This window comes from Pangasianodon hypophthalmus, chromosome 21 (genome assembly GCF_027358585.1).
Source record: "Pangasianodon hypophthalmus isolate fPanHyp1 chromosome 21, fPanHyp1.pri, whole genome shotgun sequence".
Taxonomy (NCBI): Eukaryota; Metazoa; Chordata; class Actinopteri; order Siluriformes; family Pangasiidae; genus Pangasianodon; species Pangasianodon hypophthalmus.
The window spans coordinates 13,138,855-13,387,478 of NC_069730.1; the positions used below are offsets into that span (position 1 = coordinate 13,138,855).

At 38.2% G+C, this 248,624-nt stretch overlaps 6 protein-coding genes across 8 annotated transcripts; 3 read left to right on the forward strand and 3 right to left on the reverse strand.

The window, feature by feature from the left end:
* Positions 1-12,220: 12,220 nt before the first annotated feature.
* On the reverse strand, positions 12,221-36,526 carry kcnj9 (potassium inwardly rectifying channel subfamily J member 9). Its single transcript, XM_026925673.3, has 8 exons — positions 36,100-36,526; positions 27,435-27,890; positions 26,707-26,920; positions 20,147-20,348; positions 16,816-17,008; positions 14,796-14,993; positions 14,394-14,524; positions 12,221-14,132 (listed from the first exon to the last, which is right to left on the reverse strand). The coding sequence occupies exons 2-8, from the start codon at positions 27,727-27,729 to the stop codon at positions 13,851-13,853; spliced, it is 1,515 nt and encodes a 504-aa protein (XP_026781474.1). The 5' UTR covers positions 27,730-27,890; positions 36,100-36,526; the 3' UTR covers positions 12,221-13,850.
* Positions 36,527-39,922: 3,396 nt separating this feature from the next.
* LOC113533117 (calcium-binding mitochondrial carrier protein SCaMC-1) lies at positions 39,923-55,839 on the forward strand. Its single transcript, XM_026924981.3, has 10 exons — positions 39,923-40,476; positions 42,527-42,653; positions 43,059-43,146; positions 44,362-44,473; positions 45,380-45,538; positions 45,823-45,975; positions 49,145-49,252; positions 49,549-49,716; positions 51,460-51,610; positions 51,991-55,839. Exons 1-10 carry the CDS (start codon positions 40,270-40,272, stop codon positions 52,170-52,172), a joined length of 1,455 nt encoding a protein of 484 aa, XP_026780782.2. The 5' UTR covers positions 39,923-40,269; the 3' UTR covers positions 52,173-55,839.
* A 1,644-nt stretch (positions 55,840-57,483) lies between these two features.
* cdc34b (cell division cycle 34 homolog (S. cerevisiae) b) lies at positions 57,484-71,905 on the reverse strand. Of its 2 annotated transcripts, none has more exons than XM_026925491.3 (6): positions 71,770-71,905; positions 71,020-71,207; positions 64,927-65,013; positions 62,642-62,739; positions 61,747-61,881; positions 57,484-59,186 (listed from the first exon to the last, which is right to left on the reverse strand). In XM_026925491.3, exons 2-6 carry the CDS (start codon positions 71,203-71,205, stop codon positions 58,973-58,975), a joined length of 720 nt encoding a protein of 239 aa, XP_026781292.1. In that variant the 5' UTR covers positions 71,206-71,207; positions 71,770-71,905; the 3' UTR covers positions 57,484-58,972. The 2 variants fall into 2 exon arrangements, with proteins under 2 accessions (XP_026781292.1, XP_026781293.1); XM_026925492.3 differs by having other exon boundaries at positions 71,638-71,817.
* A 4,655-nt stretch (positions 71,906-76,560) lies between these two features.
* Positions 76,561-86,298, forward strand: abhd17aa (abhydrolase domain containing 17A, depalmitoylase a). Of its 2 annotated transcripts, none has more exons than XM_026925860.3 (5): positions 76,561-76,752; positions 79,091-79,485; positions 80,101-80,295; positions 81,628-81,807; positions 84,179-86,298. In XM_026925860.3, the coding sequence occupies exons 2-5, from the start codon at positions 79,127-79,129 to the stop codon at positions 84,402-84,404; spliced, it is 960 nt and encodes a 319-aa protein (XP_026781661.1). In that variant the 5' UTR covers positions 76,561-76,752; positions 79,091-79,126; the 3' UTR covers positions 84,405-86,298. The 2 variants fall into 2 exon arrangements, with proteins under 2 accessions (XP_026781661.1, XP_026781662.1); XM_026925861.3 differs by lacking the exon at positions 76,561-76,752 and adding an exon at positions 76,793-77,631.
* Positions 86,299-92,773: 6,475 nt separating this feature from the next.
* sema6ba (sema domain, transmembrane domain (TM), and cytoplasmic domain, (semaphorin) 6Ba) lies at positions 92,774-225,741 on the forward strand. The gene is made up of 17 exons (XM_026925054.3): positions 92,774-93,623; positions 164,432-164,554; positions 169,778-169,892; positions 178,666-178,726; positions 178,835-178,897; positions 185,059-185,157; positions 187,020-187,110; positions 187,288-187,407; positions 189,610-189,698; positions 189,914-190,131; positions 198,274-198,405; positions 200,978-201,127; positions 206,965-207,144; positions 210,278-210,418; positions 212,400-212,477; positions 212,568-212,626; positions 223,188-225,741. Exons 2-17 carry the CDS (start codon positions 164,449-164,451, stop codon positions 224,075-224,077), a joined length of 2,592 nt encoding a protein of 863 aa, XP_026780855.1. The 5' UTR covers positions 92,774-93,623; positions 164,432-164,448; the 3' UTR covers positions 224,078-225,741.
* A 7,018-nt stretch (positions 225,742-232,759) lies between these two features.
* Positions 232,760-236,446, reverse strand: gpr35b (G-protein coupled receptor 35 b). The gene is made up of 2 exons (XM_026925700.3): positions 236,222-236,446; positions 232,760-234,861 (listed from the first exon to the last, which is right to left on the reverse strand). The coding sequence occupies exon 2, from the start codon at positions 234,856-234,858 to the stop codon at positions 233,968-233,970; it is 891 nt and encodes a 296-aa protein (XP_026781501.3). The 5' UTR covers positions 234,859-234,861; positions 236,222-236,446; the 3' UTR covers positions 232,760-233,967.
* Between the last annotated feature and the right edge of the window lie 12,178 nt (positions 236,447-248,624).

Below are 248,624 nucleotides of genomic sequence, written 5' to 3' on the forward strand. Positions count from 1 at the left end.
CTGGGCTAATCAGAATCGCTGACACCACTGAATCTACTGTGGGTGATTCTCTGCTAATGATTCCTGCTAGGGTGTAACTGAAAAAAACTGAGGAAAGTCAGAGCACTATGTTACATAATTTATACTATATACTGTAGGTGTTGCCTCCGCAGCTAAAATCACTGCACACTGATGCATCTAAATGCACATGCATATTTCCACATAATTTTCAGGGCAGTATGTGCAGAATGTAGGCTTACATTAGTGGACTGTAATAGAGTGTTTTTGATTAGATTAAACAATGCTGCATGTGTAGAAAATGATACCTCGCAAAAACTATATCACAGTGCTGAGATTCATTTCCAGCCATACAAGTATAAGATTGATTCCACAATCAGAAACTTCAGACAGTGACAGCTCCTTAATTCTGTATAGGACAAAATTGCATCTGCAGAATGGAGCAGAATTATTGTCACATGGCCTTTCATTTCCCACCCAGGAATCTGTTCCTGGGTGGGAAATGAAAGGCCATGTGACATTAATGTATTGCCTATATATAGTTTCTAATAACCAATGGGATTTGTCAAAAGAACCACAATGCTACAATAATGATTTACAGTACAATGAGCAAGATATGATGAAGTCATAAACCGCTTAGGGATGTGATTTGAGGTCAGAATTGGGGTGGTGAGGTTTATTTCAAGGATGACCACGCCCCTCAATTTAGTGTTTTGAGTCTGCAAGCCTTATTTGAAGAAAGACTGTGATTAATTCTCAAAAAACACAATTCTACCATTAAAAAAACATCCCATACATTCACACACATAAAGAGTACATGCAAAACATGTGCACACAAACACACACCTCACCACAGTGACCCAGAATTCATGGTACTCCCAGTTGGATCACAATAGCAGGAGTCTTATCTGCTGTGGCATTCTTTAGAGATACACCAGAGAGAGAGAGAGAGAGAGACAGAGAGAGAGAGAGAGCGCAGCAATTAATAATAATAATAAGAGCTCTTCTTTTACACCTAACACTGCACGTGTTACCTAAAAAATTAAATTCAGAAATACTAATCTGTTCAATGGTGCAATGCATGGATGCATGCATCAATGTAGTATCTGTGTCCACTGAGTGCAATTGGCTTGATCACTCTTATTGAGCAAACACAGAGAATGACAAGGCTTGGAAAAGACAAGCTTTTTTCCTCAGCTCACAGACCACCATTCTGCTTCATTTGTCTTCACCATCTAACACGCCATACATCCTTCCTTCTACCTAATGCCATCTTTCTGTACATTTCACCAGGATTCTGTGAAATGCATGAGATCTTGTTCCTTTAAGTTGAGAGATACTCTGCTGATGAGTGGACCTGCAGAGCCCTATGACCTGTATCTGTTACTAGGTAAAACAGGCAAGCGGTGACTAAGCCAGAAAACACTGTCCTCTAGTGGCTTGCTACAGTATTACTATATTAGTGCTGTATCAGTGAAAGTATAGAATCCAGGAGCCATACAGTTTATCCATCTTGCACACACAATAACAAAAGAGGTCATCTAAAAAAACATGTTCATCTGGCTTTCATGGAAAAAGCAACATCACAATTTATATATGAAAAAGAAGACTATAAATCTACAGTACAGTGTATTCATTAATATCCTACAATGTATACAGCACATTTTCTGTTACAGCATAAGTGTCATCTGTCATACCTTGCCTTACACTGAACTTGATGCTATGTCCTTCAGGATGTAACATTTCAGAAGGAAAAAAATAATGAAAGGTTGAAGAATAATAAAAAATATTCAGAGGAGAGAAGAGATAGATATGCTAATAAGATAGATGAATGGCATGGATGAGCCAGAAGGGGGTAAAAGGAAAATGGAGAATGATGGGAAATGGAGCAGAAAAAAAAACAGAAATCAGTCCTAACATATATCAGTTGTTGTATTATACATAATTATCACATATAGCACATTCTCCTTAACTACTTAGAAATAAACACCACAGGGTGAGCTGTTATAGCAAAATAATCAACAATGGAGTGATGCAATGTAGCTTACTGTTACTGTTACTGTTACCACCTGGATGATTATTTTCCAATAACAGCTTGCACGAAGTGTTTTATTCCTCTTACACCAAAGTAAATTTGCCAATGATTACAATTTTCAATTTGATAATAAATGTTATGTCAGGCTTTTAAATGTTTACATTACATTTAATCTTTAAAATTAATCTGGAACATCTGCAGGAAAGTATAGAAGAAGCCTTTATTTGTCACATATACATTACAGCAAATTCTTTCCTTTACATATCCCAGCTTGTTAGAAAGTTGGGATCAGGGCGCTGGGTCAGATATGATATGGAACCCCTGGAGCAGAGAGGGTTAAAGGCCTTGCTCAAGAGCCCAACAGTGGAAGCTTGACCTTCTGATCAGTAACCGAGAACCTTAACTGTTGAGCAGCCACTACCCTATATAGCAGCTATAAACAGTTATTCCCTCTTTTTTCTTTTTCTTGAAGTTAATAAAACCAAAAAAACAGTGTGCATGTTACAGAGAAACCATTGCAGGGCAACACTTATTCACACACTCATTCACACCTAGGGGCAATTTAGATTAGGCAATCCACCAAGCATAATTTTTATGGGGGGGTGGCTCGTGGATACTGTTCTTGTGACAGGCTCCAGATACACTACAACTGATCAGGATAAAGCAGTTATTTAATATGAACGAATTATTTAAAAAAGGATGGGTTAGCCACAGATACTTATAGCCACTTAGCCACAGATACTTATAATTTGCCATTCATTTGTTGTTAAACTTTTGCGCCTTCTTGCATTCTAGGACAGGGTAGCGAGCTGTTTGTTCTGCGATACCCCAGTGGAGTTGCATGATGGACAATGATCAATGCCCAAATTGTTTGGAACCAACACATCTTGGATAAACACTCAGAGAACTTTGCTCTAACTGCAGTATAGTGCTGATAGTGATGTGTGAATCTTGCAGGCAATCAAGTGACAAGTGTCAAAGTGAAGACTACTGACTATTTATTACCTTCCTCTGACATGTTTGTGACGCAAATGGCAGACACAGCTGCTGAGCCCTCTAGGAAGAAAAAGTAAGCTCCTTTTCTGCATTGCTGCAGCAGGAAAAGAAACAGGGCAGAAGGCTCAGCTGCTCAGCCCCTAGAAGGGGAAGAGTGAGTGCCTTTATTATGTTTGAGCCAAATCGTGACCTTTAGTATTAAAGTCACAAAGTGCATGATGCTATGGCAAATGTGGGTTGTATTTCGAACACAGAGACACAGTTGTTACTGGCCATTAATGAGATGCCCATAAGTGCAGGCGCAATGGGTACTGAAAACCTAAAAGCAGCACTCCAAGCAATGGGAGACACAGCAATGGAGTGAGGTAGATCACTGGATACTGGGTTTGTTAACGAGCATGAGAAGGCAAGTTTTCTGGCTTAAACACCGTTGCTGGAGCTTGGTAGAGACACTTTTTGCCAACTGCCACTAGTATGTGGTGTACTTTGGCAGCTCAAACTGAATAAGCCTGAACTTATTGCCTCCATACTCACTACCGATCAGACCAGACCTGCTAAACAAAACTCATACGGACAGGTCACTGTAGCACAGCAGAGCACGCACCCTGAAATTATGACATGTTGAGAGTCAGACACTCTTATGAGTGCTCCATCTATGCAGATTTTATGCAAGCATGTGAAAAATTTGTTCACTATGCTAAAATACTGGGCAACATATACAATGTTTTCAGCGAGTAGCATCTCTTTTGGGGTCTACCGTAAAGATGTATTTCAAGGGTTATCAGTTAGATTTGGCATGAGGCCAAATTTTCTCAGAGAAATTATTGTATGGGCCGGATGTCATGCAGTAAAAATGCATCTGTTTGCGCATGTGTAGCTAGAAACATTAAAGAATACACCGATCAGCCATAACATTAAAACCATGTGCTTAATATTGTGTAGTTCCCCCTTGTGCCACCAAAACAGCTCTAACCTGTCAAGGCATGGACTCCACAAGACCTTTGAAGGTGTTCTGTGGTATCTGGCACCAAGACATTTTACAGCAGATCCTTTAAGTCCTGTAAGTTACGAGGTGGGGCTTCTGTGGATGGGACTCGTTTGTCCAGCACATCCCACAGATGCCCGATCGGATTGAGATTGGGGAATTTGGAGGCCAAGTCAACACCTTAAATTATCTGTCATGTTCCTCAAACCATTCATGAACAATTTTTGCAGTGTGGCAGGGCGCATTATCCTGCTGAAAGAGGCCACTGCCACTAGGGAATACTGTTGCAATGAAGGGGTGTACTTGGTCTGCAACAATGTTTGGGTTGGTAAAGTACCAGGACCCAAGGTTTCCAAGCAGAACATTGCCCAGAGCATCACACTGCCTCCAGCAGTTTGCTTTTTTCCCATAGTGCATCCTGGTGGCACCTCTTCGCAAGGTAAGCGACACACAAGCACCTGGCCATCCACATGATGTAAAAGAAAATGTGATTCATCAGACCAGGCCATCTTCTTCCATTTCTCCATGGTCCAGTTCTGATGCTCATGTGCAAACTGTGGGCACTTTCGGCAGTGGACAGGGATCAGCATGGGCACTCTGACAGGTCTGCGGCTATGCAGCCCCATACACAGCAAGCTGTGATGCACTGTGTGTTCTGACACCTTTCTATCATAGCCAGCATTAACTTTTTTCAGCAATTTGTGCTACAGTAGCTCTTCTGTGGGATCGGACGAGACAGGTTAGCCTTCACTTCCCTACATGCATCAATGGGCCCTGGGCGCCCATGACCCTGTCACCGGTTCACCGGTTGTCCTTCCTTGGACCACTTTTGGTAGGTACTAACCACTGCATACCAGGTACACCCCACAAGACCTGTTGTTTTGAAGATGCTCTGACCCAGTCGTCTAGCCATCACAATTTAGCCCTTCTTAAAGTCGCTCAGATCCTTACGCTTGCCTGTTTTTCCTGCTTCTAACAGATCAACTTCGAGAACTGACTGTTTACTTGCTGCCTAATATATCCCAACCCTTGACAGGTGCCAATGTAAAGAGACAATCAATGCTATTCACATCACCTGTCAGTGGTTTTAATGTTATGGCTGATCGGTGTATATTACAGCTATATCAAGCAGTGTATTCCCATAATGTACACAAACAGCACATGTGCTATATTTCAGCCTATAGCCCTACAGTAGCATTGTGCACTCTGGTGTCAGTTAAAAATGAACATTTTTAACAGTTCTAACTGTGAGGGCAGGAATGAATAAAAACACTCGACCATCCAAAATGGAAATCACTTCTTAACCGTCACTTCTGGTAGAAAATTGGTTTAACAGCTCTCATCTTTTTCAATCTAGAGCAGTGGCCATACTGGAAATGAAAAATCCGCCTGGCGAAAAAGCCAGTTCACTTGAGTGTAACAGTAAGCAATAAAAGGGATTTGCTTATGGTAGCAGTTAATTTTGAATGCACCTCCAGTTTAGCAAGATTCATTTTAATCCTATGAATCCACCAACATTTTGAGTGTAGGCCAATCAAAAACCAGCAAGGGGCTGGGGTCACAGCATTCTGAAAGTCTCTACATGGAGAAAAGTGTTTATTATTACTATTTTGACATGGCAAGAAGCTTCATGGTCAAAAGAATATCTCATTACTTGCATTCTACAAACTAACTAGATGGCTATGGTTAGATGTTGACTGAACCACTACTTTCTTTCCAGTAAAACGTCACACCAGGGGCTACTGATAATCATCTGGTAAGCTCTGTGGTGAAGGAATTTACAAGGCAAAAATAGGTTTTGGTCACTCCATCTACATGAACATGCCACAAATTATTGGAGGAGGTGGATGTGAACTGAGCTGCTACCAGATGAAATCCCTTTTACACATACTGCATTCTCTTCATTCTCTGCATTCTCTTCAACAATTTTATTCATATCCAGTCTGTTGGCTACTTAATAACTAACAATAGCAGTGCTTTTGGCTGTTCACATGTGAATGTTGTCTTTGTAACCTGCGAACACACACCTACACAAGCCTAAAGTGCTTTATTAAGAGTGCTATATATAGTATATCACTTTATGGTAGTAAAGTGTTCACTACTTTACTCTTTTTACAGATCCTACATAATTTTAATGTGACTGTACAATGTGTTGGATGATGGTTGTGGCCAGGTGAATAGCTTGCCACTGAAAGGGCAAAGAACGAGTCAAAACTTTTCTTAAAAGCATGGAACATCTGCAATCTCCACACAACATGATGGTCCTGCTGTGGGATCTGGACTTGGTGCTAAGCAACAGAAGATGCTGAGCTAAAGGTTCTCACTTAGGAATGCTTTCTTGCTGACTACTGATCACTAAGGCCAGATGAGTCAGTGAATTGCCTGCATTATTAGTCAGCACACAGTGTCTGCGATGACAAATGGAGTTCAAACATGTCACACTGTAGCAATACTGCCAAAAATATTGGCGCTACAGCATATTAATAAAAGCTACTTGCTCTTGCAGATGAGAGTGTGCCCAGGCCAGCCCTGTGCCCTGTGTAATGAGGGCTCTTAAGCATTACATGGCAGGGAAATGTCCAGCTGCTTGTGTCCTTTGGGGAGCACTGTGAAGGAGATCTGCTATCTAAGACAGGATAGCCCACTGGGTACAGAAGGTGATTGCACATGTATAGAACACAGGTCAAAAGGCATCTTTATCCATTAAATTAAACCTTGTAAGGGTGCTTTTACAGATGCAGTGGTTCGTTTAGGCAGGTGCAAATGTAACAATCGCACTTGGTGGCAGATACTAAACAACCAGTCCAAGACCATCTGAATGAGGTGTTCTCAGTCTAGTTCACTGTTTGACTGCAGTGAGAAAGTAATTTGAATTGACCCAACTGCAGGAAGAGAACCAAAAATGCTGCAGGAAGCATTTTTAGTACATGCTAAACTGAGCCATGAGATCTTATCTGTATCTTTGGACCAGCTAATATCGTTTGATATTATCTTCGGTATCTTTGAACCAACTTCTTGGTGATTTTTGTGATTTGGACCTGGTAATGGTTTGTTTACTTTTTTCAATCACCATATTTCTGATCAGTGAATGAAAGACTAGTATGTTTTCAGTCATATATACACACATTTTTTTTAATTTGTTTAATTATATAATGATCATATATTATATGAGTATTATTTAACCTTATTATAGTGAAACCAAACCAAATGAAATAGGAAAAGAACCACAAGGATCAATTCGATTCAAATAAGAATCAAAGACATTTTCAAAGCAGCATTAAGCATTAAGCATTACAGCAAACATTAAGCTCACTAGCTAGCATCACTAGATGTAACAGATTCAGTGTTACATAATTGCAGCTTATGTGGTCTGTGTTGAATTTGTGAGATTTTCATCCACAATATAGTATAGTATCATCTTGAGCTATTCCTGTCCTCAATGGAGAACAATGCAACAATTTGGAGTGGTTTTTATCCTCAATGGAAAAAAGTACCAGAGCCTTGAGCGATTCTTATCCTAAATAGAGAACAATATCACAAAACCAAATGTTTCTCATCCTTAGTAGAGAGCAGAATCAGCACTTTGAGCGACTGCCATCCTCAGTAATGAATGGTATCAGCACGGTTTATGTGTGCCGCTTATTACTGTATGGTGGGGTGAGCTATCAGGATGTGTAATAAGACATTGTCATGACTTTGCATCAACAATCTGCTAACCAAGTCCACTGCCTCAAAGTCTGTTAAATAAATAAATAAATAAATGTGTGGTCTCCAAAGAAAGAAGGATGATGTAATGGAAGTTAGAAGTATGCTGGAATAGTATGAAATGAGAGAAGCATGTATGGAGAAGGAGGAAGAAGATAGTCATGGGGGGAATGCAGTCTAGTCAGAAGGTCACTGAGCAGTCAATACTTTAACATTTACCCATAATCCCCCTACAGGATCAGAGCAGGACACACTGGTGCATATGAAGTATCCAGGACTCCCTTGGCTTTGACACAGAATGCAATGTTGAATATGAATTTATACACACACACACACACACACACACACACACAGATTCTGATTTCGATCATGTGAGCTCTCAGGTCCCATACATTAACAATGACCTATTATAAGCAGAATGGGGGGGAAACTGTCACATTTCTTTATACTGAATAGGATAGAAAAGAATGTTGCATATACTAAAAGACCAAACATTAATGCCACAATATGTATGCATTTGTTTGTACATATAAAGCATTTCACATGATAACGTTGAATATACTTTTTATTATTTTTGTCATTTCTAATACAGGTAATTATACAGATTAAAAACATAGATTTAAAAAATGTCTAGAGCAGCAAAAGCAAGAAGGAGAAAAAGTTCCAGGAACACATGGTTTGTGCTTTTCATACTTTATGTGCAAGAAATATTTGCGTGTGCTACCGACTGCTTACAAGACATTACACAGCAACATTTCAGAAAGAGAGAAAAAGAAAAAGTTATGGGCTTTTCTTATCAATACACTGTGTCTCTCTACAGGATGCGATGCAAAGAAGTTGGCAAAATCTCCTAATTCCAATTGGCACATGACATAAAAAGCCATACAGAAAGACTGTAATAAGAAGGCATGTATTGCGACTTCTACAGTTGAACACAAAAGTTCAGAGATTTCAAACATGTCAACCAAAATTTTGCCTTTGGAAAACAAAAGTAACACAAAGGAAGATTACTCAATGCTGCTGCAGACTGAGAGAATTTTCTAAAATGTAAGAATAACACTGAACTTTGCCCCTGGCTTTCTGATATAATGTTCAGTTATTATGTAGTTACAAAGTGAACTTTAGTTATTCAGATTTAATATGTACCTGAAAGGGATCAAAGATTAAAATATTATCTAGGGGACTGAACATAACTTTTTAATTGGTGCTATTCTAATTAACTGAGCACTGTATTAACAGTGCTGATTATTCAGAGTACAATACCAATCTTAAGTCTACCTTTCATACTTTGAGATCATTTTTAATTATACAACAGTTAGGTGCGGTCCACTAATAATTTGATTGGTGGAGTGGCGTTCCATGAGCACTTATATTTAGCATAACCACACTGGGACATTTCATTGTTAGTATCATTCCACTTGTCTGTCTTCGCCACATAAAATTTCACTTCTTAGTTTGAAACAGTTACTATAATAGTTTTAGCAACATTATCAGCAGACATGGCAAATGATACTTTTCAGGAGTATAACCTTTGACTTAAAACATGAACGCTCATCAGATGAAGATGAAAAGGTAGAAGGGACGCCAATTTCACTGGAAGCATCTTTAATTTAAACATGGGAATGTACAAATCACTGTGAGCTAGCTAGCACGCTAGCCAATGTGCTATAAAGTGAGTGTGGCTTCTTCGAGATCTATATTCACTAGCAGAGCAAAAACAAACAGAACATTTAACCATATTGTGTCTGAAATGTCAGTTACTTGACATTAATTTCTTGTTTACTTAATTGTTGTTTAAAAGCAATGTCGCACTCTTGCTTGTGCGATATTGCTTAAATAAAACACTGCCATGGAATTTAACATAGATTGTACACAGACTCACAAAATCATATCCATGAAGCTTTTCATTACCTGAAGGGAGATCAGGATAACTCTGAAAACACTGGTTATGTAGCAAGACACTTAAATTACCTTCAGTCAGTTACTATTTCTATTATTCCACATCTCCTAAAACATCTTCGTAATTACACATTCACTTTCCATTTACTTGGTCTATGTCCTAATCAATGCAACATTTAAGGCAAATCATCACCTAAATTAAGTCACAAATCTAGACTCTAAACTTATCTCAAGTATTCATTCAAAGATCAAACCAATAATTTCCAAAACAGCACTGCACTGCCTCAGATTTCTGTTCTAGGTATAAATTTGTGCTAGTATTTAAGGTATTGTTTTGAAGTATGCATTTAAAGGTGCAGTCTATAATGTTTGTCTGTCTGAAACTTTTATGATCATATATTTGTCACAAATATCCGATTCATGTTGCAGTTCCCATTGATTAGGTTTTAGTTTCTGTTTCGGTCCTGTTTCAGCCCCCACCCTATCAATGGTCTGTTACCTGATTGTGTTCACCTGTTCTGTGTTACTCTTTGATTAGTTTGCCTATGTACTGTATGTCCTGCTGTTTCTTTGTATCTTTGCAAAATCGTATCATGCATTATTGTCATTAAATCCAAGCCTGGTCTTCCGAGTTATATTTCGCTAGACTTTCTGGTTTTGACTCTCACCTCTTTCCTTCAGTTTTGAATATGGATTATCCTCATAAGACTTTGCATGTATTTTGATCCCCACTATGGACACTGAATACTACTGTTGGATTTGCCCTAATAAAGCATGTACAGAGATTAAGCACTTGCATCCTGCCTTGTACTGCATGGTACTGTAGAATAATTCTGAAGATACTCTAGAAAAACTATAATTCCTAATGTAAAGTTTCTTCACTTCAGGCTGTTGTTCACATTTTTTATGGTCCAGAAATTAGCCCACCCCCAGCCATAACATAGTTGCTCATCTCTGCTCCTTTTCCTTAAAAGACAACTCATGAGGCATACATAGGAGGAGGGAAAACTTTTCACTGGAATTTGCCTCCTAGGCAAGAGAGGACTCTTTAAAAAATAAATTAATAAACAATGCTTCTTTAAATGCATAATCAAGAATTACCAAAGTAGTGTCAAGAACAGCTCTAACCAAAGTAAATGTAGAAAGCAGCTAATTAACCTTGTCCTAGAAGAAAGAATGTGCTAAATATTAAATGCTCCTACTCTACTTATTCTACTTACTCTAAATCACTCTATTTCAGGGCTCTTAAACGCTCGGCTTTTCAGTTTTTAATTAACTGAAATCCGGTGCATTGGAGCAGGGAAACCACGAAACAGTGGCCTTGTCTAGTTAGTGTTCTTACTACATTACCAAACGTCCCAACTGCTAGAACACATACAATAACAAGACTTCTTAATTGATATTATTTTTGAGTGTTCATAAGATTTAATGTATATAGAGATAAATATAATATGTATATACAGAGAGACAGTCTATTGTCTATATTATATGGTCACAGTACCTCAGAGACCGTGCGTATTCCCATAATGCACTGTGAAATGGCTACAAGCAGCGAACTGGTTTACAACTATAAAAAATGATTGCGTAATTACATAATCATAAGGTTCGCTATGATATGTGTAACATACGGCTAGGTGCCATTTGTGTTTGCCATTTGCATGACTATCGTCTGTCTCTTTTCTACCAACATCCATGATGTTCTTCCCATTCTTCTTGACAACTGCTACTTTATCAGGCGTAATTCTACTAGACATTCTTTTCTCAAACCCTAGAACTTGGAATAGATCCAGTCCCAAGCTGTGGTCCTCTAAGACTGGATTTTAATAACAGAGCTCTATATCTTTGCTAAGTATTTAAGGAATATTATAGCATGTTTTAATCTGGCACAATTTCATTCTCAGAGAAAGGTTTTTCCTGGTGTTTGTTAGTCTGATAGTCTGGCAGTATGATATTTCCTGACAAAAGGATTTCAATTTAGAAATCGATTGTACATTAGGATGTCATGTTGTGAAACTGGAATGTGATGTGCTCATATTACCACTTTACCTGATGCGAATATAGGCGTAAAAGATAGCACAGATCCACCAATATGTCAACGTTTATAACTGGTCCAAATTTTAGGCTGTATTTTCGGTGGTACAAAAGATATGTTGATATTTATGCAGGGAAAATTTGAATAACAAGTGTTTATGTTCAGGTTCTGGGCAGTGAATTCAGATTACTGAAATTACCTGTGCATCTCTGAGGTTGCCAAATTTTCTGACGGGTCTAGACCACCTCCTTTGAAACAATCACTTGCCTTTAAGCAGGAAAAAGTCAGGGGATAGATAATAAATACAATACGACATAGCATAATAGCAATAGACAAATAAAAATACAGATTAGACAAATACGAAGATATACAAGAAGACAAAGTTTCAAATAAACATCTAACACTAACATATAGTGAATATATTGAGGCTGATTGTCATGAATATTTCTACTTTTTTTGGGCTCTCAATTTCCTATTTCACTTTAAGTAGCAGTTCACATTTTCATAAAAATAATCAACTTACTACCCTGAAGGGAAGTGTCCCCCCCCCCCCCCCCCCCCCCCCCCCCCCCCAGACACTCCTGGTCTTTGGCAAACTCCGCCCCAGCTGTCAACTGCAATCAGTGCTGTCTGAGCACTATTTAAGCATGTAAATAATTCTGAGGTCTGAATAACAATGACACAATTTCGGTATGAACTCCTTACTACATGTGCTTAACCCAGAATATGACATGAAATAAATAAAAAAGCCAGCCTGAATATGACATTCATCTCAGAATAAAAGATCTTATCGCAATCTAGTTACCAGTTTGTTAGAATGTAAGTGGTCTATGCATTCATTACCTTCTGTTTATATTACTGAGTATTACTGTTACTGAGTAATAGAAGTCATTTACCTGAATGACCGCTTTGTCATATTTTTTCTCTCCATAAATCCATCGAAAAATTCCCAACCCTGTGTACCATGACTGAGTTGATGCCGATATATCATGATTGGTATATTTTATGGCTATATAATAGTATTGCACAGAGATCTAATTCCTTCTAAGGTCCAGAAACATCAGAAAAGGCACCAGCAGGTTTCCCTCCCATAGGACATTACAGGAATAATTAAACTGTGCATTAGACATGCTTTGGTTCTGGGCAGCTTCCAAGAATAGAATGGACTAGAATATTAGTGGAATATGTTCCATCAGAGTAGCCTGCACTCACCAACGTAATTCATCATAAATTTATTGGCAGCTCTGAAGACAAGAGCGCAGCCATGAAATGAATAGTAGGAGCAAAAATGCTGACATGGCTTAGAATAAATGAAATCCAGTAGCCATTAATTAACATGATGTGTGTGGCATAGTGCCAATTGATGGCTACTAGCTTTCTGTAGAGCTCTGCTACCATTTTTTGATTAGACAATTCTTTTAAGTCATGAATCTTTGACCCTAGTTTAGCACTTCCTCTGAAATGTTTAAGATGTATCATCCCCAGAACATATGTACAGTATTTAAGAAGTGTTTTAGAGAATAGGTAAGTAACAAACCCCTGTTACATTGAAAAAAACGTCAACTCTGTGCAAGATATGTTTGTAAGGCCGACTGTGACTTTAAAACAACAGACACAAATACTGTACGATTTATGGTTTTAAAAAAAGGGGGCATTTCACATGCCCATTAGATTCATTTCCTGCATTTGAGAGATTGTTCTGAAAAACAGATAGAAATACCAATAAATTCCTGACACAAAATAATCCTGTTAAATGCTGATGAAGAGAACCCCAGGGATTATAATGAAGAAAGTAGTTGCATGGCACTTCCATCAACTGTAATATAGCTACCGTATCTTCAATATACAAACAATCTGTCCAGCCAGCCATTCCTCAAAATGGATACATTATGTATAGTGAAAGCAAACATACCCTGTGTAATTTTTGTGAATTCTGGGTAATGAATGGCCTCAGGAAACCTAATGTCAGCCGCAAAAAACACCCTGCCAGAATTTAAAGCAGGACAGTTTCAGATGTCTGCTTTTAAAACCAACAAACCAAGTGACTAAGATTTCCCCGTTGGGGAAAGGTATTCTATGCTATACATTAGCGGCTAAATGGTTAAGATTTGAAGAAGAAGGCATGGATTGTTTCACAATCAAATCTGATATAATATTAACTTTCAAACCCTAAAAATACTTGCATTCTTACTTTCTTTCTCTTAGGCCTCAGTTTCTGATTGGTCTGTAGTGACACTGCCATTCTGTTCCCCTACAACTGGCTGTTCCTGGGTATCTGTAACTCCACCCACAATGAATGTTGGTCCGCCTCCATCTTTTCCACTGACAGATTCAGAATCAACAGGGTTTTTTGACTGCTCGGTCAGGTTAGGTCCCTCCCACTTCTCTTCATCCAGCCGGCTGGAGATAGACCAATAGAGGTGAGCTTCCAGACGAGCAGCAGCTAACGCAAGCTCTCGAGCTGAACAAGAAGGAGTGTCCACCTACGGGCGAAAGGTGGGATGAGGCTTCATGAACACAGACCTTCCACAAGGTAAATTCTTTTCCTCATTTTTATTTTTGCCATGATGGTTGCCACATTACTCAACAAAACAGCAGCTAAAATGTAATTGGCTAATTGTACGATGTTATTTCTACTTATTAATGTTGTTTGGCCATGAATACTGTACATTTATTCATGGCCAAAATATGCCCTATATTGAAAGTAAGTGTACAGTAGGTCTTCTGATGTATCTTTTTTGCACCTCAAAGGTATGATGAAATGCTCCGTAGTCCACATCAAAGAATCCTTCTGCCAGGGACATCATCGGGCTGAACCTGTGACCCCACAGCACCTCCTCGGCTAAATAGGAGCTCCGTGCTTGACATGTCATACCTGTCAATCACATATAGAGAGAGATGATAGATAGACAGATAGATAGATAGATAGATAGTATACTATTCTTTAAAAAAGTGTTAAAACACTCAATTTAAGTCAAGCAGTTTGACACATTTAGTGCTTTTAATCATGCCCTGTTTTCCTGGGGTATACAGTTTCCGTATTTCAACTCTACTGAAAACCTGCGGTCTGAATTGAAGAGGGAAGTCCATATGTACTGCTTGACTGTTAGAGTCAAAGAATTTTGATGTGCTTGTGTCTGTCTCACCTGTAGCTTCCACCATGCCCTCCAGAATAACAACAATCTCAAAGTCTTCCTTCTCCAGCTGTGCCTGGGACATGTCCCAGAACGGCGAGCGTGAGTCGATCTCATGAGAGATGACCAACGGAGACACCAGGAACAAGCGGTCATCCCCTGTCTCAAAGCCCACACTGATATCTGTCTGATCCAGAGGAATAAATTCACCTAGAAAGGGAAAAAAAGAAAGAAAAGAGATCAAAATATAAGTTTTACTTAGGTAATTTGGTTCAATTTGGTTAAAATTCAAATTATTACTAGATTATAACAGACTGTGCAATAACATAGGTTGTCCATATCAAATCATACAACAAAGATTCTCTAACTATAGATATGTGATTAAACAAAATGAAAAGAAACATTCTTCAAGATCAGAAAGTGTAAACTCATAAAGTGTAAACTCTAACTTTAACATTATGGATTTTGCCATGGACCTTCTTTTTCTTTACTTGCGCCTGAGATCCGCGATGCGAGCATATGGATACCATCCCTTGTCTCACTTTGCACAAAATGCTAACATCAAATGGATGTACAAGGGGTATGGTATCATCTTTACAATTGTTGTTTTCGGAAGCTTCCTATAAACAACTACCAGTATTGGACATTGGTATAGACATGTATGTGGTGCATGTACAGAACCCAATAATGGTGAAATTTGTTGGGATGCAATATGGTCTAATCTTAGACATGTCTCAAAGAACCCTAACCACCAAATAATTAATTACGAAATGGTTCACAGGATGTATCTCACACCCAGGAAACATTTTTGATTAAACTTTCCCTGTCTCCTACTTGTAATCAATGTTCTCCATAGGTAGTTATAGACACATGTTCTGGGACTGCCCTGGTGTAAATAAGTTTTGGGTACAGGTATCTATGACTTTAAAGGACATTCTTGAGATTGATATACCATGCCGTCCTAAACTTTTGCTTCTAACTGACAACTCATCTTTCAGTTTTTCACTGACTCGGAAAAAACTTTATTCTCTGGATTGACTGCAGCTAAGAAAATGCTTGCCTTTCGCTGGCAACATCAACATCTAGCCTGGTAACATTGGATGTACTCTTTCTTAGACATCCTTAACATGGAATTACTGGTGGTAAGAATGCATGGAGCCACTCAAAAAACTCTCTCAGCATGGTCAAGGGCAATCTGTAAAATTTAGGAGCTGTTGTAATCGATTTGATTGTTTTTACATGTTATACATGTAATTGATTGTTAGATTACTTTTGTTATTATTTTTTGTTCTTCTTAAATTCTCTTATTTTTGAATGGCTGTGATATTATCTTACTGTATGTATTGTCAGTAACTGTACCTTAAGGTGTTACAGGGGGAGTGGGATGGGGGAAAGTGGGAGATTACATGGTCGCCATGGGTGGGTGGGATGAAACTTAATAAGGGTGAGACTGTTTGGAGTGTTTTACCTTTATTTTTTTACCTTTATTTTATACCACTTAACTTTGTACTTTAACGTTGTTTGCAGTCTTGAATAAAAATTTGATTAAAAAAATATATTATGTTTTAGGAGCATTAGTATTAGTATTTATAATAAGCATGGCATCGCAATAATTTTTTAATTTGACTTTTAAAGACCTTTTTTTGTTTTACATACTGGAGATTTAAATAGTATAGTTCTGAATATGAAAGATGAACTGAGCTCAATTTTGATTTAACTCATAACAGAGTAACAACAGTTCTTATTAGTAGACTTATTAGTATTCCATTAATAACATTACCATTTGGGTTTTCTGACATTAAATACCTCTAACATTTAGCAGTATTCTGAATGTGAAACACAGCAGTGGTGCTCTTTTGTCTAAATGCAAATTTAACCACTGCAGCTCTTGATTACTCTTGACACAGGATTTTTCACTTGTCCACCACCAGATGGCACCGCTGTATTCATCCCTAATTTTGCTGATGTTGAGCACTTTGATTTCCATATTTTGTAGTCTTGATGATTTGAGAAGCTCCAGCTGGAGTCTCACCCTCTTGGGTCTGTTTGGATTTGATGAGCTTTGCTCTCATGTTGGCTCCCACGATGTGTGAGGATCTCAGATCCCCGACTCGGAACATCAGACACAGCTTATCGTCCCGCAGAGAGATGACTGCGTTCCGGGAGAACACCAGTGTCTCTGCCCGCTTGTTTGGCTGAGAGATCTTCACAAACATACAGCCAACCTGAGAAAGATGGAAAGTAAAATAAGATTAGCAGGTAACAACTGAACAATGGAACAACAGAATTGTGTCAAAAGCAGATTTCTCCAGTGAGATCCATACCCAAAACAGAAAATTAAATGCTGCCAAAATGAGACATAAATATCAACTTTTTGGTTATATCAGTGTATTTAGTTATAAAAGTGACATTCTTTTACATGTTGCTGTAAAAGCTGAGTTTCATATTAAGTATGAAGTACAAGTCCTGGATTATTCTTAAAGATATTTGATCCCTATTTCAGATAAGTGTGCATTGACCGATCAACCTGTTTTTTAATACAGGAAATTACAGAGGTACAGGGCTTTCCAGAATTACTGACACCCTCCATAAAAATGAGCAAAGATTATTATATAAAATACATATTTACAAGCACAAATTAAAATCATCAACTCAAACAATAAGAGAAACTATTTCTCTTATATTATAAGATAATAGATAATTCTTTAATAAATGTGTGTTAAAATAATGTTTTAAATAAATACAAACAAATTAACATTCTGTAAATTTAATGCAAGGTCCTCAGAAGCAAAGTAAGACAAACGTGTGTGTGTGTGTGTGTGTGTGTGTGTGTGTGTGTGTGTGTGTGGGTATATACACATGTGTGTCCCCAAAATATATGGGTGAAACACAGCCTGAGGAGGAGGCATTAAATTAGGACACTCAGAACAAGACAAATTAACTCACACACACACACACACACAAAACTCTTGAGTCCTCATTACCAACACCATCTTGTTACAATGCTAACTTAAAGTCAGTTTTAGAGAGGTAATTTGAGTGATGAAGGATGGAAGTAAATTAACTTCTCAGGGAATGAAACACAAAGAGACAAGGATTGTGAAATCAGGTGAGATGAAAACAGAGAGAGGAAGAGAGGAAGAGTGAGCAACATGCACTCTTTAAAAAGCATGACTCATTTGGCTCTGTCGGAAATTACACACAAACACACACACACACACACACTTTGGAGGAGCTGCAGAGGAAAAAGTACTGAGTGCAATGAAAGCCAGAATCCATTTTCACAAAACCCAATTGCATGTGAAAGATTCTGCAGCAGCAAAGTGCCTCAAATTTGGAGAAAATCAAAGAGAAAGCTAGGTAGAGCAAAGAAAAAGAGAGATGTACAGGACCCATGAGGTCAAAATTAATAGTACTCCTGAGTACTAATTTTAAACATTAAAAATGCGTTCAATGTTTTTAATGCCCAAGAAACCACTCATGCTAATAAGAAATGGTGTCATAGTCAAACAATGCTATTAGCTATGGCCAATCCTGAATGTCTGAACCTCGCTTACTCGGAGTTTGAAACGTTTCAACACTAAGAAACTGTTCGGACTGTCACTGTATTTGTTAACGTGCAGTTGTACTGTACTTTCTAATTAATGTTCACATATAGGCAGCATTTCATCAGACTCTGGATTTGCGCTGTCATACTGTTACCGATTAATATTACTAACCAACAGTTCTACTCCAGCTAATATTTCTTAATTTCTTAATTTCTTAATAATCTTTAATAATTTGCATATTGGACCTATATCAGCGGTCATCGACTTCAGTGACATGATCTTGGCATTTGTAACAAATCCTGTTTTGGCTTATCTAATCACATGTTTACATTTATATAAATTATTTACCTAAAGGCAGCTCATTGGACCAGAGGCTAGCTACAGAGCTAGAGACATTAGGTCAGGAAGGATGTTTTCACACATACAGTTTTCTCCTCTCTGGTCTGATTAGAGACATGGCAACATGGTTTATTTAAAAAAAAAAAAAAAAAAAAAAAAAAAAAGATCAACAACAAAAACGCAATGTTGAAAGATTATTTGAGTAGTATGTGTTTATTCTCCCTATGCCAAATTCCTGAAAGGATGTCTCAACTGTGAAAAATTTAATTAGATTACCTCAAACCTTCAAAATTTTTTTTTTGCAGACAGAATCTTTAATCTGACAAAATACATACAGGTCAGAGACCTCCTGTGCACACATTATAATTTAATGAGCTTAGTATCTTGTGGCTACAGGTCCTTAGAGGACTAGCGGTTAGGCCACAGCGCTCTCACCGCTGCGACCCGGGTTCAAGTTTCCGGCCAGGGAACCAACCCCAGCCACTGGGGATGCACATGACAGTGCACTCCCAGTGCCAGTCCCAAGCCCAGATAAAACTGGAGAGGGCTGTGTCAGAAAGGGCATCCGGCGTAAAAAGAACTGTGCCAAATCAAATATGCCAACCAATGATCCACTGTGGCAACCCCTAACGGGAGCATCCGAAAGAAGAACAACAACAGTATCATGTGGCTACACAATTAACTGTTGATATAAAAAATAATAATAATAATAATAATAATAAAATGCAAAATAATAGGGTGTACTGGATCAAGTGCCATTTTATTAACTGCTGAATAATGAGGGTCGAAGCCATATTGTTAAATTAAATCAAATTTGCAGTGATTAATGTAATGTAATAATTCATGCAGCAATATATTGCCAATATATTAGACTCCTACTAAATGTTTATTTCAATGCTTGCCACCTTCTTATTCATATATCATGTTAGTCTTTTTTTCATGTTTAAATTTTCTATCACTTTTAGGCTACATTACATCTGACAGCAAAGGGAAAAAAAAATCTTCTTTAGTCCATATCTTCTACCCCCTAATATTTTTTCAAGCTTAAAGACAAGTACTTGTGTTTAAAGATGGTAGTCTACTGAAAGACACTAATACTCAAGAAAAATCCTCATAAGTACTGATTTGCAACCTCAGAAGCAGCTGACTTGCATAACCTGAAAGGGGAACCCAGAAAAATTACTTAAGTATGTGTGTGTAACCAGACTCTGAATACAAGTTACTTTCTCAGCGCAAACACTGACATAATTTTTGGACTTAATTCAACTCTGACTCTGAATACAGCCCTTAGTGCATAGCTACTTGATTTATGAGGAGTGTCAAAAGTAATACATGTTGACTTTTTGAAAACATAGGTTGTCGCATCTGATAGGCATTGTTAAATTTATTGTTATGTTCTCTGTTTCTATACATATGTCAGAGGAATAGCCTGCTTATGTGGTCAAAACGTGACCAAGAGTGTGGGTGTGTTCCTACCATAAAAGCATTGACCATCGAGCCCAGTATGGCTTGCAAAAGCAGAAGCATGGTGCCCACAGGACACTGGTCAGTGATGACACGATGGCCATATCCGATGGTGGTCTCTGTCTCGATGGAGAAAAGGAAAGCGGAGATAAAACCATTAACATTATTCACACATGGAGTCCACGTCTCGTCCTCCAAATGATCCAGATCTCCCCTAAAAAGAAAAAGACAGAAAGACAGAAGGATAGATAGAAGATTTGCTTTTTTTTTCTTTTACCACTGTTGTATATGCTTGTAGTGCTCTCTCGAGCTGTGGAAAACAAATATTCTGAAATACTGAAACAAATATACTGAAACAGGAGACATGGGAAAACAATAAACAAGATACTATGGATGCAATAAGTAAATTCACTGATTACAAAATTGTGCACAGCATTTACTAATGATGAAGCATAGCTGGGGCTGATTTCTCTCTAGCCCAGGCTGTAGATTCATGCAGCCTATCAATGACATGTCAGGTGATTATGCACAGATGCACAGATTTTGTGTGCCCTGGGGATAATATTTTTCAGCCCACTTCACTTATCCATCTGTAACACGTCATCAACAGTGATTGAGAAGGTGCATGTGAAATACAGTCACGGGTGTAATGAACGTGAACAAGTTGGATTATTAACTACTATGCTTTAAAATGCCTTTGGAGGAGAAACTAAAAGTAGCTAGACACATTGCCCAATCAAAGTTACACAAATTATACAAAAGGACAGATGACAGAACAGCAAGTTAAGTAGTGTTTTTGGTTTGAACAATTGAGTTAAAACTTTTCTGTTTACAATGTTTGGTGGAGATGTCCGGAGGAGACATGGCAGGAAGCCAGTAGAGCATTATAGACATGAAACACTTACACAAAATTAGAAATCATGACTACAGCTGCCTATCTGTCTTAATGTGGGTGTATAATAGTTTGTTAAAGATCATCCTCATTATGAGACCTTTGATACAACCTCACTTTTAAATCCTAATAGTTTCACTGTCGAGCTATAGACAGCTATTAGATTTTAGCACTCGGCCCTGATATCATGACCATTCATTACTGGGTTAACACAAGATAATAAAAGTAAAACAGAAATAAACATGTTTTTACATGCCATTTGGAAATGTACACTTACATTTACCTTTTGGAGAGTTGTGTCTCCTTGGAGACTAGTCTCTGGTGTTACCAGGAGTCATTAAAGCAGAGCCTGGCCTAACTCTTTCAGGATTTATTGCAGCAAACAGACAAATTTTATTTAAGTGATAGAGTCCACATAGACTACAGTTTACCGAGTGGCTTAGGCTTATAATTGAAAAAGCCTCAATGAAAGGATGATAGCCAACTGAGGGAAAATAAACCAGGCTTTGAATAAATATCTTATTATTAGAGATATGTGTGATTAGGTGGAACTCTTTGTTGTGACCATGACAGACAGGTGGGGTTTTTAGTAGGAATGGGCCTTCTGACTTATTTGATTATTTGGGGAAAGTGGATTTAATGTGACATAATCAAATATAACTTTCTACTGCAATTAAATGTTTCTCCTGGTAATATACTGGTAAACTGACAAATTAGTGTTTAATTTATGGGTGATTATTTTTATTTTATCATACCCTGTTATGTTATTGGTTGTATTATGTTATTTGGAAACAGAGAACAAATCACATTTAAATAATAAAATACTGAAATAAATAATTACTTTATTTAATAAGAGACTTTGATCCTGGAATGCAGTGGTGAAATCTAGATTTAGTCAGAAAGGTTAAGAGCAAGAGAGAGGGAGAGAGAGAATGTGGGAGTTTGCTGTTTTTATGTTCTCTAGTACCCACCCACTCAGATGACTGCAGGTTAATCTCAGGTGGGTATGTGTGTATGCCTGTATTTGTGGACATTTGAGTCAGTACCTGGAACAGTTCCTGAGGTATATAATCCTTTAAAATATGAATGTTTTAGTGTATGTTAGCTCCATAGGAATGCACAATATTTCTATTTTAAATGATACCAATATCAAAGATTTTTAGGTAACGACCGTAACACCAGTTCTCTGATAGCATGAGTGAGGCATCTCACTGAGGGGTACTCCTATCTGCGTAGTCCTCCGAAGCCCTTATTTCAATATGCCAGCCATGACGTATGTGTCAAGGAGGCCCAATGTATACCATCACAATCTGGAATGCCCACACTTCTGTGTAAAAGGCGGGTTAGGTTTTAGGGTAACTCCGGTATCCCCTGGTGCAGATCGAGTGCATGTTGGGTGCACCGAAAGTGTATGAATGTCACTAACTCGCTTAACTGAGGCTATTGCCAATAACAGTGATGTGTTAAGTACCAGCCTTTTGATATCTACCTCTTGAAGTGGTTCAAATAGATGGTAAGTCCCAAGAGGGAGCCAGCAGTTTGGATACAGGACAGGGACAGTTCGCTCCCTTCATAAAACACCATACTAGGGGATGGTGGCCTACTCCAAATCCCACATGGCAAATGGAAATTGTGGCCAAGTACACTTAAATGATGGAAAACACCTTGTCTATCTCAAGGAGGCTCTGTAGAAATGCCAGAATCACTGGGACAGAACACTGAAAAGGCACCACCTGTGATTTTTCACAAAATTCCTCGAACACTCTCCATTCATTTCCATATAGCAGGGGTGTCCAGTCTTATCTGGAAAGGGCCAGTGTGGGTGCAGGTTTTCATTCCAACCAAGCAGAAGCCATACCTGAGTCTACTGAAAGCCAAGATCAACTGATTAAACAGGTGGAATCAGGTGTGGCAGTTTGCATTCCCCATAACAAGCGCCACCCCTCGATAATAGGTCTGTGCCTCAAATTTAAAATCCCAGGCACATGAGTTGCCTTCAGAGATAGAAAGTGCACTCCACTCCACACTGTCAGTTTGTGCGCAAGCATGTGCAGAAGACAGGAGTGCATTCCTCCTTGGCAGTTGACAAGAATGTGATGCCCTCTCAAGAAGGGTACAAAGGTGGAACATGCTTTAGAGGTAGGAGAACCACTAAGAGTTCCAAATAATTTATGTGAGAGTCCTGAAGGTGTGAATCCCACACTCTGCTCACTGTCCTGCCCTCGGGAGTGTCTCCCCAGCCCCGGAGAGATGCATCTGATGTGATCACTTTCCTGGACAGTATGGTCCCCATCTGAACTCCCTGTGTGAGGAAGGCTGGTTGCCTCCATGGATGCAGTGCCCGCACACAACTCACCATTACCAACATGCGATGATGGCTGTGGCGTGTTTGGTGTAATCTGAGGGAGGCCATCCATAGCTGGAATTCTCTCATGTACAGGCGGCTGAACCGAGTTGCCACAAGAGTCGACTCCATTAAGTTCAGTAGCCTGAGGCACATTCTGAATGTAATGTACTGCCCTATACAAAAACGGGCCAGACATACCATGAACTTAGATGCGTTCAGGGTGTGTCTGGCCCATTTTTGTATAGGGCAGTACATTACATTCAGAATGTGCCTCCTGCTCTGATTGAGCCGCTAAAGTCTAATATAAATCTATATAACTGGCCAGACAAATGCCGTTCCTCCTGAGCTATGCCATGGCCACCCCAGAGCACGATACAAACAACTAAGGGCTCAGTGAGAAATGAAGGACCAAATATTCCAAATAGTCATGTCCTGAAATGCAACTCTCATGAACTTTATGTGAGAATGACATATAGGGATATGAAAATATGCGGCTTGTAGCTAGACTGAGGTGAACCAGTTGCCTTTTCGTACAAAGCACAACAGGGTTGCACAACAGGGTTGCAGTCAGCAATCTGAACTTTTCTGAACAGCAAACGGAAATTTTCTGAATGTTCAGAGTGCGCATGTCTAGAATCGGTCATAAATCCCCTCCCTTTTTTGAGACTAGGAAATACCTCAAGTAGAAACCGGACTGCCTCTCCTCAGGAGGTACTACTCTGATTGCCCTTTTGTCCAACAGTGAGGATATCCAAACTGGTTTGGATACCCAAACTGATTTGCCTTAAGCCTTTGAAAACATTATGCCTTTGAACTGGGAAGGAGCAACAACAAATTGTAGTCTGTATCCTTTGTCTATTGTTCTCGATACCCACTCACATTACACACATATGCACCATGCCTCCACCCTTTCATGAAGGTATGTTAGGCTCTGCACCAATGACACATACCAGTGTACAATGCCTCCGCATACGTGACGTGAAAGGCCTGCACCATGCAGGTGCTTATGGGACCTTTTACTTTGGTATTCAGATCATTTTTGTTTGGAATGTTTTGCAAAATGTTGCAAACACTGTTTTTGCATGAACTCAGTAACACAGCCCTCAGCTCCTGGCATGGATGCACTGGGAGAGATACATTGGTGTGTGCTTGTGTTTAAACTTGGAGATGAATTTACAAAAACATCCACCAGAGAACAAACTCTTTTTCTTTTTTGCAGGGTGGTCCAAATTGGGCTCCCACAGGGGCTCCACACACCAGAACAGTTTCAGGAACAGAGAACTTTGTGGGAAAGAGGGTGTCAGTGTCTGGCCAGACTGACATTTCACCCCCCACTGCAGATTATGTGGCACATTGGGTTCCCCCCCCCCCCCCCGAGACAAGGCCTGGGCAGGCTGGCCCTCCTGGGTTGGGACAGATGAGGAGACCTTCCTTGGCCATGCCAATCTGGCCTCCTGAGGCTTTAGGCTGTGCTGGAAGTCCTGCTTGTGTTGCTATGTGGCGTTTCAGGATCCTAATTGCTGAGGGTTGGTGGCCTGCCACCTGTGCAAAGGTCTGGCGATAGCCAAGGGGTGGGGTAGGCTGTGTTTTCCTGGGGAGGCATACCTACAGAGCTTCACCCTCTCTTTTCTTTTCTTCACAGCACTGTTGCATGGAAGGTACAGCGGAGCCGGACAAGCTCTTAGGATCTACCGAAACATCCGCCAGCTGGACTTTCTTGTTGTGAGAAAGGCAGGTTGAGAGGTAGAGAGGTTGAGCCTCTGTGCTCCCCATTGAGCCACCATGCCAGAGGCAGGTGAGAAAGTAAGTTTTCCACCATGTCCACACAATCCAACACAGAACCCCTGTGGATGGAGTTTGGGGCAGAAAAAGGTTTGCTCCACGTGCGGGTCATTTCCTCTTTGCACCGCGGGAAGACAGACAGAAGCTGTCTTGCTGCACGTTTGGCTTTGGGTAGCCACTTCCCTTCATAGCAAGAACGGGTGGTTTCGGTGAGTGCAATAGGCCAAGTTACAGGTGTCCACTAGGGGGTCAGTTTCGTCAAGCTGATCTCCCTAGCTTGCAACAGTTGTAAGCTCTCCAACATCCTCACCCATCACTGAAGGACATGCCATGGCTCCCACCTATGGGTCTTGGTCCAACAAACTAGTATGGAATGCTAGTTTGCATCAGAGGCTCTCCAGGGACACAATGCTCGCAAAAGTTTGGCAAGGTTAAACCAAACAGGGCATGTCGCAGCCCAAGACACAAAGTGCATCTGGTGTGAGTGTCCGTGCCTGAAATCTTGTTGCCACATGGACACCCTCAAGGGGGGAGGCTTTTCCATCTCCCTGCTGCCATAGAGAAAAAGGTTTTTGCAAAACTTTCATTCAGTAGGTAGTTGGAGACTAGCGAGCAAGACCAAGGGCCAGCTGCTGCTAGGTTGCTCAGTAACTCAACGTCATTCAACACTGAGTGAGTCCACTGTTTGGAGGCAGCCAAACTCTGTATTCCTCAAAAATGGGCTTTTCTATGGTGAAAAAAAGGCTCAGCAAGGCCTAGGTAGGTTAGTGCCTGGTGGTCGAGTTGTTAGCTTGAGCTGTAGCCTGTTTAACCAAGCCTCCCAGGTAGCCTACTCAAGGTAGAGCGTACTGACTAAAGCGAGAAGAGGTATTTGAATGACGAGGTGACGGGGCGCCAGCCTTTAAATACTGGAGAGGAGCATCTGCTCCTCAAACCAAACATGTATTGAAATAAGGGCTTCTGAGGACTACACAGAGAGGTGTATCCCACAGTGAAATAACGAAACTAATGCTTGAAAGAGAACTCGGAATCAGTTAATACTCTATATGGATTTGACACCGACATCATGTTATGTGAAACGTTAGAGATGCGATGGTGGAGTGCTCTCCATCAGACAATTTGTTTTCTTTGTTCGTATGCAAGATCTGTGTGGTAACCAGCATTACCAACTGAAGTGCTCTCACACCTGAATGTTTATTTGCATACTCAATTCGCTGCTCCATGCTTGCGAATTTATTTGCATGCACACAATTCATGGCACCTTATACTCATTTTTAATGACCGCGCTTGCTGATACTGCTCTGCTCACTCAGGGTGCCTGCCCTTGCGCTTGCTATAAAGATGCTGTTTAAATACCATAAAGATGGCTTATCAGGTTGTAGGAAGATGCTGTAGAACCTCCTCTCGATATTTTCGCAGAAGACAGTTTGCCTATGGTTTCAGGGCTTTCTTTTTGTGAATGGGTAAATAATCACGGTATCAGCCTGGTATTTGATACTAGTATAGGTAAAGATGCATCCCTCTGAGAGTGTGTGCGTGTGGTATAAATACCTGCAGTATGCAATAAGGTACCATATTGCACCAAAGAAAAGCCAGGTGACGGCATAAGCCATGACGAAAACAAAGAGTGAGCAGCGCCAGTTCAGATCCACCAGAGTGGTAAAGATGTCCGTCAAGTAGCGGTAAGTTTCTCGCATGTTACCATGCTGTACATTACAGCGGCCATTTTTCTCCACATATCGTTGCCTCTTACGCTTACTGCGTGCTGGAGAGAAGATAAAGAGAGAGTCAAAGAGGGACAGAGAAGGAAAAAAGTGAGTGAGGATGGATGGACATACAATGAGAGACAAAGCAAATGAGTGAGACAGATAAAGAGAGGACTGCCAATAGATAAGAGAGAGACAGAGCAGGGAGATGAGTGAGACAGAGAAAGAGGGTCAGACAGACAGAAGGAGAGTAAGAGAAATTGGAAAGCAAAATGATAATAGATATAAAACATGAGAAATGAGCCAAAATACTGTGGATAAATACACTAATGTGGATGACGAAAAGCATAATGCAATATTACATAACACTATTTTTCTTTGCAAATGCATTTGCCCATGCACGCATGCATGTCCCCATTGTCATCATGCAGTTCAACAGAAAACATCTAAAACCTTGTGTCTGTTTTTGCTGGTGCAAATGCAGGCACCCTTTTATAAAAGAATGACAAAACAATATTCAGCATGTATGAGTACCTGTTTTCAAACTTTTAAAAAGGTGGTGAAATCTCTTACCCCAGCCAAACTTTCCCCGCTCCTGCCCTGCCCCTTGCAGCTTCTTTCGGGGCTGATTGGCTTGTGCTTCCCGGGCAGCCATCTTGGCCTGGAATGACAGGTTGTTATTAGCCGGCACTTGCGGGGGCGATGATGTCTCTGTGGTTACCACATGCCCGAGTTCCTCCGATACGTTAAATACTCCAGTGGCAGGAGCATCTTCTTTGGTCTCCTCAGCAGGCACCTCCCCTTTCTCTGGGACCGGCAAAGAGAGAGACTCTGGCCGAGAAGAGAATGTGGAGTTTTCTAGTGCCATCTGCGTGTAAGTGTGTTTGCGTATGTGTGTGTGTGTGTGTGTGTGTGTGTGTGTGTGTGTGTGTCGGTGGGTGGACGGCTATGTGTGTGTCCCAATGTGTTAATGATCTTTCTTGGTGTGTTATTCTCAGTTGCAGAAGCTCATCTGTGCCAACTTGCTTCCTGCACAGAAATAGGAGATAGAAACATGAGAGAGCTCTGATTAGTAAGATATAGAGATTCTACTAAGCACTGAACTGTCTTGTTCAAAGTTTGCACACATCTTTGCCTGAAAAGATCAGACCTCCATAATACAGGTGAAAGCCCTAATAGTATAATCTTTCTCAAAATAGCTAAAATTCTTTATTACCTAGTCCATAGTAAAGTAGATCCACTACTCTTAGTAGATCCACTACTAAGACCTGCTGTTATTCAATCAGTTACCAAAAGATAACACAAAGTTTTTTCTTTGTGTTCTTTTGGAGTATCCAGCCTTTAAATAAGGAATAAAACACAGCAGGGCATGATGTTATAGGAAAATAATCCACGACGTAGAGGTATGATGCAGCCCGATAGGAAGGAAAATTGATTATTTTCCTCAAAGTATTTTATAATGGATTAAATCAGTGATTTTCTAACAATTACAATTTTTTTCTTTAATTTATCAGTAACAGACACATTGTGCTTTTTAACTATTTATAGGTACAATGAATGTTGTGAAACGTCTGTGAGTGAAACACCTGAGTTAGGCCCTGTTATCACTTACATTATAGCACCTATAAACAGTTCCCTCACCAATTTCTCTTTTCCTTCTCTCTTGAAGTTACAGGAAAACCATCCAGCTTGTCAAGTTACTAAAAAAATGGAAAGCACATGGTCCTCTGTCCTGTAGGCTCTTATTGACCATTAAACACATAAAAATCTCCATACAGAAAGCTTCACAATATCAATGATAATACATTTTCTTTGTTAAATAACAACAGCTTTTTAATCTGTTTATACTTAGATTATGTGAAGCATCCACCATACAAATCCCTGTGAATGAGCTGTTACTATAGAAACAATAACGTGTTAGTACGAGCACATTAATATAAACCTGTGATTTGAATTACAGCTGGCACTACTATCAGAAATTCTGTTATAGAAAAGTAGTCAACACCTTCAGACCAATCAGATTTGAGAATTGAACATCCCATTCTAGTTTTAGTCCCCCCCTTAGCTCTTATAATAACCTCTATTCTTCTAGGAAGGCTTTCCACTAGATTTTGGAGCATGGCTGTGGGGATTTGTGCCCACACAGCCATACGAGCATTAGTGAAATCAAGGACTGATATGTGGTGAGGAGGCCTGGCATGCAGTTAGTGTTTCAGTTCATCCCAAAAGTGATTACTGTGGTTGAGGTCAGGGCTCTGTGTAGGTCACTTAACTTCTTCCACACCAACCTTTTGAAACCATGTCTTCATGGACCTCGTTTTGTGCACAGGGGCATTGTCATGCTGGAATAGGGTTGGGCTAGGCCCAAGGCCACATATGGGTGTGAAAGTTAGTAAAAAGATGGCAATATTTCACCAGGTGAAGTATTTTCCCAAGCTGCCATACATATTTGCATTTCCTGTTTGGACACTTTGTTTTTTCAAATTGTTGACTTTGTATAGTTAAATGGCAACACAACCCTATATACCACTCCCTTCAGTGCTCCTTCCAAAGCCTAACATGCACATACACAGCCTAAGCAAGACAACCTGAATGCTAGTTCAAGATAATGGGCTTCATGAATTGACAGGCAACAAGACTGACAAACAAGTAGAGATGCTGCCTTGTCCTGGGAGCATCCTTCCTTTCAAAAGTGAACAACCTTGGAGGCTGTCCTAAGCCCAGGCTAAATGGAGGCTCTGAAGTTCAATTTGATCAAAGCATTGTTCAAAAATGTAGGATTTGTCTGGGGCCAGTGCGTCATTCACAGATGGCTTAGCTGATTAGTTAGATGTTGGTGGTGAACACTTTTTTCTTTATCTTCCATCACCAGATGTTCACCCAGTTACTACAGCCATCCAGGCATGATACACTATTGTTGCTGCTGCTTTCAGTCAAAAACAATTCTTGAGTTATATTATAGTTGGAGAAAATTGTGTATTGATAAACAGTTTGACAAAAGTGTATTTACTGTTAAATGTACTTGATAGTTTCCAGGCTACATTTGTACAATGTTGCCTTATATTTGGTCAATCTGCATGGGTTTTAATGCTCAATCATTTTCTAAGATTATTTACCTTCTCACAACATATGAATATGTTCTATATCAGAACTTAAAATTTCCATTTTGCTGCAATTGCCCAACCTTTAATTACATTCTAGGACATCAAATTCACTGTAATGGTGCCTTTAGAGACAGACAACCTTTATGTCAAGAGCAGATGCTGCTTCAAAATGTTGCCTACCTAGGCAGCTATCTCGCAGAATAGAATACAGCTGGAGCGATTAGGAGCAGGAATTGCAAGGCTCCTCACAATTCGATTTGTTTTTGATTCAGATCCCAAGCTGTGATTATTGCTGCATCTCAACAACTACAATGGATAAAAAAATCTATACACCCCTGTTAAAATTGCAGGTTTCTGTGATGTATAAAAATGAAAGCAATATAAATCATTTCAGATCTTTTTCCAAATTTAATGTCATGCAACCAACAAAATTCAAGTGAAAAACAAATAGAAATGTTTTAGGGGGGAAAAAAGAAAAAGAAAAATCTTACAATAACCTGACTGGGCCAACATTGTTCTTCTTCATCTAGAGCCATTCCTTTGTTGACTTGGATTTGTGCTCTGCGTTGTTATCGTGCTAGAAGGTGAAATCTTTCTTCATCTTCAGCTGTTTAACAGAGGCCTGCAGGTTTTTTGCCAAAATAGAATGGTATTTGGAGCAATGTATGATTCTCTCTGTCTTGACTAGAGCCCCAGTCCCAGCTGAAGAGAAGCAGCTCCATAGCATGATGCTGCCACCACTATGCTTCAACATGGGTATGGTGTTCTTTGGGTGATACACTGTGTTGTTTTTGTGTTAAACATATCTATTAGAATTAAGCCCATAAAGCTCTACCTTGGGCTCATCACACCATAATTGATTTCGGGTACTTTGTCTAGCCATCCTACCCCGTAGCCCAGACATGTAAAGAATAGAAGAGATTTTTGTCACATGCAAGGAGTGACCAGTACTTGCCAGATATTCCTGCAGCCCCTTTAATGCTGCTGTAGGTCTCCTGGCAGTCTCCCTGATAAGTTTCCTTCTTGTCCTTTTGTCAGTTTTGGAGGGACATCCTGTTCTTGGTCATGCCACTGTGGTGTCTCATTTTCTCCACTTGTTGATGATGGCCTTCACTGTGTTCCATGGTACATCTAATGTTTTTCAAAATTCTTTTGTACCCCTCTCCTGATTGATACCTTTCAACAATGAGATCCTGTACATGCTTTGTAAGTTCTGAAACCAAGAAAATATCAAGAAAATCCTAAGATCTTAATTTTGAGTTACCAAAATAACTATCATACACCTGTCATCAATGACATTACTTTTGGTCTTCTTTTTTTTTTTTTTTTTTTTGGTCTCATCACAAAAAAAACTACAATTTTAACAGACTTTTGTAGACTTTTTTTATATACACAGTAATTCACTGGGATGAGAAAAACATCTAATCCTTAATACAGTGAAGCTTTCTGTAAGGAGATGTTTATTTGACATTTATGGATTGAGGGTCTAGTGGCAGTGCTTTGTAACAGTCAGTAGTAAAAAGTGAGGCTGATGAGGGAGCTATTTATAGCTGCTATAATGTAAGTGATAACAGGAACCAACCTGCTTCATGGACATTTCACAACATAAAGAGTATGAAATGACAGAAAGTATGAAATGTTCATTAATAAGGTTTAAAAAAATGTAATTCTTGTCAAATTGCTGTGTTATAAGTAGAATAAAACACTTTCAGAACTGCTGGTATAGGAATATAATCAACTTCAACGTGGTAACTGTAACCACATCACAACAATCCCATCATTGATTAGTGTCCTATAACAACAGTCCATGTTGTGGTTTAATCCTTACTTCTGCAAAAGCCTATGTAAAATTCTGATTATGATGTTTTGAGCATCACTGCAAATTCTTTCTGTGCAGAACTGCAATGCATCTATGGATCTAAGGGTGCTGAATATTGCAATACAGTGTGTAAACAGTTATCTGTGCTTAACTACTAAACTTGAAATAAATTAAATGGAAGCATAACCTTTCATGCACACAGTATTTATGTCACATACACATGCACACACACTACGCCTCTTCTCGTCCACTTCTCTGTAAGCCAAATTAAGACCATGATCTTCATTCAAAAAGAAAGAAGAGCCAGAAGCGGCCTGTTGCTACTTCTTTCATATGTTCCCACTCACCAGCCCTTCTCTGAGATGCCACTATTATGTTACTATTGATTACTCCTCAAACAGTACAATAATCCCTATAGTATCAGAGCATTCTGTGTGTGTTGCACCCAGTGTCTCTGTGTGGCTATCCTGCAGGTTGGTTAAGCATAACCTAGCCCCCTAGTCTCTCTTTCTAAGACTTTGTTTGAGTAATTGTGTGTGTGTGTGTATGTGTGTGTGGATATATGAAACCAATACAAAACTCCAGCATGTCTCTGTAATTAGTTCTGGTAGTTTAGCTTGAGTAATTGCATCTCATCATTGACATGCTTTGTCTCGCCTACATATAGACAAATAGATCTTGTGTGCACAGACATCATCAGTGTACGGGGTGTGTTCAAACCCCAGGATGGAGAAAAATAATAAGCAGAGGCTGAAGACATTGGGATGAGAATGCAGACTCCCCTCTGGCTATTTCTAATTTTGGGTCATCAACTCATGAACATATGCGTGCACACGTGCACACACACACACACACACACACACAAACACAGGGAAAAAAAATCTCATTACCGAGAGATTCTAATGTGGAATATTTTTAAATGGGCCAAATTAGACCTGCTCCAATTAAAGTATCAGGGTTAGACAATTCTGGTAATTGTGTGTGAGTGTATGTGGGTGTCTGTACATGTGTGCGTGCATGTTTATGAGCAGAAAGGGTCACGCGCTCTCTAAATGTGGCCCTCTGAGAGGCGAGAATGTCAGATTCACACACAGATGCAAATACACACTGACATTTTGGCACAAACTCCGCCACGTTACACACAAATACACACACACACACCCCCACACACACACATAGCCACACCCACACAAGAAATGGCCTTTGGGCTATATGTGTACAGAGGAGGGGGGGAGGCATGTTTTTTATCTCTTTATGGGGAGCAAATGTCCCCAGATACATTTGACTTTTTTTTTTTTTTTTACTTGTGGGATATATATATAAAACCCTAAATATTTTCTTGAGGTTAAGGTCAATGGGGTATATACAAAGGGGTAATTGTATAATAGATAGGTTTGTGAAAATACCCCCAAAATATTAAACTATAAGTGTATGTTTAAGAAGAGAGAGAAAGCATTTCTTAATTGGCCTCTTTTTTTATATAATCATGTTTAATTTATGAAAGCTTATAAAGCAGTTTTAAAATATACACTGGCAGTCAAACAGAACAATGCATTCCTTTTTGCCAAAATGACTAATACATAACAAAAATATATGCAAAATTACATTGGTTTTCAGTGGTTTATTGTTTTTTAAGCAATCTAAAGGAACTGCTTCCCATTCAATCTGCACTGCTCTCCATACACTATCCATAGTGTTTGGATGTTGCTTCTGAACAATGTAATCCCACAAATTCCCAGTAGGATTTAAGTCAGGAGACTGTCCTGGCCATTTCAAAACCTCAAATTCCACCTCTGCAAACCACTCCCATTTTGGCAGCTTGCACTGTCTTGTTGGAATATCTAATCACAACTGGCATCAAATCACCAGTTAGTCAATGCAAACATTGCCATTCAGATATCCACCTTTGTCAAAAATCCATCACCTTTACTATGATGCATCTCCAAACCATAATCCCGACCTGACCATGCTTTACAGGTGCCTGAGTGCACATGTCTTTAAACTAGGAGTATTCAACTTACATTCATAATCTATCTTCACTGAATGGTGACAACAGTTCAATTTTAATGCTTAACCTTTAATGGTTATTTTATGCAGACAATGTGAAGTGATTATGTTTTGTTTCATAGTGGTGCCTCACATTACCACTTTTGGCTAGCAACCCAGACAGCGAACAGATGAAATACATGTCAGTTTGCAAATCAGAACAGAGAGGGTAAATAAAATGAAAAAATATGTGTCTGTGAAAACTCTCCTTTTTGTAAATTGATTTCTCTAGCCCTGTAGCTAGTCTCTGGCCCGCTACAGAAGTTACACTGGTTTATGTTTAGAGTTACTGAACTATGGATTTTTTTTTTAAATATGTTTAACAGTTCTGATACAGCATTTGTTTCAAGTTTGGTCCACTGAAATACTTCACGGCCCACCAGCCGCTTTAAACTCCTCTCCAAGCATCTTCCTCACATAGACTCATCTATCACTTCTCTGGAGAATAAACCTGGAAGCTTCACTCAACATCACCTTCACTGATTCAGTCAGTTACCAATCAAAATCTTGTCGATCCCATTTGTGTTTAATTTTCCAAGCTTTGGTTTTCTTGCAACTGATCATCCCAGCCTCTTTCAAACTTCTTTGCAATACGTACTCAAGTGTCAGTTCTGCTTTACTCTGAGGAGCTTGCTCTTTCTGACAAAAATGCTGTCCTCTCATATAGTCTTTCTCCCAGCAATCTATTTGTCCTTCACTGACCCACTCTCCCTTTGTTTCTTCAGGATGCCACTTACACTTCTCTGACTGCCAAAAACTCTAACTGCAATTTCTCATTGTGAAAATCCAACATAATTTTCTAGAATTATACTTGGCTTTCCACCCATTTTGTCACTTCATTTTTCTGCTCAGCACCAAAAAATCAATGTTAACACTGCTTGTTTATTAATACCTTGCAGCTGTAGTTTCAGGCCTGATCTATACTGAGCACACCTGCATTCAATGATCAGGAAATAATCATTTTATGGCTACTGAGCATGAGTGTATACTTCCTATGCAACCAGTACAAAGACTGGCAACCACACTAATAACCACCTGACAACCACACAACACTTATCACATAGATAAAGTGGTTTCGTTCATTGTGGTTTTCCTTCTTTAGCTAATTAGTTTTTTTTTTTTTTCATAGAACGTAGCAGTTGTCTGCCGTGCTGAAGTCACGTTGTTAGTTCAGTTAAAATGATCTCAAACATAAGGGATAACGGTCAGTTGAAGTTGAAGATATGTAACCCAATCTGTTTGAGGCAGGGAATACAGAAGAGGAGGTGAGAGAGCTGGACAGACTAAAGGATTAAAGCACTGCTGCATCTGTCACTTTAAGTAGAGATTAAAGCGAGAGCTAATTTGCCACTATCAGCAGGTTACTATAAGCAGAACGGTGAACCCAAGTGAATATCGACCAACATGTCTGTGAAAGAAGTTTAAATCAACCTAGTCATCTCAGAATTTCATTACAAAATAAATCTTGGACATCATTAAACATATGGGAATGAGTGCTACGCTGTTAACATAAAATTGTTATGAACACACACATAAAATTAATTATCCATCTATTTTCTGGACTGCTTATCATACACAGGGTCGGGGGGACCCTGGAGCCTGACTCAGGGAGCTCGGGGAACAGGGCTGGGGACACTCTGGACAGAATCTGGACACTCTGGACACATTCGCACACACTACGGACAATTTAGAAATGCAAATCAGCATACGACGCATGTCTTTGGACTGGGGGAGGAAAATGGATAACCCGGAGGAAACCCCTGAGGCATGGAGGCTGGAATTGAGCCCCCAACCTCAGAGATGCGAGGCAAGTGTGCTACCCAATAAGCCTCCCCCAACCATGTTGATTATAATAATAAATATTCAAGTTGTTCAGGGTGGATTTTTCTTTTATAAGTAAACAAAGGGGATTGATCTCTTTGCACATAGTAAAACCAATGGATAAACATCAGAGTATTACATGTGTACAACTGAGCAATTCTTTATTACTGGCTTTTAAAACTTAATGACGTAATATGTACATATATAGACATTTAATGACGCAATAATGTGTCGATTTAATTGAAAGAGCAGTGATGCAGGCAGGAAACCTGTCACCTGTGAACACACGCAATCAACACAACACAACACAAACAAAGGCCAGCTCAGCCTCCAAACATTGTTATCTCATTATGTATCTGACAACAGAGTTGTTTTCCCGAATGTAGTCATAAAAACGGAAGAATGACACCCCATACCTCCTTTAGAGATGATAAATCCTAATCCTTACCTGCTCTCAGGCTTCCTTCAGTCGGTAACTTCACCAGGATATTACACTGTACCTGAATGGCGTTAATATTGTTTTTAATTTTTCATTTCATCTTGTCATTTGAATAGTATGAGTGTACACATTTTGGGGTTATAGAGCAGTGATATCGCGGATGTTGCTGCCGGTTTAAAAATGCATCACTTCGTGTTCTCTATGTCCTCCAGGAAACAAAAGCGTCTCTCTTATCCAACACCGCCAAGCAACCAGGATGAAAAAAAAAAAAAAAAAAACGTTGCAATTTTAATCTAATCTCGGAATCCAGGCGAATTTTCTTCTTAATCCGTGTGTTTTTGCCGGTATGCTGTTAAAATGGAGGCGGATCTGGAAACGCCGGCGAACATCTGAAAGGCTCGAGCACGACTGAGCAGCGCGAGCATCTGCGCAGGTGACGCTCAGCGGCAGCGCGCGAGCAACAGAAACAAGAGGGAGGCAGTGTTTCACAAATTAAACTCTATCCGGTTTAGTTACCAGAGTAATCACCTATTATTGAGTACGGTTTGAAACTTGAACGGCTTGAAATTCAGAGTTTTGAGATACAATATTCTGAAGTCATTTTTTTTACTGTGTATTTTTGACCAGTAACAATGAATCAGTCGCAGCCATACACGAAAAACGCAACAAATACTACATGTTGGTCATGTCTACTACTATTCCTGAGTAGAACCAGCTTCTATACACTCAGATGCTATACGCTTTATCATGTACACCTTATCATGTTGTAGATAGACTCACACCTAAAAGCAGACTGGGACGGTTAGATGGTTTTAACTGGTAATCAGTCTCATCTGGCCAAGTTGGTTTAGTAAGATGGTTTTAGAGGGTTTTGGACCCAGACAGGTCAAATTGGTTCTAGATAGTCAGGCTGGTTCTTGCTGATTCAGGCTGGTTTTGTTTGATGGTTTTAGAGAGTTGTGAGTGGACACTGATATGCTGGTTCTAGCTAGTCCACTTGGTTTGGTTTGATGGTTTTCGAGACGATTTGGCCATTTTCTTGCTGGTTCTAGCTAGTCCACTTGGTTTGGTTTGATGATTTTCAAGGGGTTTTGGACACTACATTCCAGTTCTAGTTAGTCCACTTGGTCTGTTTTGATGGTTTTCAAGGGGTTTTGGACACTAGATTCCGGTTCTAGCTAGTCCACTTGGTTTGGTTTGATGGTTTTCGAGGGGTTTTGGACACTAGATTCCGGTTCTAGCTAGTCCACTTGGTTTGGTTTGCTAGGTTTTGAACATTTACATGCTGGTTCTAGCTAGACCACTTGGTTTGGTTTTAGAGGGTTTTGGACACAGACAGGTCAGATTGGTTCTAGATAGTCAGGCTGGTTCTTGCTCATTCGGACTGGTTTGGCTTGATGGTTCTAGAGAGGATTTGGACACTTACATGCTGGTTCTAGCTAGTCCACTAGGTTTGGTTTGATGGTTTTTGAGGAGTTTTGGATACTTACATACTGGTTCAATTAGTCCAATTGGTTTGGTTTAATTGTTTTAAAGAGGTTTTGAACACATACATGCTGGTTCTAGCTAGTCCACTTGGTTTGATGGTTTTAAAGGATTTTGGACACAGACAGGTCAGACTGGTTCTTGCTCATTCAGACTGGTTTGGTTTGATGGTTTTAGAGAGTATTTGGACACATACATGCTGGTTCTAGCTGGTCGATTTGGTCTGGTTTGGTGGTTTTAGAGAGCTTTTGGACACTTACATGCTGGTTCTAGCTAGTCCACTTGGTTTGATTTAATGGCTTTAGAGAGGTTTTGAAGACTTACATGCTGGTTCTAGCTAGTTGGGTTGACGATCCTGGTTGTCCAGGCTAGTTGTAGTTTGGCAGACCGCTTCTAGCTGGTTAGGCTGGGCTGGTTTTAGAGGGGCTTTGCATACTTACATGCTGGTACTAGCTAGTCCAAATTAGTCTGGTTTGATCATTTTAGAAGTGGTTTGGATACCTATGTGCTGGTTCTAGCTGGTCAGACTGGTTTGGTTTGATAATTTTAAAGGAGTGATAATTTTTTGGATGCTTACAGGTTGGTTCTAACTTGTCAAACTGTTTTGGTTTGATGATTTTAAATGAGATTTAAACACTTACAGACTGGTTCTAACTGATCGTGTTGACCAGCCTGGTTGGTCAAGCTGGTCCTAGCTCGCCAGACTGGTTCTGGCTGGTTGGAATGGTCTGGTATGATGGTCTGGTTTTAAATGACTGCTTAAGCTTACAGGCTGGCTCTACCTGGTCAGGCTAGAAGACCAATTACCCCTATCAGGCTGATAGGAAAACTGACCAGCTAGGTCAGGCTGGGATAGTAGCTAACCCTCCACACACACACACCCAAACAAACACAAACAAATACTCTGCCCATCAACAGAAAAAGACCACCACTAACCAGATATATTATTTGTATAGTTGATCATTCTCAGTACAGCAGTGACAAGGTAGTGTGTGGTAGTTTTACAGTGTTAAAGTTTCTTTTTAACTTAATCTTCATTTTCTTTAGCTTTTCTGTTCTCCCTTTGCTTTTTGCCACTTTTTTAAAATTAGTTTATTATTATTTCTGTTTAGCATGTTGCCCTCTGCTGGCAAAAGTAATATGCTTTTCACCTGTCCTTATCAAACATCTGATATTGAAATCATAGGCTACTATGGGATGATTTGAGTGCCTGCTCAAAATACTAGCTGAATCCTAAATAACTCTTCTTTATTGGACATTTCGTGCGTTGGATAGGCCATAGAATACATTTTTACAAAGCACCTGCCTTATTTAGTGCACTTATTTAGGACATAGAGAGCCACATAGGGGATGACTTGGTTTTTATCCAGCTGCCAATTTTTCCTGTTCTAAGGCCCCTGTGTTCAAACACCATTTGCATCACCAGCTCTCCTGATGTAATCATTGGTGATGGGCAATCACCCCTAGAAAGACAATTAATGTTATTTATTTGCCAGTAGAAACTATATGAAGATGTATATTTGAAGATGTAGAAGATGATGTCATTTTCACAGCACAAAATGAGTGAGTCCATAAATTTCTGAGCTGATCATGATCTTACATAAAGCCTGCTGTGTTTGTACCCTTGACAAAACTTAACGGCAGAAAGTCTTTGGTTGTTCTCTATAAGACAGGCTGTGTTGTCTGTCACATCTTTGTTTTCTCTCAGCATTGAATTAAAATGCAAGGCAATGGAGCGCTGAAGAGAAGTTAAAGGTTAAAAGCTTACTGAAGCATTACAGTTGGTCTCATTTACTAAATGCTCAGTTTAAAATCCAATGAACGAATGATGTACCAGCCAGTGTGGATTGAGTGAATGTGTCATGGGCAATGTGAACTGAAAAGCTTGACCTGCATAATATTTAAATCATGGCTCCATGTGTTTGGGAAGTCGGAAGAAACCAGAGAACCCAGAGGAAACCTATGTGGACACAAAGGGAACATGCACACAGTAATCTGAGTTGAGGATCAAACTGGGGACCCTGGAGGTATGAGGCAGCACTACCTGCTGCTAGACCAAGTTATAGTTTAATATAAATGCATCGGTTGTAGTTATTTTATTAAGATGTTATAAATGGGATTTTAACGCACAATTTTCTCAGGTTTCTCGTTTATAATCTACCGATAAACCGCTTACTACTACCTAACTCCTAAACTTTATGGCCGTTTATGAGACCTGATTTTGGTGATTTTCACTAGTGTGTAGTAGATCAGCTTTTTTAGATCTTGTAGACCAGTAAAGGTGTGTTTTGAAAGCTTGGGAATGAATAAGACAGGCTACCAACCCCCAACATTTTTGTACAATACACTAGTTACGGGACATTACTTTTGTTTAGACAGAAATGATCAAAATATTAGAATAATAAGAGATTTTTTTCCATGAAATTCAGTGGAGTTGCCCTTTAACGCTGCAACGTGGTTCCATCTATATTGACATGCATGAAGTGGGCGTGGCTACCGCATCGCCCCGCCCCTATAGATAGTGGTCCCATTCCGCCTTCATATTTACTTCCCTGGATCAAACGGTTGTATTGCTAGGTGTTTTATTGCTCGTTGCAAGCCCGTCGCATTTTAGAAACAGTGTTGTGCTCTGTATTTTTGTGAATACATGTCCATACGTGTCGTAAAGCTAACCAGGCTTTGCAGAATCGTCGCATGTCTGTCGAGCCGACAGCAGGGATGCTTGCGCTTGTGCGGGGATTTATCATGAAGGACTGCCGGTGCTGGGATGCGGCCAGCCGCAAAAACTACGAGGAGCTGTTTGAAAAACTAGACACCAATAAAGATGGGAAAGTTGACGTGGCAGAGCTTCGGACAGGTCTCATAGCGATGGGGATAGCCCTGCGTACTGGAGAAGCCCAGGTAGATTAAAAAAAAAACTCCCAGAATGCATTACCGCCTGAGCCGGTGTAATCTTAGCTATGACAACCAACCTGCTGCTAGTATATGGTGTGATGCTACATTCACGTGCTCATCGGATGTTACTATTTTCAACCTGTGAAATCGTAATTCCCAAGATGCACGAGCACACCTAATGCTAGACATCTTTCACGGTATCCTAACATGTCTGTGTTTTTATAAAATATAAATATTATAAAGAATTGCGTATCATTAACCTCCAAAACGACTAATATAGCAAAAGTCGGGAACGTTGACGCACATTTGGAATCGTGAAGGCACCATGCTTTTATGCTGCGTGGAACCCAGTTGATCATATTTTCATTTTTATTCTTAAATCTGCTGCAAACCGCATGAATGTACCATCCTACCACTACAGTTTGCTAGGTGGGTTAATGGATTCTAGTCTATCCATCTCTATAAAATGCCCATTGTGTATAGAAACCATTTTGTCATAATATGTAGCATGCGGTTGCGGATGTAGGTGGGCGTGGTCAGAGATCCCCCTCCCACCAGTAGGACATAAAACTGTCAGTCAATGTTTCGATATTTTTAATAATATTCGATAATAAAAATCGATAATATTTAGGCGTGCAAAGAATTTTCTTTATTATTTATTAATAAAATAAATACTATTATGTTTTGCATTGATTCATATTAATAACAATAAAATATTTAATAATTATTAATCATAAATTAAAATTATGGATTTTACTGAATTTAATGCACCGTGCATTTTTAAAAACCCATTCAAATCATAGCTTTTAATCATCGATTAATCTCAAAAAGCTGCATTCTTGACATATAGTGAACTGTGTAGCATGTAGAAACCATCATTTCAAACCTTAATGCAGTTGAATGCAACACTTAATCTTGAGAATTGTTTGTTTATTGGTCAGTGGTAACTTTGTGTACCATATACACAGATATGTGAATGTTTGACATTCTTAAAGTTAATCACAAGCATACTGTGCCTTGCATAAGTATTCACAACCCATAAACCTTTCCACATTTTATAATGTCAGAACCTGCAACTGAAATTGACTGGATTGGGATTATATGTCATGCATCTACACAAAAAAGCCCATAGCCCATAATATTGGTTGTAAAAAAAATTTTAAATGTAAAAAAAATTGTGATAGCATATGTATTCACCCCATTGGTGTGAAACCCCTAAAACAAAATTCTACAAAAAATGGTTTGGTAATAAAAATAATTATCACAATTTCTGAACAACCAGCAGAACACGATTAAATCCATTATTTAAAAAAAATGGAAAATATTTGACATAACCACAAATCTGCCTAGAGAACACTGTCTACCAAAGGTCAGTAATTATGTAAAGGGGGATTACTCAGAGAAGCAATCAAGAGGCCAATGGTAACTCTCAACATGATACTACCACCACCAAGCTTCACTGTAGGGATGGTATTCTCAGGGTGATGTGCAGTGTTGGGTTTACACCTGATTTTACCCAATACGTCGGGTATTGTTTTGCACCAGGACCAAAAAAAGTTACATTTTGGTCTCATCAGACCAGAGAAGCTTTTTTTCACTTGTTTGTCTTCAACATGTCCAAACAAGTTTTCATGTGGATTTCACTCTTCCATAAAGCGCAGCTTTGTGTAGTATCTGGACTATGGTTGTCCTGTGAACTACTTCTCCCATCTGAAGTGTGGATCTCTCCAGTTTCTTCGTAATTACCCTTGGCCTTATGTTTACTTCTCTGACTAATGCCCTTGCAACAGGGCTAGTAGGGTCTATTGGGACTTGTTCCCTGCACTGCCTGTTGGAAAAATCTTGTTTCAGCTCTTAGTCTGCTGTCTGCTAGGCTATACAAGATATTCTGTTTTGTGTCTAACAATACCTAGGCATTTTAGTATCACCTTTAGTTGATCGTGGCTGTTTTAAAGTGTTTCCAGTGGCATATAAGGCAAATTATGACTCTGTGTTCCATGCTTGACAACTGTCCTTCACCTAGTGTGTGACTTTAACTATCTGCATGTCTTGACAGAAAATACTGGCCACCGGTGACAAGAACAGGGACGGTGTGCTTGACTTCACTGAGTTTGCCAGATACTTGAAAGAGCATGAGAAGAAACTGTGGCTCACGTTCAAGAGCTTGGACAAGAATAATGATGGTAATAGGTTTGACATTCCTCAGGCTTACAGTAATGCTGAGCTCCTAGATGCTGCATGATCATAATAGAGTGTAAATGCAGCACATTGGTGTCACTGGAGTGGATCAAATCAAATTATATCAGGTGCTCATAGTTGCCTATTTAGTTAAAACTGACCAAAGAATTGGAAATTAAATACACAGAAACGTTGTTCAGTTCATGGTACAGTACAAATGACATCAGAGTGCAACTACACAGCATCTGTGTTTACAAGCAATAATATAACAGATAGGTGAAGTCAGAGTTGGATTAGGCCCATGTGTTCATTGCTCTACAGTGTTTTATTGCATTAGGCCCTGCAACTCTTAATTAGAGTGTATTACTGAAGGGTTTGGAACTGGTGTAATTCTTTTTATCGGCCGTTAGGTCGACTGGATGCCTGTGAGATCAAACAGTCTCTATCTGAACTGGGAATGGACATATCCACAGAAGCAGCACTGAAAATCCTACAGAGGTCAGATATTCAAGCTCTCTAGTATTGTAATAAATACATGAAGATGTTATATGTATTCTCTGGGAAGACATTACAAAATGCAAAATGTTTGAGAACCCAGGCTGTATAGTATTTTCTCCATATAATAAACAGAACTTCACTTATATTTTTGCCAGTAAAAGATGTATTTCATAGTAAACTACATTGTATATGTATATTATATAGATACAAGCACTTTAGGCCATATCAATGTACTTTCATGACATAACTGTAACTGGGTGCATAAATGGCATGATGTAACTTGAAGTATTTGAAGCAATGTTCCCTCTTAATAAAAGGGTTCTTCAAGGGTTCTTTGGATAGATTAGAACATTCTATGTTATCTAAAAGAGTTTTACTTGAACTTCTCTCTGAAATGGAAGCACTCTGTTGGAGGGTTATACATAGCTCATATAGTTTGCGTGTACATACCAGTGAACCTTTAATGATTCTAGATCGAAACTTTTTTCTATGTTTAACAAAATGCCAAAATCTGTGGTGCTCAATTTAAAAAAACAAAGAGTGAAAATGAAAAAGAAATGAAAAAGAAGTCACAAAGAACCATTCAGTGTAAAATTTGATTTTAACATCCAATTAGTCTCTAAGTAACAATGAATTTATAGAAATAGTGTTACCACAATACTCTGCAAAGTATATCAAGATGTCACAATATCAGTATTATCATCATTTCACCCAATCCTACATTCATTCATAACTACATTATAATTATGTGTGTAGATTACTAGTTACTGCTGTGGTGTTATATTGTGCTTCCATAATTGCATAGGCATCATTACTAGTATTTTTAACACTGCAAATCTGAACCATGCATAACACTGATATCTTGCCTATCAAGTAGTTGCCCAACACACACACCCAATACACAAGTTGAAACAATAGGCATCTGTACATGGCATCCATTACATGAGTGGATGCAAGTAATCAGTTAATGGTCTATCTGTCTAACTTTCTAGCTCTCTATTAATAAAGTACCTGATACACTAAATATACAGTCTACTATTACATTCGTTTTCGATTATTTAGGTGTCTTAGTACAGTGAAAATACTAAAAGTGCACAATGCAGTCTTCATGAATCACGTGTGTTGCTAATATTCTGGATCCAGACTCTTTCGTTTTTTTTGATGTAGTAAATATTTGAGAATATGATCCTTATATAATTTGGATATGTTTTGCAGTATTGACAATGACGGCACAATGACTGTGGACTGGAACGAGTGGAGGGAGCACTTCATGTTCAAGCCTACTACTGACCTGGAAGAAATTATTAGATACTGGAAACATTCCTCGGTCAGCTATTGTTCCAGTGCAAATTCACTTTATGTGCTCTTGTAGAGCTAAAATACACTGACATAATTTTTAATGGGACCAAAGGAAAGACATGGTTCAGTTGTATGTGAAGGTTAAAAGTAATTGAATTACTTTTAAGTGATTTATCTTCATTTAAAATGCATTTTTTTCTGTAGAGATTGTTATTGTTAAGTTAATCGTATGAGCTGAAGCTGGTGTTGCAGCAGCAGAAATAGTCCACTCAGCAATTCTGCTAGATTTTACACAGACCACATCTCCAGGCAATATCAATTTCCTGCTTGGTTTTATGGTGCTGTGTGCGACATCTTTACTAAGGCTTTTTAAAAGGTTATCACCTCTTTTTCATAACTATTTAGTCACTTGGCACTAAATTCATTCATATTCATTCATAAATTCATTTCAAATGGAGCGTGAAAAGAAGTGCTAATCAAATGACATTTTATAATATATTCATTTTATAAAGTTTTACAATATGGACCATTTTGTTGCAAGTAGTAAAAGAATAGCATGAATAGCAATAGCATGACATCCTTCTTACTTTTATTTTTGCATGATTGTATGATTGTGACTCTATTGTGATCCCATATGCCATATGAATCGAATGACTAGTTTTATTCTCACAGGATTTTGAGCATGCATTATAGTATATGACAGCTAAAGGTGCAGGTTTTAGTTTCAGAAAGTGTTTTAGACCTTTTTTATTCCTTAACTATTCCTTAAAAACATGATTTGCAATATTACCATGCATTGAATCTTACTAGTCCCTTAAGTTCAGGCTTCCAGTCCTTAAATAGTCTCCACCAGCTCCTCTACTTTTCCCTTAAATGCAACCCAAATGGCAGTTATCATATTATCAGCATTATACTCTATGCCTCTCCAAGTTAGCAGCTGGACATTGGTGATAATCTCGTCATTCCTGATGAGTTCACCAACGAGGAGAAGATCTCTGGTGTTTGGTGGAGACAGCTAGTTGCCGGGGCAACAGCAGGGGCAGTTTCTCGAACAGGCACTGCACCTTTGGATAGAATAAAGGTTTTTATGCAGGTATGCACAGTTCAATTTTCTCATATGTAGTTTACATTATGCCATTTTAATGTATCAAATCAAACTAAATGACAATGGATTTGCAATATTTCCTGAACATGTACTTTCTGAATAGAAAAAGAGCAAGGCTGTACATTTTAATATTGCTTTTTACCTCTCATAATGTACAGAGTAGTCCAAAACACTGTAGGAGTTCATTCAGGAAGGGTTATGCTGAGTGCAGTAGATACCGATGTATTGCTATGAATCATGGCTTGGGGTTTCAAAGATTTGTCTTATTTTAGGTTCATGCATCCAGGTCAAATCAAATCAGTCTGGTGGGGGGGTTCAAAAGGATGCTTAACGAAGGAGGAGTGACATCTCTGTGGAGGGGAAATGGCCTCAACGTGTTAAAAATCGCCCCCGAGACCGCTATCAAATTCATGGCCTATGAACAGGTGGGCTGTCATAATGTCTTTGACCCTGTATTTCCCAAGCGCTACACTACCCAATTAAACTCATCAGCTAATTACATAGTTCTTCATGAGATTAATTATCTGGGAATGAAAAAAAAACCTTTAAGTGGATTTTCTAATGCCTGCTGGTACTTTGTTTCATATTGTCGTACAATTCAACTTTCTGTGTGTTACTGGTCCTTACTTTCTCTTCTTTCATTAACCACTTACTAAAATGTCTTTCAAATTATGCTAACTACCATTTGCAAATAACCACGTTTCCATCAGATCTGTGTTCTGATGTTTCCTTTCAGTATATGAAGTAAAAACATGCCAGTGCTGTATTGTATGGACTGAATATGCTATCTAGGCAACATAACACAAGTTTTGGTTTTATGACTGAGTGGAGGGCTGCCAGGGCAGGTTCTTGTGTACTAGTGGTGTTTTCCTATTCACTTGTTTCCATGCTGAATACCTATAGCAATAAGCCATCATCTCATGATCATGAGCTTTACCTTCATGACCCCATGTGGATAGACTATAAATGGTTCCCACTACATTGTGCTTATCCCCTTACCATTCTCGATAACCCTTCCTTCTGAACTAGTGAAGGCCATGTATCAAAGTCTTTGTGAGGGTTCATAACACGTCCTGATGGCGTGTCTCCCCAGACAGTAATCATATATAGTTGCAGTACCAAACATATTGAGACTTGAGCCCTCATTTGACAGAAGGCTGCCTTGGGTATATTATCTTCTGCAAGATCAAGTTGCACAAACTGCTTAGCACCAAGCCCAGGTCCCACACTGGGGCCATAGTTTTGCATGAACATCAGAGATATTTTGCACCTCTGGGAAAACCTTTGACTACTTTGCAAGCCATCAGTATTTCCACCATTGTGCGGTAAATGCCCCCATGTACACTTTTGGGTAGATCCAGAAACAGATACAGCTGGTCTACTCTGCTCCAAAACATTGTTCATGTAGAATTGTATATACTGTAACTCACAAGAGTGTGACTGACAATTGCGAACATGTCAGTATGTTCAGGTCACTCCAAGGGACCATACTCGTAATTTCAATGTGCGTTTTCTGTTGTGCCACACTGACCAGTTTATCTAGGATGGCAGAACTGGTCTGATGAGTAGTGAGCATGGAAGCCCCATCAGTAACATTAACAACAGACAGAACAATAGTCTGTTCTGGCAGAATGGGGCTGTCAACACACTGGTTATACAGTGTGTCAAATGCACTTCAGTGTCATCCACATTGGAAATGGTAGCATTAATACAGGTGTAGACGCACCCTGACCCAAAGTGTTTGTCTGTTCCTTGTCTGTGAACCACTTTAGAGAGGAAGCTGTAAATTGCCTTGTAAATTGCCAAACCCCTTGGCACAGGACTTCTGCAAGAGAGCATGACCAATATCTGATTGAATTGGCCTAATAGGTAGGCAGCTGTTAAGACAGGTGTTCATTTGTCCACTTCTACAGCTTTCTTGCCCAACCTCACCATCGTTGTGATTTTCTGCTCCCTTGGTGGTTGATGTAGTACTACTTTGTGTGACTCAATTAGGGGTTCATGAAAGGAACATAGATTTCATTTCAAGGAGGTTAATGTGCTGACGTTGAGACTCGTTTTTCCACCTTTCTTTTGTCTTCAAGTTTTTTCATTCAACTTTCAGGGAGGCATCTGCAACATACCCAGTTTCCATATTGGAGTTGCCAATAATAGTGTTCCAAAGTCTACATATGGGTGAAGTGTGGCCCTTCAATTTCATGACTACATCAATAACTGAGATGCCTCTATCCTCTGTCAAGAAGGCTTGTATGTGTGTCCAGCTTCATGCCACTGAACAGATTGAGACTTAAGTGGCATTTGGTGATTGACTCTTAGTACTAGCGCATCCACATGCAAGGACATTTGTTTGGCTAAACACATGCTGTTGGGACAGTTTGTGTGGCTCACATGCAGTGGATGACATAGCTAAACTTTCACCAGTGTGAATAAAATGTTTGTTCACCACTCACATTACATCTGATGTGCACAGTAGTGTGATGGCTAGATATTTGCTAACACCTTGGTTTTCTGAGTGAGTCACTAAGGTCAGTGAATGCATGAGGCTCTGCAGTTAATCTGCTGTTTGCTTCACTGCTGTGCACAGCAGTAAGTGATGCAGTATTTCCATAACCTGGAAGGCTTGCTTCCTGTTTCGCTAACAGCATTATGCTTCAGTTAGGGCAGGGCTCTGTAAGTGCTTGTTGCAAATGTTCAGATCCCAGGCAATTTAGAAACTGATCAAGTCCAATTCCCTCTGGGTCTGGCAGAACAAACAACTCAACACCCTGCCCTGACATACACAGGAGGTTCACTCAAGTTATTAGTTTGAGAACTGCATCCACAGTGCCCAAGCTGCTACATGCCAACTCAAACAATAGGCCACGTATCGTGTTCAGCAATACTGTTAATAATGGTGAAAATCGTAATATTAGAATAACCTCCTCCCATGGTAACATTAAAAAAATACAAACTTTTAGAGCGCTATACTCAGCACCTTGATTCCACTTCCTCGATTAAAGGGATGAGTGTGATGTAGTGGGGACCTTTTTTAGGCTACTCAACCGGAGTAGTGGTCACAAGGTGATGCCTTTTCTATTGGTATTCAGCAAGGAAATGAGCAAACGGCAATACCAGTTCAGAAGGAACCACTATGTCCGTCCAGAGAAAAAAAGAAGTAGAACTGTGCTATGCACCATATTTTAAAAAAGCACGCCCATTAAATAAGCCATAAAATGTTATCAGCCTCCTGGGGGCAGAATGAAGCAATATAAAACAAAAAGTCTTATTCCTTTCAAGCGAACTAAAATCCTGTCCAGCCTGAATTTCAAACTAAGAATTTAAAAGTGGAGTATGTTATGATTAACAGTCTATTAACGAAGTAAAATGATACATAATTATAACAGTAACCATATTTCTATATGCCATATGTAGACATGGTTTCTGTTAAATTGCTGTACTGAAGGTTTTATATTTTTCCATGATCGTATGACTGTGAAAGACTATGAGCCAGGATTGTGCCATATCTTTGTTCATTGGGCAATTTAACTTTTATGACAACCACTTTTAAATTCTGTGTACCCATCTATGTTCACTGACAATAAATTTTCCTTTCAGTATAAGAAGTATTTGTCATCCGAGGGTGATAAAATAGAGACAGCACAGAGATTCATGGCTGGCTCTTTAGCTGGTGCCACAGCACAAACTTCCATTTACCCTATGGAGGTGAGCATTTCAAATATTTATTGATCTGTACTTTTTCCACTGTCAGACATTAATCTCAGGATGTAATGATGTGGATGATGTCCTCGGTTAATTTATGGTTTCTTGAGCATTAAAGTTGAACTATAGCATTAAAGTAAAGTAGCATTCATAGTTTAGTTAGTTTCATAAAAGATGGCTTTGCATTCAGACCTTTCTGAATTATATTCAGTATCATTCACATAATTTCTGAACACAAAATCTAATCACAAATTCATATACACAAATATAGAAATATATCCTATTTTCTTTTTCATCAGGTAGTGAAGACTAGACTGACCCTGAGGAATACCGGAGAGTATTCCGGGATGATCGACTGTGCCAGGTCAATTCTGAAAAGAGAGGGCATTAAGGCTTTCTATAAAGGTTATGTTCCCAACATGCTGGGCATTATCCCTTACGCTGGTATCGACCTTGCTGTTTATGAGGTACATGCAGTTACAGCCACACACTGTCATTTTAGAGCCTTTGAATACAGTGAGATTGTTATTATATCCTTGGAACACTCTGATAATTGATTTCAGGATGTTATGTCCTGTGCTTGTGCTGTTTGTCATTTCAATTATATGCACTGAAGCAGAGTGTCACAGAACTCTGCAAGGTGGCGTCTCTCATCTTGCCTGTAACATATTCAATTTCATGGTGACAAAATCAGTAAATTAAAGGTTCATAGTAATAAAAATTAAAATACAGGTATCTTATAATTGACTTTTTACAAATGCTTCACTCCAGATGTGATGCAAATTGTAAAAAAAAAAATGGTTGATGCTCCATGTGCATGAGGTTTATTAACAATTCCAAAATGCAATCCAATGTCAAAAAAACAGTCAAGGGAGCAACACAAATCTTCATCTGATGCAACAAGGTCAAAACAGAAATCCACAGAATAATCTAAATAGACAGACCTCTAATAGAAAGGTCAAGGGCACAGTAAAGCAGTCTGAAAAATAACAAGGCTCAGAACTAGGTAGTTGGCAAGACTTCACAATGAGGTTTGCAGGAAGCTCTGAGTCCTTAGTATTTAGGGGAGGGGGGCCTCTGCTGGCATGAAAATGTAAAGTCATGGGAGTGTGTTACACACATTTTGGAATACACACAGCCTAAAAATGTATTTCTTGATTCCCAACATGAAATAAATAAATAAATATAAACCAGGTTTTCATCTCTATTATTATATACTAAACAATATTCAGGGAAACAGACATATAAAACCTTATTCCCATGCTTGGGGTTTGGAAACCATGACTAATGTTTTTAACAGGCTGGAGAACAAAATACTCAAATTATATTGTAAAATACACAGAAAAATACACAGATCTTGTAATTAAAAATACACACATCAAAAGCGACCAGAGGTTATAGTTTTGTACTCTGCAGTGTATTTAATAGGGGTGTAAACCTCGGGCTTCCACATGATATGATACCATTTCCATTCTTAAGGCAACGATTCAATATTTGACAGTAGCACTGAATCTACTACAATTTCAATTTATAAGCCAATGATTCACTGTTGGATGACACTACTGAATCTGCTATGATATGATACTTAGCTTTTAGTAGCCTCCGATCAATATGTGACAAACCTTGCTTAGAATCTGGGGTAAATCTACCTTTAATTTGCGAATGACGATGTACAGAAGTACGTCAGTTACGGGCAAATTACCGTGCTAGCCTATTTACACATTCGTTTAAAATATGAGGTTTTTTTTACACAAATCATCTGATTGTTACATTCAAAGTATTTAATCTAGCTGTCAAGAATTAGTAGGCTAGTATGTATCCATCGGTCTTGTAGTTGCACGAAGGCTTTTTTGTTGCAGATAGACATGAGCTAACACAGCAGTGCACTGTGGTTTTACTCTTTAACCTGGTACTCACTAACTGTGATAGTTATATTGATGCGCACAATTATATATTTTTAATTTTAATAATTCTTCTATAATACAAAAATGGCAGCATTTATTTATATCCTCAGAGTGACAAACACTTGGGCAGCATCCCAAACTGCATCCTACTGTCCTAGATAGTATAACACTACTGATTACTACATTACTAATTATTATGTGGTTTAGGAAATTCCACAAACATACAACGTGTAGCTTTAAGTTTTTTCAAATTTACATACACATTCATAATTAAGGTGTTGTGTTCTTGCGATCTGCCACTTCTAGAGCCTAAAGAATGCCTGGCTTGCACACTATGCCAGAGACACAGCCAACCCTGGGGTTCTGGTCCTCCTGGGCTGTGGTACTGTCTCCAGCACATGTGGGCAGCTGGCCAGCTACCCTCTGGCCCTGGTACGCACTCGTATGCAGGCACAAGGTAAGTACTGTTCCTGTTTAAAAGCCCCAAAGAGCTCGGAGAGCCACTCTTGAATGCTTGATGGACGACAGATGTGTCACCATGCTGTGTGTGTGTGAGGGAGAGCTGAAGAGAATACAGAGATGGCTGGCATTTTAGGAGGCATTTAGAGAGCTGGTACTTGGCAATAAGCAAAGGGGCACATTGGTTACAAAAGTCCTTGATGGCTTAAGGGTTAGAAATAATTAAGCTTCATGTAGGAGTGTGTTCATATTCATGTAGAGATCCAGAGAGAACCAAGCAGATTTTTTGCAAAGTGCTTTAGTAAATCCAAATCTGTCCAATACAACATTCTAAAATAATGTGTTAATAACTGGTGTCAATCTGTGTTGCGGTTTCAGCATCGCTCGATACCTCGGAGCAGCCCTCTATGCGGTCACTGATTAAGAGCATTGTGGCGAAAGAAGGTTTTTTCGGTCTCTATCGGGGGATCCTACCCAACTTCATGAAGGTCATTCCAGCTGTCAGCATCAGCTATGTAGTGTACGAGTACACAAAATCATCGCTGGGTATCTCAAAGTGAATGTCACTGGGCCATGTTCCCAAATCGCAGCATAGAAGTGCCGTTCCTGGATCCGTTTATCTTTTTAAACACAGGAAAAAATGTATTAATCATGTGGATCAGCCACAATCTGATCCCAGATCAGTATTCATGTGTTAAAAAGCTTCGTGAGTCCAGACTGTTTTTGGCGTTTTACAGCACTTTTCTTCATGAATGTCCCATCTGCACTACACACCACTGACTTTTAAAACCCATAGAAGTGCATCAGTAGTGTCTTACAAACAAGGATGAAGCAGTGGGATGGACTCATACCCTGTAGATTTAACTACATGGTTTAGTTATATAGTTATTTGTCATTTGTTTATTTAAATTTGTAGCAATAGGAAAGGCCGGTCACTGCACTGAATAATATGGCAAAGAAGATTTGCTTTATGGCTTGCATGCTATGACGTCTTTATTGTGTGTCTGTGCATGTGAACATCTGATGTCTGTGAATGTTGGTTTTATTTCTATTACATTATTTTTATATTTTTATATTTTATTAGAAATTTATACATTGTAGACCCCAAAGTACCATTGCATAACCCACCAGATAACACCAATGCATCACAGAGAAAGGTACTAAAATGGGTCGTTTATCCAAATTATAAATAATGAAAAATCTGTTCCAAAATCTGTGCCCTTATTGACTTACCCTCCCAAATTCCAAGTGGGAGGAATTTCCGTCGCCATCATAACGGCTCCTGCTTGATGTTATCAGTTATTGTGAAAACTGTTGGCGGCTTTAAGGGCTGAGGGATTGAGTGAACCAGAATTTGCCCAGAAGGCATTGCAATCTGATGTAATTTCCTTTTCAAAACAGCATAAATTGTGGATGAAGCTGTTTATAAATGTAAACAGAAACAATAAAATTAGAATATTAAAAAAAAGTAGATGAATAATTCTGTATGTAGTTCAAAACAAATAGACTATTGAAATCACCAAAGAAATTGCTTTCATTCTTTTATGAAATTGTTTTTTTTTCTTTCTTTTCTTAATTATATTTTTCTAGTACTAAGCAGTTAGTACACTAGATTTTTAGCAAGGCAAAATCCAAGGATATTGCTTTGACATACCATATGAAAAAAACACTATTTGTTATAAGGGGAAGTCAGTGGATGGTTGGAACACATTGCTACTGTGAGTGGTTAGTAAAATCACATACTATGACCAAATACGTAAAGATGTTTATTGTGTGCTAATCATTCTTTGCTAATCAAGTTTGTTTGCATATGCAAGGTTTGTTAAGTGAAACTAACCCTATTTGCATAAGGAGAATGACAAAAAATGCATCTGATATGAACAATGCTGCACAATTGCATCCAGTGCTATCTGCCATATGTTAGCTAGCTAACATAACCAAAATATTTGCTGTACTGTTTGTCATTTTAATATACAGTTCATTAACAAGTTTTGAGACCAAGACAGAAGGCAGGTTTTTCTATTATACTACATTTGTTCGTATTTCTCAGTGATGAATGTCTAGATAATGGGCCTTGTTTACTGATCTTTTCGTAAATCAATAAATGGAAATGTTTTCGTAGGCCAAACCGAACCAACGTTTCACAAACTCAGGAGCTTTCGTAGGATATGAACATTTTTCCAAACTAACAGGATTTAATAACTACCACATTTCTTGTGTAAATGCTCCTGCTAACGATTTATGAATAAATTCTTTCATACCCAGTCTGATAAATGAGGCCCCTTGTCTAGACAGTTTCTGGATGTAAACTCCAAAATGATCTAGAATTGTATTCAAGGAAGTGACTTGAGACAGTTTTAGTTGTTAGCCATTATAGCACAAGTCTAATCTCAAGACTAATCTTTTAATTTTTTTCATTTTTAGCAACATGCTAACTAAATGGCATGCTAACACTTATGTGAATAATGACATAGGCTGAAGGGAAAATCTAGTAATTCAGTCTTTATCATTGTAGTATCACTGCGAATACACAGTTTTAGACTGTTAAAAGTATGTTTATGTTTGTGTTGGCTTTGTATTTGAATGGATGCTAATGCTTGAATAAAGACTATGTTCATTTATCATGTAAATATAAAAGAGGCTGCTGTTTTAGGGTAAATGCCTTCCTGCATGGACATACAGTATACTACAAAATGTCTGGAAGCCAATATTTCTTATTCTGTGTAGTGCATTGGGATTGCACCAGTGTTGTCATGGTAACAGAGCAACCTTGACTGGCCTGTAGACCTCCTAAAAGCTTGTGATATCGACAGAACAAGTTTGTTTTCGTCAGCACTTCTTCTTGTCGTCAAGCCCAAGAACAAAATGTTACTTGTTTTGCGTCCATACCACCCTCCACCCATTCTTTTTTTTTTTTAATAAATCACTTTATATTCCTTTTTTCTGTGATGTCATTTTTGCTAACACAGCATAAGAGTCCTTGAAAGGGCGAGTACATGTTATAGGCTCCATAATAATGATGGCAAAGCTGTATTTTTAACCGAAAAAGGTACACTATTGCACATCTGACCCAGTCCATGAGAGACTATGAATCATGTGTATTAAAAAGGCTTGGAACAGGAACCATTAATTGAATGTATCAGTGAAATGTTAAATATAAACATAATCAGACTCAAAATACTTAAATATGCGATCACAACTTATGATTTAAGGATTAAAGGATGAATTATGATCAAGTCAAGCTCGGCAGTATTATTCCATGCTCCAATAAAGAGCACTTCACTGTATTGTTACCAGGCAAACTACAAAATACTCTCATAACTATGATGCATATTTGTATGTCTTTAATAGAAACATCTTCACTAATGGTCACCTGACCAAATTCATGAAGGACAGTGTGATGAAGGAAAATTGTGATGCAAGCCGGCTGCTAGCGCTAGCGTCACATTTTGGTCGTTTTTACCTTTAAATATGTCGGTTTGCTTTACTCGAAGGTCTTTACAGGCATTCTGACCCTGTAATATTATGACTGTCTGGTTTGACTCATTTATATCTTAAAAAACACACACACACACACACACGCACATTGGTTAAGTTATGATTGGCGCTAGAGGATTTCTGGGAGTAGCCTACCTAACATCAGAGCCTCCCAAGATTCAATGTTCAATATTAGGCTGGGTGAAATAAGATTCAATAATGCTAAATTAAATATGGATGTCTAGTGAATCATTCACCACTTTTCTCATTTCACTCCTCAGCCTAACATTTTTGTTTAAGAAATATTAGAGCTCAACCGGAAGGGTAATGAAATTATTTTCATTACATTGTAAGCTAAATTGTAAATGCCATGGCTAAACTGTAGGCATCTCTGAAACCAGCAATTACACTCCTGAGATTAGATTAGATTAGATTCAACTTTATTGTCATTGTGCAGAGTATGAGCACATAGCCAATGAAATGCAGTTTTTTTTTGCAGATCCCAACTCACTAGGAAGCTGAAATCAGAGCACAGGGTCAGCCATGATATAGCACCCCTAGAGCAGATGTGGTTAAGGGCCTTGCTCAAGTGCCAACAGTAGCAGCTTGACAGTGCTAGGGCTTGAACCTCTAACCTTCTGATTAGTAACCCAGAGCCTTAACCATTTAACCATAAAGGCGGTCCCATTTAAAACAGATCTCACTAGTTACTTATGTAACCCTTCAATAAAGCCATGACGTGACATATGATCCAATATAGTATATTCACCACTATCATACAGTCATCTTTCCCCACAGCCTTTTTTCTCCTAGCTCTCGCTGAGTAAGCACTGGTTCCAAAAGCAAAGCGTTCAGTTTTATCCCTTCTAATCATCAGGGGCATTTTCGAGTTCACCCTGAGACCAAGCTTGTAATCTGAGTGAAGAGGGTGGATGTGTCCCAAATGGCCTGCTCCTGGTTGTGGATAGAAGCCAGTCATCCAAATATGGAAGTATCCTGATATCTCTGGCCATCAGAAGAGACAAGCCATCTGCAAACATCTTGAACACACTCATGGCACTAGAGATAAGGCTGAAGGTTACAATTTTGGATTGGAGGTGCCTGTAGCTCCAACTGCAGATACATTTAATGGCCAAAAGGTTGGATACCTTATCATCACACTCATATGTGCTTATTGAACGTCCCATTCCAGATTTATTCCCCCTGTGCTGTTATAATAACCTCCACTCTTCTGGGAAGGCTTTCCACTAGATTTTGGAGTGTGGCTGCAGGGATTTGCCCATTCAGCTACAAGAGCATTGGTGAGGTCAGGTACTGATGTCAGACGAGGAGACCTGGGGCGCAGGCAGAGTACCAGTTCATCCCAAAGGTGTTCAGTGGGGTTGAGGTCAGGGATCTGTGCAGGACACTCGAGTTCTTCCACACCAACCTTGTCTTTATGGACAAACCATGTCTTTATGTCTTTATCTCAGTTTTTGCACAGGGGCATTGTCATGTTGGAACAGGTTTGAGCCCTTTAGTTCCAGTGAAGACAAAGCCATCCTATACACCTGTGTGCTTCCAACTTTGAGGCAACTTTGGGGAAGAACCACATATGGGTGTGATGGTCACATGTCCACAAGCGTTTGGCCATATAGTGAATCTCCATATAGTGTACATGTGCTCCAACATGTGTACACAGCAAGAAGATAGGGGAAAGATGGCTGTGTGACTGCAGTATTACTACATCATACATAACGTCATGACTTTGTTGGAAGGTCTCGATATGCATGCACTCACAGGTCACCAAGTGATTCTCACACTCCCTGGCATTTTGCCTACCTACATTTATAATGCCGAGTTGCTTTAAATGCAGGATTTATACTTTTCAAAGAATTGCAGCTCTGTAATGCAAGGACATGTCTGTAACTCACATAAAATGAGTGAAAATTTAGGCATTTCTGCAACAGCCCTTATTTTTCACTGTGTAAAATCAAGGATTTCTCAATTTTCTGGAAAATAATTGTTGGAAAACATGCCAAAAGCTTAATATGAACTACATTTACATCATTGAATGTATGTATATCATATGCATTTTTCTTGTGTGTGTCACCTCCTGTGTTGTAATTTTTAAGATCATTAAAAATGTTTTTTAAATTAAAAAATAAAATGAGTCATGTGTTTAATGAAACACTTTGTGACATGCAGATTAGCCATAGATCTTAGTAGCTAGCGTGTAGTCAGCTTGATGTTCGACCTTCAATTTAAGTCTTGTTTGTGTTCTAACAAGCGATTATGAGTAAACAAATGTCACATCCTCCAGGCTAGACATGATGACATGCTGATATCGAACTGTGTCCCAAATGAGAAGCTTAAGTTTCTTAAAAGTGCCACTGCAAAGACTTAAAAACTCAGTTATTCTAATAAAGATTTTTATTTTTCAGTTTTAAATAGGCCAACAAACCATAAAAATACATACAGGTCAGTAAAATGATCAGCCACATACTCACATGTGCACATCAGCATCAAGGTTTAAGATTGTAAACCGCCTTCAAAAACAGAATTGATAGACTGGTTAAATTGCTGTTCACAAGAAGGTTGGTGGTACTGTGGGATTTTTTTTTTTCCTGTTTGCTTTATCCTGAGAGTCAATTAAAATGAGCTCACATTGAAGTAATTCAGCTGGTCAATGCAATGATGTAGTTAAAAGCCCTCTCCAGTCCACAAATGCTCAAAGGCGTGAAATTAAATTAATGCTGACAGGGCTATCATTTTACTGAATGAGAAATTCAAAATTAAACACATGACCATTCATAAATCCAGGAGAAATCACCCCAATAGCCCCAAATGAAGGAATTTACATTGCTGTCATGAAAAAAATACATTCTCTATTAATAAAAACCTAGTTGTAGATTAAATGTAATTCGTGAGGGAGCGATACAATATTGGCATCACAAAAACAAATATTTCAGCTCAACAGAAAAAAAAAAAAAAAAAAAAAAAAAAAAAAAAGACCCTCCTACCATTTTAACGTCATGATTCGCATCCTTGTTTATCGGATGCACACTATCACAGGACATAAGGAAATATGGGATTACAATTTGAGGTTAAAACACCACCATCATAAAATAATGCACGGAATCTCACATAGTGGTAGTAGGGGTTTAGGCCTCTGCAGGGCACACATCAAGTGTTTCTCCCTCAAAACAAAAGATTAATCAGTCCCTTAACATCGATAACAAATCTTTCTACAAGCATTCAAACCGGATGTAGATCAATCCACAGCAATACACAGTTCAGTGTTTTTCCTGCTCAAGCACATCGGCGCATAAAATCAGTTGTGTTAGAGCAGGAAAAACACACGTGTAACACAAACGTCAGGATAAAAGACAACTCTGCTGTATTCAGTTTCTAAATCTTGCCTCTGGAGCATGTAAGTATGCAAAATGCATTTTATTGCTGAACTGGTTGGACTTGTAGATTATCCTTGATTAGAGAACTTTCAGGGGAAAAAAAGAAAAACGGTGGATGAAGGGAGCAGCACTGTGTAATAAAAACACCACAATGCCAACATGCACAGTACAGCAAAAAAAAAAAAAAAAACACCCTCCTTTTCACCCATTCATAGTTGTTCTATTATTTAGCGGAAATGTTTGAATTTCATAGCGCAAGAAAATGGGGGAAGGTTAAGATAAATGAAAAAAGGGAACAAAAGGAAAACTCAATTCAACAAAAACCGGAGAGAAAACAGAATGCTTTCATTTTCCAACTAGAAAAAAAAGAACCTATAGCATCTTTTATAGCATTTTCAAAAGAAAAGAAATACAAGGTGCATGCGACAGCTTTTCAACGTTTCGGGATAAAGATGATGGTGATGAAGAGGATAATGATTGTGATGGCGGGGTCACGATTCCTCGTTTCCTGAGTCATCTTCATCGTAGCAACAGTCCTCATCATTATTGTCCTCCAAGTCCTCGTCATCATAGTAATCATCGTAAAACAAGTCAGAGCCCTCGTCTGTAGGGGGGGCGCGCGTGCGCACACAGTACTCAGCCAGCGTAGTGGGAACTTTAACACCGTCGCGCTCTGCTTCTGCTTTAGTGGCCAGAACCTGCTTTCTGTAACACACACACACACACACACACACACACACACACACATACATATACATAAAGAAGATTCAAAAACCTTAAAGGAAACAGGGGAAACTCTAGTATCTCCATTTTCAGCATCTTCTTAAATAAGGATGTTCCCATGGAGTGTGCAAGTGTTTGGAAAACATTCTGGCTATGAGCTGTGCTGTTGTCTCAACTATGCCACTGTAGTGGATCTCATCCCACATTATTTAAAACTTATTTACAAAAGTAATAATAATAATAGTAATAATCCATGATTATTGAGTCAGGGATCATCATGCCTAAGCTTAAAGTAGTCCAGCTACACGATTACTGGCAGGAGTCACAGCCAATCAGAAGAGAGGGAATCAAAGCAGGGTGAAAAATGGACTCTTTCTTGCTGAAGAGGTCATTTCATTGACATGTGAATTACAGTGTGCTGATTTATTCTAATTGAGGCTTTTATATTGTTAGCCAGTAGTGGCTAACAGGGTGTGTATGTGTATTTTTGCATTTCAAACTTGGTTAAACTGAAGCCAGAAGCCAATTGTTCTATTGATGCTTTTGTTTGCTCTTGGTGTGTGTAAATAGACACAGTTGACAGATGTGTGTCTATTTATCCTCTACACCATGTTAGCTAGCACGCCATCGTAGGCTGGCTAGTGGCTAGCTGGTGCTTTGGTGTATTTTTCTCTACCATGCATTTAAAGGTTAAGGTAATCAAGCTATGCTTTTGCACAGCTTTAGTGTATGTATTTTTTTTCTATGGTTCTACATCTTCATTAGGTCCTCTGTTTTAGCTTGGTCATTTTGGACGAGTGTCCGATATAGGATGCTTGGGGAACGTCCCAAATGACATTCTACACTATTAACTAGCATGCTAATACAGCTATACTATTGATATTGCGTTATTATTTAGCATATATAATGAGGCTTGTTCCCTGAACCATCCACATGCTGGAGAAGGACGCAGCACAACAAAATGTTCTTTTGTAACAAGTAACTCGCAGTAGCATTTTACTACCAGAGAGGGTGAAATTTCAAACTCTTACATCCTGCAGCTTGTTTTCTGTATTAGCAGCAGAATTATGACAGTTTTGCAATGCACTGTACCGTATCTTGTTTTAAGGGCTTCAAGCACAGTCAGAAATTAATGTTCGTCAGAGCAGTCTCTGTAACCCATAAGCTCCTGCCTAAAATGCCACATATTTTTAATTGAAGACTACTACACTCCTTCTGGACAGACCCATGTTTTGTCGTTTGGTGCCATTTGGTGCTTGGACCTTATTTTTATGTTAAATGTATATGCTGATATTGTAAAAGAAATGAATATACACTCCATATCACACTTGTTGTCATGATAAATATTTCTGCCAACATTCTCCCTTTTTCTTGTTTAATGATATCAGGTTGCATCATGGTTGAGAAATAAAGTAGGAAATAGGAGGAAATTGGACAAAGTTTGTTCCCAAAAGCCAGATAAGAGTACATACTGCAGTCTTAATATGGTCAAAGTCCAGGGCTTGCCCAGCCTCAGTCCTGGTGGGCTGTAGTCCAACATAGTTTGGTGATTTCCCTAGATAATAACCTATTTAATAGCTGTGTTAGACTGGGGGGAAGGGGCAGGTTGGTGGGCAGAACTATGCACCAAGACCATGAACAGTCAGGTTAGCAAGGTTTTCAGTATGCTGTCTAACCACAAGAGGGCAGCCCTATTCACAAGCACTGTAGCAGATTTGTGACTATGAAACTTAACACAGTGAAATCTATAGGATGCTATACACCCACCTTGAAATGCTAGTACAATGACTTTGACTTATCATAAGAAATAGTTTTAAATCCACCATTTACAGTGGGGGGAAAAAAAAAAAAAAAAAAAAAAAAAAAACAACACACAGATGTTAAAAAAAAAATAATGTGGTCTAATCAGATGAGTCATCCTTCACCAACAAGTGTGTGTGTGTGTGTTTGTGTCATATGCCAAGAGATGGCTACTGTCCTGCATGCTTGACCCCTACAATGAGGCTGTGTTATGCTGTGGGAGGCATTTTGCTGGCATGGTTCATGCCCACTTGTCCCCTTAGAGGGGAGGGCCCCTGCAAATCAGTATAAAGTTCATCTGACTGATCACCTTTATTCTACACTGAAACTTTATATACTGATGCCAATGGTCTTTTCCGGATAAAGGACGAGACCTCATTGAAAGGTTTGATGAGGATGAAAATGATGTAAATCGTATTCTATGGCCTTCTCAGTCACCAGATCTCAACCCAAGTGAACAGCTATGGGAGATTTTGGACAGACAGTACTCTCCTCCTCCACCACCACCACCACCACCACCATCATCAAAACACCATTTCAGCAAATATCTTTTGGGAAGAATGTTCATCCCTCCAGTAAAGTTCCGGAGATGTATAGAATGTACAGACTCTATACCATGGTGGAGTGTGATGGTTTTTCCTTTAATCAGAGATGTCAATGCAGCAAAAAAAAAAAAAAAAAAAAAAAAAAAAAAAAAAAAACTTTCAAGAGAATGGTGGACATGCTGAGATGAGCGTCTTACCGAATGATCTCTGCATACTCTCTGTCCTTTCCTTTGCTGTCTCTCCACTTGCGGTACATCACAGAGGCGTCCACATTAGCAGGAGAGAAAGTGTTGGGCTCGTTCAACAAGGATATGACGCTCAGCAGGATGGTTCTGAAACACACAAACACACCAACGTTACCAGAAGGCTTTACAGAATTGTAGAATAGAGCTACCCATTACAAGTGCTTAGGATGCCACGATCCGACAGGCCACTTAGCAGAAATTTGAGCATGTAAGCTGTTCGTGATTTGACAGAAGATAAGGGTTTCTACAAAACAAGAAAAACTAAAATCTGACCTAAAATCTCTGAGAAAAATCGTGAGCCAATCACGACCTGGCAGTGTGTTGAGTTCATTCTGAAACATGAGCTTCATTGAGGACAGGCTGTTGATTTTTCACACATATTAGAAGAACCATTCTGTGCTCAGTGACAGCTGCTCTTCAAAAACATGCACACACATGCTTGTGCACACTCGCTTGCTCTCACACACACACACACACACACACACACACACACACCCTCGCTCACACACACACCGCTTCCAGGAAGATACACAGCTTTCCTTTAAAGCTAGAGACATGTGAAACTCGATATTAGGGGTAGTGAGAGCACACAAGCACACAAACAAAAAAGAAAAACAAATCTAGGACAGGAAAGGACTGTTAGTCACTTCCTACCACATGACTAAAACACACAAGTACACCATTCCACACCTACAGACTAACAACGACTTTAAAGAGAACAAAGAAGTCCAGCCAAAGAAATAATAAGCTTTTAGATATAAAAAGTAAAAAGTAGCATTAGAAAATAACAGCACACATAAAAACAAAGTAAGGCATGATGAGAGGTGTGTGTGCGCTGTGTGTTCACCTGACGTTCTGTGTTGGGTTCCACCTCTCCGAGGGCAGCTCTCCGCTCTGCGGGTCATCTACTGGAGGGTGGAGGATAGAGATACACACGTCCCCGTTCTGAAAGACACACACACCATTCATTTACAAGGCTAATCATTATGTCCTTCAAGATGGGGGCAAAAGCATATGCACTAGGGCTGCACGAGATTTTGTAAATACAATACACGGCTACCTCTGCTGGGATCCTCCTCCTAGGATGTTCGGAAATTCATCATACTCAATGGATATCAAACCCTGCATTGCTGACTGTAACTAAACAAAACAACAATCTATTTCTAAGAAGCACTGCACACTACTGTACTAGTTAGACGGATCAGCGTTCCACCTTTCTGAAATGATAACATGATAAAATCTCTTATATCGTCAGTATTTATGAAAAATAGTGTCACCTAAAATATCTATAATTAGGGCATTTGAACTTTTTGATTCCATACCATTTTTGTAATATATACAAGGATGTGCAAAGCGACGTTTGAACAAGGATTTCATAAAAGGTTTTTCATTTAAACTTTGCCAAACAATTTTAGCACTGAATAATACAGTGATACTGTGAAACAATTATATTTTTAGACAAGGTTATCATACCATGAAATTTCACACACCAACAACCCCAGTGTGAGCAAAAAAAAAAAAAAACTTTTTTTACTTAACTTAATGCAGGTCGGTCTTTAAATGTGGCATCAGTGACTTTTTTTTTTTTAATCTACTACAAGGCAAATTACAACTTCTGTACTTCTATTCTACATCTTCTATAAAAACAGCTGTGAATATTGTGCTACTGCAATGTTTATATTAATGCACTCGCTCTAAAACATTTAATACATGCATGCTTTTTGTAAGGAGATATTTATTTAACATTTCGGGAAGGAGTTGTCAGTGTCAGTGCTTTGTAACAGTCAGAGGTAAAGCAAAGTGGACAGATTTGCAGTTCCTCTCTAACATTCCAATCTGCAATTTTTGCGTTATTAATTTGAGATAAGGTGAGGTAACAGTGATTAAAACGTAAGTGATAACGGGAATTTACTTGGTCCACCACAATAAAATGTTACTATAAATTAATTTTTTTTAAAAAAAAGTATGATGTCTTGTTGTTTTACAAATAAAAATGTAATTGTTGACAAATTGTTGTGGTATAAGAGGGATAAAACACTTCAGGATATGCTGAAAGAGGCTGGAAAATGGGATAATAATCATCTTCGGGGTGATAACAGTACATTGTTGATTATTTTTCTGTAACAGTACACCAGGCATGCTTTTCTTCCCTAACAAGAAGCCTTAAGATGCATTCTACAACAGTAAATTATTGACCTGACCAATAAAATAAATCTCATCAAATGAATGCTTAATGAATTTCCTGGTTACACAATTGCACCTGATGAACATGTAGTACACAGTTACAGAAGGGAATTATTTATAATTGCACTATTCGGTGTCACCCAGATGAGGATTTTGAATCTTTTGAATCTGGTTCCTCTCAAGGTTTCTTCATGTCATCTTGCCACCGTCACTATGGCTTGCTCATTAAGGATAAATTTATAAATCCTGAATGTATACATGTCAGTAAAGCTGCTTTGTGACAATGGCCACTGTTAAAATGTGTTATACAAATAAAACTGAATTGAATTAATGAAACAAACCATTATGGTGTGGTGTTCACTGGAAGCCCTACTGGCTATACTGGCTTTTGTGAACATTCCTGCCATGATTTATTGTTACGGCTTGAAACTTTGTGTACTGTCCTCTTCTGTGTTGCTGTAAGGCTGGTTTACTTGAGAATTGCCAGGAGGGTGTTGCTGAAGGTTTTGAAAGACTTTGATTGTGTGTGAGAGTCTTGGGCTCTCTTTGTTCAAACTTTGCTTTGGTTAAACCCATTCTCAGGAGTGAAGGATGGCTTCAGCAGAAATGCACAAACATGTTTTTTTTTTTTACTCTGGAAGGCACATGCACATATTTCAGAGCCTAGAAATGCTACCAAGTTAGCTCACTGCTGTTTGTCTGGTTCACACACTCACACTGCACTACTGAGATGTACCAGTGAACTTCCAAATAAATAAATGTAGGTTAACACTCATCTGAGGAATGGTTCTGTATTATTGAACATGGTGTCACATAGCCCTATAATGTCTGCATTTTATCCAAACTGGCTATTAACAGGCTGAGAAAAGTGTGAGAAGGGTTTAACAGCCTAGTAAGATTTTCCACCACTGATCACATGACTAAAAAAAAACAAAAGCATACTCTTACCTCGTAAATGTTAGGGTGCCACATTTTTGTGAGGAATCTGAAGGCTGGAGGGGAGTAGGGGTAGTCGATGGGAAACTTGATACGTGCCTAGAGTAAAAAGAAAAAAAAACTGAGTTCACCAAACATACTGTTAAGAAAATAAACACACAATGTAAGTGAACAGGCTGAAAATCCCTGTGTAGGTTCTCAGTCCCAGACCTAATTAAGTCTGATTTTATGCTTAACACTAACAAACAAGGGGCTTGGCTTGATTGTACTATGAAGTTCAGGACGATTTTGAATCCATTAAAGCCCCACAGTAATCGCACTTGGCCTACCAAAAGACACTAAGCAGGACAGCAAGGCGACGTGGGGACGGCTGCTGATAATTGGATTGGAGATGCATTACAACTCAAGGATACAGCACAGATATGCCAATGGGGAACATACCAAAAAAGAAAAACAAAAATGACTCAAATGCCAGGCATGACACATTTTATCCACTAAAACAACGGGGATACTGATTACACAAGACGTGTGCACTCTGAACACTTGAACTCCATCCAGCCCCTTTACAAAAATGCAGCTAAGATCAAGTAGCTGCCGCTGAAACACAACACGCGTGTCGTTTCCACGCCAGAGATATACGAGTAGTCAGGGATCAGAGAACAGTGTGTAAAATATTGAAAATGTTTGCATGGCAATGAAGGTGAGTGTTACATAAAACTTCCAGCTGGAATTCAAATTTGAATGAGAAGGTGCATTGCAGAATTTGCAGATCAGCTCGATTAGCACTCTAATGAGTCACGTTAGCCTTGTGATCAGTGACTGGTAGACGTTAGGTAGTGACCTATTATTCATCCTTTGCACTGCATATCCTGTAGCTCACAAGACTGACATTAACCTCCTTAAAAAGCAGTCAGTGAATTCGATTCCCTGTGGCTTAAAAACTGTGCTGCGTTTTTCTAATGATCTTGAAGATCTGAAATTTAACATTTTTAAAAAAATGACAATCCAATTACGTTACTGTCACTTAACAAAGTGCTCATCGTGTGTAGAAATGTCTTCAAGTCTACAGGAAAAAGATCACAGCTGGCTCGATCATGAAACCGCTGACAAAATACCACAAGTGTGCAAAGCTGTCAAACCTCTGAAGAATCTAAAAATCTAAGAAAAGCTTTGCCTTCTTTTTTCCACGCCCAGGTTTTTAAAAGAATATTGAAAATATAGAAGTCGGTGAAAATAAACTAAACCTTTCTATAAGCAGCTCGAAAAAATTATTTTGTATGTACATTTAGAAATGGGTGATACAGAAAACGTCTATTTATTATTAACAAAATTTTGGACGATAACGATATCATGGCATTCAACATTCCTAAGTTATAGTGGAAGTTATGGCCAACAACATACATCAGAGACTTATTTAACATTACCACAGTATCAGTCTATTCCACAGAATGCACATTTTTACTGACTGATATTTGGGCATTCTTTCCATGATTAGGTGATTCTGTTAAAAACAAATTCAAACTTCACAATTATTTGGTCCTGTAATTCCAACTACTTTTCAAATGCAAGAAATAGTATAAAAAGCCCCCCCAAAAAAAATATAATAATAATAATAATAGAAGGCAGGGGTGTACATTTTCCCTACTTCTGAATGAATATGAGCATCTTTCTTAATCACACTGTTAAGAATAATATAGTTATAAAAATACAAATGATTGCCTGTTCTTTCCTGGCTTTAGACACCAGTAAATATATAAGAACCAACACTGAATGACTATTTATGATCTTACAGGCCTTCAGTGCAAACATGGAGCATAGACTACATGTTTCTTTTCTCATCAGTACAAATACATTTACAAAATATTTTTGTTTCTGTAACACTTCATCATGGTGGTTACTGACTGACCAGGCACAGCACTCGGGGTGTGAGAGCAGACGAGTGACAGACGATCTTTTGAGAATCAGGAACACGTATGTGGAAAACAGGAACAGGTTTGTGGAAGCATTGACAAACCCGAATAATATAAAGTGCACGCAGGTCTTCTCATAGCACCTCGCGGTTAAACATGTTGACAGAAAATAAAGACAAGCCAAATTTACATAATGTATTTTGTGTGTGACGCAACGAGAGAACACTGCAGCTCGTATACAAAATGTTGGTTACCGATTTTTTGGCAAGTGCGCAATCACAATGTGCTACTCATGAGCTAGCTAATGAGTTTATGATTTGTCCAGCCCTGCTGTGTCATGTAACATTGCCCACAAGATGTTTATTTGTTAACTGGGATAGGTTATTTTCCTGACCAGAGTGTTAGCTAGTTGTTACTAAGGCCTGGTTAGTGGTTAGCTAATTAAAAAAAAAAAAAAAAAAAAAAAATAATAATAAAAAAAAAAAACACCTTTCCGTTACTGAGACACTCTTGCTCACGTCTTTTCAGATTATACAGCCAATCATATACAACGATTAGTAACCATCCACACAGTTGTGTTGCTGTTGAGCCCCTATACCACTATACAAGGGGGTGAGTAGCTGCTGGTTTTCATTCCAACTGAGAGAAGCCAGACCTGATTACCCCCATTTAATCAGTTGATCTTGGCCTTCAATCGACTATCAGGTGTGGTTCATGCTTGATTTGAACAAAAACTGGCAGTCACGCTTCCCCTTTGGGGACAAGATTGGACACCTCTGTAGTTTGTTCACAAGTGTTCACAACAAGAAATGTTTTGCTTAACTGCAATAAAAAAACAGTTTGCATCATTTATCAAACTGGATACTAACGGGATTATTTGTAAGTGTGGTGTTCATTAAAATCCAGTTTGTTTCTATTCTATGAGAGCTCTAGAGTATGTGCAAATTTTCATATAAGGAAATTTATGTGACCCAAACAACTGTCCCACGTTTCTTCCATTTTTTATATAGATTACACTGACAAGTTTAAATTTTAAAGTTTAAATCGCTATTTCAATTGCACACAAAAATTTGATGAAAATGTGAAACTTGGTTGTTTCATGTTAATAAATTGAAAGTCACAATCAACAACATATCCATAAATTACGGCCAAATAAGACTAGCCATTCAAATAGTACAAAACAAATGGCACCCCATAAAGGAGGAAGAGTAGGTAGCAGCAATGGCTGAGCTGCATTACTGGAATATTTAGCTCATGCTGTGTTTAGAAGGTTCTCTTTCATCATTTATACTGTGTGCACATTACACAACATCTCAAAATCTCAGACCCTTTCACGCTACATAACTTTAATTTCTTGCCATCAGTTGTTTTGGGGCGGGAGAATTGTTCACAGTACATAAAGTACATAGTACATAAAGTACATAGTATATAAACTTCCATGTGGAGAGCATGTTGGATCTCCAAATCCCACTTTCTGATGAGAATAGATATACCATGTCACTATCAGTTTTTTTTTTTTTTTTTTGGAAACAAGAAAAAAATATTGAGGAACTACTGGTTGGGGAGGTGCAAGCAGTGAAGATTGTCTGTTCTGCAAAGAGAACTGGAGATTCAGTGCAAAAAAATGTAGCTACTTTTAAAGTGTGTGCCACCAGAAATCACATCATATTTGTTTTTATTTTCGCTATTCCTAACAACCATTTGGGTACGACATGACAAAATTTCTTACTGAAGCAATATTATTGTGCTGACATATTGCTCTCGCCCTCCAACACAAATAGACGAATGACAGATCTGGATTGAGGGCTCTGCTGCGCATGAGAGTAGATGAAATTGATTTCCTCTGGGACTCTCACTGGCTGTTTCTCATTGCTGCACTTGCAACTAGTTGCAGAGAGTCTCACAGTAAGTGATTCATCACGATAAAATCAAACATGCTTCAAGTACGTTATATGGCCAAAAGGTTATATACCTGAACATCACACCTATGTGTGCTTGTTGAACATCCCAGTCCAGATTTAGTCCCCATTTGTTGTTATAATAAGCTCCACTCTTCTGGGAAGGCTTTCCACTAGATTTTGGAGCATGGCGGTGTGGATTTGTGCTCATTCAGCCACAAAAGTATTAGTGAGGTCAGGCGCTGATGTTGGGTTGCAGTCGGCGTTCCAGTTCATCCCAAAAGTGTTCAGTGGGGTTTGAGGTCAGGGCTCTGTGCAGGACACTCGAGTTCCTCCACATCAACCGTGGCATGTTTTTATGGACCTTGTTTTGTGCACAGGGGCATTGTCATACTGGAACATTTTTAGGCCCGTTAGTTCCAGTGAAGGGAAACTGTAATGCTTCAGCATACAAAGACATTCTATACAATTGTGTGCTTCCAACTTTGTAGCAACAGTTTGAGGAAGAACCACATATGGGTGTGATAGTCAGCTGTCCGAACACTTTTAGCCAGATAGTGTAGCTGAGCCTCTGCGGTCGACTGTAGACTGATTAAATCGCATCGCTGAACCTTTTCACACTACACGAGTGGTCACTGTGGGAACGTGCAGCGAGTAGTCACCAATATTAGGAGGTAAAGAGGTTGTGGGGAAGCCCCAAAATCAGGGCTAAAATCATGTGGCATGCACTAGGCTTTAGTCATCTTTTTGTTGTTTTCAGCTCTCTGTGTTTTTCCTTGTTTGGAGTTTTATAGGCATCACTAAATGTAATTCAGCTGTGCGGTAAACGTGCTCGGCAATTTACGGCTACTCTGCAACACACAACTTTATTGAAAGAGTGAGACAAATGAGGCCTATTCTTGTTAATGCTAACATGATTTGATAAAGCAGAACTCTCTCAAACTGATTACAAATTGATTTTCCTGTCAATTTGATTCCTTCTCTGTTCGTTGGTTAAAGCACAGCCTGTTGTGAACAGTTGTGAGGCAGCACTACTGGTTCTGGTGCTGCACGCGGGGAGCCCTGCAGGTTCACACACACACACACACACACACACACACAGGGAGAGAGAGAGGGAGAGAGAGAAAAGAGGGGGGAGCAGCTCACACTCCCAGCTCTGGCACCGCTCAAGTCTGAACACAGCCGCAGAAGGTAATGACGCCAGAGTATCGGCCAAACCCACAATGCTTCACCAGTGTAAACAAAGACAATAGACGAACGTGTGTTGATGTGAGCCAGTTTATAAATTCCTTCAGAACACATTTTACTCACTTCTCTTAAAATTAAAACATCCCCTCTAACTGTATTTTGATATCCATTATCTAGACAATGAATGTACTCGTTCGGATTCTTATTGTGTGAGAGATCAGGAACTGAAACCTGGGTCATTTCCTATTTGCGCAAAAAGTTAATTTCAAGCATGACTTTTTCTACGCTGCTTGACTTTGTTAGACTACATGGCCAAAAAAAAAGAAGAAAAACCCACAAAAACAACTGAGTTATAAACAACTTTCTGTTCCATACATATACAGTAACACCTACATTACTATTAATGCTGAAATGATGTGATAAGGGCAGATCTTCCTCAGAAACCTCAGGCATGAACACTTTATTCTTCCTTATCATCATATTATTAAAACAAGTCCCAAAAAAAGGACAGCTTTTTTTGATCAGACATTTTGTCTAAAGAAATTACACACCTTTCTGATATGACAAAGCTCATTACTGTGTTGCCTACTTCATACTCAGTAGTGATTAGGGAAAAAAAGAAGGAAAAAAAAAACATTATATCTCTTGATCGTTACAGACATGACCAGGAATTGGAAATATAATACATCTTAAGCAGAAGACATTTCACTTTGACACAATGTGCCAGTCAGAAACTAGTATCCTAACTGCTCCTGCTTGATAATCGCGTTGTTGACAAAAGAGGAACAAAGAAGGAAAGCTATTCTACTACCCTTCTGTTTGAAATGTACAAATATCACATAGCTTCTGTCTCACCAGGCAAATAAACCTCATGCTGAAAAGTTCAGAACAGATAAGCTGTTGACTGTTCTTAAGAAATGTCAATTCCGGTATATAAACTGTAAGAGCGCTGAAGCTAAATAAGCACAAAGCTAGCATTAGCTAACTAGCAATGCTGGCTTCATGAGGATAAATATAGAGCACGGGCATTGCTATATATAGCCAGCGAAACGGCCAGAGACTGAAATATTACAAGAGACATATAATATAGACAAAGAAACTAATCTTACCTTAAAGTAACCCCCTTCATAGAGTGTATTTGGTGGTCCGAAAATGGCCACTTCCCAGTTATAGAGGTCTGCCTCGTCCACCAGGGTGATTTTAAAGCCCTCCACTGGCTCCTCTTGCAGGCTTTTCATTTCAAGCATTAACGCTTTCTGTGAGCTTGCTACGTGAGAACTGCTGTTCTGAGCCATTTCTGAGGAAAAAGAACGAAATGAACGGGTTTGCGACAACGCCTGGGTACTGTCTTCTCTCCGGCTAACTCAAACTAAGCTAGGCTAGGCTAAGCTAAGCTAAGCTAGCAGTTTGTGCTAGCTGGCTTTGTGTGATAGCTCGCGAGCTCTGCCAGCTACACAAAAACGCCTATTGTTTGTTGGAGTTGCCTAACGAGTCGCTCAGTGTGACATACAAGTTAATTCCTGTTAAAAAAAAACAAACAAACAAACAAATAAAGCCTCCTTCCGAAAAAAAACGAACTAACCCAATATTTTACTTAACCTTCTAACATTATAAATGGTTTACTGTGGAAATCTCACGCCATCCAAATGTAGACTATCACACTTATTTTCCTAGCCACACAGCTAAACTATAGAATAGGCAACGATTTATCTTTCCAAACAACCTACTCTTTTGGCTTTGTCTATTTTTGTACAAAAGTTGACAAATTCTGTTGGGGGCAAAAAAATAACTCTACACGGTGCTCAAAACGACTTGCTCAAAAGAGAAAATGGAGTAAACAACTGAGATAGTTGACTGACTGTTCGTCGCAGCTGCTGGAATCTCCAGTATGGCTCTGATGTTTTTTTTTTGTTTTTTTACATCAGTTCCACTCGTCAATAAGTTCGCAATGCATTGTGGGTTTTGAAGTTCTCAAAGTTCTCCACCTTTAACTCCACATTTAAGGGTCAGCAAATTTTTTTTTTTTTTTTTTTTTTTTTTTTCAGGCATGGACCGACCTCCTTGTAATCGCAGCACATTGTGTGCTATATAAATGTGCTATATAATTTTTTTTAAAAATAATAATTAATTAATTAATTTAAAAAAAGAAAAAAGAAATTAAATTAATTCATTTAAAAAAGAAACCTCCTAGAACTATAATACCGAAATACCAACAATCAGGAGCTACATCTGGGGCAGTTAAAATCTAGGGCCATTTATGAACATCATTACAGCGCAATTATTGCGCAAAGCAATTATTTTACATGTGTATATAATCGTATGCGCTGCGCGTGTAAGTTAGCCACCACGAATAAGCATTTGGAGCTGAAATAAAGTACTTCAGGGGACGTTCAAACTGAGAATTTTGATCATTAAAAAAAAAAAAAAAAAAAAGCTGATGTTGAGAAAAGCGAGTTTAAAAAATACAGTGTGGTTTAATGTATTTCCACTCTAGTTAGTGTAGTTTATACAGGAATAAGGGTATATCACAATGCCACTATCTGTATCTGTATCTGATCAGTGCTCCAGACATTCCTGTCTGTATCTGTATCTGTATCTGATCAGTGCTCCAGACATCCCTATCTGTATCTGTATCTGATCAGTGCTCCAGACATCCCTATCTGTATCTGTATCTGATCAGTGCTCCAGACATCCCTATCTGTATCTGTATCTGTATCTAATCAGTGCTCCAGACATCCCTGTCTGTATCTGTATCTGTATCTGATCAGTGCTCCAGACATCCCTATCTGTATCTGTATCTGTATCTGATGAGTGCTCCAGACATCCCTATCTGTATCTGTATCTGATTAGTGCTCCAGACATCCCTATCTGTATCTGTATCTGATTAGTGCTCCAGACATCCCTATCTGTATCTGTATCTGATCAGTGCTCCAGACATCCCTATCTGTACCTGTATCTGTATCTGATCAGTGCTCCAGACATCCCTATCTGTATCTGTATCTGTATCTGATCAGTGCTCCAGACATCCCTATCTGTATCTGTATCTGATTAGTGCTCCAGACATCCCTATCTGTATCTGTATCTGATTAGTGCTCCAGACATCCCTATCTGTATCTGTATCTGTATCTGATCAGTGCTCCAGACATCCCTATCTGTATCTGTATCTTATTAGTGCTCCAGACATCCCTCTCTGTATCTGTATCTGTATCTGATCAGTGCTCCAGACATCCCTATCTGTGTCTGTATCTGATTAGTGCTCCAGACATCCCTATCTGTGTCTGTATCTGATTAGTGCTCCAGACATCCCTATCTGTATCTGTATCTGTATCTGATCAGTGCTCCAGACATCCCTATCTGTGTCTGTATCTGATTAGTGCTCCAGACATCCCTATCTGTATCTGTATCTGTATCTGTATCTGTATCTGATCAGTGCTCCAGACATCCCTATCTGTATCTGTATCTGATTAGTGCTCCAGACATCCCTATCTGTATCTGTATCTGATCAGTGCTCCAGACATCCCTATCTGTATCTGTATCTGTATCTGATCAGTGCTCCAGACATCCCTATCTGTATCTGTATCTTATTAGTGCTCCAGACATCCCTCTCTGTATCTGTATCTGTATCTGATCAGTGCTCCAGACATCCCTATCTGTATCTGTATCTGATTAGTGCTCCAGACATCCCTATCTGTGTCTGTATCTGATCAGTGCTCCAGACATCCCTATCTGTATCTGTATCTGTATCTGATCAGTGCTCCAGACATCCCTATCTGTGTCTGTATCTGATCAGTGCTCCAGACATCCCTATCTGTATCTGTATCTTATTAGTGCTCCAGACATCCCTCTCTGTATCTGTATCTGTATCTGATCAGTGCTCCAGACATCCCTATCTGTATCTGTATCTGTATCTGATCAGTGCTCCAGACATCCCTATCTGTATCTGTATCTGATTAGTGCTCCAGACATCCCTATCTGTATCTGTATCTGATCAGTGCTCCAGACATCCCTATCTGTATCTGTATCTGATCAGTGCTCCAGACATCCCTATCTGTATCTATATCTGATTAGTGCTCCAGACATCCCTATCTGTATCTGTATCTGTATCTGATCAGTGCTCCAGACATCCCTATCTGTATCTGTATCTGATCAGTGCTCCAGACATCCCTCTCTGTATCTGTATCTGTATCTGATCAGTGCTCCAGACATCCCTATCTGTATCTGTATCTGTATCTGATTAGTGCTCCAGACATCCCTATCTGTATCTGATTAGTGCTCCAGACATTCCTATCTGTATCTGTATCTGATTAGTGCTCCAGACATCCCTATCTGTATCTGTATTTGGATTTAAACAATGGGGCAGTGTCCGAATATCCCTACTACCCTACTAAACAGTAAGCGAAAAGTAGTATGCCAAAGGAGTAGTATGTCTGAATTCTCAGTATTCATAAAAAAGTAGGCGAGAAATACTCGGGTGACCTACTGCTTCCACTGAGATTCTGCAGTATAGAAGCATTGGATAGTGCACTATCCCATAAGGCAACGGGACTGGCGCGGAAGAGCTGCAGAATCAAAAATGGCAGAAGGCAGCGTGTCGTCTCTTTTTAAGTGTAAGTGCTTTAGGTATTAAACATTGTTCCTTGTGGTTAAACCGTACTTGTTGAAGGTTTAAACAAGAAAATACAGTTGGTCTAATCTGGCGGGCTCTTTAAGTTTTTTGCGGTTACTATGACGTCGTAGGTCACATGACAATACATAATCATACACGCATTTTCATACATAAATCACTCATACATTCATCTTCTGTAATTGTTGTATACTGGGCGTAGTGGTGGATGATCCAGAGCCTATCTCAGGAACACTGGGTGTGATGCAGGAATACACCCTGTCTGGAATGCTAATCCATCGCATATATTCACAAGTAAGGGCAATTTATAATGGCCAATCCACCATCAGACTCAAGAACACATGGTGTTTTGTGTTTTAGCTTAGCAGGATAGCTTGGTAATACTGGTTTTGTGCTGTTTTGCTGTGCTGGTAATGTAGAACTTACAAAGTTATACTAGGCACCGTTCAATGATTCACAAACACAATGCTGTAGGATCACCATTTAGCACAAAACGGACAAAATTAACAAGTTAACCTGCTAATGTTAGCTTGCTACCTAAAAAATATGTTCTTGTTGACAGGTTTTGGTCTTTCACCTGGTTTTATTGAGATTAATCCACAGAGGAGAAGGACCCATGTTAAAAATTGTTCCTATGTGAATAGCTCACAGTAGTATTCTTCTGCCAGAGAGGGTAAAATTCAAAACGTCTTTAATCCTACAGCTTTACCGTTGCCTGACGCTGTGCTTCCTCCAGTTGTCTGGTGTAAATTACAGGTACTGCTTGCAATCTTACAATGTTTAGGTGTTTAATATCCAGGGAAATGGAGAAAAAAACAAACCTTAGAAAAACTGTGATTTGCAATCATCATGCAATGAATCATTGCCTTGCCTACATTTGGTGGATGTCAACAGATTAAAGTTGCGGTTGGTGATTTTCTTAACACAATTTTTAATATGTGATGTCTTCATCACATTCTGGAAGCTGAAAATAAAATATCTGCTATGATAAAGAAGAAGAAAATAAAAACGCCCAGTCTCTGTGAATATCTCAGACTTGGTAAATAGAGGAAAAAACTAATAATTTGGACCACAGTCATCTACATAATCAGGATAAGACTGCGTCTCTACTTGCCTGTTACAAAGCTCTCCTTCTTGTGCTAGCTTTTAGGTGTTCTAGTCTAGGCATGTTTCGGGATTGGTGGAGAGATCACAGTAGAGAGGGGCTGGAGGAATTTTGCTCATTGGTGACCAAATCAGCTGCAATTTGAGCAAACATTAGTTAACTAATTGCTGTGCTTTCACCTAAAGTTGCTTTAACACAAATAAACACATAATAAATCACCTTTATACCATAATGTTGTTGAATTCTCAAATCTGTTTGGTCAGAAGGTGTTGATTAACATTCTAGAGCAGCCCAGCCCCAAGATTTAATAGAATGAACAAATGAATGAATGAATTCAACTACAAACTAATAGAAAAATGTACGGGCCTTGTCACCGGAATTCAAAAGATTCAGTTTATAAGATTTCTTGATAGTGAATATTTTTCCAGCTCCATGCAGTTCTCTTAATAGACAGTAACTGGAGGTTAGGATCGAACCGCAGACCGTTGGAGCTGTGAGGTACTGACATGACCTACTGCATTACTATTGTCTGTCAACAGATTTAATCAATGAAAGCTAAATATTGTAGTCTGTAGGAACCTCGGCATGACCTCAGTCATTACAGTTACAGTTTCTTCAGGGGAGCATTTAATAATGTTACTCTAGCTTTGCATAACCTTGTAATGTAAATGTAAATAAACATGCCTACTTGAGTGACTTTAATAGAGTACTGTCAGGTATGGACAAGAATGAAGTTTATCAATGGCCAGGAAAAAATTATTTGAAATTGATAATGAGGGAATGAGCTATTGTAGAGTCTGAAATGACTTTTTTCAAAATTATTTTATTTTATTTTATGTATTTTATTTTATTTTGAGTAATTGCATTCAAAATGGCACACGGCTTTTATTTTGGAAGAAAGGCGAGTCGCTAATGCCTCCTACATGAAATCTAAGCTTCACACTATGTGGAGCTTGTCATTACGGTTAGCAAAACAGCTATTCAAAGCGGATGACTTCCTGCAGTTTATTCCTAAGATGATTTTAGTTACACGGGAAAAAGATTGGGAACCGTGTTTAGTGTCTTGGCATGTATAGATACATAAAAACCTCTCAGAGATTCTGCTAGTTTTCGGTAAGTTTTTCAGAAGTATATCTTTCGCTATCACAGCCGATGCCGAACTAGCCAAGTTCTAGCCAAACTCCTTTTGGTTGAATCCCAAATGGCTATCTATTGGTCAGATAGTGTAAAACACTAGCGCGTAGCCGCCATCATTATACAACCTATGTAGTGCACTTGCATGACAAGTGTTGAGCCATTTGGGATTCAGCCTGTAGCTTGCCGAGCTAGGCAGCTAGCAGCATTTTTGAACGTTATGTATTTTAATAGTTAAATAGCTAGATAGTGAGGTAACACTTTAAGACTGCTTAAATAATCACCAATTATTGTAACTATGCTTGTAATACATTTAATTATTATTTTATATCGAATAATACATCGAGAGAAAAGGGTTACGCGGTGCCGCTAGGGGACAGGAAACTCGCTAATTTAGCTAGCTAATCAGCTACTCAGCTAATCATACTGCTGTTTTGTTAAAAATAAGAATTGTTAAATGTAACGCTTGTATTAAATAATTTGAGTCAGTTTAATACAGTGCTTAAGTGTATAAATGTTTTTTATGAATGTATAAAAAAAAGATAAAAAACAAACATTCGACGCCAGAATTATTGGCACCCTTTAAGATAAGAGCTAAAGCGCTCATATAAAATAAACAGAGCCAGCAATGATACAGATTTTACTTTCAGAAAACAGCTGGAAGCTCTGACTTACAGTGTTGTGGTGTTGTCATGTTATTATTTCGACTTAATAACGAATTATTTCCAGATATTTTGTCGTTATTGAGACTTAAAAACTCATATATTTGAGTTATCTCGTTCAGGTTGACACCCTACAATCTGTCAGTGAAACTCATTCATGGAATATCAGCCTGTAACTCCTATAGTAAGACTTATAGTAAGTCTGGTTTACTTTATATCCTTAAAGTATGAATTAAGTCTGGCTTATTTACTGTAAGATGATTTGTTTTATTCCTTACTTGTACAAAATAACCTGGAAGATCTCTAGAACATGATTAAAAAACCGGATTAAGCCGTGGCTTTAGCAAAAGTGTTTTAATGCTGCGTTCAAGTGATGCGGGAAAGATCGTATTTACGAGTTGAACTCCAACACAAAGTCGTAATCACGACTTTTGGGGTTTTGTGTCAGTAAGAAAACCTGGTGGAGTCAGAGATTGCAAGGTCTGTAGATAAAGGGTAAATTAGTTGAAATTTAATTTGAAATTTTGAATGGATGTTCAGCAGTGATATATCTTTACCAGGCTTTTTTATTTACAATAAAACAAGCTAATTGCACAAAATACAACAGCATTATACAATTACGATACAATATGTAACGATATATTATGTATAATATATAGATAAAGTTTACAGTGGCTTCATAAATTGATTAAAAACATAAAAAAAAAAAAAAAAAAACACCTGATGCACATTGTTTGTTTTTCATTTTCTAGAAGTAGAGTTAAAAAAAAAACCTTAATGTATTTTTCGTAGTTAATTAAGAGAAAGTACACCGCCATATTGCTCCGATCAAAGTGACTTGAACGCATCTGACTTCGTAATTGAAACTTCCCAACTCGTAAATACAAACTTCCCAGGAGCACTTGAACGCACAGTAAGTCACTGAGACCCCTTTGGAAAACTGACTTCCTGTCTGGAATGGTTGTTTGTGTTTGGATATGCTTCCTGTCAGTCATTTTGTAGAGGGGTGGAGCTTCGTGAACAGGGGCTTAAATCATTCAAATGTCTAATGCGCCTTTAATTCTTATAGTAAGTAAGCCAGATGTTGCTTTAGTGGAATTCTCTTGCCACACACATGTCTAATGATTGATAATTCACCTAAATGAGTTCAGGCGTGGTCAAGGTTCTGACTTCTGACTCCTAACCCTTAAACCGATGACATTCCATAATAGCCACAGCAGGCATTTCAGTGTGACATCCTTATTTATACAATAAGACAATAAATACGCAAAGAGGAAATTTTTATGACCTATCCTATAAGTCAATAATGCTATTAATTATACAGCTAAATCACGATATGGTTGCAAGAACACACAAATGTTTTGCAATGGTCATCTTGGTTTCTGGCAGGGAATCGTGTTGAAAACCTGTGGTCTGTTCTGCAACATTGTTAGATGTTACAGGAAGATATTTAATGCTGTTCTCTCTTATTAACTATTTATGCAAAAATTACAGTGAATGACCCAGTATGTTTAATCTCAATAGGACTAATTGGGTGTGGTGTTCATATATTAATTTTGAGTCATTTTCATGGAAGGTTCAGATAAATCTTCTTTTGGTCTGGTCAACTGAACTTTGTCTAATGGTATTGGATCTGTTTATTGTCTTGTTCTCAGGTTCTTCCAGCTTGTCTGTAACTCGGTGCTGGGAAGATGAATGGATTGTCTGTCAGCGAGCTATGCGGCCTTTTCTGTTGCCCTCCTTGCCCAAGTCGGATTGCAGCGAAACTGGCCTTCCTACCCCCAGAGCCCACTTACACTTTACTGCCCGAACTGGACTCGCCCCCACCCATGACCTCCAACCAGAGCACCTCGGGCCTGCGTTCTCGGCTGAGTCGGAGAGGAGGAGGAGGAGACAGAGGTGGAGAGGGCAGGTGGAAGCTCCATCTGTCAGAGCGAGCTGAGTTCCAGTACTCCCAACGAGAGCTGGACAGGACAGAAGTCTTTCTGACTCGCTCTAGTCGTGGGAACAAAGTGGGATGCATGTACATCCGCTGCGCCCCCACAGCCAGGTAGAAATTCTACAATCGTTAATATTAGTAAATGTCAGGCTACCACTTCCATCCCACAAAGTAAATAAAATGCTCTTTTTTATTTATATAGGCTTTCCATGACGACAAGCATGAACCTTCTTTACATAAACTAACACATTACGGGCACATTGACGCTATTTTTAAAACGTGCAAGGTCAATAGAGTAATGCATTTTTGCAGTGATTTATTTAATTTCATGAATGAATGTGCTGCTATTTGTTTAATTGTAGGGCTGGATAGTAATGGTTGCAATCATTATTGTAATTGTTTTGGTCTTTTTTTTATTATTATTATTCACGATCATTTATTACTTATTGTGATTATCCGTCTGATTTAAGAACAGTTATTTTATTTGAGATTCATCGTCTTATTTTAATTAGACAAAAACAGCATTTACTGTCAGATTTTTGCATTAGAAGCCTTCATTTTATAGCATTAATCCTAAACTCCACCCTTAAACATGTTCACAAAAAGCCTCATACTTACTAAAGGACATTACATTTTTTTTTTTTCCTCCATTTCTTATAATCTTAATTTTTTTGAATATTAAGGGGGTTGTGTGCCGGTAAGCATTGCTCATGTTTGTGTCTGCAGGTACACGGTGCTGTTCTCCCACGGTAACGCTGTGGATCTGGGTCAGATGAGTAGCTTCTACATCGGCCTGGGCACACGCATCAACTGCAACATCTTCTCTTACGACTACTCGGGTTATGGAGCCAGCACGGGGAAGCCGTCTGAGAAGAACCTCTATGCTGACATAGACGCTGCCTGGCATGCGCTGCGCACCAGGTGAGCAAAAGTCATCCAGTGTGGGAAGATTTGGTTATTTAGGAAAATTTCATGCTGCAGCTACGCGTACTCTTTTACTGCTTTTGATCATCGGTGCTCAGAACTGACCTCCAGATTGCTCTAATTCACGTGAAGTGCTGATACTTAAAGCTTGATAGTGGGAACTGTATAGGATAGAGTCAAGTGTCCTTCTCCAGAACAGTGTCTGGAGGACATCCAAACCTGTGACAAACCTTAAGCAACATGTGACACGAGATATCAGATAACTACAGAAGTACATAAACATGTTGTGCAAAATGGCTTATATAGATGAGTGCAAAAGTTTGCATACCCTTAAGGAAAGGGGGAAAAAAACAAAGAATTTTTATGTATTATAACTAGATTCTAGACTTTTTTTTTTTTTTTAAATCCTTGCCAAGCATGGGTCTGTTTATTTACTTAAGTCACAGAGACATTTGAAAACCTTCAGATGCAACAACACACATGAAGTATACAGCAGCTCTGACAGTAGTACCTGCTTTAATTCTTATCACAGGTTTATGTTAATATACTCATTCTAATGCATTATCGTTGCTATAGTAACACCTCATTCACAGGGACTTGTATGGTTGACGCTCTACATAAACTAAACCACTAAACTAAGAAACATCTAATCTTTGATATGGTGAAGCTTGATATAAAGACACATTTATTTAATATTTGTGGAAGGAGTCCCCAGTGTCAGTGCTTTGTAGTTGGCGATGTTTTCCACCATGGAAAAGTCTTCAGAATAGAGGACAATTTGGTAATCGCTGTGTTTGAATGCTATTTGTTGTTCTGGCTTAGCTCACATACTACCTGGGACAGGCTAACTAAATTCAGTACTTCAGTAAGGCTTAGCCCACACATATTTCCTCACAAGTTCAAGTACTTTTATACAAAAATTTTATTAGTGAATAAATCAAATTTATATCAGGCTAAAGGTTTGCATCACCCGTTGTGAAAGTGATAAATATTTTCTAATAATGTATATGCTCACCTTTTGCCTTTGTAAGTGCATTTAATCTTTTCATCCTGATCTGCCTGTTTGTAATTGTGCCAGATGTTGTTCTTAACTCTGCTAGATGGCATACACTGCCTTTATCAGGTCAGGTCTAGAATCTAGGCGGTTCATTGCAAAACATTTAGAAAAGTTGTAAAATAGAGGTTTTTTCTAGAAATGTCAAACAGTGAAATAGGGAAGTGATTAACCACCAGTTGGTTTTGTTATAATAATAATAATAATAATAGTAATATGACTTTAATGCATATTATAATAATAATAAACTAACTTTTCCTTTAATTTATCTCCAGATATGGGATCAGTCCTGAGAACATCATCCTTTATGGTCAGAGTATTGGCACGGTGCCCACGGTGGACCTAGCGTCGCGGTATGAGTGTGCTGCCGTGGTCCTTCACTCCCCCCTCACCTCGGGTATGAGAGTGGCCTTCCCTGACACCAAGAAGACCTACTGCTTTGACGCCTTTCCGAAGTAGGTGCTTCCACTACCCAGTCAGCTACAGAGATTAAAACCAAGGAACACCGATATTCATAATTAGTTTGTAAATAACAGACTAGGTGGAGGCAATAAGCACAACAGTGCAAAGTGGAATAGTGTTTCCTGTGCCAAATACACCGTTGTCTGATATTGGGACACTTTGGTGGGCTTTACTGCTTTTAGACCATGACTACTTACTATTGATCAAATCACAGGTTTTGAATATAATTTGCTTACTCAGAATTATATGAAAAATTTGTCATTTTATTATGATACCTTACCAGCCCCCAAACCCCATTTAAAATATGTAGAGATTAGTACAATATTCTTGAGAAATGGCATGCTTCAGATGGAATGTAGGTGTGCAAGCAAAAGGCAACAGTTGATGAAGAAACATTTTTCTCAAGAAACTTTTTGTACTATGCCAGCATATTTCATAATCATACATTCTATTGAGCTAAACATCTGTATGTATGTGTACATACAGTACTGTGCAAAAGTTTTAGGCATGCAATCTTTTTAGTACAAATTTCGTTAGATGTTTATTTTATGATTTCTGCATTATTGAGTCAATACAACATTTTATATTTCAAAATATTACTTTGCTAACAAAAAAAATTAAAGGTTACAGAAACATGTTTGGATGTCAGTAATGAAAGAAACATAATATGTAACAGACTGCTTTCCAGACCAAAAAAAAAAAAAAAAACCCAGAATGAAGGCTGCTGAGTTTTGCATTTAAAAAAAAAAAAAAAAAAAAAAAAAAGTGACAGTCTGTCTCCAGAACAACTGTAGCAGATTCTCCAAGATGCTGAGTAAAACTTACCAGATAATTTCTTTATAAAACTGCACAAATTGTACCTGAAACTTTTTTTTTTTTTTTAAAGGAATGTCACACCAAATATTAACTTAGTGTGTGTGTGTATATATATATATACATGCACAGGCTGAAACACCTTGTTGATGAGAGAGATCAGAAGAGAATGACGAGACAGGAAGTGTTGACTCAAATAAGCGCTCTTTGCAACCGTGGTGAGCAGAAAAGCATCTCAGAATGCACAAGACATCAAACCTTGAGGTGGGTGGGCTACAACAGCAGAAGACCACATCAGGTTCCACTCTTGTCAGCCAAGAACAAGAATCTGAAGTTATCTTGGGCACAGACTCGCCCAAACTGGACAGCTGAAGACTGGAAAAAGGCCAGCTGATTTTTTTTTTCCCCCTAATTTTCAACTGTTCAGTTTTGATGAGGTTGTGCCTGCGATAACCTCAGATTCCTGTTCTTGGCTGAGAAGACTGGAACCTGATGTGGTATGCTGCTGTTTTAGGCCATCCACCTCAAGATTCAATGTTTTGTGCATGCTGGGATGCTTTTCTGCTCACCACGGTTGTAAAGAGTGATTATTTGAGTTACTATATCCTTCCTGGCAGCTTGAACCAATCTGGCCATTTTCCTCTGACCTCTCTTATCAACAAGGTGTTTCCACCCACAGAACTGTTGCTTACTCAATGTTTTTGTGTGTGTCTGTGAAATTCCCAGGAGATCAGCAGTTACTAAAAATACTAAAAACAGCCCTTCTGGTCTCAACATCCATGCCATGAACAAAGTCACAGAGATCACGCTTTTTCTTCATTCTGATGTTTGATGTGAAAATGAATTGAAGCTCTTGACCTCTATCTGCATGATTTTATGCATTGTGCTGCTGCCACATGATTGGTTGATTTGATAACTGCATAAACGGGCAGGTGTAGGGACGGCGAGTGTATTTAAGGATAGATAGATCATCCTGCAGAGCCGACTTTCACGTTGCTTTGGTAAACATGATGTAATTGTGGAGAAAAGGGACATGCAGATGTTCCAGCGCTTTTAATAACTGACATGGTCATAAAGCAGCTTTACAGAAATCCAGATGTAGGTTTAGATCCCTAATGAGCAAGCCAGAGGAGAGAGTGGCAAAGAAAAACTCCTGAGACTACACGAGGAGGGAAAATTTAGAGCAACATAACTCAAAAGGGACATTTCTGTGTGAAAACCTGACAGTGGGATTATGAGTCATTACTGTTCTACAGCTGTTCACAGTAAAGCCAACCTGTATTAAGTGTACAAGTACAAGTCTTATGTACAGTTCTACAGTATCGGGGTGAGATTATCCAAAGAAGCAAGAGTCTTAAGCGTAAACTATTTGCAAGCAACATGACAAAGCCTGTGGACTGGAGCACTCAACCGAAAATAAATGACATAGGATATGTCATTTATCAGCTTGTCAGCTTGTGAAGGTGGTTTCACAGCGCTTGCAAACATCATTTTGTGACGTAATCTTCATGATATTAATCAGTTTCTCTGTACTATATTACTATCTTTCAGCATCGAGAAGGTGTCAAAGATCACGTCTCCAGTGCTGATCATCCACGGCACCGAGGATGAGGTGATTGATTTCTCGCACGGCCTTGCCCTGTTCGAGCGCTGCCCCAAGGCCGTGGAGCCTCTGTGGGTGGAGGGAGCCGGCCACAACGACATCGAGCTCTACAGCCAGTACCTGGAGCGCCTGCGCCGCTTCATCAGCCAGGAACTGACCGCACAGTATGCCTGAAAATCCAGCAGTTCAAAGCTCAGTCCAAGTGAAACGAACACTCCAGTGTCAATTTGAGGGCCTGCTTCAACGTTTTCTACTCTGTAGGCTGGTAAATATTAACCTGTAGACCTGGATGGTTCAACATCTTGAAGCAGGACCTTGTGGGTCCAGTATAGCAGGGCAAAAATCACCACAAACTGTATTGTCATTATTTCTTCGTATTATTGTATTATTATATTATTATTTCTTTTGCTCAAGGCATCTACAGAGAGACTGCCATAAGTGCAATTTCTTAGATTAGTTCTTGTTTGGTTCAATATTTTGGGCTGGAGGATTTAATTTTCTGCTCCTTCCTGTATGTATGTGCTCTCTGCTGGACAGATTGGGTGTTTTGTCTGACCTTGTGGAGACCATTATATGGGTCAAGTGTGTATGTACTGATTTATTACAGACTCTTTCAAAAGCTTTTGGATCTCAAGCACTTCTTTTGCCCCCTGTTCAGTTTTGTTTGTCACTTCTTAATGCATTTGGATTGCCAGCCAGCCAGCATCTTGTGTGTGGACATGAACTGAGCGATAAATTTAGGCAGCAAGCAATATAACTTGGGTTACTGTGAATACAACACTAAGGCAACCTTGATACAAAAAAAAAAAAAAATAGTTCCATTTCCCCCATTTCCCCTCCCATGGAACAACTGAACTGAAAAGAATGACGTCCGTTTTCCTTTAACGCAGTTAAATTCACATGAATGTAGCTTTCATCTTTCATTCTCCACAATGATGCGTAGATTATGAGTAACTAGTGGTTTGTGTTATCTTTCCATCTGAGCTTCTCCGTCAGTGTGCTTTCCTCTGACTCTCATTCATGTCTTTCCTGAACTCTTTAAATCTTGTATATATTTCCCTAAATGCTCTGTCTCACACGTTCACACTCTGTCTCACTGTGACACTATACGCATTAACTATTCATACATCATCTCAGTGCCTCACCTTTTAATTCACAAGTTTTCTTGTGAATTAAGAATGGGTACTTCTGTTCTCTCTTCCGAACTCTCCGACGTTGTTACACCCTTTCCTCTTTCTCATAGCGGCAGTGTCTGTAAAGCTTAAGAGATGGTGAGAGATTTTGAATATAAACGCATAAAACAAAAACACATTGCTAATTTGTAAGATATCCTTCCTCTTTTTGGTATTTCTTATTGCAGACAGTTTTTTTTAGTATTCTATTTATGACATTAACATTTCTCGCAGTTTAGCTATACTTAACGCATTTTAAGAACATTACGAAGAACTTGCAAATCTATTTTTCTAAGAGTAAGTTTTTGCTCTAGTGCTCTAGTTTTATCTAAATCAGAGCCATTCTTAAGGGACTGGACAATAGTTTTATTGCTATTTGGTTGAAGTGGAAAGAGGATAATTCAGCCCTATCCCTAAGATAATTAGATTTGCCTTTGTCATCAATCTAAAGCCGCTTTTGAACATGACTGCCTGAATGGCGAGATCTTCTAATTTCACAAACTCAATTTAAATTTCCAAAGTAAAATACCTTGGGTTTTTGTCTCAAAACGCAATAACATCAAAATTACACGTATTATAGGTGTAAGCTGCAGTCTCACAGTGTGTGTACTCACACCCTCTACACTCCAAATGGCAATAAACCTAAACTTCATGATGCAGATGTTTGGAATAAACATTTTAGAAACCCTCATATTTAAAATGATTAATGTATTATTCTTTTTTTTTTTTTCTTTTTTTTTTCTTTTTCCCCCCAGCTGCAGCCATGTATAAATGTGTAGTCATGTTTCCGTTGGTGAAAGAAGCAACTGAACTTTTTTCCTTTTGTGTATCCTTTTCTTAGCTGAAGAATGTATGTGCTGTAATGTAACTGATTAATAAAAGTGATGATGACTATGGTAGAAGTGTTCTTAATTGTCTCAAATCTGGTTCATTAGAAGGTGTTGATTCTTTTTCAGCTCTGACTTTAGTTCCAGCTGTAATTCAAAACACAGATTTATATGAATGCCCTCATTCAAATACGTATTCCACATAATCTAAATCTAATAATAAACGAATAAAAATTGTTATATAACAAAACACAATTGTTGATTTTAAGCTTTCATGAAGCTTTTCATGAGGTTCCAGTGTCGAAGATTTGTAACTGTAAGCTGTCTGACATGGGAAAGTCTTCAGGACAGACGACTTTGAGTTTTTGGATTCTCGGTAACATGACAAGGGGAAAAAAAAATTGTCTTAACTTCAAAAGAGAGAAAAATAGCTAATATAAGTGAGAACAAGAAAAGGAACTTTCCACATTGTTAAATTGAACTATAATCAATTAATAGTATGTTGTTCATAGTACAAATACAAATACAGAATAAGTAAATACAAATCCTAGTTTTTGACAAATTGCTCTTGTATTGGAGGAATAAAGCATTTCGGGATGTGCTGTTATTGGAAAATACTCACGTATTGTGTGGTCACAGTAATGCTGCTTTGCATTGAGTCACATCACACCACTCCTCTGTGGATTAATTTTCCATAAAAGCACGTCCTGTTGTGTTTTATTTCTTACCCAAGTTCTTTAGGTTTAACTGCATACGTAAGGAATAAAACGGTTATGTTTATGGTGTGCTGTTATAGAAAAATAATCAGCGACGGGATTGATGTGATGCAGCCCAATATGAAGCAGAGAAACTAGAAAGCACAAAGTTCTCTGTCCTGAAGACTCTCTTGTGGCAGATTTTTGATCTGGTTATTATTAGACTATATGAAGTGTCCAGCATATAAGGTGTTACTATAGAAACGATACCATATCAGAATGAGCATGTTAATATGAATAAACCTGTGATTTGAATTACAGCTGCCACTGCTGTCAGATCTGCTGGTAAAGGAAATGATACACCTTCTGACCAGAGATTAGATCTTGTATAAACACTACCTTCACTGTTACTCTGTTCACTGTAACCACTAGATGGCAACATGCCTCTTTCTTTCAATTCTGCAAACCACCATGTATGACTACAAGAAGCCACATAGAGTAAGTAGCTGTTAATCCTGCTCTCCTGCATTGCATTCATAAATCTGTGTTTCATGCAAATAGGCTTTCTTTGTTAGGAATTAGGGTTTGAATTAGTATGACACCAAGTATAAAATATCTGCTTGCAACTTTGTATTTTTAAAGAGAGTGAATAATCACATAAACTCTGCAGTGGCAGTGCAAGGAATAAATGATTTGCTTGATTAGCTGCTGAAATGTTCTATTAGGAGAGTGTGATTGCTGTAGTTTATAAAAGCAATAAAACTGCTATTTGTTTCTAATTTCATTAAAAATGTTCTTCAGCAGGTAAACGTCAGTGTTTAAAGTACTTTTAGCATATTTCAAGGAATGCAACACACCTAAAAAAAAAAAAAAAAAGTCCCCCTCCTTCTTTTACATTGTTAGACCTGTGTAGTACGAGCTCAAATTTCAGATTTATTATGACAGTATTCTCTTCCAACCCAAAAAAATAATACCACCATGTAACATTCATTCATCTTCAGTTAGCAATTTATCCTTGGTCAGGGTCATAGTGGATCTGGAGTCTATCTTGGGAACACTGGGTGTGATGTGGGAATACACACTGGATGGAAGGCCATTTAATCTCAAAACATCACACACTCATTCACACCTAGGGGCAATATAGTCATATATGGCATATTTTTGGGAGGAAACCTGAGAACCCAGAGAAAACCCAGTGAGAGCCTGAGAAAACTCCACTCAGACAGTAACCCAAGCTCAGGATTGATCCCGGATTGACCCTGGAGCTATGAGGTGGCAACGCCCAACAGTTAATCGAAAATACATTTCTGAAGAAATTTGAACGCAGCAATTGTCTACTCATCTTCTGGGATTATTGAAGATACAAAACCACATGTAAGGTTATGAGTGAAATTCCGCTCAGTGCTTACCTACTGAGAAGCAAAAGCACTTGATTGTGATTGTGGTCTGCTAGCTTTCACTTCTTATTAGCCATCTTATTGTATTTAGCTCATTCTAAAGTGGGCTTTCAACCTCCAGCAGCTGCTCTCAGTTACGGTAGAGGGAACGGCATGCCCTACAAATCTCACCGCTCTAACACACTCAACCCATTTTATGAAAGACTTGATAATTGCCTGATGAGTTGTATTGAGTGAGTTAGAAGCAGAGGAAAGACAATAAATGTGCTATGTACAGTATGTGGTTCTCACTCCTGGGAGCAAGAATCCCATTTAATCAATCCCTGTACTGCAGACTCTTTTCATTTGTGGCTGTGTGATTGTGGAATTTATTGCCCAGCTTGGTGGAGATTCCCTCACAACCTCCAAGAAATGCCCGAGGACCTGGCTCACCCAGGAACGCTGCATGTCCGTGAGTGTGCGACACTCTCTGTGAGTGTGTGTGACTATGTAAATGTGTTCTCTTTCACAGTGTTTCTCTCTTATTGCAAGAAACACACCAAAATTTTTTGGTTGCAAAAAATGGCCAAAAATGACATTCAGTTTTCCACCTGAGGATTTTTCCACTGCAGGTTTCAGACATCGCCTGAAAGCACAACATTCTGGTCCATTTGTGGGTCATGTGTAGCAGTTTTATATTTGATGATATTTGCTGTACTTAATGTCAGCTTGGTTTTGTGGACTAATGATATAATGAATGATTTTAAATTTTCAGAAACATAAAAAGCGAAATATTGCATTCTGTGCATCAATATATAATACTAATTCTGTGCATCAATATATAATGCTAATATTTATTAAAAAAAAAAAATCCAGGGCTTGTTTTTAAGCTGTTTCAGATTTCAGTGCTGAATTTTTTATTATTATTTTTTTTTATTTTGGCCAATAATTTTCATTTTGGCGCATCATCTCTAATTATCACTATTTGTTTTGTTACTCCTCAGTATTAGCACTTACTCTAACCACTCTGTGTTTGTATGTGTGTGTGTGAAGCTGCATTTTTCACAGTTAGCCGTTTAACAAATCTTAAACAGATGTTTTTTTGTTTTGTTTTTTATTTCGTTTTTTATTTTGTATCGTGACCAGTATTTGTAGTACTCCTCAGTAGTATTAGCACTTCCTCTAACCACTTTGTGTGTGTCAGCTTGTGTTTTTCACACTCAGCTCTATAACAAATCTTTGCTTAGAATGTATTCTGCCTCATGTGTAAGACATTGTAGATAAAAGCATTTGGTAAATAAATAAATAACTTTGTGGTAGTAACCAAACTTCACATCAGGCCACATCATACCAACCTGGTGTTGATTATTTTCTTATAATGACATGTCATGCTTTTTTAACCGTTTATTTTTACATTTAATATTTTGGAAGCGTTGACGAAACACTAACTGACTTACAATGTGCTGACACTGGAGACTCCTTAGCGAAAACTTCATGGTATCAACGGTTAAGCTTTTCTTTGTTAAATAACATGTTTTTAAAAAAATCTTCTAAAGTTTATACCACAGCACTGATCTGATAGTAGTCCTGGCTGTAACATAAACAATATGTCTATCGTTCCTATAGTAACAGCTTATACATAAGGGCTTGAATGATGGATGCTTATAACCACAGTCTGCTGTGGGTTATTTCTTCTTATTACTAGTGTGAATAAGCTGTTACTATGGAAACAATAATGTATTAGAATCAGCGCATGAATATAAACCTGTGTTTTGAATTACGGCCCGAACTACTGTCAGAGCTGCTGCTATAGAAGATTAATCGACACCTTCTGACCAATCAGATTTGAGAATTCAGTAATGCTGTGGCACGAATGGAAAAGTGTATAGATGTAATATTCAATCTGTATGATTTTTACCTATACACATTGGTTATCAAGTACAGTCCTGGGACCCCAATCTCTTGACATGTTACTGTTTCTCTTGCTCTAACACACCTGAATCATTCCATAAAATACTTCATAATTAGCTGATGATTGGATAGAAGAGGAAGAGGAATCACAAAATTTTGCACAGTATGGGGTCTCCAGGACTGGCCTAGATGAATTTCCATTTGTGCAAGCAGGTATTTCATTACACTAAGTTTCTACCAAATTACACAGCTTACAAAGTCATGGGAGCTGAATGTCTTTATGAAACTGTATTGTAGGGTGTCAGCTGGATTGTGCAATTTCTGCTCACATTAGCCTTGGGTGATTTTATAATTTGATACTGTCCTTGGTCACATTCATAGATGTCACTTGAATGTGCCACTTTTTCCCAGCTTTAAATCAGAACACTGCTGCTAAACCTCTGAGCTGAAAATACGAGCCATTGCATAAACAGGAACTTTAAAGTGTTTTCAAGGAGGGTCTTTTGCGTTTTCTTTCTCTATCCTCTGATCACACTCTCTTTCTGGAGTTTCAGTGCTCAAAATTTCAGTCTTTGATCCTGCCAGACTATTTTTTTTATTCCCTATTCTTTCAAGAAGCTATTCAAATTTCTTCAATGTCTCTGATATGCTTGTGCAGAATTTGATTTGGGAAATCATATTATATATTAATATAATGCCTTTTTAATCTGTCTCACGGCCGTGCCGATTCATTTGCTTCAAGTGTCCCTTGGGGTGAGTTTGACTTGGACCATATGCAGGCCACATTTTACAAGATTGTGTATCAGTTTTGACTGAAAATTTCACGCTACGCAGCTTGAAACTGAATCACGAGGCCATCCATCTGTAAGATCTGTGTTGAATTAACTCTAAATTCAGCATGCCGTGTGCGTGTGTGTGCGTGTGTGTGTGTGTGTGAGAGAGAGAGAGAGAGAGAGGGAAAGAGAGACAGTAGGTTAAATAGAAAAAACCTGATCATAAATCATATGAGGTGCAGTTTCACTGAAAAAAAATAACCACTACCAAAATTCAACGTAAAACCATCTCAACAGCGTAAGTAATGGCTTATGCATTTGTTTATCATATATCACCAAGGCAGTGATTTTTCACAACACCTACATGTTTAGAGGAGAACAGCTGCTCCTGTGTGCTTTTAATAGACAACCTATTACTGCAGGACCTGCGGCCAGGTTCATTTGAAAAATCAGGATATGAAGAAGTTGCTAGAAAAACATATTTCTTTCATGTCTTATCTGATGGTTTCTTGATTATAATTATAAGCTGACCTATTTTCAGTATGGATCTCTGTGGCTAGGCTTGTGGCATAGTGCATTATATGTCCCATGTGTATATTATATATAATATATGTGTATATTATATATACAGAGTGTTATGTTTTGTTTTTTTTTTGTTTTTTATGTGTGATGTGTATGGAATAAAACATGACAGGGTGTGCACTTGTGGTGTGATGTGATTCGCTGCAAAGCAAAGGTACTGTTACCATGTTACCAAATGTTTTATCTTTTAAATTTTATTTATTAAAAAAAGATACACTTTTTTTTATCCATTTATAGTTACCATTAATGCTGTAGAATGTTTGCAAAAAGAAAGCAAGTAAGTAACACTTACGGTAAAGCATCTAGAAACACTCATTCCCCTAGCTACAGATTTACCTCTGAGTGTTGCAAAGCATCGACACTGGAGACTCCTTCCATGAAAGCTAAATAAATGTCTGTTCATATAAAAAAAATCAGCATATGAACATGTTTATATGGAGCGTGCACCATACAAGTCCCTGTGAATGAGCTGTTACTATAGAAACGATCCCATATTGGAATGAGTGCATTAATATAAACCTGTGATTGGCCTTGAATTCAGGAACTACTCTCTGAGCTTTACTGATCTAAGAAATTAATCAGCCCTTCTGACTAATCACATCTGAGAATTCAGCAGTGCTGGGGGTATAATGTTTTATGAGTATGGAATGGAAGAGTAGAATCATCCAGCATTTCCTTGGAGTTAAGAAGACTAAAATTTTCTCTAGAGGTTGAGTGGATGGATAAGGTGGGGTTTAGTGGGTGGGGTTGGTGCACATACTTTTTTAAATAACTACATTTATATGAATTTGAACAAAATTCGATCTCAGAGGAATCGTATTTCTCATGGTTTAGAAGCCACAGCAACAGTCTCCAGTGGTGAACTGTAGTGTACACCTGTAGTGTTTGTGTAGGCTCTAGAGTTAATTCATCACAGTAGGGAGTTAATTCCACTGAGCATTGTGTTGTGTAATTGATAGTGAACATGGACAGAGACATTGAATCTCCTGAACTTTTCAGGATCATGTTCCACTGAATCATTAGCCTGATCATTTCTGCATTGTGTTCCTGCTAGTTACTGGATAATGAGTTTGAAAATGCAAATGAGCACAAGAGGCTAGAGCTGCCAAGTTATTCTGTAGATAACTAGCTTCTAGATTGTACCCTGGATGTCCGTGCGTGTGTGTGTGTGTGTGTATGTATGTGTGTGCGTGCGCGCGCGCGCCAGTGTGTATGAGTGTGTGTGAAAGAAAGACACAGAGCAAGCAAGCTTCTCGTCGTTCCAGCAAACCCAAAGCAACAACCCATCGCATTCCCGTGCATGTGTGTGTGTGTGTGTGTTTATGTGTGTGTGTAGGTGTGCATGGCTGACGCGAACTCTTCCTGATGCACTGCCTGCACGGTGGTGTGTTTTAAAGCTAAATTACGCACGCATTCGGAAATGCGCTTAAGGCAGCGAGCGGACTGACGCGCTGATCTGGAGAGGAGCCAAAGCACACGCCGCATCGATCCGCTTTCTGTGACGCCCGCTGTTCAGAAGCGGCTCGTGAGGCTGCACAACAGCTCTCTGAAGCAAGAAAGAAAACAAGCTGTGCGTTTCTTTCTCTTTGGTTGTTTTGTTTTCGTGCACAATGACAACGGCGTGCGTTTTAACCGATTTTGCGCAATTGCGCCGCGGCTCCACAACGCCGTCTTTCTGACTGCTCCGGTTCTCCGCCACACCTACCGTTCTGTCTCTCCTCCGATCTGTCCATACAGCACGTGCAGCCCGGGGCCACAACAGCAGCAAGCGTCTCGCGCTCGCATACTGTGCAAAAGAAGATAAATAAAAGGGACGGCTTGTGTGGTGTAGTGTGTTGCGGTGTGTTGTGCAGGACAAGAAAGAGGAGGATGTCGCCGCATCGGGCTGTGTGATCTGAAGACGACGCAGGTGTCAAAAAGGAGAAACCGGACTAATTGCATTGAATCCATTCAGCCCGGAGTCGCACCGCGGTGCACGCGCGCGCGCCACAGCCTCGGCTTTTATCCCCGCCGCATCCTGTACCACAAGATCTAATCGGCGACGTAGAAGTTAGCAGGTGAGCAAACGGAAGCTGATTTGTGCACAAGGTGCCAAAAAAAAAAAATAAGTGGATGTTTGTTTATAAAAATCCGCAGCATGGACGTGTAATGATGTGCGCATTTTGAGTGTCCGGTTGCATGCATGACTAATGTTTAAGATCTTCAGTTCACTCTGTCCTGCAGTGGTCCTGTGGAGCAAGTGCACAATGATACACTGCTGCTCACTTTCTCAATATATACTGTATTTTGCAGTACTGAGTTCCTCTTGGATGCAATATTCAAGCCTCAGCTGATCAGGCACATAGATAGGTGAAATAATAGGCTACATATGGGCCCCTGTGCTGATCTGAGCATTAGACCAAGGGTCTCTTAGCAGATTTCATTTTTAATCCTTTTTCCTGAGCATTTTGAAGCACTGTTAAATGGAAGATTCATCATATCTCTTTCAGTCTAACAGAATCACAGAGCACACTCTGACCAGGAAATAGGAATCAGACATTGCTCCAAAAAAAAAAAAGCAGTACACTGCCTAAACGCCTAATCAGCCTTACATTGCCTATTAAGTATAAAGTGTAATCAAATCCTCACATTTACACCCTGTTCTGCAGCACAGAGTACTCCGTTTATGTTGAGGGCTTTCACATTTGAGACTGGCATATTAGCTGCTCCAACCTTAGCGAAGGTGTTATGTCAACTCGAGCAGGCCAGTAATGTTGCGTTTAACGCTGACGCCCTGTCTTCAGTTCTCTTTTCATCAGCACTCGGTCTCTTTGTTCTCTCTCTGTGTCTTTCTATCTCTCTGGCACTCTGTAGCTCCTTCTCTGGCTTGTAGGATTCACAGGCATAAAGCTGTAAGTCAGCAAAGTTAAAAAAGAGTCCATATTGTTTCATTAAACAGCTGAATGAGAGAAATAAGTATGGATAGAAATCCTTTTCCTCAACAGAAAGCTACTGATCTAGTGTAAAGTAAAAAAACACATCCTGACTTATTGATGCTGTCCATCAGGCTCATTAGTCTGGAGCTGAAGCTATGTATAACACTGTCACCTTTCAGCCTATAGCAGCCTTCTGTCATTCAAATCCTTCACATTCTGCCTTGCAACAGTACATATTCATTGCTGTATTTCCAATTAGCCAGGCAGTTTTCCGTTTATTACATACGGATACAGACTTTGTGGTATCAATTGATATCTGTTCATTTTGACACTGTTGTGAATGGTAATTGCACCATTTTTTAAATTGGCTTTACGCTCTCTTCCAAAGAGAGGTGAAGGCCTGCTTCCTGTTATTCACTGATTGAAAGGAGTTTGGAGTGCTGTCAGGTAGAGCAGGTGAAAACCGTGTTTAATAATAGATCAGAGAGAAAATCTGAAAAGCTGAATGCTTAATGGTTAGTTTAAAAAAAATCACTTCATAGGGAAATAACATACTTCATCATTAAGCCTCTGAATGGAACTGTTATTAACGTTAGAGAGGAGTTCAGGGGATGAGTTGTGTGTCTTATTTTGAAGATTGTGACTAAACGATTTTAAATGAAGACCACATCCTTGCCTGTTGTGTAATCGGTTTATTGCTATGTGAATATGTTATCTTACTTTAACTCTTTAAATTCCCAGCTATTTATTAATTATTTATCTTAAAGCGTATTATTTTGGTAACTATTAAAAATGATTCAGTAACAAAAAAATGAACATGAAGCATAACTAGTGCTCAGTGATTGATTAATTTTCTTACAGTCATGGAAATATTTTGTTGATTTCAAGTAGTGGAAATCACAACCCAACATTATTAAAAGTTATTATTTTTTATCATTGTATACTTTAATAGTTATTAGCCAATAACTGTATAATAACTATATAATCAATAACTCCAAAACAAGTAGCCTATAAATAATGTCAAAACAAAGTTCTGGAGTAGAAGGCTCTATGGCGCTAATAAATAGCACAAAATATAATTGTACACATTTAGATAATGTGTTTAAAATTTGAATAGTTGGATTATGTAGATAAATCTGGACTGATGAATCTGTGGTATTTATTTCCTACTTAAACGAGTCACTGACTTGAAATAATTTTGAGAAGCCATACTTAAACATGGAGTCCTGGGAGTTTAAGAAGTTACCATTCCCCTGAACTTTTCATTTTAAACCATAAAAACAATCTGTGTAACAAAGTGATTTAATATGTTTGCAAAGGAAAGTACTAAAATGACTAAGGAACATCACATTTACTCTTAAAAGTGGCCAGTAATACCAGAACCTATGAATTAACATCTAGCTAATGCTAACTGTAAACACAACATGTCCTTCTGGCATGTCAAATTGCTAGCCGTTGAACTAGCTTCTAATAAATTTCTATTTGTCAGTGGTAGACACAAGTAAGATTTCAGTATCTGAGTCTTGATTTGCATTGCTATATTCTCAGTAATTTATTTAATGGTAGCTAAATCCATCAAAATACACAATAACAAGCACAGTTTTGTTCATTACTAGCCTTAGTTTAGTTAGCTAGCTAAACTAGCACACAGGCTAACTGTTTTCAGGTAACAAGTCCTCTAATTTGGATATAATAGGATTACAGCCAATTGTTCTTTTCTGAAAGTGCTGAGATAAACTCAGTTTTAACCAGAAAATATGAATTTTGCGCAGTATCAACAAATATGAGCCAAACACCAGTCTATATAATCAGAATTAGCCATCTAAGAAGAGTTCAATTTTTAAAAAAATAAAATCATGTTTGAGTTGTGAGTTGAGTCTACCTCAAACACAACTGAACATGTGTGTATGTGTGTTAGAAGTGACAGAGGAATAAGGAAAGTTAATGTGGTGTCTATTCAAGATGGTATGTCTGTGTGTCTGAGATTGAGGGAGGTTAAAACTGGGTGTATGTGTGTGTCTTGAGGGTGAGGAAGTACTGTGTGTATATGTGTGAGGTTGAGAATACACTGTTTGGCATGTGAGAGATGGAGTGTCGTGTGTGTGTGTGTGTGTGTGTGTGTGTGTGTGTGTGTGTGTGTGTGTGTTAGTGAGAGAGAGAGAAATAGAAGGGCTGGCTCAGAGGCACTGCTCATGAATGGCCTCCCTGTTATCGCCGCTCTGCACGCGGGCATCAGCACAACAGGCCGCTCATGCAGGTGCTGCCTCTACTGCACAAAAATAGCAGGTGTCTCACTGGGATAATACACACACATGCATACACACTCACACTTCTCCTTCAGCAGTCACTCTCCACCCTCTACCTCCTCCCCGGGCTCCGGCGACCATGTGTGACGTCTCGGCTGTTGTCTGCCGTTTGTTGTGCGTGGCGGCGCTTCTTGCTGTTTTCACGGGCTGCCGAACGAGGGATTGCCCCCTGCTTTTGTCCACAGTGTGTGAACTGTGTGAGGATTTCATGTTCAGTAATATGAAGCATGTGAGTGTTTGTTACTGAGTTGCAGCTGACAGTATGTAAGTGTGTAAGTGTGTTTTATTGCCACACTTTGTGTTATGTGTGTGTGTGTAAAACTGAATTTGTCACTGGTTAAGGTTGTTTTACTCAGCGGCTATTTCACAGTTTATGGTTCCCTTTATAACTGGTTATGTCACTGGTTATAGCTGTTACTATTTATAATTGGTCATGTCACTGATTATAGTTGCTTTAGTCACTGGAAGTGTCACTGTTATGGATGTTTGTCTTTATAACTGGTTATGTCACTGGTTATAGCCGTTACTATTTATAATTGGTCATGTCACTGGTTATAGTTGCTGTAGTCACTGGAAGTGTCACTGTTATGGATGTTTGTCTTTATAACTGGTTATGTCACTGATTATAGCTGTTCCTATTTATAATTGGTCATGTCACTGATTATAGTAGCTGTAGTCACTGGAAGTGTCACTGTTATGGATGTTTGTCTTTATAACTGGTTATGTCACTGGTTATAGCTGTTACTATTTATAATTGGTCATGTCACTGGTTATAGTTGCTGTAGTCACTGGAAGTGTCACTGTTATGGATGTTTGTCTTTATAACTGGTTATGTCACTGGTTATAGCTGTTACTATTTATAATTGGTCATGTCACTGATTATAGTTGCTGTAGTCAGTGGTAGTGTCACTGTTATGGATGTTTGTCTTTATAACTGGTTATAGCTGTTCCTATTTATAATTGGTAATGTCACTGGTTATAGTTGCTGTAGTCACTGGTAGTGTCACTGGTATGGATGTTTGTCTTTGTAACTGGTTATAGTTGCTAGAGTCAATGATAGTGTCACTGGTTGTGGTTGTTTGTCTTTTAAAATTATGTTACTCTCTATACCTGGATATGTCACTGATTATCGTTGCTGTAGTCACTGGTTATATCACTGGTTATAGTTGCAGTAGTCAGTGATAGTGTGACTGGTTATAGCTATTAGTCTTTATTACTGGTTATGTCACTTGTTATGTTACTTGTTATATCACTGGCTATAGTTGTTGTAGCCACTGATAGTGTTACTGGGTATGGTTGTTAGTCGTTATAATTGTGTATGTCACTTGTTGTCGTTGTTGTAGTTACTGCTTACGGCAGGCTGTCTTTATAAGTAGTTATGTCATTCTTATGAAAGACATTAGCTTGCATCGTGCACACATTTAGAGGTTATTGATAGGACAAACAAAATGTTGTAAAGATGAATACTGAGTAGTGAGAGAAGCAGGAAAGCAATGTTAGAAAGAAAACCATGTATCTCCTTTTTGGTCCCCAAACAGCACTGACTACTGACTATTCGTTCCTTAGAAAATCTGTATGTCATACCTATTACATCTAAAGACATAATCACCTGTAGAAAAGAGAAAAGAAAAAAAAATCATTGAATTGCTCATTCTCATCTAGCTAGTTTTACGCTTGTCTATTTTTTATAAAATAAGTGCTATTATGCGCTTATTTTATAAGCGCTTAATATGCTACATGATAGCGCTTCATGACAGTGGTCATTCATTCATCTTCAGTAACCGCTATATCCCGGGCAGTGGATCCGGAGTCTATCCCGGGAACCCTGAATGGGATGCTAGTCCATCACAGGGCACCATTCACAAAGCCATTCATGCACTCATTCACACCTAGAGGTAATTTAGCATAGCCAGTCTATCTACTGGCATGTTATGGGAAGTGGGAGGAAACCAGAGAACTCTGCGGACACGGACACGGTGAAGAACATGAACAGAAACCCCACGCAGATAGTAACTCAGTCTCATGATTGAACCAGGGACCCTGGAACTGTGAGGATTGCAATGCAATGCAAATTTTAGCACTTTAGTTTTAATGTATTAAAATGATTCATTTGGCTGACATAAGCACGTTGTAAATAAGTAAGCTGTATTGGAGTGGTGCTTTGTACTAGTTTTAAATGGTAATGAACCACCAGTATGCCAGTTGAACAACATTTACTTGTATGCTACTTTTAGAATTAGATATAGACATTAGACCTCCCAGAAGGTAAAATTAAAGGTGGGTCCTTCACAGAAGATTTCTTTTGACATAAACTTTACAGACATCCACTAGTATTGCTCCATAAAATGTTTATACAATGCCTATGATAGCCATTGAAGGCCCAAACACTATCCAATCAATGAAGTTAGTAATTTATAGTTTCTGATGGTGATCTTTATCAATCAGTGTTTTTGGTGTCAGTAGCTTGTATCAGTTTCAGTATCAGTATCAGTAACGGGATCAGTGAGCTGTTGTCTAAGGTAATTCAACCCTTTTAGAGAACATGAGGGTATGCTCGTGATGTTTTACCAGCATGCTTGATTGTCCAGTCCAGCTCTACACATACGTATAACATGATATTACTCCAAATGCTGTGCAGGCAGTATGATATACTGTACTATAATGAGCTGCATTACATTAATGTGAACCAGTCTGTTTCCCATGTAGTCTGATAGCAGCTTCACATTCAGTACTCAGGCTGGAAGAAATACACACACACACTGCATAGCTTGATTCTCCTTTCTGGTAGTAAAAATCCACATTTAGGCACTGAAATCTAAATGTAGCTACACATCTGCTTTGTACCTCCTTAATTACACAGCATACAGATTTTCTATAATACAATTACAAACTCATTATTTCTTAGTAATGAGATAAAGACAGTAAAAAAGAAGTCTAATGAAGTTTCATTCTTAGATACTTTAGGACATACTACTTAAGGATATTTAATATAAAGCAAGGCCATGTATAAACAGCTTCAACATCTGAATAGTGCTTTAATAAAAAAAAAATCCAAGCTTTCAGACATTAATGACTTTTTTTGCTTCTTATATGAAATTAACATTTCTGAGATAAGAGGTTTTTTTTGACAGTGCCAGAAAGAATTAAGATTTTCAGTCGTTTTATCAAACAATCCTTATAGCATGTGCTTTACACAACCCAGAGTTATCAGTGCCACACAGCTTTCACCTACTCTAAGAAGATCTACTGCACTGCAGTCTCACCTGTAAATAAAGCCTCTCGACAATCCACTGTTTACTATTCAGTCTCACAGCTCAAGGCTAAAGAAGATTGTAAGTGTAGATTAGACAAATGACAGAATGGCAAGATCCTTGTGTTGTATTTCTAAATTCATATGTTTGCCGAGGCAGTACTTTTAAGAGAAGACCCGTAGGCTCACATTCTTCAGATCCACATCCATTTATATGTGGTAGCTGGAAGCTGCCGGTTTCTCCCTGCTCATTTTCAGAAGCAGAGTCTTCCTGAGAAAATTTTGTATAAGGTCATATTTCTTCACCCGACTGAAGTCCTGTGACTTTTAGATAACAGTTCTGCCCAGACATGGACATGGTGCGAATTATCCATTCAGTTCTGTGGAAGGTGGAATATGATTCAAAGGTTATCTCTTCTAACGAGTCATAATCAGATCAAGTTCCAATTTTATTTCCAGTGATCATGATGAATATCATGATGATATTCCATCCACGTGGTTCAGTGGAACTACTTTTTTTTTTTTTAATTAAAAAAGAGGCTAAAACTAGGGCCTTAAAGCGTTTTTTAGTTTGTTCCTCTGGGGGATCTCTTAAAAGCTATGTGTGGCTTTTCTCTCTCTCTCTCTTTGTTTTTTTTTTTTTTTTTTAGAAAAGGTTCCAAGTAGAAAGCTAGTTCCAAAGAAAGCATGAGAAGTCCTTTTAGAGTGTGTATCATATCCACACATCTGTGCAAAACCCATGCTCAGAGGTCTTGAGGCTAACCGTCGGCTGGAAAGAACATTCAGTGGCTTTACATTTTGGGCTGAATGTGATCCAACTGTAAAACTTCCTGGTCCAACAGCTACAGTATAACTTTGTGGTCGAGAACCCATCCTAAAAGCCAAACTGATTTAACACATGGTGTACCATAGTTGAATCACGCAATAATATGTAAGAACTCACAAACAAGCTTCAGGGAAGCACATTGACATTTAAGATGGTAACTAGCAAATCAGACGCTTCACCACAGGGAAGTTGGCCACCCTGGGACAACCTGTCTGCATGTGTGGGTGTATGTGTGGATAGAAAGAAGCTAATTCTATCTCAGCAGACGTCGCCCTGAAGTTGTTTGCTTCTTGCCCTCAGCGATGTCGTGCACTGCAGATCAGGCCATTCCTCACTGTGACAACATCATAAATTTGGCCCCCTCCTGGGGTAGATTGTGTCACTCTTAATACCCTGTCAGATTTCTTCCTCAGTCTCTCTCTTCACTCGTTGTTCTTATCCTAACATTTCTGTATATCATCAAGCGGTCATCAACTTACAGACTGCGATCCAGCAAAATATTTCACTGGATCGAACTGACCATTTGAAAAAATATGCTAGCAGAACAGATTGGTGTATAAAAAAAATAAAAAAAACTGGCCGAAGTTCAGTGACTCCAGTTTTCTAAACATCTTGGCTGCTGTAGCAGATTCTCTGTTGCAGCTTATCCAATTCTGGACATTTCTGTAAATTATTTAGATGAAGGCAGCTCATCAGACCAGAGATTAGCTACAAACAAAGTGCCAGTGATCAGAAAAGGACATTTACACACTTTTATAGATTAAAAACATATATATTTACCCTCTCTGGTCTGACAAGTGATGACATGACTTGTTAGAGATGTTTGTGTTTATTCTAGAGATGACATGATACCACTTTTTTCTGCTAGCGATATCGATACCGATATTGAAACCTTGAGTGTCAGCCGTCTGATTTTTTTCTTTAAAAACCAGTAAGTTTTAAAATGATTTTTTTTAACTGAAGCACTTGACACATGACACACAAAACTGCATCTTTCACCCAAAAATCACTTACATTGCAATATAACAACTATAATAAAGTATAAATATAATAAAAATCAGTCCTAACAAAAAATACAGTCAACCTTTACAGTTCCCCAAAAAAAAAAAAAAAAAAAATCTTTTCCACATTCATTTGCATTTTCATCTTTTCCGTTTGTTACAGGATACAATTTCATTCTTTTCATCAAATTCATTTTTTTTCTTTGATATCAGATCTACCGTTTTTTGCTGATATCTCTCCTGAGTATCAGATCAGTGCCACCTCTAGTTTATTCCCTCTAGTTTATTTGTTCCTAGGACAAAAAAATTACAGTCAGTCAAATATGAAACTTACGGGGCAATGAAACATGGGAATCTAGAGGCTGGTCATGTGGCTCTGCATGATGCTTTTACTGCATTCGTTCATTTATTCATCCATCCTTAGTACCTGCTTTATCATGGTTAGAGTCATGGTGGTTTAAAAGACTAATTTCTTTATATTTTCTTTGAACCAAGAAAATTTATTAGAAAATATCTCTGGCAGGCAGAAACAAATATGATATTTACAGGAGCGAGGGGGATTTTTTAAACTTTCTGAGTATCATACATAAACCACTATTTTAGTCCATGGCGCTAGTTAAAAGTGGTAATCAGTGTGAAATGCCAGTGTGAAAAACAAAATATAATAATTTCCCATTATCTTATTTATAGCAATAAACTAAACCTGAAACTAAACTGCAATTTTTTTTAAAAATATATAGCTTTCCATGTTATTAAACCTGGTTACAGTGGGCTGGGAAATACAAACTTCATCCGATTCATTTGATGAGATCCAGATACACGGGTAATCATTTCTTAATTGATTAAATTAACTACATCTTCATTCATTATGTTAACCGCTGTTTGTTGCAGCTCCAATTACTGGTCAATATATGACCACTAAAATGCTTTCCTGCGCATGTATTTTTTTTTATTTATTACTAATGCAATGTAATTAGTTTTTCTGTGAACCTGTATTTTTTTAATATCTGCTTGTTAAGTGTTAAAAGCATACCGAAAATATGGTGGCTGTGGAGAGGGCACTATGACCCTATTACATTACGTTGGAAACAGAACATCACTGCTTGCTTCGCGTTCACCTTCCTCTTATCGATTTGCAAACACACGGCATGTGGCTGCTGGCGACTGGGCAGAATGATGATGTGCCGTGGAATGGAACCAAGTGATATCATCAGCAGGAGACGAGATATCCCCCTTCTCGACACAGCTAATGTCGCTATATTTATGAAAAACAGGAGAGGTGACAGTTGGTTTTACAATAATAGATAAAAAATACCTCTAGACAGTCTTCGAAAAACATAAACCACAACTGAAAAACGAGATTCCTAAAACCATTAAGCCATCGAGATGTTTCCCTAAAACCTCTGTAACAATCTGTAATCATTTTGTAGATACAAAGTGCTTTGTTGAGAGGACATTTCTTTGCTTAAGTGCTTGGGAAAGAAAGCTGTCACACCATTTTACATCTGTACACATAGCTCTTTCAGGAGAATGCGACATGCACAATACGCAGGGGAGATGAGGAAACGGTGTTGGCACAAGGATCATCAATTAATAAGCTGGCTATGGCTATTTTTTTCCCCTATTTTTGCCTCATTTTCTTTCAATTTATTTGTAATCAACTCCAAGCCGCTAGTTAGGTCTCCTCAGTTGCACAACTCAGAAGTTAATTTCAGCAACTAATTTACATTTAGTTTTAGTCTTATTCTTTTGATGAAAGTGCATTATAGTGAGTCATGTTTGATCATTTAATTATTGTTAATTTTAGTCTAGATTTAGTTTGATGAAAAGTGACAAAAACACAAATGCAATAACTTTCTAAATTCAACGTCTTAAATGAAACACCAGATCATTTTACAAATGCAAGCTCCTTGTCTTTTTTTTTTGATGTTTGTTGTCTAAATCAAAGTTCTACAGTGCCTAAAATTAGCAAGCAATGAGAAACAAATAATACTCTAATGAGCACACTTAATACACTGCATACACTTCATAAATGTAAATCAATTTCAGTGACATTGGTTATGCTAGTGTCACAAATTTCTCCTCTTTAATTAATAGTTTTCCACATGCTTTTGCTATTGTTTCGTCTGTTGGTTTTCTATGCTATATGTCCAAATGTGGACACCTGAACATCACACTCATATGTGAGTCTTCCCCAAACTGTGGCCACAAAGTTTGAAGCACCCAGTTGCCTAAAATGTGTTTGTATGTTGTAACATTATGATTATGCTCCACAATCTAGTGGAAAGCCTTCCCAGAAGAGTGGAGGTTATTATAACAGCAAAGGGGGACTAAATCTGGAATGGAATGTTCAGCAAGCGCATAGGGTTGTGATTGGTCAGGCCTCCACATACTTTTGGCCATATAGTGTATGCTTTAATTTAATATCACTGTGTATATATTTCCATCCATGTTACTGGTCTTGTTTCATGTTTTCCAATCTCCTAGTTACCTGTGTGTGCTTTCCCAGTATTCTAGTTCTTATAATACTTACATAGTTATCTATAGGTTCATAAAATTCTCGCTCTAATTACCTTTATATCCAAGTTTCTCGTACTTCCTTGTTTTGAGTCAAGGCCAATTCTGGATAGCTAGGATTAACTCACCATCAGCCTAATGAGACAGACATTAGAAAAGCAGCTTTCCCTAGGGAATAAAATGAATGTTACCCAACAAGTAAAGAATAGGACAGCATCTTTCTCCAACTTTGAAGCGTTAGCATACATATTCAGATCAGAGATGACAAGCATCCTTTCGCTTTATCTTTTACTGCGTGTGTCTGAGCGCATTTTAATTAATTCCTTCCAATCTAGTATGCCAAGATGATGGAGGAATGGTTTCACTTTAGTCCAATCAACTGTTTTTTTTTATTTGTTGAGGAAAATAGCATTAACGTTTGCGATATATTTTGCATAGAAGCCTGTTGGGGAACATTTTCCATCAACAAAATGAACGAAAACTGCTACTTATCTAGGAGGATAAAGCTAACTGGTATTCCTCCATCACACTTCCAGCCAGACAGTGCATCTTTTTATCTGTTTCTCATACGAAATTTTGGAACAGGGCTGAATGAGACAGCTAACACCTTCGCTCTGTATACATGGACTATCAGACAGCTACCATACCTGGAGTGACAATGCCCAATTACTGTATGTTTGCTTGGACACCCATCCATGGAGCCCGTGATCTCTCTCCAATAGGATGAACACTTAGACTGCTTGTTAAACTCAGGCTGGCTGTGGAAATTTAAGGGAAAGGCAGTAATTCCTGTTGTGTGATGTACCAACCTCTGAGTCAAGAGGTCATGGCTCCAATCCTAGCTTATGTCCACTGCCACACTGTTCTTTAAGCAAGATTCTCCAAGGAAGCAGTGGAGGGTTAATGTAAGTTGACCTCGGTTGAAGTGATGATGAAATAAAGAATATAAATGTAGGGAAATGGTGTAGGTCATTGATTCTGGAGCAGGATACATTGTTTATTGAAAACTCTTTCAACATGTGAACAGGTTCCGTTCAAAACCTATACAGAGACTAGACTGAGTAATTGTAGAAAAGGCAGAATACATGGATGGACAGGTACAGTTGAATTATGAAGTATGGATAAGCTAACATAAGATATTCATAATATACAGTATTTGTTCTCTTTAGATATGTAAAACCACCTTTAATTATTTTTTTTTCCCCAGAATCTAATGATTCAAATGTAGGTCCAATGAACAGGGTTCATAACACGAGCACTGTAAATTTAACTAGGAAAATAACCGTCTGTTTTTATCTTCTTTTTTTGAGCATTTAAAGGAAAAAAAGTAAACATATGCACTGATTGGTGTTGTTATAGTAGGAGGGCTTTGTTTGTACAGTTATATATTTAAAAATGAAGATTCATGACATTTTCATAACATCTCCCACTGAACATCATTTCGAACCCCCTTCATAACAGCTCTGCAAAATTCATCTGCATATGTTTGATGCACACAAAAATACATACTTATTCTTTGCTGTTTGAAGAACCTTTTGGCATTGTTAACATTTTATTTTTTAAAAAACGATTATTCATGACCTAATTTGGCAAGTGAAGTTCACAGAAGAATCAGCAGTTCATTTGTATGAATATGATACAATTTTCATAAAGAAGAAATGAATTATTCCATTTTGTTTAGTTTATGCAGATTTCATAATAATTAAGGTTTACATATTTTAATACATGGAAATGTTTTATGACTAGAGACAGAAGAGGATTTCGTTTCCTATTTCTATAGATGATAGTGAGGGCAACTTAGTCCATGGAGATGAGTGAAAAAATTATGCAGGAATTTTTTATCACAGGAACAGGAGAAAGGTGTGTGCTTTGAAGAATGTTTAGATGACATGTTATTGAGCATTCATATCCCTAGCTAAAATATACTAAAATTCCTACCTCTAATTAAAATATGTCTGTCATATTCCAGTCAGAGGGAGGGATTGATTTTGAATGAAAGTCAGCATAAACCAGCTTGAAAGCAGAAAATTCTGTTTAACAAAAGAAACATGCACAAACCTTGGCTGCAAGAAGATTACCAGAGTTCAAAGCTCCAGATGGGATGTGTACCTCTGCTTCAGCAGTGTCAAAAATAAATATTCAATAGGCCTGTTTCCATTGTTGTACAGTGCTGCCATATGGCAACATACCCCCCAATACTTCAAAAAAATAACAAGATAAACATTTTGAACTGATAAAATGCACTATATTTTTTTTTTCTATGAGACTATCATATTATGTGCAGTAGAGGGTTAAGTTATAACAATAAATCCCAAGAACAAAATGAGTGTACAACCGTCTACATAATAACTCTCTATTTGAGTGGATTAAAAACAGACAAAATAAATGATAATTAAATGATCTGTAAAATTCATTAGATTTCTTGGAAGCTTTCAAGCTGTTGATATTTTGTAAAAATTTTATTTATCTAATAGAGTTTTGATAAATTCAAATTCACACCATCATTTTTCACGAATATAAGTTGAAAAAGTTTGTCTTTATTTACTGGAAGAAGTAGTGGCACTTCTTCAGGAGACAATGCAAAACTCCTATTGTTTAACAAGATTAACACCTACAGCTATTTGAATAACATTTAAAAAAAAAGAAAGAGTTGTCCTGGTTTTTGTAAATGATGCAAAATGATGCAAAAAGTTATACAGAGGCCTAGGATATTTCAGTAAAGTATTTATGTTTACATTTACACAAAAAAATAGTCATTTTAATTAAAAGTTTTTCAAGTTTTTTTTAAGTTTTTAAATGTTGCCTATAAATAATGTTAATATCAAAGCTGGAGATTTGCAGTCCAGTAGAGAAAAAAAGTTATATTATAATATATTATAATGATTCAGCTTGATTTTTTTTTTTGTGAAACTTTTTTTTTTATTAGGTACATAATACACAATTTGGTTTCCTTTATTATTTCGATTTTCTATGTTACATTTACAAAAGCTGGACAAATTGCACAAATAAACACATTAAATGTACGTAGTCATTTTGCTTGTAATAATGTTTATTGAGTATATCAAATGAATTATTTTCTGAATGAAAAAATATGAATGAGTTTGTATTTTTGAGTAATAAATATGAACTGCTTTAGTTTGATAACTGATAAAGTGACTGTGTATGGACTCGGGTGTATGGACTCGGGTGTATGGACATTGTTTTCCATTGGAAAGGACTTCTATATGTTCTGAGAGGGATGGCATAAGTGCCCAGGGTCCCACTGTGCCATTGTTGCTTCTTTGGAAATCATTAATAATCCTCCACAGAACTGCTTTTTATCCGTGGAGAGCTGGAGCACAAGGTCTTGGCTGGACAGAGCTGTCCACAGTCTGTCTCTCTCTCTCAGGGGCATCAGACACACACACCACAGGGGAGAGGTTTCAAAAAAGAGGGCTGTCTCTGCCACTTTTGATTCCGACGTCAGTCCCTGGGCCATAACTTGATTAATGAGAATGGAAGCTGAATGGGCTTTTGACGTGCGCCTCCTCCTTCAGCTGCCGCTTCGTCAGGTTCCCCCGAAGTGTTTATACTTTGAAGCGTTGCTCTCTCAAAGCAGGAGGAAAGGGAAGTGAGACATGCATTAAGATTAAAAATTTCTGACATGTGTGATCCTGCTCCAATTATCAAGTACAGAGAGGGATGTGTAAAAAAATCATTTGATTATCGGCAAATCTTTTGAGAGCTTAATTTTTCTTCCCTTCCTCTTTCACTCCGTTACTTACATCCTCACACACACACACACACACACACAAACACAGAGACAGACTTTCCTGTCACAATGATCTATCTTCAAAATTCTTTCACTTTTTCTTTTTGCCACCTTGAAATCACACACACACCTTTCATACATTTTTTAGCATCTCTCACAGGTTTTAAAATGTTTTTTCCTCCTCACAATTTAGTACCCTAGTCAGTGTAACAGAGACTGCTATGTCATTTTGTCTCCATTAGTCACTCAGCATTTCTGAACATTTTTATTAAAAACTAGTATAAGCATTTAAATATTCAGTATTATATCTGTCGCACATTCTTCATTAATCTTAAGTCGTCTCTCTCGTTCTCTGATGATTGATGGGAAAACTATCAGTGCTACACACAAACCACAAGTTTTAGGCTCTATTTTGTAGACAACTGCAGCTGCAGCGATACATGCCATAAAATGAACACTGTAATGTTTTGACCTTATGATTATAAGGGTTTATATGAGAACAGTTCTGAGATATTGGCCATAAAACGTTTAACACAATCAATGGCACAGAATTAACATACTGAATTCTACATTTATAGTTCACTATAAAGTTTAGCTCTTTAAGTATTAATTAATTTCCTCATTTATTCATCTTCAGTAACCACTTTATCCTGGTCAGGGTTACGGTGGATCCCAGAGTCGATCCCAGGAATACACACTGAATGGAATGCCATGGGAACATGCGAAACTCCACACAGACATTAACCCAAGTTTCATTGACAATACTTTATAGCTCTTATAGACTGTTATGATCAGGCAGTAACATACAGTACTGTGCAAAAGTCTTAGGCACCCTATTTTTTTTAGTACAAACTTTGTTATAGATTTTTATTTTATGACTTCTACATTATTGAGTCAGTACAAAAACTTTTTAGATTTCCAAACATTAGTTTTCCAGCACAAAATTAAATGTTATAGAAAAATGTTTGTATGTCAGTAAAGAAAGCAGCATATTACATAAGAGACACTTTTCAGACAAAAGACATAATGAAGGCTGCTGGGTTTTGCTGCAAAAATAAGAAGCAAGTGTGACAGTCAAAGTCTCCAGAAGAACTGTGGCTGGTTCTGCAAGATGCTCAGTAACACTTACAGCTCATTTCCTTATAAAACTGCACTAATTCTACCTGAGACTACTATTTATTTATTTTTTTTTAAACGTGCAGGGTCATCAAACCAAATATTGACAATGTTTCATGTATTAGTTTACAGCTCTTTATAGTATTTTTTAAATGTAGAAACATTTAATTTAATTATTTTTGAAGGCATCTTTGCTCTACAGCATTTCTTTGCATATGCCTAAGACTTCTGCACAGTACTGTACAATAAAGGGTTGCTAGACCATACATAATGGATATTGTATTCAGAAGGTAACCAGGAAAAAAAAGAACAAACCAATGATAACTATACACCAAATAAGCTAACCTATCCAAACGAAAAGAAACAAATATACTCTTTCTTCCTTTCCTCCCTATCGAACCAATAAATAGAAGAAATAAACAGTAATTGTTTAATATTGTTTTCCTACTTACCACCATTTACAGGGTTTTTTTTTTTTACGAGTGTGTGTACTATTTACTAAATGTTTTATATACACTGATAGTCAACTGAACTAAATCCAAAAAGGGCAAGGCACAAACAAGATTATGGACAGGCAGGGAATCTTATTTTACTAAGTCTACATTGTAAGCCTTATTCAATTACATTTTTTTTTCACATCCATGTCTGTGAATAATGTACCAATAATACCTGTGCTTCTGCACTGAAGCAACCCACTTGGTCAAATCAGTGATGTCACATGTCATAAAGTGTGAGACAATCCATCATTGCAGTACCAATAAAATGAACAAACTGCACAGCACAAGTCTTCTTCACAGAGATTATCTGCTCTGGTGGCCGTCTGGCAGCTCATCAGCAGTTCGGATTAGGAGGAGAAAAGGCCAGATGAATAGCTTTTTTGCAGTTATTATTGGCTCTTCTGTACCAAGAGTTGCGAGTTCAAATCCCAATGATACCACAGCAATCCGTGAGCCATGGAGTCCAAGAGAGCAAAAATTTTCTGTGCCTGCTGGGAGGGAGGTGTGGCATACTCTCTCACCTGGTAATCATAGCACTACTAGCCAATCGTGGGTGTCTGTGAGCTCATGAATGAGGAAGAAGGCAGATAACACTTTCCTGTGAGTGTGATACACTGCTCTGTGATGCAGCGTGAGCAGCAGTTCGAAAAGATGACTTCACATGTCTCAGAGGAAGCACGTGTTAGCCTTCACCCTCCCCAGTAACTACCTGTCATATGATAGTGCAGAGTTGGCTGGTGGGTGAGAATTAGCCTACACCAAATTATAGAGAAAATGCGTCAAGAAAAAGAAAAAAAAAGTGATCTGATGTTCGTATCTCAGATAGTCTGATCTAGGACTGCACATCTACCTCATATCAAACTTGAAAAGATACACAGCTCTGAAAATATCTGATTTGCACCATGTAAAGCCTGTAATGCAACTTTTTTGTGTAAAAAAAGGTTTCTTATATGGTCTATAAAGTAATACTGAGGTAATAACTTTCCATTCTTGTTTCTATGTAGACCATAATTTGTACAGAGGTCAGCGAGGCTTTTTTATATAGAAGAATACTAACCTTAATTAGCTGGCAATTAAAGACTAAAGTAAGCAGAATTTGCTAAGAACCTTCCAGAAAGGACCCTCCAGTATCAAGCATAATTCATTTAAAATCCTAGAAATGAAGGAGTTTTTCGCTGATGCAGTGCTTATAGATTTATTCTCCACCATGAGAATGTTCACATCTGCAAATAAGCTGTACTAAACCCTACTAGCAAAGTTCAAGCTCAAGACAAACCTCATAGAAAGACAGTGAATTGATTTACGCCCAGAATGAGTAAAACCTCAGGATTAGAGGTGAGATGACTAACGATACGCTTGCCATCCACTCATTATGTGTGGATAGTGGTGTTATTTGAAGGTCTCTGTCATCAAAAAATTGGCCTTCCAGCTGCAGAGAATCCTACCTAGATCTTTAAAAAGCAGACGAGATCAAAAAGGGCCATGTGTGATCTCTCTCTGTTCTCTACGGGACTGCAGCTGCTTTTAAAACAAAGCCGAGTCGGCCAGCCTTCCCCTGGGTCTCGCTATGTTCACCTTGTGCTGAAGGATATTCTCATCAATATATCTGTCTTTTATTAAAGCCACTTTACGGTGTCTAATCCTATTGCCGGCATATAGCATGAGAAACACACATGAAATGCTTTGCACATGTTGGCCATCATTCACAGCTCATTCAGCTGATGGATCAGTAGGTATTTGGCGTGTATTGGCTCTTCCACACATTGGTCTTATTGTAATATCTGCACTGGAGCACTAGTTGTTTGTCATCAGCATTTATTTGTCTATTCTGTCTTCTTTCCCTTCTCAATCCCCTGCCATCCATCTTTTCCTCTCTCTCTTTTCCATTGCACCCCAGGGCTGTCTTGAGTGTAAGTGCTGTACACAAGGCTGTGCTGAATCAAATTACTCTCTGGTTTCCAATTCATTTCTCTTTATGGTAACCAAACCATTGGGAGAGGAATCTGCAATACGGGTCGGATTCAGAGTTGAGTTAAGTAAGCAGAGTGAGGATTTAATCATGAAGTTGTGCACATTGATATTCAGACTTCAGACTTAAATACAGACTTAAACTCCCTTCAGACAGTTGCATGAGGGTTACACATTTGGGGCAGGGTTTGCTTTAAACAGCAGCATGTCTCAGTTATACACAATCCTGACCTTGGACAACCCATTTTTCTTATGCGATACCAGTGTCTAGCGACACTGTCTGACACTTTGATGTAACCACAATAGCTCATGCTGAAATGTATGTCCTGGCCTTTAAATACACTCTGTGGAGCAAATATTAAATAAATAAATATGACACTATTATTTAATTATTTATATTATTTATGTATATATTAATTAATAATATTGTCCCTTTAAAGTCCATGTTTTTTTTTTCTTTCACATAGACGACCTTTTAATCAGAAAAATTGCTTATCTGGAGGACCAATTTCTTCATAGATACAGTTACGAATGAACTTGAAGTAAGCTGTACATGTAGCAGATGAGTGCTTTGTCAGCTTATCCTTCAGGCCATTGTCACTTTTTCTTTACAGGAGAGCACATCAGATTAACAAAAGCATTGTCATTATTTTATTAATTTGACAACTCATTGTAGCAAATTAAAAGTACAATAAAGTAGTTTACCTCCAAATCACAACTCCAGGTAGTGCATTAAATTGTGTGCACAATTTAAGTAACTGCCAGCAATATATATATATACATACATATACATATATATATATATATATATATATATATATATATATATATATATATATATATATATATATAATGCTCCAGGATGTGCTCGATCAAGTGCTATTTCATAAGATACAGAATAAAGAGAGTGGAAACCATATTGTTAAATTAAATCAAAATTGTTTGCGATTAATGTGAGAATTATGACTAGGACTATTCATGTAGCATTATATTGCAAATATACTAGACCACATTTGTATCAGGCTGAAAGGCTTGTGTTTAAAGACGGCATTGAGAAAGCCTGTTGCTTCTATTCAAGTAAAATCTGGCAACCTCAGAGGGGTAAACTACACGCAGGTGATTTGCATAATCTGAATGGAATGCCCAGAAAATCAGCTTAAGCATGTGCATAACTTTCCTCATGTAAATAATGGCATAACTTTTGGACTTAAGTTGCCACTTCTGAATACGGTCCTAAATGAAACAGCTCTAGCTCTATATGAGCTTCCCTTTCTGCCATACAGCATGACATGGGTCTTATGTGTAAGCAATAAAATTATAGTTGTACACATCTCATTTGAATATCCTGGATTTAGGTTTTTGCAAAGCCTAGATACCATTTAAATGTAGATGGTATGGTATTTTCCAAACATAAAAGTCAAGCATGTATTAAATAGCCATTAGTTACAGTTATTTTTCAAGAGGGTTGTGGGTGGCAGAGAGGCAAAGTTTGAAAGTCAAGGTTTAACTCTAACCTGTTTTAATGAGTTGAGGTGAGTTGTTGTGCATATTAATAACATTCCCTTCTCTCACTCGCTCTGTCTCTCTTCTTATGCCTCCATTTCCAGTTTAACCTTTAAGGTAAGATTGACATTTTCTATGGGTAGCCATGGTTACGCTGTGGTCATCGTGATCCCTGTACACAATGCTCAGTTGGCGTTTCCTGTGAATATCTACAAATAACCCAAGGAGTGATCTCTTCTCATTAATTCTCGTTACTGAAAAGCAAAGCTGTTTGTCACTGTTGGCTGCCGACTCTCTAACCTAGCCCATTAATGTGGCTCTGTATTACTGTTTTAATAGGGACAGTTTGTGTTGGCTTGCAGCTTGTGTTATTTTGTTTTCACTCGGAATTATGCTTTGTTAATTTCAAAATAGAATCACAGAGATTGTAGGGAAACAAACTAGATATTTACATTATTTATATTCGTCAGTGTAATTACCGATTTCTAATTCCTCTGTATTTTCACACTCAGTTATATTTCTATGGGCAAAAAACACACACTTCTTGCTATATACTATATTTTTTATTTAGACCTTCAAAGTCCTCATTACAAAGGTCGTGACATGAATATACAATTCAGTTGATTTTTGTGCATTCTAACTTAATTTCTTAAATATATTAAACCATCCAATCAAATATATCCTAGTCACTGCCTGTTAGTCGCACTTGTTCTTCATATAATTTAGATGAAAAAAGGGAAGAAGGTCATGGGAAATCTGCTCAAATTCAAACACAAATTGTATTTTATGCAATTTTCCCTCCTACAAAGCTAACCTTAACCTTCATAACACAAAATGAATAATGAAATGAATTTGCATTTGAGAATATGTTGCAAAAAACAATTTTTCTATTTTCATTTAAAATAATATACCTCAGTAAATTTAATTATGGACATATTTGTAATTTTAGTATAATTTTGACTAGGTACTTCCACTCTTCTCTTCTTTTTCCATCCCTGCCTACATCCATATTTCATTCCAAAGTTAAAAATCTCTGACGGAGTTAGGAAATGTTATATACTCATCCTCTGTACTGCTGTAATCCAGGCAGCGGCACTGATGGATATGTTTACTGCAGCTTTTCTCTGTGAGTGAATGGGATAAGACTCCAGTCAGCTCACTTACATTTGAAGTCAGTCCCAAGTTTCATGTCCATTCAGAACTTCCTACTAGTTCTCTAAAAGCACCATTACTGAAGTTGGCAAAACTTTTAATCTCTGGGAGAGAAATCTCTGTTGAAAGCTACGAATTGTATTCCAATTTCTCCATGAATAAATTTTGATAGGTTGGTGATTGTACACTGTGACTAACACTGAATTATTAACATTGTCGTTCTTAGTTTATAATCGCATTGCTGATTCGTTTTACTAAAGAGTCTTGTATTTACTGGCAGAGACTCACAGGAGCAACATAGAGTTCAGTGCATTTCTCCAAATCGTGCTGCAAGTTGTAAGAAACTGGCATCAACCCATGGCCCCTATTTCATGGCCAAATTCTCTAAGTGCTGGAATATCATTAGCTCTTGTCTGGTTCTCCATAATAGTAGTTGCACTGTGATTTTGCCTACAGCTCAACATTCCCAGAAAATCATTCATAAATGCAATAAAGTTATTTAGCAACAGAGACCAAGGTTTGGAGTGCGCTCTAAGGGCATTTTTAACACTTGGCCCGAATACTCGTTGCTTGATTCTGGGCTTGTGTGCGGAAAGGACTCGTAAGTACAGTGGATATAAAAAGTCTACACACCCCTGTTAAAATGGCAGGTTTTTGTGATGTAAAAAAAATGAAACCAAGATAAATCATGTCAGAAACATTTTAGGGAAAAATAGGAAAAATAAAAAAACTTACAACAACATGGTTACATAAGTGTGCACACCCTTTTATAATTGGCAATGTGACAGTGTTCAGAATGAACCAATCACATTCAATCTCATGTTCAAAAGTAATTATCATACAGCTGTCATCAATGAAATTATTCTGATTAACCCCAAATAAAGACCAGCTGTTTCTGTAGGATTTTCTTGGTTTCATCTGACTTCTGAAGCCATGTTCTGCAAAGAGCTTACAAAGCCTGTACAGGGTCCCACTGTTGAAAGGAGAAAATCAGGAGAGAGGTACAAAAATGTTCCAAAACGTTAGATGTAACATGAAACACCGTGAAGGCCATCATCAACACGTGGAGAAAATGGCGCACCACAGTGACATCACCAAGAACAGGACGTCCCTCCGAAATTGACGAAAGGACAAAACTTAACAAGGAGGCTGCCAAGACACCTACGGCAACATTAAAGGAGCTGCAGGAATATTTGACAAGTACTGATTACTCTCTGCATGTGACAACAATCTCTCATATTCTTCACGTCTGGGCTATGGGGTAGGGTGGCTGGACAGAAGCCCTTTCTCACAAAAAATCCAAGCTCAATTAAATCACGCCAAACTATGTGGAAAATGTGTTATGGTCTGATGAGTCCAATTCCAAAAGTATAATAATTCCATACTTCCAAAAGGTATGTTTGGTCCAAAAAAAAAAGAACACCATACCCACGGTGAAGCATGGTGGTGGCAACATCATGCTTTAGGGCTGCTTTTCTTCAGCCAGAACTGGAGCTTTTATCAAGGTGGAGGGAATCATGAATAGCTACAAATACCAGTCGATTTTAGTGCAGAATCTTCAGGTGTCTGCTAGAAGTGAAGATGAAAAGGAATTTCCCCTTTTAGTACGACAATGACCCAAAGCTTACATCCAAATCAACAATGGAATCGCTTAACCAAAAGCAGATCAATATTTCTGAATGGCCTAGCCAAAGCCCAGACCTGAATCCAATTAAAAATCTGTGGGGTGACCTGAAGCAGGCTGTGCACAGGAGATGCTTACAATTTGATGGATCTAGAATGTTTTTGCAAGAAACAGTGAGAAAATCTTGCCAAGATAAGATGTGCCACGCTGATAGACTCTTAGCCAAAAAGACTGAGTGGTGTAATATAAAGGTGCTTCAACAAATATTAGTTTAGAGGTGTGCACATTTGTGCAACCAAGGTATTGTAAGTTTTTTATTTTTCCCTAAATATTTCTGATTGTTTTTCATGTAATCTTTATAGGTTGTAATTTCATATTGAGGGTGGAAAAGGTTTTGACATGATTTATCTTGGTTTCATTTTTTTTTACATCACAAAAACCTGCCATTTTAACAGGTGTGTACACTTTTTATATCCATGGTACAAGTTTGCTTTCACATAGAAGAATTCTTTCAGTTGTGCAGATCTTTACCTCACATTTGTGCACACAGGATTGCAAAATGGTAGGCATTAAGTTCCTCTGTTCGCTGTTTTTTTAAAAAAATATTTTCCTTTGGTAGCAACATGAAGAACAGCACTTTTTGGATGCATGGCATGTCATCACGCAGGAATACCTACAACAGAGGAGCCGTTCTCATATAAGATGTTTTCAGCCATGCAGGCCAACATGAGACATGCATTTTTCACGATGCTTTCAGTGCAAGCACTTGCACTACAAAATGAACTAATTACAGTTCTCCAGTCCTATGAAAGTCTAGTTTAATGTATCAATAAGGTGTTCTGTCACCTCCAATGCCCATAACAAGCCTTTCCTAGCTATAACTAAACCTGAAACAGGAAGTAATTTGATAAGTTTGAACTAGTCACATTACTCGGCATGTAGCACTATGAGTTTATAGCTTCCACACATGATGTGGTTGACACCACGGTTCAGTGGAGGCAAGCTCCAGACCACCATTTTCAAGATGACCAGCAATTGGTTCCCTGGACATTTCTGGGCTCAAAAACAGCTTTCACACTTCACCAAACATAACAAAACCCTGGGGGCAAATGGACCATAGTCCTGAAAAAGAAACCCACAAGTATGAAAATGACCTAAGAGTTTCCCTCTGTTGTTGAAATGTGAAGGGAGAGTGTTTAGTTACAAGCTAGAAGGCAGACTTCATCATGGTAAGTGACACTATGGTGCTTTTGATGCCTCTCTCCCTTACACTTTTTATATCCAAGACATTTAACAATTTAGGCAGGTTACAATGGAGCAGTTGAGGGGTTAAGAGCTTCTCATTTGAAGCCCATGCCTCAATCACCGAGTCACCACTGCCCTATACCTACTCTTTTCTTTTACTTTTCCCTTCCTCCGAGCTCCCATAGACTACTGCATGGAGAGACTTGATGCATTAATGCATTGATGCATTAATTGTCCTCAAGCTCTGGGTGCTTGTGACTAGTTTCATGTATTTCTTGTTGTAGGATCGCTGGCCATGGTGCTGAACTTGGACTGATGTTGGGATCTTTAGAAGCAGACTGATCTCATGAGAAATTCATGCAAGCTTGAGTCATGCAAATAGTTTCCGATTTACAACTATGAAACCAAGAAGCCGAACATCACAAAAAAAAAAAAAAATCTGGATGATATGTGATTATAATAAGTAAGGAAAAAAAATGTACAGCCAGCCAGTTGTTGTTAGGACTTATAACCTGTAGCAGCAGTAACCAGTTTAGTGGTACAGTCAGAAATTTCTATTTGGTCTCTGAAATAATGGCCAATGTTGCCACATATGTTATGACAAACATGATAATAAACCCCTGATTATGATTATTCCAGAAACCTAGCAATAACAAATCAAGAGAACTTAACTTTTATAAGGACTTATTTATATAAGGAATAAATCATGGTTGGGGCCGGGATGGGTTGGGTTATGATATTACCGGAGAACTGCAAAGAGCAAAATCCTCTGTGCTGATGACTCTCTTATAGTGGAAAACTCTGACATTCCTGGAGGTTCCTTCTATAAATGTTAAGCAAACGCTTCTCACAGATACCTTCACGCAGCCTTAGCTTATGTAGTGTGTCTACCATGCAAGTCCCTGTGAATGAGTTGTTACTATAGAAAAGATAATGTATTAGAACGAGTGCATTAATATAAATATATAATTGGTCTTGCGGCTAGAGATACTGCCAGAGATGCTGTTATAGAAAATTAATCAACACCTTCTGACCAATCAGTTTCAAGATTTCAAGAGTACACTTAGCAAAAATTATGTCAGCCAGTACTAGTAACGTGGCAGTCTTACAGCACTGGGTTTAACAAAACTATCACGGAAACTCAGGCCACAATATGGTATCTTCAATGAAAACTTATTATTAGTAAGTTGGAAAACATCAAGCCTGGGACTGGGAATCAATGCAATATATGAAATATATAATAATATCAGTTTTATTCAGGGTAGTTGTATATAGGGTTCAAGTGAAGTGTTGTGATAGCAGATTTGCTCTTTTTATATAATTCAGTTATATACAAAGCCTCCATTTTCCTTTAAGTAGTGGTAAACAGCCAAGGTATGAGCAAAATGAATGAAAAAAAGTACTGACTTTTCATTTCATTATATCATAAGACCAGTTTGCATCAAGGCATTGATTACCTCCATCTCGTATGATATTTTCTGATATCAGAATGCTTCCCAGCTTTCTCAGCTAACCCTTGACACTTGAATGGCCTGGAATGTGTTTAATTGCTTGGAACTCTCGGGATTGGAAACTGCTCAACTGCGGCAGCACCTTGCTCCAGATCCTGTCTTAGGTGAGAATAAAATGACAGGTTGGTATTTGAAACATCCTCTCACTTTCCCCAAAGTAGGTGGACTCATGCCTATTGCGCAATTGCACCAGACTGTCGAGTACTGAGAATGTGATCATCAGTAGCACAGACGTTTAACACCTTGTTCGTTCTGTTTACGGTCTCTGTTAGTGGTGCGAACTTGTCTGCGGCGTTATTACACTCTTCTAACACATACAGTATTGCTGATGGCATTATATGATCCATCTAAACAATCAAACAATTTACAGACTAATATAAATATCTCCCTGTAACATGGTGAGTGATTAACTCATGGGACCCTCATTAGGAAGGATTAAACAAAGAAAAAATGTTGAAGTTTTTGTATTGGAGGTTTTATGCTGCTTGAACATGTTTTTTGTGTCCTACATTATTAAAGCAACCTGTTTATGCTTGGTGAGATAGAGGAGACTGGATTAATAGAGGCACCTTGAAAAGAAACTCATATTCCTTTTTGAAAATACCAGCCTATTTCATATTTCTTGCTTTGATAACCCTTTTTTCAGTTCAAGGGATTACTGAAGGATTAAGTTTAGCACTCAGAATAATGCGATGAAGCTCCAGTGGCATATGTGTGTTGTCGCAGAGAGCAAGAGCTGGCAAGGTGTCAGACATCGGAATGCCAGTTTATTCATCGTTTAGCTGGAACACAAATGGAAAACTACTCTTTGATGCCTCCTGCAGTACACAGCACCTACTTACTTACGTGCCCTCTCTTGCTTTCTGTTTTTATGAAGAAAAACAAAGTCCAATTTTCAAAGGTCTACAAATCATTCTTCTGCCTTGGATAATGAAATTACCTTTCTAACAAGACCCATGGCATACATCTACATCCATTAGCTAACATGCTTAATATAGAGCTTCAGAACACAGAGGCGTAGAATACTGCAAGTCTGAGAGCTAACTAGGGTTATGGCTTTCCCATGCGAGTATAAAACGCATTTGTGTTCTTACACAATAGCTGGTGCTAAATGGCTCCTACTTCGAATGTTAGTGACTCGTTTCAATTGTGGGGCTGCTGTAGTGGGGTATTTCCATGCGATGGAAGTAGTTCTGCCTCCCAAGGGCCAACAGCAGGAGCAGTTTTGATAGCTAAAATGAGCAGTTAACGATTTGTGCTTAGCCTGCTGGCACCACGGCCCACTGCTCCCTGGACAGCAGGGGATGCAGCTATGCCAAGGGCGGTTTCCCAGAGTCTAGGAGTGGAACATGGGTGGGTGGATGAATGGAAAGAAATTTGGATGTGTTTGAGGAGCTTAGGAGTTTAGGTGATCAGTGGGTTAGTATTGCAGTACTCTGTTCTTCTGGGTTACAGCGTATAAAGCTGTGGCTCCTCATACTGTTTAATTAATTTAGATTAAATTAAACTCAGCATTATCTGATATCTGTCTTATCTTTGCAGAGATCCAGCTCCACACTGTTAATCAAGTAATGGAAAGAAAGATTTAGAAAGCTAAGAAACACTGTAAAGGTGCAGTTACATTCTTTGCTTACAAAGGTCTGGATAAGAAACATGGCTGACTAGCGGCAACAGTTACCTTTTAATGCTTAACATTAGCAACTAAATTGTTTAAATATTAGCGTGTTAACACTTTGACTATAGCCGTGGACTCTGAACAGATGAGATACATGATGCAGGGAGAATAAAGTTGTCTATAGTTGTCTATTCATCTTTAAACATTATGTTTCTATGTTAACTTTTTTTAAAACAAGCCATGTCATCAAGTTGTTAATCAGATTTGATAAACCGCAACAGAAGATCTGCTACAGAAGCCACGCAAGTTCATGTTTAGAAAACTTTTGCATGTTTATCAGGTCTGTTACAGTATTTTTCAAGTGCTTGGTTAGGTCCACTGAAACACTTTCAAGCGCTTGATTTAATCCATCAGTTGACAACCCCTGCTTTAGAAGAACTAAACTACTAAAGCAGGTTAGAAGCAGATATGGAGATACACTATATGGCCAAAAGTTTGTGAACACCTGACCATATGTGGTCAGGTGCTCAGATATGCTTGTTGAGCATCCCATTCCAGATTTAGTCCCCCTTTGCTGTTATAATAACCTCCACTTTTCTGAGAAGTCTCTCCAATAGATTTTGGAGTGTGGCTGTGGGGATTTGTGTCCATTCAGCCACAAGAGCATTAGTGAGGTCAGGCACTGATGTCGAGTGAGAAAGCCTGGTGCTCAGTCAAAGTTCCACTTGATCAGCGTTCAATAGGGTTGACGTCATGGCTCTGTGCAGACCACTGGAGTTCTTCCACACCAACTTTGGTGAACGATGTTTTTATGGATCTCGCTTTGTGCACATGGACATTGTCATGCTGGTACATGTTTGGGTGAAGGGAAAACTTAATGCTACAGCATACAAAGACATCCTATACAATTGCTCCCAACTTTATGCCAACAGTTTGGGGAAGAACCACATAGGATTGTGATGGTCAGGATGGTCACATACTTTTGGCCATATTTGTGTATGAGTGGAATTTATATGCAGGATTTAAAACATCTGTGGTATAAGCCAATAACAAATGCTAAAATTCTGTCAAAAGAAAAAAATATTTGGAAACATTTCATTTGCATATATTTTGTATGGGTGACATATTTTGTTCTTCAGATACATACATGTGGTGTTCAATTTTTTTTGTAAACCCTACTGAATATGAAATATTCATGAGCATAGTTGAAAAAAGTCTGTCCTGGAAGTCTTTCCCAGAAATGATCAGCACCATTGTTTATTCCACTGTAGAGTTTTAAATTCCCACTCAGGAAATGAGGAAATATTTCAGCCTGATTTAGAACTGACAAAAATTTTTAAGCTAAATTACATACAGTACAACTATATACTGACTGTGGTTCCTTCTGCAACATCTCATGACCTTTTCAGAATTATACAACTCGATCTGTGGGCTGTGTGATACTCCATGCTGTATCTTATTGGCCTCTGGTATGTTACATTGCAAAAATATGGAGCTGCTTTTGTTCATTCCTCTATGAAGTGTTTCAAGCATGAAGCTGACCTTGTTTTAAAAAAATGTAAACATTTTCAGTTTAATTTAAGTGGGCTGGCCAAGCTAGTACTTTTATGATGAAGGTTAAATTCTGACAAATAACCTTTAGTTAGACTCTGACTGGTTTACGGACTTTACATGGATATTAACTGTATCAGTTTTTCACACATATATTTTGTCTTATACTACAATGTAGCTGAATTCTCAGATCTGATTGGTCAAACGGTGTGGATAAAAGTTTTCATATTAATAATTTCAAAGGCTTGTGACCGAATATCTGGTTATAATGGAAGCGATAACAGGAAGTAACGTGCCTCACAGACATTCCATTAAAAACATCTACATCTTACATCTAAGTATAAACAATTCAAAAGCACGATTTGTCTTTCATTAAAAAATAAAATTGTTATTGTAATTTGTAAATTGCTCTTGTATGAGCAGAATAACACACTTCACACAGTGCGGTTATAAGAATATCACCTACTTCGGGGCAGTAACAGCCCCTGTTTTGCATCTGTTATGTATTATTCCTTACATATTTGATATATTGCATTGGTTCCCAGTCCCAGGCTTGATGTTTTCCATAGCCACACATGTTAAAGCAAGAAAATCACTAAAACGTGCAGTGCATAGTCACCCTATAGTAACCATAGTAACCATGGCTATATTTCATTTTCATTACACTGTAAAAGATTTACCTTGGAAATTTACAGTATCTTACTGATAGCAGAGTTGCCAGATATTTACTGTAATTAATATTTACAAGATCTTTACTGTAAAGTTTGTATGCAGTAAGGATACATAGTCTTGTATCAAATATGGACATATGAGCTACTAGGTTAAGATTACCTAGTGTTGCCTCAAGGATAAACTTGATGGTAGTTAATTATTCACTAAAGTAATTAAAGCTGTGCTTTAATTACAATGTCAAAGACATTGTTCCTTTGCTGCTTCAGGTAAATGCTTTTGGTGCCTAGTTTAACAGCAAAGTTAAATTAATAATACTGCATGTTTTACTGTATTAATGCAATACAGATACAGCAGTGTTACCGTAGCTTGTATATAGTAAGGTATGCTACTACTGTATAATCTACCAGTGCTGTAAATGTTTCCCAGAATACCTGGCGGGCAAACATATTGAACTGTAAAGTATATTGGTATGAACATTGTATTTTATTGCAGAATGACAGAGAGTCTTCTTAGTGTATGTGCCAGCATTATTGGATTGGAATTACATTTACAGTACAATTACAGTCCCTGTATTGTAGAGAACTGATCAGAAAACCTCTTCATGTACAGGAAACCATGTTTTAGGGACAAGAAGTTCATTATTTGACTCATAAATCACTCACACAGTCATTTATTTATCAAATGCCACAACATGCTTCAGATTAATTAGATAAATTGGGCCATGCATATAAAGTAAATGTTGTATAAGTAATGAATAAAATATACAGGGTGTGCTGTCATAGGCAAAAAATGCCCATGGGGTATGAGGCAAAGTAACTGTTACCATCCAAAGTTGATTATTTTTCCAATAACAGCTGGGCCTGAAGTTTTTTATTCCTTTTATAAAATAGCAAACTGATAATTTTTTTAAATATATTAATTAATGAGTGTCCACCAAACAAGTCCTTGTGAATGAGCTGTTACTACTAATATTACGTGTGAGGGGAACATGGTGGCTTAGAGGTTAGCACTGGTGCCTCGCACCTACGGGGTTGGGGGTTTGATTCCTGCCTCCGCCCTGCGTGCGTGGCGTTTCCTCCCCCAGTCCAAGATATGTGTTGCAGGCTGATTGGCATTTCCAAAGTGTCTGTAGTGTGTGTGAACGGGCGTGTGAGTGTGTGTGATTGTGCCCTGTGATGGGTTGGCACCACATCCAAGGTGACCCCGCATTGTGCCCTGAATCCCCTGGGACAGGCTTCAGGTTACCCCGCGACCCCGTGCAGGATAAACGGTACAGAAAACAGATGGATGGATGGATTACGTGTGAGAACGAGCTCATTAATCTAAACTAGTGATTTGAATTGCAGCTGGCAGTTTTAGAAAATTAATGACCTTCTATCCAATCATATTCAAGAATTCATCAGCGTTGTAGTACATCATTGAAGTGCACATAACGGTTAAGGACACAATTACTGTCCTTAGGAAATGATAGTGTTTCATAACTTCTTTCTTCAGTATCAAGGTCTTGAAAGATCCAGTACCAGGTGAGTGTTGGAGGAAGTGCTCACAGGAACCAAATGAACTGTTTGTATGACAAAAGTATGGGGGTGTGTTGTTTATTTCAGAAATCTGAAATGTGTAATATGGAGGATCCTGCTGGTTAGCGGACGGACAGTGGGGCAGCAAGATGCAAATAGAAAGTATTTTGCTCCTTTCAGGATTAGTCAGGCTGGAGAAGTCTCAGGCACTGAGTCATATCTATTGATTTGATCTTGAAGGATGTGGGAAGTGTAGCGGGCTTATATTCTTTAAGAGATGTAGGAGTGCGGGGTAAAATAGAGGAATAGATTACTCATTCGTTATTCTGATGGATCCATGCTGTGGTTTTTACAAGTCATGTTTTTTTTCCCTTTTGTTTTGGAAAAATAGAGCTAGCAATCCTTAAAAGGCAGCTCTTATATCATCAGTATTTATTTTGGATTTTACAGATGAGAGCTTTTCAAGTTCCACACTAAGAAAAATTACACCAAAGTACTTGGATTAGCAGAATGAACTTTTGAGAAAGTTCATTCCGGCATTGTAATTATGAACTGCTCTAGGCTTTCCTTCATTTTTCTTAAGTCGGGTTCCCACATGCTTGAGCAAGAAAGTTCTTAACAACTCCTTGCTGATGACAGCACTTTCTGCTGTGTGGCTTTTCTCGGAGCACAGACTGGAATCTGAAACCCTCGCATGATTATGGATTCTAAAGCTCGCATTAAAACAGAGCTGACCTTGACTTACACTCTCTCTCTGTCTGCTTCTCATCCAGTATTCATCAGAATCTATCAGAGGAGCTCTCTGCTCAGATGTAACTGATTGATCTTAACAGATAAAGGCTGCAGTAAAACCCAATTTTTTGCTTTCACTCAAATACGTTTTGGAATGTCATTGGAGTTATCCTAGCCTTGATAGACGAGTGGCTTTATCACCTGGACATGGTGCAGGACCAAAGTGAAAGCTTCAAGCAAATTGAACAATCCTCACCTGATAAAGTGGATATCCATCCACACTCATTCCATTTATTGTGACAGTGCCCATTTTTTCAGACTGAGTACTAATACATGTTCCCTGCTACTCACTGATATCAATACTGATACCTACTTAGTATTAACCAATCAGGGGCATCATGGAACATTTTATTTAGGTCTGTTTATATTGGTTACTGCTGCGTGCTGCTAGTAATGAGCTCCTTGTGCTGAGTTTTGTATATAAAATGTTATACCAGTTGAACAGTGTCTCTAATAGAGAGTGTAAGGGTGGCTATTGGATAATTAGGGTAGCAGCCAGGTAAATAGTAAATAGTATAGTAGTGACAAATAAATTATATACAATATATTATACATATTGTAGCAGACCAATACTTAATATCAGTACCGGTATCAATCCATTCCTAGTATATTGTGCAATACTGTGCAATACTGTGCAATGCCCTGACTTTGAACTTTGACCTTAGGTTTAAAATGATGCTAACATTAGCACACCATCACTGAAATGAGGCCAAAGCAGTCACAAAGCTGCTGGTCACAAAATAACCAACATTACATTATAGTAACACAAAAGTTAACCTAGATACTTGGATACATGATCACATCTTTACTTTTTCATTATTTGGTCCAGGCTTATTTTTTTTTCACAGGAACTCTATTGACTATTCTACTAGTCTACTAATCTATTGACTATTCACTGTAGCTGTTATAGCTGTGTGTGAGAGAGGAACATGATGTCGTGTGTGGTTAAGGAGCTTTATCAGGAGTATGAGTGGAAAGAGAATAGAAGCTCTTGCTGTTCTTGGCCTTTCAGATAGCCGACTTACAAAGGCTGCCTCTAATGGGGACTTAAGAGCTTGCAGGACATTGTGGCAACCTTTAGCAATAACTGTGGGGTTATGGAAGGATGAATGCATGTAGGTCTGCAGTGTTACTCAGTAGGCAATGTGTAAATGTGAAAATGTGTGTGTAGCTTCACCTTACCACTCTGGGGGAAAGTTTTCATGCCAGATTCAAGACATATCAAGGATATTCTTAAAGTGCCACATGACATGTGCACTAGGTTGTTACAGCACATATTCATCCACAGTGTGTTTAAACTGAAGATGAATATGCAAACTGAACATTTATGTTAAATTAAAAATGCTATCATCGATGCCCTTCCCCCAGTCTAATTAATGCCCACTGCAGCGTTAGATCTTGGTCGTTCCCTCATTAGCTGATGGTGCTGAACTGCATATATAGGTTTCAAGCGAGTGGTGAAACAGCTCTCTAATTGATGAATATTTATGAAAACATCATTGCGAGGAATTGAGCAGAATAGGCTGCTTTTAAAAGGATTACTTGGAGCTCTTGTGAAGCCTTGACTGGTTTTAATGAATAAAGAATCAAGGAAGCATCTCTTCCTGACTCAGTCTCTCTAATCTATCTTGCTCTCACTCTTTCCTCCTGTGTGTGTGTGTGTGTGTGTGTGCGAATATGTTGGCGCCCTCTTCCCTTTGCCGTCAGAGTGATCCCATCTCTCTGGGTTTATTGCGTTTGGATGACATTACCACAGTCCTGTTGTCTCTCTGATGCATCGGCTCAATATCAAACACCCTGGACCATCCAATAGAAATGGATTTTCCCTCTGCTTTTGAATAGCATTATTGTCTTGTGGATTTTTATCAGCTCAGAATGAAGCGGCCACTCACCTTGTTGTGTAGATGGATCTAATGGCATGGTGTCAGCTCTTTTAAAGTGGATTCGAGTCTTGTCTATCAACGGAACAGACTCGAAATGATATCTAAAGACTTTGCAGTTCAGAGATGAAGTATTCGTAGGTGTGAGGCAGAGAGAGAGAGAGAGTGAGAGAGAGAAAGAAAGAAAGAGAGAGATAACTGAAACTACTGAGTTTTTACCCACAGGATAGCAATCTCATTCCCGCAGCCACACAGTATGCCCAGACTTGTTAAACTGAAGTGCATCTCTTCCATAGCAAACAACACACACACACACACACACACACACGTACAAAGACACAGGTACCAGACATCCAGCTCATATTTCTATAGCACGCCTCACATTGTCCATTCCAAACACACACCCACAAGGACGCCAGGTATCAGCCTCACATCTGTCATAAACACAAGCCAGCACTAAACACATGCTCCCCAGGAGGGTTTAGAAACACAGCAGAAGGAGAGAAAGGGTGGAACAAACATGTGTTAGTTACGTACATGAGTCAAAGATAGAGAAATGAAGAACATGAGATGGAATAATAAGGTGTGTGCAGTTACATGAAAATGTACTGTTATTTTACAATTTATCTAAAAAATAAGAGCATAAAAATTTTATTTTAATGTGAGTGTGTATTGCAACAAGAGAACAAAGCGGGAAAAAAAACTACAAAAAATAAGCCATCTTGGTCTCCAGTCTTAATGGAGATGCCTTAAAGGAGAGCAGAGATGTCATGAAGAATATTACTGAAGTGAATATTAGAAGTGAGACCATCCAAAAACTGTTAAAAGCATACACAAAAAGGTTGGAGGCAGTTATAAATGCACGAAGGTAGGCATATTATTAGACAATAAAAAAAGTTATTAGATAATATTTATATCACATTCAGAAAAGGAAATGTAAAGGTTTCAATAGATATAATTTAGATCTTTTAGCATTAATCTTATAACATACAGTATATGCCCATTTTGTAATTTGTAAATGTGTTTTTCCTTTTTTTTCTAATTGGATGTAAGGTTTGGGACCTCACTGTAGGTGGATTGGTATTGTATAGATGTGTCTTAAGACCTATGGTTGCATGCATCCTAATAATCTGTTAATAATTCGCAGTAATATCTAGTCATGATTATTAGATGGGAGGCAAATGAAATCAATACCTCAATAATGAAACTCTTAGGCTCAAGCAATGCGTTATAATCCCAGAGTCTCACTGATTGCATAATAAGAAGGATGTGGACAAGCTATTATACACACTCACACCTAAAGGCAGATAGGCAGCTTCCTTTGTGATAATTAAATATCAGTGTTTCAAGTCAATGCTCTACTGGGTTCATGCTGTGTTTTCTCCAGATACCACACATGCTAAAAAAAAACCTGCCACTAAACTTACAATTGTGTCTGTCATTTTGTGTAATTTGTACTTTGATTGCACAATGTGTACTTTGTCTACTTTTAGTTTCTCCTCCAAAAGTATTTTGAAAGTAAAAGAAAAGTGACAGTAAACAATCAACTTTGTTTGCTGAAAAATATCATCCCCAATATCTATGAGGCATTCACTCTGTGTAATCACTTGACATGACTGGCATTGACACATTGCATGAATCTGCAGTCTGGGATAGAAAGAAATCAGCCCCAGCTTGGCGTGTTCATATACACTATATGGCTAAAAGTGATACCTATATGTTTTTCTTCCCCAAACTGTTGTCACAAAGTTGGAAGCACACAATTGTATAGAATGTCTTCGTATGCTGTAGCATTACAACTTCCCTTTCCTCCCAACATCGGTGTCTGACCTCACTAATGCTCTTGTGGTTGATTTGGGAAATTAATACAGCCACGATCCAAAATATAGTGAAAACTCTTCCCAGAAGAGTGGAGGTTATGATAACAGCGAAGGTGGGGGGGACAAAATCTGGAATGGGACGCTCAGGTGTCTACAGACTTGTTGCCATGTAGTGCATTTTGCTTAGAAACCATTGAGTTGCTGTTGAGTTTGGTTCCACAAAAGTATAGAATAGTCTGACTTAACACATTTGTTAGTAGCAAAAAAAAAATCTGATATGGATGCTAGAACTGAAACCTTATTCTGATGTCTTTTTGTACATGAAAGATGGGGGGCTTAGCCTTGCTAACCCAGTAAATTAGCTGCCACTGCTAATTTAACTGACAGCACAGTCAGAATAAAAAGAGTTCATGTGCATGACTTAATTGGACTAGAAAAGTAGTTAAGGCTATTGATTTCCAAAAGAAATTTCTATGTGATTATACAAGATAGTTTGCCAAATAAAAAAAATAATCGGCATGTAATACTTTGAATTACACATTTATATTTGCATCATGACACAAATACGCTAAGAAAACAACGTTTATGTTACACATTTTGAGCAGATTCATTTGGAGTACATTTTGCTGAGACTGACCATTATTTAAGACTTGGTAAAAACCCAATGAAGGTAATTGAACTCTCAGAACTAGCATGCACAACTAACACTAGCTACTTGTTACACTTTCAGAGGACTCACATTTTTCATGTTTGAAATTTATAATGTCTGCATAAACAGATTTTAAACCAAGTGCCAAATTGAGGTTACATATCAGTTGGAATTAGTTGGAATCTGCAGTTGATTGACAAAAATGTGTGCTGTAAATATTGGCTTTGGGTAATAAAACTAAGGCTTTAGACTACTTATCAGAAGGTTGCAAGTTCAAATCCCAGCACCACCAAGGAGCAAGGTCCTTAACCCTCAACTGCTCAGTTGTACAAAAAATATTCTGTAAGTCCCACTGGATAAGGGCATCTGCCAGATGTCCGTAAATGTAAAGACTGGGGTAGTAGGTGTTGGTTGTGAGGCAGCATTGTGGCATCTGTTCTGCCCTTTTAATTATACAGAGGCAGAAAGACTGGAGAAAAAAAATTCACCTGATCACCCACAGCCTGCCAGCCAATCTAGCTGCCATGTAAATTAGCATATAAATTGACCAGAAAATTGAAAAGTGCAGTACAACATTTAGCCCCCCAAAATTGCAATATTGCTCAAAGCCCCTTTAGGGAATATGCCAAGAGAGAGTGGTCCTGCTCAAAAGGCCATATTATCCAATAAGGCTGTCTTTATGATAAGATAAAGACCAGTGTGCATGCACTCCCCAGCTGTGGTGTGTGCCTCCGTGTGTGTGCGTGTGTGTGCATGCATACGTGTCTGAGCACAAACTATGTTTGATTACTAATCCGCTCTATTCAGACAGTGTCCTGTCCCTGTAATGGGAGGTTTAAATCTCTGATAGGTTCAAGGTTTGTGGTTGACACAATTCAACAGTATGATAAATGGCCTAGTGTGAGTGTGTGTGTGTGTGTGCTGGGGTGAAGGTGACCTAGATTAAAAAGGTCTTGGAGCCCTCTCATTTTATTCAATGACTTTAACTCCTCTCTCATATGGATTTAGAATGATGGTGTGTAAGAGGTGAGAGGGAGGGAGAGAGGGTGAGGGAGAAAACGTGCAGTGTGTGTGTGTGTGTGTGTGTGTGTGTGTGAGAGAGAGCACCAAGGAGAGAGAAAGAGAAGCAGTGTGGCTAATTTACAGGAGAGGAAAAGTGTGATTAAGCAGAAGAGTGTGTGTGTGAGATATATATATATATATATATATATATATATATATATATATATATATATATATATATATATATATATATATAAAACCCCGCATGTGTAATTGATGAATTAATGTAAATTCTTTGGTGTGATATGGTTCAATTCGTGATCCCCTCCCCCACAATTTTTATATCCCTTTAGTGACATTATTTAAAAAATAAAAGAGGCAATTCTCTAGCCAGTTTTTGAGCAGATGTTAGTGACTGTCCTGCACTTAATATGGTTCTAAAGCTCACATCACAGCTGCTGGTTATACGACTCACCACCAGTGTGTAAAGCCTGACTGTGTTGCACTTGTGTTGAGCCTATGTTCCCAATGTCCCATCACTAATCAGTATTGCTTCCAACACCCAATCACTGCTCACCATTATTCCCAGTGTCGAATCACTGATCACCATTATTCCTAATGACCAATCACTGATTCCCATTGTTCCCAACACCCAATCACTAATCACCATTTTCCTAATGACCAATCACTGATCACCATTGTTCCCAACAACCAATTACTGATAGTGTTCCCAATGACTAATCACTGATCATTCTTCTTCCCAATGACCAATAACCAATCACTGATCACCATTCTTCCCAATGAACCAATCACTGATCTCCGTTGTTTCCAACAACCAGTCGCTGATCACCAATATTCTCAAAGTTTGTATTCTTGATAGAACATATAGTATTTTTAAAATACTGATGCTATGGCCAAGAAATAAGTTCAAATGTACAGGGTGTTCAAAATGTCAGGAACTAATGAGACTAAAACTACATATGCTTACTTTTGTATTTATTATTTACCACATATGCTCTCCATGTTCACCCTTATGCTCTATGCACTTTCTTAGCCGCTGTATCATGTTTTTGCAGATTTTGCTCAATATATTCCCATTGGTTCATGACTTTTGGACACCCCGTATTATTTACTCTGATAAAACTGTTCTTCATAAACCTTCCTAATTCGTGTAAGATGGTTTGATATGCAGTTTGTCATGCTGGGTCATTTAGTACGCATATTAGTCTATGACATCATCTGGAAACGTCTATTGACTTTTTGAGCATGCTTTAGCTACTTTCTCCAGAAAAGAGTTGGCAACACTGGTACCAAGACATGCTTCCAGTTTTTCAACTGCTGCTCATGAAGCTACATGTGCTGTTACAGATAAGTATTGAGATAATAGTGTTGCTCTCATCTCTCGGCAACAAGGTAAACATTTCATTAATTCTGTCATTTTTTTAAATCAAGAACTATTCCTGCTTGTTGGGTTGTGTAAATGCTGAAATTCATCCAAACACACTCATCTGGGCATCTGAGATAAGTCTAGTCAATAAAACATATAAGGCTTAATTTCATTATCATAACCCAAGTGCAAAAATAAGGTATAGGATCACAGAATTATAATATATTTTGGTTTGGACAGCATTAGATAGTCAGTCTCCAAAAAAAAAAAAAAGAAAAAGAATATGGAAAGGTAAAATGCATGAGTATGTGTCCATGCCGGTTGAATCAGACGCTTGATTACACAGTGATCACAATAATTCTCTCCTGCTCGCTTTCTTCCTCTCTTTCTCTCCTCTCATATTTTTCTTGAGTGCTGTACCATGTTTGTCTTGTTCTCTCCTAACAGTAGCCGCTGTTCAATCTGGAAAAAAAAGGAATAAATGACCACCATAAGCCGTTTATGAGGTTCTCCACCCTGCTGTTGGGTCAAAATGAAATTTCTCAGTTAAAACCAACAACGAATCCATTCAGGGCAAAAAATATTAGTAATAATAAGCTTTAAAAGTAATAATTAGCCTTTTCCCTAATCATAGCTATTTAAAATACAGTGGGTACAATAAGCTAAAGATAACTGCTGTGAAGCTTAAAATCCCAACACATACAGTGTTCTCTCTAAAGCTAAGTCCCCAACCACCTGCACACACGGTGGAGGATAGAACTCCTGAATGCTAGTGCAAGAGGAGGAGCTTTTTATATTGACTGGATACATGATTTATAGACTAGAGAAGTCTTGTCCTGGTTGGTTGTGCTGTATATTGTTGGTTCACATAATTAGTTTACATATACATAATACAATAGTACAATATACGTAATACATAATTACGAATACATTTTAAACATAGGTACAAAGTCCTTCACTAGAATCTCCTGTATGTGCATATTTCACTTAAATAACTTAAAACTTAAAACATTAATAAAACCTCTACAGCACTTAGCAAGCAATGTATTTGCCTCTTCCAGCCCACTATAACTACAATTACTTACCTTGAAATATATTCATTAAAAAAATTATTGAAAGTGTATTATTGTATCAATAATGTGTGAATCCATTTAACATCTCATACTTGAAATATGCTTTTCCATGAGTCATCCATTAATGATTAGGAAAAATGTTACTGTTACGTGAACACATTTACAATTTGAAATATTGGATTTGAATTTGGAATATTTCTCAGGTCACCTGTTCAGCAGGAAGTTACATCATCCCTAAAGAATTTCCTAAAGATCATGGGAAGAAGTAAACTACGTTCTCTCTTTTTTTCTGTATTTTCAATGGTACTGTGATACTGACTTAAAAGTACAACCCTGTTACCGAAATTATAGATTGAAAGTAAATTATAAATTTAGAAAGTGAATTTTAAGTAACTCATTAGATTAACTTAATGGTCTCATCAGCATGGATGCTAGTTAATCACATTTTTTGTATTCTATGCTTAAAAAAAGGCAAAAAACAACAACAACAACAACAAAAATGCAGCTATTATCAGCAAAGCCTCGTAAAAGGTCATATTGCTGCCTGAGATGGGTTAACAGCTTTTTTTAATGGATTTCATATTGAAAAATGATTTTCCAAAATAGTGTTTCATCTTAAGGAGTTACAATCGTGGAATCCTTGTGAGTGTGACAGTGAGGAAGTATGTGAAAACTCTAAGTACACCCCTTCACATTAGGCAGTCATCGCAGAGTGGAAGTTGACACCTTAATTTAGGAACCCCTAAGCAAGAAAAAGATTTAATCAAAGGATTAAATTATTTTACATTACGAGACCCCTGGAGACACACTGAAGACAAGACAGGGAGAGACAGAGAGAGAGAGAGAGAGAGAGAGAGAGAGAGGATTAAATGTTCAAAGGATGTTCTTCATATTCAGACTGTTCATAAAATGTTCAGCTTCCTATTACCCTCCTTATTATTATTATTGTTTAATATTCATATATGAAAATTGTGTGTACAAATGTAGCATTCATCATCACAACAAAAAGAAGAAATTAAATAGAAAAAAAAAAGTATTGAGAAAGAGAGAAGCAGAGATACATGTGGAAAGTTCAACTTGGAAAATTGGAAATCCAGGGTCACAATATTATTAAAAGTAAATAAATAAATAAATAAAAACAGACCAGCAAACAGTTGTGCAATCTTTGTTGCTTTATGGACATAATGTGCTTTCAGGACACACAGAGCTTTGTCTGTTATATGTATAAAAACCTGGCAAGTCATTACATCATTAGATCTCTTTCTCTCTTTTTCTCTGTCTCTCTCTCTCACACACACACACACACACATACACTTGCATAGACTGGCTGACTGGAATGATTATCAGCAACACAGTAGACAGAGAGAGAGAGAGAGAGAGAGAGAGAGAGAGAGAACAAACAGAGGGAGAAAATGGCATTCGAATAAGAAAAAAATAATAATCTAGCCTAGACCCTGTGACAAACAATCTGTCATTCTGACTCCTTTTCCCTGCACTTGTTTGCTGTGGCTACTCTTGCTGAAATTATTAGACGCTGTTGAATAGACATTATTATAGAGATGAATAGATATTATTCCTACTAATACTAAGCCATGTTTATCTTTTAATGGCTAAAGTTGGCAACAAATGTTTTTTTTTGCATGACAACTGCATAAAAAGGCCTGGTATCTTCAATCCATCATACACATTTATATATGTAATTATGATCATATTTTGGAGGAGTGCGACCATGACTAAGTGCTGTAATATAGCAGGATTTTATAGGCTGTAAATTACATTAACAGGAACTGCGTTGATGTGAATCATACCCTTCTCTTTCTGGCATTATTAGTATTATTATTATTATAATCATTATGATAATATATGCTGCTAATTTTCAATGTTGACTCTGTATGTACGCCATGGTCTGTGTCTTAATGGAGATTCATTATGTACACTGAGTTTGTTAGGTATATCTATTGAGATGCACCTCAGATACATCTACCATATAGGTCCCATACATACACTCACCGACCACTTTATTAGGAACACCTGCTCATTTATGTGGTAATCCAGTCAGCCAATGATGTGGCAGCAAACAGCGTAATGTGTATAATTATGCAGGTATAGCTCGAATGTTTCAGTAAATGATCACATTAAACAGAAGCTGGAGGTTAGAGGAGAATGGCAAGACTGGTTCGAGCTGACAGGAAGGCTATGGTAAGTCAACCACTCTTTATATCCATCGTGAGCAGAAAAGCATCTCACAATGCACAACATGTTGACGTGGATGGGCTACAACAGCAGAAAACCACATCAGGTTCCACTCCTTTCATCCAAGAACAGAAATCTGACCCTACTGTGAGCAAAGGCTCATCAAAACTACACAGTTAAAGATTTGTGAAAAGGCCAGGCGATGTTTTTAACATATAAGCTGTCTGTGCACAATTTATCAACAGCCTTCTACTCTGTTCATCAGTGGAAACAGACCAAAATAGGACCCTCATAAAGCGGATATCATGAAGGTGGTGGACTGTTTTGTTCTCAGTACAGCAGTGACACTGCCATGGTGGCATAGTAGTTGTGTTGGGCTTTTAAAGTATCATATATTCTTACTGGCCACTTCATTAGACACACCTACCTCGTTGGTCCACCAAAATCAAGTAGGCATACTTTTAGTAATAATAGCTTTTTTTTCATTGACCAATGTGTGTTTATGATCACAGGATGTCTGTTGACTGAATATTTGTGGTTGCGTTAAAGGAAAACTCCACCCTGAAACACAGTAAATAGGTTAATATTAAAGTGTTTGTGATGCGCTTAGTGATTCTGGTGCTAATTTATTGGTTGGTGCTGTGTTTTCATTATTCTTGCGAGAAAGTAGTGGTTGTGTGTGGTGCTGATGTCACAGGGGATATTGCTAGCGCCGTTACAATGGCGTTTAATAGGAGTAAAACTTTAAACCATCTCAGTCATAAGGGATAATGCTCAGGTTTCGTTATTGGCTACTAAAAACAAAAGGAAAATAAATTCTTTTCTCACCATTTTCCAGTAACATTCAGTGTCCTTAATATGAAATCTAACGTAGAAGTGGTGGAGACAGCAATCGCTGGACTCAAACACAACAGCAGAGACTCGGCATGGCTAATTAGCAGTCTATGAGATGACGAACGCGAGGGCCTTGATGGCAGTATTAACATGAAAGTCAACAGACTCTAGGACTTAAATGCTGCTAAATCTTACTGGCATCACTATCAGCAGGTAGTCAGATGGCATTGTGGGTACTGTAGATGTAAATACCCAAACATATCACTGAAAGAATTTTAAACTAAAAATGACAATTCGGAATTTCATTACAAAATAAATCTTAGAAGATCATTGAAGAGCCCATGTTAAATATATAGATTACCATGCGAGTTGTTCAGGGTGTATTTTTCCTTTAAGGTTGCTAAAAAAATCCCAGCAAAGCTTCTTTGCTTGACACTCTTTTACAGCCCACACGGATGTCACTACCATGCCAGAATCACTGCTGTGCTGAGAATGGTCCAGGACCCCAATTAATATCTGGTCAGTGGTGGTCTTCTTCCTTTGATGGAGGTAGAGAGAGCTGACAGATTGTGCATAGCAACAGATGGACTGCAGTCTTTATAGGTAATTGCACCTGATAGGATCACCTGATGAAATGGCTAGTAACTGTATATCTGTGTAAAGCTACAGTCCTGGACTCGGCGCTAGGGCCCACCCAGTTAACAGAGCGTTCAGTTTGTTATTTAGTTATTCATCTTAAAGCATATAACTCAGTAACTAAAGCAAGATTATTATGAGAGGTATCAATAGATTTGATATTCAAATCATTTTTACTGCACAGAACTACATGTGTCTGTTTGTGCAGAATACAGATTCATAATATTAAACCAACACTGAGATTTTTTGCCCATTACCATCCAGCTGAGATGTAATGCTTCATTTCTCTCTATAAAGATTAAATTTACGATAGTCCAATTAAAATGCAGTACATTAAGTGAAAGAGGACCTGTATTTTCGCATTAATTGATAAATTGCCAGGTGAAGTGTGGTAAGGGCTGTGACCTAATTGATTTTAAGAGCAATTATAAGTAAGTACACACATTTATTGTATTTATTAATATGGTTATTACTTGCGTTTAAAATGGTTCTCTTTGGCCGTGGCTAATGAAGTAATTGGCGTCAATGCCCTGCATTTCAGTCTCATGTCTCGGGGGGCTTGTTCTGAGTTAATGAGTGATGGTTGGCAGTGTTTGGACAGGCATTGGGAGTGTACAAGGCTGGAAGGAGGAGCTCAGCATGTCGATATCTCTGTCAGAAAGAAATATAATTAATGTGGAACAGTGACTTACCTTGTTTATGGTCAGGGGCTGCTATCTGCAGGCCTCACAAAGCTCTCTCTATGTGTGTGTATGTGTGTGTGTGTGTGTGTGTGTGTGTGTGTGTGTGTGCGCGTGTGTGCGTGTGTGTGTGTGTGTGTGTGTGTGTGTGCGCGCATGTGTGTGTGTTTCAGAGAGAGAAAAACTAGTGAAAGTAATGGCCATGTTGTGTTAAAGGTGTAATAGCTCAGTATTCTGTCTGACCTCAGCATCCAAGAAGAAGTCAAATATTTGATCACTTGCTTTCAGCTGGAAAATACAAGACTAGCAGGGTGCCTTTTTTTCTTTTCTCTCCTCTCTCCGTTTATTCCTCTTCTTTCCAATAACCGTCTCTCTCCTTTTTTCTTCATCTCCCTCTGTCACTCAGGTACTGCTGCTTTGCTCTATCTTGATGTCTTTCTCGCTTCCTGTCCTCTCTTTGTCTCTCTCTCTCTCTTTTTTCTCTTTCTTTCTTCCCTTTCCTCTCTCTCTCTCTCTCTCTCTCTCTTGCCCCTCCACTCTCTCTCGGCTCTGCTGAACATCGCTTACTGTTTCCACGGCAACAGAGGCGCGAGGGGAAAATCAGCAGGCAGTGCCGTGTGGTCGTATCGAACATTTTTATAGCTGTCTTTTTCATAACCCTTTCTTTGTGTGTGTATGTGTGTGTGTGTGTGTTGGTTGGTTGGTTGTTTTTTTTTTGTTTTGCTCACAGGAATTTACTGAATTTGGCTCAGTCTCAAATACATGAGTGAACTCTAGCCCTTTAATAATCCTCATGACTGCTTAAATTAGTGCTGATTGCATACACTAGTTGATAAAGTGTTGATCAAATGTAGCATGTTGATCGAATGGACCGGTGTGTGTGTGCTGTGAGCGCGACACATATAGAGACTGATAGGGTGATAGAAGGAGAGCTGAACGGCTCTGATAGCCTCAGCAATTAAGTGCGACGTTAATTGGCTACAAGGAGTCGATGACATTGATCCATCATTTTTACGAGACTCAATACGCCCTCCCTCTCGCTGAGTGTGATTTATCAGCCATATTCACACTCACCCATATACATCACCCATATTAAGAATTATGGCAATGTGGGAAATGAATCTGCGTGCCACTCTGCAGTCTTGCACTGAATCTCATTTCACAGCTGGAGCAACATCTTTCATCAGTGTGATTGATTTAAAATTTCCACAATTTATTTTTTAGGAAATTTATTCTCATAAACAAACATGCATGTAATAATATCAGTTATGAAAATTGCTGCAATGTAATAATAATATGAGACAAAGCTCTTCTGGAGTGTGAGGGGCAGAATGTCAATGTACAGGGTGTGTACAAGATACATGATGGTTTGTGTGTGTGTGTGTGTGTGTGTGTGTGTGTGTGTGTATCTATGTGTGAGTCTGATTGTAGGGGCTAATTCACTGTGTGTATGTGAATCTGTGTACACTGGTTCGATGGTGTGTTTTGTTTGTGCCTATGTGTGTGTGAGCCGAAGACACAGTGAGAGAGTGTACATAGTGCAAGGCTACCAGCTAACTGGATTGTGAACTTGCTAGCGACTATACAGGCTAAAACCATAGGTTATTGATGGCTGGAACAATGCAACATGAAAAAAATAGAGGAATATAATATAAAGGGAGGCACTGTGGTGCAGCAGGTAGCATTTCCACTTCACAGCTCCAGGGTTCCTGGTTCAGTCCAGTTTCCTCCCCTGTCCCAAAAACATGCCAGTATGTGGATTGGCTACTCTAAATTGTCCCTAGGTGTGAATGAGTGTGTGAAAACCACGATAAAGCAATTCATTATCTTGTAGAGACTTTAAGTGCACAGTCTTGTTCCTTATTTATTTATTTATTTATTTATTTATTAAATCCTAAGTGAATTGTGATTCATCATGTAACCTCAATCTCTTTATGCAACAATTTTATGAAATGTTCAGACCTAACAAATGGGAACATCTTCCAGAACCAAGGCTGCTGGAAAAGTGAGTGGTGACAGTTCTATAGGGTCAGTAACAGTGTGTGTGTGTGTCTGACATATACAGTCCTGCTCTCTGACACTAAGAACCTATACACACACACACGCATACACACAAACCCCCTCAAGCTAGGCAGACCCTTAGTGAACCAGTTCAGAAATTTTTACCCTATTTTGACAACACAGCATGACCATATCACTATGCCCAAGCTTTCACTGTATCCCAATTGCACTGTAAGCCAGTCATGCAATCAACTGCATGACTTCAGTGGGATAGACAGGAACAGGGTGTGCTACTGGAAATGTGGTATATCTTCTAACACTAGTACAGTACATTTATATTCTAGTGCTACACTTGACACTACCAGCCAGCTTCTTCTGCGCTGCAGTCACATCTGGAGGAGGCACAGCTTCACTGTGGAATTCAGGAGAGCTTGTATGATTGGATAAATGCATAATGTGAAAAGAGAAAAAAAAATGCACATCCCACATTGTTGCATCTTTGGGGTGATTTTTATTTGCCAAAAAGTCTTGCATTCTATTTCTATCCTAGTGTTTTGTAACATAGAGAACCTAAGTCCATAAGACATATGCACTGAGTCTTGTTATTATGACATTTCTGTATATCTTCGTTGTAATCTACAAGTCAGATAACACACAAACATGTTCATCTCAACTCCACACATGAATCCATACTCTGTATTGAAAAAATAGGCAGGCTAGATTTATTGCTATTAGATTCTGGGACATCTATGCAGCCTACACATCCCTTTAGGGGTCTTGCTTTAGAATAAAACAAATTCTTGCAACTGTAAATATTGATAACAGTGGTTTTCGGCATTAAATCCCAAACGTATTCAACAGATTCGAAGATAGTTAGGCTGTAATGTTACCAAAGTAACCTTTCTGCAATGTTCTGTTAGCATAAAGTTGTTAGCTCATGATAGCTGTTTGTCAGTGATATTTCACAAGCAAAATCACATTCATTTCAGTTGGACTGGGTTTAACAGTTGGATATTGCAGCGAAATAGGTAAGTAAAACCTGACACCGAATTCAATTCAACTAGTGACACAAGTCTTTGTATCGTCAATACAAATGCTTTGTCTCTGTTAAAAATTATTCAGTAAAAAAGTGGCGGTTTGTTACACAGTCAGGGGACTAGATTTGTATATAACAGTTTTACTAGCTTGTTCCAGAAAGAAGCAGAACAAACAGTACACTTCTCTAATGGTTTCTCATTCTCACCACAGTATTGCTAGCTGCAGTATTCCAAGTTAGTAACTGCATAAAAAATGGAAGACTTTTTCCCCCATTCAACTTGCTGAATGCTAAATTATTTCAAATATTCTTATTCTTTTAAGCCCAAAGTCTGCATTTACCCTCACTGTGAATATTAGCTGAAATACTTTGTCTGGGTTGAGTTACTGGGATTTGCCAGCAAAATAGTTTTTGCTAAGTCAGCATAAGCATGTGATATTAGTTGTTAATTAAAACACTTTTTCTGCATAAGCACTTTTGAGTCCTTTTGGAACAGTTTCAACTCTACAGACACGACTGTTTATGAATTTGTCACTGTTTCTTTAAAATAATAATGACCAATTATTTAGTGCTCAATTAATGAGGTATTATGAACTTTTAAAAACCTCAGTAAATTTCCTTTTAAGCATTCTTTGTAAATTCTCTTTCTATGTTAGTAGATAAGTAGACATACTTACTCCTGTGCTGAAATCAGTTAAACAGTAGAACCAGAACATTAGGAAACTATAAAATAAGAGAACTAGGTGACTAGGAAGCCAATAAACAGAGCTTAGAACACAGCAGAATGTCAGAGAGACATAGGACAAACAGAGGTTTATATATACACTATGTGGCCTTTGTGGACACATGATCATCACACCCATATGTGGGTCTTCCCCAAACTGTTGACACAAAATTGGAAGCACACAATTGTATAGGATGTCTTTGTATGCTGTATCATTACAATTTCACTTCACTGGAACTAAAGGGCACAAACATGTTCCAGCATGACAATGCCCTTGTGCACAAAACAAGATCCATAAAGACATGGTTTGCCAAGGTTGGAGTGGAAGAAGTCGAGTGTCCTGCAGAGAGCCCTGACCTCAACCCCACTGAACACCTTTGGGATGAACTGGAACACTGACTGCACCCCAGTCCTCTTCACCCAACATCAGTACCTGACCCCACTAATGCTCTTGTGGCTGAATGGGCAAATCCCCACAGCCACACTCCAAAATCAAGCGGAAAGCCTTCCCAGAAGTGTACAGGTTATTATACCAGCAAAGGAGGAATAAATCTGGAATGGAATGTTCAAAAAAGCACATATGGTTGTGATGGCCCACAAACCTTTGGCCATATAGTGTACTTAGACCAGTTTTTCCTGCACATTTTGGTGTTTTTTCTCCTCTAACTCACCTAGTACAACCTAGTTTAGTCTTGTTAGTTAGCTGTTTGGTTGAAACAGGTGAAATGGGAGCAGGAAAAACACCAACATGTGGAGAGAAAAAACAAATCAGAAAACAGATTAATTTAGTGCCTACCATTTTGCAAACATGCATGCACAAAAATGACATTTGGGATTGTGCAATCAAGACACAGTTCAAAAGGAATTCTTCTATGTGAATACAAACCTGCGATTATGAACCCTTCCCCAAATGAGCCCAGAATCAGTCCTGAGTGCAGACTTAAGTATTCAGACCAAGTAGACTAACAAGACACAGTAAGATTAACTCTCCCTTTCTTACCAAGTGACATTCAAGATGTGAGGCAAGTATTAAGTAAATAGGACACTTGCTGCAGCTAAACTGCCTCTTGTCAATTCACTTCATCCTAACCCTAAAATTTCTTAGGTGAAAAATTTTTTAGGTGATTGGATTTTGGATCCATGTAGTAAAAATGCAAAGGAATGTAGGATGCAAGTGTCCATTTTTGGATCTGATAGCTGTAATACATATTGGTGTTACCACCTCACATGATCAGCAGACTTCTACATGCATAAATAATTGTCCAGTTTTTGGTACTTGGAGAACATCAGTAATTTTGTTCTATTCAGGCCACATCCTAACATCTGGAATGCCTAATTCTAGAGCTCTCTGAATTAACTGGCAACATTATTGACTGTCAAGTAGAGATGCCTCCCCATCCTGATTGGTTGTTGGAGGGTGTTGGAGGTCCAAATCATTTCTTTTTCTCAAATTTACAAATCATTTCACAGAGACCAGTGGTGGTCATATTATAAAAAGTGTTCTGACTTAAAAATCCTTGACTCTACTTTGAAGTGCCTTGCTCAACAGTGGCTTTCTGGTAGTCCTGGGATGTCTGGTTACATACAACCTTAAAATCCTTATGGTTTAGTGTGTTCATTTATTCTTTTATTTATTTTCCTTCATAATTTTCCTGGTGGGGGTTTGAGGTCGCAACAGGTTGAGAAAGTCAGTACAGGTTTTTCTAACCCCAACCACAGAATCCAGCCTCTTCCTGGGGGATCCCAAATGTTCCCAACGGGGCATCCTTGTAAGGTGCCCACACCATCTTAACGGGATCTTCTCGATTTGGTGAATGATGGCTGTACTCTGAGGCTCTCCAGTATTGTCAGGCTCCTCACCCTATCAGGGAGAGTAGGTCCACCATTCCTACAGAGGAACCTCTAAATCTATGTGAAATTGTATACTAAACACCTGATTGCCTCAGGTTCTTGCCTGGTCAGTTCCTACAGATAGAGAACCCACCACACCCTATTTCCTTTTCCTCTGGCAATGGACTTCAGATTGTCAGATTTAGGGGAAGGACAGCCATTGTCAAAACAGCCCCAAACTTTGGAACTCATTACCTCTATATCTCTGAGATTGCTCTTCCATCTCCAGCCTCATCTAAAAACTTTCTTTTTCACTGAGTACTTTCACCCTCCTCTGTCATTGGTGACCTTGGCTTGGAGATAAGTGCTATATAAATAACATTTATTATTATTATTATTATTATTATTATTATTATCATCAATATCCCATTTTGAGACGGATTTCTTTGTCTAGATTTTATTGTGTGACTTGCAGCAGCTGAATCCTGCGGGAACATTTTGCTGTAATCCTCATTTTTGGGGCTTTTGGTGGTTTTATATTGTGAACCCGTTTTTTTTTTTTTTTTTTTTTTTTTTTTAACATACACCAGACCGTGGAGCAGAACGGGGCTGTGAAGAGTTAGTCAGTGAAATGATTTAGGGGCAAACGAGTGTGACAGCGTTCATGTTGGATTGATTGGTGCTGGATTATTGCCTGGATGTGTTGCAATAAGCCTCAGCAATAGCCAGCCCAGTCTGTAAGTCCATACTAACAGAGCTATGAGGATTAGAGCAATGCTGCAGTCTCTCTCTGTGCCATATCCATAAATCAACAAGCATTAGGCCATGACAGACGGACTGTGTGTGTATATGTGTGTGTGCCTGAGAGAGCCAAGACTGAGCAAAGCATCCTATCCTTCTGCAACCCCCCCTCCCCCTTCTCTCTCTTCCTTTTCCCATTTTCTCTCTGGGTTTATTAAATTAGGCTTGACACATAGAGGAACTAACAGTCCCTGGGCTTCCATTGTGACCTGAGGGGGAAGAGTTTCACCATGACACAAGCCTGCACATTTATCTCATTTGAGTCTCAAAGGGAAAACTTGATTTAAAGTTTGTTATCAAGTTATGGCTACTGTCGTCCTTACAGCGGCAATCACAGAGCAAGAAAGAAGAATCGCTGGACTAGATATTAAATAATGTTAAGAGTAAATGTCACAGTGGTGCAACAAATAAATCTCACCTGTAGGATCTCATGCTTGCAATGGTAGAGCTATGGAAAACCAAGTCACATAAAAAGTTTGTATAAAGGTGTTAGATCTAAGCTACTGTGGTCTTAGTGGTCCTGTGTTGTACTTCTTGAGTGCTGAACTTAGTCTGACTTAGGTTACAGTTTTCATTACTTTCTTTCCTATGACCTATGTATTACCTGAGGTTCAATTTGGACATAAGATTAGGAGACTCAAATTTCGACATGGTCTTGAACAAAAATCCAAAATCTAATAGTCAGTGATTTTGTTGGAAATTACCTAAAGCTAGCTATTTGGAAACTCAAAGTCGCATGTCTCTTAAAAGCTGCCTCCAAAGCCAGGAGAGTGCATAATGCTTTCTGAATTGAACTGGCAATGTGATTGACAAGAAGTAGAGATGTCTCCTTGTCCTGATTGGTTGGGTCGGCCTCATTTGCCTGACAACATGTTGCTTGCTGTGATCTGTAAGAAGCTACTACTGTACGGCCTTCACTAATAAGAGTGTCCCTCTTGGGGAATGCTTAAAGGTTATATGTAGAAGCTTACAAATGAGTGTTTCTCTTTTAGAGAGAGTTCCAATAAGAACCCTTTTAGGAAGGTAAGAACCATATTCAGTCCTTGAGGAATCCTAAATTCCTAATTCCAGCATATTTTGCTGAACTCCTTAAGTAGTATAGCCATCTCATGCACGTTGCTCCACTGAAGCAGGTCTACTGACAGACCTGAGAATCACTCGCAGCTGGCTCAAGATGAAAAACATTGCCTATTCTTAGTATTAGGATTTGTTTTGTTAAATAGATTTGCATCTTCGTTTCCTAGATCTCACTGATCTCCTGAAGCAGTATAACCACTGAGGCAGGCCTACTGTTAGACCTAAGGATCACTCACAGCTTGGGTGGTGAAAGATGTTTTATTTTCCTCATCCATGAGCTCTGGAATAGTGTTCCAAGGAAAGCTGGCTCAAGATTAAAAACATGGCCTGTTCTTCATGTTGGAATTAATTTTGTTAAATAGATTTGCATCCTAAATTCACTGAGCTCCCCTAAACTCTAGAATAAATAGTGTTACAGAGAACATTAGGAATATTGGTGCTAAAAAAAAACATGGCCTCTTCTTAGACTTATTTGTTGAATAGATTTGAATGATTTATAGCAAATTGCATGGATTTCTAATTAATTCATCTGTGATTAAAGTTCATACTGTACCCATGCTACTGTTTTCAAGATCAGGTTCAAAGAGTTTAAAACACAAGGATTAGTGTATGTGCTAGTACTCAAATGTACTGCAAAGCCTAGTCACAAAGCAGTCAGTCAAACTACCTATGAGATAATCGTACAAGCCAAAGAAGTCTAACCTTCAATAGATTGCAAAGTACTATACTTAACTGAGTAATACAAGTCATCAATCACAGCAATGGGTAGCACCACAGCAAAAGAGAACACATCTTGATAGACATATACTACACACACACACACACACACACACACACACACAGAGAGAGAGACACACTCAGGAAGAGTGCTGGGGATACATCAATATTGATGTTCAAATACTCTCAGAAGAGCTATATTCTCAGTAATCTGATGATCGATTAGTGATGCACTGGGACCCACAGTGAAATTTCTTGGCTATTCTTAGGTGAAAATAACTTCTGTGCCTGTATGTTCTGCCAGCCTGACAGCATCTTCCCTCTATTTCACTCCCAGATGACATGTCAGCTCCCGTATGCGCATCTTAAAAGCCACAGTAAACAAGCACCCAAGTGTAGCGCTAGGAGTGAGCAACATTATGGTCTCTCAAACCACTCTGCTCTGCTGGAATATAGCTGAATGTTTTCTCAAAAGATTGTCTGAATTATAGAATTATAGTTCTCCTTAAGCAGGAGAACGCATGATTAGACTCAGTTTTGACTCCATGCTTCTCTTCTCTTCCTCTCGTCGGCTCGGAGGACGCTAATTAGCTTTCCTTCATGAATTATTAGCGTGATTCACATCCCTGAAGCTCATTAATTAAATATCACATTCACACAGGTGCTTTTTGATGACAGATAAATAAGAAAGATCAACAGGGAGTTAAGAAAGTGTACATTTGTCTGTGTGTATGTACACATGTATTGCATTTCAATCTTTTTAAAATATTTTTCCTCATTAGTCTTGTGATAGTTCAGAAGTGATCAGTGTTTAGTGTGAAATCAGGCATTAATGGCAAAACATCCACATTTATGTTCCGTATTTACTCGCCAAAATGAATTTCATACTGAAAAGGCATCTGTAATGATGCAGTAGACATTGAAATGGCAGGGCTGAAGATGATGTCTTTCTGACAGCCGAAGTATTGCACTCAAATCCACTTTCTCTTCTCTCTCTCTGTCTCTGTCTCTCTCTCTCTGCCTTCCACACACACACACACACACACACACACACTCAGAGAGAGCGAACCTGTGTAGACTGAAGGCTTGTCAAAACACGTCGCCTTTCACGGTATCGATTGTCAGATTTCGTGTTTGTAGAGATTGCACAGTCAAGATTGTTGGGAGGTTTTTTCGCACATTTTGTTTACTCCAGGGTTTAGAGCGGGTGCATGTGGGAAGAGTCCTGGTGCAGTCACACATTGCTCTGTTTCACGCACACACACACGGGCACTTTTGTATTTGTGTTAAGGGCATTATGGAAATATATCCATAATGCCCAGAATGAAACATTTCTCACTTTGTCAGTGTTGCACAAAAAGTCCTGACAGGGAGAAAAACAAGCATAAACTCACACGGCTATCCTCCCTTCCTAAAAAGCTAAGCACATTGGTGGCATACTCACACAAAAACACCACTGTTGAAGGATGATCACCAGCAATGAAAGTAAAATCAGCTATTCTTATCTGTCATCCCTTTGCTTTCGTCTCTCCAAGAAACCTCTTGTTTATTATTCCTAATGAGACCACTGAGCAGAGGCAAGAAGACTACACGTCTTTCTACCTTCAACATGTGCCTTATACTTACTGTTCACTTTCAAACCCTTATTTTCTTTATTCTCCAACTTTTGAACTTTTGTTTTCTTTCTGAGAGAAACCTCTGGTAAAAGAGGTAAAAGATTTATAGTGAGATCATGTGACACTTTAATTTCACACATGTGCACACACACACACACACACACACACACACACACACCTTCAATATTACGGTCTATTTTGTGTAGATTCATAACATACAGTATAATCCCACATAAGTGTTTTTCAGTTCCAGGTTGTCACACTACAAAAATATTGAAAAGTTCAAGGGGGGTGAATACTTATGCAAGGCACTGTAATTCCTATCTCGTCCTTAACTCTCCATCACGTTTTCCATCTACAGCTGTATTTCCACAATTTTTTGTTGAATTAAAGGGTTCTTCAATTCTTCTGAAAGAGAACTATCCTGTTCTTTGTTCTCACTTCACTGCATGCAGCTCACACAAAGCTCAATCACAAACTAATTTCATTCTTCAAGCCTTTTTTGCCACCTTGCTATTACCGCTGTGCCACTAGATGAACGTACATAATGCACTTCTAGGTCGATTTGGCAGATAAAAACAAAAGTGGCACTAAAATGTTCCCTTTTGCCAGTCATAGCATAAAAAAAAAAACATAGCTCCTCCAGTGGAAACACATTTATAATTCCGAAATTCCTGAAAAAGTTCCTGTTTTCCTGAAACATGTCCTTTAATTTACATACAATATGTCTCTTCACTTACACCCTTACTTTTTCTGAAGAATAGCTGATACATTTTAAATCTACTGATAGTTGAGCTCATGAATACTTCCTGCTATTTCTAGACAGATCTTTAATCACAAACACCAACAGTTGGTTCTAAAGCATACCTGTCAACAGTGGGATTTGAAAATAAGGGAAATCCAACTGCAACTGATTTTACATGACAGTAAAGCACAAACAGTGCTGTTGTCCAATGCCATTCTGTTTTCTGTGGGGCGCGCTTGTGCTTTGCAGATTTGTCATGTTGGCTCACATCACTTTTCCCTCTGTGTGATACACTAAAATCTGTATAACATATTTTACAAAAAGCATGACTTTGCCCGATGTTGCTCTTGGTTAAATACGGGTAAGCCTCCTCCCATTTGTTAAGATACTTGCACAAAGTTTTCGCCTTTTTTGCAGGTACTCCATCGCCATCTCTCTCACGTTCCTCCATCCTCGGGATGCTGTTCTTCTTCTTCGACTGCTATTCTTCTTCTACTTGTTTTATTGGCGGGTGCCGTTTGAGCGAGTTCTGTAGATGTTACAGCTAATGTTCTGTATACTGTCACCTGCTTTACCGGAGACGAATGTAGCAAACATATCAATTACACCCAGTGGGTTTTTTTTTTATAGAAAGATTAAAAATACGGGAGAAATACGGGAAAATATTTAAACGGGATGATAGCGGGATAGAATGGTAAAATACGTGAGAATCCCGGGAAAAACGGGAGGGTTGAGAGGTATGTTCTAAAGAAGTCTCTGTATTGGTTTAAAAAAAACGATAAACAGCTCTGCACTGCTTCATGTCCAATAGCAATTAGCTAACTTGTGGATGAAAGTGTTTTTTGAGTCATCCATATAATGTGAATTAAGATGTTTCACCACTCCTTAACTATGCAGGTAAAACACCTTCAATATCTAATTCCACCACAGCCTTTTGTTAATAGAGGCAGTCTCGGTCTTCTGGACTGTCTGCCAGCCATGTTTCTCGTAAAACTGTCTTGTAAATGTGTTCAACCACCACATCTGCAATGTACCGGGCAGTAGCTCAGGACTCCACATACTCTGATTCTGCTAACAGCCACTGTTAGCACACTATAGCACCAGCAAACACAGTTACAGATGTACTTATGCTCAGCCAAAGCCTTTACACTGATCTGATCTTCTGTTTTTCCTTTTGTACTGTATCACGTCTGGATGCCAGATCAGATCAGATATGAAAGCGGAGTTGTTTCCCCGTGCCCTAGCAGCTGTTGTGTTTTAATTGAGCCTTTGCTACACATTTAGCACTGCCAGTAATAAATCATTTGTAGTGGCCATAGTTGCTGATAAGCTTTGTTTTGAGGGTGATTGCAGATCCGTATCTGAGACTACTGAAAAACAGTATTTTCTGTTCTAGAGTGCTCTAGATCTCAAAATTTTGTTTTGTTGTGCTTTAAAACCCCTACCGCTCTCGTCAAGCTGATGTAACCCTTTTCTCGTCTGAGATCATCTGAGATCCATCTGGCCCAGCAGGCCCACTCCAGCCTGTAAAAATGGCAGCAAGCCATTTCTATTTTCCTTCATGTAGTAGATTATAACTGTTGTGAGGGGAAAATGACTGTCTGGATAAACAACATAAAGCATTTACGTACATTAGGCAAATGCTTTTATCCAAAGTGACTTACAAGTAAGGCAGAATACAATGCAAGCATATAATTTAGCAGTTGAGGGTTAAGACTCGTTCATGCTTCTTTTCACACAGGCTTCTGAAAACTTTGGAAATTTCAGCTATGGAGCTTAAAAGCTGAATAAAGTATGTGAAAATTAATTTAGTATATCTGAATTATACACTTCACAGTAAATAAAAGGTTTTTTTCTCTGGTACATTTAATTAATTAACATTTTTGCCAATGGTTTTCTTTGAATTTTCTAGGGGTAAGGGATAAATTTATAAATGTAAAATTTATATTCGGAATTTATATACTTTCTGTAAAGCTGCTTTGTGACAATGTCCATTGTTAAAAGTGCTACACAAATAAAATTGAATTGAATTTAAGATTGGTCTATATGACTCATATCTAAACTGGTTATAGTTTTAATACAAAAAAAAAATCTGTACCGAAAATACAAATCTCAGAATACAGATTTTTTAATAAATTAGGCCAATGGTAAAGTATCCAAGATTCCCAGGGAAAAGTAGATGTTTTCAGCCTGGTCAAAAATAATTAGAAAGTTGTGTTCTCTCCAAATAGCTATTTTTCTCAATGTAACTAGCTAGGTAGGCTACTCTAATATCAGCTTGCTTGCAAAGTTACCTGCTTAATAGGAATTTAAATATTTCAGTAGAAAATACAAAATTTAGATGCATTTAATTCATTATAGTTCTTATTGTTCGTTTTTGACTCCATTTACCTGTACTCCATGAGAAGACTGTGATTGAGTTCAACCCCTCTGAAAGCTTCTACTTTCCTCTATGAGTCCTAGATGCTACATTTTTAGCGTAATTTACGTAAAATCTTTATTTCTAAGATTTGAATTCTTTGTATTTAGAGTTTTGGTTTTTTAATCTGAGAGCCATAATTTGTAATTTCGAAAGGTATGTTTTTAAAAGTAAATCTAACTCATAAGTAATATTACTGTGGTAAAAATGTAAATGTCTTAAAATGTATATGTATTAAAATGTATATATTTTTATGTATTATCACATAAAAAAAGAAGTCACTCTCTAAAACACAAACATTCAAACTAGCCACCAACTAGCCAGTAGTAACATGTGAAGGGGTGTGAAAGGTGGTGAGAGCAGTAGTGAATATTAATATGTAATATTTCAACTACGTAGTGGTTCCTTTTAACCCTTTAACAGGCATACAATGAAATACTTGTGCAAAAAAAATATTTTTTTTTATGTTAATTCTTACTATTTGGATCACATTCAATAGAATTTCATTGATTTTTTTTTTTTTTTTCAAATTCACATTTTAGATTCTTTAGACATCTACCGGCCGGTTGAGTTACCTGTGTAAGATAACAGTAGAAGCACCTATTGAGCAAAATGAACCACTAGTATGGTTTTACTTTTACAGCTACATATTTAATGAATTTTGATTGTAAACTTAGTGCTTATTGCTTATGAAATTACAAGCAAATATTTTAGGTATTTAGTCTCCCACACACACTAGACAGGACAAGACCATGACTCTCACCTTCTATAAGACTATCGCCTTCTATAAAGAGTATCATCTTCTATATAAACACAAACAGACAAATATAAAATATACTACATATGTTACACGCATAGTTGGAAACTTTATTCTACATATTTTAGTAAAAAGCTTACAGAAGTTTAACCCATAGCCAATCAGTTTGTGAGCTTGCCTAGCTTCTCAGTTTTCCTAGCTTCTTACTTTTTGTTAAATATGGGAAATAAATCTGAGGACTGTGGTTCATGAGTGTGGATTTCCTGTTTATTGATATATTTTCAATGTATTGTCATTTTGATAATCATTGTAAAAGAGGTTACTGTGATAAAATCTAGCTCACAGCTAGTGAAGTCACTTCAGTTTAGTAACTTAGTAACCGTGCGGTAACACGTTTAACACACCTTATACATAAATACAGGGGAATGAATGTAATATTATACCTTCACAATGTCAAGAGTTGGAAAGTTAAAAACAAGGTATGTGTTTTATCTTTTTACTAACTTTCGACATTTTTACTCGGTAATTTGATGAATGAAGAGTAGTGCTGGTTTTCATGTACGGTTTTCATACCGATTTTGAAGCTATTTTGCAAAAACTGAACGTATTACTGTATGTCAAGGACACTTATTGTAATCCCTTGAGGTGAAGAGAAAAGTTGTTGATGAATTTGTGATCACTATATGTTGGACTTACAGTGATAAATGTGTGTGGTTGAAGGGTTAAATCAAGTAGCTTGTAAAGAGTTAAACTGTTTTATCGACTGATTGATGCTATACTTCTGCTTGGAGCTTCTGCACTTGTGACTCACCTTCTACTGCTTTGAATGGTTCCACATGGATACCCCAAAGATATTTACAGGAGATTACTGCTGTAGACTTGTATCTAAGAACTGCTGCTATAATCAGAAACACTGTCCTGTGCTCATCCCAGAACTCATATGCACAACATGCTCATACCGAACACCCTTTCAGCACAGTTACAGTATATTTTACAGCTGTACAATAGTAATAATTTATAATCTCACTATCCAGTGTCACCCAGAAGAGGATGGGTTCCCCTGGTTTCTCTGAAGCTTTCTTTCTCATGTCGTTTCAGGGAGTTTTTTCTTGCCACTCTCTCTTCTGGCTTGATCATTCAGGGTCTAAAATTACATCCAGATTTCTGCAAAGCTGCTTTGTGACTACATCTATTGTTAAAAGTGCTATACAAATAAAATTGACTTGAAGTGAGTGTTGTCACTTCACAGCTCCAGGGTCTTCAGTTCAGTCCTGAGCTCGGGTTACTGTCTGCGCAGAGTTAAGCATGTTCTCCCATGGGTTTCCTCCAGGTTCTCCATTTTCATCCCACCTTCCAAAAACATGCCAGTAGGTGGATTGGTGACTCTATGTTGCCCTTAGCTGTGAATGAGGGTGTGAATATGTGTGTGTGCATGGTGCCTTGTGATAGCCTGGTGTTTCATTCAGGGTGTCTTCTTCCCAGTGGTACCAGGATAAGCTCTGGAACCACCACAAGAGCCACTTTTCCCTTTTAAATCAGCAACAGATCTGTTTTTATTGAGTCACTGTTTAGGGACTGTGGAGTAACTAAGGTAACTACATTTTTAGTTTATTGAATTTGCCCACAAGTCAGAAATTGTTGCTTTGTCAAAATTTCTTAACCATTTTTTGGACTTTTTGCGACCATTAAGTATCTACTGTGTTACTGCCAATATGTTATGATCAGAGACCGGTCAGAATAGTGGGATAGTGACCATGTAGGACACTCATGAAAAGCACCAAAGTTATTCCTACATGCTGTTACTTTGAAAATGAGCAAATCCTCCAAAGCACTTTAAAATGAATTACTAATTGGAATTTCTTTCTTCTATCTTTCATCCTCTACCCCTCTCTCTCTCTCTCTCAATTAGTGATATGCTATTCAGTGCGATTGGCGGGGGTGGAATACTTTAGTGTATATCAAAGTTAAAAACGTTGTGGAGACTAGCTTCATTTAAGCCTACCCTGTTCCAAGTAACCCTGGGTGCACAGCTAGCTAATGCTCACTCTCTCTATCTAGTCAATAAACTGCTTAATGAGAATATTCAATCAATAGACTCTAGTAAGCCACACAGGAAGAGAGAAGGGTGCCTAATTAGTGTACATTACTGAACTAGTCAACGTGTGGTCTCTATCATGCCGATATTTCACTGGGCTCTTGCTGTTGAGCTTTCGCCATTAGCCTTATGGACTTTGTTAGCGCAAACAGGGAGCAGTTGGAGTCATTTGTTTGCCACATTGATGGTCATTTCTTTTGCAGCCATCAGAATCGCTGTTGATCTTTGTGTACACAGGCTTCAAACACTGACTCATAGTCAGCATCTGAGAACATCTTCACAGTAGTCTTGATAAGAAGTGACATTGTGGGTTCTGCAGTGACATCTGGGTTTGATTGCTTGAGTGTATCACAAAAGCCATAAATCTGTTTGGAAAAGAATGTGTGATTTATTAGCTATCCAAAACATGCTTCCTGTTTCTCAGACTTCAGTCCATTTTGTATTCCTGTGTGATATAACTAAAAATGTGGCATTCATTTCTGTAAATATTTTAACCAAATTGTTTACTTCCATAAAATAACTTGTACAGAAACTCTTAGTATAATTTTATATATTGCTATTTTTTTGTGCTATTAATACATTTATTCACTGGATATTTTTATCCAAAGTGACTTACAAGTAAGGCACAAGAGGCAGTCCTGGGATTTAAACTCACAACCTCATATACTCACAAACATCAAAATGTTAGAGTGGATTCAGTTTAAATATGTACATGCATCACAAACCAACTTGTCAAATAAAAATTACTGCTGTGCTCCTCCATTAATTAGGGCGATAATCCATGTCGTTTAACTGTCATGGAGGATGTTTAAGTATGACCACATTTTATAAGTTAGACAAGTTTGGAAATCTATAAACACATGTTTATGTAGTACTTCACTAAAGATAACTGCCTCTGGCTGGTGTCATAGTGAGAAGTTTAGTGATATGTCGCATCTGAATCAAAATCATCACTAGATGTGCTGCCAGACAAGTTGGATGTGTGAACATAAGGTAAGAAAGGTATGAAAAATAAATATGGAAAAAGCTTTATTTGGTCCACAAGATTCTCTGGTATTCTGTAGTGCCAGAGGCCTGCTTGTACAGATCTGTAATCTGTACTGCTTGTACTGCTTGTACAGATTTCGTGTCATTTCATATCCTCCTCTATCCATCCTCATGTATCCTGTATCCTCATATATCCTCATGCTATGTAGCACCTTGGTCCTAGAGGAACGTTGTTTCATTTCACTGTGTACTAACTAGCTGTATATGGTTGAAATGACAATAAAGCCACTTGACTTGACTAGGGATGCATCGATACGAGTACATATCACTACTGATACTGATGCCGAAATAAGTAACCTACTGAGCAATCAGGAGCATCACTGAGCATTTTATTTAGCTCTCTTTATGTTAGTTGCTGCCACGTGCTGCTAGCAATGAGCTCCTTGCGCTGAGTTTTATGTTTAAAATGTTATGGCATTTAAATGGTATCTTTAATAGAAAATTTGCCCCTTGAGTCATGAGCAAAGTGCAGACCCTGCTTGAATGACAGAAAATTGTCTCAATGCTCATTTACATTTAACATTTACAGCATTTAGGAGATGCCCTTATCCAGAAAGACTTACTGAAATACTTTGTAGTCTCCATCAACTATCTATCCTCATGCTAGTTCAATAGGTCGGGGTGTACCAGGGTCTATCAGGGACTACCATCAAGCTAAACCTCATTAGAGAGAAGGGGTACAGCAAGAAAAACACACAAGTCAGGGGATATGTTTTTGCACAGTGCTTAGTGCTCGCACAACTGAAGTGCTCTCATACCTCAACAGTTTCTCTACACGCTCACTTCGCTGGTCTGTTTGCCTGCAATTCACAACACCTTGCTCTCATTTTTAATGACCACACTCTCTGATACTGCTCTCTATTAAAGATACTGTTTAAACACCGTCAGAGGTTTTATCAGGTTAATTGTATTGTAGGAAGATGCTGTTGTACCTCCTCTTGATGTTTTCACAGTATACAGGTTGTAGTCTGCTTTACCTTGAATGCCATCATTAATCATCAATCAATTGCCGTCATTAATTATTAATCTGGATTGATGTCATTTCGTGTCGTCTGTTCATTAGCACGACACTAGGTTTAGCATAGTATCACATGGTATTGGATGATCAGTATTATAGCATTTTATACAAGTATGAGTAAATGAGATCGGATTGACAACTGATATCAGCATTGGTATCAATGCATCTCTAGTACAGATACTACTACTACTACTACTAATAATAATAATAACAATAGTAATAATAATAATAAGAAGAATGTAAATATTGCAGTATATATTTTACAATTCACTTACATGTAAATGTCTTATGAAGTTTTTTTACATGGTTCTTTTAGCTGAAATTGCCACTCTGTTGGCTCATTTATTCTGTTCCTGTGTACGTCAAATAAATAGATGTGGTGATAGCGCTGTGTGTGTGTGTGTGTGTTTGCCCATGTGTGAAGGTCAGTGTTATACAGAGCCGTATGTGGGTCATTGCAGCAATTAGAAGCTAAAGGTGGTAATGTGTACACACCAAGAGCATACTGATTAGGAATAAATTTACTTACGTGTGATTGTTTTTTTTTTTATATTGAGTGGTGTAATTCTGTATGCAGAACATGTTTTTGCTCAGGTACACCTGCCCGTTTATGGATTTGGCAGTGTCTCTACATACATATTATCAAAACATACACAGGCTCTATTAACTTACTGTGTGTGTCTGCACCTGTGTCCATAAAAATAAAAAAAATGGGTGAGGTTTGCTGAATTTATGTAATGGGAGGATCAAGGAGGTCAGTGTGAGCTGGGCTCTATGTTTATTCTTTTTTTTTCTACAATGCTTGCATCTCTCTGTCTTGAATTTTCACTCATCCCCACTTTTCTTACAAAAATAATGCTACTTGAAGACATTTTCGTGATAAATATAGTAATTTATGGTTGTTAGCTTATTTTGGTATTGATATTGCATCATATTATTGCACTGCCCTATTTTCATGGAACTGTCAATCCAACCATCCATCCATCCATCCATCCAACCTTCTATCCATCCATCTTATCTATTTATTCAGCTATTGACTCAGCAAGGCTTTAATCTATCTATTAATCTGTTGAGCCATCCATCTATGCTTTCATCCATTCTTCCATCCATCTATCCAGTTATCAATCCATTAATCCATCTATTAATCTATGTAATAATCTATTCATCCATATATCCATCCATGTAATAATCTATTCATCTACCCATCCTGTCATCTATCCATACAGTGTTCATTCCTTTACTCTATCAGTCCATCCTTCCATCCATCCATCATCCATCCACCCATGTAATAATCCATTCACTCATCTATCCATACATCTATCCAACCACCCACCCATCAAGTGTTCAAACCTTTAATCCATCTATTAATTCGTTTATTAATCTGTTGATCCATCCATCCATCCATCCATCTATCAATCCATGTAATAATCCATCCATCCACCCACCTATCCATCCAGTGTTCTATCCTTTAATCCATCTATTAATTCATCGATTAATCTGTTGATCCATCCATCCATTCATCCATCCATTAATCGTTCTATTAATTTATTGATCCATCCATCCATCAATTTATGATCAGTCATATGAAGAGTGGGCCACATAGAATTCTACTCTCTTCAATAACACATTATTTAGTGTGTGTTTGTGTGTGTGTTTGTGTGTGTGTGTGTGTGTGAGCGTATTTGGCTTCCATTTCTCTGCTTGATATTTCCTCATTTGCACACACAGAGCTTTGTGTCACCTGGCAGTGTTGAATGTGGTTACCCAGCCAGCTTTGTTCCTGTGTGAATGCTCTTTCAGACTGTGGGTGTGTGATACACACCTGTCGTGGTGTGCTCATTAGAGAACCATAGTTCCTGTGTCTACATACAGTAACACTTCCATCCAACTTACATGGGAAGAGGAATAAAAAGAGATGGAGGGATGAAAATAATGGGAAAGGGGTGGATTCATGTGGAAGTGTAATTGTAAGTTGGTCGTGAATTCTTCATATCTCTCTTTATGTGTCATCTCTGTTTCTCTGTCTATTCTGTATTCTCTCATTAAAAAGCAATACACATGTTCATTTTTACCTCTCCATCCACCTCTTCTTCTCCTTCTCGTACTCAGCCACATTGTCCGTTATCTCTCCTCCTTCTCACTACCTACTCTCTTCTCCCCCTCTTTCTGCTTCTCCCCTCTCTTCTTCTTCTTCTCTAATGCCCCTCCAACCCCCTCTCAATCTCCTTTTCATAGTCAGAGGTGCAGCTCTTCCCACAGCACTAAATCTCTCCTTATTACTCACAGAAAGAGAGAAAAGAACAGATCCATGAGAGATTTACAAGACATTATTATCACTCTGCTCAGATCTGGAGCATGTTTTCAGAAGGAACAGTTCAGATGGAGAAGGTGAGGAACACACTAAGGACTCTCGGCCCAGGCAGCAGACGTGTGTGTGGACCAACGGGGTGTCAGAGCTCCTGTCAGGTTCTGGTTAGTCGTTTCATGAATGTTGCCATTCATGCCTTTCTGACCCAGGTGGTGTGGTTTTTTGATTTAATATTCATTGCAAAAGGCAGTTTTGTCTCTCTGATAAGTGTATTTTTGTGTATTTGTTGTATGCAGTATCACAAAGGGCAGTAATCAGAGACAGTAGCTTAAGTTCAAATGTTATGTCAATATTTACACTGGGAAAGTTATGTGTATTGAGAGTCAGGTTATGCAGCTCCTTGAATTGATTTTCAGATTATTAAAATCACCTGTGTGTAGTTCATGCCTCTGAGGTTGCCAGACTTTTTCTTGAGTAGATCTTTTCAGTAGTGTCTAGACCACCACCTTTAAACCATCAAGTAATAGACAAAGCAAAGCAAATAGCGCTTTTAAAAAAAATAAAAAATACTACGTAACATAAAAGCAAGTGTTAATTTAAAAATTAAAATAAAAAATGTGTAATACATTTGATAGATGATAGATGATTGAAAAGACAACAAGCATTGAAATACAAGTCTAATCTAATCTGGTTTCTACACATTATTTGGCAACTTATAAAATAGCACTTGATCCAGCACATCCTATAATTTAGCATTAATTAAGGATACTAAATCAAGGTCAGGATATCATAATGTGTACATGAGGTGTATACTATTTCATCACACTTTTAATTTGCTATTTCATCACACTTTAATTTGAGCCCTCTTATAAATAAAGCATTCCCTGCAGCATTAAAGGATAAGCTGACCAAGCACTCATCTGCTATGCTTACAGCTCAGTTTAAGTTAATTCATAATTTTATCCATTAGAAAAAATCTGTTCTTGAGATAAGCAATGTCTCTAATTATGATGCTGTCATCTCTGATGTCCAACGTGAAAAAAAAAAAAAAAAACATTTCGTGTAGTCCATAGTTAGGTCTGAGGATGAATACCAATGAGCACAAGTTCAGTATGAACTCCTCACTAAGTGTGCCTAAGTCAACTCTGAATATGGGCTAACAGTGGTGCTGCAAAGAATTTCTAGCCACAGAGCAAACTCTGGTGTAAGTGTCAGCTCGAAAATCAGTTTACATGTCACCTCACAAAGTTTTTGACCACTGAATACAAATTACAAATGACATTTCATATGCACACTGCCCATCCCTGCTTTAGCCCTGACTGACTGTTAATACTGCATTCAGGTCTGTTTTACTCTCAATGCTTATAATGTGGTAGCATTTTGGCTTCCTGCTGTGGTTCTTATTAGCGTCCTCCAGACAGCCACAGGGGAACAAGTTTTATGATTTAGAGAGGACAGAAAGGCTTCGACCCAGGGACATTTCTGTGATTGTCTTTACTGTGGTCTCTAAGCAATTGTCTGGCTTGGATAGTGTGTGAGGGACATTCTTACAGCTAAATCTCTCTGGGCTTAAAGCTAGTTTAACGAGCCAAAGGTAGGTGGGCAGCTTGGTGCTGCTTACAAAAGCCTTGTGCGTGTCTACCTTCTTTGCACACTAAGGGACAATTTAAGGACTAATTAGACTTCATTCACTAATCTAAAATCTATTATTTTGTTGTTCAGAGCGCCAAATGCAAAAACAGGTTTCTTTTCTGAAGCGTAGCCTAATAGGAAGAAAAAAACAACATGACCTTTGATCTCTGTGACTGACCCTCCATGCTAAGGAGTCAAGAGAGCAGTAAATGGGTGGCAGCAAGATGGATGGAGGGAGGGGAAGGGAGAGGAGGAGTAAGAAAGAGACTGAAAAAGAGGAAGGTTCTGGGCAAATTATGCTTTCTTTAACAGATTTAACGGTCTCTGTTAGCTTGGTGTGTCTTCTGGTTGCTTTGTTTTGTTTATATGGTCCCTTTGTTAGTCTCCGGCTATAAAGGTGCACTGTCTCTCTTTCTCTCTCTCTTTCTGCCTTACTCTCACTTCTTTCTCACAGTCTGTCTCTTGCACATATCCATATTTCTGATAGAGTATCGAGGGTGATTTTTTTTCATTTTCCTGTTCTTCCCATCTTCCTTGAATTCTGAGTGACTGCTTTTCCTCTGTAATTACATACTCATCATATGAGAAGGATGTGAATCTCACATTCTTCCCTCTGCGCCTTATAAACTGTAAGCAAATTATGTAAGCACAAGCCTCGTAGGGTTGCTATTAATTTAGGAACTCGTTACCAAATGCATCAGGTGATCTCCTGGTCTCAAATTCTCGCTGTCGTGTCTCACTTTCTCCCTCACTCGACCACCCCCGAAGGGATGCCTTAATTACATTATTCTGTGTTTTATCTCTAAGGAACACTCATAATTGCATTGGCTGCTATAAAAAAACAGAAAGCTAGCTAATATGGAGTTGCACTGCTGAGGAGTAACATAAGCAGTATGAAACCACTGCGATACATGCAGCGCATTTGACAGAAATTACATTACATACAACAGAGATGCATGAACGCAGCATCATATGAGTGTATCCTCGACCCCTATAATCATCTCCACCAGCAAATCATAATCAGTGTTATTATTACAGCCCATAAAGATATGTTTGATCATAAGGCTAACAGATTTTAAACCAGCAGGTCCATGATGTTGCAGACTTATTTTGTTCTCTGTGCACTTCAGGTCACAGAGGTGTTGGAAATACAGTCTTATTTTCTCACATTTGAAGTACAAACAGATAACAGCTCACACATTATAAGTGTCTAGCAACAGGCTGATAATAGCAGTGGTTACACAGTAGAGCCATTTGTACCCTTAAACACCAACAAACAGAACTTAAACTTAAAGTTATATTTGATCAGCAAACAGCAAAATTCGCAAGTCATGTGACATTACCACCATTGCGTGTAAAATACTAGATTTAAATACACTATAATAGTTCAGCAACATTAGTTAAGCTACCTAAACACAGCATTGTGCTAATAATAATCCAGCTTACACGTTAGCTTAGCTAAAATTACTTCTCCAGCAGTGGGTATTTGCCATTACTAGTTCACTAAGCTAACATTAAAGCCAGTAGTCATGTTTGCTAGCATGTTTGCTAATATAAGGCCAACATGAGATCCAAATCTCATTAACCAATAAGAGTAAATCGCTGTTAAGCCCACTCACACGTGAGGTTTGTGCCAGAATGGCGAATGTAAATGTGTGGAGCGTAAACTTTGAAAGCGTAACCGTAAACTCTGGCATTGCATTCATAAACCATGATTAGCGAAAAAGAAGCTTAGAAAACTGTTAATAAAGAATGCTGTTTATTTGAAGACCATGTCAAATTTTTTGTCGCTGAGTTCTTTGTTTTCAGTTTCAGAGTGTTTTTCTTCTTTCTCATTGTATAGTTTTGTTCGTTTCTTGAAAAGTTAGGTTCAATACTTTTGGCATAAATTTGATTTCATACAGTCGGTGTACAGGTGGCATGCAGGGGAGAGGAGGCACAGTCGGCATCATCGGCCTGGAGGGTGCAGAGGGGCATTATTAACCATTATGGGATTAGTAAAATCAAATAAAGCTAGCCATATGCTATTTGTGTCCAGATAAAAGTAGAAATTTGAGGTTGCACCCAGTTAGTCATTAGAAATAAAATTACAGCATACGGTATATATAAATATAGCATATTGTATATACAGTTGATGGCACAGCGGGTAGTGTTGCAGCCTCACAGCTCCAGGGTCCTCTAGGCTCCAGTAACTGTCTATATGTTCTCAGTGTGTTTGTGTGGGTTTTTCCAGGTTCTCCATTTTCCTCCCACCTCCCAAGTATACACCAGAAGGAGGATCAGCTAAGATAAATTGATCCTAGGTGTGAATGAGTGTGTGAGTGTGTATACTAATAGTGCCCTGTGATGGACTGGCATCCCATCCAGGGTGTATTCCTGCTTCACACTCAGTGTTCCCAGGATAGGTCCTGGATTCCCTGCGACCTTACCCAGGATAAAGCTGGTACTGAAAGTGAACGACAATGAGTGTATTCACTGTAGAATCCAAATGTAAAACATAACTTTGATACTGTTCAGAATCCACACCCGCACTAAGTTTCTGTGCTCTACCACATAATCAGTCAACACTTAGACAGACACCTAGGTACCAGGGAGGGAGAAGGGAAAGTCTACACTATTTGTCCCTTTGGGACTGTGAATTCCAAATCTCTGTAATATGTTCTTTTCTTTCCCCTCATTCAGTCCAGCTGATTAGAAATAATCGATTCTGTCAGTTTTGTGTTTGGAGCCTCAGAGATGTGGTGTACAGCAGCAGGGATGCTGTGTGTAGATTGAAGTCTTTTGTTATGTCGTGTTGGCTGTGCGTCTGTGTTCCAAACTGCTGTTTGCTGTTTGTGCGCGTGGGTAATGTGCTGGAAAAAAAGGAGCTTTGACAAACTGCCATAAATCATCAGGCAATTAAACAATGTGCAGAGGAATTCGCCATGTGAATGACAAAGAGGGAAGAGAAAGGACCAGAAAAAAAGAGGAAAAGTGATGAGCAGATGGTGACGTCCCTTGTTTTGTGCCCTTTTGAACTGGTCACTCAGTGCAGACATTCGTCTTTTGCTCAAATAGGAAATTGTGTGTAATTACTGTTGTGTTGGTGTGTGTGTGTGTGTGCGTGTGTGTGTGTGTGTGTGTGTGTGTGTGTGTGTGTGTGTGTGGTCGGTCTTCAGACTCTTAATTGTGGGTTGTCTGTGAAGAAGGCGGACTTCACACCTTCAATCTGGAAACATTCTGGGCAAAGTGATTGCCTGAGATAAAAGCTGTTGTCTAGCAGTTTTATGGTTACACATGTGTGCACATACATTGCACACACACACACACACACACACATCCTTATACACTTGTGCAGATATTTTTCTGAGGTTGGCTCAAACACCAAAGACATAATTTCTTTGACTTGCAGGCATTTTTATTGTTTCACTTTTGAAACAGAACAAAGGATAATAAGACAGAAGGATCTTCTTCCATAAACTCTAATGTCTCTCTCTTTGAATCTCTTAATTAAGTCTAAGTCAATTTAACATGCTTTACTGGCATGACCATAGTTAGTTACAGTATTGCAAAAGCATCTCTCAAATGATATTAACATAAAGATTTAGCCTAAAATATCAAAGAATGTCTGTTTAGAGACAAAAATGGTATCTTAAGTGCATGTCTCATAGCCAATTTATCTAACTGGTCATATACATTATTAATCCGATTAATCAACTTATTCGTAGACATTTTTACTAGAAATCAGGGGTTCATTGGCAGGTCATTTTACTTCTTTCAAGAGAAGTAAGTACATCGTTGGCATAATAACTTAATAAGAACAATAAAAATGTCTAGAAATAATACTAATACATACTAATACTAATACATTTGCCCACACTCGCAGATAGATATACATGGTCATGCTTCTTTTCTCCTAGCAGAATGAAAAGTTTTTCAGTGCTGGAGTTGTGGCAGAAAATACAATATATATACATTGTCCATACCCCTTATCCTACACAGGGTCGTGGGGTAGCCTAGAGCCTATACCAGGGGACTTGGGGCACAAAACAGGGGACACCCTGGATGGGCTGCCAACACACACTCGCACACTCACTCATACACTACAGACAGCCTACAACACGTATCATTAGTCTGGGGGAGGAAACCAGAAACCGCCAGAAGCACGGGGAGAACATGCAAAATCCGGGCTCACAGGATGGAGGCGGGATTTGAACCCCCAACCCTGAAGGTGTGAGGTTTCACAAAAACTGTTGAAAATTTAAGCACAGATATACTCTCTTAGGAACCATGCTTTATTTTTTTAAATAAAGTGCACGCATATCTTTATGTATTTTGTATGAGTCACCATTTTTCAGATAAACTGCCTCAGTGTGCTATGGGAAGCACAGTATTTTGCTTTGTCTTTATGTTTGATTTACAGTGTTTTGCATTTTGCATTTTGGTTAGATCTAGTATGTCAAGTGTCAGGCTCGTCCTGATGCAGTACATTATTAGTGTGTTACGTCTTTTCCCTACAGGGAGGGGTTGCTTTTTTTTAAAGACCTTTTTCCGCTGCACAAGGTGCTGTAATTTTTGGCACCAGAAAATGTTGGTGGGGATACCAGTACTGTTTGTTGCTGATGGTTGTACATACTTCATCACACAATGTGCAAAAATGTACACACAGACCAACATTGATTAAAAAATACACACACAATAGTCTGGCTCATTAGTGCTATGTTTGTGCAGCACAAAAAAAGAAAGAACAGAAATACTTTAGTTGGATAGATTATTACCATCATAATAACATTAGATAAGCCATTAGGAACCATTACAGACCATCAAAAGCCCATTAGGAACCAACAGAAATCTTTAATGGTTTCTACTGATTTTTCAGCAGGGTGTTCGGATTGTCCAGTTGTCAAGTTGATGGAAAATCATCTAGAATCCCAGCTTCAGTTGGTTCCTCTTTAGATCAATCGTTGTTTTTGAACAGGCAATGGGAAAGTCTTCATAGATCTAGCCATTATTTAATAGTGTATGGAATTTTCTAATTTTTAGCAATAGCGAGAGTTGATCTTGAGCTCGGGTTGCTATCTGGATTACTGTTCTGCATGTTCTCCCTGTGTCTCTGTGAGTTTCCTGGAGTTTCCACCTCCTTAAACATTCTGGTAGGTGGATTAGCTGTAACAAGTTGCCCCTAAGTGTGAGGGAGTGTGCAAATGGGTGTCTGTACTGCCCTGCAATGGATTGGCATCCCATCCGGACTACACTGCTGTCCTGCTCCCAGTGTTCCCAGTGTCTATCCAACTGAGCAAAAGTTTGGTTTGTGGCCCCAACATCTAACCACCATATAGAGGAATTGCTTCTATAACTGATCCATATCTGAGACAGACTGTAATTAAAATCTGAATTTGTTTCTTTTGCTTAATGTAGTTAAGAATATTAAGAATAAAAGAGTCCCAAGTCCCTACGGCTAGACATGGACTATGCTACATTAAACACCGTACAGTAGTCCTACATTGAGCGTGTGTGTACATATGCGTGTTTGGATGTGTAGTTCACTAACATTTCTATCCATCTTCCTGTCCCAAACAGTTCTGGCAACCGCTATCATGACAACCCACACCTCCTTCCTCCTGATTCTCCTGGCTGTTCTCCGATTGGCTGCCTGCTCGTTTCCAGAGGAACCAGGTCCTTTAATCTCCACCCCTGCTGAGGGTAAGCCCCACCCCCACCTCCACCATCCACAACTTCCACCCTACCAATTACAGCAGCTGAAGGGTGACATTTGGACAGGGCCCTGCGGGAATTCTACCATGACCAGTAAAGAAAAATCTCATGGGATGACTAAGAACTGGAGGACAAGCTCATACGAGCCAGAAGGAAAGGACTGAACTTTTTACTTTTGTACTTGTCAGGCAGGAATGGGCAAGAACAAAATTAATTAGCAAAAGATGGATTTAGAATTTCACAACATAATTAAAAATATTGTGATTTAGTGATATGATTGCAATGTTTTGCACCCAGAGTGTGAAAACACAGGATAATGGATTTGTTTATTAGATGAGTGGCAACATTTTACCAGTCCAGCCACTATTAGCATTATTTTTGTTTCATAAATGAAATGCTTGCCTGTTTGTAGGCATAATGATGATAGAATGTTGTTGTCAGCCCTGCTCCTGAAAATCCAACACAGCTAATCCCAGTAATCTAGATCTTCAGAAACACCTGGAGATGTATTTACTTAGATTTGGGCCTAAAGTCTGCATAGTAGATTTCTTTTCTCATTTTCCTTATTAAAGGAATTCTCCAGCATTTTCAACCAACTCTCTAGCTATTGCATCTGCAGCCTGTGTCCAGTTACTACAGATGAAACATTTTTTCCATACTGAGAAAATAACAGAAAATCTGTTTACTCTGAAGAGCTACTTTAAAGTTCTTTAGTACTTTAGTCCAAGGGATTTTTTAAATTAAACTTAAATGTGTATAATTTGTCCTTTCTGTTCAGGGAATACTTTTTCAGAGATGATTTGTGGTTATGTATTAGAAACATAGTTGTGTGGCTCCGATCATGCGTGAACGCCACAAAACCATAGAGAAAGTAACCACAATTAGTCTTTACTGTAGTTCTCCAGTGTTGAAAGATTAGATAAAACTATATAAGCATGGCTAAATCTCATTTCTGTCTCATGCTAAAAAGGCTAGTAATTGTGGTTCTATGACCCCTGAGTAACAACCAGGGGCAGTAATGACTACCTGAACACCTTTTTAAGTTCTCACCAGGTCCACACCAGTTCTGAAGGAACCCCAGTGGTTACCTGGAGGTTGTAGAAGCACAGTTACATACATAACTAGAGTTCTGTTTCAGCCCTCCTAACTGACAGGTGTGGAGAAAATCTCTTGGATAATGGTGATGACATCCACCACCCAGTGGTCCAGTCTTTGCCCCTGCATAGAGAAGCACAGACCTCTGTGTCTTTCCTCAGTGACAGATGAACAGTTGGTTGACTGCCATCCAGTCTAAATAGTACCAAAGGGCATGCATGGGGCACAGCAAGAAACACACTGCAGGTACTCTTTCATGACTACAAGGTCACTCAACTGATTCACGAAGTCACATGACGTTGGGCAGAAATCTGGGATTGAACCAGGTCATCTCAGAGTCACCTGGCCACCAACACATGCAAGGCAAGCTTATCACCAAAATCAGAAGAGACACTTGTCTCAGTTCAGCATTTTTCATAGGCTTGAAAGGAGGTGCCTTAAGGGACTGCAGCACAAGGCATGAGAGAATAATGGAAAGGTTGCTTAAGTTTATAAAGACTTGTATACTAGGGGCTCTTGCCTTCAGGACTGTTTCCCTGACTGTTTGGTTGTAGTCCTTAATTGGTGATTAATTCTAAAGGGCCAAACCCGCAGGTACAGGTGACCTTATTGAGGATGCCATATTTCTCCATTGATTTTAGACAGCAAATCTGCTCAGGGAAGAGGCGTTGAGGGTGTTCCAACCACCAGCAAAAGCAGTAGTGGAAAACAAGGTCTTGCCAGTCATTTTGGAGCCACAAGCAGTAATCTGTGGCCTAGTTGCTGAATTCTGTACAATTTGAATCAACAAGATGAAGCCTGTAGTAGATGGTGACACTAGTCATGGGCCAGTGCATCCTGTCCCAGTGGGCTGTCTGGGTCTGCCAAGGAGAACTACAATCAACAAGGCTAGCAATACTATCAAGGGAAGATTGACTCAAAGCTAATGGATACCGTTAGCATTTTATGAAAAAAAGATGGTAGTAATGTGTAAAAATACATTCACCAAGGTAGAAGACAACAAAAAAGAAGGCTGTTTTCAGCTTTGCAGGAGTAAACCTGTGGCTCTGCATTCACAAGAGAATAGCTCCTTTTGGTGTACATGTGCTCTGAAGAAGAAGGGGAAAGATGGCTGTATGACAGCAGTATTTATTGCAAATACTGCATCATACATCGCTATGTTTCTTTGTTGGAAGGTCTTGGCGTGCATGTGCACACGTACAAGAAGAACTATCCAGGCAAAAACTGCCCTTGATGGTTACAAGCGGTGAAACGTGATGAAATTATTCCTTGGGGTAATTGCCAACACACTGCAGATGCTGTGCATAGAGATTAGGTTGAAATATTGGAATATTCATTTAATGATTTCTCATGTAATTAAATATAAGAAAAAAGATTTACCCACTTTATGCTGCCATACAAGTAACTGTGAGTTAGTTGTTCCTATAGAAATGATGCCTATGTATAAGCCAGTAAAGCCAGTGTTGTGCTAGCTGCATTATCCTGTGTGCTGTTGCCTACTCTAAAAAGGGTACAATATGGGCTAAAAAAGCTGATGTGCTGCATACAATTAACTATTACTCAACTAAATGTAACGTAAATGCCACCACCATATTATTATTCACTTTAAAGACGAATATTGGGAGGAAAGCGGCTGTCGGTTGTGTTTTTTTTTCAGTAATGACCTTTTACAAAGGCCCTTTAAAGCTGTTAGTTTTCAACACATCAGCTTGGAATGACTCTACAAATGGCTGCTGTGAGCGTTCCCCCTTCAGAGTCCCCAGTGTAGGTTTCATCACTTCAGAATGGACTGCACTGTTTATGTGGTAATTAAAAAAAAATTAAAGGAACATGCTAACTCATACCTATGCAACATTACCTACAATACCTATTGCTATATCAATGTCTATATATCTATATCTATATATTCATCTACAATCCCCTCTGAAAGTATTGGAATGGCAAGGCCAATTCTTGTGTTTTTGCTGTACACTGAAGACATCTGGGTTTGAGATCAAACAATGAATATGAGATAGATCAGAAATTTAGCTTTCATTTCCTGATATTTACATCTATATATGTTAAACAACCCACCTTGAACCCACCCATTGAACCCACCCATTTTTCAAGTGATCAGAAATATTGGAACATTTGGCTGACAGGTGTTTCTTGTTGCCCAGGTGTGCCCTGTTACACTGATTGATTGAACAATTACTAACTCTGAATGTCTAATCTTGGTTTGAGCCCTGGGTTTCGCCTGTGAAGACTGCATTTGTTGTAAAAAAGGATAAACCAACAGGAAGATAAGAGAGCTGTCTATAGGAGAAAAGCAAGCCATTCTGAAGCTGAGAAAAGAGGGTAAATCCATCAGACCCATTCCACAAGCATTGGGCATAGCCAGTACAGCAATTTGGAATGTCCTAAAAAAGAAAGAAACCATTGGTGTAGTAACAACCAGACAGTGAACAGATTGGCAATGGAAAACAACGGCATTTAACGACAGACCCATTGTGAGAGCTGTGAAGAAAAACCCAAAAACGGCAGTTAGTGACATCACCAACAGCCTCCACAGGGCAGGAATGAAGGTCTCATAAGCCACCACAAGATGGAAATCACTCATCTGCAGCGAGAATCAGAAGGCCAGGTTGGAATTAGTAAAGAAGTACAGAGATGAGTCACAGAAGTTCTGGAACCAAGATTAACCTCCACCAAAGTGATGGAAAGGCCAAAGTGTGGAGAAAGAAAGAATCTGCTCAAGATCAAAAACATACAAGCTCATCAGTCAGTCACGGTGGAGGTAGTGTCATGGCTTGGGCTTGCATGGCTGTTTCTGGAATGGACTCACTAATCTTTATTGATGATGTAACTCATGATGGTAGCAGCAGAATGAATTCAGACATCTGCAGAAACATTCTGTCTGCCAAGTTACAGAGAAATACATCCAGTCTAATTGGGAGGAACTTCATCATGCAGCAAGTCAATGACCCAAAACATACTGCCAACACAGCAAAGGACTTCATCAGGGGAAAAAAGTGGAAGGTTTTAGACTGGCCCAGTCACTCACCAGACCTTAACCCAACTGAGCATGCATTTCACCTCCTGAAGAGGAAAATGAAGGGAGAAACCCCCCAAAATGAACATTGACTGAAAGAAGCTGCAGTACAAGCCTGGAAAAGTATCACAAGGGAAGAATGCAACAGTTTGGTAATGTCAGTGGTTCGCCAGCTTGATGTAGTTGATGCAAACAAGGGATATGCAACCAAATATTAAGTGTTATATACTTTAAGACTATCAGTTCCTATAATTTTGTTCACCTACAAATTGGGTGGTCTGCCACCAAAGGTGAATATTCTAAGTTGTTTAACACATCTGGATATAAATGTCAGTAAATGAAAGCTGAAATTCTGATCTATCATCTCATATCCATCTTTTGATCTCAAACCCAAAACAAAAGAATTGGCCTTGTCGTTCCAATACTTTCAGAGGGGACTGTATATATATTCATATAATCATTCTAATCTACTGAACTTTCTGAATTATTAAAAACATTAATTTTACTGATTATTTTCCCAGTGCTACAATACAGCAATAATAGTGAGAGTTGTTTATTGCCGTAAGCCAACAGCTGTTTCTGCTGTAAAACATGCAAGCACACGGAGACTAGAAGCAAAATGTGTCAACAAATTTCAAGCTTTATTACAGGGTGTGTTTGCATGTGTGTTGTGTAGCAGTTTTAACAATGGGAAACAGCAGTAGGGTGAGGTGTGAGGCACTGAGCGTGGCACATGCCTTGTCTCCATCAGTCATGCCTGGTGAAGGTGTGATTAGAGGCACAGTGTGATATATAGCTTTGCGGTCTTACTACCATCCTCTTCCTCCTCTTGTTTCCCTGTCTCTCTGTCTCCTTGTCTCTCTGTTTTTTTTAGTAAATAGTTAGAACACTATCTTGATCTCTTCCTTGTTTGATTCTGTTGTTTCTCTTGTTTTCTGCCTCATCTTGATTCTTGTCTTTCTAAAATTTCTTCCTCTCTGTCTATCTTCCTCCCCGCCATCTTACTTCCTCTTTCTGTTTCTCTATTTACTTCATTCATTTTCTAAATCTTCTTTACATTAATTCATACTCTCTCTCTCTCTCAGTTGCCAGGCGTTACCCTGTGTTTCTGGGCCGAGCTCATCGCTCTTACATGCGGCAGGAGCCACTGTACATTCAGACAGTTCTGAAGGTCAACCGCACCCTGTACATCGGTGCCAGGTAACCTGACCTGTTTCCTTCTTCATCTTAAAGTAAAATACATTTATATATACACAGTTATTTATATGGTTCATACAGATGAGTAAAAGTCTATATTATGAGGCTGCCAAGTGACACAACAGGAAAGCATTTAAATCCCATTTAAACCCCAATGATGCCATAGCATATCTATGACTGGGAGTCCAAGAGAGCATAACTAACCCTGCAGTCTGGGCAGGAGGCATGGTATACCTCTCTCCCAGTCAGTCAGAATTAGCTCAGGTATAAAGAAAAGGCTGGTCAGTGGCCATAAAGTGTCCTTTAAGGCTGGTCAGTGGCCATAATGTGTTTCAGGAGCAGTAGTTAAAATGTGGTAGTATTATATTAGCTTACACCTTCCCTGGTTGGTGGCTGTCATGCAACAAGGCAGAACCAGCTAGCAGGTAGAATAAATGACTGCAGAATTCCTGATTTTCATTATAAATAGAAGCAGTTAGAGTCTTTAGTCTGAGCACAGGACGTAAAGCATATTGGCAAGTGCCTGGTGCCTTCTATGCCTATCAAATAAAATGGAATGCTCACTTACATTAGGCAGTGGTGTCTCAGTGGTTAATTTTCTGTGCAAGTTCAAATCCAAGGACTGCCCGAGGACCACTGCTTGGCCCTTGAGTGACCACTTGACCCTCAACTGCTTAGCTCAATTCTCAGTTCAGCTAAAAGCAGCTGCCCAGTGACCAAATGTAATACTGTCATTTATCATTTATCATCTTGCCATTTATCATTTATCATTTGCGCCCAGTAGCCTACGCAGGTATTATAACACTTTAAAGCATAATGTACAATAACACAAATCTCAAACTACCATCTAGCATAACATCAGATAACTAGCTAGGAGCATTTTGATGTGCTCAAAAATGATGTTATAAAGTTATATAGTTATATATGTTATATAGATGTTATAAAATGGTTGGCCTCTCAGATTCTTACACTGACACGTGCACAAGTATGGAGTGTTTTGCTATTTTAATAATGGAGAAACATGCATGGAGAGTAGCTAAAGCAACCTGAAAAAAATGTTTTTTTGTGTGTGTGTGTGTGTGTGTGTGTGTGTGTTATTGGAGTCAAACCCACACATCATTTATGCGATTTTGTCCAATTTAAACCATTTGTAATATTATCTTGTTGATCCATGTTTGGTATATGGGTCTCTCCCCATTCAAATTGGTTGGAGCCTGATCTTGTATGACTGACCAGGATATATAATAACTTTCTGGGAGCGTTGACAAGATGGCTGCCAAGTGGACAGACTTTACTAAACGGACTTTGGTACAAATCAGAATCAGATGACTGTATGCCAGAACTGATAACAGAAAGTTAACTTAATGTACAAGCTAATCTTCCAAATAGTAATAAACACACAAAGCTTACACTGCCTTCTTCACTCAAGCACACATGCTCACATACACTCTTAAAACAGAGCAGGAGCAGGTTGAATTCATTTTCATTAAAGCCATGTATTGTATATTGAACGTATGGGAGAGTGTGATTATATACACTGAAAGTGCTTGGGGAAAATGCTTTTAGAAAAGCTGCATGAATCTGCAACTGTATTTATTTTGTTTTCTATTTCTTTATATTTTTCTACTACTGATCTGTTCCTAATTTGTTGTGATTTTTTACTCGGATTTATATTTGTCCTGTTGGATGTACAATATGTCTGTATGTATGTAGGTAAGTATGGGTGTCTATCTCTCTATCTTTCTTTGTAGAAATCGCGTCTTAGCTCTACTTCATCAGCACACTTCACCTTACTTCACACATAGGATGGCACATAATGGACTGATGCCTTTTTTTTCCACCACCACATTATAAATTGGATGAGGATGTTGAACTCTTTTCTAAATGTACGTTAGCTGCTTTGGAAATGTCAGACTTATTAATGTTACACCACTATCTTATATGAGTATTTTATTCTAGACAGAATTTTCATTTAAACAGCAGTGACAGGTGTCCTAGTCTGTCTGAAATGGAAATGAAAAATTACACAGTGGAACAATTTCATTACAACTTGAGATCTCTAAAAGCACTTCTGTGATAAGCGCCGGATCCAATAATGTAAAGGAGGTATTATCCACTCTGAAAGTCATTTTTCCCATCTGCTTTTTATTCCTTTCACTGTGTGTGTGTGTGTGTGTGTGTTGTATGTATGTGTGTATGTGTATGTGTGCACTCTGTCCAACGGGTGTCTTAAGCAGTGTTAGTAATACACCACACTCGCTTCAAAGCCAGTGTTGACAGGAGGTTTTAAGCTCTCTGGAGAGTTCACATGTGCTCCCGCTTAGACCAGGGCCTGAAGGGTAAACCCTTTAGAAAGGGAGGTTAGGAAGCCAGCCTTTGCCCCCTGCCCTCTACTCTCCTAAAACACTCACTTCTTGTCTACTTACTGACAGCAGAAACACTGCAACTTGGGTTGCAGGATTAGACGTGGCAGGAAAGCTGGCGGAAACCGGTTAACACCTTCCAGAAAGTGTGAGGTCTTAGGACGGAATATGCGCAAGGCTAGGAGCCGCTTGAATTTCAGGAAGAACAGCGCATATATATTAGTCATAACCCACACTGTAAAACCACAGGGCCATATTCAATGTCGGCAACTTAAGTACAAAAGTCAGTATTTTTCACAAGGAAAGTTACTCTTTTTCAGAGACACATTTTTGTGGGAAAAAGAGCTCTCTATTCAGATTATGCAAATCTCCAGTGTTTATCTTGCATCTCTGAGGTTGTCAGGTTTTTCTTAAGTAGAAGAGTCTGAGACCGTGTTTTTGAAAAGTGTCTAGACCACTGCCTTTAAACACAAGCACCTGCCTTGTACCCAAAAGAATTGAAAAAGCAAATTGCATTTTTTTTTCTATGCTGCCAAATGTAATATGATGTAGAATAAAAACAATATAATAATGTATGAATGGGAAGATGGCAAGTGTTAAAAAACATGTAATAGTGCTTTATCTTTCAGATTTAAATACCTCTCTACCAGAGGTTTTGCAATTGTTCAATTTCTTTAGCACTATGTCTGGATACAAAATAAAAAGTCATCCTTGATGGCACTTTATAGTATCACTAAAGCAACCTCTCTACCTAGTGGCCTTGTCTTTGCTAATTCATGTATTTATCTTGGTATTAAAATTGTTGATTCTCTGTCTAGGGTTGCTCAGACAAATTTTTTTGAAATCAGTCAGAAAATGAAGCGGGATATACAGAGGTGGGACAACTTAAAAATGATCAGTACAATTAAAATGAACATTTTACCTAGAGTTAACTTTTTATTTTTCATGCTCCCTTGTTTTTCTCCCCCTAAATTTTTCAAAGAAATGAATTCATTAATTTCTAAATTCATCTGCGGCGGTAAGCGTCCTAGAGTCAGTTTTTCAGTATTACAGCCTGCAAAACTTCATGGCGGTCTCCCTCTCCCTAACTTAATGCTTTACTACCTTGCTTTTCAAATTAGGGCCATGTGTGCAGTCGTGGCCTAATGGATAGAGAGTCGGACTTGTAACCCGAAGGTGAACCTGAAGGTTGTTGGTTCGAGTCTCAGGTCCGGCAGGGATTGTAGGTGGGTGGAGTGAATGACCAACGCTCTCTTCCACCCTCAATATCACGACTGAGGTGAGACCCTTGAGCAAGGCACCGAACCCCCAACTGCTCCCCGGGCGCCGCAGCAAAAAAGGCTGCCCACTGCTCCGGGTGTGTGTGTGTTCACTTCTGTGTGTGTGCACTTGCACAAATTCCGAGTATGGGTCACCATACTTGGCCACAAGTCACTTCACTTCACCAAAGTACCCTGGAGGAGTATTGAATCTGACCGTGTTCTTCCCCGTAGGCTTCAAGATCTGCCTTTTACTGGTGGTAGGCTGGTGGTAGGCTCAAGAAGCTTACATCAGAAGTTCGGAAACATTATTTCAACTACTTTAAAAAGCTTGGTTTAATGCAGAAAAGATTACAGGTCATGTTAAAAAAAATCTCACGTCAGTCTCCTGTCTGGAACAATACCTGCCTATTATCTGGTAATCAACCTTTCAGTTACCCTCCCTGGTCCTTAAAAGGTGTGCTCATATTTGGTGATATATTCAATGGTAGTGGACTGCACACATTTCAGGATATTCAAGCAGATTACTCCTTGCCAGATACCTCCTTTTTTATGTATTTGAAGTTAAGGTCTGCAATGAAAGCATATGGGGAACCCTGGAACTCTAGCTTAGATGACCACCCATTGTTAAAGTGGATCAAAAACACTGGAAACTTACAGGGTACAGTCTCCTTGATTTATAAGCAACTACATGAATGCTCATATAAGTCCTTGAAGATACTAGCGGTGTGGGAGAGAGAACTCTCCTGGTTGGGTTATAGTCCTGATTGGAATACAGTTTGGTTAAATCTCTGCCTTATCTCCAAAAACCCCTTGCACATTCTTATTCATTTCAAAACTGTACACAAAATGTATTGTACACCATATAAGCAATACTTGATGAAACTCTCATCAAATCCTAGTTGCAGTCTGTGTAATAATAATTCTAAAGGTACTTTTTTGCATATGTTTTGGGATTGTTTAGTCATATCCAATTTCTGGAAACATGTAGTTCAAGTGCTAAAAAGTATCACAGTGGAATTTGCAGTTTGATCTTGATCCTTGTCTTATGTTGTTAAATGATGATTCTTCTTACAAGTTTACTTTAGTTCAGAGAAGACTGTTAATGTCTGGCTTCACTGCTGCTGAAAAAACAATTATACAGCAATGGTTTACACCTGACATGGATCTTAGAAGATTCTGGCTGCTTTCTTTTCATAATATTGTTTGTTTAGAACATAGCACTGCAAGGATTAATGGGGCTAGAATACAAACTGTTACCTATTGGAGTAAAATAGCCCAAGCTTTAAAAGAATTGTTTTAAATTGAATTTTAAATTGGTTTATTTGTATGTTCCTTTTAAATTACCCTGAAGTAATATTCACTGTACTTATGTGGGTTTTTATTTCCTCTTCTTAGTATTTACACTGTCATTCAAGCTCTGTAAGGTTATTATTTCAAATTTAAAAAATAAATAAATAAATAAACATGTAATAGGAGTCTAGTATATTGCAAATACATTGCTGCATGAATAACCATAATTGTAATTATGACAATAATCATTTTGATTTAATTTAACAATATGGCTTCCATTATTCGACAGCTTATAAAATAGCACTTGATCCAGCACATCTCATAATTTTGTATTTTATTTGTTTTAATATAGTGTGACGATAGTTAATTGTGCACATGACTAAATGAAGCCAGGAGATACTAAATCAAGATCATAGAACTGTAATATGTACATGGGATGAAGGCTATTTTTATGCTTTTGAATTAGTAAAATAATGCCAATGTTTCTGTTAATTTGGTGTGCTCTTGTGTAAGGGTTTGAAGGACAAGCTGACAAAGCACTCATGTATTTAATATTGGCCTTGAATGGCATTCCATAGTTTTTTGAGTGAATTTACAGGCCAAAAAATAGCCAGAAATAGCCTTCAGCATGACATAATGTGGATACATCAAACTGTCAGATAGTGGAACTGGACTTAATACTGCTTCGCACTCGAGCTGATATCCTGAAAGAAAAAATGCACCTTATATCAAAGTCAGAGTTGCACGTAACTAAGACATGCCTCTGTTTTACTCAAACTCCACCCTGCATGTGTACCGTAATTCTCAAGTAATTCTCTGAGTAGTGCTTAAGTATATATTTGCATATGATATCATCACTACATGTGCATACCTGAACTTCAAAATCAGTTGTCAGAAGATGCCTCTATAAGAGATGCATGAAAGATGAAAGTTCTTCTGAAAGTACACAAAATGCAGTGCATGAACAGCATAATACATCGCCACTGAATCAGGCATTGTGGTTGGAAAATAATTATACTTACAGTGTACAGTATAACATCATCGTTAGATGATAAAATGGTGTGATTCTACCTGACCAAAACATTAACCTTGTTGTCTTTGTCTCTGAAGACAGCCATGTTAGTAATCATAGTCTGTACATGTCTGATTAGGTAACAACGGAACCTTGGCAGTTATGTCTTTAGGGACACTCATCAGTGTCATGCATCATAACTTCTAGGAGTTGTTTACTTCCTACAAATCCTTCCTGACTTCTCATGCTACCTGAAGAGTGAGCTGAACAACATGGCTAATTAGCTAGCTAGAATGTCACATTTATTGATCATTAAGTTATGTACACTGGCTGGTCATTTAGGAACTTAATTATGACTGCTAATTGAAACAGTAAAGAACAGCATCTAAAGATGTATTTTTATACACATTATTTATTTATTTATTTATTACAATTTTTTGTTGTTTTTATTTTTGATTGTTTTGTTATTATTATTGTTATTATTATTATTATTATTATTATTATTATTATTATTATTATTATTATTATTGCCACTTGAGAGGTAAGTAAGTTATTTTCATCAGCCAGAGTGACAGTCTTGTCAGCTATGTCTTTCAAAGAGGGATAGATAAAAACACTAGATGCATTTAAATTTAGTCTACCTTAGATGACAGCGGACTTCCATCTGCAAATGCTTCCCAAATTGATGTTCTTCTATACAACTGCCTATCATCTGAACAGAATTATGGGTTTTACCTTACTGAGAGTGATACATGAGAGTATGTTTTCAAATTTGGCCAAAAGAAGTCTGCTTTCTGAATTGGACATCATTCTCAAAAGCTCAAAAAAGCTTTTTTTAAACTAGGATGCAGCCTTGATAACTGGGTGACATGGTAGTACAGTGGGTAGCTTCATAGCTACAGGGTTCCCAGTTTGATCCTGAGCTCAGTTTACTGTCTGTGAAGAGTTTTGCATGTTTTTGACATGTCTGCGTGGGTTTCCTCCCACCTCACTAAAACATGCATGTAGGGGCATTGGCTATGTTAAGTTGTGAAAGAGTGTCTGAATGTCTGTGTGCGTGGTGGCCTGCGATGGACTGACATTTCTTCCAGGGTGTATTCCCGCCTCACACCCAGTGTTCCCAGGATAGCTTCCCTATCTACCACTCTGACCAGGATAAAATGGTTAATGAAGATAAATGGATGAATCTAAGATGACTGTAGATGACTGGACCAGATGTTGGACCAAGTTATTACTTGGTAGTTTCACCAAGGAAGTAGTTTTCAGTTAGAAAATTAGCTCAGCCTCTTCGGGAAGTTTAAGAAAGGCTTCCTGGGTTGAGAAGCAGGTTGAGAAGATGCCAAGAGTGTGCATCAGGAATACTTTAAAATGTAAAATTGTTTTGATTTTTTTTCTGCACACTTTTCTTGATCACTGTGTAATTCCATATATGGTAGTGTAGGTAATGCCAGGGAAGATATATTAATGAAATGCCCAGAACAGGGTAAGTATAGGAGTAACACTGTAACACAGGTTCTGTAATGAAAGAATGAAATTGTAAAGTGAAATATGTAACCATGAGTCATGTTGGTCACAAGCCATGTTAACATTGCGAACCAAACTGCAAGGCTAATCAGGCAGCTAGCATAATTCTGAAAATGGCTGGTGTGAAAATGCCCTCTTACATAAAGCACTTTATTTGACAGAAAATGGGAGTTTTTTTTTTTCCTCGACAGGTTTTGATGCTCAGACTATTGGCCATAAATGAGACTGTGATTTTAAAAATGAGCACATTGAGCCAATTTCATGACTCCTTCAGTAGTCCACATTTATTCTCAACCATCCCAAGAGGGAGTTTATCATATCTAGTCTGTTTTAGAGATTTCATTAGCTTTTTAGGACATGTTTGACACTGGGAGCTGTAAATGCTCTGTGGTAATGGTCTAGCTGTTATAATTGGTCCCACAGTTCCACAGAGTAGTAAAGAGTCTGTTCTTCTGTTCTTAAATTCAGCCTTTTAAGATGTCACACAGATAATGGATAGATTTCTTAATGCCGTGTATTGATGTCATTAAGCTTATTTTGTATCCAAAATGTCACTTAAAATATTCAGCTTTGACTGATAACTAATGCATGAAACATTGGACTGCTTTATTAAGTTAAAGCATTGGTCTCCTGTAGTTTGGAGTATAACTGAGTGCACTGTAGAATGTTTCTTGATTAAACCATCTTTCGGGTAAGTATGTGTGTGTGTGAGTGTGTGTGTGTGTTTGGCAGGGCCGGGAGATATGCAGGTTTCATCAGAACTTGTCAGTCTCTTGTCAGTACAATGTCAGCCTCCATTGTTATTCACAGTCAAAAGTAGCTGATTGGGCATTAAAATATATGTTGTGTATTTTTCCCTGCTTTTTCTGTGTAATATCTGGCTTATTTGTTGTATTGGGTCTTGGTAAATAATTTTTTTTTTTTTTTTTTTTTTTGATTTGTAGCAATTGTCATAGATTTATAGTTATTTAATTCATTACTGTACATTGTGCTTTATTAGTGTGCTTCATTAATGTGCTTTATCATACATTTAATTTTCTGTAAGGAAAGGGCTTAAAATCAAAAGTGCTATATAAATTATTAATGCAAAGATAGTTTGACAAATGTTGCTCAGATCAACAACAACAACAACATCATCCAGTATCATAATATGATATTTTTTTGCTGGTGATACAGCAACTGCTCCAATGATTCATGCTTTTCAACCTTTTTCTCTTTTTTGCCAATAAAAGGTTTACCATTGTGATTTTGAAAAAAGATGAGACTTCTATGCATTGTTTCTGATGAATAGTGTGTGTGTCTGTGTGTGTGTGTGTATGTTTCAGAGATGACCTTTACCGTGTGGAACTGGACCATGTAACAGGGGATGAGATGTTCTACAGCAAAGTAAGTCCCATTTCCTCACACACACATGCTCTCTGACTCATTAACATGTGTGCGTGTGTGTCTTCTAGTGTGTGAACGGACCACATTGTGTTTCTTTCACTACTACAGAAGCGAACGTGGGAATCCAATAAGAATGACATCCGAATCTGCAGGATGAAGGGCAAACATGAGGTGAGTGTTTAACGCTGTTAAGTGCTTCTCAAATGTTTCTCAGTGGGCGTGTGATGCTGCCAAATGCCTTAGAAATATATCGCAGTGCATATAAACATTGTGAGTATATTCCACTCTGACAAATACCACTTAAGTGTTCTCTGGTGAATATGCAGCTCAGCTGTACAGGACTCAGAATAGCTAAACTCCTGACACATTAGCCTATGCTGATATGCAGCAGTGGCCAGTGTTCTTTTTTGTTGTTAGTTAATTGAACTATTGTGCTGATGCTGATGAGATGCTAACCTTTAGACAGTAAAATCATTCTTATTTAATGGGATCTGGGCATTTTAATGACTAAAAACATTGAGAAATAGGAAAATACATAAGCAGCCTACAGTGGGGTCCAAAAGTCTAACACCACTACCAACTGTTTTTATTTCATTAGTAAATTATGTTTCTCATTATTCTTCACTGGCGGCATGGTGGCGCAGCGGGTAGTGTTGCAGCCTCACAGCTTGCGTCACCTTCTGTGTGAGTTTTGACCGGTTTCCTCCCAACTCCCAGAAACATGTCAGTAGGTGGATTGGCTAAGATAAATTATCCAAGGTGTGAATGTGTGTGTTTATGACGCCCTGCGATGGACTGGTGTCCCATCCAGGTGCATTCCCACATCATGCCCAGTGTTCCTAGGATAGTCTCTGAATCCATCATGACCCTGACCAGGGTAAAGCGGTTATTGAAAGTGAATAAGAGAGATTATTCTTCACTAATATCAGTAAAACGGCTAGTTATTTTTTTAGTGAAACATATTGATTGGGTCAGTATTGTTACTATTGTTACTATTTATTGATGAATACCTGATATAGTCAATATCATAATAATTACAGTGTGTTAGAAACTTCTATTTGTTTCTATCATTTAAATGAAATAATAAAAAAAAAAAATCAGAAGGGGCAAGTAGTCTGTGAATGAACAAAAATGTAAATAAAAATGATATATTTTAAAATGACATGATTTGTTCAAAGATAAAAAGAAATTTCTGATTGTTTAAATTCTTGTGATTATGATCAGACTTAATCATTACGATCAGAAATGATCAAGTAGGAATACGGTAAGACTCAAAACAGCACAAAAATGTAATTTGAAGTTCATAGCTAATCTGAATTTTTTGGCTTGATAACACACTTATATATATTTATACAGTCTATACTGTCAGTATACATTTTAAGTGGAATATACAGAAATTTAGACCATTGAAATGTCTTTCAAAACAGAAAATGTTACATGGGTAATTTCACAGTGTAGGAATTATACACCACCAAAAAAGGTTTGTCAGTAAAGTTTATCTATTTATCAAGTTTCATTCTTTTTACATCTTTGAGTCAATAAAAGCATGCTGATTTATTTCAGCATTAAATACCACTGTCAATCATATGACAGTGTTGACCTTTTCATTTCTGACCCACATACAGTCATGCATGCATGCACACATATAATCAGATCCTCACAAAATGGAGGCTTTTGATTTTGGAACCTTGCAGAGATGATCCTCATTTCCTGACGCTAACCCCTGACTGTATAACGTCAGCTATGAGTGGTTATGTGTGATTGCATCAGGATGCTGGTGAATGTCCGCTGGGCTCAAACACATGCCTGGTTTGTTCTCTTTGATCTTCACCAGACAAATCACTCCTTCTCCTGAAGTTCAGAGGCTAATTGCGGTAGACTGGCCTTTCCATAGTGCAGGAAGTGGAGCTAGCGTGGTTTCGTACAGGTGCATTTCAAGGGGATTGATGGGATTGATTTCATTGAGGATTAATGTCCAACCAGGGTGTGTATTATTTTTCCGCAAGAGCTAGCTTACAAATGAGACCTGTCTCTAACGCATACTGATAGTCCTCCCTGCTACAACTCCCAACCCCATACACACACACACACACACACACTCCTGACACTTCAGACACACACTTGAATGCCACTCACTCATTATACTCCTGTTTTTTTGTTGCCTTTTAGCCAAATTCTCTCTCCTTCCTGTGCTTTTCATCCTTTCTGCCCATCCATTGCTGTCTCTAATTCTCTCTGGATCTCTCTCTGTGACAGTAATGTTTGTGGTCACTGTTTTCTTGAAAGGTCCTCATTCTTTTCGCAGACTATTCATCATGAGACTGAAAGAGCAAAAAGCATAACATTAGAGACAGAGAAAGAAAGAAACACACAGAGACACATCTGTTTCCATGAATTCTTCCCACTGCTATGTTGACTATGTAATCACATGTGACGTTCCACATGCCACACTGCAACACTGACCTTGAGATCTTTGGGAGTTGATCGAGACAATGCTGAGAAAATGAGACAGTAAGCAGCAAGCTGTTCATGGTGTATCTATGGTATATCACAGAAAATCCAAAATCCTGTTTAGGCTAATTAAGACATTAAGGTAAATGTTGATTAGAGGCATTGGAGGTGAGAGACAGCCAAGAGCTTCCCACCAGCTACACATGCAAATACAGTATGTAATCTAACATAGGCAATAGGTTGTATTCTAGTGGATTTTAGAGTAGACACAGCAGCGTCTGTTGATTCTTAAAAGTCTATATTTGTTTAAAATTGTTCACATTATTGGTAATTCTTTATTATTCATCAAACTAGTTTCAATCACTGGTTATCAATCATGGTACAGTAATACTTTAGAAACAAAAGACACATTAAAATTGATTCGAAGGTTCTGTCCTTGTACAGGAGGTACCAGTATCATAGGTGCTTTGCTGTAACCCTGTGTTCATATCTGCAAGTCATGACAAGATAAAGTGGACAAAAGGTATTTTTCAGTGAGACTTGGGGATTTATGCTGAGACGAAGCAGACATTGGTGATGTACTGCTAAAAATCCAGTTTGGTCTGACCAACTACCAGCTGCCAAAACACGGACCGTCTTTGCCAGATGGAAAATTATGTGTTCAAAAATGTTCAAGAGTTTCTAATTGCCTTACTATTATTATTTTCTTTAAAATAACTCATCTACAAACTAGCGTAGGAGCAATAATTCAGAAACTGTTTCCTTTCTACCAGCACTTACCAGCTTGGCCTGGGTTTTGGCACATGGTAGATGGTCAGACCAAGCTGGATTTTTCAGCAGGGCTGTATTTTTGGTTCCAGACATTTATTTCTAGTTGTAGCTCAGTGGATCAGTGTGTGATACTTGCTGTGCTGCTATAGGCTTTTTAATGTACCCAAAAAAACCTCCTGCTTTTTTAGTGCAGCAAATAGATGGTATTTAGCTCTTAAGTTCTTTTCGCTCGACAAATGCGATGTATACTATTTTTACTATTTTCTGCAGAAATACATCAAAAAACAAGACATCTCATTTTTAGCAGGAAGCCATTTGAACACAGTTTAAATGCATTAATATTTACAGTTACATTTAAATATCTACCCAATTTAAACATGCATAATTAATGAGACTGCTTATTTAACTAGATTTACAGCACGGCACCTGCATTACTGGTGCCCTGTATGAGGAAGAGAACCTACAGATTAATCCTTCATGGTTAGCAGACCTCCAGTGTGGTTTCTGAATGATACCTAGCAATGGCAGTGATCTACCGGAATGCTAACTTTACCCACATAAACTAACATGGCACAACTAATCTCAAGTATTCCTTCCAAAATGTATTTCTGTGCATTTAAAATACAAGATACTCTCATTTCTTTGGCTAGATTTTTTATTTCCTAATGCTGACACACTCACACATGCGCACACACACACACACACACACACACACACAGAGGGAACTGTCTTCTCTGATGCCAGTGCTCTCTCAGTAATTGCACTGGCAATTAAATTCTTTTGGCTACTTTACCCTAGTGGACACATTCGCATAAAGGGGATTGAAATTCAATATTCTAGCTTGTGTTGCAAACACACGTGTGCTCCTCTATCTTTGTATGTCCGTTTATTGTGCTCTTTTGGCCTCATGTTGAATAGTCTGATACACACACACACACACACACAGACACACATTTTTCACTGCTGTCTCCTTCTTCAGCAGAATACAAATGGTCCCTGAGCCCTGTACATACACATATCTTAATACAATGCACAAACCCACAGACACACAAAGCCGCCAACAGCACAAACTGTACCTCTATTATTGTCTATCCGAGGGGCCAAAGGTTATCCCATCTTCTCTGATTGGCTCATAATCCCTTGTCAACAAAACAGACAAAACCTAGCAAAGAAGTCTCAATAAAAGCGTTGAATGCATTGAAGACTGGACCATTCTGTAAAAGGTGATCAATAACTAATATTGCACAAAGGACAAGTGTGGGTGGAAAATGAACACTTTTGCATAGTGTGATGTTAAGAACAGAAAGTAACGACAGAATATGCATGTGCCTGTGTGAACACACCGAGAGGGCATTAAATACATCCTGGTTACTTCACTGTTTATTCTTTTCTCCAAGCGACCACTACTCTATTCTCTGGATTTTTTCTTCTTCTCCAATTTTCATTTTGCAAGATCATGAAAGAGAGAGAGAGAGAGAGAGAGCAGAAGCTGTGCGAGTGGGATTTGACCCGTTGCCAGACAGCACAGGTGGCGCTTTGTCAATGATGTGTCAGGAGGGACAAAGCAAATGAGAAAGAAGAAGAAAGGAAGAAAGCAGGGAATTAGACCGAATCATACTCCAGAGAGAAAGACAGAGAGGACAGAGAGAAAAAATAGCATTGAAAAATAGTATAGAACCCTGCATGAGGGATAAATTGTGTAGATGTGAGAGGACCAGTAGACCTCAGGGACTGAGTGTTAATGAAGGGTTAAAAGGACAATCACAGTAATGATGGTGTTTTCAGTCTGAACTGGAAATCTATGTTTTGATTTAAACAAGCTTCTTGGGTTGGTACCTACCCGAACCTCCAGTGACATCATCTGTTGACATATTGCTTAAGTTTGTGTCCTACAATTACAGTACACTGATTTCCTGTAGATTTATAAAACGCAAAGCAAAAGCTCACGGCTCTGAGTATAATGGGTCCATTGTTCTTTGCTTGTTGTTTTCTGTTTATTGCTTGTAATATATAAAGTTCTGTGAAAGCAGAACTGCACTGAGCCACGTTCTTTGCACGTATTGTTTGCATATATATTATATTTACATGGTAGCACTTCTGCTCTTAAAAATCAGAGTATTTATTGTTCCTATCTCTTAATAACTAACACTGCTACCGCCTCAGTTAATGTGGTTTTTGAGACTTTTTGTGGTACTGTCTCTATTGCTTTGGTACATAACTTTTTTTTGACATATTGGTAGGTAAAACAGATCTAGGTTTTTACAGTGACTATACTGCATTTGATGTGTTTATTTGAAAATAATGCACTGAATCTGAATCATATAGAAGAATGTGGTAGGTCTTATGAATAAGAGCTTTCTGTACACACGGAAACACTATCAGGAAAGAGAAATATCCGTTCAGTCAAACACACACACGCCAAGCATATGTAACACCAACCCAGCACTCTGCACTTCACCTAATCACCCCAGAACATCTGCCCTCAGTGTCAGCCCTGCTGAGCTCAGCTACACCATGAGGCCAAGCCAAAGTCAATGGACAAAGAGAAGTGTGGGCCCCAGCATGGAGCTACACAGTGGGGCTCTTCTGCAGTGCTTTTTGATAAATACACAAACTTCTTCAAAGGGCTTCACAGGTGCCTTTCAATGAACCAAAAACATTCCTAACACTTAAACTCTTCTTGTAAAGTCTTGTTTCTTTAGTAACCTCCTGGCTTGCTTTAATGGGAGCACGTTTACACAGCTTTGTTCTAATGAGGGTTCAAATTCTTAATTACCTCCATTTACATCAAAAGCAGACATGCACCATATATGTTCTTGAATATTGTCTAGGAATGTTCCAAAATGTGGGGGAAATTGTTTGAGTATGACCTACTGATGAGTGATTGATCATGAGCCCTGTGGTGGAGCTGCGCAGTGAGACCTACTTCATGGCCTTTTCACGCATTAAGAAAACAACTGGAGATGCTGCTAAGAAAAATGACCTTGTTTAAATATCTGTCTGCATGTAGTCTCATCCATCAAATCCAGATTTGCTTTCCTCATGAATTCCGCTTTGTTTTTCTCCCCCATTTTTGTTTTCTCTCTCTGTGTTGGTCTCCGTCTCTACAGGAGGAGTGCCGAAACTATATGAAGGTATTGCTGAATCAACATGGCGGCCTTTTTGTGTGTGGGACCAACGCCTTCAACCCGCTGTGCGCCAATTACACCGTGAGTGGCCCCATAGCGCCTCAGGAACAGCTGAATACCATCCATACTGGCGTCTCACTGAGCAAATATGTGGCTGCATTGAGAATTTAATGGGCATAGTTAGTCCAATATTAAGTCAAGGGTTCTCAAAGTTACAGCATAAAAATAAAATTCACAGACACTTTTCTGACCTCAGTGCACATTCATTTTCTATTTTACCATAATCCAACTATTCAAATATTAGACACAGTTGATAAATGTGTACCATCATATTTATTTACTTATTAAAGCCATTAGAGCTTTAATAATGAACTTTTCTTGCACAGAACCCAAACTATTTACACTATGCTAAAATGTAGGTTCAAAACATTTAGTGTCATACAGTATAAACAGCCCTTTTTCTAGTATTATTAAAAGCAGTTAATTAGAATATTATTCTTGCTTGTTTTTACATTTATTGAAATTTAGATTCAAATCACATGACCAATCAATTACACTTAATAACTAGAATAATTAAATTTGACCTGATTTTGTGAAGAATTTGTATGAACTCAAATAATTGCAGGCAATGTGCATAAATCTCATTTGATTTTATACATATGAATGTGAAAGAAAAGAGACAGCCACTAGTCACACTTCTAATCACAGTATTTCCCTACTTTACTTTTAATATGAATAAACTGATGCGAACTTCTATGAATTTGCAAATATAAATTTGATAACATAATAAGGAATATGACATGACACAAGTTGATTATTTTCCCATAATGACACATTCTGAAGTGTTTTATTCCTCTTACGCCACAGCAATTTGCCAATACCGACATTTTTATTTATTAAAGAATGCCATGTCATACATTTTTATCTGTTTATAGTTACATTTTAAGAAATGAAGCTTGTCATTATGCAAGAAACCAAAGCCCTTTGCCCTGAAAACATTACCTCTGACTGTTACAAAATGTGGACACTGGAAACTCCTTCCTAAAATGCTAAAGAAACGTCTCCTCACAGAAAACTTCACCATATCAACCTTGCAGTCACAGCTACCTTCTGACCCATGCTGTTATTACAAAATTTATCAACATCTTCTGACCAATCAGGTTTGAGAATTCAACAGCACTGTGATATAACAACTTTGCTAGTAGTTGATAATGATCTCCACTACGCCAACATCATTAAAAATGATCGTAACAATAACATATTAGACCTCCTAGTTATAGATCATGGATCCTTGGGGTCCTGAGACTCCACACTGAGAACCACAGTCATATTTATAATGAGAGTTTTAACAGATGTTTCTGAAATGTGGTTTATATTACTATCACTGTTTTCCTCACTTTAAATGCTTGGTGATCTGGTGAACATCTCAGCTCAAAAAAAAAACACATTTTCTGACCCGGTGCTTAGATTATATATGAAAGCTGCTTATATTTCCTAAACCAAAGCTTTTCAGCTTATCTGCAAGTGTGTTTTCTGTGTGAGAGAGTGTGAATGCATAAGGGAGTGAGTGTGTTAGTAGTATTTTAAGGCCATGCTTACACCAAAACAGTTCCGTTATTTGTGTTACATAAAAAGCATAAAACTCAATCCTCTTTCAAGAGGTCCAAGCAATAAATAAATAAAATACTGAATGTACAGTGTTTTAGTCAGCCAGTCAGAAGATGAGTTGTCAGTATGAGGTATGATGTCAGATATTCGAGATTATTTATAGACCTCTTCCTGTACCCTCTCAATTCCCAATTTCCCACCACCTGGAGATACGGTAGCTGCTCTGGGAAATGGGGTGTGACGTGTATGCGGTTTGCTGCAACCGTCAACAAGTGAGTGTTATTTATGGCTCTGTGTGTGTGTCTGTGTGTGTGTGTGTGCATTCATGTGTACAGAGAGACACTCTGGAAATGGTAGGAGAGCCCATCAGTGGAATGGCCAGGTGTCCGTATGATCCCAGACATGCCAACGTGGCCCTGTTTGCAGGTTTGTACACACGGTTTTTAATTGCTTTAAAGGACAGTGTGGAAATTGATTTGGGGAAGGGATGTGTAACATTCCTATAGTCTTGTATGGAGTGTTATTGATGTGAAATGGACTATACTGCCCTTTTGATCCTTCCCTCTGGTAACTGATCTCTTGGCCTTTTCACCTTTGACCCAGAGGGTAACCTCTTCACGGGTACGGTGACGGATTTCCTCGCTATCGACGCTGTCATCTACCGGAGTTTGGGAGATAGCCCTGCTCTCCGCACGATCAAACACGATTCCAAGTGGTTTCGAGGTGATTACTGTACTAATTATTTTGTGACCTGAATAGTGATGATCAGTTGTTTGTCAGTGCTCAAGTTACTTTTCACCTCATTTAGGTCAATACATAATAATTGCATTTTGATTTCAGATCAAGCAGATAAAAGAAAGATAATGAGATGTTTTTGCTGTTTCTAAGAAATAACACAACATATAACAGACATAAATCTCCTTAATAAAAAGTAATAATCACAATTATTGTGACCGGATGTGCTATTAGGAAAATAACTAACATCTTTGTTACATCCCCAAAAATTCATTATTTTCAGCACATCAGTTTGCCAGTGATTATAGCTGTTAATTTATTAAAGAATGACATTGTAATTTTCATGTATTCATCATAGGTACAGTAACAAGTTAGTTCCTGTTATCACTTATGTTACAGCTGCTACAAACAGTCATTCCTCATCAGCCTTTTGTTTTTTCTCTCTTAATTACATAATAAGATAATTAAAAATCGCAGCTTGTAATTCTTCTGTCTTGAAGATTCTCCTGTGGCAGAAAACTTACTGTTACAAAGCGTTGAAATTGCAGACTCTTTCCAGAAATGTAAAATATCCATCTCCTTGTAGAAAACTTCATTTTTAACATTTTTAAAATTAGTTTGTTATTATGTTTAGATATGTGGAACGTCCTCCATACAGCTCCCTGTGAATGAGTTTTGTACTGTATTTGTACATAGGGGAATTGTCTTTAGGGGAATAAAAGTAAAAATAGAACTTGCATTATGCTCTGCAGCATTGCTTTGACTTGAAGGTAAAGATGTAGATGACCTACTGAGTGAGTTTGTAGTGAAAAAGTTTCAAGGTCTCTTCGGAGCATTCAGAGCCATGAGATTTATTCAAGAAAACAGGGAGAGTGTACAAAAGATCAGCTAGAGAAGACAGAATGGTAGAGGTTAAGTCCTCACAGCTGCCTCAGCTCACTCTGTACTGGTTCTATACTAAATTTATAAGCTTTAGACCTTCATCTGTGCTTGGGCCTGTTTGCCTCTGTCTTTCGCTTTTCTCTTTCTCTCACTCTGTCTGTGAGAGTTGTGTTGCTGTGCTTCCAGCTAGCAGAGAATGTTATCAGAATGTTCAGTAGCATATCTGACATAATATAAAAAGTTACAAAAAGAATTTTCTGAAAAGTTGTAATAACATGTAATAACAGTGGGCCTCACTTATCAAGCTGAATACAGATGGATTTATTTGTAAATCGTTTCTATGTGCGTTTACACAAGAAATTAGGTATTCATGAAAATCCCACAAAATTCAGAAAAACGTTCGTATCCTACTCGTGCTCCTGAGTGTGTGTAATTGTACACATAAGAAGACTAACTACTGTAAAACTTTACTTAATTGACTTCAAATCATTTAATTAGCATGGATTACTGCATTTTTGTATATGGAATATATGTTGAGTTTAAATTGCTTATTTTTATTACTTTTGCAGCATTTAGCAGATGCCCTTATCCAGAGAAGCTTATAAAAGTGCTTTGGAGTCTCTATTAAAAACACATCCTCATGCTAATTCACTAGGTCAGGGACTATGAGTATCATCGAGAACATTTTGTGAAACTCAGTTGTTTTATTTTACTGGCATTAATTAAAGAAAATGAAAAATACAGAAAGCAAGCCAACACGAACACATAAATGAAATGGTGCTGTATAAATGGAGGACAGGCCGGTCTGTCTGCGCATAAATGTAAGTCGTAAACAAATGACTCAACTGACAGAAGATAAATATATTATTACCTAGAACACATGATAGATTGAATGTTCTGGGTATCAAAAATTTCTACACCAAAGAATTCAGAAAAAAAATTCAGAAAAAAATGTATGCCAACTGAAGAAGTTTAAGAAGTATCATTTTACGCCAGTGAGTCAAATGAGAAAATTTTAACATCCAATCAGTCACTAGTAAAAGTGGATTTGGCCATTGTTGTAAGAGTACTGATAATAATGACAATTCTTGCAGAAAAGCATACTGTATCACTGAGATAATGAAATCATATTGTCAAATCACTCCTCCTTAATTTAATGTAATTTTATTGATTTATTTCTACCAATTCTAGAAAAAATCTCATTATTTGGGCTTCATCCTATTCTCTGTCTCTCTCTCTCTCTCTCTCTCTCTCTCTTTCTGTGTGTGTGTGTGTGTGTGTGTGTGTGTGTGTGTGTGTGCGCCTCAGAGCCCTACTTTGTGAGTGCAGTAGAGTGGGGTTCTCACATCTACTTCTTCTTCAGAGAGATGGCGATGGAGTTTAATTATTTGGAGAAGGTGAGAAAAAGTAAAACTTACAGAACTGGGAATTGGTTTAACATTAACATGAAATTGTACTTTATTTATTCTTTGAGTTGTGTGCATATTATGCGTGTGCGTATTAATTATCCTTATTTAACTACAATGTTCCTGTGTGTTACTGTGTATGTGCCCATATGCATGAATCCATGTCTACCTGTGTGTGTGTGTGTGTGTGTGTGTGTGTGTTTCAGGTGATGGTGTCCCGGGTAGCGCGTGTGTGTAAAGGTGATCTGGGGGGCTCTCAGCGTGTGTTAGAGAAGCAGTGGACGTCGTTTCTGAAGGCGAGACTGAACTGCTCTATTCCAGGAGACTCTCACTTCTACTTTAACCTGCTGCAGTCCACCAGTCCAATCATACGCATGCACGGCAGAGACATTATCCTCGGAGTTTTCTCCACTCCTCCCAACAGGTACAAACACCAATCTCAGCATAGATTTGGGCTTTTAATATCCACTGTCTGTGCATGTAAGTCATTGTCAACACATGTGTGTGTGTGTTTATGCTGTTAGACTTTTATATTATTTTTATACTGCACTGTGAAATACATTTTAGTGTCAATGGGTATTTATTTAAAAAATATTTTTTCTTTTCGTATATTTTAATGCAGTTTTAGTTATTGCAGTTCACTGTAGCCAGTTATATTATTCTCATTGAGATGTTCCTTGAGAGTTGTTTGGATAGTTTTTAACCTTCCTTATAAGGTTCTACTTGGAAAAAAATAGCAAAAATGCCTACTAAAATATCACCTAAAAGTAAAATATCTACTACAAATTCCTGCTAAAATAAGTACCTGCTAAAATATTTACTGAAAATACCTAATAAAATATTCACTAAAAATAAGGTGTGTACTAATATACCTGCTAAAATAGCTATTAAAAATACCTGCTAAAATATCTACCAAAAATACCTGCTAAAATATTTACTAAAAATAACTATGAAAATATCTACTAAAATACCTAATGAAATACATAATGGGAATAATTTCCCATTATATTTATTATAGATCATTATTCATTTCAGTATACATTTTAAAAGAAATTATTGCATATAATACAGAGACACATTAGCATGTAAATAATGTAAATAAGATGTAAATAAGATGCAGGCTGCAAATCTACTACAATACATAAAATATCTTCAGAAATACTACTACATATATTTTTTAATATAATATAATATAAATACATACTACTAAAACTACATAATAAATGCGTACAATTTATTATGCAGTGTATTTATAGTGTATATTTTGTCTTAGTGGGAATAATTTACCTTTTCAAATGTTATTTAAACATTTATACTAATAAATATGAATACTTTTTGATAAAGCTATTTATTGCAAATGCCAATGATAAAATGCATTTAAGAGAGAGAGAGAGAATAAGAAAAAAATATATATAGTCAGAGCATTAATTCTGTACTAACTGTCATTTGTTATATTCAGGCTCATAAGAAATGAGAGAACAGTAGATCAGCCATGTGAGTTGAGTGGACAAAATCTCCACTGCGTATTCCACATACCCTTTTCATTTCATACTGACATGGAGTAATTGGTGTACCTTAGAAAGACCCAAAATGGCCGACTGACACCTCAACCCACCACAAGTGATCGGCACTTTACACCAGATTACAATGTCTCCTTGGAAACTAAGAATAATGTTCTATTCTGGCATGACACACCAGAAACCCTCTCTGAGAGAGAACCGTATTAAAATGAGCATGAAATAAAGAGAGCTGCTCTTACACAAAGTGGTTCCATGGCAGTAAAGGTATAATGTATTGTTTCGTAAGTGTGACATATCTCCCATAGCACTAAAGCAGATGAATGTTGCACACAGTGTTGCTGCAAGGAAATGGCTGTGATGTCTCTGTATAGCAGTGAAGTGATGAGACAGAGAGGAAGACAAGGGACATTCAGTGTTCCACACACATGAAATGTCAGCTGTACGCTGTAGTCAGAGGCTTATAAAACAGATGAGTCATGCAGGTGCTTTGATTCTGATGCAAGAAAATCAGTCAAGTACATAAATTTGAAATTACAGGTTTCCTTTTATTTCTGGTTTCCCTTTCTGTTTTCTGGTTCTTCTTCTTCTTCTTCTTCTACCTCCCTTTTTGATTTTCTTCTCTTTTATTTGCTTCTTCTTCCTCCCCTCATGTTCTCTTTATCTTCCTTTTTTCCTCTTTTTCTTTTTCTTCTTCTTGTTCCTCGTCCTCCTCCCTTTTTGATTTTCTTCTCTTTTATTTGCTTCTTCTTCCTCCTCTCATGTTCTCTTTATTTTCCTTTTTTCCCTCTTTTTCTTTTTCTTCTTCTTTTCCTCTTTTTTTCTCTTCTTCTTCTTCTTCCTCCTCCTCCTCCCTTTTTTATTTTCTTCTCATTTATTTGCTTCTTCTTCCTCCTCTCATGTTCTCTTTATTTTCCTTTTTTTCCTCTTTCTCTCCTTTTTCCACTTCTTCTTCTCTTTTTTCTCCTTGCTTTTCTTTGTTGTCTATTTATTCTGTTCTTCTTCTTCGTTTCCTCCTTTTTTCTCTTCTTCTTCTCTTTTTTCTCCTTGTTTTTTTTTTTTGTTGCCTATTTTTTCTGTTCTTCTTCTTCTTCTTCTTCTTTTTCTTCTTCTCATTTTTCTTTTTTTGGCTCATTTTTCACTTTTTTCTTCTTCTTCTCCTCATTTTCTCAGTTTTCTTATTGTTTATCTTTTTTGCCTCATTTTTCCTCCTCCCTTTTTTATCTTCTTCTCATTGTCCTTCTTGTTTTTCTTTTTTGCTTCATTTTTTCCTCCTCCCTTTTTTATTTTCTTCTCTTTTATTTGCTTCTTCTTCCTCCTCTCATGTTCTCTTTATTTTCCTTTTTCCTCTTTTTCTTTTTCTTCTTCTTTTCCTCTTTTTTCTCTTCTTCTTCTTCTTCTTCTTCCTCCTCCTCCCTTTTTTATTTTCTTCTCTTTTATTTGCTTCTTCTTCCTCCTCTCATGTTCTCTTTATTTTCCTTTTTTCCTCTTTCTCTTCTTCTTCTTCTTCTCTTTTTTCTTCTTGTTTTTCTTTGTTGCCTATTTTTTTCTGTTCTTCTTCTTCTTTTCCTCCTTTTTTCTCTTCTTCTTCGTCTCTTTTTTCTCCTTGTTTTTCTTTGGTGCCTATTCTTTCTGTTCTTCTTCTTCTTTTTCTTCTTCTTCTCATTTTCCTTCTCATTTTTCTTTTTTTGGCTCATTTTTCACTTCTTCTTCTTCTTCTTCTCCTCATTTTCTCAGTTTTCTTATTGTTTATCTTTTTTGCCTCATTTTTCCTCCTTATCATCTTCTTCTTCTTCTCATTGTCCTTCTTGTTTTTCTTTTTTGCCTCATTTTTTCCTCCTTATTCTCTTCTTCTTCTCCTCCTCCTTTTTTGTTTTTTCCCTTCTCCTTTTTTTTATCCTTTTTTCCCTTTATCTTCTCTTTATCTGCCACTAGTACAGTGAAATACTGCAACAATCATTTAAAAGGTTATTGAGTGCACTCTTACCTAATCAGGTCCAGTTAGAAGGCATGTAGCCTTGACATTTAAACACCATTTTTTTTCAAAAATGAAGTCACAACAAGAAAAAGCCCACACTTAGCTTCTTGTGTTTTCAGTAAGGAAACACATGTCACAAGAGGGTCATTGGCATGCTGCAGAGAGCCGTGTCCTGAGCTATCTCGCCAGGCAAAGGAGCGGAGCCAGTGCACACCCTACTGCAGATGAGCTCTGAGCAGATTGGCAGGAAAGACCTACAGAACATGCTTTTTGTTATCTGTGGACAGCTTACATTTTGGTTATATTGAGGTTTAGTCAGTGGCCAACAGACACCAACTTCATCAGACATTTCTGGATGAATGGGCAAAAGTCTGCACCAGAGGGGTCAAGCAGCTTTTGGCTCGACCATAAAGGACGGTAGGATGAGATGTGCTGCTGCAAATGCACATTTGTATTCTTGGGAAGGTTTCTGGCAGAACTGATAAAAAGCTCTTGGATGAGCAGTGAGAATGTCTTCTATAACTGATATTTGTTTTAATGCAGCTGTTGTATGGTTTTGTTTTCTCATACGATAGTTCTCCTCTTGTTATAAGGTTATTTCTTTCTTTTTTCCAACAGTACAGTGAAAGTTTTGAATTGGTTTCCTGTGAGCAGCTGAATGTTTTCTATTGGTTTCACATTAGAAGTAATGCACTGTTTTTCTCTGTCTTGGAACACGGCAGAATATAGTGGAAAATTTCTTTTCGAATATGTAATATCGCTGAGATACTCAGAAGATCAGGTTTAGGAGCGCAGTGTTCATTAGAAGGCATTTCACTCTGGGCAAATGTCAGTTTGAACAGCAGGCAGCACAGTATCTCCTCAGCTGTTCAGCCTGTGCAGCCTGTAGCTCCTGCGGAGTGAAAGACACTTTGATGAGAGTGGTATTTTGATGCCGTAGTGTTGGCACAGAGACGGTACGGTATTGGCATGTTGATGGCACAGCACTGGCACAGCAATGACATGATGTTGGCCATGCCAGTCTTCTCCCACTGTGCTGGCCACTAACACAGGCCGAATGCCAGGAGGTCATTTACAGTATGTAGTAGGTGGAGGGTGAGAAGGACAGAGGACCAGACAGAGACAAAAGAGAAAAGTGTAGACTAACGAGTTATTTTTTAAGATATATGTTATAGACATTTAACCATGTTGTCACAAACAACAGTGAGGAACCTAGCTAAAATGAATAAGATAATGGTCTTTACTTACATTACAAGCTCTGCATGTATATGTTTTAAATGGCTGTTTGGTTGCATGCTGTAGAGGCTTACGTTCTTATTTACTCATCTTACAAGTCATATATATATATAGCAATAGCATTCACTAGAGAGTGACACGCTTGTTTGCATGCTTATTTAATTCTTTAAGATACTTGTTCTCAATCCAGTGATTATAGTAGCTTTCTCAAAAAAGCTAATTCACAGTTTTTAAAATTAGTTTTCTCATTGGAAGACCAACACAAGACTGCAGATCACCTCATTGCAACCTTCATGATTCTGAAGATTATGGCCAGAAAAGTGTACAAAGCATGTCAGACACTCTGTGGCCAGTGAGCAGAGCATCTGAGGCTGAGACCACTTACTTACTAACTTAGTTCATTTCAGCACGGTCTCACACTTCCATTTTTGTAATGTTTTACACACCTTATTTATATAAAGGGCTGGGCAGGCTTGCCCATTGGGTTTTCTCATGTTATTGCATGAAATCAAATGGAATCTATCCCCATTGCCCTCATATGTTTGAATTACATTTTTTTCATGTGATCAATTATAATTTATTTATTTACTTACTTACTTATTTACTTGGGTTATTATTATGTTAGCTTTGTATGTGACATTTTAATGATGTTTTAAAATGAATTAATGACAGTAAGAACCAGCCCTGATTCAGAGATTTAAACATTGGAAGGAATTTGTTATTTATTATAAATTTGTTTGTTTTGGGTGGTTGTTTATTTTCATTCTTCATATGATATCTATCTATCTATCTATCTATCTATCTATCTATCTATCTATCTATCTATCTATCTATCTATCTATTTGTCTGTCTGTCTGTTTGTTTGTTAATGTGCAGGTTCAAATATTATTAATATTAATATTAATATTAATATTAATATTAATATTAATATTAATATTAATATTAATATTAATATTAATATTAATATTTTAAACATTAGCAGAGAGAAGAGGAGCTAGAGGAAAATGAAAGTTCAATTCATTTCTTCAGCCAGATAATTACACAGATGTAGATCATCAAATCTTGACAGTTCATTGGCCAGATTGGAGCTGAAGCTGATGAGTTCTAACGGCTTATCGGCTGAGTTGGCACTCTAAAAAAACTGGCGTTCTCAAAGTCCCACTTGGTAAGATCCCAAAGAAGTACAGTCAGTAACATCTAACATGAAGACACTTTGAACTGGTTTGTCATCCTTGCATGGCCTACATTTCTGTCAGGGTGCAATTTAGTCAATAAAACATGCAAGGGATGCTGTCAAAAGCTAACTTTCAGGATTTCTGCTTTATTCTTTTGCCTAACAGATATTTCTGATAATCTTACTTGTACTTTTTACTTTTTTTTAAACTCTTTGAATGTGTCCTGAAATGCTCAAATCGGAGTGGCACGTAGTGATTGGTGATTGGTAAGTGGTCCGTGTATTCAGTTTTGCATAAGGGCAATGGACTGGGGTCATCAGAACTGTTGCAGATGATTATCAATGACATTCAGCCCTGCTCCTGTAGCCTATTCTAGATTTACGTTTTCTGCCGTCCCGATCTTTCTATGAATTATTTCACACTCTTTGAAGAGTTTTTTAAATGGCTGCCCTTAGGGGCATTCCCCTGAAATGCTTAATTGTTCAGTGTAATTGTCTGGCTCTTTGTCTACGTGTTCACTGAAGTGAATCAGATGAGGTGGAGAAAATAGCATGAAGAGGTAACTAAGCAAGGCAGATCACAATAACGGGATCCTGTCATAATACATGCACTTTGACATTCATCAGTTCAGTCTGCGTAGGCACAGAATGATATCTAATCAGGAGATGGCAAGTAGGAAACATTGAGTGTGACTGATTTGGAACAGAGCCCTTTGGCAGTTGGAGTGAGTCCTGGTCCATCGTTGGCACAGTGACATCCTGCCAGCAGGTCCGGTTTCAGGTGGCAGGCGCCAGGCAGCCATGTCTCGCCTCTTTTTTGACATAGCACAGATCTGGACTAATCCAGCCTAATAATTGATCGCCTCAAAGCACGGCTTCTGACTTTTCACAGACCAGACAATGTGGTGCAGTTCCTATCATATTCTCAGTCTCTCACCCTTCCTTTACTTCTTATTTTCATTCTCTTCTGTCTGTCGACTCTGATGTTTTCCTGTCTGTTACACTCTTGTAGACCGATTCTTGTAGTCTTGGCTTGTCATTTACCTGTTTCTGTTCCTCTGTTTCTCTCTCTGGGAGACAGATATCTGTCTAGCGCTAGGAAAATAGTTTCACCTGCAGTAGAATGAATATCAGGTTTTCTGTGACAGTATTCTAGTGATAGGCAGTAATGGTAGGCGTTAGAGTGATTTTGCTTCAACAGCACACAATTGCTTGCAGCTCACTGTCCAGAAACTCAATATAAGAAACTTGAGTAGTGTCATAAGCATATTATGTATAATGTATGAATATATGTCCACACATTAAATCATTTGGAATATACAGGCTCTGAAATATGATAGAATTGAGGTCATGAATTCCCCAGAGCTGTCTCTGGCTTTGCTGCAGTTGTGTGTTGCCGGGTTGTTGAGAGATCTGTTGTGGGGGGGTTTGGTCTGGTCTGGGCCACATGGTGAACACCTGGAGCCTTGATTAGGTCCCAAGCCTTTCCTTACATCCCTCTGCTATCAATCTGGAAAATCTGGATATCAAGTAATCTATTTGGCTGGTCATTTATAATTTATGTATTATAATTTCTTTAAATGTGCACGTCTATGTAATTTGTTTGGATTTTTTTTTTTTTTTTTTTGGTATTCCTTAGCAGTGCCAGTACATAGATTTTAAAAGTATCTTAATGGCCTACTATTAATTATACCATTAATTATTTATTAATGTTGTAACCAAACCCTAATAAATGTGAAACACACAGTTGTTGTTTTTTTTTTAATTAGAAAGCTTGCCAGAAAGGTTCACAGCGCATCTGTTTGAGACTAAACATGTGCATCACTTTGGGACTGTGAATCTGTGGGATGCAACAAAAAAAATCCCACTTACTTACTAATTACTTTCATGCAGATGTGAGTGAGCAGTCAGATATGAAGCTTGTCTTGCCAACAAAGACCATGTTTATTAACAACTATCTGGTCAGGGTTGCAGTGGTTTAAATGAGGCTACTAGTTTGTTTATAGTTTGGGAGTTAGAACCAACTAAATTCATTAGAAAATATCATGGACAGGTATATACAAAAATAACACTGTGCAAGAGGGATTAAAAAACAAACAGTCCAGCGCACATCTCTGATTGACCAATTATGAAATTAAGTGATGAAGCTGAGTTTGAGAAACTGTTAGAGCCAGAATTTATACACCACTGCTGACAGTTCTGGCATTTATATCTTTCTACTATTTCAAAAACTATTTTTTTTAGGCCACGCCCATTTCAGGTTTAAATCCAAGTACTGCTACAGATATGAATATCTGAAGCAGTAAACAAATATAGACAGTAGCATTGCATTACACTCCTACTGTTTATCTAGTAATTACTGGCATTGATCAGTGTAAAACACTTCATAATGACAGTGTGAATAATTGCTTATATTAGAGCAGTGCCAAATGTATTTAGTCCCAAATCTGATTAAAATAGCTTTTGTAATCAAACACCCAATAATGACTTTTGCTGAAGACCTAGTCAGCAAGGAAAAAACCCTAGAAGCCTGTCGGGGTGTTTTCCCTGTGCTTGTTGTGACAGCAAGTTTTTGTGAACCATTACAACGGTGCATGTAGGGTGTCGATCAGATCACTCAGCACATCCTGACCACAGCTGCTTCTGTTTGCTGTTTCCCAGCATCCCTGGCTCAGCGGTGTGTGCTTTCGACATGCAGCAGCTGGCACGTGTGTTTGAAGGGAGGTTCAAGGAGCAGAAGACTCCAGAATCAATCTGGACTCCTGTTCCGGAGGAGCTGGTGCCCAAGCCCAGGTAACACAGCAGAACCTTTTCTCTTAAGTGTCTTCTCTTTTAACACACAGCCCACAGCAGTGGTACAGCACAGAGACTGAAGAGCACTCAAGGCCAAGAGATTAATGCATTTTTAAAGCATTTATAACACAGTCAGATTTTGTGAAATAAGTAAGGAATAACATGACAGACCCTGCTGTTATACTAAATAATGCCGGGGGGGGGTGTGATGCGGCACAAGGTGCAAGCAGAGTTTGTATAACAGCATGGTCTGGAGTGTGTTATTTCGCTTATTCCACAGCGATTTGCCAACAGTTATTTGCTAACGATGTTTAATTTGTTAATGAAACACACGTCACACATTTTAGCAGTTTATAGTTAGACTTAATGTTGTGGAATGTCCGAGAAACAGGTTACATATGTTATAGCTAACAGTCATTCCCTCACCATCCTCTCTCTCTCTCTCTCTCTCTCTCTCACACACACACACACATACACACACACACAGACACACACACACACACACGCAGTGCAGCCTGTCATTTTGCCCGGAAAACTGAAAGCATGACTGAGACTGATACCACTTACAACCAAGACTCCTTCCATAAATAAATGCCTCCTAACAAAAACCTCACCACATCAATGATTATAAAAATTACTTTGTTAAACAAATTTATTTTATTACTATTATTACTCTTATATTATGTGGAGCGTCCACTGTACAAATCCCTGTGTGTATATATATATATACATATATATATATATATATACATATATATATATATATATATATATATATATATATATATATATATATATATATATATATATATATATATATATATATATATACCTAAACCTAACGTTCATGTTACAGCAAGGAACTACCTGTGCTGTTATATACGAAAATAATGGACACCTTCTGACCAATCAGATTCGAGCATTCAGATGTACTGTGGTATAATAGATAATACCATGCAGCAGTGAAACAGTATGAAAAATGTATTGTGTTATAGCTTTACAACCTGATATTAGCATTTCCTCAGTGTTAAATTAGGGAAGCTGATAGAACATTTATTAAAACTGGCTTGTAAAGAGGATCACTCTTACCCTTCAGTACTTTAGCAGATGGATGTAGAAATACAGTTCGTCTGAATTTCACTTGGTGTTTTTGTCTAAAATTGACAGGCATGCTAGAAATTTGCAGTTTGTGATGCTTAGGCTTGCCAAAGTTGGACCAGAGAATTGTAGAAAAACAAAACAAAAAACAAAAAAACTCCTCACTTTGGTACAGATCGCAATTATACGCTGACGTAGCATTTTAACAAGTTTTGTACATTGAGAGTTTTTTAGCCGTGTGTCGTAATTGGTTGCTAGTAGGCAAAGATAACTTACCAATTATAAACAGTAAGAAAACACAAAAGTAAAAGAAGGTTATAGCAGTATACTGAATAACTACTGCTAAAATTAGCACATCTTCAGTGTTGGGTTTAAAACATTTATGGACCTCCTCTTTAGAGATCAGTGCATGTAGTGAAGTTGTGCTACTGGTCGATGATGCAAATTTCCATGTCAAAGTTAAACTTGATGCAAAGTTTTGCTCCCAAAAATGTATATTTACTGAAAGAAACCATTGACCATAGCGAATTCTTTTGAAACTACCCTGTTTGGGGCCTACTGGATCAGACACAGTGTCAAGCAATTTTTGTGTGCTTGGTGTCTTACTCAGTATAATTATAGAGGGCACATTTTGTACTCCAGGCAAATAAGCCCAACAGATTTTCCTTCTTAACACACAGTGCATGTCGATGTTACAGAAAGTGGAGAGCACTCAGGGTCTAAGTGATCAAAGTCTTTTCTAAATGCTCCCAACACAAGCAATTTTGGTGAAACGGTCAGTGACTGGAGCAGGTCGTGCACTAAATATGTTGGCAAATCAGGCCATTAGTCCAATTACTCTCTTACCATTTGGGTTTGTCCTTTATTTCCAGATGACCAGACACAATGATACAGTAATATCCATAACCATTTTTTTCTGAATAAATTTTGAGCATAAGGGCATGCTTTCACTCTTGATAAAGATCTATAACAGGGATATTCAGTTAAAATTTGTGAAATATGAGTTAATTCTTTGCTTACAGTGGTCTGGATACTTAAACTGACATGAAGAGCCTTTGGTCCAACTTACATAAATGCAAGTGATTAGATGGCAAGTGATTAGATAAGATTAACCTGAGAATCTGTTACAGAACCTGAGATGGTTCATATTTAGAAAACTAGAACTATAGCTATTTTTAATCTGCTGGCATATGCTCTGGTAGAGTATTTTTTCAATTGTTCTGGTTGGTCCACTGAAATATTTGTTGTGTCCACATCCTTGAGCAACCAGTTGACGACGCCTGATCTCGGAACTCAGTTCTGATCCTTATTCAAACACAAAGCGTAGCAGCAAAGGATAATTAATGCGTATGAATATCTGAAGGACGTAGAGATTAAATGCTGTATTCTGTTACTGTCCTCTATCAGGTAGGTCTTTCTACATAAAGATCATTCTAAATGTGTAAATATTTTTTCCTCATGTGTGTTTGTATAGACCTGGGGGTTGTGCTGGTCAGGGCTCCAGGTTCAGCTCTTCTACCTCGTTCCCTGATGAGGTGTTAAACTTCATAAAGACCCATCCACTCATGGATGAAGCCGTCCCTCTGCTGGGACACAGACCCTGGATCGTTAAAACCATGGTCAGGTAAGTGACTGCATTGCCATTGATGGAAAATAACCACCAGGTTTTCAGAATCTTTGCTCATATTCATAGTCATGTCTTTTGAATTTTTGAAAATGCTAATATGAAGGCTAGGATTTAGAGTCAAGTTCAGGTGGGTGATTGGAATGCCATTATAGGAAAAAAAAAATACCAACAGTTTCATTTTGTCTCTATGTTTGTAGAGCTCAGAAATGCTAATATGATAGCTGCATATAAAATGCCTACCTCGAGGCACAGTATGGTTAGAGATTCAAAATTGTGAATTGGGAAAAGTGCTAATATGATGCTAGGATTTAGAGTCAAGGTCAGTTGGGTGACTGGATTGCCATCACAGGAAGAAAAAAAACATACTCACGAACAGTTTCATTTTGCCTCTATGTTTGTAGAGCTCGGAAATGCTAATATGAAGGTCACATATAAAATGCCTACCTTGAGGCAGAGTATGGTTAGAGATTCAAAATTGTGGGCAGCTGGCCTAGTCTTACTCATGCAAGCATGATGAAACCCTTCATGCATATAGCCTGACTAACAATGTAAGAGTGTAGATGAAATTGTAAATCAGAGCTGGAAAATGCTGCCAAGAGCAATTTGACAGCTATTTGCCTCTGGCCTCTGAGTGCTGTGGAAAGTAGAAGAAAAAGTCTTTTTTTTTTCTTTCTAAAAATGAAAGGTACTTCATTTAGCCAAGCCAACTGAATTTTGATTGAAATGCTCTCAGGGGTGGAAATGTTATAATACTTCCATGAATAACAATGTTGTCCTTATCAGGCATTATAACACATAATTTCGATGCTTATAAATAGTGAGTGTGACCTTAAGATCATAGCAAAATCTCACTCATCTATAGTGCACTACCATTACTGTATGAGTTTCATCCTGTTCATTAAATGTTGTTCTTTTCCTTTATATAGAGTTTAACAGCATTGATGGCTATTTTGTGCATTTATTAAACAGCTAGATTACCACACTCTCAGTGCCGGTCCCAAGCCCGGAAATGGGAAGGGTTGCGTCGCATCAGGAAGGGCATCTGGTGTAAAACTTGTGCCAGAATCAATTTGCGGACGTTTGATCCACTGTGGTGAACCCCGAAAGGGAGCAGCCAAAAGAGGGAAAAAAAAATTAAACAGCTAGTTTACCCAAATCAAAGTCTGCCTGTTCAAACTCTAAAATTTACATTGATTCCAGGGCAGTGGTTTAAGGAAATAAATAAAAACGAAGCAAAAATGCTATTTTTTTTACAGCATGTAATTGGAACTTTCCTGGGGTTGAAATACAAGTGACAGTCAAAGAGATACAGTAACACTGTTGGAAATGCGTAAGTAAGGAATCTTATAGGAAAGTAGTCCAAGACGGATGGTGTGATGTGATGCGATGTGTAGCTACCGCCCAAAAGTTTGTGTTTGGTTTAAAATGTTTTATTCCTTGTATGGCAGTGTGACAACAATTACAAGTTTTAACTTATTGATACTGTGGATGACATGCCTACTACATTTACATTTACATTTAATGTGAGACGAGTAAGTTCCTGTTAACACTTATTATAGCAGCTATAAACAGTAAATCCCTCACCAGCCTATCTTTTTTCTCCTTCTTGAAGTTAATAAGAAAAAGATGCAACGTCCTCTGTTCTAAAGACTTTCCTTTAGTGGAAAACTTATTGACACTGGAGACTCCTTCTATAAATATTAAATAAACATCTCAGAAGAGATGTTAGAAGAGATTACAGAAAACTTCACCATATCAATGATTATATTTTTCTTTGTTAAATAACAGCACATTTTTAAAATTTCTTTATTATTATTATTATTGCTTTGATTATGCAATGTGTCCACCATACAAGTTCCTGTGAATGAGTTAATGATATAGAAATTATATCATATTAGAATGATTACATTAATATAAACCTGTGATTTGCTTTGCAGCTGGAACTACTTTCAAAGCTGCTGTTATAGAAAATTATAGAAACGTTTGCTCTGTCAGTCAGGAGAAGAAAACAGTCCTGTGGTATAATAATGATAATAATATATAACACAGTACATTGACATGTTGCATGTTGTATCAGAATGAGCTTGACTCTTGGTTATGGATGGTGCAAATCAACCTTGATTATGCTCTAACATTAATCTTAGAACTTTCATATCACATTCTCCATGGAATAACCCTAAAATTAATATTGAATTATGCAAATTTGTTTCCTGTGAGAATATAGCTAAGGGCTACTTTAGCAGTCACTTGTTATTAAATGCATTCATGGTGTCATGTGACACATTTTCCTTACCATGTAAAAAGAATATTGTTGATACTCGTTCCATCTGGCTGCCTCAATGAAATATTCATATTCATATTGTTTAGAATCATTACCAGAAATTGTACCTTTGGTGTTGTTTTACTGTATGTTGTTTTACCATTTTTCTCCCTCGCTTACACACATTACTGTAAACAGCGGCTCAGTGTTTCAAATGATCTCAAAATTACGCACACGTTTTGCAAATCCACATAAAGTGAAACATTGGCTCCATAACCATAAACACTCTCCTCAAAATGAAATATTCACATAATATTAATGCACACTTAGCATATAAATTTCAACAAACCTTGTTTTTCACACTGCACAGATTAATTGTGAACACAGCTGTCACAGTGTGTATGCTGACATCCGTGTTATATGCATTAATCAGTGAAAACTATAGAAATGCAAAGAATTCCTTATTAATATATTTATTTACTTTGTACTTCGTACAGATGGGAAAAAAGGAGAAATGTGTGTGGCCATAAAATATAAATCAATCTTTGATATGAATGAATGAATGAATGAATGAATGAATGAATGAAATTTGCTTGTAAGAAATAAACATAATGAAATTTTTGTCCATAGCAGACAAAAATTTAATTGGCCCACTTATAAAGAAAGGAACAATGTAAGAACTTTTGTCTCGTTTGTATTCAGTGAGGAACTTTTGTCTACATCACACGCAATGTTCTCTAACAGTATTGGAAAAATCTTCTATATCTCTCGTACTTAAATTGTGGTTGATGACATGTTCAGCTAGTGTAACTGGGATTTCATTAGAGACTGTTGGCCTCCTTGTGAGAGAGCACTTCTTCCATTCCACCTCCTCTATCTCTCTATCTAACTCAATTTCTGTTCTCTCTTCTTTCTTTCCCACTGCTTCCTCCAACCTTCTCCACTGTACAGCAGACTTTCAGCGCTGCTTTCATTTTCATTACTCTGACTTTTCACATGATATTGTCTGTAGAAAATGACATTCTGGGTTCATTTCTCACTCAACAGAGAAAGATACAGAAATGTAGAGGAAAGCTCTGCAGTGTTTGTAGTGTTTTCACTGATCTGAATATCTATCGATTTTGTGCCTTGGTGTTCCCAAGGAGAGTTTATCCTGAAATTTGTGTTTGACCTTAAGTTCACACTAACTAGCAACAACTCCCTTTTGGGCGTGCATTGTGATTTTTTTTACTTCTGATGAAAAACACTAGTAGCTATAAATTAACTCACTTCGATAACTCACTTATTTATGTGCAAATTGGTTGTTACATAGCTAGGATTGCTAGAATTCACACTAGCTTCATTCACACTTTAGAAAAGCAAGCTAACTGTTCTAGCTACATTTACTCACCAGAGGCACTAACATTTACTGTGAGGTTGTATATGACAGGCTAAGATGAAACCATATACAGTAGATTATACATTTTTATTCCTTTTTCTGCACCTCAAAGAGTAAATGGGAACTAATCGCTTGTAGGAACTAAGGTTGTGATTGGGGACAAAAAAAAAACATTGGAACACACGCACCATGGGATCAGTCTGTTGAATTCATTCATCTGGATTTGTCGCTTCGCCATATCATACTTACTTTGCATAGAATTGAGACAGTTTTTCACTTGCTGTTGTCACTGAAATTATAGCTCCATATCTCCATATACTTAGAAAATTAATGGTCTCCTGTTGCTTTGTTGCTCACTAGTATGAACACAGGGTATGTGTTTGCAAATGCGAAAACTACATGGCATGGAGAGTGATTGTGGAATTGAAATGGGGGGACACACTCTGAGAACTTGAACTTTTTTTTTCTTTTTTTTATCTTTTTTGCGTTAGCCAGCCAGCCCCCATTAAAGGGCCTTGGGTAGGAGTTTGTTAGTGTAAGTATTGGTAAAGAGATGGGGAAATGGTGGAAGTGGAAGCACTATCACAAGTAGAAAAAGGGAGAGATGGGAATGTATAGGAAGTTAATTAGGAAGAACTTTAGGTATAGTGTTTCTCTCAAACCTCTGTTATTTCATAACTCCATTAAGCAGTTTGTAATAAAAGTTAACTTCAGTAAATATATTTAAAGATTTGTTCTGATGGCGTAAGGAAAAGAGAGGTGAGCTTTGGTTACTGAGAAATGTGTACCAGGGTGCAACAACAGCATGTAAGCCATTGTGAGAACTTGTAAGGACAATGTGGTAATTTGTCTATTGATCAAATGAGTCAGGTAAGTAAAACGCAACAATTTTTAGAGGTCTGGGCTATTGATCAGAATGCCATGAGCTCAAATCCCAGCACTGCCAAACTGCCACTGTTGGAAACCTTAACTTTTCCAGAGGTGACATATCATGCCTGACCCTGTGCTCTGGGCCCAGTCCTTTCAGATACAGTTGGGTTCATAAGTTTATATACACCTATTATTTTGTCTAAAGATCATACTTTTTTCAATTAGTACTGCCCTTTTACATGTTTCCCAGAAGACAACAATAACAACAATAACAAGATTCCCAGAATAACAATTTACACTGATCATCCTGTTCAAAATTTTACAACCCCCTGGCTCTTAATGTATCGTGTTGCCTTCTTGAGAAACAATGAATGTTTGCACCTTTTGTAATGTTCGTGTATGAATCCCTCAGTTGTCCTAAGTGTGAAAAAATGGATCTCAACACCATATAGCCAATGTTAGAAAGGGGTGGTATATGCAGAAGATGCTGGAAAACCAAATAATGTGCAATACCTGAAGATTTTTCAGAACAGTGGGCAGTTTAACTGCTCAGGACAAACAAGGAACTCATCCAGGTAACAACACACAGTATTAAGAATCAAGCGTGTGTAAATGTTTGAACTGGTTCATTTGTGTAAATTCAGTTATAATTTTGTCTTGTGGACTATATGTAAACATCTGCTATGTGAAATAGCTTATTCAGGGCTAAATAAAAAACAAAATGAAATTTTTATGATCCCTCTTTTTTTAAAATTATTAACATTTTACAGATTCTGCAAGACTTATATAAACTTATGACTCCAACTGTATGCAGAAAAGGAATTTCACTGTACTGTGCCTGTATATGTGACAGAAAAGGCTGTCTTTTATGTAACTGGCAATGTCAGTAAGACTGATATAACTTTCACATACATCACAGTTTGCTTTTGACAATTTAAGCAATTTATTTAAACTACAAGCTAGTGTTTTTTATTTCTCTCTTTGCGCTTTTCAATCTTTTATAAAGCTTTAGAAGCTACATTTACTTGTCAATCTACCTGCCAAGTATGTGTTATATGTATATTTCTCTCTTAAAAAGCTGCTGCTTTGGAGTTGTAGAGTTTTCTGGCTTGGCTGTCCTTGTCAATGGTTCTGTCATGTTAAGTGCTTTCAGCACATAATGTTGTGTCATAACCATTGTGCTTATTTGAGCCTTTAATTGGCACTCTGAACGAAAAAAAAAAAAACATTTATGTAACAATTTGTTTGACTACGTTGTATGCCATTAAATGCATTATTAAATAAATCTTATTTATGCTTTATTTACGCTTCCTCCCTTCATCGCAGGTACCAGCTGAACACCATGGTGGTGGATACAGAGGCAGGACCACACAGGAACCGCACTGTAGTGTTCCTCGGGTCCACCAGGGGAACCGTTCTGAAATTCCTCATCACACCTGGTAGAGACAACCCTTATTCCAGCACCAACGTCTTTCTGGAGGAATTAGAGGGCTATAATCCTGAAAGGTAACACTTTCATTGTGATAGTTTGCCTTCACTTTTTTACCTATTTAGTGTTAGACAAACATTTGTCACTTTTTCACATTTACGGTTTATGTTATCTGTGAAATATTCTGGTGTTACAATGATCTACAGTTACTGTGTTACAGTCTTCTCATCTGTAGACATTTATGAATATTAATAAGTGTTTGCTTGGGGTAGGTATTTATGCATGTTCTGGGATTTTAGTATGTAGGTTGTGTGTATATGAAGTGGTTTATCCCTGGTTTGGATCAGTGTTTTTAAGTGTTAGTAAGTATTTGGTTCATGTAGGGCCTTATGACAACACATTGGGTTGGTGATTATGATTGTTAACAGGTGTTTGCTTCATGAAGGGGTTTATGAATATAGCCAATCAGTGTTTATTGGTGATGTAACTGAATACGATACAGTACATTATTCAGAATTAATGTGTTCACAGATACAGATACAAATATGAATAGGAGGTGTAATATTAATTTTTCTTCTATCCACAGTCAGTGTTGCTCCAATATCCTGGCATAAATACTGCCTTACAGAGCTCCAGTCCATATTTCTATACAAACTGGCCTGAAACTCACAAAAGAAATATGCTTTTATTTATAGAGCCTCTTTTCCATATAGCCCACGCAGACCACACACTGTGCACAGGACAGCATATAACTGGCTTTCACCGTTCATCGTTGTTATTAAATGAAAATCTTCCTGGGAAATCACAAGGATATTATAATGAAATGAACCTTAAAGGATCCCAGTTTGACAAGCAGCAGGACTCTGTCCCAGCTTCATAGTAGATTCTGATAATGTGTCTAGTGAACTTTTCTGATCTGGAATATAACAAACCCAAAAAATTAAGTATAGATCTATGATTTGGGAAAGACATTGTTCTAAAAGATGGATCGGTTACTCAGTCACCTTAGGTAGAAAGCTTGTCAGAAAGGTGTACAGGGCCAATTAAAGACCAGTTATGAACTTGAAAGAAGTAGACTGTTATTTTTTGTGAATGAAAAATGACTTTCATTGACAGCTCTATTGTCCCCAGTTCTTCTGGGAGTTTAGTTGTGTAACTCACATTTTAAATTCACATTTAATTTAAAAAAAAATCACTTTTAGTGTACACGACATCCACTTCCAAGTGAAATCTAAATACAGATACAGATATTTAGAGCACTAAACAGTTACAGATACAGTTCCATATCTGGTGTTTATGCATGTTTTGTTATGTCTAGGGTGTGATGAATGTTTTGGGAAGGTATTTATAGGTGTTGATTATAAGATCTGTTTAGTAATTGGCTGTTTCAGTAAGTTTTCCCTTAGACCCACAGTTCAAATCTGTGGAACGAAGCCTGAATAGGCTCTTCAAATATAACTGAAATTTCAAAGTTCATATTATAATGCTGTGTGTTGCTGTTTCATAGTGACTGAATATATCTGTCTCTTTAACCATGTGATTCTAATGTACCTTATTGTTATTAGTGTGTATGATCAGACATTATGACTATCATTTGTAGTTCAACTGCTTTGTAACCAATATTTGTAGCACTCTTATGTACTAGCACGTTGTGTTTAGTTGTTGCACTGTTCTTCCTATTACAGTGGAGCTCAATGTGCTACATATCGCATTAGGAACTGTATTAGGGCATTTAGACCTTTCATCTTTTATTTTATTAGTTTAATACTTTTAGACAGAACATGTGAAATTTGATGTATTACACACTGATATTGAGCAGTAGACTCATTGTGGAGTGAAAAGTACTACTTCAAAAGCCCTCCATAGACAATTTAGTCATAAATGAACCGCAGACCAAATAAAAACATGTCACCCAAAACAAAAAAGAGGTAACACATTCGAATAGCTTTCACAGGTTTGTGTGTGTGTGCGTGTGTGCGTCTGTGGTAGATGAAAACATAAAACCTAGCTGCTGTTTGAAGATGAAAGGCTGTACCAGGTTCTCCATATCACCCTTAGAGAAACAAATATGCTCACAAACACCCCAATGTTTATACTCCTGCAACAACTGGTGTAAATGTTAACTGATTCCCACAGGCTTTGCAATGTAAATACTGACATAACACAAATATTTCAGCTTAAATAGGACAATTAAAATACACAGAACTAACCATTTGTGTTTATGTGTGTTGTGGTTTGTTTTGTGCCTTTATGAATGTTAATAGGTGTTTTGGCTAGGTTTCATAAAGAGGTTTATGAATATTTTATAGGTGTTTGGCTTGTGTAGGGGTTTATGAATGTTTTGATTGTGTATTTATGAGTATTAATAGGTGCTTGGTTTGGTAGCTGGTTTAGAAATATTTTCTGTAGGTTTTCAGGAGTGTAAATAAATGCAGGATTCTTAAACTTTTTGCAGCCTTTTAACTGTAAAATAAATTCCACATACCACCTCATTATATATTTATATTATGAACAAAAACCAACTAGTCAAATATTAGACTCATTGTTTACTGTAAAGGTGTACAATGATAATATGGATATTTATTGAATGCACAGAGCTTTTTATTCCTGAAATTTCTACTGGCAGTGCACATTAAGTCCATGTCTAATAACCATCAGAAGGCAATAATAACTATGGTGCAGTGGGTAGTGTTGCCACCTTACAACTCCAGGGTCCCTGGTTTGATCTGGAGCTTACTGTCTGTATGGAGGTTCTCCCTGTGTCTGCATGGGTTTCCTGTGGGTTAGCCGGTTTCCTTCCACTGTCCAAAAACATGCTGGTAGGCGGATTGGCTATGCTAAATTTCCCATATGTGTTAATGAGTGTGTATGTGTGTGTGTGTGTGTGTGTGTGTGTGTGCATGGAACCCGGCAATGGACTGGCATCCCATCAGTGCTGAATTCTCACACCTTGTCCCCAGTGTTCCTGGAATACGCTCCAGATCCTCCATGACCCTGACCAGGATAAAGCGCATACTGCAGATGAATGAATAAGTGTTTAGGAATAGGTTTTTATCAGTGTTAATAAATTGTTGGCTATATTAAGTTATGCAGTTTGAGTGGTAATAAGCGCCTGCTTAGCATAGTTAGTGCTGTGATTGTGATTTGTTTTAAATAAATCTTTTTCAGTCAGTGTTAACTGTTTGTTTGGTGTTTGTTTGGTGTGTGTAGGTGCGGCGATGATTCGGTCCAGGCACGCCAGCCGTTGTCTCTCACCCTAGACAGACAGAGTCATACTCTTTTGTTAGCTTTCCACTCTTGTGTGGTGAGGCTGCCTGTAGCCCGCTGCCAACTGCATTCCCGCTGTATGAAGTGAGTATACACACATACACACTCTGCCTAGCTCTCTCTCACACATACACACACCCTCACCCCCCATTTTTTAATGTTCCAATTTTTCACTGTTCTACCAAAATAGCTTTTGCTTTATCAGCATCTGAAATCCTACTGATTTGACCCCCATCACACTCACACACACACACACACACACACACACACTTTCTCTGGCATGTTCATGCATGCTAGCTTTGGCGCAGGCCTGAACTAGTGTTTTTGATCCACATTATTAATAAGTTCCATGCTGGTTAATCGCCTTTTAGCCCCTGCCTCACTGGTATTTCTGCACAGCATGTTGGGAGATTCCAAATCCAGTCATAATTATTTGTGGTGCAGTAGTATACATACACACATATGGGCACACAAACACCTAATGTATCTAGCACTTTAGATGAGGCTGTAATTCAGCTTGTGTTCAGGCACTGACCTGTAGTATGGTCGTGTGTGTGTGTGTGTGTGTGGGCATGTTTTTAATATGTAACAGTTTTGAACTTGTGGGACATTTGGCTGGTCCCCACAAAGAAAACTGCTGCAGTTTTTTTAAATATACTTTTATATAAAAAATAAAAAGGGGCAAAAGGTTTCCTTACTGTACCTGTAGTGTTGCCACATAGGCATAGCTTTAATTTGCAGTGGAACATACTCACAAGCCGGAGTGTTTACACAAGAAATTTGGTATTCATAAAAAAAAAACAGTAATTTCTGAAAAATTTTCATATCCTACTCATGCTCCTGAGTGTGTGTGTAAATTTATGCATAATACTAACTAATGTAAACCTCGACTTGCCTGACTTCAAATCATATAATTTGCATTGATTACTGTACTTTTATATTAGATTATACTGCCAAGTTTAAATTGCTTATTTTTAATTACATTTACAGCATTTAGCAGACACCCTTATCCAGAGCGATTTACAGAAGTGCTTTGGAGTCTATGAAAAACACATGCTCATGGTAGATCACTAGGTCAGGAATTAAGAGTACCATAAAGAAAATTCTGTGAAACCCAGTTGTTTTATATTATTGGCATTAATTAAAGAATATTAAAAAGCGAGCTAACACAAACCCATAAATTAAGACAAATAAATCTCACTCAGTTATAATAAAAATAAATGATGGTGTATAAACAGAGGATGGGCTGCTCTGTCTGTGCATAGCTGCAAACCATAAATAAATAACTCAGCTAAAGTAAGATTTAGTGCACATCAGTATGAAATCTGACTTTTTTTTAATAATTTGGTTCCATTTGCCACAGCATCCCTCTTTAATGCTGTGCAACACTTCCAGCACATTAGCCGTGACACTAAACTATTTGAAAATAGCAGTTTGCCTAGTGTGATTGGTGTGCATGATCACCTGTGTACAGCATAGATCTTTTTTTCTCCTTCGTTGTCATGTCACATCATGTCACCAAACTTAATTCAGACCTAATTCACATTTTTGTGTCAAAATTTTGACCTGGTCAGATCCGGTTACACTGCTAAATATTTTTATTAGCATAGAAGTGAGTCAAAATAACTTCCTCTCTGCTTTTCTGCCTTCTCTGTCACTGTAGTATTCATTTCGTGCTCCCAGGTGTCTATGCATTTGCTTTTATGGAGTTTCGTGGGTGTCACTACAAGCAAATGAGCTTGTCTGGAACACACTTTGCACTTTACGGGTGATCAACATACATATACGAGTGCAAAGAAAATTAGAGTTTCCGAAACTTTTGTAAATCTGACGTAAAAGTTTGGTTTGGCTTACGCAAACATTTACGCACAACTTTACTAAAAGACTGACATATGAGGCCCAAGGATAGTAAGACAAATGTGTGTGTGTGTGTCTGTGACATTTCTGAGTGACATTTATCTGTGTTGCATTCAGTTGTTATAATGTTGTGTTTGCAGATGATGGCTAATACTTTCAGCGTTTATATTGGAGTTGCTTTGTTGTGTGTGTGCATGTGTGTGTGTAGGAACTGTATCTCCTCTAGAGATCCTTACTGTGGCTGGACCAGAGGAAGCACTTGTTCTCTCCTCAGACCTGGTACCAGGTGAGATTCAACACATCATAAGTTGTGGTCATAATTTCAGTACTTGTTCGACATGTGTTTTTATTTTTATTTTTATTTTCTTTTATGTAGACTACCATTTGTGCAGGATGTTGAGTATGGGAACACTACACATCTTGGAGACTGTGATGGTGAGTTGTTTCAGTTTATCATAGTATTACATAGGACTGGGTTGTGTATTCCAAGCAGAGTATGGTGGACTGTTCATACCACATAATGGCTTTGATCATCTGCATGTGAAACAGTATGTAACACACACAGTTAAATATTATCATTATACCACAGCTCTGCAACAGCATAACTCTGACAGTAATGCTGGCTGTAGTTCAAACCACAGGTTTATATAATGCACTTGTTCTAATATGTTCTAATAATTTGTTGCTATAGTAACAACTCATTCACAGTGTATGCTCTACAAATCTAAGTGTACGAATAAACGATTTTTTAAAGCAGAACATGCTGTTATTTAATAAAAACATATCATTGTGAAACTCTCTGTAAGGAGATATAATTGTGGAGCGTTCTGCCACAGGAGAGTCTTAAGGCTTTTTAGTTTCTTGTTAACATGACAAGCTGTGTTTTTGTTTTTTTTTTTTCAAAATGCATTTTATTAACTTGAAGAAAGAGCTGTTGGGATAACAGGAACTAACTTGTTTCACAGATACTACAATTAATGTTCATGCAATTTGTCAAAATAAATAAAAATTGTTAGTGCTGGCAAATTGCTGTAGTCTAAAAGGAATAAGAACAGGATGCGTTACTAAAGGAAAATAAGCCATGGTGGAAACAGTAACACACCTCATCACGCTACCCTCTCATTGATCATATTTTTCCTACCTATCATGTTTTATTCCTTACTTATCTTTGCAATGTTTAACTCTGGCACCAAACTAGCAGAATGTATGTAGGTCATATGATATCATATCCAAACAAACACACAGTTCCCATGTTGCCCTGTTCACCCTGTCCGCCCTTCGCTAGATGAAGCTGCACAAGCCTTTTTACAACGACAGCAGTCTGCAACAAGATGGATTAACCGCTCTTGGGGGAAGAGAGAGAAACAAAGAGAGACAGACAGAGAGAGATAGAAAGTGACAGACAGAAGTGTAAGAGAGCGAATGACAAGCTACAGAGTAAAAGTTTAGTAACAGTGTGAGAAGTTCTATGAATTTATCACAGGGAGAACATGTTAAAGTATTTTTCATTGAACTCAGTAAACAATCAGGCTGTCACAATGAATTTCTCTTTCTGAATACTATTTGAAATGTAAAATGTTCAAATACCATGTACTACTATTAGTCATGTCTCTTTTAATGTTATACAATATGCAGTGAGCTCATGTAGTTAATAGGAAGTGTATGTGTTGAATAGAATTCCAATGTGAAGGTAAGTTAAAGATGCTGGATTTTATGGTGGTGGAGGAAATGTAAAATCCAGTTCAATATCAGCAATGAGAAACATCGCTGCATGGAAAAAATTACCATATTGCCTCTGCACAATCTTCTTTGCTTATGAAAAATGACAATTGACTACATTAGGATTGTAGACAGGACAAAGATATTACATGTTTTTTAGTGGCGCAGCAACAGAAAACTGGACCACTGCCAGCAACAAAGGCAGCATACTGCAAAGCCCAGCAGAATGTTCTCTTGCAAGTTTTCTTCTCAACTTTTGCTGTCATGGCATAGTGATGGATTAAACCAGCTGCTAACTCTTTTAAAAAGCATGCATGCTCAATGGCTCGTATTAAAAACCCAGTGATCTATAATAAAAAAAATTAAAAGACTATTGAGGCATAGAAAGCAATGATGCCTTAAAGAAATCCAAACCATCCCAGTTTGCCATAACCCTCTATGAACACACCTCCCTCCAGCCCAGATCTGCACATTTTACTTAAGAGAAAAGCTATTTAACAAAGGTGACTAAACAAATAGGTTTTCAACTTAGATTTAAAGCCTGTTTTTAAAATTTATTCTAGCTGGGGGGAAGGGGGATTGTGTGGAAAACAGGAAACAGCTCTGTCCACTGCTATGGTTTTAATTATTGTAGGTACTAATAAAGAGCCTGCACCTTTTGATCGAAGCAGGATGTAGGGGATCATTACTTTCGAAGCAGGATGTAGTGGATCAAAACTTACAATCAATGGCACTAACAATCAATGGCACTAACATTGTGTTGATGAAATAGAAAGACAGTCAGCAAGACTAGAGGTGATTAAAAAATTAACTAGATTTTTGAACTAGTGTTTAGTAGCACTTTGTTATATTAGCATTGCACGAACTTAAATGCTGTTGTCATGGCAACATTTACATGCTGCTGATTGATGTTTACATGCATAACATTCAGCACTTGTTCATTTAAACCAACTTCCTGCAACTGTATATCTGAATGTACAAGAGTTGTAACTGAAGATGATTCATACATTATTCAGAATGAACAGATAATGTGTTCTAAACAGATTTTTTTAGAAAGCTTGCTGGAAAGGTTCACAGGGCATCTTGTCGAGACTAGAGGTGTCCATCAGGATGCAACAGAAAAAAAAAAACGTGACAGGGTTTTATTTTCATGCAGGCGAAAGGGAGTAGTCAGATGTGAGCAAGCATGATAAAAAAAACAGAGCCTTGCATATCTAGCTGTGGTTACAGAACATTCAAAGCCACAATTAACACACCATACAGACAGTGCTGGCATTTCTACCTTTCTACCGACTTTTGGTTTAGACCACACCCACTTAGGGTTTAAATCCGAATACAGATTAATATTTGGAGTACTAAAGAGATACAGTTAGTGGCGTTCTGTTACACTCCTTATATGTACCATAGACGTTGTCTTCAGTCTGTTTTTAAGTAAGGAAAACACAGATGAGTTTTTTTTTTTTTTTCAAATCCATATAAAGCCTAAATTCCCATTCAAATGTGCTTTCAGAAATATATATAAAAAACTACAAGCTGCAAAAGCTTCTCTCTGTCAGGCCTTGTCTGCGTTCCAGAAGTGTGAATTCCAAATCCGTCGCAGCTTTCCGAATTGTCTCAGCATTCTGAGATGAGTTCCAGAAGTGGAACAGAACAGCAGCGGGGTTTCCTATCCAGAGCTCTGAGGGCACTTGAGCAGAAGGGCGTAACTGGTTATCATGCTAGCCCTGCCGAGGTGATTATAGAGCTGAGGAAATCTTCCCAGCAGTTGGAACTGGGATCAGCAAGAAACAGAAAGACACTTTATAACTTTCCTTCTTTATTCTTGGTGAACTAAAACACCTACCTTTAAAGCCTAAAATGTTAAACTTTAGAATCTTGTATTACTTTATTACTTCAGCTAGCATTTTAAGTAATGGCAAAAGCAGATAAAATGCCTTCTTGTACACTGTACAGTACTTTACCTCTGACTTGCGCATAAACAGTTATTGTGTATGTAGAAAAAAAGTAATCAATTTGGGTGAAATTTATGTGACTGAGGAATAAAAACTGACTGAAATCATATTGTGTGCATATTAGTACTGTCATAAGACCAAAATTTTGACCTGACCCTTACAGAACAATATGTTTCACGTGATCATATGTTTGTCAGAATGTGATTATGTGAGTAATATATGATCACGTGAAAAATATGTGATTTCACCATGTTATGCCCTGAAACTTCACATGCGAACTCACGTGAATAATGTGTGGTCACGTGAAAAATAAAAACCACATACAGGTGAAAAAGTGCCATGAAAACAAACAAATCATAAAATTCACATGTGAATCGTGTTCATATGATGTTTGTGTAACTTTTCTGAATGGAGATTAAAATGCTACAGTTAAGAACCATAATAACCAACACCATAGTGGGAAAACAAATCATTTTTTAGTGAATATAAGAGGTAAAGTTTAAATATGGTCTAAATGGCACTTCATTTTAAAGAACAAATTTACAAGCAAACATCAGCCACAACAGTTCGAGAGATTATTTGTAGTGGTCATGTAGTTATTTTACACATCTAAGACTGCTGTGTGGATTTAGTGATTTTGAAGCCTTAAATATGGCGCTCGATACTTCTAAAGTAATAGTTATAGTTAATTAGTTAATTAGTTATAATTAAGTAACTGAACGCAAGTCTCGTGCCAGCATAATGATGCACTTCTTTGAGCACTGTTGCAGATTTAGTGTTTAATGCAAGCAGTGTAAAAATAAATGAAAAGTTAATGAACCAGGTTATTAAGGCTATACACTATGGTTCCATTATAACTATTCTATAATGGATGCTGTCTTAGACACAACCGTAAATGTGGATTAAGTGGGAGTGTTTGGTTTTTTTTAAATCAGTTGCTCTGCCTTTATATACAAGAGGAGGGTGATAAACAAGGAGCAGCTCAGTGCTTAAGAGCTCCCTTCCTAAGAAGTACATATTTAGCTCCTTTATTTAGAATTGATTTTAAAATCCGCCTATTGGTTTTTAAAGCTCTTAATAGCATAGCAAATTCATACAGCTCTCAGTGCTAGGCAGCTTATGTTCCAAATTAAGTTTTACGGTCATAACTGCTGGCTTCCTGAACATCCCAAAAGTTAAACAAAGCAGAAAAGTGGACTTTTATGGTCTTATTTACCTTCCTACTTGCAGCACTTTAGCATTCTATCCCAAATTAATTTCTTAATTATTATTCAAACAGTAGTTCGTTATTGTTCATTACATTATCCTCACAGCGCTGTTGAATACTAAAATCTGATTGATCATCAGGTGTTGATTAATTTCTTTTGACAGCACCTCTGACAGTAGTGTGAGCTGCATGGTTTCTATTAACGTGTTCATTCTAATGTTATTATTTCTATAATTACAACTTTCACAGTGACTTGTATGACAGACGCTCCACATAAACGGATTAAAAATGCGTGTAATTGTTGATATGGTGAAGTCTTCTGTGCGGAGACGTTTATTTGACATTTATGGAAGGAGTCAGCACTTTGTAACAGTGAGGTAAAGCTGTTCTTTAAGTTTTCCAACGCAGGAAAGTCTTCAGGATGGAGGCCTTTTCAGTTTATCAGTAACATGACAAGCTGCAATTTTTTGTCTTATTAACTTCAAGAGAGGGAAAAAAAGAGAGGCAGTTAGGAGAGTAAAAGTTTATAGCTGTTATAAAGTAAGTGATAACAGGAACCTGTTTCATGGATGTTTCACAATGTTGGGCCTCATTTATCAAACTGAATATGAATTAATTTAATCGTTTGTCGTTAGCAGGAGCATTTAGACAACGAAAGTGGTATTCATGAAAGTCTGGTTGATCATTCGTATCCTACGAGAGCTTCAGAGTTTGTCAAATTGTGTAATTAGTATATATGGATTAGACTGTCAGTTTTAAATAGCTTCTTTATTTCAACAGCACACATGAATGTAATGAACGTTTTTTGAAACTTGTTGTTTCATATTAATGACTTTAAAGAAAGCAATCCAAAAGAAATCCATAAATTAAGACTAATACTAGCTATTCAATTACGACTAAAGAAATGCCGCTGTATTAAAGGCAGTAGAGTTAACATGTGGTAGCTGACTTGCTGCAATGGCTGAGCTGCATTACTGGACAATTTAGTGTGCCCTTAGGAGCCACTCTTTCACCATTTAGTCATCATTTTGTTTCTTTCCACTCTCTGAGAGCTTTGCCCTTCATGGAGTTTTGTGGTTAAATCTGGTAAATTTTGTAAATCTGGTAGGAATTTTTAGTTTGGTATGACCTATGAAAACATTTACACATGACTTTACTGAAAGACTATAAGATGAAGCCCATTAAACATAACCATAAATGAAATAAAAAGCATAACACGATGCTCTTAAATGAAATAAAATAGAAAGGTTTCTGTCAGCAAAATTGCTGTGGTATAAGAGGAATAAAACACTTTTGGATTTGTGTTGTTATTGTAAAATAATCAACTTTGGGATAGTAATCACACATCCCCATGGTTGATTATCATAGAAAAGCATGCCCCTGTGGTGTTTTATTCCTTATATATCAAGTTTTATTCTATTCATTTTCTTTCAGTTTATTTAATTTTTCACTGATTGTAAATTTAAATAAATAGAGTGAGCTCGATTAAGAAAGAATTGAGCTGTGCAATGTGAAGATACAAAAGGTCTGGGATTGAAAAGCCTATTAGAATAAGCAAACCAATAAGTACAGTTTAACAGGACTAAATGTTTAACATAAGATGTGGATTGCCAGCTCACTGTAGCATTTAACAGATGCACTTCATTTCATTTTCTTGCCTTGCATTCATTTATGCCTCTTAATTTTATCAGACAGCTGTACCGCGGCTACACTGCTTAGACAGGAAGAGAAATAATGGACCAATATTGCACTAAAATAATATTAGGTCTAATAGTCCAGTGTTCATAAACTGAAAGAAGTCAGGGTTGAAAAGCCATTATTTTTAGAATGTAATATGGTTTTCTCCAGAAGTCATTTTCATTTTAAATGTTTAAAATATAATTGGACAGCATATGTTATTACTTTGAGAGGGCCTAGTGCTGTTAAGGCCCAAAGCGATTGTGTCTGCATAATGGTAGGAGCGTATCTGTTAGGACTGAGAAGCACCTTGTACTTCATAATAAATCTTGACACTGTCAAGGAAAACAACAAGCAGCAAACAATATCTTACATGAAAAATGAAAGATTTATCTTAAACCCCTTCTAGCAAGGGAAAAAGAACACATTTTTCATTTGAGTCCAAACGTAAGCAAAGCTGGAGGCAGGAGCTTCATGTCCATGACCCAGAGCCTTGCTTCCGTCCTGGAGGCTCCGACAGCCAAAGAAATGCTGTGGCCTAAAAATGGTCACCTCTCTGTCTGTATAGCCTGATTTATGGGGACGATGTGGAGCCTGCACTGCCATTAAAGCGTCTTAATATATAAGATACAGTGGAGTCTCAGCCCGCAGAGCTGTCCTTATGGCCTCTGCACATCAAAGAGCACCCTCACTTCAAAGAGTCGCTGTGTCCATGACCTTGAACGTGGGCTGAGGACCAAGATGTAATTCTCTTGAGTGTGGGTCTCGATGTTGTCTGATGTCGAAAAAGGGGGTTTTAGGCTTTACGAACAGATGTAGCATGACAGAGGTTTCAGCTTCCACAACTGACTCTGGTACCATAAGCGGAGGTGTCTTTTCAGTTTTCAAACCTGTTTCTTTTCCTCTTTTGTTCGTTTTGTCAAAGGGAAAAAAAAAACCTCTTTGACGTTCTTGAAAACTCATGTCCTTTCATCCTTTGATAACCAAGTGACGCACTACCAAGAGCGGTGTTAAAAGTGTATAAAAAACTGAGTTAGAGAGAGGTGTGTAGCAGGACAGAATGACAATAAGAGCGACTGAGTGAGTTTTATGTAATACTCTGTTGACTCGTAGTGTGCTTCAGCTGCTCCCTAAAGAGCTATATTGTGAAGTGAGGCCTCCGACTGAGGTGAAGAGGAAGGTGATGATGGTTGAAGGTACTTGAGAGTGGTGAGAGACAGCAACAAAGAGACAGGAGTGTGAAGAGATAATACAGATGCAGAATCATACACAGATATCTCTTTACTGTTGAATGAAAGTGTTTATTCGTGGCCGACTGGAGTTAATTTAGAGTTCATTCACCAGCGGGGACATTTCTTTGTACCATTATACATGCCCTACTATTCTTCATATACACATCTTTCTCCCGTACCATCCCTTTTGTAGATTGCACTGTGTGTAGGTGTCTGTGTGTACTTTCATTGCACTAACTCTGTGACAATTTTCTCTCACACACTGGCTGTATTTCATATATTCCTCACAAAATACCATTTCTTGAAGGTTTATTGGTATTATGTGTTTTCTGAATCGATAACAGGTGCATACTGCGGCAGGGCAGAAGTCAAAAGCCATCGGCAGGCAGGATGTGTGATAATGGGATTCAGAATAGAAACTCAGTCATGCCTTATAGCTTCTCATTTCTAAGGCCGTCAGCCCAGAGAGCCCACACACAGTCATACACACATACACACACGCACACATTCAGGGTATAGCAGAAGCAGGACTGAGCAAGGGGAGGAGAAGAGATAAGAGATAGGGGATTGAGAAAATGGTGGCAAAAATCAAGGACATCCCACAGGAGGGCAGAGAGGAGAGATTACAGGAAATGCCAGAGAGAGAGAGAGAGAGAGAGAGTGAGAGAGAGAGAAAGGGAGGGGCAAGGACAGAGGAAATGAAAAAGAACCTGGAATTTTATAAACATAATTTTAAAGCTACAGTATTACATTTCAGTGTACTGCTATAGTATTGTGAACATACACTTAAGTGTTGGTCTTTTCTATAAATTTGTAAATAGATCTGAGAAAGATTAGTAGAAATGATCATGAACAAGGGCACTTTCCTTTACCGCGCAAGAATGGCGAGATTTCCGAGTGTTTAGTTGCAGACTGATTAATAATTGAAGATCCTGTACTTATTTTTCAAGGCTGTAATCCACACTGTGAAATGGGACATGTCTCTGGTAATGTATTCTCTCCATGAGTGCACTGACATGCTCCTGCATAGTTCTTGTCTCTATATAGTTGATCACTTGAATAGAAATTTCAAGTCACTTGATAGATGGAGTTTGCATTGCCTGCTGTCTTAATAAAGCAGGGTGATTGCTCAGTCAATAGTTCTCATGGTTGATTGCTTTTTAATTGGTAATCTTCTAAAGGTTAAGTAAGTCAGTATTTTGCTGAAGCTCCTCTAATGCTGGCATTTTCATAAAATCTGTGAAACCCACACTTACCTCTCTCTAAACTCTTTGATAAAGTAATACTTATAGATACTGACAAATTTATTATTTCACATTGTAGTTCCTAGGAAACAGTGTTATTGTTATGTAACATGTTGATACAGGTCGTACCAAAGTTCTTGGGGAAAAGATGTTTGAATTTAACCTTCATGTTCTCTTCATACTTAAACCAACTTCCTACAACTGTATATCTGAATGTACAAGAGTTGTACCATATATATATATATGTACCATATATATATATATACCATATATATGTATATATATATATATATATATATCCCACCTGTGCCTACTGTAGCCTCAGATTCCTGTTCTCGGCTGACAGGAGTGGAACCCGACGTGGTCTTCCGCTGTCGTTGCCCATCCACCTCAGGGTTAGGCGTGATGAGTGTTTTGAGATGCTTTTCTGCTTACCACAGTTGTAAGAGTGCTTACAACTATTTGAGTTATTGTTTCCTCCCTGTCAGCTTACGCCAGTCTGGCCATTCTCCTCTGACCTCTTGACAAGATGTTTCCGCCTGCGGAACTGCCACTCACTGGATGTTTCTTTTTGTTTGTTTTTCCCACCATTCTGTGTAAACTCTAGAGACTGCTGTGTAGGAAAATCCGAGGAGATCAGCAGTTTATGAAATACTTAAACCAGCCCATCAGTCACTGACATCATATTTTTCCCAGTTCTGATGTTTGATGTGAACATTAATTGAAGCTCTTGACCTGTATCTGCGTGATTTTGTGCATTGCCCTGCTGCCACATGTTTGGCTGACTGGATAACTGCATGAATACCGGTGTTCCTAATAAAGTACATACACTATATGGCCAAAAGTTTGTGGACACCTGACCATAACGTTCATACAGCATGTGCTTGTTGACCATCCCATTCCAGATTTATTCCCAATGATGTTATCCTCCACTCCTCTGGGAAGGCTTTCCACTACATTTTTGGAGCATGGCTGTGGGGATTTGCCTATTGAGCCACAAGAGCATTAGTGAGATCAGGCACTGATGTTGTGTGAGGAGGCCTGGGGGGCAGTCACCATTCCAGTTCATCACAAAGGTGTTCAGTGGGGTTGAGGTCAGGGCTCTGCGCAGGCCACTCGAGTTCTTCCACACCAACCGTGGCAAAACATGTCTTCATGTGATAATGACAATGTGCACAGGGGCACTGTCATGCTGGAACAGCTTTGTGCCCCTTAGTTCCAGTGAAGGGAAATTGTAATGTTATAGCATACAAAGACATTCTATACAATTGTGTGCTTCCAAATTTGTGGCACCAGTTTGGGGAAGAACCACATATGGGTGTGATGGTCATGTGTCCACAACTTTTTGGCCATATAGTGTATTTTATTAGCAGTTTAAACTTTGTCTGTGTTTACACGCAAAGATTTTTTGTCAATCCAAATAGGTTTGCACGTTAGCCCTTTGCAGTTGCCTCAATCTTGATTTGAATAAGTTTAAATGTCACTCTCAGAAAAATTGAAGAAGAAATTGTGTCTGACTTTTTGTTTTGCAATATTAGATTGCAATATTAGATACTGGATAGTGATTCCACTTCCCATCGAACCTTGCAAAAAAATTTTGCAGTGTGTAACATAAACTTTGTTCTCCCCCAAGACCATCTGTATGGCAATTATTCTTCTATTTAATGGATTATTAAACAGATTATCCACCTTTTTTCAGACTATTCCAGTCTATTAGTCTATTCCAGATTAGATATATAATGTTATTTATCAGTTGAATTATTATCGGATTATCAGGCTGCATTTAAACGTGGCTAATGTCCATGAAAACAGTCACAGGTTTTTGGTTTTGAGCCTCCACTTTGGAAAGTCAGTGTTATGCCGTTCTCACTTTTCATAAAAAAAAATTTAAGATGGGTCATTCTGACATTAATTAAGCATGAAGGTTAATGCAGTTGTTTCTCCTGTCTCCTTCCCCCTCTGCAGGTCTGCTGCATGAGAGTTTTACAGACGAGCCAGAGAGCCTGGTGACTCTGAATCTGCTGGTGGTGGCAGCTGTTTCAGCGTTCTCCACTGGGGCAGCGCTCTCTGGCTTGGCCGTGTGCTGGATTATGAGCCAGAAGCACCGTCATTGCTCTCGAAGTGAATCTTCCTCCTCAGGCAGCCAGCGGAAGAGCGAAAAGGAGCGCAGCATGCTGGGGCCAAGCACCAGTGGCTCAGTGCTGAGCGTGACAGATCGGCCGCGCCCTCAGGGTGAAACACTCTTTGTGATGCCCAATGGTTGGACGAAGGCAGGGGATCTGGACCCGGGACTGCTGCCTACACCTGAGCAGACTCCACTGCAGCAGAAACGCCCAGCGCCCTCGCTCCGCCTCTCTGACTCAGGCTCCGGCTGGGACCAGAGCCAGACCTTCCTGAACTCGGTAGGCACCCAGTGTCCTCCACCACCACCCTCCGCCATCTTCCTCAGCTCTAAGCTCCTTGGCGACAGGCGGCATGAAGATGTCATCGAGCGCCAGCGCTATGTTTCTCTCTCCAAGTACCGTGAGCATGGAACGCGCCCAGGCACGATGCTGCGCAAATCAGCGGGCGACTACAACTACCCAATGACACCTCAGGACTCGCCTGACAGGAGGCGGGTGGTGTCGGCGCCCAGCACGCAGATGGAGTACACCGGCGAGGCTCTACGCTGGACCCATGAGAACTACGTCTTCCATGCCGTGCCAACCCCAGGACACCGCTACGCCGCAGGCACAGGGCATCCGGCTAGCCTCGCCCGCACTGTTCTGCATGGATCTCGTGGCCTCATGGACCTGGCAGATTTCAGCCACCTGCTGGGCAAGGGAGGCAGCGAGCGTGCTCCTTCAGGCCAGTGAAGAAAACAGAAAAGAAAAGATCTGCAAAAAAAAAAGAAGGAAGCGGTGAAGGAGAAAACGTGCAGAGCGTAAAGCTTCAGAGCTACTGCAGTGCCAGCAGGATCTGGCCAACATCTTTCTGTTCTTCTCCATTTTTCTTGCTGTCTCTCTCTCCCCTCTCTTTCAGAGCTCCTTTCTGTTCTTGTCTGGATCCCTGTCATGCTATGATCAATCACTGAAAATGGAAATGGCCTCCTCTCTGCCTCGTAGCTGAAGTTCCTGCAGAGGAGTGCAAGCTAACACACGCACACACACACACACACACACACACACACATGCATACAGCTTCCTCAGTCCACCCTTGCAGTTGTGTGTTAACACACACCGCAGGTCCTTCATCAAGCAAGAGTACAGCAACAAACTGCAGCATTTGTGACTGCAGCAGTGCTAATGACGTCCATATCTATTCCCAAGCACACACACTCTCTCTCTTTCTCTCTCGCTCATCATTTAGAGAATGTGCTGGCGTGTTCTCGTTCACTGGGGATTTCTGAGCTGCTGGTTGTAATAAAACATTTTCAGCGAGGGTCGGCAGAGACAGCGCGGAGGCATCGATTCCCGCTGCAGTCTAGCCGTGGTGTATACCTCAGCCTATCCCATTTTCTGTGGTTTTATAAATTGCTTTTTGTTTTACAGTGTTGAACTCACTTAAGTAGCATCACCGCTCCTGACCCACGATGCAGTGCCACACATCAGCAGTATTCACGCTGGCAGGACATATAGAATAAGACAGGAGCAATGGATCTCCTTGACTGCACATGCAAGCGGGCTTGTTTTCAGAGCGGAAAATACGGGAGAGAGGATGAGCACGGTTCATCCGCTAACTCAGATTTTCTGTGAGGCTATGCTACAGAGGGACAGCGCGAGAAAGAGAGAGCAAGGAAGACAGAGCGAGATGACACACAGAGAGTGGTAAAAATGGAAGTGCAGAATTTAAAGCAATTCTTCTCAAGCAGAGGAAAGAAACCCTCTGAAAGTGAATGAGGTGTTTGAACTCCCAAATGTGTTACGTTTTTTTTTGTGTACAGTTGTACAGTGAATTACCTGCTCTGAACTGGACTGTGGACAGAAACAAAACCGTCCTAAAGAAAAAGCAGTGCTGACCTTCAACTGAATGTTCATATGGACACTATATAGACTACATAGACATATTTGCTGTGCAGAGTTTAGCTAAGCAGCTGAGAGAAGGCGAGACACAAAATTAAACTCTCTTCATCTCAAGGGAAGAGAGGGACAAGGAAGCGACGGCGCTGAGAAAAATTGTGCCAAATGAGCACCGCTGATTGGATTAACCGGCACTAGATGTCATTAAATATTGAGTGTTCCAGAGACTCTTCAGCCTGTACTGTATTATAACCCATTTTGTTGGTTGCTTTGTTACGTGTTTGTCTCATTAATAGGATCTGTATTTCGGTTCATCATAAGAAGACACGTGTTTAAAGAAAACGTCAAAATTGACGTCTCAGATTTGAAAAGTTAGTCGCATATGTATGTATGCTTCATCCGCATGGGAGCAGAAAGGAGGCATTGCGTGTTAGATAAGACTACAGAGTTAAAGAAACATTAACGGGATAATCCAAAATTTTTCAACCTAATATATATATATATATATATATATATATATATATATATATATATATATATATATATATATATTGCATATGTGCAAGTATCACAGGTTAGGATTAAAAAAAGTAAGAAAGGAACAGAATCTTTTTACTGAAAACTCACTTATAATGGAAGTCTAAGGGTAGTTGTTGAGGCAGTCAATAAATGGGATTTTTGTGTTACCAATACAATAAATGTAGCTCATATTAAACACAGAAGTGCCTCAGTTTCAGCCTGATGGTGCACGAATGCCAGAAAATCTTTGGGAAAGTGTAAATAACCAGAATTAGATTTTACCATATAGCTCCAGCATAGGAAGCTTGGATAAATCTATATAAGAACAGCTTTGGTATGACATTCTTTCATGTCTATCTTATTGTAACACCTTTGCAGTTAGCGCATCAGTTGTTGATTTGAATTTGCATAATATACGTAGGTGCGTATTTTAAACAGCTATCAACAGAGTTCAACAACTGTCATTACACTCTTATTATAAGTCAGTTTGGAGTAAACTGTTTTGTTTGTGTGTGTGTTTTTTTTTCTGAAAATTATTTCAAAATGATTCTCTGTGGTAATTGCACATATGCTACAAACATATGCAGTAGATTGAGATGAAAATTGTTGAAAAATTAATTCCTGGAGTACACTCACACAGAACAGTGAGATATTTCTAAACATATGGGTGATCTGCATAATGCATATGTAATCCACATGTGTTCACTGGAAAGTTCAGAAATCAAACATGCTTCAAGGAAAACACACATACACACACTCACACACTCATGCTCATACACAGAGAACAGCTGCATTGTAAGTGTCCTGCTTCTTGGGAGAAGATTCACTCTGGTGCATTCATGGTTAGTTCCACTCTTTAAAGGTTAATTCTTTAAAGATGTGCAATACTGGAGTCATATGCCTAGGGTTAAAGAGAGTGCGACCACACACACACCCACACACACACACACACAGAGGAATAGACATAAATACAAACTATCATATGCTACACCTGTGAAAGTGCAAACTGTGAAAGTACAATGTATGCTTACACACACACACACACAGATCAAATTTGCTTCGAGCTCACATGCAGCTGGAAGGATTGCTGGCTTGCAGCTTCTCCACACACACACACACACACACACACACACACACACACACGTGCAGAATGACCAAGGCTGATTAAGGGAGCACATTATTAATTCAGTTGGAACAAGCTTCATGTGTGTGTGTGATTGCCCCAAGCTGCAATAATAACCCTTAAAATAAGCTGAGCTTAAAATACAGGAAATAGAATCTAGAGGACATGAAATGCAGGTCCATGACCCTTCACTCATAGGTCAGAAGTTCATGAACCTGCACTTCCATTCATGATGCTGCATTTGCATAGTCACTTCACATGCTTTCATGAAATAGTCGCATAGAGCAACACTAGCGACTACAGATGTGAGAATATACAGCTGTTCAGTATTCCATGATAAGTAAATCTGAAATAACTATTCTGTTGGCATTGTGGTGACCTGGTATAGATAATGAAATCGCATTGGGAAAAAAATTTATGTTTAAACATATAATCTGATTTTTAAAATGGACTCTCTTTTTTATGGAAAAAAAAAACCTGGGAGAAAATCAGATCAGTCAGTATTTATAAAGTACTGAAGTCTCAAAATGATCCTCTTAAAGGTGCAGTGTGTCGTTTTCAAAAGTGTTTCTAGACCTGAAATAATCATATAATATCAAAGACATTCAAGAAAAAAACTGTGATTCAGAAAACTGCCATGCAATTGATCTGGCTAGGTTTTTCATTTCAGGCTTCTGTTTATTCTTTATTCTGACCCAGAAATAAGCTCCGCCCCCATGATGGAAAGCAGCAGCATCTTTTTCCTTGAAAGCCAAATGACTAGGCAAACTCTAAACATGCGATAAGGTTTTTTAAAGAACAAAACGCATTAGGGGAAAATCAGATCAATTAGTATTTCTAAATTACTGAAGTGTACTGAAATTAATCTTCTTAAAGGTGCAGTATGTAAATGTTAAAAGTGTTTCTAGACCTAATATAATCATATAATATCAAAAATACCATAGAAAAACTGTGATTCACAATACTGCCATACAATTGATCTGTCTAGGTTTTTCTTTTCAGGATTTTTCTGGTCCCCAAAAATTACAAACTGCTCCTTTAACAAGTCAGTAGTAAAATATTCTAGCAATTGCTTATAAGACTTTAAGTATTTAGTTGCCCTATTTCAAAATGTAAAGTTAATACTGAGATATACCAAAAACCGTGATACTTGATTGGGTTGAATAATTATCACACCCAAGCATATAGTACTGTGCCATTGCAATGCAAATGCAAATTTTTCCAAAATTGTATATAAAGGAAAATTTTCTGGTCTGTTCTATCATGAGATCTAAGCGTAATCTAAGATTCTTTTGATCAATTCTGCAACACAACATAACTTGAAGTGCCAAAATGTAACTTTGTATTCGACAGGATGCTGTTTGTATCAAAAGGCATCGACTTTGTCATTAATGTAGTGTTTTGTTTCGACTTTTCTTTCAAACTCTTAGCAAGTTGGGAGTGTATTTCTGTTATCATGTAACCAGTGTGTTTACTTCCTTTTGTGTAGCATGCCTGCTACATTGAAGGTGGAAGTGCTGTTGTATGGTAAATCTGTTCAGCCGGCCTTTACCACAACTGCCATATCGTTACCTCAACTCGAGGCACTGTACTTCACTCCGGGAAGGCACAGCAATGAACCATGATCATAAATCAATAACACTACTGTATATATAAGCACAAGAGCGTTTTATTTTTGGGATCTGAAATGACGGCTAATTTACTCAACCATGTGACAGAAGGAGTTTTTTTCTAAGCAATGTCTGAATCATCCAGTGTTGAGTTGAACCGAGGAACCTTGAACTACATTTTCCTGAGGGAATAAGAAAACAAACTTTTTTCCTCATTTCGTTCCTTTTTTTGTAATTTTGGATGACTCAGAATTGAGTGACATTTCAGACTGAAAGGACAAAAATGGTCCGAATGGTGACTCAAACAATTGTACATAGATGAAATAGTGACATTTGAAGCAACACTTCATCTTGGTTTCTCATCCATGTGTACAGAAGATACATGTATGCAAGTGTACAAGGCAAATGTTTTTTTTTTTGTATTAAAAAAAATCATCTGTGTATACATTTCTCTCAATTATACACACATATACACACACTACTCAAAATGTTGGCGTGCACAGACTTATTTTGATCTGTAAATCGACATGGATATTTTATCATTCTAATAAACACAATGGATTGTTCATTTTTGTGTGTCCTTGGGAATGATTTAAAATCTTTCTGAATTAGTTTTTTTTACATTTTAGCATAATAGTATCTGAAAAGACTGATTCTGTGTGCATCAGGATGACACTGAGTGGTGAAAGGAGGCCATTACAGGACAAGAGTGAGCATCTCTGTTGCTATGGAGATCTCCGTCACCATAGCAGCGTGGCTGTGATTGTTAAAGAATAGAAAGTGGTGCAGTTTTGAAAGATTGTCACATGTAAACTAATTAGATCGGTGTTACTCACGCAACACGTAATCAACACAAACAACGCTTGACTTGTCCGATGCAGTGTCATGTGGTCTGTATTTAAACTCCCTGTTATTGCTGTTTCTTTTTGCAGATTAAGCCTTTGTTTGAAAAAGAGATAAGGACATCAGAACTACAACTTTGATTCACAGTGATAACTTTCCATTATTCCATTTAACACACACTCTTTTCACTAGGCGAAGCATACCTCTATCATTAGCCCATTCTTTCATCTCTCATTAACCACAGAAAAAAAAAATCAGTCACATTTTAAGATATATTCTTTTTCCATTATGCAAATGTTCTGTTAAAGCATCAAATTTTACCAAATAGACCTCAGTATTAAGTGCATTAGGACAAGGACATTTGGCCTTCGTTAGCACATTTTCAGTAATTTTCATACTGAAAATCATTTAGCTAAAGGAATCCAAATATATACTGTATGAACTGAAAGCTGAGATAGGTTTGGTTTGATTTTTAGCCTTTGTTTTGCACAATCAATCTGCTGTCTGTTGTTATAAGCAAGCTTAAAACTACCAAAGACTAGGACGACATCCATCCATTTTCTGTACCGCTTAGCTTACACAGGGTCACAGGGGAGTCTTGAGCCTATCCCAGGGGACTCGGAGCACACCAATCAGCCTACAGCACATGTCTTTGGACTGGGGGAGGAAATCCCCAAAGCACAGGGAGAAAATGCAAACTCCATGCGCACAGGGCGGAGGCGGGATTCAAACCCCCAACCCCAGAATATCATAGATTGGATATCATAGATTCAAATGTACTTTACTTTCTATAAACATGTAGATCAAAAGGCTGTAATGATTTCATTTACCAAATAGGCATTTATTGATCTTCAGTTACGTGACCGTAGTCAGGGTTCCCCTATCCCGGGAACGCTAGGTGTGAAGAGGGAATACACAATGCATGACATGCCAGTCCATCAAGGGACACAATGGACACACATTCACACACTCATTCACACCTGGGGCATTTTCGTGTAGCCAGTCACCTACTATCATGTTTTTGGGGTGTGGAAAATGGAGAACCTGAAGAAAACCCACATGGACACAGGGACAAAATGGAGAACCTGAAGAAAACCCACATGGACACAGGGACAATGTGTGAAGCTCCACACAAACAGTAACTGCTGAAAAATCCATTTCGGCCTGATCAGCTACTAGCTACCAAAACACAGGCTGACCTATTCGAGCTGGTAGACCAAAGTTATTTTTCAGCTACCTTATTCCTGACTAAACTGAGCAATAAATGTTCGACATTTTCTAATTGTCTTATTGTCAGTGACGATGGATTAGTAGCATTAGTTTTCTTTCTATCAGCATTTACCAGGTGACAATGATGGTGTACCGGCTTGACCAGCTCAATCTGTGCTTTGGTAGCTGGTATTTGGTCAGACCAAGCTGGAATTTTCAGCCAGGAAACCAGAGCTCAGGATTGAACTGGGGACCCCGGAGCTGTGAGGCAGCAAAGAGGAATTTCTCTGGTGAAGTTGATAATATATATGGTAAGAATTTACATCTAAGAAGAAAGATAATTATAAAGATAATTATAATACATAATACAACAGTTAGTTCTGGTCCACTAATATGATTGGTGCTTAGAGTGCTTATATTTACTATAACCACACCGGAACGTTTCACTGTGTGGATCACTCCATAGTTCAACTTCCAATTTAGTGACATTATCAGCAGACATGGCAAATGATACTTTTCAGGAATATAACTTTTGACTTAAAATATGAAAGCTTTTCAGAAGAAGATGAAAAGGAAGAAAGCACCTTTAATGGGAATACAAATCAATGTGAGCTAGCAAGCTAGGCAATGTGCTACAAAGTAAGTGATCTATATCTATATCGAGATCTATATCTGCTAGCGGAGCAAAAATAAACTGAACATTTGGCCATATTGTGTCCAAAATGCCACTTACTCAATATTAATTTCTTGTTTATAGAACTGTTGTATAAAAGCAATATCACATGAGCAAGAGTGTGGTTATACTGAATATCAACAGGGTTGTGATTTGGCCATAGGGCCCATAGGGCAAGAGCCATAGGTATTCAGATATGAGGTATAACCGCACTCTTGCTCACGTGATATTGCTTAATTACAAAATCTGGTAGGATATACACTCGCCAGCAACTTTAACAGGAAAAGGTTCATGCAATTATCCAATCAGCCAATCATGTAGTAGAAACACAATGCATTAAACATTATACAGGTAAGAGGAGAATAGCCAGACTGGTTCAAGCTGATAGGAAGTCTCTCAAATAACCACTCTTTAAACTGTACCGAGCAAAACATCTCAAATGCTCAACATGTCAGACAAAGCAGGGTCTTTTTCCAATCTTCAACTGTCCAGTTTTGGTGAACGTGTACCCACTGTGGCCTTAGATGTGGAACCTGATGTGTCATTTGCTATTGTAGACAATCCACATCAAAATTTGACTTGCTGAGATGCTTTTCTGCTCACCATGGCTGTAAAGAGTGGTTGGAAACAGTTACCTTAGACTTCCTATCAGCTTGAACCAATCTGGCCATTCTCCTCTGACATCTCACTCTCATCAGCAAGATGTTTCCACCTGCAGAAATGCCACTCCCTAGATGTTTTTTTTTTTTTTTTAGGAAACCATTCTGTGTAAACTCTAGAGACTGTTGTGGTTGATAACCCCAGGAGATCAGCAGTTTCTAACTCAAACCAGCCTGTCTGGCACCAACAACCATGCCACATTCAAAGTCACTGAGATCACATTTTCCCCATTCTGATGATCGATGTGAAAATTAACAGAAGCTCTTGACCTGTATCTGCATGATTTTATCTATTGCGCTGCTGCCACATGATTGGCTGATTGGATAATTACATAAACAAATAATGCATCTGTGCAGGTGTTCCTATTAAAGTGAGTCAGTGAGTGTATACAGTACATTCCAACATAAATAAACAATGTGGATTTGCTGTGTTCATTGAGCGTGCATTAAGCGCAAGTGCTGTAGTTAATTATGTATTAGGTATGTAGAGTGTTTAAGAATATCTATTTTGTGCAAGCATGGCATTTTTGATGACCACAACAACATTAAGTCCATTAGGAGACTGTAAAATGAGTGCAATTGTTCCTCATAGTAAGTTAACTGTGCAGTGGAAACAGTAGCACAGTTAAGTAAACTATATGTTTTCAGAGGGGCATGAACCAAAAAACACTTTTATTTATTTATTTATTTATTTATTGTCTACCTTTATCCAAAACTGCCTCAGGCTCCCAGTTTCCAGTCATCACAATGACCTGCAAAGTTGTAATCAATCAAATGACCACAAGAGGGCAGAGTGTCATTAAATATTTTTATTTTATTGTCAGTTTTATTTTATCATCTATTATTTAATTTATTATACAAATGATCCAATGATTCTATTAATTATTATAAGTGATTATTTAATATATTATATATTATGTGTTATGTCTTTATTAGATAGCACAATACAAACATTAAAAATAATTTAATGAATTTCTAGTGAACTGAAAAGGAAACTACGTGTTCATTAACATTAAATATACATTACAGGACCAAAAGTATGTGGACACCCCTCCTAATGATTGAGCTCAAGTGTTCCAGCCACTAACAGGTACATAAAATCAAGCAAATAGCCATGCAACAACCATTGGCAATAGAAAGGGTGGTACTGAAGAGCTCAGTGAATTTAAATGAAATTAAACTGTCACATTTGCCAGTTCATGACATTTCTGCCCTGCTAGATCTGCCCTGTCAAATGTAACTGATATTACTGTGAAACAGAATCATCTAAGAGCAACAACAGCTAACCTACAAAGAGGTACTCGCACACTCGATTACCACAGACATGGTGACATGCTACACAGTTTCCTCTAATATGGTCTGGTACAGCTCATTTTTGCCTTGGCAAATAGTTGTATATGGTATGTAAACCAGGTCAATATGAACCTGTGGATAAAAAATAGTTTACATGGCTGGCGTGCTACATTCGTAATAACCCAGTTTAAAGAAATGAAAGCAATCCGTTTCTTCCTCTTTTTAATCTCCACCTTAGAGCTTAACAATATACAACACAACAATATTTGTTTTGTAACCAACCCTTATGGAAAAAGTTACAGTCAAAAGTGAATAAATTATGATGACATATGAAATGTACTGTATGTGATTTTTAAGTGAAAACAAAGTCTGATCTGTCTGATATTCTTGTTAAAGAAAGTGAGCACTAGATTTGCATTTGATATACCTCACATTTGCACATCTACTTGTGGGTAAATGTCAGATTAAAGACTTGAATTGTCATTTCCTTCCTTATTATCTGATAAAAAAAAAATTTCTTTTTATTATCTCCTGAAGTCTGACCCTCGTTCAACCCTTACTTGGAAAGAAAGATACTGGAAACCTGGTTCATACTTTCATCATTTCATGCAAATCAATAATCAAGAATCAATTTAAAACTTACCTTTACTCCCAACAGTTTTCCCTTTCTTCTTCCTGCTAGTCTTTTCCTATTAATCTAGTCTATTTTTTGTAATGAGACCTTGAGTATTAGAAAGTTGCAAGCTTTATTATTATAATATTATTATTAATATTAGCAATTAGCACTAATATTATTATTAGCAAGCTAGGCTCATATGCTACTTCTTGTCTCTGAAAACTTTTTTCAACAAAAAGTAATATCCTATAGAATCCAGGCAACAATTTGTTGTTGCTAACCATTCAGAGACATCATAAAAGATATGAACGAATCTACAGTTGTCGTCATAAATGTATCTCAGCAAATAACCAGCATGGATCGGGGTAAAGCACACAATGAAAACAATCATGTTTGCTGTGATTATGGCCATGATGCTTTTCCTTTTGTCGATAGTTTCCTCCTCTGTGTGCTGTTGGATATCCTTTATCGACTTTAGAACTGTCCAGATTGCTTGTATTGAACAAGTCGTGATGGTGACTATCGGCACAAGATACCCAAGAATCTCCAGAACCAATAGGAACTCAAGTCTCATTCTAATATCTCCCTTGCGCTCATAGCATGTCTTTAGCTTCTCTGGATACATATTTTTCCTGAAAGTTATGCAAAGTGTTATGACTAAGAGCCAGATGAAAGCACATGTGCCACTCGTTATCTTTCTTCTCCTGCCCTTTGACATGCCTGAGGTTTTGTTCTGCATGGGGAACTTGACAGCTATGTAACGATGGATGCTGATGGCTGTGATGGTAAAGACGCTAGCGTACATGTTGGTGTAATGCACACATATCAAGAACGTACAGAATTGCGTTGGACTCATAGGGCAGTAGGTCTCGAATATGCGGAAGGGCAGGAAAAGGGTCAGTAAGAGGTCTGCGAGCAGGAGGTTGAGCATGTAGATGTGAATGTCCGTCCACTGGCGGGTGCGCGTGAAGCACCACAAGGCTGAGGTATTCAGGATGAGGCCTAAAATGAACACGAGTGTGTAGGCCACACGCTGGAAAATACTAAGGCCCGGTTCAGGTCCATTTGGCACCACGCTGCAGTTAAACACCATCGCCTGAGACAAAGCAACCAGAGGAGAGAAATAGAACAAATGAAAGCAGTCAAGCAGTCAAGAACCTGTCAGATAAGTAAGCATCATATGGGACCAAGCTACCTAAAAAGGAGTACTAGCATACTCCTATTTACTAGCTTGATAGAGGAGAGAAAGAGGCTGGTGAGGGAACTGATTATAGCTGTTTATAGCTACTATAACATAAGTGATAACAGAAACTCAGACATGCCACAACATTAAACATTAAAAAGTAAAAAAAAAAAAAAGGTGTTTTAAAAAGTCATTCATTAATAAATTAAAAATTTTTCATTGTTACTGTTGGCAAATTCCTGTAGTATAAGATGGATAAAACATTCAGGATGTGCTGTAACAACATCTCATTGATTATTTTCCTTTAACAGCACAGCATATCATGTTTTATTGCTCAAGAAATAGGCCACAGCTAATATGGCGTCTATGTAAATATAGTAATTCTTGCCCTTATCATGTATAACCTACATTTAAATTGTAATTTAGTGTTTGATCTGTTTTAGCATGTTTACATAGTTAATGCTCATTACCAAAGTTCATTAGCTAATGATTAGGACTTCAGCAGTTGAATAGGATATGTTGCAAACAAACCATAAGCTGTACAGTAGCATAGGAGAGAAGTAAGATGAACATGTACTGAAGTCATTATAGCTCATTGCAGTTCACATGTAAGGAACTGGAAATTGAGACAAATTCATTTACCTCTGTCTTGGAAGTAAATGTGGGTCAATATAATGTCATGATGATGTGCATAATTATATCGTGTATATTGTCTTTTTTATGTTTCATTGCTTGCTCAAACACTTTAGATTTAAACTGCTGCACTCAGTTGCGCTCAGTTCCAGGTGGAGGAATTAGAAATAAACTCTCATTATAAACACGTTCCCCCAGACTGCCACTGTTAACACACTCACTAATGATTTGATGGCGTATGGCAGAAGCATTGCACACTCTTGTCGCACATTATTAAACAAATTGTTCAGTCTTATTAGCAGTATGTCATGTAAAAGATCAGTCAAAACTCTTCACAACAGACCGTCTAGGACATTCTGGATCATTCTTGGCATAAAATAAGCGCAAAATTGACAACTGTGTGACAGAGTTAGTATCATCATATCAATCTGATACTGTCTAAAAACATTGTTAGAGCAGTTTCGCGTTACACAATTTTGTATCCTATTAAACATGACTTCCTGAATGAACACAGGCTTTGCCCATGAAAGTATCTTTTTGTATTTTTTTAATAAAATAGCAACTGAAATAAAAAAAAACGATTCAATCATTTTCTTTTTTTCTTTCTATAGCGTGTTTATAAAAAAAAAAGTTGACTTACCACTGAGCACAGAAGACTCTCCTTTTCTCTGAGCTTAGAACGTCAGAACAGTTTTGAAACCCTCCACAAGCTCAAAATGGAAAATTCATGTAAATGGATGTGGGTAACACCGACAACACGTAACCTTCTGTAAAAAGCACACAAAAAAATTGTGTCTCTATGTTTCAGTCAGTATGGTTAAGCTTTTGTGGTTTGTCATTAAAATGCAAACACTTTCCACCACACTTCCTCTTTGCCATTGACAGGTGCATACTGTCACATATCAGTCTGTGAAACTAGAGAGTGTTCAAAAGTCCATAAAGGTATTACAGTTTTTCTCATTTGCTTTGGCCCAGTTCTCAAATAATAAATAATATTTTGAAAACAACATGTGCAAACTTCTACACCACTGGTCAAGTGTTCACAACAGATTTGAATTTCTCATTCCTTTAAGCAAATTTCACAGGTTTTAGCACATCTATAGAAATGAGTAAGTACAATTGTCTACAACTGGTACCAAATTACCAAATGTCCTGCTGATCAAAACTGATATGTTGCTTCTTACTGAAATAGTCATACTCGCCAAAATATACTGTATGAAGTCTTTCACTGTGTAAGTCATCACATGCACAGTAGTCCATTCAGTTTTCAAAATCCTTCAGGCATATATTCCATATATATCATTGATATGGAATTTTTTTGTAATGTCTGCTAAAATGGCAAATTGGCCATCAGGTGAAACTTGAATTTGACTAATGAATGGGGAGTTTCTCACATTTTTCTATCAACCAATCACACATCTTGTCAAGTTAAAAGTAAAACACATTCATAGAGCTTGACCACAACAGAATCACTACAATTTCTGAACATGGAGGAACCTGGCCAGGTTAACCATGAACAGGGGCAATGCTCAGGGCACTGCTACATGCTCATGGAAGATGAGTAAAGATGCATGGTGGTGTAGAGAGGGGAAGACAGCAGTATAGAGGAAGAGGCAGAAGAGTGACATACTCTAGAGCTGTCTCAGAGGAAATATGGGCCACAACTGTGGAACGTGCCTATAACCACATCTTTACAATGACAGAGGCTGGTTGCCGAGTATAGCACACAGTGAACCAGTCCACAATGTCTTCATTTATCATTGCTCTCCCCTGTACCAAAACAGGTATATACTCACTCAATACAGGAAATATTCATGTTACAGTATTCCAGTTACAGCAATACAGCAACTACAAGTCAATGAATGTCTGAAACACATGCTGTAAGAAATACATGCGGTACACAGTACAACACAGTACATATACAATAATATGATCTATTTGTGAATTCCAAAGTATAGGACTAGACAACTATCTTGTGCTGGTGGCAGAAGAGCAGTTTTTACACCTTAGCAAGAGCAGGAGGTCTGGTGAGGTGGATAGTCTTTAGCGTAGCACTAGGTTATGTAAAACCTTGTACTATTTAAATCTGCATTTGAATAGTATTCAATTTGATACACAATAGCATTCACTTATCAAGAGAAAATGACATTCTGGTACAGAAAGCATTTAGTTGTCAATGAAAAGGTAGAACAAAATTGAAATTTGGATGTAAGGAACACTTCTAGGGTCCACTGCCATAGTGACAAAACATCTAAACATCTTGACCACCACTGCTTATACCACTGCTTTACACCTTAGCAAGAGCAGGAGATTGGTAATGGAAAATAATGATATTAGACTGAGGGAGATCCAGAGTGCAATTTTAGACTATAATAACGACTTTCAAAATGTCAACTTTGTCAGCATCTCTACAATAGAGTGTTGAAGAGACATTCTGATGACAATGAAATGGCTTTACAAGGTACCATTTGAGAGAAACTGTGACAGAGTGAAGGAGGCATGCTATCAGTATGTACAGGGAAAGCAGTGGTGTACACTACACAGTACTGTATTGTACAGTGTTATGGGTTTTCCTTCATTATGGCCTGTGTATATATGTATTCAAGTTGCACAGAAGAACAGAGAACTATTGTACTTTGCTATAACTGTGTGATTCTAAAGTGAAACCGATGTTATCTTTTGTTTACTGTATAATAGAGAATACTGGAACTGAAGTGAAATCCCTCACACCCTTGTGTTCATGGATGAGGACGGTTTCAGTCTGGTCAAAGGCAGGAGACGTAGCTGAAATGTCATAGGCCACCCAGCTACAGTAGGGGCAATACAACAATGTGTGTGGCAATATCTGAGAATGAGTACACATATTCCCAAAATTGGCCCATACACCCAGCTTCTCCTGACATTCTTGGACACCCTCTACAGAGGTTCTTATTCCTGAGAATGAGAGAGGTTTAGTAAGACATGATTTGCCAAATTTTTTCCACCGCACAAATGTCATCAAGGAATGGTTTGCTGTCCACCAATGCTGATGGGAGTTCCTTCCACCATATTCTCCATTCCTGAATCCTACTGAAGAATTCTTTTTTGCATGGAGATGAAAAGACTATGATCATCTACCTAAAGACCAAATGTCTCTGCTTGCTGCAACGGAGGCTTCTTGTGATGATATCACAGCAAAGCAATGCAGGGGACAGTTGCGGCTTCAAGACGATTTTCCCCTTGGGAAAATATCAGGTGTGATGTCAATGAAAATCTGTGACCAGACTGACAGGAGCGACAGGACGTCTGGTGAGGTGGATAGTCTTTAGTGTAGCATTAGGTTATGTAAAACCTTGTACTATTTAAATCTGCATCTGAATACTATTCAATTTGATACACAATAGCATTCACTTATCAAGAGAAAATAACATTCTGGTACAGAAAGCATTTAGTTGTCAATGAAAAAGTAGAACAAGATTGAAATTTGGATGTAAGGAACACTTCTAGGGTCCACTGCCATAGTGACAAAATATCTAAACATCTTGACCACCACTGCTTACACAATGACAAAAGAACCTTTCGTTTTGGTGGCACTGTCAAATTTACAGATACAGTTTTGAAGCATGAGTTAAATGTTTTGGGTGAGTTCACCTTTTGCAGGTGAACTATAATGTTGTGCTGTTCCATATAAGCTGTTTTGACAAATGCATCTAGAGTTTTGAGAATGTTAAAACTATTTCAAGAAATGAGTCAAAGCAATTGAAAAAAAAAAAAGTAAAATATAGCCAAATATGATGTTTACTGTTTATATATTATGAATTTGTAATTATACAATATAAGTAGGCCTAGTTATGATCAAATGTAAGGTTCATTCTGATTCCTTCCTTATTTATTTCTACTCAAGACATATCTTCATGTGTTTGTTGTGGATTAACAGAAGTGTTAGACCTCCCATAGGCTTCTGCAGGGCCTAGAGTAAGACCCTACAGAAGCCTATGGGAGGTCTAACACTCCCATTGAGTCAGAATTCAACATGTATTGAGTCAGAATTCAACATTAGCATAGCACTGGAGAATTCTGACTCAATACAGGTCATATCCTGTGTGACCTGTTCTTCATTAGATTTTTTTTCCAAAATGATCTATTGAAGAATAGGTCACACAGAGTCATAAAACTAATCCGACACTATCTTACTACTGCTGACTCGTTCAAATGTTGTGTTAGTGACGTGTTTATTTGATTCATTGCTTCCACTACAATTGAACTTACAATCTTAAGAGTTGTGTGTGTTGCTGGCTAATAGCAACCAAAACAGTAAGATGAACTAGCTACAACCAAAACAGTAAGACAAGGTAGCTATAACCAAAACAGTAAGCTAAGCTAGCTACAACCAAAACAGTAAGACAAGGTAGCTATAACCAAAACAGTAAGCTAAGATAGCTACAAGCAAAACAGTAAGACAAGCTAGCTATAACCAAAAAGTAAGATGAACAAGCTACAACCAAAACAGTAAGAGAAGCTAACTATAATCAAAACAGTAAGATGAACTAGGTACAACCAAAACAGTAAGAGAAGCTAACTATAAGACAAGCTAGCTACAACTAAAACATTAAGAAGAGCTAGCTATAGCCAAAACAGTAAGACAAGCTAGCTATAAAAAAAACAAGATGAGCTAGCTATAAGATAAGCTAGCTACAACCAATACAGTAAGACAACCTAGCGACCTAGCTGCAACCAAGACTGTAAGAGGACCCAGCTGCAACCATAACAGTGCCTGCATGTATAATGCAATCCAAAACTTTAAACTTTTTCCCAGTCTTCAAAAAGCCTGAGAATGTACAGCATATTCCAGACAAGACTATAGCCCTATCTCAAAATATGTGTGCAGTGACACACTTTTATTGCAATGAGTGTGTTCACTTCAGTAAATTAAATGATATGTTTTCCACTTGTAATACATGCAAGTGTACTAGAACCAAAAATGAAGCTTAATCTCTGTAGACTTTAAGTATTTAAGCTATAAGCAGTATAAGCAATTAATATATTTAAGAATATTATTTTGGAACTGGTGGTTTTTACAAAAATCTTTAAAAAATCTTGGTACTAGATGTAGTGTACTAGGTGTAGTGTGTGTTATTTGTTACAGAGTGAATGATTGTTAGGTAGCTAGCAAGTACAAATGCTAGTCATGTTTACATTTGGGTAATATTTACTAGCTAACAATTAGCATTAAATTTTAATTTGAATATAAAATTGGTTTGTAGGGCAGCCATAATACTATCTATGAAGCTAACTGGTAAAAAGTAATTTCTTCCTCCTTAAAAATACGTTAAGTATAAGTACTTTGTGAACCCAAAACTGGACAGTAGTTTCTAAACACCTAGGGGAGGCCATTTTTGTGGTTTTGAAAAGTTTTTTTTTTTTTTTTTTTGGAAAAGTGTTTGAATTTTCCTTTAAAGGCCCTTTCAAGAAGCTGTCCTTCATTCTGACTCAAGGTTTGCGTCAAGTGTTCTCTGTTCTCACATTTTCAAGAAGTACCACTACACAGTGAGAATCTCATGTCCTAATGTGTAACAGTGAGTTCTGTTCAAAGTGACAATGAGAAGGTGCAAGGTCTCCCTCTGTTGGTGGTAGACTTTTGTACATTGTCATGTTGCCCTTTTTCACATTGCTAAGCAACACTCTCAGCCATGAGAAGTTCAGTGTCGACAGTGCAAAAAATTCCCACGACTGGGATTGAGAATCAGTAAAGCACACAAAGCACTCAGTGATAAACTAGAAAGGCCAAAAGCTCACTCCAGACACTGCTCTAGTCAAGCATCTAGTCAGGAGAGAAATCTAGTGGGTCTATGGCAGAGAAATTTCTACAGAAATAACAGAATAATATGTGCAGTTGAAAACATTTGTTTTTGTTGGATAATGATCATATTACAATAATAACAAATCCATATATATTTGGATTATCATATTAACAACTTAGGCTAAAAATTGTTTTTTCTTTCTTTCTTTCTTTCTACGATGTCCCACATTTTAGATGTTATGTGTCACAATAACCTTTTTTCCCCTGAAGCAAACAACTCTTACTCATTCTCCTTCAAAATTGCATTCTGTTCCATCTTACATCTATCTAGAAAAAAAATCAGAGAAGCATACAGCATGGACAAAAGGTCACAGCTTGAAGCCTTGGTAAATAAAGTACAAAACTGACAGAAATACTGGGTGACCGACTGTGCCATGTACCATGTGCCGTGTTCCTTTTGCGGGTCACTATGACACAGGGAATAAAAAAACACTGATGCTGAATGAACAATAGGCATTCTCAAGACACGACAAAGTTGGGCTATGGGTAAAGTGCAATTTCATAAGTGTGTCAGTATGTCAGTAGACTATAATTGAAGAAAAGGGCCTACTGTATTAGTCCCATTAATCTAATATCAAGAGTGTTAGAATGATGAAAAACCCCAACCATTTGAATGAACCTTCTTAGCTCTTGGGAATTAAATTAGCTTCATTTACATAAATTGTACCGTGGTCACTAAACACTGGACCTGTACAGTATTTATTTTCTGACAGTGATAGTTTATGTACTTCTAGTAGGTCCTACATGATTTTGCAGTGCAGTTCAAAGTCTTTGGTTTTGGAGGCTACAGTATCAAGTGCTGGTCTGGTGAAATCCACATAAACCTGGTGGAAATCAGTTGGACAGTGACACAGTTTTCGTATTTTTGCTTCTGTACACTACCAGAGTGGATTTGAAATGAAGCAATCAAGATGTGATTGAAATGTAGACTTTCAGCTTTAATTCAAGAAGTTTAACAAAAATATTGCATTAACCATTTAGGAATACCAGCCATTTTTTAACATAAGTCACTGCATTTTCACAGGCTCCAAAGTAATTGGACAATCTAACATAATTATATATATAAAGATTATTTTTAGTACTTGGATGCGAATCATTTGCAGTCAATGACTGCCTGATGTCTGGAACCCATGGACATCACCAAATGCTGAGTTTCCTCCCTTTAGATGCTTTGCTAGGCCTTTACTGTAGCCATCTTCAGTTGCTGCTTGTTTGTGGGTCTTTCTGCCTCCAGTTTTGTCTTCAGTGAAAAGCATGCACAAATGGGTTGAGGTTAGGTGACTGACTCGGCCATTTAAGAGCATTCAATTTCTTTGCCTTAAGAAGCTCTTGGGTTGCTTTCGCTGTATGTTTTGGGTCATTAGCCATCTGTACTATGAAACGCTGTCCTATCAGTTTTGCAGCTTTTGACTGAATCTGAGCAGAAAGTATAGCTCTATACACTTCTGAATTCATCCTGCTATTTCTATCAGCAGTCACATCATCAATAAACACAAGTGACCCAGCTCCATTGGCAGCCATACATGCCCATGCCATAACACTACCTCCACCATGTTTGACAGATGATGTGCTTTTTTAGATGTTTTCTAGTAAAGGCTAATCTGGCCTTTCTGTTCTTGAGTGTTACCAGTGGTTTGCATCTTGAGGTAAACCCTCTGTATTTACATTTATGAAGGTGTGCTTGATTATAGACTTTGACAATGATAGCTCTACCTCCTTGAGAGTGTTCTTGACTTGGCTAGATGTTGGGAAATGTTTTTTCTTCACAGAGGAAGGAATTCTGTGATCATCCACTATGGTTTATATATAAATGTATACAGCGATCAGTCATAACATTAAAACTACCTGCCTAATATTGTGTAGATCCCCCTTGTGCCGCCAAAACAGCTCTGACCCATCAAGACTCCACATGTCCTCTGAAGATGTGCTGTGGTATCTGGCACCAAGACGTTAGCAGCAGATCCTTTAAGTCCTGTAAGTTGCGAGGTGGGGCATCCATGGATCAGACTTGTCCAGCACATCGATCGGCTGGAGATCGGGGAATTTGGAGGCCAACTCAACACCTTCAACTATTTCTCAAACCATTCCTGAACTATTTTTGCAGTGTGGCAGGGAGCATTTTCCTGTTGAAAGAGGCCACTGCCATTAGGGAATACTGTTGCCATGAAGGGATGTTCTTGGTCTGCAACAATGTTTAGGTAGGTGGTATGTGTCACATCCACATAACATTTTATATATATATATATATATATATATATATATATATATATATATATATATATATATAAATGTGTGTGTGTGTGTGTGTATATATTGCTGCTTCTAGGCAGACTCTTGGGAAAAATCCTCACATTGTGCCCCCTCACTGAGATGAAGACACGTCACTGTTTATGGTATTTGGGGTTTAGCTGCAGGCTAATAACCTACTTATGAATGTTCCTTAATTTTAACAGGACAAAGGGAACTACTTTTATACCTGTGGTGAGTGATCCTAGCATTCCATGATGGCACTGTTTATTGCTTTGTTGGTACATTATCTCTCTAAATTTAGTTTAATTCAACATAGTGTTTTTTGCCATCATCAAGTATAACATGGTGAAAACAGAGAAAATTGAGGTCTTCAAGTTAGCATTTGTAGCTGAAATACACATAAAAAATGTTTGTGTAATGTTGATGTATAGTAGTCTGAGGAAATGTTTGGTGCAATCTGCTCCCTGGTAATATGCGTATTTGGCATTTTGTTGTGCTGGCTTATGTTGACCTACGTCATGCGTCATGTTCAAAGACTTAGTCACTGAACTAAATGATTCAGTGATAATAACATCTCATTATGGGATGATTTTGTGCAAATGTGCAGAATGGCCCAGAAAATGCAGGAAGCATTAAATGGCTCCATTATTGAATATAGTCAGACCTTCATATGACAAATCCTGGGAATTTATGGGGTTAAAGTTTAAGCCAAGTTTGAGTCAAAAACATCAGGAATTCAGTGTAACTTTATTGTCCAATGTACATAAGGTGGATATAAAAAGTCTACATACCGCTGTTAAAACTGCAGGTTTTTGTGATATAGCAGCCAACAAAATTCAAGTGAAAAGCAAATAGAACCATTTTAGGGGAAAAAAGAAAAAATAGCTTCTGACTGGGCCATTCCAAAACGCTGATCTTCTTTTTCTAAAGCCATTCCTTTGTTGACTTGGATTTGTGCTTCGGGTCCTTGTCATGCCGGAAGGTGATATTGTTCTTCATCTTCAGCTGTTTAACAGAGGCCTGCAGGTTTCATGCCAAAATAGATTGTTTTTTTGCAGCTATCCATCATTCCCTCTATCTTGACTAGAGCCCCAGTCCCAGTTGAAGTAATTCCATAGCATAGTGCTGCCACCACCAGGCTTCAGCATGAGTATGGTGTTCTTTGGGTGATAAGCTGTCTTGTTTTTGCACCAAACATATCTTTTAGAATCATGCCCAAAGGTTCTACCTTGGTCTCATCAGACCATAAGACATTTTGCCACATGGTTTGGGGTGATTTAGGCAAGCTTAGATTTTTTTTTTTTTTCATGAGATAGGGCTTCTGTCTAGCCATCCTACTCCATAGCCCCATAGCCCCATAGCCCAGGCATGTGAAGAATATGAGAGATTGTTGTCCCATACAGGGAGTGACCAGTACTTGTCAGATATTCCTGCAGCTCCCTTAATGCTGCTGTAGGTCTCGTGGCATCTTCTCTGACACGATTTCTTCTTGTCCTTTTGTCAATTTTGGAAGGATGTCCTGTTATTGGTCATGTCACTGCAGTGCCCCATTTTCTCCACTTGTTGATGATGGCCTGTGGTACATCTAATGTTTTAGAAATTCTTTTGTACCCCTCTCTTGACTGACACCTTTCAACACTGAGATCCCATGCATGCTTTGTAAACTTTTTGTGGAACAGGGCTTCAGTGGTCAAAAACCAAGAAAATTCAGTTCAATGCAGTTTTATTTATATAATGCCTTTAATGATGAACATTGTCACAAAGCAGCTTTACAGGAATCTGGACATGGATTTAGATTTATTCCTACTGAGCAATCCAAAAACTCCAGGAGACAAAATGAGGAAGAAACCTTGAGAGGAACCAGACTCAAAAGGGAACCCATCTTCTTCTGGGTGACACCAGATAGTGCAATTATGAGTTATTAGTCATCCACAACTGTATGCTATAAAGTCAAGCAGTGGAAAGCCTGTTGAAAGGATCTTCAGTACAAGCATCAGTCATTTTTGATTCTGTTAGTGTTTTATGTCAAGATGTCAAGAAAATCCTGCAGACATAGCTAATCTTTATTTGGGGTTAAGAATAACTTCATTGATGAAAGGTGTATGATAAATACTTTTGAACGTGACTTTGACTGTGATTGGTTAATGCGGAGCACAGTCATATGCCCTATTATAAAAAGCTGTGCACATTTTGCAACCAAGTTACTGCAAGTTTTTTCCTGTTTCTTTTTTCCCCAAAGTCATTTCTGTTTATTTTTCACTTACATTTTTGGTTGCTGTATTATGTTAAAGGTGGAAAAATATCTGACATTATTTATTTCATTTTTTACATCTCAGAAACCTGCAAATTTAACAGGGTTGTGTTGAATTTTTATATCCAGTCTATGTATATGCAGGCTGTGCTGTATTAGGAAACGAGTGCAGATACACAGCCATAAGCAGCCATATGAAATAGTATAAGCACAATAGATATGACAATAAATGTAGTACTGCAACACTGCTGTGCCAGTGCAATGTAGATGACATGAAACAGTATTCAGAGTGTTGTAATTTGTCGACCACATGTTGTTACTTGACAAATTGCGACTATTTTTTTTTAATCGGCACTTTTTTACATCTCTCTCTTTTTGTTTCTCGGTATCATTCTTATTAAACTCAGTACTTGCTATATTGCCATTGAAAGATAAGAATGATACTGATGCTGTATTGGTATTCTGTCTCTTCCTAGTCTTAAATATATCCAGTGAGACAGAACGAGACAGTAATATAAACAGAGCGTAATTACTCTGGATTGGCAATACCATACACAGCGTGACTTCATGCTGACTTCTCAGTGACCCCCAGGGAGCTGGCGAGAACTGGAGAGAAGAGTTATTAAAAACGCAGTGAAAGATGATCCAAGAATGAGGAACATAGTATATATTAGACATGGATAAAATAAGTAGATTGGTAACCATGGCGATGGAGAGTATGGAGAGCTTGAAATTGAAATAAAAAGGGATGTATAGAGAGTAGGACATAAGGTGATGCTAAAGAGAAACTAGGAGAGAGGTCTTTCAAAGAGTGGAGTGAATTAGGAGAGAGGAGTGGACAGAACAAGAGAGGAATTGTGATGAAGAGAAAAAAGAAAGAGGCATAAGGACAGGCAGAAAGAGACAAAAAGGGGAGGTAGGCAGCACAAGAGGGAATGAGAGAGTGCCTGACCTATGGTGAGGAGTATAAGAGGAGGAGGGAGGGATGACAGCAGAAGTAGGCCACCAGGCCAGATAGAGAGAAGCACAGTCCCTGTAGAGGAGAGGAAGAGAAATGGAAAGAGATGCTTGACGTTTTGCGAAAGATGAAGATTTTTCAGTTTATGTGTTTAGATTAAGTGATCTATCTATCTATCTATCTATCTATCTATCTATCTATGTGTGCTTATCTCTCTAGGTATATAGGTCAGTCTGACATGGCATCTGATGCTGACTCATCTGAGCCATGCCACACAAACACACACACACACACACACACACGCATGTCTGCTCCCCCGTTTCCATGGCAGCGCCACCTTGAAATTGTTGTCCGTCCCTTTCACACGCCTCACATGGTCCTGTGAGCATCTGTTCTCATACAGTTTGTGCTAAAACCGTTTAAAGCAACTATCAACTTACCAAATTACCTAATTGTCTTAGTTGTGCCATATTGTGCTCCTTGTGGTGTCTTTATGAACTTTCTAAAATATGATGTATGGATATGAGGAATAATAAATTAAATAGTATGGAAATGTATTTGTTTTTCTTTCTTTCTGGCTTTCTTTCTGGCTTTGTCTCTTGCGATGGTGCCATTTCAGCACGATCTGGCCCCTGATCTGTGAAAAAAAATAGAAATCTGGAGATCTGGAGATGATGCGTTCTTGGTCTTTTGTTATGCAGGCTTATGTTGACCTATGCCATGCATCATGTTCTGAGACTTAGTCACTCAGCTAAATGATTCAGCGATGGGATGGCTTTGTGCAAAGGGGCAGATGGGCCCAGAAAATACAGTTAAACCACATAGTGAACACTGTGTTGCTGAATTCAGTCAGACCTTTATATGTAGGAAGGCTGTGTAATACAGTCTTAGAAAAAAAAAAAGGTTAAATCTATAAAACTTAGGGTTCTTAGGTTGTCCCTCAGGGAAAATCCCTTAATATTCTATGTAGAATCCTACAACTGAATGTTTTACCTATTAGAAATTTGAAGTAGAAGCCTATTAGAGAGCTAAGAACCTTTAACTACTATCCTTTTTCACATCACGGTTAAGTAGATTAATTATATGATTAGATTAATTGAGGAGAATACATTAACAGTAAAACTTAAACTGCGTTTAGTTTTAACTGAATTATTAATTATCTAGAAGCAAAACATGACATGAAACACTGTTGACAAACTGGTTGCATATTTTACTGTCACCTTGAGCTAATAGTAAATTGCAACAAAGATGGCAAAATTACCAGTGGAGGTGTACAGACAGTGTGCGTGAAATGGAAGAGTATTTTAACTGTATTTTAAGGTGTACAGACAAGGATCCATCTTTCCCTGATGTTATAGATATTAAACTTGGTATTCTGGAACATTTTCAAACATAGCAAAGAGTTTTAAAGCACTTATTATGGTCTACATTTTTTCTCACATGGTGCATTCCCAGTCTAATGCATTTCAAATCCAGATCCAAACATCCTTTCGGAAATTACAGGGCTTATCAAGACAAGAGGGATCTTATTGCAGCCAGCTGTCTCTGCCGACAAATTTCCCCTATGTCCAGCTCAGGTTGTCCTAATATATTTTGTTCTTTTAGATTCAGAGGTTTATTTTTATCTCAGCCTGGATTTCTCAGAAGAGTGAGCGTTTTATAATAGAATACACCAGATGCTATTGTCACTGCCAATCAAAACTTGCCCATTTTTCATTTTTTTTATTGTAGAATATTATGTCTTG

What these genes read in the sequence shown, in the direction of transcription:
- kcnj9 (XM_026925673.3), bottom strand. Translation starts at nt 27,729, where the DNA reads ATGGCACTAGAAAACTCCACATTCTCTTCTCGGCCAGAGTCTCTCTCT. An exon ending in GCGGGGAAAGTTTGGCTGGG is followed by an intron (nt 26,921 to 27,434) that starts GTAAGAGATTTC and finishes TCTTCTCTCCAG; the next exon opens with CACGCAGTAAGCGTAAGAGG. An exon ending in TACCTTATTGCATACTGCAG is followed by an intron (nt 20,349 to 26,706) that starts GTATTTATACCA and finishes TTTTCTTTTTAG; the next exon opens with GGGAGATCTGGATCATTTGG.
- LOC113533117 (XM_026924981.3), top strand. Translation starts at nt 40,270, where the DNA reads ATGTCTGTCGAGCCGACAGCAGGGATGCTTGCGCTTGTGCGGGGATTT. An exon ending in TCGACCTTGCTGTTTATGAG is followed by an intron (nt 49,717 to 51,459) that starts GTACATGCAGTT and finishes TGCCACTTCTAG; the next exon opens with AGCCTAAAGAATGCCTGGCT. An exon ending in CACTCGTATGCAGGCACAAG is followed by an intron (nt 51,611 to 51,990) that starts GTAAGTACTGTT and finishes TTGCGGTTTCAG; the next exon opens with CATCGCTCGATACCTCGGAG.
- cdc34b (XM_026925491.3), bottom strand. Translation starts at nt 71,205, where the DNA reads ATGGCTCAGAACAGCAGTTCTCACGTAGCAAGCTCACAGAAAGCGTTA. An exon ending in GGCACCCTAACATTTACGAG is followed by an intron (nt 62,740 to 64,926) that starts GTAAGAGTATGC and finishes TGTGTCTTTCAG; the next exon opens with AACGGGGACGTGTGTATCTC. An exon ending in GAGTATGCAGAGATCATTCG is followed by an intron (nt 59,187 to 61,746) that starts GTAAGACGCTCA and finishes TGTGTGTTACAG; the next exon opens with AAAGCAGGTTCTGGCCACTA.
- abhd17aa (XM_026925860.3), top strand. Translation starts at nt 79,127, where the DNA reads ATGAATGGATTGTCTGTCAGCGAGCTATGCGGCCTTTTCTGTTGCCCT. An exon ending in CGCTGCGCCCCCACAGCCAG is followed by an intron (nt 79,486 to 80,100) that starts GTAGAAATTCTA and finishes TTGTGTCTGCAG; the next exon opens with GTACACGGTGCTGTTCTCCC. An exon ending in TGGCATGCGCTGCGCACCAG is followed by an intron (nt 80,296 to 81,627) that starts GTGAGCAAAAGT and finishes ATTTATCTCCAG; the next exon opens with ATATGGGATCAGTCCTGAGA.
- sema6ba (XM_026925054.3), top strand. Translation starts at nt 164,449, where the DNA reads ATGACAACCCACACCTCCTTCCTCCTGATTCTCCTGGCTGTTCTCCGA. An exon ending in CGATTCCAAGTGGTTTCGAG is followed by an intron (nt 187,408 to 189,609) that starts GTGATTACTGTA and finishes TGTGCGCCTCAG; the next exon opens with AGCCCTACTTTGTGAGTGCA. An exon ending in ATCGTTAAAACCATGGTCAG is followed by an intron (nt 201,128 to 206,964) that starts GTAAGTGACTGC and finishes CCTTCATCGCAG; the next exon opens with GTACCAGCTGAACACCATGG.
- gpr35b (XM_026925700.3), bottom strand. Translation starts at nt 234,858, where the DNA reads ATGGTGTTTAACTGCAGCGTGGTGCCAAATGGACCTGAACCGGGCCTT.